This window comes from Urocampus carinirostris, chromosome 2 (assembly GCF_059441175.1).
Source record: "Urocampus carinirostris isolate Australia breed hairy pipefish chromosome 2, RoL_Ucar_1.0, whole genome shotgun sequence".
NCBI classification, from domain to species: domain Eukaryota; kingdom Metazoa; phylum Chordata; class Actinopteri; order Syngnathiformes; family Syngnathidae; genus Urocampus; species Urocampus carinirostris.
The window spans coordinates 10,218,005-10,506,362 of record NC_142350.1 but is presented as its reverse complement, the minus strand read 5'-3'; the positions used below and the strand labels follow the sequence as shown (position 1 = coordinate 10,506,362).

General features: G+C 38.2%; 7 protein-coding genes and 1 long non-coding RNA gene across 13 annotated transcripts; 6 read left to right on the top strand and 2 right to left on the bottom strand.

Annotated features, from left to right (window-relative positions):
* Nucleotides 1-7,110: 7,110 nt before the first annotated feature.
* On the top strand, nt 7,111-22,056 carry prdm1b (PR domain containing 1b, with ZNF domain). Of its 3 annotated transcripts, XM_088328865.1 has the most exons (7): nt 7,111-7,202; nt 7,278-7,557; nt 12,160-12,279; nt 14,729-14,969; nt 17,939-18,855; nt 18,931-19,059; nt 19,736-22,056. In XM_088328865.1, exons 2-7 carry the CDS (start codon nt 7,390-7,392, stop codon nt 20,294-20,296), a joined length of 2,136 nt encoding a protein of 711 aa, XP_088184991.1. In that variant the 5' UTR covers nt 7,111-7,202; nt 7,278-7,389; the 3' UTR covers nt 20,297-22,056. The 3 variants fall into 3 exon arrangements, with proteins under 3 accessions (XP_088184991.1, XP_088184994.1, XP_088184992.1); XM_088328868.1 differs by lacking the exons at nt 7,111-7,202; nt 7,278-7,557; nt 12,160-12,279 and adding an exon at nt 14,529-14,632; XM_088328866.1 differs by lacking the exons at nt 7,111-7,202; nt 7,278-7,557; nt 12,160-12,279 and adding an exon at nt 14,542-14,593.
* Nucleotides 22,057-34,404: 12,348 nt separating this feature from the next.
* On the top strand, nt 34,405-72,796 carry crybg2 (crystallin beta-gamma domain containing 2). Of its 2 annotated transcripts, none has more exons than XM_088328864.1 (25): nt 34,405-34,681; nt 42,477-42,582; nt 44,562-44,720; nt 44,837-47,181; nt 51,278-51,696; nt 51,843-52,234; nt 53,392-54,354; nt 57,884-57,931; nt 59,622-59,740; nt 61,331-61,565; nt 61,724-61,863; nt 61,938-62,064; nt 62,151-62,186; nt 63,131-63,270; nt 63,345-63,471; nt 65,693-65,856; nt 65,935-66,061; nt 66,142-66,174; nt 69,274-69,386; nt 69,447-69,576; nt 69,649-69,788; nt 70,787-70,910; nt 70,996-71,154; nt 72,101-72,260; nt 72,324-72,796. In XM_088328864.1, exons 1-25 carry the CDS (start codon nt 34,494-34,496, stop codon nt 72,413-72,415), a joined length of 6,786 nt encoding a protein of 2,261 aa, XP_088184990.1. In that variant the 5' UTR covers nt 34,405-34,493; the 3' UTR covers nt 72,416-72,796. The 2 variants fall into 2 exon arrangements, with proteins under 2 accessions (XP_088184990.1, XP_088184989.1); XM_088328863.1 differs by having other exon boundaries at nt 34,406-34,681; nt 51,840-52,234.
* Nucleotides 72,797-74,637: 1,841 nt separating this feature from the next.
* anxa14 (annexin A14) lies at nt 74,638-82,800 on the top strand. 2 transcript variants are annotated; one of them, XM_088327797.1, is made up of 12 exons: nt 74,638-74,922; nt 74,996-75,092; nt 75,160-75,248; nt 78,774-78,887; nt 78,974-79,064; nt 79,138-79,217; nt 80,257-80,295; nt 80,374-80,464; nt 80,528-80,623; nt 80,690-80,745; nt 81,779-81,886; nt 82,621-82,800. In XM_088327797.1, exons 1-12 carry the CDS (start codon nt 74,896-74,898, stop codon nt 82,678-82,680), a joined length of 948 nt encoding a protein of 315 aa, XP_088183923.1. In that variant the 5' UTR covers nt 74,638-74,895; the 3' UTR covers nt 82,681-82,800. The 2 variants fall into 2 exon arrangements, with proteins under 2 accessions (XP_088183923.1, XP_088183922.1); XM_088327796.1 differs by having other exon boundaries at nt 79,138-79,226.
* A 5,564-nt stretch (nt 82,801-88,364) lies between these two features.
* Nucleotides 88,365-91,795, bottom strand: LOC148371011 (uncharacterized). The gene is made up of 2 exons (XR_015849746.1): nt 91,649-91,795; nt 88,365-88,943 (listed from the first exon to the last, which is right to left on the bottom strand). It is a non-coding gene; the product is annotated as an uncharacterized LOC148371011 (long non-coding RNA).
* Nucleotides 91,796-99,114: 7,319 nt separating this feature from the next.
* LOC148371010 (mediator of RNA polymerase II transcription subunit 30) lies at nt 99,115-103,489 on the top strand. 2 transcript variants are annotated; one of them, XM_088328862.1, is made up of 5 exons: nt 99,115-99,265; nt 99,460-99,714; nt 100,756-100,914; nt 102,816-102,905; nt 102,987-103,489. In XM_088328862.1, exons 2-5 carry the CDS (start codon nt 99,472-99,474, stop codon nt 103,080-103,082), a joined length of 588 nt encoding a protein of 195 aa, XP_088184988.1. In that variant the 5' UTR covers nt 99,115-99,265; nt 99,460-99,471; the 3' UTR covers nt 103,083-103,489. The 2 variants fall into 2 exon arrangements, with proteins under 2 accessions (XP_088184988.1, XP_088184987.1); XM_088328861.1 differs by having other exon boundaries at nt 99,135-99,714.
* On the bottom strand, nt 103,394-197,293 carry ext1c (exostoses (multiple) 1c). The gene is made up of 11 exons (XM_088328860.1): nt 197,103-197,293; nt 176,466-177,790; nt 119,731-119,824; nt 118,112-118,219; nt 117,061-117,180; nt 113,319-113,451; nt 109,530-109,648; nt 107,970-108,065; nt 107,609-107,856; nt 105,091-105,262; nt 103,394-104,235 (listed from the first exon to the last, which is right to left on the bottom strand). The coding sequence occupies exons 2-11, from the start codon at nt 177,416-177,418 to the stop codon at nt 104,050-104,052; spliced, it is 2,229 nt and encodes a 742-aa protein (XP_088184986.1). The 5' UTR covers nt 177,419-177,790; nt 197,103-197,293; the 3' UTR covers nt 103,394-104,049.
* A 3,855-nt stretch (nt 197,294-201,148) lies between these two features.
* LOC148371008 (putative thiopurine S-methyltransferase) lies at nt 201,149-209,622 on the top strand. Its single transcript, XM_088328858.1, has 9 exons — nt 201,149-201,400; nt 202,222-202,340; nt 202,409-202,501; nt 206,599-206,731; nt 206,846-206,898; nt 206,962-207,036; nt 208,906-208,991; nt 209,067-209,111; nt 209,189-209,622. Exons 2-9 carry the CDS (start codon nt 202,234-202,236, stop codon nt 209,305-209,307), a joined length of 711 nt encoding a protein of 236 aa, XP_088184984.1. The 5' UTR covers nt 201,149-201,400; nt 202,222-202,233; the 3' UTR covers nt 209,308-209,622.
* Nucleotides 209,623-214,437: 4,815 nt separating this feature from the next.
* Nucleotides 214,438-273,341, top strand: sdc2 (syndecan 2). The gene is made up of 5 exons (XM_088328857.1): nt 214,438-214,789; nt 261,885-261,999; nt 264,282-264,454; nt 266,562-266,691; nt 271,237-273,341. Exons 1-5 carry the CDS (start codon nt 214,730-214,732, stop codon nt 271,398-271,400), a joined length of 642 nt encoding a protein of 213 aa, XP_088184983.1. The 5' UTR covers nt 214,438-214,729; the 3' UTR covers nt 271,401-273,341.
* The last annotated feature ends 15,017 nt before the right edge of the window (nt 273,342-288,358 follow it).

The following is a 288,358-nucleotide window of genomic DNA, read 5'->3' as shown; positions in this document are numbered from 1 at the left end:
AAGGATGAATAGTATTTTCTATATACGCCAATGCAGATTTTCATCATTTTAAATAGAAAATAAAAACAGTATATTAAGTATTTAACAATCCCTTTATTGCAAAATAAGCTACAGCTTGATCACACGATGACAATATATCTTGAGGATTTATAGCTTGACCCATTAAGATTAAAAAAAGACAAAACTCACAAACACAGATGCTTCTTGAAAAACAACTAATGTAATAACGCCATCTTACATATTTAAGGTTTGCTGTGAGTGTGGATAATCCCCCGCATTTAAAGCGATCTGATGGAAAAACTAGGCTGACCGGTCGGTAAACAACAAGGCGCTTTGAAAAGTAACAATGCAACAACAGTCTTTAATCCTCTTTTTTCTGTTATGTTGCCGATCAGCTTTTACTATTTACCCGGACAAAGATTCTGATCAAAGACGTGAAAACAATGACTGACAGACGAGATAAAAGACAACAAAAAACAAAAAATAAAACCCAAAAAAACAAGACAGGTAGGCAGGAATTATGATAATGAATTGTTGAATGTCACTTTTTCTCATGAAAATTGTATCCGTTGACCGTTTTTTAGCGTTATTTGAGTAATGTAGCAAATTCAAACCAATAGTGCGATATGGAAGTTTCTGTTATTTGGAAAGTTTGCGGACATGGGGGAAACGACACAGGAATTGAGCATTTCACGAGTAGGTTTGATACAATTTTTTTCGTGAGGGATAACAATTCTCAACACTTGAGTAGTAATCAATATCAATACATGTAGAAATTCCACTGTTTTTTTTTAGTTCACTCTGAAAAAGCCTGGTTTGATTCCTGAAAAAAAAAACGTAATATCCCAAACTGTTTCACATTTTTTAATCATTTCTCCAATTTCTTGGTAACTGATAAGTTTATTCTGTTTTTAATATTGGGCCCTAGCAAATGAGATCACATTGGATGCAGGTTTGTTATTTTGACTATTGTACCTCTCTAGTTTTTTTTTTGTTTTTTTTTACTATTGTGCACTGTTTACATCATTGTGACTAACGTGAATCGTGGTGTTGTTCAGGGCGGATCTACTTTTGTAACCTAGGATATTTAGTAAAAAGGAAAGGATAAGGCAAGGGATTTTACAACAGTTATGTGTTTCTCATCTGAGGGTTAGGACCTCTCCTGTTCTTGGAAGTTTGAAATGCATTGTTGTAGTCCCTCCTTATTTTGAGTGTATATTAAACTACAAATTTAATAGAAATGTTTGTGAGAGGGCAGCTGATACTGGTATCAAAAGCCGCCACATGTACGGATATCTTAAATAAGGCTGATCTCGTTCCTGATACTGATACCTGTATCGTATCCCCCAAAAAGAATCACACTGTGAAGAATAGGGCCAGATTGAAGAATAGAATTTTTTTCTGTTATTATTATTGATGGTCGCATTCACTTGTCATTGTTCCAGGGTCTAAAGGAACTTTAGAGCATGGATGATGACGCAGATGATACAGAAGGAAAACTGTAAAATTTTTGAAAGATAACTTCCTGTTCAATTCTCTTCAAAGTATATGTGGGGTCTTAAAGAGTGGTGTACAAGTCACAGAGACGAGATTATTTTTACTTTCTTTTTAACTGAAATACAATCGTAGCACAACTTAATGAATGAGAGAGACTGCCAAGATGACTCACCGGGACATGGCTTTTATTTTCCCCCCAAAAAACTATTCTTCTCACAAAAATAGATTGTGAATTGTCTGCTGAAAACAATTAAAGTTGCCCTTGATTGTTGGCATAGTATTTATCATACGTTTCTTAGGATATGAGCAGGATTGTAAACGACTCATTCTCATGTTTGTAATTTTAGCCTTTACGTCGTTGGCAGAACATTTTGCATACTTTTCCCCCATTTTGATATTCTTTTAATTGGGTTTTATAATTAAATATGAAGAACAACAATCAAAATCCTCAGCCACAGCAAGCTAGTAGATCATTTTTCTTTTAACACATTTTGTTTTTGTTTTAATGAATAAATGAAATTTTAAAAATATGATTTAAAACTTTTAAAGATAAAAATAAACCACAAAAATAAATTACTGTAAACAAAAAATGTGTTTCGAAAACATTTAGAATCATCCAGGATAATTTGGGCAACGTTTAAGAATTGTGTTCCTTTTTTAAAAAAATATGAAAAAAGGTCAGATTATGGTTAGAAAAAGGAAAAATATTGTTTTTAGATTTACAAAAATTTTATTTCATAAATTCACAATTTCCATTAATTCAAAATATTATAGGTGGATTTGTATTGATACCAGGTGTCGTATTAAGCAGATACGAGGCCACACTTCAATATTAATCAATATATTCACAAAATACTGTATTTCACATATTTTTAGGAAGTTAGTCAGGGACGACCACATCACGTTTACTGCCGGGGGAAAGGCAATTTGTTGCTGTAGAAGCAACCCATTCGTAGCCTGGGACGTTCCAAAACAGCAGAGCTTATAACAAAGATGGGAGAAGCTGTGAGGAAGCAACTGGCGGATGGCCGAGCGAGGATCTATCTGAGCCAGTTTCCAGGCAAATACAAAGTATGGTGCTATCAGCACAAACTCTGCCATCGCGCCATATGTCCACTGAAGAGAACCGAGGTCCCTTCCTCACTGGCAAGCGAACTGGAGTGGCTGGCGAACTCCTTTTATAGGAAATGGCTGGGGCTGCCAAGATGCCTCTCAGATGTGGGTCTTTTCGGTCGGAACATACTTTAATTGCCGCTGGATTCCATCAGCCTGAATTACAAGAAGGAGATAGCCCGGATGGTTTTGGAGTTGAGAGAATCCTCCAACCACCTGGTAAGGGCAGCGGGCCCCCAAGTTCAAACAGGAAGGAGGTGGAAGGCAGAAAAAGAGGTCGACCAGACAATCGACTAGCAAAAATATCGAAGGGTGGTCGTCAGAGTCCAAGTGGGCGAGCAGGTATTGGGCGGGGCGATGCCCCCCCTCTTTTAGTCAAACACCACTGCCCATCACTCATCAAACATAAGAAGGTTCCTCTCATCTGCCCGAGATTGGAAGATGATAGTGGACCTCAAGAGGCCGTTGCAGTTTCCCACGAGGTCAGTGTAACATAAATGTGGCTAGACATAGTGCTGTCGTCGGGTAACCAGCAAGAATGTCCTCCTTGTGGAGCTAACTGCCCCTTGGGAGAAGGGTATAGAAGCCGCATACGAGAGGAAATGGGGCCAAATACAAAGATCTTCCGACCGAGTGCAGTGAGGCAGGCTGGAAGACAACTGTTTTTCAGTTAAGGTAAGGTGCAGGGTTTTTTTGGGCTCGTCAACCTTTCGCCTGCTTAGAGACGTGGGTTGCATAGGAGCTGGCCACCGGAGAGCATCAAAGGAGCTGAAGAGGAGGCAGAAAAGGGCAGCTTCTAGCTGTGCCCGCGGAGGAAGGATAGGAGTTGGGGGCCATTAAACAACTCCCATGGCATCAGTAAGGGTTGGCAACTAAAACAGACAGTTCTGGTTTCTGTTGTTACCAATTGCAGGAAAAGCCTGATCTGACTCGCATAAAGCACCTTCATCATCCGGTTGCTGTTGTTTTTTGGTTCAAAGCGTCATAGTGCTCTTCAGATATTCAACGGACATCGGCCTTGACGGACAGCAGTGTGTGACAATACTGATACTAGATCCTAAACCACTTCGCTTTGCTTGCTTGGCTCACATCATCTGGCCAGCAAGTACATACAAAAAAGTGGCTATAGCATTCCAGTAAGTGTGTGCATTCCATGGTGATTTTTTTCTTACTATACTTTGTTTATATTTGAGACAAATCTCTCTCCATATAGGTGTTGAATAAAATGATGGTAATATGGACCCTCCATTTTTTGTTGCGAGATGTGCTTTGCATTACAATTTACCATTTGGAAATGCTACCTTAATGGCCCATAATTAATGTCCATAAGTGATGCACAATCATTGCCTTAATCCACATTTCATAGTGCCCTTTTTAGTTGTAGCACGCATCCGACCTCATGGGCAGGACCAGTATGGGGTGAAGACTCTTCATAGGACAAATTAATGTGAGCTGCTGTTAATAACAAAGGAAGAAATGTGATGGCAAAGCGAAGCCACCACAAAGCAATGTCGGTGTCATTTTTAAGCAAATTTTTTGTTAAACATGGCAACAATTTCCAGAATTTACAAGCACTTCACCTAAAATGCTAAAACTTTTGAAAAAATATAGCATTAAAATTCAAGCATTTGCAAGGATCAAGCACCCGTGAGAAGCCTGCATTTAGTCTGTAATTGTTTCATAGTTGGAACCTTTTTCCACAAAGCCCTGTAAGCAAACCGTTGCACAACTTCTTCAGGTGGTGGCATCTCCTACTATCCCTTCCTCAGACAGCTTCACATTTAGCTGACATAAGTTCCTTCTTCACTTGATCCTTTCATCTGGTCTGAACCATGACCTGTCCCTGCCCCCACCCAACAAGTTACCCAACAGTTTGGAAAAGTGTGTCTGTGCCACACATAATAAGATCTCACCCAACCGACTTGCCACTTGCCTCGCAGTTTCTGGACTTGAGCTCATGAGCCCTGAGCCTAGACTGTCTGCAATTAGAGAAATTAGCCCAGTCGAGTTCGAGCCATCGAGATTCCCATGCGGTCATGCACGCGTGCACGTAATCGTGCACGGTTTTTCCCCCCCAACACGCCACACGCCGCTCCAAGAATAAGCGGTCTCGCCATATGGCGGCCAATTTGTGGGGGTGATGTTGTTTCTTTAATTTTGAAAGATACAAAAGTTTTTCTTTAACTTTTACCAAATTAAATGTACAATTTGAAACAAAAAAATCAAGTAAAAGATTAATTGTTGACAATAATCATTGCTGTTACTATTGTAGCACGTGTTTTTTTCCTATTATATTATTTGGTTTTAGACAAGTACTGACACTAAAAAAAAACATCCCCCCCAAAAGATAGGACGAACGACCCCAAAACAACCCAAAAATTACCTTAAAAAAAAACACAGAATTTACCAAAAACAACTGAAATATATTTGAAAATAACAAAAAACAAACCTGAAAAACAATTTCAAAATTATTTTTTTCAATAATATCATTAATAGTAGTATGCCAACTTTGTTTCTTCCAATTAGAACTATTACGTACTGTATATGCAAGTGCTGGTACGAGACATTGGTATCAAGCAGATACAAGGACATATTGCACGTCTTTGGTACTTCTACTGATACTGATATCAAGTGAAGACATATAAATTCAAGATAATTTGCTAAATTGGAATATAATAGCGCTGTGATTTTATGAAATCATTAATTAATTATTATTAATTATTAATAATAAGGCATTTGGTATTGGTCCCGGTGAGTTATGAAAAGTTGAGTACTTGCTCCGTTTTTAAAAAGCTTTAAGGCGCAGTAATTATAATTATTAATTTTTATTATGACAATGACTAATTATATATTAATAGTATTAGTTTTTTTAATTCCATTATTTTTTTCTTTATTTGATTTATTGATTTTGTGTTTTTATGGTTTTCATTTTAGATGTATTAATGTTATTGATGTATTTATTTTAGTCATATTCATTTTATTTATTATTATATTATATTTAATTATTCATTAATTTGAATGTTTAACATATTGTCATGATTACTGATGCGGGGCACCTGAGTCTGCTCCGTTAGTGCCAACGGCCTCGGACGCTGATTGGCTGCTGATCTTTTTTAAACCCGAGTCTTCCTGTCAACAATTGTCAGTTTGTCTGTGAACCTCAGCCACCCGCTAGGCAAGCACTTTTCGACCCTGACTCAATCCTGTCCTGATTCCCGTTTGATTCCCGGTGCCGACCTCTTTTCTGAACCGGTTTCTGTTTCTGCTCCTCCGTCCTGGCCATCGACCTGTTTTTTCCCCGCTCTCAACACTGCAATCGCTCGCTACGGAGGTGCCATTTCCGCGTTCCAAGCGATCTGCTAGCCGTGACAGACGATCACCGGATCGTTGGTGCAAGCCCTTTCTTCCTTCTAAATAAAGCTGAGTAAAACAAACGCAAGTAGGTCCCGTCTCCGTTCCTGGTCTCTGACACATATGTGTCTTTACTATTGTTAAAAAGGTGATCAACTGGCCACATTTTAATGTATCATTATTCTATTGATACTGGTATATAATTATACTTGTGTGAGTACAATTTGACTATTTTTTATTTCATACAATTTGACAGAAATATGCAAAGTTGGCGTTTTTAGGTCTGGGTCGAAAGTCATTAAGACAATTTGGTATTGTTGAGTATTTAAAATGTGGTATTAATTATCACTAAATATTGTTATTAATACAAAGTATTATTATTAATAATAATGCAAATATTACCATTAAAGCCAATGTTAGTAGTTAAATAAGCTTATCAACTATTCCTGAAAAGAAAATGACTTGCTAAAAGATCAAAAACAGTACACGTTATGTGCTACTCGTTCCAGATACTTTCAGAGGTATTTATAACAGGCAGGTGAGTATGACCATGCGTGCTCATCTGAAAGTAACCGGGATGCAAACGAGACAGTTCTCTTAAGTGGCCTTCCTGTGCACTAAGGTGACCTGACCTAGATCGGACCCAAGTAAAAATCACAAAAGGAGCCTATAAGCTTTGCTGGATGTTTAGCAGTAAAAACGGAATGGAAAGAAATGTAATTGTTTGTATCGTATTTATAAAATATATGCAACTTAACTGTGGGGAAGTGAGATTCAGAATATTAGTTGTCAGTTTTAGATATAGGTCAAGGAGATACAGTGGCAGCAGAATGCTCATTAAGTGGCAAACCGGGCAAAATTGTCCAAGTGTGTTTCCAGTGGCAACAGGCTGACCATCTGCTTCTCTTTTATTCATTCATTATCATCTGGTCTTTGTGTGTGTGCAAAAGCGTGTGTCTTGTGTGTTGTGTACATGTGGGCATACATCACAACAGCCACTTGCTGGACCAAGTGAGCAACGTCACCAATGTTGTTGTCCTTAAGCAACAGTCGCGTGTCAGATGGTCACATCACGTGAGCACCGATGATCGCTATTGGTCGCGCTGCCCGGCTAAAAACGCTTGGCGCAATACAGGTTCAAGAGTTTCTAGAGAGGCCGCAGGATCTAAAACAGGAGAAGTCATGTCAGGGATGGCCTAACCAAAGAAATGAGACTCCAACAGCTGAATGAATGTGCACAAGTGAGATTCGGATTCTTTATCATCACACTTGAGAAACGTTTACAGTTGTGGTGCTGATCTGGTTTCTTTTTACAGATCCTGGGCTTTAATAACCATACCTAAGACCGAGGGAACCGAGCCACAAACAGACCAAAGCTTAACTGGATAAACCAAAGCGACACGTCACCCATATACCGAGGTGTCCGAAATGAAGGGGGATAGCACGCAAGGAGATATGAGCACGTGGAGGGAAGTGGACTTCGCTCTTAACTGCACCTACATTGTTCCGGATCAGGTGTCCAACCCGAACTTCAACCTGCCAAAAGCGATGACGTCGGTACCGCGTAACCTGTCATTCGGCTACAGCAAAGACGAGGTAAGAACAGTGTCAATAGTAGTAATGGGACGCTACTGTGTCTTCATTAAGAACCGATCTATATCACAGATCAATACTTTGTCATCTCTGAAATTTCCAAAATTCCAATCCCGATCCATTCAAGTCTTTTGAATTTATTGCAAAGCATTAAACAAAACCGAAATCTGTATTGACTTTATAGGAAGTTGTATTGTACATCAGAAGAAGTGAGGGGTGGAGTTTCTCAGTCTTTAGGATACTCTAGGTCAAGGGCACCAGCAAGACCCCCAGGAAGACCTAAGAAGCCTGTGGACTGGTTCTGAAAATAGCTTGTTGTGATTTTCTCAGAAATTGAATTACTGAATGGGATCATGAATCATTTACCTGTGTCTTTAAACACCCAGAGCCAACACCACACTAAACAAGCACACAAGACTGTGAAAAATATATAGATCTTGCCTATGTGCAAGATATAGAGCATCTATATTTTTATTCTCAACTCTATTTTTGGAGATATGTTGCTGCTCCTTTTTTTAATCACACTATTGTTCTGATTCCCTTACAAATTAGGCTAGTGTTCAAACACTACCCTGATAACCGCTTTGGCTATCCATCCCAACATTCTTTTTATCTTACTTTTTTTATTTTAAGTGTTTGTTAGGAGTTTGTCCTGGAGTGCCACTTCTGATTGCATCATAAACAATGTTTACTTTGTTATCAATGACAATAAAGAAAAAATCCAATTCTCATTCTAACCATATAGTTATAACGGATGTGGCTATTTTCTTAATGCATTTTAATTTGATACCCTTCGTGATAATCAGGTTGGTGACACCTCCTGTAGGTAGACCCGGTACTTTTCGAATACAGGCCCTTCAATTGAGGCAGTTGATCGGCGCACGTTTCCTTTTAGAGTTGCTCCTGTCTCATGAGTAACAAAAACAAAACGTGGTTGCTGGTGGAATCAAAAACAAGCTTTACTTTCTATTTAAATGCAACCTAGATAAGCCCACACCCACTCGCCCACACGCGCAGACACAACGACGTCAGAGATTCAATCTGCTGATCTTATCACACCTTGTTTGCTTTTTCTATAGCCACACACACCCTATTCGCCTCCCACAGATTGTTCCGCTCAGGTGATTCACACACTTTCATATTACACTTAAGTCAGCTGATTGCTTAGCATTGAAATTCTCATCCAGTAGAATAGCTATAGAGTTGTTTTTCCTTAATTCATAGGTTTAAGGTTTGATCCTAATTTATGATCAATATCCTTAAGCAAAAATCTGAATCCATGGATTATCCGGCTCCTGGTCACCTGTGTGTGAAATGTTTTCGACGCAAAGGACCATTCACCACATGAAACCAGCGAGGCTATTAGGAATGTGATAACCGAAAAACATTTAGTTAAAAAACTTTAAACGTGAGTCCGTGGTATCATTAAGACAGACCAAGGTAGAAGTTTAGTCTACTTTAAGAGGTAGAACTACTATCTTGACCCTTCAGTTTGCAGCACCAAGCGTTGAACAGACCATATGTAAAGGTTGCACATAATTGAAGACAAGGTTGCCCCAAATGGGTTGCAGGGGTTTCACCAAGTCAGACAGATGTACAGGTTTAGTCCACTGATGGCAAATCAAGGGTTAAAAATATATCTCTGGGTGCAACACCTAGCCTTAAACAGACCATTCTTAAGGATCAGGAGAAAAACTTCCAAACAGTCACCTCGCAGTTGCAGGTGTAACCATTAAGACATGTTGACCACCTTAGACACAAGAATGGAGACAGGTTTAGTCTATTAGAGGTACACCTACAATCTTGAAAAATCACATTTTGATGTACAACTCCAAGCCTTGCACAACCATTCTTAAGGAATCCTGGATATTTTTTAAGACAAGGTCGCCAAGAGTTATAAAGGTAGAAGAGTTAAGTTTATTGATAGATATAGAGCTAGAACTACAAAACTTTAGAATGACTTTTTACTGTAGTGTTTTACAATCAAAATTGTGTTGCAGCCAAACATCCTCTTCATCCAAAACTTTTTTTCCTGAGTATCACTTCATGGGTATTTGCATATAACTGTAACTTATAGGTGACACAGTCTTCTTTGCGATTTTCCCTTACCCGCATACATCAATGTTTTCCTATGAAGTAAGCCAACAAGGAAGAATTCAACACAAACAAGCTCTTAATTCTCGTGCTGGAAGCTATCTGGATCCGGGCCAATGTAGTTTCCTTTCTTAAAATATTCCTAGTGTGAAACTCTTTTCTGGATTCGTACCAGCTGGATTAAAACCTTAGTTGAGTTTTTTTTACCTTATACGGGGGACTTCAAAGCTAGACATAAAACCACATATGAAAAATTTTAAGGTCTAAGCTTTCAAAATTTAATCACTCACCTCACAATTATGCATAATGAAAGTTAAAGGGAATTGAGGGGTTGGACTTGAACTATTTTCAGACCTTCCAGGAAGGGTTTGTGAAACATTTTGGATTGTGCTTTTGGGAATTTTTCTAACAGAACATTTGTGGAGGCAAAGGGTACTGTTGATGAGAAAGGGTTCAGATTCATTTTTTTAAGTCATCATCAGGGTCTGTTTGGTACATCAAGAAGCCCTGATTGGGACCTTGTTCATCACATAAGCTGTGTTGGCAAGGTTTTGGTTCTTAAAGTCCAGGGTTCCCTTCTCGTAAGTTTGGGGTATTTCATTATGATAAACCAAACGTTTAGGTGTGAAGTGTGCCATAAAAGCACGTGGCAGATGGGAGAAGCAAGTGCCAGTTACGGGTAGTGGAGGAGTGGGGGCGGTTGTTGAGGAGCGTGTGTTTGGAGGACTGACTGGGCGTGATGGGAAAGATTTAGGTTAAAACCAGATGATTAACTTTCGTTGGGAACAGGCTGGCCAACCAGGCATCAGGCCGCAACCTGGCTGGCGAACAAGCCATTTCCAATTCTGGTAACGGAAATAATGATAAGCGATTGGGGGTTGGGGTGAGTGCGATTGCGTGGGTGCCCTCAAGCTGGCCCAGCCTCCTTCAGCAGATCTTCTGCACACAACCCCCATCCCTAGCTTACCCTCCGCCTTCCTCCCAACAACCTGAGCAGTTGAGCAGCGGTAACGCGGCAGCAACAACGGTTCGTTAGCTACGCAACGCCGGCTTAGCACAATGCGCCCTGTCACAGCAGCTCATAACCTTACTTGAACATGCCCAGTCGCAAACGCCCTTGTCCTCAATGACCTTCTGCCATTTAAAAAAATTTGTTTTTAAACCCAGAAATTCTCTTTAATTATAAAAAAACACTGTGTTTGGGTTTGAGGTCATGTTGTATTCAATAGTTGACCTTTTCACATAGTGTTAAGGAACAATCCTTTGGAAAAGTAATTCCTCAATGGCAGGAAGAGGGAGAGTATGTCTACTTGTCAGGGGACTCGTTGATTGGGTGGGGGGAGGCTTCTTTAAAAAGATGGAACAAAAAACTCCTGAAGACGCCATGGGCCAAGTGTGACACAGATGCTGCAGACTGTTACTTGCATGTGTAAATGAGGTGATGGAGGATTGCATACTGTAAGGTTGCCCCAAGTCTTGTCATATAGTTATGTTAAGTTTTTTTTGTTTATTTTTCCATTGCAAAAATATAGAAAAAATAAAATAAAAACAGCCTTCTACACATAAGTAAAGATGTTTCCTAAAAACATTAGTCTGTAACATATATATATATATATATATATATATATATATATATAAATTTATTTTTTTATTTCTAATTTACTTTCAAATCTCTCAATCTATTTTAAGATGTACTGTAAATTGAAAAGCGGCATAAAAATAATAAAAATAAAAAAGCTAGAAAATCAATTTATACTATTTTTGAAGGGACTCTGTGTATTATCTAGCGCCATCTTGTAGAAAAAAAACTTTTTCTTTAAAAGTCAATATCTATTTCAAAAATTAGCAAAATTATATTAACCATCATATGAATGTGCATTTTTAAAAACTCATAGATCAAGAAATTTATTTTACAGAACATGAACCTCACCGGACAGCACGCCAGCGCAGTGCTTAGCACGTGTGCAGCACAGTTCTGAGGTCATGAGATCGAACCTTCCAGTGTGGAGTTTTCATGTTCTCTCCGTGCTTGCGTGGGTTTCTTCCAGGCACTCCGGTTCCCTCCCACATTCCAAAAACATGCATGTCAGGTTAATTGGCCGGTCCAAACTGTCCCTACTGTAGGTGTGAATAAGTGAGTTGATGGTTGTTTGTCTCTCTGGCTGACAACCAGTTCGGGGTGTCCCCTGCCCACTGCCCGAAGATAGCTGGGATGGGCTCCAGCACCCCCGCGACCCCACTGAGGATAAGCGGTGCAGATAATGGATGGATGGATGAACTTTACCTTACCATGTGTGTTGGATTCAAGTGAAGACTAGGTCAGGGATCAGTAGGGTAATAGGTGAGAGAAAGTGTTCTCTAATTCCATTCACCTGAAAGCAGAAAGTAGGCCAAACTTGGAGCTTTAATTTCCCTTTTTAGCTGTCTGGGTCAACGTGCAGAAGCCCAAACCAGAACCTTCTTAAACTTCGAGATGATCCTTGTTAACTACACATGTGATCTCTTTTCTAGGTGAACGGTGTTTTCAGCAAAGAGTACATCCCTCAGGGAACCCGATTCGGTCCCCTGCAAGGAGACATCTACACCAAAGACAATGTCCCCAAACAGGCCAACAGAAAATACTTCTGGCGGGTAAGAGCGGCAAGTCTATGGATTCTATTTCTAGAAGTGTCTGTTCCGTGAAAATTGACTCATGAGTTCCCAAGATATATAGATTCAAATTAGGGTTGTCCTGCCCTTTTTGATGCCGAAAAGCTTAAGATTTAGCTGGCCATGAGTCACAAATACTTTTAGAGATAGCATTTCGCCATCACTATCCGAAGGTACATCAAGTTTCATTCCAATCCAACTAAGAACAGGAAAAGCCGTCGGTCAACAATAAATAACGCTACAGTTCTCAAGAGCTTATGTTCCCTTTCACCAATATTCCATTATATCTGTTGTGATCTGCCTGGAAGAAGGAACCAAGGCAGGTTGGTTTAAAAAAAAAAAAAGATTTTTACAAAACCTAATACAACATAACAAACCAAAATAATGCCAAAAGATAAAACTAGAATGGCTGTGCGCCATTAAAGCATCACCTGCATTGAGCTCGAGGTAAATCCCTCGTGTGTTTACGAGACACGAACGGAGAGAAGAACTGAGCATGCGCCTCAGTTTAAACGCTCATCAAGTTTATGTAAATCAGCTAATGCTGTACTGATACACGATCAAAGAGCCAAACTGCACATGAGCCTCTGGTCAAACTTGTAGGAGACATGTTTGGAGAGCAAAACTGCGCGTCAGTAAACCCTCGTTCAGCCTTTCATCTAACACCGTAGAAGAGAGCATTTCTGACCTGTCAATTGAGATTTAACATTTACGATTAACTGCTTGAGAAAGCAAAATGATTCTCTGTGTGTATATTCAGTGGCTCTTGATGAGACCACAGACATCAAGGACACTGCTCAGCTCGCAATATATGTCCGTGGTGTCAATAACAATTTTGAAGTGATGGAGGAGTTGCCTACAGTAATTCCAATGAATGGCCAGACGACCGCTCAAGGAATATTTCACCAGCTGTGTCATGCGATTGAAAAAGACGGTTTTCCATGGAATTGTTTTGTAGGAATGACATCTGATGGAGTCCCATCAATGATAGGGAGAAAGAATGAACTGGTAGCTCCTGGAAAGGGGGGGTGGGTGTCGGAGGCCAAAGCCCTGCACTGCATTCTCCATCAGCAGGCTCTTTGCAACAGATGCCTTAAGTTTGCCTGTCGTTGTGAAATGCATTATCGAAATCAGATTTACGGGCTTAAAGCACACAATCTTCAGTGTTATTTAAGAGGAAATGGAGTCAGAATATGGGGGTGTGCTCTACTTAACGAAGGTACATTGGCTCAGCAGGGGAAACATACCAAAGAGATGTTTTGAGTTGAGAGCAGAAGTTAAAAACTTCATGGAGAAGGAAGGGATGACAGTTCCTGTGCTAAGTGATCCCAAATGGCCCAAGAACTTAGCTTTTCCCACATGAGCTTAATGTACACTTCTCCACTGCTTCTTCCCTCAAGCCAAATTGGGCTCGGCTATATAAGAAGAAGCGCTGCCAGGTCTCTAGCAGCAAGAAGTAGGCAAGAGAAGCCTTGTTCAGAACAGTTCAAGTTATGTGTTATGTTCATTTTCAGATAGTTCAACGTTAAATACCTACTAATACAGACATTAGAAACTAAATGAAATACATTTTTTCTTCTAATCAGCCAGTCAGTAAATTAATACATGGTTTCTTTAGTCGTCTGTATATGCATTTTCATTTATTTATGTAATTTATTATTTTGTGTTAAAAATAAAGGTAGGAGAACGTTGGAATGTTTTGTCATCGTTTTTCTTGTGGAAATCCTGATGCGCCCCAGCCTCACCCTGGCTCTGCCTCCAGGTCAATTGAGTTCGAGATCCCAGCTCCAGGGGGAAATTGAGTGTTAGACTCTGGCAATACCTAGATATTTTATGGAAACTAGAAGAACCTTCACTGAAGCTACATAACTTCAAACCCAAAACCCTCATCAGCGCTTTCCTGGAACTTGCTGCGTCACGCAAATAAATTCACTCCCTAGTGAATTCCCATTCAGTCTTTTCCCCACAAAACAGTATATCCCTTCTGGCCTCAATTTCCTCAAAGTTTACGGGCAGAAGTGGGAAGTCACCGCTCATGAAACAAGTGCAGTCACGTAGATGCTTGTAGAATTTGGCCACCCGCCAACAATAGTTTTTTTCTTCAAAGAGAAGTGGAACTATTTGTGACTGAGAATGATGAGGGTGGAAGGAGAGAGAGAAAGGGAGCGTGACACAGCAATTAGGACCACGCCTCCAAGCTTCAAATACAATGACAGATTGAGCGTTGACACACAAGAGTGACAGACGAAGCAAAACAAGAAAGAGGAGACTTTTACTGTACATGGCCGGGGTGAATGTTCGTACTTTTACTCCCTTTATAACTCTACAAATATGAGTACGATTAATAAAGATTGCAAATATTGTGTTCATTTATATCTTAAAGTGAAAAAACAACCAAAGTAACCCAATGGATTTTTTTTATGTCCTTCAGATTTATAACAACGGGCACCTGCACAACTTCATTGACGGCCATGATGTGCACAGGAGCAACTGGATGCGTTACGTCAACCCGGCACGTTCCATCAGTGAGCAGAACCTAGTAGCTTGCCAGAACGGCCGAGACATCTACTTTTACACCATTCGGCCCGTGGAGCCCAAACAGGAGCTTCTGGTGTGGTACAGTCAAGAGTTTGCCCAGAGGCTGTGCGGTCAGCAGGACAATACCAAGCAAAGTGAGTGCAATCTCATAAGATATATTTATAGAATTCAATAGATTTTATAAATTGAGGTCCAAACTCCATTTTAGCTACCCATGAATTGGTTATTTGCAATGTAAAAAGTTACATACATGAAAATGTGCAAATTATCATCTCCAATGTCATTTATGGGAATATACATCAAATCTAGTTTTAAATAATTAAAGAAAATGTTAACAATTAAGAAATAAGTTAATAGATATAGAAATTTTTAGTTCTGTGGATTGTGAAAATTATGTAAATACAGAAAAAATCTATAAATGCAAACGTAGAAAATATCATGTCTATTTCATCAATAGGAATTTACATCAAATTTAATTCTAAATAATTAGAAGTACATTTGTTAACAATTAACAAATAAATTGCGGTGAAGATATACATTCTTTACGCATATTTTTCCTCTTTTTTCATTAAAGTTCCAATGATCAAAATAGCACACGTTATTCCAAACTAAACATTGTTTAAATCGTCCAAATTATGAGAGCTTTAGTTTTTGTTCTCAAATAATAAACACACTTTCTTAAGATCTATAGAAGAAATATATCAGGGCCTGACACTCCATCGAATTTACACGCAAATGCGACCAAATCTACTTTGTGTGTTTCAGTAAAAAATATATAAAGTCGCAGTACTATAATTGTTCGTTATTTTACAGAACAAGGGATGGAACGAGGTATGACATTTAAACATTGTCATGCTTTAATGCCGAAAATAAGGGTGCTACCAAATAAAAACGTAGTCACATTAGTGATACAAACTTAATAACGGTGTCCTTGATGAAATCAAGTCCCAAGATAAATGACACGACGATCAATCTTTTTATAATGCAGAACAAGGTAGGACCTATGTGAGTGGTCACAGCCCAAAAGGGTTCGAACAACTAAAAAAACATAGTCGCATCAGTGATAATGACTTAATAATGATGTTCTTGATTGAATCAAGTCCCCTAAAAAAATAACACTATGCCCAATCTTTTTGTAATACAGAAAAAGGCATGACCTATTAATACAGTCATGCCTTACTGCCCAAAATAAGGGTGCAACCAACTAAAAATATAGTCGCATCAGTGACACTTTTCTAATAATGCGACCACATTCCTATGCAACCGACGAAAAAACATTGTCGCATCATCAGTGATACAAAGTTAAATGCCCCCCCAAAAAGACACTACGATCTTTTCGTCATAAGGAAAAAGGTATGAGATACTATTGTGTTTATGACTTATTGTTGCAAAAAAATCAGTACAACCATTTTCCTATGTGATGAGCTAAATAACATAGTAGAATCAGCAACTTTTGTCCCTTTGCCCTTGCTTACGAATTTGCTTATGGTTTTTCCGCCTTTCTAAATCTGATAACATGTACAGAAGAATACTTGAAAGCTCTTTGATACAGACGATGTTTCCCTGCCATGGTGTGTTATTTCTGTTTTGAGATCAAATATTTAAAAAAGGATTACAAACACGCACAATTAAATCATGTAATGTACAGAAATGATGGCTGTTTAAAGGCACATGGTGAGTCATTTTCTAAAAAGATTTTAACCAAACAATACTGCAGTGTCCCGTCATCTAGAACGATTCACCTCGACCACAGTCCAATGACTCATTTCCACTGAATATAAAAATGTGCTGGTATTAAACCCAGGGACTAATGCCAAGGTGTAGTTACATTGCTAAAAAAATGTTTCTAATTGCGCAACACTCTATTTCAAATTAATTTTCCGAAAATGTTATGACCCACTTTAGCTTCAAGGTCACAGCAAAAGAAATATCAATACAATCAAGTTAGTCATGGAAATCGGATCGTCGCCAATAACACAAATAGAGACAAAAGACGCAGCAAAAATGCTGACGCATTGCGCAAACGATCCGGTAATAATCTGTTCGGAGGTGCAGACGTGACATGACACATCACTACTCATTTAACCGCTGAACTATTCTCCCACGGCTGCTTTGCGACTTCATTGACAAACAGAAACCTAATGTTAAGGGGTTAATGTGTTATGAGTCAAACCTGATACTACTATCATTTACCATTACTGGGAGTGCTGTATGTGGTTGGACTTAGAATGTATATGTCTCGACATGTCATCATATTGGAATATATTAGGGGGTCTAAATCTGGTCCTTGAGAGCCATTATCATATATTTGTTGTAGGATATTTTTGTTCAACGGCCGTTAACCATTTTTTGAAGCTGGGACTTACATTTTGGATTACATTTTTTGGGTTGTTTTTTATTTTTACCAGCAGGGCCTGATTTCCTTTTTATCTTTTCAAATACGCACACAAAAATCAGCAGATGTTTTGGTTTTTATGTATATATTTTTGAGATTTTATAAATACATGAAAATTGCAATAAATCAGTAATTTTTTGAATGTATTAGCATTTGTGGTGACAAATCAACAAGGCAGAAACTCTACCTGACTGTACTTTGTATTTTGTCATTGTAAAAAAAAAACATTTCCGTGATGTTAAGTTATAAGCAAATATAACATAAAGAAAAAAAATAGTATCTGGAGCATTTTGTTTAGTTTCAAATTCTCACCACTTCTGAAAGACTTTTTACAAAACAGTGCTGTTCATTGCCCCTGTTTTAGATGTCTCCCTCCTTGAGCACACATGATTTTAAGCATCAACTTATTAGAAAGCGCCTATACCTTTTACTCAGGGGGTTGAAGTAAAACATCTAAAGTGGAAGGAGAGTGGCCCTTGAAAGCATAATTTGGACAATCCAATGAAATGTGACGAGCTACACTCTTTTAGAGACCTGATTCAAATAGTCAAAATGATCTTCTTTTTGCATAGTTATCATCATTATCATATGAATTAGGTCTTTATGAAGAGAAACCATCTAAGAAGTGCAGAATAAGGGTCCTGAGGACCACAGTCTTTACATGTATTGTATTGTTTGGATTGAGGATTTTTTTTGTGGCAATTGCAGAAAACATGAATGTTGACGAGGAGTACGAAAAACCCAAACTTCACGTCCCTCAGCGGACTTGGCCCAAAGAAAAGACAAAGGAAGACTTGAAAGAAGAACAAAACGACGAAGAAGTAGATGTGGAGATGTTGGGACGAGACACCCCTCCCGATTCTCCCGATAACCAAATCATGGATTTCAGCAAAAAGATCCAAAAAGAGGAGAGGATAGACAGGGAGCAGGAAGACCGTGGCTTCAAAGCATCCACCCAGCCTGAACAAAGAGGGCAAAGTCATGGGATGAATCCTGCATTTGTACCTGAACACCTCTCAGCACTATCATCTGATGAAAGAAATCTGCCCCTTCACCTTCATGGCCTCTATGGCCATAGGGAAGGGCTGGTGTCATCTTACCCACTTTACCCTCAATCAAGACCTCTCCACCCGACCTACCAGCTCATTCCTCCCTTCCCCTCTACCTATCCTCGCTTCCTTCTCCCTTCCTACTCCCCTCCATTTCCTGGAATGCTGCCTTCCAGAGGACCCCTGAGGTATGGTAGCTACCTGGGCACTGATGGAATCCCCTACCCTCCTCTCAGCAGCCCTAACCTACTTGCAATGTCCCTGCCGTACACTTCATCCCCACAAGGAGGTCTGAAAGAACTAACCCGAAATGTGTCCCCGCCGAGAGGAGCCCCAGCCACACCTGAGCTCTCTCCACTTCCAAAACCAATGACCCAGCTTTCTTCACCTAAACACAGTTCTTTCAGCAGCGAGGAGGCAATGAACTTAACATTGGATATAACCAAAGGCAACTCTGGTCTGCGCAACCGTCCTGGGCATAAATCTTTGCCATACCCTCTAAAAAAGCAGAATGGAAAAATCAAGTACGAATGTAACATCTGCTCTAAGACATTCGGACAGCTTTCGAATCTTAAGGTATTTGCTTTACCTTTATCGATTTCTACTTGTGCTCAAGGGCTCCTTTTTAACATTGTTTTTTTGTGATCATAGGTCCACCTCAGAGTGCACAGTGGCGAGAGACCTTTCCAGTGCAACTTGTGTAAAAAGAGTTTCACTCAACTGGCTCATCTGCAGAAGCATCACCTGGTCCATACAGGAGAGAAGCCACATGAGTGCCAGGTAGGCAATTTTCTCCCTTAACTAAAGAGGTTATAGATTATCTTTGTGTTAACCCCCAAAAGTACACAAAAACTTGTGGATCGGATGACTCTAAAGTATTGATACAAAATCACAAATTTTGCCATGGGGCAGAAAATAAAATTGAAATGTCTCAGAGAAACCAACCAAAACATATTAATCTTTAAGCGAGTAAACTGGAATATCCGTGTCTGTGTACTACAAGTCCCAAGGTGCTTTGGGGCATTAAAATATCCCGCATGAGGGAAACTGCTTGTGCACACAAGCAATCAGCTTGTTCAAATGTGTATAGTTGCACGAACAATCGGATAACGAAAGGACTAACCCAACTATTTCCGCCAGAAAACTCACGGTCGGATGAAGACCTTAATTGGATTGCGTCAGTTTACATGTCTTTTCATAATCAATATACTGCAATATTTTGTTTCCAATCGGATGATTGCCTGCATGAAAACATAAACGCTGTTACTCATTAGCGTTTGACTGCTTTTGTTTAAATACGAGACAAAGTAAGGTTTAGTGCTGTCAAGAAGAAAACCGGATGAACCACAAGATTACGCAGTACCATTCGGTATCCAAAATAACATATGTTCCTACCCTTGACGTCAAAGGAGGTCCTTTGAAAAGCCTTTGACAACAGTTTCCCTTTATTTTCCAGGTGTGTCAGAAGCGCTTCAGCAGCACCAGCAACTTGAAAACTCACCTCCGACTCCACTCTGGGGAAAAACCGTATCAGTGCAAACTGTGCAGCACCAAGTTTACGCAATACATCCACCTGAAGCTTCACCGCCGGCTTCACAGCAGCCGTGACCGACCTTACCGGTGCCAGGAGTGTTCCCAGGCCTTTTTCCACTCTTTCTCCCTCCACATTCACCAACGAAGCTGCCGACACCCTAACTCCGGGTCAGCTGGCATGAAAGATATGCTGGAGCGCTTTGATGCTAGCCAGGAAGCCGAGGCTCTGATGGACATGGCCTCGGTGGTGGAGGTGGAGGAAGCTGTGGAGAGATGGCTTGCTCGTACCTTGGAAGGCGAGGGGAAGGAAGACCAGAGAGAAGCCAACTTTCTGATGAAGGCTCTGACTGTAGCCATAAATGCACCTGCCGGCCAATCAGAAGCTCAGCACGGCTCCCTGCCAGCCTATCAGGAAAGACCGTCCGTGGTCCATCTCCACAAGCCCTTGGTCGTAAAGCTGGAAGAGCAGTTAGAGGCAACATAAAGGAGATTAAAAAATGGACAATAGCATTAATAGAGAAACCAATGTCGCCAAAAGTAGCCTCTTTTTCGACTGAAGATTTTTTTTATATTCATTTACTTCCAAGGCCACTGGAGCACAGGAAAATACATCCAAGATTAATTTTACCCAGGCTGAATGAGTTAATTAGAGAAGTACCAAAATAAGAACATTCCAAAGACTGCATTAGTTACAAGCACTATATGCAGATCTTTCTTCCTTTCATTGAATAATATGAAACTGAAAACGGGAGGAGGTTGTTAAACTGTGAAGTCATTTGATTTTACTAAGATAGTTTGTTTTTGTGTTAACTTATTTTCTTAGAGAGCTTTATTTATTTAGTTTTATTTTTGGGTCTATTTGATGTTAGGAATAAAAATGACTCAGGAAGTATCAACGTCTTAGTTTACTGATGGGGTCACCAATGGGAAGCTTGCAGAGTGGTTCTGAAAACAACTTACTATCATATATGAAATTTCAAAACAAGAACAATGGAATGAATTATTGGTCCAATCTGTTTTCTTAATTTAATTAGAATAAGTTGAATATGTCATTGCTCTTTGAACTTTTCCAAGGAAAACGGTTTTGTGGTTGACTATTACAGACAAACTCCTAATAGATAGATGGATAGATGGGTACTTTATCCATCCCCGTAGGGAAATTCACACTTCCAGCAGTATCCTTTTGTTGTTTATTAACAGATTAACAGGATGGCCTAGGGGTGCTGTGTTATAGTTTAGCAACAGCAGAGTGGATGACATCACACGCTAGGCCAAAAGTTCGACACATTTACCATGAATACAGACGGTACCGAAGGATTAAAACGCCGCTAGCCGCTTAGCCTTCTCCTTAGCTTCGGCTCTGCATCCACGATAGGGCCCCCTCATCACGCCGGGACGAGAATTCTTCAGGGCAAAGAGTTGATTCCTCGAATAAACCCATTTTTCTATAGAGATAGGATAGAAAGTAATCCAAAGTGTAGTTGTTCAAACGGGATAAAAAACACCAAAGATAGAAGCAAACACTTAAAACAATAAATTACAAGAAAAGCTAAATAACACGGAGCTGCTGGAAAGGCTGCCTCTCGCGGCAGCGCCTATGATGTCAAACTACAGTAATAATAACATAGTTACTTCATAGTATTAGCAGTTGTTTTCTTCATATCATACTAAATGCCCTATGCAATAATCAATAAAAAAATGTTCTCAACTTAAACAAAGTTGGTGACCCCTGGTTTACTGTAATATGCTTTACTTTGTGTTTTGTGTGCACGGCATGTCTGGCTCGGATTACTTTAATTTATTAATTTATTTATTCATGAAAAACAATCTTATGTTTGTTTCATGTCGAAATGAGCTTTTGCCAAAACTTAGAATAGTAACATTGTTTTTGTAGATTCATTTCACAACACTTTCATAAAAAACTTAATTGACATTATTGTCCAATTCCAATTTTTCTAAGCTTATTCTGATTTCATTTGAATCAAAATGTGAGTAAAAAGGAAAAAAACACAATTGGCTTCAGGTGCGAACTAAAGCCTAATGTTTGGAAAAGTAAAAACGGTATGTATTATTGGGATTTTCTAGTTTTTGTTTTTTTTTCAATTTTGTTTGTTTTTGTACCAGGTTGACCATATAGGGTTTTGTCGCGAACAAGTTTGAGATTGTCAGAATTTATATGTGAGAAATTATTTTGATGATGCTTTTATATGATGTAGCGTAATAAAGATATTGTTTCTACAAAAATTGGTCTGTGAATTTATTATATAAAGGATACCATTGGGTAAAGCATGAACCGACAACAGTTATGTCTGTCTTTTTGAACCAAAAATCTCTTTTTTTTCATTGTGGTCACAGCAAGGTTTTGTGATTTAACTCCACCATTCACAGAAATAAATCACCTATATTGAGGTAAGATGATAAGGTAAAACTACTCAGAAATAACACTTTGGAAAAATTTGCTAGCTAACTAATAATTGTATATGTATTTAGACAGACAGACGGACAGACAGTTAGGGTTTTTTTCTAGTGGCTATGTAGATGGCAAGGTAAATACATGTACAACTATCTAGCAAGAAATATAGCTAGTAACTAGCTAACAAGCTAGTCATATAATTATTAGCTATTTAACTATTGTAGCTAGATTGATATAAGGAGAAAAATCATAGCTAGTTAGTTAGTTAGATAGATATATAACTATATACAGTAGAGAAAATAAGTATTTGAACACCCTGCTATTTTGCTATTTCTCAAACTTAGAAATTAATGGAGAGGTCTGAAATTTTCATCGTAGGTGCATGTCCACTGTGAGAGAGATAAACTAAAAAGATAAATCCAGAAATCACAATGCATGATTTTTTAACAATTTATTTGTGTGATACAGCTGCAAATAAGTATTTCAACACCTGTGTATCCTCTAGAACAGTGGTGTCAAACTCATTTTAACTCGGGGGCCACACCACAGAACAAACATTCTCTCAGGGGCCGGACTAATGAGGAAGGAAGAATGAAATGGACAGAAAGAAAAAAAGAAAGAAAGAGAGAAGGAAATGGAGAAAGAAAAAAAGAAAGAAAGAAAAAGAAAGAATGAAAGACTAATAGATTGAGGAGAAAGAAAAGAGAGAACGAAATAAGAGAAAAAGAGGGAGAGAAAAAGAGAGAGGGTGGGACAAATAAAAAAGAGAAAGGGAGAAAGAAAGAGAGAGAGGTAAAAAAAGAGAGAGAGATAATATGAGAAACAAAAGAGAAAAAAGAAATTGTGAAAGAGGGGGAAAGAAAGAGAGAGAAAAAGAAATCCAAATAGAAAGAGAGAAGGGGAGAAAGAGGGGGATGCAAGAGAGAGAAAAAAAACAGAAAAGGAAAAGAGAGCCAAAGAAAGTAAAAAGACAGAGAAGAAGAGGAACAAAGAAAGAAATAGAGAGACAGAGCGAGTGAAAGAGAGAGAGATAGGTGAGAGAAGAAGGGAGGATGAGAGAGAGAGTGAAAGAGAGAGAAAGAAAGAAATACAAGTACAGCGTTTGTAAGAGGCACCTGGCTTTGGCAACATCAAGAGGACATATTTCAACCTGCAGCTCGTTTTTCTCTTGCGCTTCCCTCAGCTTTGTCTCGCGGGCCAGATTCAATCCCTTAGCGGGCTTTATCCGGCCCGCGGGCCGGCAGTTTGACACCTGTGCTCTAGAAGTTTGACTCTGAAAGACCTGTAAGTCCGCCCATTAGAAGTCCGCCTGCACTCCGTGTATCATCCTGAATCAGATCACCTGTTTGAGGTTGTAGCTCCCTAAAGACACCTGTTTGCTCCATACAATCAGAAAGACTTTAACTTGTAACATGGCGAAGACCAAAGAGCTGTCCAAAGACACCAGAGACAAAATTGTACACCTCCATAAGGCTGGAAAGGGCAGCGGAAGAATTGCCACGCAGCTTGGTGAAAAAGGTCCAATGGTGGAGCAATCATTAGAAAATGAAAGAAGCTAAACATGACGGTCAATCTCAAACGGAGTGGAGCCCCATGCAAGATATTACCTTGTGGGGTCCTAATGAAAGGTGGGGAATCAATCCGGAACTACACGACAGCTGTTGGTCAATGACCTGAAAAGAGCTGGGACCACCGTTTCCAAGGACAGAAGGTAATCCAATAAAACGTCATGGTTTGAAATCATGCATGGCAGGAAAGGTTCCCTTGCTTAAATCAGCACATGTCAAGGGACATCTTAAGTTTTCATATGACCATTGGGGTAATACAGATTAGTCATGGAATAAAGTTTTGTCGACAGAAGAGACAAAAATAAAACTTTTTGGTCATAATTCCACTAAGTGTGTTTGGAGGAAGAAGAATGAAGAGTACATTCTAAAGAACACCATCCCTACTGTGAAGCATGGGGGTGGTAGCATCATGCTTTAAGTGGTATTTATCTGCAAATAGGACAGGTAGAGTGCACTGCATTAATGAGAGGATGACTGGGGCTATGTATTGTGAGATTTTGGGGAACAACCTCCTTCCCCCAGTCAGATCATTGAAGATGGGTCGTAGCTGGGACTTCCAACATGACAACGTCTTGAAAAACACATCCAGGAAAACCAAATAGTGGCTCCGTAAGTAACATATCAATGTTCCAGCATGGCCCAGCCAGTCTTCAGACCTGAACCCAATCGAAAATCTTTGGCGGGTGCTCAAACTCTGTGTTTCTCAGTGACAACCCAGAAACCTGACTGATCTAGAGCAGATCTGTTTGGAGGAGTAGGCCAAGATCCATCTTGCAGTGTGTAAGCCTTTGTGATTAAGGGCTATACAAATAAACATGACTTGACTTGACTTGAAAGACTACAGGAAACGGTTGACCTCTAAAATAGCAAAATAAAGGCTATTATACCAAATATTAACATTCATTTTCTCAGGTGTTCAAATACTTATTTGCAGCTTTATCACACAAATCATTCTTTAGAGAATCATGCACTGTGATTTCTGGATTTTTCTTTTTAGTTTATCTCCCTCAGAGTGGACATTCACCTAAAATAAAAATTTCAGACCCCTCCATGATACAAGTGTGGAGAAATAGCAAAAAAACAGGGTGTTCAAATACTTATTTTCTTCACTTTAAATATAACGATGTTTGGATAGCTACATGTATTTAACCATCTGGATGAATTCAGATTTTTTTCTCTTATTTTATTTTTGGTCTAAAGACCAACATTTTGAAAGGAGGTAGCCAATTTACTTTGCATTACTACAGTACTTCAATAATTGGTTCATTATCAGCACTCTTGTTAACCAGATAAATCGATTGAAACAGAAAATTACTTTTGAAAGTAATTTTTGTTCTGTTTCGTTTTTCATTCCGTGACTCAAAATTTCGTCCTCTAAACAAAAATGAGAGTTTTTTAATCATTCATTTTGATCTGTTTCGGTTTTGTGTCTGATGACCTAATTCAAAAAGTGGAGGGGGGGAAGTATTTCCTATTACTAACCCTATGCACGAGGGAACTTAAGAAAAAAAAAGAAAAAAAAAAGATTTCTTCAAAAATCATATTTGTGCGTTCATAAAGTGATAATTACAGTAAATAGTGTGTGATAAAAGACCAACAATGGAATGTGTAATTTTGTGGTTTAACAACAGTTTTGAGAGAGAAAGAGAGAAAAAAAACAATTGGCCAATTTGGGACATTTTTTTACAGTCACGTACTTTAAAGGAAATATACAACCTGTGAAAACGCAATCAGGCGGGTGTTTTTGCTTCCGATGATTCAGTGTACTGTACTATAGAATGACTTTGGGGAGGGGAAGCAAATTGAAAGAAGAACAAGAAGGTAACTGAGTGTCATTAGTTTTGCAACTCATTTCCTGCGTCTCGTGCTCAGTCATAGTTTTATTAGATGCGATCATTTTCCTTGGAGTTGCAAAGTGCACCCGGATCTCATGTCGTCATTTGTCTTTGTTATCACCCTGGACAAGGTTTAAAAGTTGTTTCTTTTAAAATCTAAGAAAACTATTCGGAGAAAAAAAAATACCTTTTCCGCTTCTTTCATAATGGCAACGAGTAAAAAAAATCTATATTCATTTAAACACACAGTTTTGGACTTTCTTTTTTTGGCCTTTGTGACACATATTTATATCACCGAACGTGATCGTTTAAAACCCTCGTTACCATGTGGCCAGACACTGCGAAATTAGTGCAAAGTCCGAATAAAAATCTTATCAATGTGAGTCATCGTCACTTTACTTTCAATTGCACTTGCTTTTTAAAGAGCAAATAAAGTATGACAATGGGCGAGGCTGTTAAATAAAAACCTCGGCTTGTCAGGGCAACCTGTTATAAATGTCCAAGGGTAAACGTGGTAAGGAACGATTCCTTTTTTTTGAAAAGGTCAACATGTTTTACATGGAACTTGTCACCCTGGATGAAAAAAATGTCATATAATTCTAATACAAGTTTGTTGCATTACACATATTTTTATTTCTCCTTACATATTTCTTTTATTTTTATTTCATACTAAAACATGTTCTTTTTTAACATGTTTATCCTGAAGTGACACTACACGTATCAATACCAATGGAGAACATCTTCTTTTTAAAATTCAAATTCAGCATTCAACACTAGCGCTACTCAGCGGCAGAACAGATCTATCACATGCCAACGAGTGTCAACGCCATGTTGGACTTCTGGCTCTATCTAGCGGTTCAATTTGGTATTTTTCGGAATATCACTAAAACGTCACCAGAGCGCATTGTTATAGTTATTTTTCTTTTCTTTTATTTCAAAAGCAAACGAGTGAATATTCATTCTTAGATTTTGAAAATTGAATACAAACTTTAAAAACATAAATGAAGAAGCCCACGCACTGAATCATTTATCCTTAAATAGTAAAATAATGGGGAAAAAATAAAGACATCACCACGGTATTTCGCATTTCCATAATCAAATGGGTAAATATTGCTTCTTAGATTTTAAAAATTAAATATATTTTGAAAACACAAGTCAAGTAGCTCACACACGGAATACTTGATCCTTCTTTAATGAACTAGTAGGGAATAAAATATTGTAAAACAAAAGGTTATTGATGAAAGGTTTCACTGCTTACATTTTTCACTTAAAAGTTACAGTATGTATTAAGGGTCAATTTTACGTTTATAGGACATCCTTACAGACTGAGGATATACGGCTGTAACGAAATAATAAGTATACAAATGCAAACACTGAACAAAGAATTGCAGTTGAATGAACGGTCTTCGTTGTTTATTGGGTTTCATTGAATTGTGCCAGGTTTCCTCGTTGATTAAAAGGTCCCATATTTAGTGGCTTCCCACAAGTTGTAGCTCCAGGTCATCCGTTTCATGGGTAGTAGATCTGGCATTGGTGAGATACAGGCTTGACAGGGATTGCTTGTGAGAGTTGTACGTAACCTACACGTAGCAGTAGGCCAGACCTGCAGCACCACTTTTGCCTTTTCTCCAGCTGCGCCTCAGTCGCTTTCAAAACCTGATAATAATCCACAGAGCACCTGTTGCTCTTCTGTCTTTACGCAGAGTTCAATTTGATTGATAAATTTCTTTTCAATGTAGCAAGACGCTAAAAGCTAGCTGTCGCCATTTGTTTTGGGTGGACGCATTGCCTTGTGCGCCTGCCCTTCTCTTTGATTGACAGCATACACCACCCTTTCACTTTCGCGCACACAGGCAGTCATTCCCACTCAACACATACACATTCAACCTGCCCAAGTGATAGCATTTGCTATCTGCCTTCTGCTGCAGAACACAATGCACGATACATTGTTATCAATGACAACAAAGACAATTCCATTCAAAATCCGCAAAGCAGTGAACCAGCAATAAACGTGCGAAGTAGCGAGGGATTACTGTATAACGAAATCTATCGGTCAAATTATAATAAAATAATGCTGTATTACTTAAGCCCTAAACCCTGGTTTATACTTTATATTCATAACTTGTTAATATAATGTGATTTCAAACAAGACATGACTCTCCTTTGTCGTGAGTTGTCTTCAAACACTGCCCTGAACCTAGACAAATGTAATATCACCCATAGTGACTCGGTCAAAAATGTAGGTGTTGTATTGCATACTAATCTGTCGTTTCAGTTACACGTGAAAAATATTAATAGAATAGCCTTCTACCACCTCCGTAATATTGCGAACATTCGTTCAAATCTGTCCCAATCAGATACAGAAGTTTTAATTCATGCGTTTATTACTTCTCGGCTTGATTACTGTAATGTGTTGCTTTCTGGGCTCCGATGTCTAGCATCAAAGGTTTGCAGCTGGTTCAGAATGCAACGTTTGGGCATGTTACTCCTGTATTGGCCAACTTGCACTGGCTCCCAGTCCACTTAAGATGTGACTTTAAGGTTCTCTTACTAACATACAAATGTTTGCATGGACTTGCGCCCCCTTATCTCTCAGATTTGTTTTCCCCCTATGTTCCTGCACAGGGCCTCCGCTCTGAAAATGTCGATCTACTTGTGACTCAGAGAGCCAAGATGAAGTCTGGAGGCTTGAGAGCGTAATCCATCCGAGCCCTGGTGCTGTGGAATGCTCTGCCTCCGGAGATAAGATCTGCAACCTCAGTGGAAGTTTTTGAATCTAGACTTGAGACACACTTCTATTCAATAGCTTATGATTGATTTCCACCTCATATTTTGTATTGACCTGTCTTTTTCCGACTGCCTGGCTGGTGATGATACGAGGGAGAAAGACGATGGGAGATGAGTCAGTGGACCAGCATCTTGACCTGAAGCATGTCAACGCTGGCATCGACCAGCCGGCTGAGACGGGAAGCTGCGTTTTTACTGTTATGGACTTTTTGGACTATTTCACAGGATCGAGTCATCATAGCTGCCATGCACTTTCTGGACAAACGTCTTTTATTGATGTTTACTATGTTTGGGTACTGTTACCCAATGCTAAATCTATTCCACCCTGGTCATCCTGGAAGGGGGATTACCACTTATGAGGCCCCTCCTCAAGGATTCTTTTTTTCCTCACGCTGAGGTTTTGAGTTTTTCTTTGCCCGCATGTTGGTTTAAGAGGGTGTAATTCTCATGCTAAAAACATTACCGGGGACCCCTCTCACCCCCATCATGGACTGTTCACTCTGCTAGCCTCTGGGAAGAGGTACTGCAGTGTGCGGTGCAGGACCACCAGGCTCCGCAATAGTCTAGTCCCCCTGGCCATTAGACTGTTAAATGGTCAATCTAACATATAGTTAACTTAAATCTAAACGGCTGCTAATCTGACTTTTTGCACTACTGGCAGTTTTTTTTTTATAGCTTGCCACTCCTTGCACATTGCTCTCTGCACTATTGTAATTACAGCGTTATTGTTACAGTGTTAATGTTACTGTGTACCTGACTTGTTAACCTGACTGCCCATTTTGCACATCTGGTTAGCTACTCTTCTTGCACTATCGGCACTATGGTAAAATACTATACGTAGCCAAAATACAATACAACATTATTTATATCTGTACATTCAAGGAAACTGTGGGGGTCAGATGCATCGACATTTCGTTCTGTATACACGTGTACTAGAATGACAATAAAGTAGATCTGAATCTGAATCTGAATTGTAATCCTATGCAGTCCTTTGAGAAATGTTTGTGAATAAGGGCTATACAAATCAATGGGACTTGACTTGACTTGACAAAGCAAGGAGGATTAAAGTTAATTTAAAAAAAAAAAAGAAAGAATACTGGTACTCATGTAAAGTGCAGATACTAGAAAAGAAGTCTCATTTTAATTACTATTGGATCAGTACACAGTTTTTAATTGCAAAAGCAAAACTTAAGTACAGTTATAAAAGAGAAAACGATAAAGCTTACAAAGTCTACAAGTGACTAATGCGAATGGCCTTGAGGACTTTTGGTATGATCCGTTCCAGGATTTGGACCAAGACCCACTCTGCGAAACCGGTCTGTCTTGAAATACTTAGAACCAAGGCACAATTAAATTTTTATATTTGTTGTCACTAAGCCAGAGGCAGAACTCAGAGGCTGGTTGGCACCAGGGAGAATGCGGCCCATCAGTCATTGATTGATTAATTGATGTATTGATTCATTCATTCATTCATTCACGATTAAACCTTGCTGTGTTTATTTCTGTAATACAATTGTCGATCAATGTTTTGGAAACATTTTCCTCTACAAGAAAAAAATCAAGGCATTTTTCTAATAGTGTTATTTAAATATTTTTATGTATTAATTTTTTTGTGTTTTTGAAATAATTTAGGTGTATATTTTTCTGTTCTTAAAGAAAAATCAGAATAAAAAAATAACAGGAAACTTTAACAAATGCGCCTTGAATGGAATTCATTTATGTATTTAATTATTTTTTAATAATTGTTTTATTATATTATGTTAATAACCAACCATGTGCCTTACTCCGTAAATGTACTTTTAGTTATACACCTTGAGGGTTCAGTCAAAGTAATGTATGTATCATAGTTGATAAAATACTGAGTTTTATTGATAAATGGTAATAACAATAAATAAATAATAATATATAAGTAAAATAATCATGTTGGTTAGTAGCCCCCAATATTTAAAAAAAATAACGTAAAATAAAAGAGTTTATCCATCTACCAAAAAATTTTTAGTCTGCAATTTGTTAATTTTTAGAAAAAGATGGATGGAAAAACTTAATTTTAAAAAGAGTAACATTTCCAGAAAGTTTAAAAAAACAATAATAATACAACCTTTGGGTAAAAAAACAATGCAAATGAAAGCGCTTTTGTGATGTGTTTCATATATAAGGCAGACTGGCACATTGAATTAAAACTACAGTAGAGTAAGGGTTGCATTGGAAATAATGATATTTAAATTCAAATAATTTATTTCATAGACCAAGAATTACCATTACGACATTAGGTTTCAACACTTTCATTTATTTTTAGCAACAAACAATAACGTGTTCAACACAAAAGGGCACCTGGAGAACACTATATGTTTCTCAATGGCATAACAGTTACCGTATGCAGTATCATTTAACAACTATTTGTACAGTAAGTACAATACATAATTTTGTACAAATCATTACCATGAATAAAAATCTCCATTTAAGTGATCACAGTACGTTTCATGCTAACGGACAATCATTCTCCAAAGGAGAGGTAAATTCGGGTCGGGCCTAAAATGTCAACATTGCTTCGGGTTCGGGCGGGCCTGGCTTCTAGCCAAATTCTTTTGTTTTTAATTATGCGTGTCATTACCTCCTTGTTGTTTTTAGTTTATTTTTCTCTGTACAGGATCAGAGCGTGCGATAGATTCCGTCCCCCCTTTGTTCAACGCAACCCGCGTCCGCGGGCTAAAGGTGCATCCGCCATTGTTCTTAATTTATTTTTCTCTGTGGATGATCCACACGCGCGATGGATTCTGTCCCCCTTATGCTCTACGCAACTCGTTGGATTTATTTATTTACCATTTTAAAAAGTCACAGAGTGAAAACTCCCCTCCCCCTCCTCACCATAAAAAATTCAACGCTGTGTGTACCTTGGCGCCAAAGTGCAGCATTAGGTTTACTCCGGGCCCAATCCCTTAGATCAAGTTTATTTACCAGGCTCTGGCCGGTTCGGGCTTCAATACCCGGGTCGCACTGGATTTTTTTAGGCCAATCATAACTCTAGTCCAAAGCAACAACAAAAGTTCTTTGCCTCTCTTTTTTTCCTTGTAGTAGAAAACAATTAACATATCAATCATAAGAGGGCACTTGAAGACCATTCTACACATTTCTAAAAGGCAGAACAGTTACCATAATCTAATTCCTCTCGTCTCAATAAACTGGCTAGGAAAGCGAGCTCTGTTGTTGGCAAAGAGCTGGACAGCCTAACAACAGTAACTGAGAGACGGGCACTGGAAAAGCTGCGGTCAATCATGGACAATCCATCGCATCCACTACACAGCATTATCTCCAGACAGAAGAGCAGTTTCAGCGACAGACTGCTGTCACTGTCTTGTACTACGGACAGACTGAAGAGATCTTTTCTTCCTCATGCCATGAGGCTCTTTAAAAGCCCACAGTAAACCACACCACCGACATTGCATATTACCGAATCTTATTGCAATATGTATTCTGTGTAGCACTATTTAGTAATTCTATATAACACGCTACAGTGGGCATTTGCACGTCACACTGGGTATTTGGATATTGTATTCTTTTTGCTTTATTATTGTATTGTTCTCAGCTCAGGGATGCTGCTGGAAATGTGAATTTCCCTTCGGGGATGAATAAAGTATTTATCTATCTATCTATCTATCTTCAGGGGTGGCCAACCCGGTTCTGCATGTTTTGGAGGTTTCTCTTTTCCAACTCAGGTGATGCAAATTTTAAGCTTGTTAGCAAGCTATGTGGGAGCTTGATAAAGACCAAGGTGATTGGACTCGCCTGTATTTGAGCAGAGAAACTCTTGAGGCCTGGGTATTAATTATAACTATGCATTTCCAGTTTTATCCACTATATTTTCCGGTTTATATGGTATATATATATATATATATATATATATATATATATATATATAAATTTATATATATATATATACTTCGGGGATGAATAAAGTATCTATCTATCTATCTATGTATATTCAAATTTCTGGCCAATGTGGGGTTTTAAGGTGCACCTCACAGTCCGCAAAGTACGGTAAATTATATAAAATAGAGGTCGACTGATTACCAATCTGGTCGATTATCAGCACCGATATCTGGGAATTTGAGGAATATCGGTATTTGTATTTTTATTTATTCAACGGGCCGATTATTTAAGATAAGACTTTGTCTCCCTTTCTCCCGACATCTGTCTCCGATGCCTCATCCCGCGACTTCTGATTGGATAAGCGACCAGGGGTGGAGCCACTGAAGCAGAAAGAATACCCTTAGAGAAAAGTAAACAGCAACAGCTCAGCTAATCTTGAGTCAGAAAAGCTGATATTAAAATATTTAAAAGTTTGTAGAAGAAACGCGTATGTGCGATTAGGTGATAGCGTAAAAAGTGTAGTTAACTTGTTTTAGGGACGTTCGTTCAGGTGGAGACTGATATATTACCTTTTATCATAATATTAGTTTGTCAATCAAGCGTGTATTTGTGATTGAGAGACAGCATAAAAAGCATGTTAAAGTGGAAGACTGAGTGATTAGCTATTACCATAACATTAGTTTATCAATGTGGCTAAAGCGTGCCCACTTTTGGCAGTTTGCAAGCTCTGTTGAAATTTTGGTGCAGTTTTTGTTTTAAGTTAACTTAAGTCATATTGGTTGTATTGACATTTGTACTTAATGTAGAAAAATCAAAGCGCTATTTCAGTTTTTATGTACCTTTATACAAGTTGCAGTTAATCTTAATTTTATTTCCTGCACTATTACTTGGTTTAAGTGAAAGACTAGTCCAATAAGTTGTGTTGAAATTCCAATATATTTACTGTAAAAATGTTTCAGAGAGCTATTAAAGTTTTGTTTGAATTTAGAAGTCTTTGTTTCTTTTTGCATTATTAAAAAGGCCTTACGCCGATTTTTAAGCATTTACAGCAAATGACTATCGGGTCCAAATATCGGTTATTGGCCTCTTAATCCTAATAATCAGTATCGGCTCCGACCACAAGGGGCGGGGTTTAGTGATGATTGACGTCTAAAAATGTAATAATAATCTTCATAATAGCACTTTAATATGTAATTTAATGCAACTATTTTTGTATATAAATGGGGAAATGTGAAGACTGAGATAAAAGCCCAAACAGGTGCCTAACAGGCAGCCCCCGGGCTGGATCAAGCCCGCTAGGGGATTGGATCCAGCCCGCGAGACAACGCTCAGAGAAGTGCAAGAGAAAGAGAGCTGTAGGTTGAAATAGGTCCACTTGATGTTGCAAAAGCCAGGTGCCTCTCACAAACGCTGCACTTGTATTTCTCTCTCTCTAATCTCTTTTTCTCTTTCTCTCTCTCTCTCTCTCTCTCTTCTTCCATTTTTCTCTCACTCTCTCTATCTCTCTCTTTCTCTCTCTGTCTCTTTTTCTTTTTCTTTGTTCCTTTTTGTCTCTTTCTCTCTATGTCTTTTTACCTTCTTTTGCTCTCTCTTCAATTTTTCCAATACTCTCTTTTTCTCTCTCTCTCTCTCTTGTTTTCCCCTTCTGTCTTTCCCCTTTTTCTCCTTCTCTTTTCTCTCCTCTTTTTCTCTCTTTCTATTTCTCTTTGGATTTCATTTTTTCTCTTTCTTTCCTCCTCTCTCACTGTTTCTGTTTTTATCTCTTGATTCTCACGCTCTCTTTATCTGTCTCTCTTTCTCTTTTTTGTCCCACCCTCTCTACCTTTCTCTCATTTCTTTCTCTCTTTTTTTTTCTTTCTTTCTAATCTACTAAACTAGCCCCCGAGAGAATGTTTGTTCTATCGTGTGGCCCCCGAGTTTAAATGAGTTTGACACCCCTGCTTTAGATCAATGAATAAATGAATAATCCACATTTAAGAATTTCTGAAGCAAGAAGGGGGCAGGGACTAGCTGATAAAAGTGTAAAAATGACCAATAATCATAATAGTAGGCGTGTCTGCTGCCTGTGGGCGTGTAGCCACCCACTCAGCTCCTGCTAAGCGTGAACTTGACAACAAATCGTGTATATCATCCTCGAGGTGCTCCGCCGCGCTCACCATTCATGTCAGTCGGAAACGCTCCTTGTTCTTCATCCGCGGAGCTTCAAGAAAGATGGCGAAGAAAACCTTCGGGAAAATGTCTTTAAAAAGTCTCTTCTCTAAGAGCGAATCCAACCTAGACGAGCCGTCAGAGACGGTGGAGAATACGGAGAAAAAAACGGAGGTGAAAAAGAAGTTTAAGTTGCCCAAGCTGAAGATAAAGTCGAAGGGGAACACTTCTTCTCAAAGGCAGGTGTTCAGGTAAAGTCTACCAAAAATATCCGCTTTTGAACTGTTTTAGCTAATTAAGCAGTGGCTCGCTACACTAGGGACACCTGTATCAACCAAGTAGCTAATGTCTAAATGATTTAAATTGGAGTGGTTCATCAACTCCCCCATTTAACGTTTATTTTTTTCTTTCTTGAATTCACTTAATTAAAGACAGTTTCACACAATAATTTTCTTCAGAATAATATGTTCTCGGGTCAATTAGTCTTAATAACGTCATTGATTATTTGTTGTAGTTTTATCAATTTTCGTTGGTGATATTGACAAATGACCAATGGGGGCGAAGTCTTATAAAACACGTGACTCGGGCAACTGTGGCGTTATTTTCAGAGGACAGCCAGACCGTGAGAAAAAAACAATGGAATTTTGTGCGATATTCCCATTCCGTGAACACAACATTTCATAAATCATTTAAAAGAAACAATTTTACGAGTTAACTTAACAACTCTGATTTCATTTTCATTCGGCAGCTTGTGACAAAATGGCCGCCTTCTTACTTTGAGATGGATTGTGGATTGTTTTTTAACCCCCCTGATGTTAGCGATGTTATATTTATTTCATTTAAGCATTAGAGACCTTTTTAGGTGGGCTCAATTTTAATACTGATTTTGAAATAAAAGATATAAAATTGGGGCAGCACGGCGGAGCGGTGGTTAGCGCGTGTGCAGCACAGTTCTGAGGTCATGGGTTCAAATCCAGCTACCAACCTTCCTGTGCGGAGTTTGCATGTTCTCCCGGTACTTGCGTGGCTTTCCTCCGGGCATTTCGGTTTCCTCCCACGTTACAAAAACATGCATGTCAGGTTAATTGGCCGCTCCAAATTGTCCCTAGGTGTGAATGAGCGAGGTGTGCCGTGCGACTGGCTGGCAACCAGTTCAGGGTGTCCCCTGCCCACTGCCCGAAGATGGCTGGGATGGGCTCCAGCACCCCCGCGACCCTACTGAGGATAAGAGGTGCAGATAATGGATGGATGGGTATAAAATTGTAATATTTGCATGAAGTAAAGATGCATTTGTTCACATGGTCTGGATCTGGAATTCGGGGTTCGTTCAGGTTCTTGAAATCCTTGACAATGATTACATTTTAATGTTGTGTTCTCAAGGTTTAAAAAGTGCTTGAATTGTGGGTGAAGTGCTCGTAAATGCTTAAAATTGTTGCCATGTTTCCTGGCAGTCCGACTCGATAGACCATGCATTAAATGTAAAAAAAAAAATCTAATCTGCTTAAAAATGACGCCGACACTACTTTCTGCTGGCTACGCGTTGCCATTGCAGCTGGCTTGTATGTATAAAGTTGTCATGTGAAGCGTCATCGCTTCCCACGTGTCGCACCCAAGAGGACAGGTGATGCCGGGTTCTGGAGAAATTAGAAAACTGACTTTGGAAGTGCTTAAAAGGTGCTTGGATTTGCCGATGAAAAACGTGTAACAATTGGATTCGGCGTTCATATGCTCAGCATAAAAATGGGAAAAAATATGACTTTGTATATCACTTCACACACTTGCCATTATCTTTTATAAATTAATAATAAGAATCAAGATATTTGGTTGGTGCACTGCGACTGACTGGCAACCGGCTCAGGTTGTGCCCTGCCCACTGCCCAGAAATAGCTGTGATGGGCCCCGGCTCCCCAGCGACCCTACTGAGGACAAGCAATGCAGCTAATGGATGGATGGATATTTGGTTGGTGTTTGGTACGCATCGGAAACGTTCATTAAATATTTAAAATTATTACATTTATAGTCTTAATGATTATTATTATCACTGTCACAGAGGAAGCAAACACACAACTGATGACAACTATGGTAGCGCCAACCCATTCTCCTAAACCAGAGGTAGAAGAGAGACTAGCAGGGCTTAGACTGCGTTTAAAGTGGCCTGGGGTTGTGGATAAGAAGCATTGGAAAACGATCAATTTTGACCTGGCCCTGGCCCTGGCCCTGTCCCTCAGACAACGACAGCTATTCCTCCACTCAACCCTCCCAAACACCATACACTGACTGGCCCCGCAACATGGAAAGAGGTGGAAAATACTGTGCGTCGAGCAATATCTGCATCAGACCCAGGGCCAAATGAGTTGTACAAGAATGCACTGGACGTCCTAGGTTTTCTCTGGAAGCTCATGAAAACATTATGGCAGAAAAAGATGATACCCAAAATGTGGCGTAGGTCAGGAGGAGTCCTAATCCCGAAGAAGAATGCAGAGAACATCAGGCAGTTCCGTCCAATCTCCCTACTAAACGTTGAAGGCAAAATCTTTAGTGTCATTACACAGAGAAAGGGTGAGTATTTGCAAAGAAATTAGTACATCGATACATCTGTACAAAAGGCAGAAATATTAAGATTATCTGGGTGTTCCGAACATTCCAGCATGATATGGCACCAAATCCAAATGGCAAAGGCAAAGAGGAAATCTCTCCCATGTAGTCCTCCTTGATCTTGCCAATGCCTTTTGTTCAGTGCCCCATGAACTCCTGTGGTCTGCTTTCAACTTCTTCCACATGCCTGACACCATCACAACCCTGGTTAAATCCTACTTCCAGGACGTACAGTTCTGCTTCACCACCTCTGACTCTACCACCTCCTGGCAGTGTTTGTAGGTCGGCATCATGTTGAGATGCACCATCTCACCCCCTGCATTCACAATGGCAATGGAGGTCATAATCCATGCTTTAAAGTCAACCACCATCAGCAACTACCCTTGTCCGTGAAGGGGTTAAGGTATCCAAGGGCAGCTTCATACCCACTGGAAGATTCTGGCCGATTTCGGCCGGCACCTAGCATTTGCTCCAGAGTTCGCCATAACCACCCTGAGACCAGACTTTGTGCTGTGGTTGCCTTCATGGGCAAAAGGCCTTCATCATCAAGCTCACATTATCTTGGGAGGACTCGGTGGATGACGCTTTCAAAAAAGAACGCCTATGCTATGCCCAGCTTGCAGCTGTAGCACAACAACATGGCTGGAACATCGTGGTCCGCCCAGTGGAAGTGGGCTGAAGAGGCTTTATCGCAAGATGTACCACCAAGTCTTTGGTTGACCTGGGTATCCGGGGCTGAAGCCTGCCGAAAGCCATTAAAGCGGCATCATAGGAGGTGGAAAAAAGCAGCCAGTGGCTGTTCATTAGGAGTAAAGACGCCCCCAAGTAACAAGTCAGGAGGTATGCAGTCAGCTTTGGCTTGAAATGGCTGTCCCTGCCATGCATAGTCCCATGAGAAGTGTGCTGCCCATTAAAGCAACTCTCATGAAGGAATAGGACTGACGCAAGCTCGAGGATGATCACCCCGTGGCTGGCCACCCCTGAGGGTGTCTAGTATTGTGGCCGAAACACCCAGTGGCTTAGGGTGAAACTATGGATGATGCGTCCAAACTACAATTTAGCCATCCACCATTCCACCAGTAACCACCAATACAACACTCTCAAGTATGTGCGAGCACAAGGAATCTACAGCCATCCTGTGTTCTGTAAATTAATTAATTTATTATTGGTATCTACAATTAGACTAAAAATGAATATTGATAAAAGTAAAAATATAACAGCATTTTTCTTATTTTGCTTGAATTTTTTTAAGTCTCTGTTTTTGGAATTCCACTCATCCATTTTATTCTCCTTGTTTACCAGATATTGTATTTTTTTGTATCTCAATGTTTTGCATTGTGTAGTTCCAAGCATAATTTAAGAAAAATGATATTCTAAAATTAGAAAATAATAATAACAATATTGGGGTAAAATTTGAAAAATATTATCAGATGAATGCAAAATTATCTGCCAACAAAACAAAAAATTAAATATATTTGTTGTATTTTACTACATGTCCCCTCCTTTTTTTAAATTGTATTAATTGAAAATAAAATTTAGGAAAGTTTAACCAATGTGTGAGAAGTCCAAACTGAAATTTGTTATATTTACATTGGAGGGGCCCTAAACCCCATATTTTAAAAGAGCCATAACAAGTATTTCTGGGGCTGCAAAAAATTAAGTGCCTTAATAAATCGATTTTAGAATTAAAATAAAAGGGGATTCATAGTCATTTCATATTAATACTCCTTTTAAAGAAAGCCATCACAAAATATATAAATATATATTTCATCCCCCATTTTTTTCCATTTTAAAAAATGTCTGAAAGGTTCTAGGGAGCAACTAGGGCAGCGCTAAGGACCTGGTTGCTGACCCCTATCAATGACCCAGTTACTGTCATGTTTACTAATAAAGTGCAAGTTAATGGGGACTGAGATGTGAGACAAAGCCAGAGTGGTAAAGTGTGTATTGCAGATACCAGTACAAGATGGTGGAAATGCAACAGCAATGCCATGGTGTTTGACTTCTCTGACTGGCAGTGTCTGTTTGCATTGTCAAAAACAAATAAAAGATGGGTTTGCTCAAGAGCTGCATGCTTTGTTACTGGGGTAAAGGTTAACCAAATATTTGTGCTCTGAAAATGACCATGCTTTGCTCAAAGTCATAGATAATCAAGAGACTGCTGGTTTAAACTCGAAGCGCTTTTGGTTGAGAATATCTGAAATTACCCTGCTGAATTTGCATATATATATATATATATATATATATATATATAATATATATAGATCTCATCTCATCAGCTGCACCCCTTATCATCAGTAGGGTCAGTAGTATGGCAAAGGCAAAGACGAAATCTCTCCCATGCTGGAGCCCATCCCAACAGTGGGCAGGGGACACCCTGAACTGGTTGCCAGCCAATCGCAGGGCACACAGGGACAGACAACTCGCTCGCTCATTCACACCTAGGGACAATTTGGACCGGCCAATCCACCTGAAATGCAAGTCTTTGGAATGTGGGAATTATATATATATTTTTTTTTAATGTTTTTATTTTTTTTGTTGCTGTTATTCTGACTTTATCCTAAGCCCCCAAAGTAGGTGGATTGTGGCAATAAACATTTCAATTTTGTATCTGCACAGTTCCCAGGTGTGGTGAGGTTCTTCTTGTTCATACACAAACACACAAGTTCCCCTTTCATGTGAAACACACCTATAGCACCCTTAGGGGGTTTGCAACTGGTCCCAAAGGAATATATAAACTTTGGTAGCAAATCAATACCACTATGAAGTATTTAATTAATGTCATTTTTTTCTCCCAAAGAAGTCTTTATTCGTCATATAATATACTTAAAAGGCTGTAAACATCCAGTATACATTGGCATCCGTCTTTCACGTCTTACTTGACTGATGGAAAGGGATTTAAAGAAAAGACTGGATGATGATTGATTGTCTGAAGCACAATGGTAGCTTTTGTATGTACAGTATGTGTTATTATGTTGGTGGTTAGGTATGTGTACAGCCAGCGGATACCTCATTTCCTCCAATTACACAATCTAATGCAGGGATGAGCTAATTTAATGATTGCATGACACTCAAATATAAAGGCTATAAAAAGCCTACTGCTATTTTTTTCTATTTCATGTATAAAAATATTAAATTATAATTTAAGTCAAGACAAATGTAATATGTAGCTCATACTGTTATTTATTTATAAATATGTACCTATTGCATCAGGATAAATATTTTCCAATCTGCAGGTAGTGTTGCACTTATTGCATCTTGTTATGTTTATACTAGTTTTTCTCCTGACGGATACCAGTAAGGATACTCAGTTATTGAGTACCCTATTCCAAGTACTGATACCACTTGTACCTTTGACGGGGTTTGTATCCCTTAACCGCTAGGGTCATAAGAACAACATTTCCTGTGGTGTGTCTTGGGTTAGTACAGCCTGCTGGCGCCCATCCCTTTCGAGGCCAACAAGTGTTTCCACCGGTTTTTAAACCGGGGTGATACCAGTTCTTAAAGTTTCCCTCATAAAAGTAATTACAGACAAATAAATACAACTTTTGTCCCATTCAAATATAGTTAACAAATGTTCAATATACTTATTTAACTATATTTGTACCATGTATTTCAAAAAATAATATTTAAATCAACAAAGCTGTTAGATTTGCAACTAAAATATATGAGGGTTATTTTTGTTATTTAAGTAAAATAATTAAATGCCAAAAATTGTCATATATTTTGCAGTACATCTGATAAAAAGCCAACATCACCTTGGTACAGATTCACAGTACTTACCTAAAGTTGGAGCAAGTTGGACGGATCTGCAGTGAAAACTTAGACACCAAACCCAAAGTTATTCTCTCTGTTACTAACATTATTTTTGGTGATATGTGAGTGGCGACAACAAGAGAAAGCAGTGCCATGGATATCGGCCTTAATTTTGATATATACTTACAATTTTGTGGCCTAAGTTTCTGGAATAAAAAAAAAATACCAAACTTATGCGATTTTAGAAGTAATTGCTGTATTGGGATTTAATACTTTTTCTTTAGAATGGACTGTCATTGTGTTTGTGGAATTTTATGCAGTGGTGTTTCCTTTATTTCGTATCAGCATCAGTGAATAAGCAATATTACTAATCATTTTGTTATTGCGTGAAATAAAGTGGTATCAAAAGTCCCCAAATAAATATACTAAATGCCTTTGTTGAAAAAACTTTTTTAACAAAGCTTTATTATTTGAGTCCCCTGAATTGCACAAGTGTTTTATGTATGAAAGAATAAAACAAGCCCCTATTGTTAAGAAAGTGCTCAATCTTTTGTACTCTTTAGGTGGCCAAACCATACGTTATTAAACCAGAGTGCAGGAATAAAAAGTCAACAGGTATGCTAAAAATTTACCGGGTCTATAAATTTAACTTTGGCTTAGAGCTGTCAACTAGCTATGCGGTTTCTTGGACCATCCATTTATACACAGAAGAGCCTGTTTGTGTATCAATTGACTACGGTGCCATTACTTTGATGAGTTGACAGGTTATGATTACTGTATTCGAGCGTTTTAACTTCGAAAGGTAATGCCCTGGTTTGGATGTGCCAGCTTACGTTACAGTTTCTATATTCAAGCAATAAATACAAAATGATTGCAAATTTAAGGTTGCAGTAGGATCAAACGTGAAATCCTAAATCTAATTTGGAATTGCATTATTTACAGACTCCTCCAACACACACACAAGCACACACAATATGCTAATTATTCAACATTAGCCTAACAGGCCATTGATATTTAGCTTACAAAAGACACCCACAAAACATGGAATGCTGTTCCAAGAAACAAGTCAATCTCTGTTTAGCTGGTTCTGATCAGCATTCTTCAAGTGGTGATTCATTGCTGAGTTTTAAATATCATGTAGCAGTACAAAATTTGAAATACGATTGTATTCTTTCAAAGTTATGGTCCAATGCCCCAGCTTTTATCTTTAAATTTTTTTTCAAATTTTTACAACTTAAAGTAAATTTTTGTTAGAATATTTTCAAAGCTATAACTCACATTTATTACTACAGGTCAGCAGTTACTCCAGAGCGATTGATGGATTTTAAAATATGTACAATTTGTGCTACGCTTTGTGGCTAGTGTGATGAAAACAAACATATGGTTGTTGTATAGCGTTGATATCTTCTCTTTTATTAAAGTAGCATTGTGTTCATTTTTACCCCTAGTCTTTCTGTTTTCTTCTGTGCCAGAAACTAGCATGGTCGTCTTTGCCGCCAAAAATTTGAATTTTTATTTTCTATCCTGGGAACTAGTGTTGTCTGCTTCTTCGCAGGAATCTAACATAGTATTATTTTACACCAAAAGTTAGCGTAGTCTGCCTAATGCGCAATACGAGCGCTGTTTTCTAGTTGAAAAGAATTGTCGTCTTTATCAATGAATTAGGCCTAATTTTTGTCATTGATTGATCCTTAGTCCTGCTGAATCCATTACCAGTCCAGAGAATGGATCTGGCTGGGCCAGTAAAGTCCAGCTCGACCAGACAAGCTCCTCGATATATGCTACAGCACCTAGGTCAAAGGTAAGTGGAGAAGTCATTGAGGCCACAATGTGTTATATTTCACAACTAGATGGCCCTGTTTTTCTGGTGCGAGCGATGGCCAGTGCCACAGTGTGGCGGGAGGATGCGGACAGACATGGTAGCTACCTGTGGGGGATTCCACTTTGTAAAATGTTTTTTTAATTACAAATGAAAATGAACATGGGTATGACAGTTCATCTATTTAATTATTTTGTATTTATTTTATTATATATTTTCTTGCATGTTTCAACCAAAAAAATTGAGCCCAAGTAAAAATTGGTATGATTTCAATTTAGCAAACCAAGTGGAAAATTCTGAAGCAAACTTGATACTATTTGAGTTTATAACCCTGTTAAGAATCAGGAACTTCTTGTTATGCAAAACATATTCACTTATCTCATTGGTGTTGATCCTTTTTTCCAAACCCAGTGGCTGATGATCAGAAAGAAAGAATTTCTCGAATATACTGTTTGCAGATAAGTCTGAATTAGAATAAGTATATAAAGTCTCAAGCTTACATAAATATAATACTGCACACTTGCTGATGTATTTTAAGCAAACACTGTACTTGTCTTTGAATCTAAAGTCACACACTAGAAAGCCTGTCCTTCTCTACATGACACAATTTTTCCTGAAGTACCCTTACTACATTCACACAAAACAAAAATTATATTTCTTACAATAGAAAGTTTTGGACATAGTACTTAATCTCCACTTCACTCCAGAAGAGGGTGCAAGTGTTCTAACAAGCTGTCATTGTTAAAAGCAAGGGCAACCCAAATGGAAAATGTGCACCCTCTTCATTGAATCATGTTCAGCAACAGGAAAAAGAAAACATTTCTGTGTGAAACAAACTGCTTTGCCTTTGGTTGCTATTGAAATATTATTTGTTATGACCACAGATTAATTTTATGAAATACACTTGTTGTTGCTCAAGTCGTCTGCAGTACTCTTTACATCACCTCCCAAATGGAAAATGACAATTTAATGTTTGACTGTTAATTAAGATAATTACGTAAAATTATCATGTGTGACAAGACCAAGACAGGAAAGACATGTTTTGAGTCAATAGTAACTAGTAGTTCTTTCCATTATCGATTCGTTGGCACTGTAGTTGTCGTTCTCATGCTCTGAGTAACCATTTTGTAGATTCTATTTGTGTGCAAATGGTAGCACTGTGTTCTTCATTTTGTGTTAGCAGTTTGTGCAAATCTTTGCTAAGGGTGGAGCAATTGAAATTCTTGGAATGATGACAGAGTGTCAGTTTGTTTTCTATATAATGTTGATTAAGAAGAAATTGCTTTTATTTGGGTATGAGGGACATTTTAAATGAGGCTTATTTTAAGTTGTTCCATTATCCCTCAGACAAGTTAAAGAAAGTTTTAAAAAAAACAAGTACATCCATTTGCTATTTACTTACTCAGACTTTATACGAACCGTTTTAAAAAGGAAGTAAAGCGGGCTAAGTTGTAATATTAAGTCCTGACATATTAAAGGACAGGGCAGCACGGCGGCGCAGTGGTTAGCGCGTGTGCGGCACAGTTCTAAGGTCTTGGGAACCCCCTGTGTGGGTTCAAATCCAGCTACCGGACTTCCTGTGCGGAGTTTGTATGTTCTCCCCGTGCTTGCGTGGGTACTCCGGGCACTCCGGTTTTCTTCCCACATTCCAAAGACATGCATTTCAGGTGGATTGGCCGGTCCAAATTGTCCCTAGGTGTGAATGGGTGAGGTGTGCCCTGCGACTGGCTGGCAACCAGTTCAGGGTGTCCCCTGCCCACTGCCCGATGATTGCTGGGTTGGGCTCCAGCACCCCCGCGACCCTACTGAGGATAAGCGGTGCAGCTAATGAGATGAGATGAGAGATAATAAAGGACATTCTAAAATGCGTAATTAGCCAAAAATGTCGTCTCTACTGTGAAAGACGGGGTGGCAAGAAACTCTGTGGACCACGCATTATGATTCTTTGCTTCTCTCCCCAGGCCCAAGAATTGAGCTACTCTGAAACAGATCTCCACAAGCCCAACAAATTTGCCACCTTTTCCCTCAGTGTTCTCAAAAAGCGGAAAAAGAAGAAAGATGAGAGTCTTTCTCAAAGCACTTTTGGTCTCCATAGCTCTGACATGGACGAGTTGAATGAGGTAAGATACTTTGCAGATTTTTCTGCAGAGATGTTCAATTGTATAGTTAATCATTATATTATCGGTGAGATGGTGCTCACGGTGAACCTGCTTGATTATTTTGTGATTTCCTCCAGAGAAAAGCAGACCACAGTCGCATGATTGATGATCAAGGAAAAAGAAAAGCAAAACTCAGCATATCTCAGCCAGCATTAGACACCAGTGATTCCTTTGACATTCCTTCCCCTCCTTCCATGAATTCAAATGTGTTACATTCATACCTTGCACGCTCACAAACTGTCAGTTGCACCTCCAAACCAGAACCTCAGGATCATCTCACAAAAAGCTCAGACCTTCTTTTGAACGTTAGAGGTCAGAACTCTCCAACTGCGACATTTCCTCTTAATTCAGAAGAGACAGAAAACACTCCTGTCGAAGGTAACCAAGATGAAAGCAATTGTACATCCGTGTGGTTGACCTCTGATTCTGGAACAGGGGGGGTAGATTTTCAGCCTCCTTCTCTGAATGCAACCAATCAACATTCAGGTGAAGTTGTAATTAGCAATTTAGCTGAGAAGCACAATGTTCTACAGCAAACAAATGCTGACATCTTGATCAGACAACCTAGCAGTAATGTTCCTCTTTCGCATCAAAGGGTTGAACCCTTTGATGCTGGATCCCAAAAAAGTGACCCATCCTTAACTTGTATTGATGATCCTGAACCTGTTCCTTACACAGAATCAACAACAGTCCAACAAGAGGTTTGCTTTCCTCACAATGATCAATCACTTCCCAAAAATGGAGAAAGTGCCGCAAAAAGATTGTCAGTTATCAATCCTGACTTTATCCCCCCTATCAATCAAGATGAAGTTTACGGAGCTTTATATGAATCTTTGTTCCCCTTGAGTTTCACTTCTGAAATACTGTCTTCACTACCAAAAAATCTTGCCGACATCTCCCCAGAGACCAAAACTTTGACCAAATCAGAGTCTGTTATTGTTGAAACACCCTCACATTTACAGAGAGACACATCACATGTTACTTACTCCAACCTATCGTCTTCATATCTCACAGAAAGAAGGGATGATCTTCTCTCCCACCAGAGGTTCCTCTCCCCTACTACATCTGAGATCTCTGGCAGCTGTTTTCCTTCCTTTTCGTCTTCCCATTCTGATCAACTACAAAAGATTCCTTATTCAATTGTCACAAATATGGACATAAAATCAAAGGAAGCCAGTCTCTATGAAGAACCACTCTTTTTAGTCCCTATGGATTCTAACTATGCCCCTCCTGTTTCTGACTATGTAACATCCCATGGGACAGACACTCATGTTACGGACTCCAAACAGAAGGTGATCCTCATCAGAGAAGTAGTTGCAGACGGGAAGGGTAGCGATTCCGGATTTTCCTCATCGGAAACCAACGAGATGACCATGGAAAGTGGTTATAAACTCAAAACAGATGCAGATAAAAGATTTGTTTCTCCTTCTATGCCATCCAGTCCAGTGTATTTGAGCGTTGGATCAGATGAAGGAAGCACCATAGAAGCTTATTTCAGTGCTGAGGAGGACAACATGGATAGTTTGGATGAACAGAAATATATCATTGGCAGGATTGAAGAAGAACATTTAGTTGGTCTGTCAAAACGTAACTTGAACAAGGTGCCTTTGATAAAAGACACTATTGAGAACACTGAACATTTTGGACTCGATGAGACTGAAGGAAGCAAAATTGCCATCAATGATTCCGAAGAGCGTATAGACCTTGAAAGTCGTATGGAAAGTTTACTAAATCAAATGGAAGACTTTCATCGTCCAGTTAAAGGTAGAACTGAATGTCTTCAAACTGAGGATGAAAGGATTGAGGAGTTTGTCAACCAGGTACAGCCACAGATAAACGAAGAGGATTTACTGGCCACACCGGTTCAGCAGGTGAAAACACTGACGGTATGTGAGTTTGATACACCCTCCAGTAACAGACAGGGGGAGGGGGCTGAAGAAAACAGGCTCAAGGTCACTGAAACTGACAAAAAACCCCACTTATCTCTACTGGACAAAGATTTGCAAAGTCCTCACTATTTGCTTTCAAACAACACAAGCCAGGAAGATAAAGACTTCAGCACATATGAACTTAAAGAGTTACCTATTGTCGAGTCGATCAAAGAACATAGCCCGCTACAAGACCATAACAAAAAAACTGATAAACAGAGCTGTCTTGTAACCGAGGTTGTAGTGAGCATATCTACGCTCGGAGCAGGATCGGAATCAGACGCCACTACAATTGAACACAATAGGCTTACACAGGAGAGTGAGTGGGTGGATACAATTACCGTGAGCGCAGGAAACGCCACGGAGCGAGACCGGGTGGCAGTTGAGCTGTCAGACTTCAATCCAGACACACACCCGCCTAATAGGGAAACTACTGAAGAACTGTTTGGGAGACAAGAGCATCTACCAGAAAAACAAACTGACCACAGCGAGCGGTAAGTGGAAAAACAACAAGTAATTGTAATCCAGTTTAAGGAATATGAATAACCTTATTTAGCATGCAGTTAGTTGTGAATGTCGGCTCACTGTAAAAGTGCATAAATTAAGCATGTTTTTTGGTATACAACATGTAGCCTCAGGGAAAGTCTTCCTACTGCAGTCCATGTAAAGCGATCTACGGCAACAAGCCATGTGTGGCCTACTTTCTCAGCTTACAATGTAGCTACTTGATAAGGCCCGGTATATGTCCCAACATTTCCTGTCACAAAGGGATAACTTTTTATAATCGCTGGAGTTTGAACCCCCTGATTATGGTATGTGTATCTCCCAGAAAAGTCTAGATGATTACACAAAAATATGCACTTTTTGTATGAGAATTATTTTACACTCTTTAAGGACCTGATTTATTGGTCGCAAAACATGTTTAATTAAAAAAGGCCGTATTTCCCCCAATTTATTATTAATATGTTCTGTAATATTGTCAATGAGTTCTCTAGAAGAGAATTATGTCACATTGGTAGAAAGCTAATTGACATTTTTTTATGTGATTGCTAGCTAGCCATAGGCTGAGCTGCACTGTATTTGTTTATAAAGTATCTCCTGCAGTGACTTGAATCTGTGGAAACTTGGATTCTGTAGCATGGATCTGCTTTTAAAGAAAATTCAATAACTGTAGGTGAAAAAGTCACAGACTCATTGTGATCCATATTGTCCATGAAAAACTGGAAAAAAATAAGCTATGGTTTGGACAACGTTGTTTCTAAATATCATGAATTCACTCGAAGAAACTAAGCTAAGGCACTTGAGCAATAATATCAAATGCAACTGATGTAGAAAAAAAACTTTTTTTTTTGGTCTGACTTTTCAGCATGATTTAGATCTTAGTTATGAGAGTTGGTCAAAGGTGTTGACCCTATTAAAATACTGCAATCAACAGATTGAAGATGCCTGCCAAGTTAGGTAAAGATAAACAAAATGACATTATGTCAATTCAAGTCATGTCTATTTGTTTAGCCCTTAATCACAAAGAGTCTTAAAGGGCTGCACAGACCACAGTTTATTGCAAACCACAGACTAATATTGCAACATCCCCTTATGTGGATGATTCTGAATTTAAATGTGGGCCCCTTTTTTGTAACTCAAGTTTACCTGTTTTTAAGTTTGACCAAGAATAAGGAGGAAATAATCATTTAATCTATTTGGGGTACTGATAGCACTCACACATAATTAGTAAAATAATAACGTAGCTGAAATATCAATCAATTCCTTTTTTGCTTGTTGTGTTTTCGCTTTTTTCTTAATGTTGCCGAGAAGAAAATGAATCACACAGCTTCAATCAATAAAAATATCAACATCAGTTTATTTGCCTTAACAGTAATTCTTTTTTTAAAGGTGCAATGCCACCTAGTGTAGTACAAAGATCAACTGGCCGTTTTTAAACATTGAAAATTAAATTTTAAAAAATCTGTTGACAAATGAATTGTAAAGTACATATTTGTGGATACCTCAAGACCTTCCACCACAACAATTTACTAGGCAATTGTTATGTATTTTAGAGCCACATGATGTCAGCAAATTCACGATCAGAGTTAATTAATCCACAATCGGTAGGAATAAGGTCAAGTACTGTAAAGTCATGTTTGAGGTTTCTCACTAGCTCACAACCAAACATCTGAAATTAGAAATTGTGGAGTTTTGAGGTTTGTGCATTGAATACAAAAATGTCACAAGTTCCTAAGGTGTTATATGTTGAAATGTCCTTGGGCAAGACACTGAATGCCTAATGCTCCCAATAAGCAGGTCGGCGCCTTGCATGGCTGCATGGCCGCTATTGGTGTGTGAGTGTGTATGTAAATAGGTAAGTGTGAAGTACATTGTAAAGTGCTTTGGGAGGTCTTCATTAACTTGAAAAGCGCTATATAAATGCAGACCATTTACTTATGCTAATCCTTAATGAAGGACAAAAGTGCCCTGCCCGAACCAACGCACCTTACAGCTCCTGCCTTGCAGCATGGTGGGAATGTTATAAGTCAACTCCACATATAGATTGGTTGTCAAACACCGGCATATTCACGTCAAATCAATTCCAAATGAGATAATCGAGGCATCACTTAAAAGGTGGGATGCTTCAATCGAGGTGTCCTTAAAGCCCCAGTGTGTAATAGTTGAACACTAGATGGCACTGTTTTGTCTAATGCGAATAAAAACCAGTGCCAATAGTACAGTGTTAGCAGCAAGTAGTCAGACAAACATGGCAGCAAATTCTGGTTTTATCTTACCTTTATCAGAGCTGTTTGGGACTCGCAAGACATCAGGAAGAGTGATTTCTTGCTTTTGCTCGTTGATTTAGTTAGTAATGCTTGAAAATAGTGAAAGTAAGATCAGGACCGTTTCAAATACATGTACTATCCAAACGCCAACCCAAACCCCACAAAGCGCATCTAAGAAATGCATGTACTTGCCCACGCCACACAAGCAGCTTGACAGAGGCTGCAATGATGATTTAAGCCAGAAGATGGCATCAGTAAGTAGAATGTTTTCAAGTTTCGAACAGCACCTTTTAATCTATGAGTAGGCGAGCCGCTAAAGCTAACTAGTACCCATCAGCCCAAGTTGAAAACACCATAATAGTGTGTCATTTTACTATGGGTCAAACACCTAACACTACAAGTTTGGAATGTTATCACCTAGTTAAAATCCATGCTCTGTCACCAATGGATATGTCTCTTGTCTTTAGAAATCCACAGTGGTTACATGTGTACTTGATCCCGACAAAGCATTGTGTACCTGCCTTCTTTAGACATGAGTGGAATGACAACCTCTCAGAGAATTCCCGCCCTTGTGTTGAGCCACACCTTTCTATCCTAACGCCATCATGATTGGATATTTAAACAGTTTTTTGTTTGTCTTGCCAATATGTTTTGAATTTGACATGCAGTTTCTGACCTTGTTTATTCATCAAACAATTGGGTCAGCTCTAATGTTTTGCCACAATTGTAATTTTTCATGAAGTTCAATAACTCATATTCCGTGCCCAAAAACATGTGCAATACCTTTTTTTTTCCTGACCGCTATCTTTTAAGCTTGTCGTTTTAAGTTAAAATTGTAATTTGGACCATTTAAAGATTAAATATATCCACCACTGTTTTATAAGGAAAGTTTTGTACCAGAATTACTTGTGGTATCAGTACCTGGTATCACTATCTGAATGGTTTTAATGCTGGTATCAACCTGAAAAAAGGGGGTACTGTACTCAGCATCCCTTGTACAGACTACACATTGTGAAAAAAAAATATTACCCTGTATAGTTTTTCTTGTTTTCTAATAAATAAAATAATAATATTGTTTTAAGGTCAGGGAATCAGTACCTAAAACAAGCACAATGATCTAACGTCTGCCATTAATGGCTATTTCAAGCAATTTGTTTTATCATTTGACTAAAACACAAGCTTTAAAAGGTCAAATATGAAAAAATAAGCAACATTTTCTCCCAAAGGGGTGTATTATTTAAAAAAAAAAAAAAAAAAGCCAAACAATGTTTCATTACAAGAACCATACATGCGAACATTACACCTGTTTGCAAGCTGCATGCCTAACGACACTACTGCTGTATGCGTTGGACTACCTATTTTATCCCCTTGATAGTAAAACACATGTCGTTCAAAACAGTGTTTTTTTTTTGTTTTTGTTTTTTTCAAATTCAAAGTTTGTGTCCGTTACTTTAAAATATTGTACTTGCTGATGCCATCCTCTGGCTGAAATTTTAATTACAGCCTCTGTTGTTGCGTGTGCAATAATGTGAAATTCTCCGAAGCTTTAAAAAAGATCTCTTCCTTTCTCATGTTTTTTGGGGTTTGGGTTGGCATTTTGGACTGTAATTAAAATAGTCCTTTTCTTCCTTTACCATTTTCAACCACGGTTTTGCACCTTTAGTGCCTCCTTGAGGGCAGTCGGTCAATAATCTGGGAACCTGGATGTAACCTTTCCTTGATGATGTGTTGGGCTCTGAGTGGAGTAGATATCCATCAAGAAGGAGTGAGGGCAGGCAATTATACGCTAATAATAAAGATTTTGTTCACTTGTTTCTTACAGATCCCCCACAGCATCTTCTGAAGCTTTTCTTGCAAACTATCCATACCCTAACCCACTGCCTAATGACAAAATGAATTCAGGCTACAGTAGCCTGAGCACCACCCTTTCTATAAAAAAATCCTCTTCAGACAAACTGGACGAACCTCTGTCCCGATTCCGTAAAGTCTCCCTGGTTCAAGAGGGGGCCCCCAACCAGGACATGGTGGACTACAGCAGGACTGGGTCAAACGAGGAAAATCTCGGCGCAAAACACAATTGGGGCATTTCATCCAGATTTATGTCCAATGAAGAGCCGTTATTCTCTGATAGTCAGAGTTACAGACTGTCTGATATTTCCTCCACCTACTCTTCCTCTGCTGTCCCAGAGGCCACATTATACAGCTACAGCAGTCAAAGTGAACTTGGCCAACAGCCAAAAGGTAAGCAGGGTGGAGCTTTTTTTAGGGCTTGGGAGGTGTGTGCTGCACCTGCAGCTGAAATCCAGGGGCGGTGGGAGGGAAAGAAAAACAGTGAACTAAATCATGCGGGGACTCACACCCACCTTCTATTTCAAACTTCGCAGCAGACGTGGCGGACGCATCCTGTTTTACCGGCGTATTTAAAGCCACGCTCGTGGAGCTCGACGACCCAGCGGCTCCCTCGCCCCCAGCCTCCCCAGACGTGGACAACCAGTCCGATATGGACAACCTGGTGGACACCCTCAAGAGCATGGGGCCCTCCATGAGGCCCCGAAGCTTCGGGCTGCGAGGATCGACCCCGGCCCCCGTCTCAGCATTACCACCTATCGTGGAAGACAACCCTGGTCCAGTCTCCGCGGACATCGCCAGTCCGGTAAAGAAGGTTCCTGCTGCTCCGGCTACCGAGGCAATCAATGGGATTTATAGATTACCTGTTGATCTGGGGCTAAAGAGGAGTGTCAACAGAGACACACGCTCACCCATGGAGCTAATGAAGAAGGTATTAACATTTTTTATTTTGGGTGTAAGCGTTATTAAATGTCACCTGCAGCCAAACTTTGACAGGTACATAATAGCTCCACTTTTAACAGGTTTAAAACGGCATTTCATGCTTTAACATGGGAACTTGTGCCCTTGTACTTGTTTTGACTCATAATTAGTATATTTATTTTGTTATGGCCTTAGCGCTTTATCATATCCATAGCCAACTAAAGTACTGACCGTTGAGACTGGGAGGTCGGTGGTTCGCGCCCCGGCCGAGTCATTCCTAAGACTTAAAAAGTGGTCGGCGGCGCCCTCTGTTGGCTGCGGCTGCATCGGCTCGCTACAACGGGTCAGGTGCAATCGACATTTCGTTCTGTGTACATTGTTACACAGAATGACAATACAAGGAAATTATTATTATTATTATTATTATTATAAAGTCAGTTATCTCAAAGCTGGTTTAATACTCCAGGTGTGAAGGGGCCAGGTAGAGCTCACCAAAATTGATACCAGTTGCTGATACTATTTTAACTTTACCTAGAGCAAAGCTTGTGTATGTGCTGTATCTAAATAGCACTTTTTGGGGGGAAAATAATGTTAAATTTGTAGTATTTTACCCATCTGTTTATTATAATACAAACACAATTATTTAAAAAAAAAATCATAGAATTAGATTTACAGTTGCCTTTATTTTAACTGATAATAACATTGTGAACGTTGTTTACGGCGAGATTAAACATAGCACTCCAGGATAAACGCATTATAAAGACTTTAGAGAGAAAAACAAGATAAAAAGAATGCCAGGATAAATAGGCAGATATTTACAAGGTAGTGCTTGGAGACTGGCCTTAGCTGTAAGTGCATCTGAACAGTAATGCAATGAAAAATAGTGTAATAACATTTAGCAGCAACAAAATTCCAAATATGTCGATGAATAAGATTATTCTATACTTAGGTAAGATATATACATTTCATAGTTTTGTGTGCTAGTTTAGGGTCTATGGTATTTGTTGTGAACATTTACGTGAGGCCTTGCAAAATCATGTGACTCGCAAAAACAAGTTAGACACTGCCCTAAAATATTTTGCATGTCTCTCATACGTAAATCAGCTTCTTTATGAGGCGCTTTTACCGTTTTTTATTACTATCTTATTTTTTACAAAATACCAACAGGAACCTTCGGTAACGAGAGACATTCCGGTCAGAGCATCTTCCACCAACAGTATTCTCATGAAGCAACTCTCTGACACTTCTGAAGAGCACAAATCGCTTAATGGCAATTCAAGCCAGCAGTCCTCAAACTCCCGTCTGGATAACAGCGTCATCTTTGGAAGTTACAAAAATCCTGCCGTGGATCAAACGCAGGAAAAGTCCCATCGCTCGGTCTTCCGCACAGGTTCACTACCAGATCTGGGTTCTTCAATGGTTCCAAAGGAGCGCAGCGAAGTCCACACGGCAACTGACTCGTCGTCTCGTTTCGAACGCTTATCTTTTCTCATGAATTCGTCTCCGGCCTCGTCCAGCTTCTCGAACGGATCTGATGATCTCAACGCCCACAAAAGTCTCCCTCCCCTTCAAAGCATCTCATCGGCAGCCTCTAGCAGCAGCATCAGTCGCCTTCTCAGCCCCACAGGTTCCTTGGAGAATCAACGGTTGTTCCCCAACACAGAGTCACCGTCCTTCTCAAAATTCCCTAGCACAGAGGCCCTCTCTTACTCAAAGTTCCAAGCCACAGAGTCCCCCTCCTACTCAAAGTTCCAAGCCACAGAAACTTCCTTCTCAAAGTTCCCCAATACAGACCGCACCTCCTTCTCAAAGTTTGGCCAGACTGTGGGCCAAGGAATCGGCACAAGTGCGCTCGGCCAGACATTGGGCCAAGGAGTTGGCACAAGTGCGCTCGGCCAGACATTGGGCCAAGGAGTTGGCACAAGTGCGCTCGGCCAGACATTGGGCCAAGGAGTTGGCACAAGTGTGCTTAGTAACTCAGTTTTACAGAGGACCTTAAGTCATGAATCCTTGATACTGGGAAATCAACCTACTCCGCTGATCAACAACAACAACCTGCTTAGAGTTACTGCAATCCAAAAACCGGAATCTGAAAGGAATATAAAATACAGAGCCTTCCCTGATGCCTATGTGAGTACCTCGGCACTTTCAGTTATTTTGTGTTTGGTTGACTCTACACATTGACAATTTACACGCAATTGCGACAATAATTTTACAGAGTCTTCAAGTAAAAAATGTTGGGATGCAGGACGCGAGAGTAATACTTAGTCTTTGTGTATTGCGAGGAATAAGGATCAACAAAATCCTTTGCCATGCAACCAAAAAATCAATTCACTAAAAATTTTATGTTCAAGCTAAAATTCCAAACATTCGTGCAGTTTTAAAAAAGAGAAGTATGTAAATGATTTCCAGATAATCCAAAATAATTCAGCATTAGAGGGAGTGGGAAATCATTGCTGAGATAACAACATTACAGATGAAGACTTGTATATACGAGTTCTTGCATGCAAGCATTATAGGCATAGTCTTCAAAAGATTCCTATTGGCTTTCACGTGCTTATCTTGTTGAGGATCTATCATGTGTTGTAAAAAAAAATGCAAATGTTTTATTATAGCCATAGATATTTGCATATGATAATTGCAATGGTGTTTTGAAAAAAAACCCGAAGCACTTTTTATAAGACTGTCAGAAAGTGGCAAAACCAGTTTCTCTCATCGAACTTTTAATCTGCAAATTGCTAAAAAGGAGTGTCAGCTTCTGATCTACTGTCACATGAAAACTGTAAAACTTCCAGTCTTCCATTAGTTTTTATAGCTATGTTTGGGGTGTGTATATACTGTGTGAGTGTGAAAAAAAAATATCGCTATAGACTAACTTCACGGATACAATATGAGAAAATACATCAAAAAACACAAGGGAAACAAATAAGCATGTAAGAAATATTTAAAAAATGACCCTGAGGACATTTTAGAAGAAGACATGAATGACCAAGGAGTGAACGAACACAATGTTGCCTAGACACAAAGTATTTTAATGGGATCTATTAACGTGACAGATGATTACAGGTAACCTCCCACAGAAATCGTTAGTGACATTCTGGTAAAGGTATAATAGCAATTCCTTGTGGCTAGCATACAATACATACACTCTGGCTTCTAATTTTTACCTTTTATTTGCTTAACCATGCTGATTCTAATGCATTGTGTTTTCCATTTAAAGATGAGCGAAAGAAGCTCAGATTGGCCTTGATTTAAGTTGATTGCGACCAATAGCAGTAATCTTCTACTTTTAAATCTAAATTAGCACCTGATATAATCTGCTGAGCGACCTGGATTCAATAGAAGTGTACCTATTTTCAAGCTATTAAAGGTGTTGAGTGGTTAGAATCCCATTTTGCCACAGAACAAATGTCCCTTACGGTTCTGGTATCATATGGTAGCCCACAAGGGTCTGTTATGAGCCTTTAGGCTCATTTGTAAGAAAATTAAAGATTTCCATCTGGTGTTACTTTGTTACGGAAAGTTTTGGTTGGACCCAATTTTTGAGTGCAAAACATGATCTCTCTTCTGTGGAAAAATTAGGTCATGCAGTTAAATCAGTTAACAAATTAACATTTTTAACCAAATTCCTTAATCTATAATGTGCACCTTGGCAATCTGAGTGAACAAGGATATGGTTTATAGCTTCCTCCTCATCTTGTGTACCAAAGGAATGTGCTGCATGCTAAGAACCAAAGTAGACTTCATGTTCCCTGAGCTCGCAAAAGTATTGAAGGGGTTTACATTTTGCCACCGTCTTCATTCATTTAATCCATTAGTGGCATAACTAGCTGGAGGGCACAAGACTTCGCTCTTCTTTAGATCAGCTTGTTCTCCCCATGCTCCACACCCTTCCCAACTATCTTTAAACGACTGCAACACGAAGCCACACCTTTTTGTGTTGTCTTGCACTCATTATTATCTGATGAAGTTGACTTGACACCTGACATAAATCATCACCTTTTTTGCCGGATGATTTATTTCATTTTTCATTCAGTTTGGTCAGTAGGTTGACGTTCATTAATGCTGAATTTGCACATTCTGGCATCACAGCAGATGTTTTATGAGCACATGGAAGAACATTTCTTCTTTGTGTATTACTTTATTCTACATTGTTCAAGTGTGTTACCTTAATGGATCACATAAGTCCAGAAGTAGAAATTCCACTATTACTGTATAACTTATAGCTTTTTTTATATGATGATTTTACTTTGAAAACTATACATTTTTTAATTTTTTAAAGTTTAGCAGACACTCAAAATAAGGAAAGAAGACATCTATGGATTTTGAGCTTTCAAGGAGAACAGAGGAGCTCAAACCTCTGATAAGAAATTCCAACCTGTTCTAAAAGATTTGCCTAAAGGGCGAGGAAATCAAACAACAGCAGCAGGTTTTGCCAAAAGTGACAATGATGTTCCCAGTTCATAATAGTCAAAACAACGAACAACATCCATCCATTATCTACTCCGCTTATCCCCAGTAGGGTCGCTGGGTGCTGTAGCCCATCTAAGCTATCTCTGGACAGTGGGCAGGGGACACCAGTGCACAATAATCATCGGAATAATTAACTGGCATTCTATTCAATCTATTTTGCAGGTTCCAATATCAAGAACAGAGTAAACTTATCAGATTTCCATACCACATTTGTCAGATGTGATACCCAAACCTTCAGTAATCAATACATATATCACATACTGATACCATTAGTATATTAAATTATTTTCCCCAATGTTTTATTTTTTAAGCATTCATTTGGGGGGGGGGCGGGGGGTTTATCTTAGTTCAAATTACGTAGCCTACAAAAATGCACTTGTTCCAAATTGATGACAACACAATTTGGCCTTGGTTCTTATTTGCTTTGCTGATAAAATCTTAAAACAGCCTTAAAAAGTAACAAAAAAAGAAAATTAAGGAGTTCCACAATCTATTTTGTTTCATACGTTGTGGCCTGATTGAGAAGGTTGTAGAAGTCTACTGTATGTCGTTGTACCGTGCAGAAAGTAAATGTTGACTTATTTATTATTGAACATCCTTAATCGATTGCTTTTGGGTTTTAAAACAAAAATCACAAGGGAACGGAATACACTCCAACTTAAATGTAAAAACAAAAAAACAAAGCAACAGAGTATCTCTAAATAACGACACAATGCAGTCCTTGTTTCTTGTTCACGGAAACTAATTTGAGTGGTACCCAATACGAAATAGACTCTCGAGCAAAAACACACTTCAAGTTGTCCATCACGGATGCATTTAAACATTCCACAATTGTATAAGGGACCGTGTGTAAACAGTGGAAACGTACAGCGATTCTATTAATTTGTTGTTGTTTCGGTGCGCCGCACTTATTATCGGCATGCTTGACACTGCCGGGCATCAGGTTAAACAGGTACACATCAACAAACACTCGTCAAAGAGATTATGCACAAAAAAGAGCTAGCAGTAAATACAATTCGATAGCTCTGAATGTATATAATTATACTTTTTATGCATGTTGAATTGCCTATGTGCCTGTAATTACTGCTTACGAAAGATGTGGTTTTATGTTCATGGGGTGGATAAGAAGTTCCGAGAAATGGCTTCTTATTGATCATTATTCGTAATACATTTTTTTTGCCCCTAGCTTACCAAAGAAAAAGAACATGGAAAACTCAACCCTCGTCCTGGGAAGGTGAGTCTGTCTTCAAACCACTCAAATTAAATCATTCTCATCAAACTCTGTGTGCAAATCATCAATGGCATTTCGTGTCAAATTCAAGCAGGTTGAATTCAAGGTGACGCTAAATTACGGCACCGCCCAAAAGTCTTAGAGCGTACTTTTGTTAAGTATACTGAGATTTTTTTGGTTTCCCCGTTTGAATCTTCCTAATCAACTTATAATTTACTTTAATTCTTATAATTGAACAATAAAGGTTTTAATTTAAAATTTGGTTTCATGCAGTGTCTGGAACTGGAAAAAGTTACCGGACACCAAGGCAGACAACTCTGAAAAGTTGCCATCCCAGCCATATGGTTGCCTGCACCATTTTTCACAAATTGAAACACACTAAGACGACTAATCGCAATAAAAGAAACCATTGTTGCAAAGTATTAAGGATTGATAATCAGAATATATATCAGAACAACACTTTAAAATTAAGTTTATTATAAATCTACTAACATTCATTGCATGTATATAACATCGCTGTTTTCCAACTGCCATCAGTATGTACCTGTATTTACTCATCTTCATTCATGCAATGTTTGCGTTGTGTCAAATTTCCAAACAGAAGAAAGATTTCGAAATCAAAATAAAGCAATCGTTTGATTTGGGGGGAAAAAAAAGATTATTTTTTTTTCTTGAAAAAGTTGTCGGCCACCCGGGCGGAGACGTTTTGTAAGTTGTACGCCCGACGTAAAAGATGCACGCCCTGGGCGTCCGGGCAGACATTATTTCAGACATTGCTTTATGGTTTAGAAACTGTTTTTGACTGGTACTTTGATTTTATTTTATTTTTTCCAAGACAAATTTCTGATGTCAATACCACTCCAACTTCAAAATCGAAAATCTCACCAAAGAAAGAAAAATTACAAATAAAAAGGTTCCTTTTTTATTCCAATATAACCCAGAGGGACGGCCGCCACCATGCTGTATTTTCCCAAGACACATCACAGGAAACAAACAAGAATCCATACCCATCCATCCATATCTATACACTACTAAGGTTCAATCCAAACCAACTTTCTGTCTTCATTTTTTATGTACAGGAAATTTCTTTCTATTCCTTTAATTCTTAGCTCTTGATCCTGAAAGGTTCCACAACGTAAACATCAAAACCAGTGTATCAAAATGTACCGATAAACTATACAAATCCATTCAAACCAACAATGTGTCTTTTTTTTCCATTTTTTACAAAATTACTTTATTTCCATGGGTTGTCTTTTTAGAAAATTACCTTTTTTGTTTTCTACAATATGATACCTTTTTTGTGTTGTTCAAACAAAATGACAACAGTTTTGTGGGGAGTTGGTTTGTGCAATACAATAATTTTTTTAGTTATGAATGAGATTTTGGGGGATTTAAAACGAACTTGTCATTTTTTTAACAAGGTGTGCTGGACAAGCCACCTAATTTAGGGCTTTTTTCAACAGCAATTATAGTTGTTGTTTTGTATAAAATGACCTATATTTTTCGTTTATTTGTACAAGATGACTTCATTGTTGCGTTTGTACAGACATAAGCCAAATAACCCTTGAAACTGGGTCAATTTCTCCAAGTAGTCATTAATTGCAGATTTATCCCAAATTGGGCTATTTTTTCTCTTTTGTCTCTCTCAATATGGCAAAAATGTAACTGTAATATTTTTATATATTTTATGCAGATGTATATCTTTGACCGGCCCGGAATGTGTGGCCAGAGGATCGAGTTGCGGAGTGATGTTGTCGATGCTACATCCTGGGAGCTGCAGGAGACCATCTCCATCAGGGTGGTCCGAGGAGGGTATGACACAAAATAGACACTTTCAAATGAACACGTAAAGACCACTAATGTTTAAGTTATCATTGTAGTTGAAAAGTAAGACCCTGCCAGCACACTTAGATAATTGCACTAAGACGTTTATTGCTGTTATCGGCACTAAATGTGTCAAAGTCAAATGTACGGAGGGACAAATAGAAAAAGCTATGGACTGGTCTGATGAAATGTTGACACTTTTCAATATGACTCATATAGTTTAGTGAACCTAGTTATACCTACTGCAAACCTTAAAAATAGTATGACCAGATAAACAAAGCTGTATTTTCCTATGGCTGTGTAGTTTTCGAATTTCAACAGGCAAAAACTGTACATTTATTTTGTATAAGAAAAAAAACATAAAACAGGGTTCGTACGAGGGCTTGAAAAATTTAAAATTTCTAAATTTTAATGTTGCATTTTCAAGGATTGAAAAGTGAATTTCGGGAGAAGCGCTTGTCAATGTTTTTGAATTATTGCCAACTTTGCTTAAAAATGATGCGGACATTGCTCTCTAGTGGCTTTGCTTCGCTATTGCATTTCTTCTCTGGTGATTAACGGCTACTTTTATTAGTTTGAATGATACTGTCCCATGAAGCGTCATCGCTACCTATGAGTCGCACCCAATATGACAGGTACATTCTACACCTAAAAATAGGGTACTATGAAATGTGTATAGCTGCAAAGATTACGTATAAATTATGGGCCATTCAAAAAACTAAAATAGTTTTTCCCAGTGGTAAATTTTAATGCAAAGAACTTCCTGCAACCGTTAATGAAAGCTAAACATTACCATCATTTTACCCAACACCTGTATGGCGAGAGATATGTCTCAAAAATATTCACACACGTATCGTTCAAATCCACAAATATATTCACGATTTTCTCAAGATCTAAACTCATATGTCTTGACAAATGCACACGCAAGATGAAAGATCGCATATCTAAATAGTAGATATATTTGTGGCTCTGCAAATTATATGATACACCGGTTTCCCTCTTTTATTGATAGTAAAGAAATTGAAAAATTGGCTTTGAAAGTCCTTAAAAAGTGATTGAATTTGGTTATAGAAAAGGTGTACAAACCCTGATGACATGAAAATTAAATGAAAGAAGCCGGTATTATTCAGGCACCATAGGTTGCCTCTATTTTCAATCTGAGTAAAAGTGGGCTAAATATGCTTAAAAGAAAAAAAAAACAGTTTTCTCTCATTCTCTCAACTGAATTATTTTTAAAATATAACTTGATTGAATACAATAAAGTGCAAAATTATACTGAGCGAAAACCCAAACTTTCTTCAAAAAGTAGCACACAGTGAAAAACAACGATTGTTGTATATTGTAAGTTCTGACGTCTACAGATGTCACTGGCACTGAACGCGTTAAAATGCAAATCTGTTAAACACCACACTCCCTAAGAATTAATGTCACCCTTTCTAACCTAATCTTTTCCGGCATGCTCAAGCCGTGCCAAAATAACTCCTCTGCATTCCTTCAATAGCTAACACACCCACACAAAAAACAAACACAACATGGAAATATTGCGCAAAGAACTAACAGGTGTTCGCTCCTCTCCAGATGGGTGCTGTATGAAAAGCGCAACTTTAAAGGAGAGAAGATCGCATTGGACGAAGGAGATATCACGCTCACTTGCCCCTTTCAGCAAGCGGAAGAGGATGATGTGCAACAAGCAAATGGACCAAAAGTCGCTGGAGAACAGAAGGCTGAGCAGAACAAGGAGACCAGCGAGGAAGAGACCAAAACTAAATCGGCTAAGAAGTTTATTATTGGATCTGTTCGAAGAGCGGTCAGGGTAAGAGGATAATTTTTGTAATTATTTTGGTAAAAGTTGTACTACTGCCATCTAGAGGTCAAAAGAATTTTGCAAATACGTTTGCATGCTTTGAGTGTATTTGAGAATATACATCACTTCATGTTTTTATTCTGAATTGATTCATTTTTCTTTTGTAGGACTACAGTGTCCCTGAAATCAGTCTATTCCCCGAGGAGAACGCCGAAGGCAAGAAAGTCATCTTCAGGGATACATCAGAGGATGCTCGCATTTTCGGATTCCCCATCAAGGCTAACTCCATCATCATTAACGCTGGACTGTGAGTCATGGAGTTGCAACAGAGGACGTCAATCATCACATGTTGATGTTAATTTGATTTGTGGTTCAACACAGGTGGCTGGTGTTTTCCAAACCCTTTTTTGAGGGCTCGCCGCGTGTATTGGAGGTCGGGGGATACTCTAATCCTGCTGCCTGGGGGGTGGAACAGCCATATGTAGGGTCGTTGCATCCACTCAAAGTAGTAAGTGATTCTCAGGGAAATAAGTTCATTTTTGTTTTTGCTTCCTACAAAAACGTGTTTATGCATGGGTGTGTTTTTTTTTATAGGGGGAACCAAAAGTGGAAAACATAAGTGAACCCAAGGTAAGAAATTGCATCAGTATTTCTATAGATTTGTGTTGCTAATGAACGCAAATAATTTTTAATCAATTCACTGAGTGTAGCAACCTATACAATCAATGAATATATAAAAAAACATTCTACAGATTTAAGAAGTCGTGTACAGCATACTCTTCGCTGTAGGGTACTGTACTATCCATTCATCCAAATTTGATTAAGTGTAGCAACCAAATCACAAAAAAAATAAATTTACAAATGTATTGTGTTTTATTTTTGTTCCACTAGAAAAAGGTCTATTCCTCTTATTTGTATTTTTCTACTAGAAAGATTTTCCCCCCAAAATTGATGAAATTATAAGGTTAATATACATTTTTAGAAAATGTACTAAATAAAATGTAAATATTTTACTTATTTCTTTTATATGTTGATTAATGGACTTTTTGCAGTGTTTTCTCGCAACCTAAAATATAAAAATTAAATACACATATGCTGAAATAATTAACTAAATTCTAAAAGAAATGTATTCACTGTTTCACACAGAGTTAGGTGATTTCTTACATTTATTCACAAAAATCCAGCACTTTTTGCATTGCAGTAATCCCTTATTGTAACGCGGTTCACCTTACTACAGAATAATTTACTCATGAAATACAAAAGTTAACGGATCAAATATAAAGTAATTTTATTTTTTGAACCAATTACTGGACCTATAAAAGAGGTTTGCTCTTAAGTTTCAATCTTTAATAGTGTATTTAATTTTCTGATAATTGTAAAATAAAAATAAACTACTTCATAGATGTTGCCTATTACTGGTTCTTTTTGGAATTTAACTCCTAACAAACAAAGATTCATTGTACATCCAGGCAATTTTCTAAAGTAGATTTTCTGACCCTTTTCTGGCTTTCAAGTGTCCCAAGTTACCAACAAACTTTAATTTTTTGTGAAAAAACGGTGCCATTTGTCTTCAGATTGAAATCTATGAAAGGTCATACTTCACCGGCAAGTCGAGGGTCCTTACTTCCAACACGAGAGATTTTATGACGCGAGTGGACAGGCAGCAGGGAGCCTTCATGTATTCGGTGGGCTCCCTCAAAGTGCACGGAGGAATGTGAGTGCCATTTTCGAACCTTTGTGAACCTCATCAGTGCTATACTATTATTGCTTGTGTTTGTGTCATCATAGATGGGTGGGCTATGAAAAGGAGGGCTACAGAGGCCACCAGTACCTTTTGGAGGAGGGCGAATACCACGACTGGAGGGTTTGGGGAGGAACAAACTCTGAGCTGCGCTCTGTTAGGGTCTTACAAGCTGTACGTTTTTTTTTTTCCTCTACAAGTTCAAATAGATTGTTTGTATCCAGGTGAAAAGTACATTTATGGCATAATCTAATAAAAATATAACTGTAATTTGACCTAAATTCACGAAAGCAAGTGCCCAAAATGGACTCATAGTTCACTTAGGTTATTTTATTTTTTCCGAAAATGAGCTTCAACTTTTTCTTTATTTGAAATCTTAATTAATCTTCTTTTTGTTGAAAAAAAAATTTTGTCCTATGATAAAATGTACGTAATATTCTTCTGCACCAAATGCTAATGTAGCCGCTCTCCACACTGAAAATTTGCATTTTGTTTACCGTTTTCTGTATAAAATATAGTATTGTCTTTCATTCTGTTGTCGAAAACTAGGTTTATATTTTATTTTGGAGACAAGCCTGGTATACCCTGAGGTCAAAACCTAGTATCGTCTTCTCTTATGCTAAAACTAGCATAATATATCTACACTAAACATTGTGGTCTTCTATGCCAAAAATCAGTTTTCTCGCCCGTACCAGAAATTAGTGTTTTGTTCACCGTTTTAATATAAAATCAAGTATCTTCTTTTATACTGAAAATTATTTTTTTTGTCGATTAGCATAGTCTTTTTGTGTAGGAAATTAACATTGTCTTCTCCTGTGCTAAAACTGGCATCATCTTGCCTCAGGGAAAAGCCTGATCCCCGTCCCCGCATCCATCCTATCAAACAACGGGACTCGCTGACCCATTCAATCCGTCTAACCTCACTTTCCCACACTGTTATATATGTTTGTCATTCTGCTGTTTTTGTAATGTAATGCCTGTTGTTTTTCCCCGGTACAGTCAATGGAAGTAAATTTCCCTAAGAGGACCAAAAAATGAAATCTATCTAATCTTCCTCTCCGCCAAATGTTAGTGACCTCTTCCCTGCCGAAAATCTGCATTTTTGCTACACTAAAGACATGTACTTTGTTTGGAATTTTCTATATTTAAAAAAAAGTGATTTATTTTATGTTACATTGAAAACTACCTTAGTAAGCTTCTTTTACATTGAAAATTAGCTCAGTCTTTTATGCCAAGAACTAGCATAGTTTTTTTATCATGACAAATTCCCCCTTTGATTTTCTTTTTCTTTTTTCACTTTAAAAATTAATGTCACTGTCTTTTGTGATAAGTACTACCAAATAATAGCATCGTTTACTTTGAAAACAAATAGCATATTATCCTTTATTGGAAATTAAAATATTTTTCCCTTCCAAAAAAGCATTACGGTTTTATACTAAAAACTAACGTAGTCTTCCATTGTATCAATTGTCTTCCATTTTCGTCTTTGCAGAAAATTTGCGTCCTCTTTTTAACGTCAAAAATTTCTGTCCTTTAAACAAAGAAGTAACAGATTCTTCTTCTGATGCTAATGTTGTTTTCTTCACATGTTCAAATGTTCATATTATCCTTCATTGGAATTTAGCGTCTTCTTCCATTCAAAACATAGCCGTATTATATATAGAAAATTAGCATAGCAAATATTAGCATTGTTTTCTCCTACTCTAAAACTATAATCATTATTTGTGCCATACGTTAGTGTCATCCCTGCTATGATAATGAGCCCCTCATCCACACTGAATATCTGTTTTTTCACCTTTTTCTATAATAAAATCAGTACATGTCTTTGATGCTGAAAATGACATACTTCATTGTCTATTTTACATCGAAAACTTGTGTCACTGTCTTATATGTAAAGAATTAGCATAGTCTTGTACTGTGCCAAATGCTAGCGTTGTCTCCTTGGCAGGAAATTAGCATCTTTCTTTTTGTAGTACATAAAAAAATTGCGTCATTGTCTTATTTCCTAAGAAATAGCGTCGTCTTCTTATGTGCCAAATGCTCATTTGTTTTTGTTCTATTTATTCTTTGCAAAAAAAGCAAAAATCATTGGGCATAAACATCCTCTTCCCTTCCGAAAACAGGACAGTTCTCTACATTGAATTTGAGCATAGCAATAATTAGCATTGTCTCCTCTATGCTGAAACAATCGTTATTTTATACTTCCAAAACTTGTGTTGTTTTTTTTACATTGAAAACAGTCATTGGTTTGCTCTGTTGGCACAGTCTTTTTTTCAATAATATGGCTTCATTGTTAAATCCACTCCTGAAAATCACTGCTAAATGATCCGTAAAATAAGGTACTTGGATAATTGTACCATTAGTTCAATCCACGTTGTATTTTCCGGTCCAACAGGACTTTGGCGCCGACCCCTTAATGGTGATGTTCGAGCAGCCCGACGAAGAGGACGGTGTGGTCTCCCAAGAGGAGAACACCTTCGAGGTGACTGAGGCCATCCCAGATGTTGAGCTCTTTGGCTTCAAGATCAACACGCGCTCCATTCAAGTATTCAGTGGTTTGTAAGTCACAATGAAAATGATTCCGTTACAATGTTCAAAATGGTCATTAAGTCATTTAGTTGACCTGTCTCTTACCAGGTGGGTCGGATACTCCCACGTGGATTTCTCAGGTAGCCAGTATATCCTAGAGAAAGGTTTCTATAATAATTGTGGTGACTGGGGTTCCCGTGACACACGAATCTGCTCAGTGCAACCTGTTCGTCTGGTGAGGCCACTGAGAACTTAAAAAATATTGTTTGCTTGAGTGGGTTGTGTGGTGATTAATATTCAATTTGTGTAATTTAGGCTCCAACTGATGGGAACAGGAACAGAAATGAGGTGGGCATTTAACGCATTTTGTTCAACCCAAGGTTTATAGCTTTTACCAAATGCCTAGTTTAGTACGGCAGTTTATAGTAAATTGGAAAAATATGTATTTTCTATGAAAACTACAAAAATTTGTAAAAGAAACAAAAAACAGTCAAGCAATGACCATTGTATTAAAAATTGAAATTTTCCTTTGTTATTGGTGGTGCATTAGTGTCATCTGCTGGACACTTTCAATTACAACAGATTGGTGTGTTTTTTTTAATGGGATAACATTGTCTAATGACCACTTTTGACTTAAAAATTAGCTATTGAATGCTACTACGAAAATATTTCCAAAATTTGAAAACTATCCTTCCATTCACAAATATTATTTTCAATGTGTGGAAGCTCTGCTTTTCATTTTTGGTGGTATTTTTCACAATTTAGATGTGATCGATAAATAGATACAGACTTTAATTTCGTTTTTAGCCAATCAAAAGATGGGGTGGCTTAAGGAAAGTTTTTTTTTTAATGCACTTCGTTGCAGTACTCACTGAAACAATTGCCAGTGGCGTTAATGAGAAGCTTCGAAAATCATAAACATATCTCGAGTGTCACCTGGTGGTTTTAAGGTCTCAGCACACGATTTCGTAAACTGCCCAATCAATCAGTTGTGTGCAGGATCGGCCCAAGCCTTCATGGGGCCCTAAGCAAAATATGATTTGGAGCCGACGATTACTTGTTAATTTGGATACCTACTAGAACTCATTCCATGTTCTACTCCAGGGGTAGGCAACTATTTGGAGTCAGGGGCCGCATATTGGACATGTTATACTTCTTTTTCAATTGATTAGTTTCATCAAATTGCTTTTAAAACGACCACAATTAGAGCAAAATAGTATATTACGTCCTCGTTTTAAGCAATTTATTTGTTATTTACTTTTGAAGTATTACTGAATTTTTTTATTATTATGATTTTTAGTATTTCTTAAAGTCAGGTTTTTATTGACATTATGAAGTATTTGAGTATTACTGTAGCTTGATTTTTGTACTATTATTTAGTATTTCTTCGAAAGTAGATTTTTGTTGTTGTATACCTGAAGTATTTTTGTATTTTTTTGTTTTATTACAGTAGCTTTATGATTATAGCATTTTTGTAGTGTTACTGCAGTATTCTTTTTTTAAGTATTTTTGTACTTTCTCTGTTGTATTTTGTAGTATTTCCATATAAGAATGTTTGTCGTATATCTGTAGTATTTTCGTAGTACAGTGTTACTGTAGTTTTATTTTTGTAGTATTATTTTTATATTTCCATAGGAGATATTTTCGTAGTATCGCCAAAGGTGTAATTTGTAGTATTTCTGTTGTAAACCTCTTGTAGTAGAATTTTTGTAGTGATATTTCTTTAGTAGTTTATAATACTCTAGTATTATGTATTGTTATTTTTAGTATTTCAGTAGAAGTATAATTGATGTATTTCCAAAACAGTATTTTTTAGGATTTTTGCGATATTACTGTAGTTGTCTTTTTGTAGTATTTTTTGAGTAAATTATTCTGTAGTTATATTTTGTAATATAGTATTACTGTATCTGTATTTTTGTTGTAATTCTATACTATTTTTTTGTTTTCAGAATGAAGGCAAAATAATATATGAGGTCCGTGTTTTTTAGCACTATATTTGATATTTAGTTTTGTAGTTGTGTAGTATTTCTGTAGAAGTATTTTTGAGTGGACACACAAAGTGACAATGGGAACAATTATTGGCCCAAAAAAAGTTAACCATTCTTAGGGGGCCCTAGTGGTTGCGGGGCCCTAAGCAGCAACTTAGCTCGCTTATGCTTTGGGCTGGCTCTAATTGAGTGTCAGTAATCAAAAATGTATTTATAACACATATTTTTTTCAGCCTATGAAAAATGGGATTTATTATGGAGGCCAACAGTCCAAAAACGGGGATATTTTACCTTATCATTCTAAAACATGTTCTTTCCTATTCACTAAAAACGATGACCGCTTGGTCCATTTTGAGTCTTTACATATTATATTATCCTTTATATTATTATTTCTTATCTGGCATCCCGAGTGTTGGTTTTAAGGTGCTTTATTTTTAGCACGTACAAAGACAAATACGGGACACAATACTGTAATCTGTTGCTACTTCGGGCTTCTGTGCATAGCACGTTGAAAAATGTTCATTTGAAATGAACAGCAACCATGCAGCTGCGATCCATTTTCCCTGGTCTCCTATTGCTCCGAGTAGAAGCCTGCAGAGCGCACTTTTGTCGGGCCTTGCGGCGCTTTTTTTTGTTGTTGTGTCCACCAAAAAGTGAACTGCCTTGTACGGCCACGATCCAGTATCCCTGATTGCATATTGCTGAGCGTTGATCAACAGATACCACTTTTGTTGGGCCTGGCGGCTTTTTTTGTCGTCATTTCCACACAAACAAAACTGCAGTTGTGAGCCATTATACCCAATATGCGCACTATTTATGGTGTTCAAGTTAAAGAATTGAGGAGAGCGATTCTGTACTTAGCTCCTTCACGATAAAACCTGGACGTATAAAGGATTCATTTTGCTTCATAAAAGCTAGCAGTTGCGGAGCACTGATCTGCCCATCTGTAGAATTGAATGTATAGATAAAAATACCTACAAACATCTGCCTTATAAAGAAACAAGCACATAAAAAATGAGGCCGAAATAAATGTAATTGATGCATTTTGTGGGCACCTGCGTAAGGCAATTTTGTCCAGGGGGCTCACTGTTTTGGCATTCCACTATTGCTAAGAGCAGGGGCTGACAGAGGTATTTTTTCTTTTATTTATGCAGCTGAAATGTGCCATTGTGGCCCCCCTTAAATGAACCATTATCCTTAGTTGTCTATTGCTGACAGCGAGGGGCCAAGAGAGCATATTTTTGTCATGTGTGCTGGCTCTTTTTCCATTCTTTCCCTATTCAATGAACAGCACCCATGTGGGCTTGATCCATTATTCCGCGTTGAATATTGCGGCGAGCCGAGGCCAGCAGTGCGCATGTTATAATAGGGTTCTCTTTACGATTTCCTGCAATAAAGTACACCCTATGAGTTAATCCAATTAAAAACTAATCCTACCCATATTGCTTGCCTTCCTCAGATATTGTTGTACTCTGAGCCCGAATACAGAGGAACATGCCTCATCTTCAACTTCAAACAGGACGCTGTCACCGAAGAATTCCAGACCAAATCTTGCAGAGTTGTCGGAGGAAGGTGAGTTATATACAACACTAACACATGTGACGAACATTAAAGTCTCCTTTTGTTTTTCAGCTGGGTCCTCTACGAGAACAAAGACTTTTCCGGGACCATGTACGTCTTATCAGAAGGAGGCTACAGCTCGTTGATAAGCATGGGATGCACATCTAGCACCTTCATTCGATCCGTCAAAGCCGTACCGATGGTCAGCTTCATCCTCTTTCAAACATTTGATCTTTTCCAGAGTGACACTGAATCTCTCATCTCTCTTTTGCAGAGTTTCTCTGTTCCGTCCATATCATTGTTTGGACTCGAAGGTCTTGAGGGACGAGAAATCTCAACAGACTCTGAGCTTATCAACATGGTAGCGGAGGGTTTTAATGATCATATTCTTTCTGTCAGGGTCAATAGTGGCTGGTGAGTACGTTGGAATCATAATTCATCTTTTATCATAATAGAGAAAAAGATAAGCAGGAAGCTACAATTTTCCTTTGACTTATACTTATTTTTTTTTAATTGACTCCCATTACAATTCCTAATTTCTTACTCCTTATGGTACTTATAGAGTCATCGAAAACACAGTTCAGTTTTTGTATGCCTATGAACACCATAAACCTTTGTTTACTAATATATATTAAAAAATAATAATCATATTTATAAATCATTCAAATAAGTAAAGTTAAAAAAGAATAGTTATAATGTTGTTATAAGGTATGAATGTATTTCCCTTAACCATTAGGGTCTTGGGGCCACCATTTATTGTGGTGTGTCTTGGGCAAGTACAGCCAGGTGGTGCCCATCCCTCTCCAGGCCCACAAATGTTTTCTTCCCCTTCTCGAACCGGGGACCTTTCGCATGTTAGGCAAATGTGCTAACCTTATGTATATCTGTATGTCTATGTGCATATGTCTGTCTGTGTGTGTGTGTGTGTACATATATATATATATAATTTTTTTTTTTATTTATTTTTTTTGTAACACATTGTTTTTTAATAAGTAATGAAAATAAACAATGTTGTAAAAAATATAATAATGATAGTTTTACTTAACTAATGAAAAAATAATTAACTATGTTAACAAACTAAAAATTCAAAATGAAATTAAAAAAACAAAACAAGTGAAGCATACCCCTCCCTATTCAAGAACCACTCTTCTGAGTGGTCGATAGAAGAAAATATAATGACTGAGTCGTGGGGGAAAAAAAGAAACAAAGATTTTATCTGATTGTACCGAGGCTAAGGAAGAGTGGATGATTTTAGTGAATATTCAGTTTTAAAAAGAAAAATGAAACAGCAAAGAACCAGTGCCTCAGAAATGAGCCCTGGAGCAAAACCTAAAATACAATAAAAGACAATTTATTGCAAAACATGTTAAGATTCTGCATCTTATTTCTTTCTTTCTCTCTGTTCTTCCCAGCTGGGTTGTATGTGAATTTGGCAACTATAGAGGGCGCCAGTTCCTCCTGGAGCCAATGGAAATCACCAACTGGCCCAAGTTCAGCTCTGTGAAGACGATTGGCTCCATGTATCCCATCAGACAGGTCTGGCAACAAGTCACTTGATACTTGGGTTTTATTTTTCTAGCTAAATGTATCCAAGGTAGATTTCTAACCTGATGTTTTGCAGAAGCGACACTTTTTCCGCATCCGGAACACCGACAACCATTACTTCATGTCTATCCAAGGCGGTGTGGAGGAAATGAAGTCCGGACGGGTGGTGGTTTCACCGGAGGCGGAGCCTATGAGTGATATCTGGTTCTACCAGGATGGACTCATCAAGAATAAGGTTTGTTTGGAATATGTGTTGCTCAAACCATTGGCGATCTGCAATTTGCTTTTGGGAGGAAAACATCTCGGCGCCACGAGCGTTAAGTATTAAACGTGTTTGATCATTTTAACACCCGGCCGCCAAATTCCTCACATGTGCGCAGCAGGGGGAAAAAGGCAAGCTGCTCTTTTTCACATCTTATGCTCTATAAATACAAAAGACTCGGTGACATCTGAAAACATTTCAGTTGCCCTTCTGGGAGGATAAATTAGTTGAATAAGATGGCAACATTATTCATACAATTTGTAACTGAAGCAAAACAGCAGGTTTGAAGGTACTTAATTCAATTGTCAGAATAATCAGCATGCCCTCGTTTTTGCAATGGGTTGCGTTCCAAAAAGGACCAGTGGTAGTCAAATTCCGCAAATGTGAAACATTTATTTACTAAATACTATATTATACATTAAAACCAAAGAGCAAACCCTATTTACAAGTGCATTGTTTTTTTAATTATTCAAAGTTTTGTTCTTTATAAGTATTTTTTTTTTACAAATAACTAATTAAAGAATAATATTGCGGCTATATTGCACTTTTATTATTATTATGTTTTTTATTTTTTACTTTAGACATTTCATCACAGTTTTGTGGACGTTATTGGTTGGCTAAAATGTGGCATGAAAATGCTTTTATTTTCCTTTAGCATGTCCGATTTCCAACTTTGATGGCGATCAATATCATCTTCCTCTTTTGAGCGTTTGTTGACATGATTGCCTTTAGAGAAAGTCAAAATTAGAAAAGGTTTGCATGTAGGTTCATACACTACAGTTTCCTTTCAGTATCCTTGGAGTCATTGTCCATTCTCTGGAGTTACCTTTGATTCAACCAAGTATGACAACAACAGCAAAAGGTGACTTCTAATGTCTGTGTTATAATCTGGAATGTTTTTTTGCTTGTTTTTTGGTAGCTTTCCCCAGTGATGAGCCTTCAAGTAATGGGTAATATTGAACCGGGAGCCAAATTGGTGCTATGGAACGAGACCCGGCAGCCATCTCAGACGTGGTTGGCCCAAATGAGAGGAAGAATCAGCAGCATTACCTTCCCTGGGATGGTCATCGACATCAAAGGTATCAACTGAATGTACTCACACACGGACAAATTTGACATTTATTTCATTCTTTGATTTCCAGGTGGCGAAAGCTACGACAAGGACTACGTGGTGATCATGCCAGAAAGTGACGAGAGACTAAGCCAACAGTGGGAGATTGTTTTGATCAATTAAATCGTCATGCCATCAAGATCTGACCCCCCCCAAATTCCTCAAATCAAGAGAGTCCCTCACTCAGCCGCCTTTTTAATGTATTATAGTCCGTATTTGTGTTATGTAGAGTATGGGAAAAAAGTATTTTAGGATTTAAAGTTTGAGCCATCAGACTTTAACGTGTTACCTTTTTAAAACAGCCTGCAGTTTACAAACGCACACTTTTTTTTAACAGTCAACTAAACGCTTTGAAAGTTGATAGATAAAGCCAAAGAATGTATGCTATGCAAAATATCTGAAAGCTATTTTTATATTGTATCTAACGTTTGAGATTGCTTCGAGCGAACGGCGCCTGAATAAACAGCTTGTTGTTCTTTGATAATAAAGATTATAATATATGAAGTTGGTTGTGGTTGTCAGATGCTAATAAAGTATTTTCAAGGAGAAAAATGTGGTCATAAAATGATTTCTGTTCAACAACATGCTGATTCATATATTTGATTGTTTTTGTCCAACACCATATTTTTTTCTTGTCATGCATTGTAAAACGTTGAGTTTAAGAATTGAGAAAGTATACCGTATTTTCCTGCACACCTCAAAACCCAGAACTGGCCATCAAATTAGTGTGCCTTATAGTCTTGAAAATATGGTAAGTTAGAATTTTTGGGAAATGCAAAAGCACTCTACTCTATATCACTTTAGCAAATTTCAAGAAGAGCGCAAAAAAATCCTCCCTGATACTTTATCTTGATTAAACTAAGATATGTGGAAGATATTTTCAGTATTTTTCTGTATTATAAGGCACACCTACGAAAAACGTTTGCCAGCAATTCAAAGATCCGCCCTATAGTCCGGAAAATACAGTAGTTACAACAATTGTTTTTGCACACAATTTTGCTAATAATGTATGCATATTTTTTTTCTCTTTTTTTTCTAGATTTGTACACTCTTTTTTTTTTTTTTACAAGGTTTTTGCATTTTTTAAAATTTTGCATTTTAGAGCTACATGCACATAAAGCTAGGTAAAAAAAATAATGGGATAAGAAAAAAAAAAATTTTAAGTAAAATATTTTGTTCTGTCGGCAAATATCCATCCATCCGTTATCTGCACCGCTTATCCTCAATTGGGTCGCGGGGGTGCTGGAGCCCAATCCAGCTGTCCTCGGGCAGTGGGCAGGGGACACCCGGATGGTTGCCAGCCAGTCGCAGGGCACACAGAGACAGACAATTCACTCGCTCATTCACTTCTAGTGACAATTCGGACTGGCCAATTAACCTGACATGCATGTTTTTGGAATATGGGAGGAAACCGGGATGCCAGAGGAAACCCACGCAAGCATGTGGAGAACATGCAAACTCCACACAGGAAGGTTTGATCCCATGACCTCAGTCGAACTGCCGTGGACCTGCTAACCACTCAGCTGCCGTGCTGCATGTTGGCAAAAAATAAAACATTAGCATTTCTTTATTAGTTACCTGGTTTTCCCCCAAAACTTGGGACCATATTTTCCTTAAAAGTTTAACTAAAGTTTTTCGTTTTTTTTTTTTTCCCATCTCCAGATATGTTGTCTGATTGCAAATTGTATTTTTGTATTATGGCTATATTCTTAAAACTAATTCATAAAAAAAATAAAAAATAAGTTTATAAAATCTGTATTTTCCATCACTCAAAGTAAACATTTTTAGCTAAGTATTTAGGTAAAATATTGGCAGATAATGAATAATATAAAGGAACACCAGAGACTGGGCAAAGACTCCAGAAAAGTTTTCTTCATTAGTTCTTTTACAACAATTTATATAAGAACATTTTAATGCAGTTTATTCTTTTTAAATATATGTAAAAAAAAATCTTTTAAATATCCAAAATTTTTAACTTGAGAAAGCAATTATAAAATTGATAATCAAATAGATCAAATAAAAAGCAATCATTTATTGAAATTTATACATTTTCAACACGTAACTGTCCTCTTTTTTTACACTATTTAAGAAAACTTTTTTATTATTGATTCGACAGTTTTCAAGCTAAGCTCTTTTTGAATTTTCCAACTGGACTTTTTCCGACAGTGTTGCAACTCTCCGCATTTACAACAGAGCAAAAGCGTATTTTAGACATTATTTTTTTTACGTTGACGTGCAATAAACTCAAGGAACTATTCCCGCCTCCTTAAACTTGGTAAATAATCCCGCCCTTGAAGTCTGGAAATATTCCCTCCCCTGTCAGTTTTGTTTATAACAACCACAAAGGTGTCGCGTTTCTTTGCTCCTAGTGCGGTTGCCTCAAAATAAACCTTCTTATAGTTTTAGATGCATTTTATAGTATTTAAAGAGGAAAAAAAAACCTGAACTACATTGTACTTGCTGCTAGAATTGTGTAAATCTGTGAGTGTGACAGGTGGGGCAGCAGAAAAAGTGTAAAAAAAAAGAAAAGAAAAGAAAAATAGGAGAAAAAAGGAGAAACAAGTCAACCCCTTTGTAGGATTCTATCACCAACCCTGAAAAAAATGGAAAGGCAGTACTTCAGAGCACATGTAAGTAATTATTTTATTAAAATCAAATCAGGTTTTCATTTTTTTTTGTGGGTTTTTGTTTTCGGGGTGGCAGACAATGTGTTGGGGCACCCTTGGAACGGTGCGACCTTTCTCGGGTTTCCACCCACAAAGGGACGTAATCCAGATTCAGGAAGCAGCCGAGAAGAAAGGTAATACCGTCGCGCTCCTTCAGAACATTTACGAAAGAATATTATGATTTTTTTTTTTTAACTTCAGATGCTGCCATTCTTGTGAGAATCCTCACGAACCGCAACAATGCCCAAAGACAGAAAATTGCCAAATTATACGAGGAAAAAACACAGCAGGTAGAGTTTGAACTTTTGTTGCAAAATTGGAAGTATTTTTGTCCATTAAATAAGGTTATATATCTGACATATCACAAATTATTACAATTATTATTTATCCTAAAAATACATCAAATAATTGACCGTCGGCTGAAAAATAGTCTGTGTAATATAGTGTAATAATCTGTGAAGCCCTTTGAGACTCTTCGTGATTTAGGGCTATACAAATAAAAATGACTTGACTTGACCTGTTTTTAACATTATATTTTAGTCAAAATTAAAAAATAAAATAAATATGTCCACTATACGTCTCATTTTACCCCCAAAATGCCAAAAATATTTTACTTATTTGATATTTTTTTATTTTAGTAAAATAAAAAGGGTCCAATAAGACTAATAGATTTGTCATTTCATCCATAAAATACATAAAATACTTGACTTATTTGATGGTTTTTATTTTAATAAAATTATAAAAAACTGTAAAAAATGTACACCATATTTTGCATTTCACTCATAACATACATCGAATATTTTATCATATTTTTTAAATTTTATAAAAATAAAATATTTAAACAATCATAATAATGATTATTAATACTATGAAAATAAACACAATAAATTGTAATTGTTTAAAATTAAAATAAATGGTAAAATGTGTCCATTTATATAAAACACTAGTATTGAATCTGGAAACCTTAGGATTGCTATAAAAAAATCCCATTTTGAAGCCAAAATCCCAGTTTAAAACTCTATCAAGAAACTTTAAAACTAGTTTTAAACCCTAGCTGGAAACCCTAAAATACTTAAAACCCTTATATATATATATATATATATATATATATATATATATACAGTATATATTTATCTAGGTATATAATTAGTAAAAAGTGTATATCCACGCCAAGACCAAATATTATTCTTATAATATAAATCACACTAAAAACAAATTGTCTTTACAGGTAATTTGGATTTTTTTAAAAATGTATTTGTAAGATTTTTAAGATTATAATTTGTTTTTACTTTGCATCGTGTGCTTCGAAAGATACAGAAAAATATTTAAACCAAACCTAAAATATATTTCATAAAATAAACAAGTTAAAAATATAAGACATAAAAAATACACCATATTATCACAATTCTATCAGAACAGTACAATAAAAAAGTAAAAAAAATCCTACTCATTTCTTTCTCAATTTATTTGTCTTTCTTACATTTTTAACAAAAACATTTGCAGTTTGACTATTGAGAAAAAATCAATCCTAGGAAAATATTTTTTGAGCATGGAGAAAAAGTGTTTGAAAAGAAAAAATCAAGGAAGTTTATTTTTCCTACTTTATTCTGGGGATTATGTTGAGGTTTTTGAGTTTGTCCTTTCCCTCATGTAGGTTTTAGATCAGGGGATGGTGTAATAATAGTCTGTCTGGGGTTTGTGCAGCCCTTTGAGACTCTTTTTTAATTAATTGCTATCCAAATAACATGACTTGACTTGACTTTCCTAACAACTTTATTTTTCCTATATTTTCTTTCTCGAAATAGAATCCTCCTCTAGTTAATCTGTTAGAAATTGTTTCCAATGATGCAACGTCTGTCAAGACGGAAGACTTTCAAGTGTTTGCCAATCAAACAAGATTGAAATGACTGGTGCACGCCTTTGTTTAGAAAAGGAGTTTGAGTACAAACAGAACGCGCCTGAGACCATTCAAAATTTGAAAAACTTTGTAAAACTTGAGACTTGTCCCAGATGTTGAATTACTTACTTGGGCAGTGGTTAGGGCATGTCCGGCACAGTTCTGAGGTCATGGGATCAAATCTTCCTGTGTGGAATTTACATGTTCTCCCCATGCTTACGTGGGTTTCCTCCAGCCACTCTGGTTTCCTCCCACATTCCAAAAACATGCATGTCAGGTTAATTGGCCGGTCCAAATTGTGTTGTCTGTATCTGTGTGCCCTGCGACTGGCTGGCAACCGGTTCAGGGTGTCCCCTTCCCACTGCCCGAATATAGCTGGGATGGGCTCCAGCACCCCCGCGACCCTACCGAGGATTAGCAGTGCAGATAATGGATGGATGGATTTGGAGATGCTTTTTAAAGTAACCATTCATTGGTTGAGTTGTACCACAGCGTGCGATTTTGGGTACCTGTTTTTTTGTATGCGTGTGGCTCTGGGAATTAAAAAAGAGAAAAAGCAATGAATTGTTGTATCACAATGTACACCAGGATTGCAAATAAAACCTGTTAAAAATATATTTTGAAAAATCCTATTCATCCAACTACGTTTTACCATATTCTGTATTTTTTTTAATCAAGATGTTCAGAAATGTGGTACTGTATATTATGTTTTGAAGCATTTCTAGGGTTTCCAGCCAGGGTTTCAAACTAGTTCTTAGGCTTAATTGGGGTTTTTAAAGCATTTCTATGGCTTCCAGTAGGGTTTCAAATTAGTCTTTAGGCTTTATGATAGGGTTTTAAAGTGTTTCTAGGGTTTCCAACTTGGGTTTAAAAGTAGTTTTTAGTCTTAATGAAGGGTTTTAAAGCAATCCTAGGGTTTCTAGCTGGGGTTTCAAACTAGTATTTAGGCTTAATTAGAGGTTATAAAGTGTTTCTAGGGTTTCCAGATAGGGTTTCAAACGAATTCTTAGGCTTCATGATAGGGGTTTCAAGTGTTTTTAGGGTTTCAAACCAGTTCATAGGCTTAATGAAGGGCTTTAAAGCAATTTTAGTGTTTCCAGATAGGATTTCAAATTAGTCTTTAGGCTTCTTGACAGGGGTTTAAAGTGTTTCTAGGGTTTCCAGCCAGGGTTTCAAACTAGTTCTTGGGCTTAATTAGTGTTTTCAAGCGTTTTGGGGGTTTCCAGATAGGGTTTCAAATTAGTCATTAGGCTTCATGATAGGGTTTTAAAGTGTTTCTAGGGTTTCCACCTAGGGTTTTAAACTAGTTTTTAGGCTTAGTTAAGGGCTTTAAACTCTTTCTAGGGTTTGTAGCTAGGGTTTGAAACTAGTTTTTAGGCTTCATGACAGGGTTTCAAAAGGTTTTCTTGGGTTTTTAGCAAGGTTTTTAAACCAGTTTATAGGCTTAATGAAGGGCTTTAAAGTCATTCTAGGGTTTCCAGATAGGCTTTCAAACTAGTTTTTAGGCCTAGTTAGGGGTTTTAAAGCATTTCTCGGGTTTCAGATAGGGTTTAAAACTGGTCTCTAGGCTTCATTAAGGGTTTTAATGTATTTTTAGGGCTTCCAGCTAGGGTTTAAAACTGGTTTTAAGGCTTCTTGATAGGGTTTTAAACTGGATTCAAAATGGGATTTTCTTTTATAGCAATCCTAAGGTTTCCAGATTCAATACTAGTGTTTGTGCCTCAAAGCCTCTATAAGGTTTAAAACTAGGGTTTGAGCCTTATAATAGGGATTTAAAGGGTTTCTATGGTTTTCAGCTAGGGTTTCCAACTCGGAGTTCAGCCTCTGAAAGGGTTTTAATGTGTTTTTAGTGTTTCCAGCTAGTGTTATAAATTCCTATTCAAGTTCCTTTTTTTTTATCCGTTTTCTCACCTTGAAGGACCTCATGGCAGTTTTGAAAAGAGTAATGTCCGGAGATCTGGAGTCTTTCATGCTGGAACTGATGATGCCACCTTTGCAGCTAGAAGCTTATCGCCTACAACAGGCCATGGCGGTGTGTTTAATTACCATTAATAATATCATATTTGTTGTAATGCTAATTTTCAAAGTATTTATTCAGTTTTAAACCTTACCATGAAGGGTTTGGGCACAGATGAGGAAACCCTCCTGGAAGTTCTTTGCACCAGATCAAGCGAGAAGCTTCAGGACGTCAGCGCTACGTACAAAGCTAGTGAGCAGGAAGTTGCTATGAAATCTCTTTATCTCTATATCAAAACTTTAAGACATTTTTGTTTTTTTTCCAGTCTATAAAAAGGACCTGGAGAAGGAAGCCAAAGGAGAAACCAGTGGAGACTTTGCTAAGCTCATCGTAGCCCTGCTGAACGTAATTTTGGTTATTAACTCATTCGCTGCTACGGCTACTGACATCGTTAAATTTATTTAGTTCTTCACATGGTAAAACCAGCAAACACGTTGCCAAGCTTATCGTAACTGATGAATCCAAATTTGGTTAGGAACTAATCCTCTGTCATATACGGGTATTGTCCTCATTTTAGCGTGACATATTCAGATCTGGGCGACTGGGTGGTTAGCGCGCAGCCCCACGGTGCGGAGGTTCAGGGTTCAAGTCCACTTACTGCAGCCTCCCTGTGTGGAGTTTGCATGTTCTCCCCGTTTCCTCCCACATTCCCAAAAACATGCATGTCAGGTTAATTGTCTGGTTCAAGTTGTTCCCAGGTGTAATTGGGCGGGGGCGTTATTTGTCTCTGTGTACCCTGCGACTGGCTGACAACCAGTTCAGGGTGTCCCCTGCCCACTGCCCGAAGATGACTGGGATGGGCTCCAGCACCCCCGTGACCCTGCTGAGGATGAGCGGTGCAAATAAAGGATGCATGAATAGATGTTCAGTTCCATTGACGGCTGATGATGTCATCCAATTACAGTGGGACCTCGCTACTTCGCGGTTCCACGTTCGTGGGTTCAGAGCTTCGCGGGTCTAAAAAATAATAATGATAAAATAAAATATATATATTTTTTTAATTCTTTTTTTTAAGCATTTTTGAAGGGGCATCACTACTTCATGGTTCCACGTTCACGGGTTCAGAGCTTTGCAGGTCTAAAAAAAAAAAAATAATAAAATAAAATAATTTAAAAAAAAAAATATATATATATATATATATATATAATTTTTGTAAGCATTTTTGAAGGGTTCAGAGCTTGTGTAAGATACAAAAAATAATAATGATTAAAAAATAAATAAATAAATCAAATCATTTTTGAAGGGGCGTCGCTACTTCGCGGATTTTCGCTTTTCGCGGGTGGTTTTGGTCCCCATTAACTGCGATAACCGAGGGATTACTGTACCCCAATTCATTTTTTTTATATTATGAATTTTTGTCTGATTTTTTTTTTTTCTCTTTTAGAAAAAAGATGTTCCAGGAATTGTCCAACGGGACATCGAGGTGTGCTTTTACAATCGTACCTTGATTTCGTTCTTTTTCTGAAAAAAAACGACATTTTTTGATGACCCTATCTTGCAGGCTTTATCCGCTTCGCTAAATGGGAAAAAAGCTGACGCAGACCCTTGGATTGATATTCTCACTTCTAGAGATTCAAACCATCTAAACAAAGGTGAGGCACAAGATGCCTTTTGGTGAGATGGTTTGTGATACGTTTTAATTTAATTTTCAACAGTGTTGCTGGGCCTGGAGCTGGAAAGTGGACAGATGGTGATTCCAACCCTGGAGAAAAGATTTTCAGGGGACCTTCGTCTGGGTTTGATTGTTTTAGGTACTACTTATAGGTTAGGATAACTGAAATATAACACATTGATCATTGTAATTTGTTCCACAACAGTGGAGTGCATTCAAAACCCTGACGTGTACCTTGCCACAAGATTAACCGAAATGAAGGTAACATACTTTAAATAACTAATCAAAATATCTCCATTTCCCTCACAATAAATTAGGAAAGCTTTAAATGTTTCAGCTGCATTAACTCTTAAAACAGAGATCAAGCTTTTACTCAGAGTTAAAACCTCAAACTTGGTTTAACTATTGGGGTAACTTGAAGCTTCAGTTGAAATCTTTAAATTTCGGGTCAATGCTTTAAAGCTGCTTTAACTGTTCAGTTTAGAGTTAAAAACAAGTTTAAAGCTCAAATACAGCTGCTCTCACATTTTTTAAAGATCTTTAACCCTGATATAACCTTTGACTTAAAACATAAAGCTTTAACTGACGATTAAATTATACAACTTGCATTAACTCGGGGTTAAACAGAAGCTTACTTTACAACTTTAAAGCGCTAGTTTTGAGTCAACAGTTTAAAATGGATTTAACTCATGAGATAAACAGAAGCTTACTTTACAACTTTAAAGCGCGAGTTTTGAGTCAACAGTTTAAAGCGGATTTAACTCATGAGTTAAGATTTAAAAGAGGTTTTAAGCTTTAATACTGTTGCTTTTACTTTTAAACCGACGCTTTAACTTTTGAGGTAAAGCAGATTCAAAACGTTAAACACCTCAAAAAATTGATTGAACGTTAGAGCTCCAAAGCTACATTAACTCTTTAGGCATGTTTAAAGCCACGAGTTAAAACAGTTGTGCATCTTTTACTGAGAGTTCAAGCATCAAACTTGCTTAATTCTAGAGTTAAACTTGTTAAGCTTTTTAAGTGAACCCTTTAAATATGCTTTAACACCTGAGCTAAGAGTCAAATCAGGTTTAAAGCTGTTACTCTGCCTTCACTTGTCAAACGCTGCTTTACGTTTTAGTTAAAACCGTTTCAAAGCATTGACTAGCACAACTTTCCTCTTTTGAATCAAACATACACATTTAAAATGTGGTTAGTGTTTATTTTAGTGCATAACTACATTTTGTGTTTATCACCACTATTTTATCATAGCACAAGACTTGTATTTGTTCGCAACCAGTTTTTCTCTTTCCAGGCCTCAGTGGTGCAAGGCATCATGGCATCACACAGCGAGGAAGATCTTCTTTGTATCCGAGTTGCCTTCCTTAAACTGACGGGCGCGTCTCTCTACACAACCCTGCAGGTATATATATATATATATATATATATATATATATATATATATATATATATATATATATATATATATATATATATATATATATATATATATATATATATATATATATATATATATATATATATATATATATATATATATATATATATATATATATATGCTGCCTAGAATATATATATATATATATATATATATATATATATATATATAGGGATTACTGTACCCCAATTCATATATATATATATATATATATATATATATATATATATATATATATATATATATATATATATATATATATATATATATATATATATATATATATATATATATATATATATATTCTAGGCAGCACGGCGGCGCAGTGGTTAGCGCTTGTGCGGCACAGTTCATGTCCTGGGAACCTGTCGTGGGTTCAAATCCAGCTCCAGACTTCCTGTGCGGAGTTTGTATGTTCTCCCCGTGCTTGCGTGGGTTTCCTCCGGGCACTCCGGTTTCCTCCCACGTTCCAAAAACATGCATTTCAGGTGAATTGGCCGTTCCAAATTGTCCCTAGGTGTGAATGAGTTGTCTGTCCCTGTGTGCCCTGCGATTGGCTGGCAACCAGTTCAGGGTGTCCCCTGCCCACTGCTCGGAGATGGCTGGGATGGGCCCCCCCCGCGACCCTAATGAGGATAAGCGGTACGGCTAATGAGATGAGATATATATTCTATTGAATTATTTCTCTTTCCCAACAGGAACACTTCAAAGGATATCACTTAGAAGCTCTCTTGGCCATCTGCCGTTCCGAGGATTGACTTCAAGAAAAACAAGCATTGAGATTTAATGTTTGCATTTTACTGTTATGATTATGACATGTTCAATAATAGTCATTGGATTTGCAATGTAAATATTGTCTACATAATTGACCAAATAAATTAAGCAAAGTAAAATTGCAGGATCAATTCAAATGTTTATTGTCCATTATATATTTACGTTTTAATTTTTATTGAATATTTGCTCGTGCCCTGTAATAATAACAAAAACGTGGCATACACACACAGAAAATAAATTCAATATTTTTTTAAATTGTATAAAAGTTTTTCCCCAGTGGTTAAGGATGTAGTATAAGGATTGTCTCATATGTAAGCAGCAGGAGGATGCTTTACACCCAAAAACAAAAATGACCGATCAAGTCAAGTCATGTTTATTTGCATAGGCTCTATTCACAAGAATTCTCAAAGAGATGTACATACTACAGACTACCTTGAAACTATCCCCTGATCTCAGATGATGATGGTGCTGTATCTGAATCACACCAGGAGGCTTCTCCTGCTACTGGTTACCATGGAAACCATTACTTTCTGTTTCATGTGGGGGAACAAGACCATACCCCCCAAAAAATTGGCCTGGAATGGGATGGGCCTCATCAGGCTGTACTTGCCCAAGACACACCACAGAAATTGGTGCCCCTACGATCCGTCCACTGTCAATGAAATAGATTGTAGTAGATATATTTTTATTCTTTGTTTTATTTTCAACAAGTTCAGTTATCACATAGTTCATTGAATACAATTCAAACTTTTTCAGTAAGTTACAGGTACGTAATTGTGAAAGAAAAGTCATCATATTTCAAAGAGTTGTTGGTGATAGGAATGAGTGGAGATGTGTTGTGAAAGGATAGTGAGATGTTTGGACACGTTCTAAGGGATGGGTAGGGCATCCATATGATACGGCAGGGGTAAACCAGTGATAACTGTCGAGCCCTGCTGTTGAACAGAAGAGTGTGTTGTGTCACCCTGGCCGCTTTCTTGTGTCCCGTTTCATCTGGAGGGACGAAAGCATGACTGACGTGGGTACCGAGGTGCTTAACTTGTTTGGGTGTTTGGGCATTTGGGTTGGCCATGGTCCAAAAATGTTTCTGTGTGTTTTTTGCTACTTTTTCCCTTTTTTATTTTCTTTTTTTTTGTATGTGTCTTTCTGTCGGTCACCGCTCTCGAAGTATATGACCAAGGTAGATAGATGGATAGATAGATTTAACAATCAACAAAAACTTCTTGTCTTACATGTATGAAATCAAATTTAAATAAAAACATACTGAAACATACTTAGGGCAGCACGGCGACGCAGTCGATAGCGCGTGTGTGGCACAGCCCTGAGGTCATGAGAACCTCCTGAGTGGGTTCAAATCCAGCTACCGGCCTTACTGTGCGGAGTTTGTATGCTCTCCCCGTGCTTGCGTGGGTTTCCTCCGGGCACTCCGGTTTCCTCCCACCTTCCAAAGACATGCATTTTAGGTGAGTTGGCCGGTCCAAATTGTCCCTAGGTGTGACTGAGCGAGTGAGTTGTCTGTACACCGTGTGCCCTGCGATTGGCTGGCAACCAGTTCAGGGTGTCCCCTGCCCAATGCCCGGATATGGCTGGGATGGGCTCCAGCCCCCTGCGACCCTAATAAGGATAAGCGGTACAGCTAATGAGATGAGATGAAACATACTTGTAATGATAACAAAATGACAAGTTGACTTCAAGAGAGGTTCCCTCGCCGTCAAGCTTTATTTATCCTTTTTAAAAAACACGGCAGAAAAATGAATCCATAATGCACTCACGAAAGTCAAAACAGACAGTAAAAGTGATGACGGGATCAACAATAGCGACTTTACGACTTTGTTTCCACTGCTGTGAGAGGTAGTTGTCTTTATGTATTTCGTGTGAAACCACAGTTGAAAAAGAAATATTTAAAAAATCAAGTAAAACAACAAAATATTAAATAATATCTATTTATTGAAAAAAATCTATTCAGTAATTTTTTTCTGTCCACCCTACAGCAGATTTTGTTCTCGTAACACAATGAAATGAAATGAAAAAAAAAACGTTTTTCCATATTAATGGCTGATTTAACCACAGTTAAAAACAAGTAAAGAAAAAAACTAAATAACAATTGAAATATCTATATAGTGAAAAAATATATACTTAAAGTGACTTAGTTTTTATTTTACTAGTTATCATAACAATTATTCCCAACTAAGAGTTACAACTGTTACTAATGTATAAAAATGACAAATAGCAATGCGTCTTAACTTTGCAAATAACCCATAAAGTTAAAAGGTCTTCCCATAAAGTAATTAAATGAGTAAAGTATTTGTCCCTTCTCAAGGTTTTTTCATTCTCCTCATGTTGCGGTTTTTGAGCTTTTCCCTTGCCCTCATGTAGGTTTTAGATCATGGGATGGTGTCATAATAGTCTGTGGTTTGCAATAATCTGTGTTCTGTACAGCCCTTTGAGACTCCTTGTGATTAGGAGTGTCACAAATAAACATGACTTGATTTGACTTAAATTATATGGAAACAGCATGAGCTAAAGAATTATTATTATTATTATTATCAATATTATTTCTCATTTTATTTGATTTTTCTTTCATTTCTGAACTTGTTTTTTTGCAGTTTGGAGCTTAAAATATTGAGAAAGAAAATGAGCAGAATGTATGTATTTAGAAAGTGTAGCAAAACAGATTTATCTCCCAACAGAACAAAAAACGGATCAAGAAAATCTTATTTTTCATATTTTTCGATATTTGTTTCCACACAAAGTTATTTTGTGGGCTTTTTACCGCAAGTAAAATCCTTGTTTTGAGTTTTAATCTGCTCAGTTTTTTAAGATTTCAATTTTGAAGATTATTAAAAATCAATTATCTGCTGTTTTTCTCAATTTTTACATTAAGTGACACAATTTTAAATTACACAAGACAGGATCCATCCGTGGTGATTTTTTTATGGTTATCCTGATGACGAAAATCCAGTATTTATTCTTTTTATTTCGATCTTTTCCTCCTCCCCGAATGGAAGGTAACAGTTTTATTTTACAACCTTGAAATTATATTTTAAATTGACAAATGATGCATCGTGACATGAGAGCAGGGACACATTGCACAATATGACTGTAACGTGTGACCTATCTAATCATCTTCTGTTTTCCTTGCAAGCTTATACAAACATTACAAAAAGGTTACAAGGACATTTATTAGTTGAAATCAAGCGGGTGCTCAAACGGAGAGGAGCAAGGACAAAAACAAGCAAAATAATGATAGCATGTCTGACTTGTTAAGATACAATTGGAACTCCCATGAGGCACAGACACATTCAAACCAATAAATGAGATTATTGACACATGTAACTCCTCAGAGGATGACACCGAGAAAAAGCGAGACCATTAGCAAAAACCGTGGCTTTGATGCTCCGTTTCCTTTGCTGTGTTGATATTTTGGTAAGTATTGTGGTTGAGGGCGTTATTGTTCCAGGGGAGTTGTGTCTGGATCAGGTTTGGTTTGTGCAAATGAGGTCTCGTCTGGATAAAGTTTTGTTGTCGCTTTGGAGGTCTTGTCTGAGCCAGGTTTGGTTGTTACAACCGAGGACTTGTTGGGATGTTTGATTTTGGCCATAGCGGTCTTGTTTTCATGATGTTTGGTTGTCAACACCAAGCTCTCATCTGGATCATGTTTGGTTGTTGCTATTGAGTTCTTGTCGGCTGTAGTGGTTGTCATTGAATTCTCGTCAGGATTTTCTTAATGGAGTTCTGGTCTGGATGAGATTTGGCTGTTGTCACTGCATGGTTCCTGCCATGGAGATATTATCTGGATAGGGTTTGGTTGTTTCAACTGAGGTCTCATCTGGACGAGGTTTGGTTTTCACTAGGGAGGTCTTACATGGATCAGGTTTGGTTGTCATCACTGAAATCTCATTGGGATGTTGGGTTGTCGCTATGAAATTTTGGTCTGGATGCGGTTTTATTGTCTTCAATGAAGTCTGGTCTGGACAAAGTTCTGTCGCTGTCATCGAGTTCTTGTATGGAAGAGTTTTTTTCGGTCCCATGAAAATTCTTCAGATTAAGGTTTAGTTGTCGTCAATAATGTCTCGTTGGTATGTTTGGTTGTGGCCATCTAGTTCTGGTCTGGATGAGGTTTGGTTGCCGTATCCGAGTTCTCGTCTGAAAGAGGTTTGGTAGTTGTCACTGAAGTCTTGTTGCCATAGAGTTCCGGGATGGATTGGGTTTGGTCATCTCAACCGTCTGGCCTGAATGAGGTTTGGTGGTCGCCATGGAGGTTTATTCTATATCAAGTTAGGCTGTCGCCACAGAGGTCTCATTGGGATGTTTGGTCACTGCCATGGTGGTCTTGTTAGATGTATACAAAAATGTACGTAAAGGTGAATCTGGACTTGTGCATTTTCTTCAATTCCCCCCATACCCACAAAAATATAAATGGTAGATATATTATACACAAAAACATTTCAAAAAATCCTGTAATATGTGATTTATTTTAGGTTTTTTAATTTGATAAACAGTGTGCTGTCCTGGAATCTGATAGTAAACTAGTAACGTCCCAATCGTGAAAACACCCAAAAGACCCACGGGCCAAAGTGCAGACTGGCTGAGGTGGTGAAGTGAGGATTTCCATTCGTTGCCGTGGAGATGACACTGGTGGTCGCCGTCCACTTCACAGTGGGGTTTGGTACGGTCGGGTCCACGGTGTTTGGAATGTCATCCAAAGTCATGTTGGTGGCAATCATAGAAGGGTCTATGACGTGTTTATAAAGTGTCTGTTATAAATATAATACAGTACATACAGTATAATGCAATAATATGTATTATATAAACAATTGTTTCAATTCATGGAAATGTAACTTACCCGCACAAAAACCAATTCCAGCAGAGCTAGTGAAAAGAAACCCGGGACAAGATACCTCAAATTGCAAGACAAATTCCTTCTGGCAACATTTTTTCGTAACACTTTCACTTGAAGCCTGGCCATTTTATCTCAATTTTATCTCTGGAATCAAAGTTGCCTTCCTCTTCAAAGGTTTTTCCGATTGTGCACCTGACTTCTCTATTCGTAGGTTATCCCTTTCGATAAGGGACCACAAAATGCAAAATATTACCTGACCCAAAGCTTGAACTCTCCAAGGGACAGGAGGAAAAAACCAAATACAAAACAAAGCATATAGGCAAAGTTGCATAAATGTGCACAGCCCCCAATCATTATTACATAAAACAATAATCAAGAATGAGAAAAAAATCTCAATAATTAGTATTTTCCCAAATAAAACCAAATAAATATGTGCTGGTCCAGTAAACATACCAAAGTTTCTGAGGAAGTGCTGTGAAAGGGATACAATAAAAAGGACAAAATAGCAAAAAGATAAGGAAAACATAAATTAAAAAAAGGAAAAAAAAACAATGATTTGTACATGTCTTTTATTTGATTTTTTAATAATTTGATTAATATGTTTTCATTTTAATTTCATTTTTCAAATCAATACAATTCATCTAAATGCAAGCAATTAATCAATCAATTAATTTGTTTTTTTTCTTTTATGAAAGACTAAATCACCTAGCAGAATTTTGTAACCTTGTCAGTTTCAGAATTTATTTCCCGCCCCACAGGAATTCTTTTCAAAACAAAAGATTAGAATACACTAAAATTATTATTCATAAAAAAAAAAATCTGAAGCTAAATACTCGTTCTCGTTAATGTCTGTGTTGTCAATGGCACTAATAGGCAGTAAAATGGCAGTCATTTAATAAATGTCTGTATAGTTGTGTGTGAAGTATACATATAGAGCACTTGACCAAAAAACTATTTAGGTATGTGATGACAACAAAAGGGTAAAAAAAAATATTGATTGACCATTTCAGACACAACTTTTGTGTGTGTATAAATTTGAACATCACACCAACAAGCTGGTTGTTAATAAAAAAATATCAAATTGGGTTGTTTTTTTTCTCTTTTTTTTTCTAAATATGAGTCCAGTTTTTTGTCAATTTACACGTTCCAGATAAAAACGGAAACGGTGCACACCAGAATCATGTTTCGGAATTCATCCAAAGAACAAGTCCCTGATTTCGAAGGTGTGGGTCCGACCGAGGGGTTTTCACTTGGGGCCGCGGGGGTCAAAGTTGAGGTCCCCAAGGATGTAGACCCCGCCCCCAAGGTGGAGATTGAAGGGTGAGACGGGGGGCTGCTGAGCCTAGTTAGCGTCGTGGTCGGTTGGTTCGAACTGACGTTCTCGATCGGGGTCTTTGTTTGTCCCTGAAAAAGAAATATGTGTCAATCGGAAAAAAAAAACAATCAAAGTTTATTATTTCCTCAACTTTTGCCACGAAGAAGGTTCAAGTTGTAAATTATAAAACATGTTAGCAGGGACAATTTTGGTCTGAACTGTAACAGCTACGAAGCTAAACTATAAAGAAATTATCCAAATATCGATACTCCACTCTTAATTAGTCAATAATAGTGATACAACATTCCTAGTACTGTATGTAAAATTCCCTTTCTCTACAAAAAAAAATCCATTGAAATCTAATTTAGTAACACATTAAATGTCCACGAGATGGCAAATCATACACTGTTGCAAGTTTCAATATCTTAAAAAGGATCAATAATATTGTGAATACCTGGTATCGATACTACTCCCTTCCCCAGTTTAAGTATAATTCGGGCTATTTGCGAAAACAGTTTTTATATTTAGTTTAGTTTAGTGACATTTTTCTAACTGAGCAAATAAATATGAATAAGGAAAAAACAATCACAAATTATAAACATTTATCATCATTGTGTAAGGTGGACAAAATAGTAATGGAAAAACTTTTGAAAAAATTTACAATGTAACATTAAGTTTTGTCAAGATTCTGACATTTTCAGCTATGTTTGAATTTACTGGCAAATACTAAGAACTTTTCTTTTCGGGGGGATTTTTTTGAGGAGAAATTATAGTAACAATATATTCATATAACAATTTTGTCTGGATTATAATTTTTCACCATTTCATTTTTTATTTAAGAAGTACTCTTATTAGTATTATTATTGTTGTTATGATTATGAAAAGGCATAACATGCGCTCTAATAGTAAAAAAAAAACAAAAAAAAAAAACATTATTTAAAGCATTCTCGGTCTCACTAGACCTTGTCCTTTTCCTACCCAGTAGATAATATGCGAATGACAACACTAACTTGCGGTTCCGGAGGCAAATCGTGCATGACATGCAAAGCTCAAACACCTGAACTTTTTATTTTTTCAAGGCATGAACTCATCAACCACGCTTTGCATGAAGCAAAATTCTGGGGAATATTATCACAGTCTGAAAAGAAAGCTATAAATTTAGATGGAAATGAACAGCCTGTCCTTGAAAAAGGTGGTAAACTACCTGCTGCCTCAGTCAATAAAAACAAGGTGTGTGCGATAAAAACATTTTCCACTAACATGACATAACATGAAATTTTGAGCTAGCGATACTAGTTACGGATACCAAATAACCAATTCTATTAGTAAATCTAACATGTCACCTGAATAATAAATGATACTTTAAAGGTGCTGTCCGTAACTTAAAATTTGGCAACTCTCTGCCAGGATCTCCTGGATTAAAATTATCCTCACTGCCTCAGTCAGCTCATTCCTCAAGTACTAAAACTCTTCGTTTTTCAATTTTGGGGGTTTGCGTTAGTGATTGGACTTGTATTTTAAACAGGTATTTTCATACTTTTACCAATTTCAGGCTACACTAACAAAAAAAACAGCATGAAATGAGTCTTAACCCCCGTTTCCCTTTCTCCCATTCCTGCTACCTAATGTGTTACAACTCCCAGAATAGCGGTGCTTAAAGTAAGATAAAAGCATACAGGTGTCGTGGGAAAAAAAAATATATATAAAGGCTCTTTGAACTCAATGTGGCATTGTTCACACATACTTAACAAGAAAATATTCTACTTTCAACTTTTTAAAGACTCATGTTAAGTTAATTGGCTGGTCCAAATAGTCCCTAGGTGTAAATAAGGGGGGGCGTTATTTTTCTCTGTGTGGCCTGCGACTGGCTGGCAACCAGTTCAGTGTGTCTCCTGCCCAGTGCCCGCCAACATTGGGATGGGCTCCAGCACCCCCGTGACCCTACTGAGGATAAACGGTGCAGATAATGGATGGCAGGATACCATTACTTGTTTCTGAACTACGACCACTAACTAGTACAGATACTTGTCCCTCCCCTCTATTTTATATATATATATATATATATATATATATATATATATAGTTAGTGGTCGTAGTTCAGAAACAAGTAATTGTATCCAGCCATCCATTTTATATATATATATATATATATATATATATATATATATATATAATATATATATATATATAAGATAAAATGTAAACACAAAACAGAAAACTTTTAAAAAGCATAAAAGATAATGATAACTAAAGATAAAAATAATAAAAAAAGGATTAAAAACAATTACAGTACATCAAAAAACTAATACAAAAAAGAAAAAGAAAATGAAGTATAGAAAAATATGATAATATGAAAAATAAATATCCACTAAAAATAAAAAATAAAAATTAAATTAAACATTAGAAATAATTTTAAAAAGTTTAAAAAAAAATCTGTTTCTGATTAAGACTCCCCACAAGACAAATTTAAATATTGTACGCGGTTCGAGACCGGGTGGAAACATACGTTGCCCTGGAAAAGGATGGGCGTCACCAGGCTGTACTTGCCCAAGACACACCACAGGAAACAGTGCCCTTACGAACCTATTCCAACCAACCCGCATTCAATTGTAAATTCCCATTATTTGTAAACCCCTTTAAAAAAATCAGCTTTATTTGTTTTGTTTTTTAATGAAATTATCGAGGTAATGTATGTTTAATTCCACTAAATCCTATGTTTTTAATATTAAATGAATAAATAAACAATGCACAACTCTTGACCTTGCTCGGCTCAAGGTCATCAAAATACGTTTACCTCATCGGAGCTGGCAGATGCGAAGATCAACCCCCAAAAAAGGAAATACTGGATCAATTTGTCCATGTTGCTTTTCTTTTACTGTGTCTGGCTGCCAGTCTTTGCGCCCGTTTTTTATAACGGCCCCCGCTGATAAGAGATTGTCGCCAGGGGCGACCAAAAAAAAATCTGCGTATGGAGGGAGGAGATATGTCAAAATGTTTGTGGTGAGTTTTAGATATGACTTGACTTGAATAAAAAGGATGTTTTTGTATCATAATTTTCAGTTTTTATATGCCTGTTTTTTTAACATTATGTTCACATCATTTTATTTTCAATCTTTCAAGGTTAGTTTTAAGTTTTTATTGTATTATCTTCTACAGTTTTTACAGTATCTAAGGATTTCAATTCATTTTTAAATGATGCATTTCCTAATTTTCACTGCAGGATACTTTTTACCTATGATTTCTCAAGGTGCGCCGTTTCCTTTGTATTAGTATACATACATACATATATACATACATATATACATACACACATGTCAGAAACCGAACAGACGGGGGACCCAAACGCGTAACATTTTCACACCAAGCTTTATTTTACGGAAACTGGGCAGTCATGCGGGGGAACACAAATGCCAGCGATTCGGCGATCGCTGGGTAGAAGAAATGAGACAGAGAAGTCAGGTGCGGGAAAACATGAAGCCAGGGGCAGACGAGATCGAAACCGGACAGGACAGACGGGATCGATACCGGATACTGAATATACGAGCAGGATACCGGACAGGATGGGACAGACACCGGATACAGGATGCACGAGCAAGATACAGGACAGGACAGACACCGGATACTGGATACATGAGCAGGATACCGGACAGGACGGGACTGACGGGATCGATACCAGATACAGGATGCACCAGCTAGATACCGGACAGGACAGACGCGATCAATACACGAGCAAGATACCGGACAGGACGGGACAGACGGGATCGATACCAGATACTGGCTACACGAGCAGGATACCGGACAGAGTCAAAATGCATGCCTTGCAGTCCGTTGACGGACTGACAGGAGTGAATGAGAGCTCTGAGTTTCAATAGGAAGGGAGCCAATCAGGCAATGAGCAGCAGCTGGCGCCAAACGAGCGGGCACAGGTGAGAGCAATGGGCAATTGTGACACATACATACATACACATTATATATATATATATATATATATATATATATATATAAGATTTTTTTATTGATTTGAAAAAAATATATAGGTATAAATTTGCCTGCCTTTTATGACAATTGTCAACTTTTATATTTTTTGTCATTTTTTCTACATTTCTATCAAAAATTCAAAACAGATGAATATTTTTTAGTACATTTACAAGTTTTTATATAGTATTTTGATATATTTTCATGATTTGCTGCAATAAAACTCACATTTTTGTATACATTAAAATAAATATAATCAAATATGTATTTCAATAGTTTTTTATTTTTACAAAAATAAACTTTGGGTTCTGCTGTGAATGTCTTTAGCGCATCTGCAGCCAAAAGACAGCACTAGCCTTTTATGCTGCTCTGGTGTTTTTTTGGCCTATTCTTCTTCCAGCTTTCTCCACAGTTTGATGATTGTAGTGGGTTTCTTGACACTAATTTTGCCACCAAGGATTTTCCAGAGGTTTCATATTTTGTTGAGATCAGGAATCAGGGTATGCTTTATCCTTAATTTTGTTGTGACCGTCAAGGAAAGTATTTACCCGTTTTGGTGTGCGACATGGAGCATTGTCCAGCATGAAGACTGTACACTGATTGGGTGATGAACGCAAAAAAGGAACCATGTGCTCTTGAAGAGGTTCTGATATACAATTGCATTCACTCGGCCATGTACAGTAGCTGTAGAGGAGGCCCAACTCCTGCTGCAGAAAACGTGCCCAAAACCATGCCACTTCCTCCTCCACCTTTCACTTTTTTACTAATGAAAGGTTTGGTCACTGCAGTGTCCAAATGCTCTTAAACTTTAAGACACTCTATGGCCAGACAGACCCTTACCATGTTCAGCCCTGAACTGGTGAGCAATTCCAGCTGCAGTGTGGAAAGGATTACCCATTGATATCCCCCGCGGTGACCTGTCCTTTCTTGCATTTGTCTTCCATGGACGACCAGCCTTCGTGGGCGACTCAAAAGAATTCTTAAAATCACCAATTTGGAACGATCAACTTGTCTTGCTATGGCTGATTGGCTCAACCTTTTCATCTGCCGGAGTCTTGCAGTCATTTAAAAATGGCCCACCATTTTGCAAGGTAAGTGAAACTGGCAGTTAGGATGCCAGCTAAATAGCGGTTGACAGAAGATCAATGAAATTAGCGCCGTGTGCTAGATTAACACCATTAGGTGGGAGGCACCTGAAAGTGTTCTCTAATTTGGATCAGTTCATTTTTGGCTAAATACGAAACGCCTTATCCATTTTGTGAAAATGTCTTGTAGTAGCGTGGTATAGACACAACACAATGTCCTTAAATTGTTGAGCAGTAAAGATGGAATATTTTCAGAATCATTCAATTGTTTGTAAATTGTTGTTTGATCTCAAGTGCATGTTAATATATAGCCATTGATGTTTTACATTTCTTGACAGTTTTTATGTGATTATTTGGAGTATTTTTTACATTATTGTTTTAACAGGATCCCCCCATTTTAAAATACATTAAAGGGACAGTGTTTATTATTTGACCATTACATGTCGCTGTATTAGGTAGTGCAACCCAAAAAGCATTATTATAATCTATATTTACTTTCAACGATTAATATTCTTAAATTTTTCTTGAAAGCTCACTCACTTAATGTATTTTTGTTTTTTTCACAGCAAAGGTTCTCAATATTGTAAAATAATCACACTCATTTTATGTATATTTTGTATTTTACTCAATAAATAAAGATAAACAATTTTAAATACTTTTCTGGTATATTTTTACCAGAAAATTAAGTCAAAAATTGTCAAAAGAAGAATAAATTTGATTTTTTTTTCTTTATACGGCTTCGCAATAAGCTTTTATGTGATAATAAGCCATGTTTAAATGTTTTACGTTATTAACCGGGTATAATTTGACTATTATTATGAGATTTTTTTCAGTCAGAACACAGCCCATAAACGGACATTTGCTTGGCAATAAAATCCAAATCCCGATCAGTATCGAAAATATTTACTTTTCACTGGACTATTTCAACAGCGAAGAAAAAAAAACGAGTGAAAGAAAAGAAAAAAGCAAATAAAAAGTAGCCGTGTTGACATTGTGATTAGATAAAAAAAGGATACATTGCTAGCATAACTTGTAACAAAAAGGTACTTTTCTGTTTTGTTCTCAAGTCATGTTTATTTGTATAGCCCTTCATTATAAGAAGTCTAAAAGGGCTGAACAGACTACTATATTATATATATATTTTTAATTCTACTTCTATTTTAGATATAATAACCTACTGTTTAATGCAGCACATGCTCTGGAGAATGATGCTCTTGTTTGAATTGAAATATTTTGACTTGATATTTTTCACACCGTGTCGTTTAAAAGGTTGTTTTTTATTCAATATTATATATTAAGTATACGATATGCTCGAGTATTCTTGGAATGTGGGGAAAAAGGTCTCTTGACAGCTTGTTTTACTCAATAGGAGCCTTTTTAATCATTAATAAATATTATTTTAAATATTGGATGTCCTGAAAATTGTGTCTTTATGTGGTAGGTAATCAGTACTTTTATCCAAAAAGGGAAGACTTTTAATACGTTGCCAGTTGAATATTTATTGAATGGCTTATTTGTCAAAGGTTCTGCCAATGGAAATTTGGATTTACTTCCTTGTAACAGCTAACTCATTAAAGTAAAGATCTATTTTTTTTCTTTTAATGTTTTATTTTTAGTTTTATTGAAGAAGCACATTGCAACCACTTTCTTCATTATTTTTTTCTTGATTCTTTTTGTTTTTCAGAAAGTTTTTTTTTTTTACAGATTATACAATATTTACTATTTTCTCATCTCATCTCATTAGCCGTACCGCTTATCCTCAGTAGGGTCGCGGGGGTGCTGGAGCCCATCCCAGCAATCATCGGGCAGTGGGCAGGGGACACCCTGAACTGGTTGCCAGCCAATCGCAGGGCACACAGGGACAGACACAACTCTTTCGCTCATTCACACCTAGGGACAATTTGGACCGGTTAACATACATTTTGACCAAACCAAGACTTGATGCGTGTGAACAGCGGTGGGTAGCGAAGCTAGCTGCATACAATTTTGACCTGAAGTACATTCCTGGCCCAAAGAACATCGTAGCTGACGCTCTAAGCCGTGAGCCATTTGTACGGTCATGTGTGGGTCATCGCCTTGTTAACGAGCCCTATACCTCGCTCTTGGACCAAGTCAACAGGGTGAACAACAGTACTGTGCAAGAGGTGTTCAGAGTATCCAACAACTGTCACGCTGTTGTAGACGAGAGTGCTGGGACATCAGATGAGTCAGTAAAAAGGGCAATTCCATCAGGCTCCAATGGTTCTGTGACATCAGAAGAAGTTGCTGCTGTCCTCAGTGCTCAGTCCACTGGTGGCGTGGGTCAAGTGATGGGAACGGATGCCAACTTCAATCTTCTGCAGAAGGAAGATCAGTCAACGGCACTCCCACAGAGTCAGCTTGTTGGTTTACAAGAACAGGACAACACAATAAGCAGAACCATGTACTTTGTGCATAGACACAAGAGACCTACCAGGCGTGAGAGAGCTGTCGAGTCGCCTAGTGTGATGAAACTACTGAAGCATTGGAGCAGACTCACCATACAGAATGGCTTGCTCTACAAAATAAGGAAAGATCCTCACATGGCCAAGAAAATCTTCCAGTTTGTGGTGCCTGATTCATTGAAACAGAAAGTCCTTCACGGTTTACATGACTCAGCAGGTCACCAAGGCCAGAACCGTACTTTGTCTCTGGTGAGGCAACGATTCTTCTGGAATGGCATGGAACGTGATGTTGTGAATTATGTCAAATCCTGTCAGCGTTGTGTAGTAGGGAAAACACCGGAACCACACAACCGTGCACCACTCAAGAACATAGTCACCTCTGAGCCTATGGAGTTGGTCTGTATAGACTTTTGGACTGCTGAGCAAGAGAACAAGTCTGTAGATGTCCTGGTCGTAACTGATCATTTCTCCAAGATGGCGCACGCCTTCCCTTGCAGGAATCAAACCGCCAAACAAGTTGCTCGCCGTCTGTGGCAGGATTTCTTCCTTGTCTATGGTTTCCCTCGGCGTATCCACTCTGATCAGGGAGCCAATTTTGAGAGCAAACTGATCAAAGAGCTTCTACAGATGGCAGGGGTGCAGAAATCCCATACGACTCCGTACCACCCCATGGGAAATGGTATCGCAGAACGATTTAACCGAACATTGGGAGATATGATCAGAACCCTTCCCCCTCAGCCCAAAGCAAAGTGGCCACAAATGCTGCAGCAGCTCACATTCTGCTATAACTGCACAGAGCATGAGACAACAGGGTTTGCACCGTTTTACCTAGTGTTTGGTAGGATCCCTCGTCTCCCTGTCGATGTCATGTTTCAACATGCTAATACCAATGATGCTGTTGTCAGCTACTCTGACTTTGTAAGGCATCTGAAGAAAGATCTACATGAAGCTGCTCAGATTGTACAGAGGAATACTCTCAGAGAACAGACTCGCCATGCCAAGCTGTACAACCGTAGGGCCAAAGGATCACCCCTCGTCGTGGGAGACCGGGTGTTGATCGCCAACAGAGGTGTCCCGGGGAAACGCAAAGTTGCAGATAAGTGGGAGTCGACCCCGTATGAAGTCATATCAGTCAAGCCTGATCTCAATGTCTATATAGTCAAGGAACGCCTGACGGGCAAAGAGAAGGTAGTTCACAGGAATTTGCTGCTCTCTGTTAGCTTCTTGCCCTGTGAGGATGATCTGGCCAGCGAATCTGAAAACTCAGGGTGTGACGCTGCTATGCATGGAAGTGATGTATGCCCTGATTTACCTGACGCGGTTGAAGACAGTGATGTCCGTACAGTAAACTGGGTGATACAGGCAGGTGAAGAGCAAGTTCATCCAGAGGTGGAGGATAACTCACTAGACAGCAGATCTGATGCCCAGTCTGACTCTCTCACAGTTGATACATCCAGTCGAGGAAGTCAGCACATCCCCGAACAAGATGTTGACCATACTTCAAGTGACAATACGGAAAGCCCATCACAGTGCTCTGAAAACATGATCCCTTTGGGTATGGGCCCACCACACACTGTCCACCCAGACGAGACCCCATTGAACACTGACCATCCGGACACAGACTCCCCTGATACTGACTGTTTAGACTTGACTGTCCCAGACCTTCAAGCTCAGGTTATTTGTGCTCAACCTAACCGTTATGGTCTTAGGGTCCGCCAGTCCATCAGGCCTCCTAGTCGTCTTATTTGTCAGATGAATGACCAGTTGGTAGGTGACAATTCTCTGTCCGCAATATCTGCTAGTTCCTAGTTTAAGTTCAGTAGAGATGCACTTTCAGTTTGAGTAACAAAGCTTGAGTAAGAAACAAGAATTGTGCCTATGTGAGCACTTACAACTACAGGAACAATGTTTATTTCAGAGATGTAACAGGCATCTTTGAGTCTGTGCTTAGTTAGGAGTTTGATCGCCGCCTTTCTTTTCACACTCCTTTTTGGGAGAGTTTTAGAACTGACATGCACTTCAGTTTGTTCCTTGTAATACTGTACCAGTTTTCGTGTCCTCTTTTTCATCAGTATTTGCCTTACTGAATATTTATTTCTGTCTTTTGGACTTTCAATTGGGAGAAAAGGTGGAATTTCTTGACTTTCAAGGGATTATTTTGAAGTACATTTGTATACTATGTGTTTCTTTTTTATTTAGTCATTTTTCCTGTCTTTCAGATTTGTTATAGGGGGAAGAAATGCAAGTTTGTACGCTTTTTTTGGTCATATATATTATCATATATATTCACAATATGTTTTGTTTTGTTATTTTCTGCATGTTTTTCATATTTTTATTTTTTCAAACTGCTTTAGTTTTTTTCAGGCTGGTTCTTAAACATATTTTTTTCTTATTTTGGTTCTATATATTTTTTTATACAGATCTTGCAAGGAATATCTATTTCTGTTTCAGGATATTTTTATATATATATATTTTTTATGTGAATATTATGTGTCATAAAAATATCCATTAAAAACTTAAAAAATAATAAGTCTGAGAAACAGGTTGAAAAATATTTTTCAGAACACAGGACGAATACAAACATGATATTCCTGGGGGGAAAAAAAACTTTGAATTAACTGGTCCCAAAGTTTATTTGAATGAACACATTTTTATTGTATCTATCTTTATTTTTCTTTTTTTATAGTAGAAAAAAAACTGAATTTAAAATAGATTACGAGCTAGCATTTCGCTAACCATTATTCCGCTACTGACCTTTGGGCGGCAGTAGTGAGCTTTAGCCGCACATTGTTCGCTTGCACATGTCACCGATCAAGACCGTGAATGAATGCCTTCAAAAAGGACACATCCCATGGGGCGCAGAACGTAAACTCGCCTGAAACCAAGGAAATTTAGACGCACTGCTACTAAATAACGTCGTTAGTTGCTGTATGCTGATCATTTATCGTCCTGTAAACTGTTTCTTTATCGGCCTCTGGTTTGTTAAAAACGATTGGTTTAGGGAAATGTTAGCATGCTAACACCGTAGTTTGAGTTGCTGGAGCTATGACGTAACTCCCCCTCGCTCTTATTTTCACTTTTGCATCGTAAAACAAACTCGTATTGATTGTTTATTCCATTAGATTTGTGTTGCAATGGCAGCGTCGCTGCCACAAAAGCCGGGTATGGCGGGGATGCCTCCTCAGCAGCAGCAGCAACAGCAGCAGCAGCCTCCTCACATGCCCCCTACTGGCATGCCTGTGGGACAGCAACCGATGCCACCCCAAGGTGCCCTACGCGAGATCTCCCCCGTCTTTTTATGTCGCATTGGGCAGGAAACCGTGCAGGACATCGTCACTCGCACCATGGAGATCTTTCAGATCACGCGAGCCACACAGGTAAACAAGTATGTTTGCTACTCAAAGTAAGATCCTGAGCCCGACCCGAATTTTGAGTCTGAAACGTCAATCATTATTTTGTTCTTACTTTTTTTTACTCCATCGTCTTAAGGACTGCTTGTGTGGTTTATGGTTTAATTTTCAAGCTGTCAAAATGACAATCGGCCTTCAAATGTTCCCGTCAACTCTTTTAAAAAAATTCGTCAGTGATGGAATATTTTTGGTCAATGTCACCTCTGCTGCACACAAAGATATACAGTCTTACTCAAATTGAATTTCGTTACTAGACAGTGTGGCGTGGTGAATGATCCACGCGATGAAATTTGTCCCACTATCACGCAGCGGTGGCACCATTGGTACCCAGAAAGTGAAGCACAGGGTAGGAGGGTGTAGGTTAGTGTCAAGTCAATTAAAATCGCCACCGAGTCCTCGCTGATCAAATATTAAAATTCGGTTTTGCTTTGGGCTCGATTTATTATTTTTTTATGCTTAACCTTACTTCTAGCTGCAATTTACGTCTATTTTAAAAGTCAACTAGTCGCTATTGAAACGATGGTGGAATAATCTGTAATTTTTTTTTAAATTCAGCTCGAAGTTGATTTAATGATGTGGAAAATTATAAAACCAGTTAGCTGTGGTTCTCGGGCAATAGAAACAAATCCATAAATAAACCGCTGTCCATTTTTCGGGGATAGGCGATCAATGATTGATTCATATCAGGTTACCATTTTTATCCCTGTAAACCAAGAACAGGCTAACTTGAATCCTAACGAGGCAAGTCAGATATGATCTTTGATCTACTGCCATGATATGCAAGTAGTCTTTATTGGTTTTATCCAAGCTAAAAGGCTCCCTAACTTAAGAGCAGAGATTATATTCATGTCAAGATGTCTCACTCTTTGGAGAGACCGTGATTGGCGACAATGGAAATCATTGTCGACTATCTCTATTGATTTTTGTTGATTAATTGTTGCCGCTAGTAAAGCGCAAAGAGGTAACTTGCACTTGTTTCGAAGATATTAAATCCAATCCTCATTGCAGCTTCCGAATGGCGTGACGCAAAGTCAAGCGATGTACCAGGATCGCTTTGGCAAACTCCAGGAACATTTGAGGCAGCTCGCTTTGCTCTTCCGGAAACTTCGCCTCCTGTACGAGCGCTGCGTGGAGATGACGGCCGATTTGCAGGAGGGGCCCGCCGAGGTCAGTTCATCCACTTTCAGTATGCAAAAATCTTTGGATGCTCCTTTAGCTACTCCAAAATCTCTGCCTACCTGATACCAATATCGCTTCTGTGAGAATTAGAAGATAATTTGTATGAGTCATTCACGTACTCCAATGTTGATTTTCTCCAAGATTCAAAGAGATTTTGGTTAGGTCAGGGGTTTGCAACCCAAAATGTTGAAATAGCCATATCGTACCATAAGTACGTGTTCGGAGCCGCAAAAATGAAAAGCTTTATCGAATCCTTTTAAGGAAGACAGCACATTCTGTATTTATACACTGAATATAACCATATGCATTTGAAAACATCAAGAATGTTCGTCATATTTGTTGTCCTACAGAAACCATATATTTTTCCATTATCTATCATTTTTGAAAAAGCGCCAGGCAGCCTCTATGGGGCAGCAAAGTGCTGCATGCAGCTCCAGAGCTACCGGTGCCGACCCCTGGTCTAGTTAACATAATAGGATAAACTGTAGATTGATCAGGATTGATTTCTCTCTAAAAAAAATAAGAATCATTTACATAATTCTCTGTAGCATTTTTCGGGGATTAAAGCATGTTGCGTCTAGGCCAGATAATAAAAGAAACGGCAATACAATACAAAAATTGATTCTGTGAGAAAAAGATACATTCAAAGAATCCTTTACAAAGCTCAATGTTTCTAGACCAAATAATAAATTAATTGGTAAATAACTTGATACCAAATTTAATAACTCTAGGTTTTGAAAAAATCATTTACATCTTTCCTTGATAAAAACATTTTATCCAACCCATATGGTAAAATGAATGACCTATTACCGTTCTTAATACAGCTTTTTGTACTACGTTCTAATAGTCGATGACTCAAATTTTATTGCAGTCTTTTATATCTATCAATGCACAGGAGTTTGATATTCACAAATTGTCTGTGGAACTGCAAATATGAGAAAAGGGAAATAATAGTCGCATTTGTTTATAAGAATGAAGATCATTGAAATGATATTTATCTGATGGATGTCAAAATCAACGTCCCATTCACTGGCCTCAACAAAAATGATATCATTATCAGTATTGGTTGGGGAAAAAAGGTTATCGTAGGGAAAACAATCATTGAATGTAGTAAATCGGGAACCATGTTGCATTAAAGGGTTCTTATTATACAGGGTTCTTATGGGTGCTTGAAATTAAATTAAAGTTGTGTTTTCAAGGTCAGGAAATGCTTGAATTTTGTCTAAATGATGTTTCACGGCAGTCTAACTCGACAGACCAGGCATTAAAACAAACAAAAAAATTAAATAGTAAAACCTGCTATTAAAAATGACACCGCTGGCCCAGCTCAGGGACTGCATTGCTTTGGATGGCGTTGTCATGTGACACGTCATCGCCTCCTACAGGTGTGTTGGGAAAGGTGCATCAGAACAGATGAATCACTCCTAAATGCCTGGTGGTTGCAGATTTAATGAAGAATGACTTAAGAAATAAGAAATTTGCATGCTGCAAATTGTCTTCACAAATGGGAGAGTCACGTGACTACTTCAAATTTGATTTTTTTTTTTGGGTGCTAACTGTTAGCTACATCTAAACAGGGCACTATGAAATGGGTATTAATGTGATATTCGGTAAGGGCCATTTAAATAAAACAAAGCGTTACTCAGTGCTAAATTATAATCGGAAGAATTTCCTGCAACTGAAAATGTAAGCTAGTAATTACGTGTTTTACCCAACACCCATATGGATAGATATTTTTCTCGTATTTACACATGGATTGTTCAAATCCATAAATATATTCGCAATTTACTCAAGATCTAAAAGTCATACAGTACAGTGTGCAAGCACTAATAGTAGCATGAATGTGAATCCACGTATAACAATATGATTTTAATCTTCTATCCCTTCAGCTTGTGCCCTACGTCGGAGAAGAGCTGGTCAACGTCCGAGTGGAGCCGTGCAGTCCTTCCGTCCACCAGGAGCGAAAAGAAGTCCTTGAGGTGCTTTTGACGTTCATTCCGGAAGGATACATAATACTAAATCGATACTCAATTTACCGTCACATTTTTTTTTTTTTGCAGAAAGTACGTCAGAAGAACCAGGAGATGAAGGTCCTCATGGACCAGATGAGGAACCTGCTATGGGACGTCAATGCCATGTTGACATTGAGAAAATGAGAAAGCCCTGCCCCCTTCCTTCCTGAAGGTTGCCACAAGAGGGCAGCAAAACACTTTTGAGAAATTTTCATGTACTGAATTGTTTGTATTCCACCAGGTCCAACAAGTTTTTCTGTTTCATTACGGCAGCTATGTACACAACATCTCAGGTGTTTTGTACTGAAATTGTGCGTTTTTTGTGTTCTATTGAGTCTTCCACAACACTCCGTTTGTTCAGGATTCCTTGCCTGTGAATGTCTTTTTTTTTTTTTAATACAAATTAAAATTGTTTTTTAAAAAGTGAGTTTCTTTAAGAAAACAGGACAAAGTCAGCGTTTTCAAATTGTTTTTATTTGACTTCCTGCTGTGAAAAGGGCTGCTGCAAAAGTCTGGAAAATGTTAATACATGAAAATAATTTCCAAGTAAATTTTTGGTTGTTGTTGTTTAAACTCTATTACATCTTTAAAAAATTTTTTTTACCAAATATGCTTTTAAAACTCAAATGAATTATTGTACTTTTTAAACAAAAAATACTCATATTTCAAATATTTTTGGCTGATAATTTATCATTTTTGATAGTATCTCCCTAAGGAAAATTTTATTCTTTTTGTCTATACTTAAATACATTTTAAAAATGATTTCTAATTTTGATACTTTTTAAAATTATAAGTTTACTAAAAATGTTTTTTTAAAGCTACTTTAAAATCAAAAACATTGTACTTGGAATTTTATTTTCATTGCAGTGTTATTTAATACATTTTATTTGTATTTCATGACGTTTTCCTGTTATATAACTGGACATTCTGCAGCAGACCGCTCAGTCATTCCCAAACCATAGTCCAATACCATGACAATGGTAGCTTTTCCCAGGACTTAACCAAACGTTTGCATTAATCCAGAGTCCACTGGGGTTAGTCTGATCCACCCACGTGACAGTTCGAGTCCCTCAGCGACATTACAGTTGTCCAAAATCTCGATTGGTCGTCGTCAAGCCCTTTCCAGGTCTTTGTACTTCTTTCTTAGGACGGATACTTGGTCTTTGAAGAGAACAGGGTCAAGGCGGAACTGAGAGTGGACCAGGGGCATGTAGCCAAACCAGTTGGCGAAGGTGTTGACGCACTCCTGGCGCTGGTTGAAATGCTCTGGGTTGGCCCAGGGGACGTTCTTTGTGGCCTGGTAGCAAGAACAGGACGTTTGTAAACCATTAAGATATAAAATCAGACAAATAGAATGATCTTAAATGTCCTTTTTTTAACGAAATCAGCCTGGACTCCTTTTTTTTGGAGGTGGGGGGTTGGGCTGGCATATATCAAGACCAGACTTACATTAAAAAGACGGTTTGTATTACTTGACCGCTAGATGTCACTATTGTGTAATAGAACCGAAAACAAGCACCAAAAAAACAAGGTCAAAGACAATCTAGATGCCCAGAGATAGAAGAGAGTTTTGTGGGTATTTAAAAAAAAGTACAGTCAATGGCAATAACTCCTTTTTCATAAGTTATGATATGTGCTCAGCTTGCCCCAGCTCACCAAAGTTATTGACTATGAATAATGGATCGCGGAATATTTTTCAACCCATGATGCAGATGTCGCAAAGTGTGAAGTAGTGAGGGATTGCAGTAATTTGAAAAGGAAGATACACAAGTAATGGTAATTAGGACTGAATGCATTCATAATGTATACAATAATTATGAATGATATATTCGATAGCTACTACAGTGAATACACATAAACTCCGAGTTAACCGTCAAAATGTCCTTGCGCAAGACACTGAACCCCTAATGCTCCCGATAGACTGAGGCAGCCGTGCAAGGCCTATCAATGTGTGAGTGTGTGTATGAATGGGTGAGTGTGAAGCACATTGTATAGCAACTTGAAAAGCGCCATATAAATGCAGACCATTTACAAAAAAAATCTGGATTGTGGATGAATAATTTTGAGCCAGTGGGTACGAACAACTTGCAAAACCTTTTTACGTTAGACAAAAAATATATCTAAAGTTGCAATTGAGGACAGCGTTACCTACCTGCGGAGGGGGCATCTCCTTGTATTGCTTCCGTTGCGCCACCTTAATGGGCGGTAGATGCGTGACGGCGGAAACCAAAAAGTTCATGAGGATGTCCTCGCAGTTGGACGTCTGGTCCACGAGCGTCCTCAGAGACGCAGGCAGGTAGTGCGAGAACAGGTAGTGGTAATACCTGTGTAGGAAAAATATACAAATGTGCAGGGTTGTCATGGAAACAATGTAAACCCAACACTCACAAATGCTCAAATTTTGTATTTTCAAGCTGGGGTACTGTTTGTGAACTTTTTTTTTTTTTTAATGTTTTTTGTTTTATTGTACAAAGCAATCCGTTCTTATCGCTGTTCTGTAATTAAAAATAGCAAAAGAAAAGACAAAAGTTGTCCCTACATTTGTATTTCATTTTTGGAGATTTACTTTCCACCAACTATATATAATTTTCTTATTTTTGGACATTTTTGTGCAAATTAAAAACTGTAATTCCTAAAGCACCGCTAGGTGAAGAACTGTCTATGAATCTCCCGTTTTATGACGAGATCAGTGCCACCAATCTGACGTCATGACTCACTTTTTGGTTAGTTTTGTCAAATCAATAAACAAATACTCTATTGGGAGTTTGATTTTGAAAGATCAGCAATTCTTTCAATCACCACTCGGTGGAGTACTGTCTGGTTGGTTGGTTGGATTCCTACAGGGGTGTCAAAGTCAAATGGACGGAGGGCCAAATAAAACATTTGGCTACAAGCCGAGGGCCGGACTGTCCAATCTTTACTGAAACCAAGATTTAACCGACTGAAAACACAACAAATATATTACAATATGATTGTATAAATAAAGCAATATTTTCTTATGACTCTGTCAGTCATTTTTAATTTCAGCAGGCACAAAATACAAATGTCCTTTATATAAAAAACTCATAACATATCTCATAACAACAACTCATAACCATTTTCTATCATTCAATCATCTGAAATTATTAAAAAGAAATATTGCCTCGAAATACAATAAAATAAAGTGCAAAAATCTCTTGTTACTTAAAACCAATCAATAGCAATCAACACACTGGACCTCATCTGTCCTGCTCAAATGTACATTGACTTTCCTTTCTGGGCTTTCTCTGGGTTAGTGTGAAAAAAAGGAATTACTGATTAACAAATAATAACAATCAAAAGTCATTTTCTCTGCTAAATAGGAGACAATTTTATCAAAAGACTGTTGTCCACATCAAGATCTATTTTCCATGAAAAGCCAAAAAACAAGAAACACTCCCAGGACAGAGTCGGCAAACAAAAACAACATAGTCAACATAGACAATAAAGCTTTAAAATTCCCGAGGGGAACAACAAAAAACAAGACCTTCTTTATGTGCATATTTAACTTTTAAACTTGAACGGAGTAAAAACTTCAAATGTGTAATTGCACAGGAAACATTACTGTATTATTACTGTATTTACATACATTTATATACAGTACTGTATTACTACAACTCTACATTACTTGTTTGAGGCTGACGCTGATACTTTTCCAGCTACCTCCGTGAACATGTACTCCAACTCCCACCTTGTTTGAAAGCCCCGGTTTTCAGTGTCCACCTTCCGTTTAGCCATTGTTGATGGGTATATGTGGGCTAATTTTTGCTGTTATGCTAATGACTGCTGCTGATCGACTGCTGAATAAATCAAACCGCCTCCCGCTTTGCTCCTGCTCGGCGCGTCCCCGTTGCATTGTGGGAAATGTAGTATTCATGCGTACTGCGGGCTGCTGGCTTGCAGCGGCCTGCGGGCCGGATCTAATAATATATTGATATCGTCACGCGGGCCAGGTAAAACCCTCTCGCGGGCCTAATGTGGCCCGCGGGCCTTGACTCTGACATATGTGCCTTAAACACTAGGGTCTTGGGGGAACCATTTCCTGTGGTGGGTCTTGGTCAAGTACAGCCGGGTGACGTCCATTTCTATGAACTTCAATACATTTTCTGTTATTTTTTTTTTTATCAATTTATGTATCTATTTTTTAAATACAAAAGTCAAAATGACTAAAGCTAATTTCCTATAATTTTATTTCTACCAGTTTGATAGAATAATTTTTTTCTATTTTGACAATTTTGTGCAACAAGAAAAGCAAAAAATTAGAGTTTCGCTGAAAATAAAGATGTCATTTTTTTTAATCACCGCTAGATGACGTACTGTCCATGGACTTCTCGTTTTTTTTATTGTAAACAAATAAATAAACCATTTTTAATAGTAGCCTTTTGTAACTAAAAAAGCCACAAAGACAGCTGCTCCTAAAAGGTTTTGGGTCATTTTTGACGTATTTTTTTCACCCATTTCAATCACATTTTTGTCTCAAGTTTGTGCACTAAAATAGCAAACATTTGGAGTTTGAAAAATTAAATTATTTTATGTACCACTGGATAGACTACTATATATTAACTCATTTTTTTCTTAGAGCAAAATAATTGTTTTTATTGTTGTTTATTATAACTCAAAAGGAAAAACGTTTTTGTCTGTTTTTTTTGTACCTGTGGTAGAAGGCAGCCCCGGTCAGGACTATGGAATAGTCATTGGTCCATTTGGACGTGTACCCCCAGGCTCGTTTGAGGGGGTCCCAGAAGTGACTCCTCGGGGGGTACCCCACAATCCGATCGGGGAAACTCCGCCACACTAGGAAGGCGAAATTCACCTCGCTGGTCAACAGCACCGTATCCTCGTCCAGGCTCAGAACCGCGTCTGTTTCTATGGCAACGTGAGGCAGGAAGCGACTGCTGGTCTGCAACACCATCCCACAAAACAAAATGAATCGGTGTCGAGGAATCCGATAAGAACAATTCATCGGTGTCGTTCGGAAGAGAAACGATCAAACGGGACAAAAAAGACGCCAACCTTCCTCTTGCCGTCCGCCACCGTGAGGGGGACGGGCATGGGCGGCCATTTGCTGCGACTGGGCGGGGCTTTTTCGCTATTCCAGAGGATGATGATCTGTGAAGAGACCATTTTAAAGCAAAAACGGTGCATTAATTGCGATTAATTAGTTACAGTTAAGTGATTCATTTGCCTACTTTTATGCTATCAAAAGTAAAATAAATTCAAAATCAAAAGCGGGGGGCAAAAGCAAACCGGTGCATTAATTGTGATTAATTAATTACAGTTGGTTCTGAAATTATTCGTTTATCTTTATTCTTTTAATAATGCTGTCAAAAGTAAAATATGGCAAAAATATTATTTAAAAACAGAAACAGGGACAAAAGCAAACTGGTGCATTAATTGTGATTAATTAAATGCAGTTAGTGCTCAAGTGATTTATGTGTTTTAATTCTTTTGATAACGCTGTCAAAAGTAAATTCTAGGAAAAGGAGGTTTAAAAGCAAAAGCGTGGTCAACAAACAAAAAACAGTGCTTTTTATGTTTATTTATCACAGACAAAAGTCATTTTTTGGAGCAAGAGCACTGAGTTCAAGTCTGGAACCTACTTTGAGCCTGCTTTAACTCAGTTAAGTTAGGCGCTTTAAACCGATAACTTTCATCACCAAAGACGTTTTAAACATTATTTTAGGGGAAAAATATTTTGGCCCAGTTGCTTATCTAATTATTTTCTCTTATGTGTTGATCAAAACAGCTAGATATTAAATTAATTAATTTAATTAATTCTTAATTACCTAGGAAAGTTAACTAGTAATTTAATTTTAATATTTACATGTATTTACCTATGTATACATATTTTGATTGCCTCAATTTACACAAGGCAACAAAAATATGTATATATATAGGGTTTCAAAACATTTAATTGAAGTGAGTTACTTTTGGAATTCATGTTTTAGCTAATTTTTCTCCCAACTGCAGTGCTAAATAAAAAAAAGCCACAAAAAAATGCATTACTTTGACTGTAACTAATTGATCAAATGATTAATATGGACCGAGTCAGGGTAAAGGAGGGCTTGGAAAAAACTTGTATACAGTGAGTTAAGAATTAACTAAAATTTAAAGGTTGAACTCACAAGTTAAATGCTTGAATCAAAGCTTGGACACTAAATAACAGGTTTTAAGCCACAATTTGAGAGTTGATACATCATTTAAGCATTTATATTTGAGTTAAAGTTTTAAAATATCTAAACCGGTTTTAACTGGAGTTCAAGCAGATTTAAAGCTATAAACGTCGAGCTGAGCTCGAGTTAAAACTTTAACTTAGGGTTAAATATGTAAGACATGTTTGTGCATGAAGAGTTCAAGCAGCTCCAAAGAGTTCAAGCTGTTTTAAAGCTATAACTGCGCATTTGAGGCTGAGTTAAAGCTTTTTTTTTTGAGTTAAATAATTAAAAAAAAAAACTGTTTGAACTGGAGAATTCAAGGATCTTTCAAGCTATAACTGTAAAATTGAGGGTGTGTTCTCGGGAGATGAAGAGATTCTCTTGCTCAAAACGCAGTTTTTTTTTTAAATCGACTTACCTGTGAGCAGTACTTGGACTTGGAGACCACCTGAAGGAGCTTCATTATTGGCTGAGACTGAGACACCAATGGGGAGATGGCGTGGATGATGGCGGTGAATTCCTGATTCGGGTTGATACCTGTAACAATTGTTATTTTTGTCAATTTTGAAGCATTAAAATACTCGGCATGTTTGATACGACGCATTTCCAGACCGACACCAACATCGCTAGCCATTGCGAATAACCATACGTTGAAATATGGCCCAGTATCGGCTCGATACCAATACCAGATATATGGTACTGATCAAGTCTTTCTACAAATAAAAATCTCCGCTCTTTTGATCTCCAATTTATTTTCCTTGATTCAAAACGGGCAGAGGAAAGCCACTGATAGTAGTATCACTTATCAATAAGTAGTATCGATTCTGATATTCAGACATATGTTAAATATTTTTACATTAGAACTTTCAATTTTTAAGCTTACCAAGCCAATACCAGCCTTATTTCAAGGTATTTTAATTTTTAAAAGCTTTAAATCACATATTTTCTTTTTCAATTAAAGTCATCTTTTTTTTAATTGGTATTGGTGCCGATATAAGCCTTATTTCAAGGAATCAGTACTCACAACAGTGCTTAGTTCTTATCGACTGCGCTCTAGAGGCCATTTGACGTTTAAAAAAAAAAAGAAAATTACAGTATCAGTCTTTCCACTTTTCCCTATTTGATTCAAAAAGACAGGAAAGGAAAATATATTTTTTTGGGGGAGAACCAAATATATTTAAAGACAAATTTCAACAAAACTGCCAAAAAGATAATTTTTCAGGTAATTTTATTTCACTGAGTGAAGTTAGATGGTGTGATGAAAATTATGAAATAATAATTATAAGGCCAGAGCCTGTCTACCATATCAACAAATATACCACTTAAAACGTGTCTCCCATAGTTACTTAAGAGTTTTACGGCTCATTTTAACCATAATTTTGCCCCTAAAAAGGGATTTAAAACCAAAATGATTTTGTAAAAATGTCACAAGCAAGTGCTTGTGTTGTGTGCATAGCTCTGCCCATCTCTACCTTTCACCCGATCAGATTGCTCTGGGTCCTTTGCTGGCATGTATGAGTAAATGAAATGAAATGAAATGAAATTGTTTATTGAAGGTATTGTTGGATACATTAATCAAAACATGACACAAAAAGAAAAACTAATGCTGAGAGTGAGCATGGCCAAATATGGTCACCTTACGCCCCCTCCCCTAAGGAAATTTGACAGATCTGTTTCTGCCAACCTTTGCTTAAAGGTTTGCACCGTATTTGCACTAATAACCCGGTCAGGCAAAAAATTCCAAATTTTTGGTATTCTGAAAGAAATAAAGTTTCCGTGCAAGTTGCTGGTAGGTCTAGGCACCCGTAACTTATATCTGTGACCACGTAAACCATCAACACGACAGAACTCAAAAAATTGATCGAAAGGCACATCGATCATTCCATGCAGTACTTTGAACACAAAAATTAAATCAAATCGAATTCTACGGAGCTCCAAAAAGTCCAAGTTCAGTCTTTGTAGTCTTTCCGGATATGACAAGCTGTGCATCCCAGGTATCCGCTTCGTATACCGTCGTTGAACTCCTTCCAGTAGGTTAATGTCCTTGAGTAAGTAAGGGTTCCACACAACGCTGTTATATTCTAACCCGGGTCTAACATAAACGCAAAACATTCGAACTAAGAATGCTGGGTTCTTGTTGTAAAAGTTTCTGTAAATGTTTGATGCTATGTTATTGGCTTTGTTGGTAATTTTGGCGATATGCGTGATAAACTTTAAGTTTGAAGTAAGAGTGACACCCAGATCCTTATGTTTAGTAACAACATGCAAATCATGATCATTAATGTTATACAGCGGAACAGAACCATGTAAAAACGACTGTGCTAAGCATTTATGAGATGACAATTGCAGTTGCCACTTTTCGGACCAAAGAAAAACTGATTTAATGTCATTTCGGAGAGAATCAATTGTTCCTGCCACCTGGGTTTTTGGTAAGAAAGCCGACAGTTTAGCATCATCGGCAAAAATTGAGATGTCACTACTTTGAATGGCCTCAGGTATTTACAGTTTGTTCTGTAGGTTTTCATCATAAAGTGACTCAACATTGAACATATGGTATAATGTTTGAGGACCTTCCATAGAAAGGATTCCTTAGCAATGTACAGCAAATGGGGTATGTTAGTGTATCGCCGTGATTGTAAACTGTAATAGAGACTGTCCATCCATCCATTATCCGTGCCGCTTATCCTGGTTGCCAGCCAGTCGCATGGACACAGAGACAGACAACTCACTCGCTCATTCACACCCAGGGACAATTTGGACCAGGCAATTATCAGGTAATGTATGCTTTTGGAATGTGGGAGGAAACCGGAGTGCCCGGAGGAAACCCATGCAAGCCGGGGGAGAACAAGCAAACTCCAGACAGGAAGGTTCGATCTCATGACCTCAGAACTGTGCCGCACACGCGCTAACCACTGCTCCGCCTTGGTGCTGGACTGAATGTTTTGCAATTTCAGAGTTGCTTTGGTTTCGCATGGGTTACAATTGTCACCAATGTTCCCTCTAATTTTCCAAAGGTCTGAGCGTTCACACAAAGTCGGTGAGCAACGCTTGAAACAACAGTGAGCAACAGCAACCCCAAGTGTAGCAACTAAATCATTATCAAACATGTCCAAAACTTGACATCACGTTACATTTTGCCGAGTTTCCGGCAATGCAAAATTATTTTGAATGAATTGCCTAATGTACGATTGCAAAGGTTGCAGGGCCTACAAACGTCATTTGTTTTTACAATTATTTCACAAGATTTCCATTTTTTTTATTCCTGGTATCTTTTATCGCATAATACTAACATTTTTGGGGACTTTTTTAGTCGATTGCACGATACAGAACTGTATTTAATTACATTTTTTAGTGGAAGTACAAAGTTGGCAACAAGATTAACTTGATATAATTGGAAATTATTTGAATGCAAAACAAACTTTTTCCTCTATTTTCCCTGTTTTTTCTCCTTTTTTTGAAATTCCTTTTAAATAAATCTCATTGTGTTTATTTTTTTCCTAGCTGTTACTTTTTTCTTGCTTTTTTTTTCTCTATTACCCTTTTCCCTTTATTTGCTTCTTTTTTTTCTTCTGGCTTTTTTTCTGAAATTTTCCAGCTCTTTTTTTTTAATCTTTTTCTCTCGTTTTTTTTTTTTTTTTCTCAGCTTTTCACTACTTTTTCATTTTGGTATATATATTTTTTGTTCTATTTCCCCCCTTCCTTTAAGTCATTTTGTGCACAATTTTACATAATATTTGGTCGTGTAGGGATTAAAGAAGCAAAAACAACCTGAAGAGCCGTTTGGGACCCGGAAGAGCCGGTTCTTTTTAGTGAGCCGAGCCGAAGAAGCCAGTCCTCCAAAAACTCTATTGACTTTACTCAACTTCATTCTACTTCGACATTTACTTCAAAATACCGCATTTAGAACATAGCGTCAGGGGAACCCGTGTATTTTTTACCTTAATTCACTGTAACTTTGACTTAATTCGCTTTTTAATTAGCAATTTCAAGCCCTCATTTTTTGTGAGCTGGCTAAATTTTCTTGTGCGCGGAAAATTGCGCACACACGCAGCTTAGAGGGAACATTGATTGTCACTGCTCAGTTCACATTTGGAACGATTCAGAAGAATAGCAAAGGACTCATTTTATCTCCAAGCCTGATGTACTCATGAAACAAGCCAAAGGTTCCCAACCCTTGGTTTAAACGTTGCATATCATTTTTATTTACCTAAGCCCAGGTAGTAGAAAGGGAAATGCGCAAGGTGGGTGGAATATTCTGGCAGGACGAGCAGACCTCCTGGCAGGGAGTTCCACATGTATTTGTTTCTTGATATGTGGGAAAATACACGATCCTTAATAATCTGCAAAAAAGAAAAAAAGGAAACATTTGATTATTTTCCGTGGTGTACTTCCTATTTCTACCACTAAGAGGTATCCATGAGGCGATTATCGTGTAGCATCCCCACTGGGACGCAAGCGCTTCTCTGACCTCAGGCTGACTGCACAGCTGTTTCCCATGGGGTGAGGTCCAACCTCCCCCTCTCCCTATAACCCCCCCTCCTCAGTTTGCTGTATGTATATAAGCAGCTTATCAGCAACCTCCAGAACCTTGCCTTTATTATCTCAAGCATAAATCCCTGCAGCGGACACACTTTTCTTTTACAAACGGGGACGTGCAAAAGGGGAGCACGTGTGGTCTTTGCCATAAATCGTCTTTTATGAAATGCTTCCCTATATTTATATCTATTTTATATATAACTAGCTCTAAAAGATCAGCCTTCAATTCAAAGAGAAGCAGATTCTGAAATTAATGAAAGTCGTGATGGATATTGACGTCAACCACATCTTGAAAAGTATTTATACATTCTCTGATTTTAGAATGCTCATTAAATACCGTACTTTCAGGCACACCTAAAATCCTTTATTTTTTCAAAAGCTGACCGTGTGCCTTATAATACACTGCGCCTTATATATGGATCAACATTGAGTCGCAAGGTCTCGCAACTAAGGTAAGCAACCGCGAACTCGATATTTCTCTGTAGAAAAGTGCGTTGTGCATGCTGGTATATATATATATACAGTATGTATATACATACATACATACATACATACATACATACATACATACATACATACATACATACATACACACACACACACACACACACACACACACACACACACACAAACACACACACACACATTCATTTACTAACCAATGTGTCGATCATCATTTAAATTGGTCACTATTGGCTGAAATTATTCGGTGGTAAAGGAGGCTGGTCCTTTTTAGCATTTAGAGGCCCGTACAGGCTAAACTGGGGTAAGACAAATATGTGAAATACATTTTATGGAGCTAAACAGACAGCTAGTAACAAGTAACTTACAACAATGCACTTTTTGTATGAGTTAAAATATTTTGAAAATTTCAATTTTCTATATTGGCATAGTCTTTTAAATATATATTTTTTTAAATTAAAATTGTGAAAATACGCTTTTTTCAGATCAAAACTTCTTATTTATCTGGCAAGATCATTTTCTAAATTTAAATAAAACACTTATTTCTTAATTAATGTTTTTAAAATATATATTTTAACTATATTTAGTCACAATTTTAAACCTTTTGCTTCCCCACAAAAAAGAGAAAGGATGGTATAGAAAAATACACTTTTTATATTTACTGTTGTTATTTTGACAGATATATATCAATTTTGCATGTGGAGCTGAAACCACATTAAAAATAAATAAATACATGAATACATCTTAGCCAATTAGTCTGCAATTAGAACAAGGAAAAAATTACCAGCCGGCTCAGGCTCCGTTTGATCCAAAACAAATAATCAAATATGAATTGATGTACACTGCGTCCAAGAAGGAACTGTATGACAGCGTGATTTGGACAAGACGATTAAAGTGTGAGGCGGAACGGGGCATGTTCGGACCGAGATTTGCAGCATAATGAGAAAGTATGTCACATGTATACATTAAAGGCCCCTTTGAGTCTGCAGGCATCTCAGGTGTGCGCTTTGAAACTGTCCCCTCTAACACGCCCCCAAAAAGCACCACCAAAGAAACTCTGGAATCGGGAATCCCTCTCTGTAATCATAACAGAGTCTTTTCCATTCAAATGGAAATCTCTCGGAGGAAAACGTTTCAAAAGGAAATCGGAAAACAGCCGAGTTTTCTTTTTGTGCGAGTGCTCGGTGACTAAAATCTGCATTTACCTCGGAAGTTTGAGGAGGCGACGCTTTTATATTACAGAATCCTTTTCGACTCCTTACAGGGTGAAATCTGTTTAGCATGCAAAGCAAACTCAACAAGTGCAAAGACACAAAATACCTGTTCATAACACATGTAATAATACATCAAAGAATCTATTGTAACCAAGGGCGTAGGTTTGACATGGACTGAGGGGACGTGTCCCCACCAATATTAAGCAATCATAGTTGTTTACCCTCCAAATAGTTTGTGATCACTTAAATGATTGCACTATTTCCTAACCAATGCCAAAACCAAACCTGCACCCTGGATTTAATTAGCTTCACATATCTATTGATGAATACAAAAATCGATTGATAAATAAACAAATTACTGAAAAAAATAAATTGAAAGAGAATCTTAAAATTGTCACAAACCCAGAAACGGAGACAGGACCCAGTAGCGTTCGTTTTCTCAGTTTTATTGAAAAGAGGGAGAGAAGGGCTTGCTTCCACGATCCGAGGATCGAAGAACCAAGGGGAGCAGGAGATGCGGAATTGGCACTTCCGTGTCTAGCGAGGGTGATCGGAGACAGGCGGGAATAGCTAGTCGTTGGCCGGGACTGGAGATCAAGGCAGTGTCGAGTTCGTAAACGAGGTCGGTAGCAGGAGGCAGGCAGGTAACGGGGTGGAACAGGTCAGGTAACAGGCAGGCAGAACGGGGCATTGTCAGGTCCGGAATCAGGCAGAAAAAAGCAGGGCGGGAACGGAGACGGACAAAGAGTCTTACTGAGCTGAAGGCAACAGTTCGCATAACGATCTGACGGCTTCCTCTTGGAAGCCGGGAGTTTAAAAAGACAGTGTTCACCAATCAGCTGCCGGGACGTCGGTTTTGACTTTGTCCGGTTCCCTGCCTGTGTTTCCTGTCCAGTATTGTTCCCGTCTATTTTGTCCTATTTAATATCGATCTCCAGTTTCGTTCAAGTCTAGTTTGTCCTGCTTAATTTCGATATCCAGGTTTGATATTAATCCTGTCTGTCCCGTCCTGTCCGGTACAGCTCCATCTGTCCGATATCTGCTTGAGCAATGGGTATCGATCTCGTCGGCCTCTGGCTTCCTGTCATTCCATCCCAAACTGCAGCCTTACGTCCAACGATCGCTGAATCACTGGCGTTTGGGTTAAAATAAAAGCTTGTGTGAGAAACGTCACGCACTTGGGTTCTCCTCCTGTTCCGGTTCATGACAAATTTAATATAATTAAAATAAATGTCGACCCATAAACAATAATCTTATGTCCCCCATTTTTATTTATGTATTTATTTATTTATAAATGTTGTCAACTACAAATATATTAATATGCATTTTTTTATTAAAATAAAATTAATATTTATTATTTTAACATTGTTTTTGGCATCTGTAGATGCAACATAAATGCAGATGTTCAAAGAGAATGTTACAAAAAGAAAAGAGAAGTAATTTCCTTATTATTACAATTACAACAATTCTATACTGTATTTTGAAATTTGTTTCCATCACTGAAAAAACATTGACAAGGCATATTGTTGATGAATCAAATTATGAGTCAAAATTCATATTTTTGTGTGCTTATACGTTTTTTTCTTTTAAGAAAAACATTTTTTTTTTCACCTTTTGGTCACAAATCATTTGATTTAAAAATACATTTAAAAAAAATTGAAATTGAAACCTAATTTACACATATAGATAACTTAAAAAATAAATACATATTTCACCAGAATTGGCATCCAGATTTACCTCCAGTGTAGTGAGGACAATTTTGTCCACAGAAGAGAAGTAAGCGTCCCACAACATTTGTGTCCTCTGCCTGAGAGCCAAAACTCGTTCATTGCCCACCGCCCTCACCGTGGACGGCACCTAAACAATACAAATATAATCGTCAAGAATCATGTCCAGACAATGGTACGAGCTACTTTTAATCCGCGTCGCCACGACAACCATCTTAACTCATCCAATGCCAGATATTACTTTCAAATGGGAAGAGCCAGCTATTTTTTTTTGCCATTTAGACTAATTTTTGAAGGTCCGCAGAACATTTAGTTGTGTAACTATACAGGCATAGGTGATATCATAAGAAAGTTATAACCTATATCTTACATTAGAAAACAAAGTATGTTTCAAGCTTTTATCATTGTTTAGTAAACAGCAGTTGAACATTGCGAAGTTTCTTGAAACTCATTTCCAATAAAACATCCGAGTAAAACGTCTTTTTGTGAACGGATGCATTCCTTTTTTTCATTCCAACAACACTGAACTTATGCATTAACGATGCATAATCTTTGCAAGCAATTTTCAGCGCCCGATGTTTCACACTATTTCGGTCACCATGGCGATCGCGTTCGGAAGTGCACAAAATGTCATCCATGTCCACCTTAATGATGATGAAGGGAGTTCTTTCTTTGTCTTTCTTAGAAAGAAAAAAGCTCTGGTGAAGTGTTAAACCTCTGTATTTATCTACTGCTTTTCTCACCACACTGCTTCACTAATCCACCTCACCATATGAGACCGCCTACACACTCTCGTTTGACGAAAAAAGGAAGCAACGTTGGGATGTGTGGGCTTCTTTGATGTGTGGACACAGATCTGATCAAAGCTTCTTCTGTCATCTTAAAGTGATTTATCTTATCGAAACGATTCCCAGAGGCTTGATACTCACTGATGAGCTGCGCCAATCCCTTCTATTTTCATGTTTTGGCACTCAGGGACAATTCTTCTGAAAATGTATCCATAAGTTATGGCACTGAACGAGTTAACGGTGTGTCCATTTTTTATTGTTGCAAGTATTTACCTGTAAGAGCAGTCTCTCGTCCCCTTCAATGACGGCCTGGTTCCATTGGATGATGTCGGAAAATGGCAACTCCCATCCGTTGCTAAGCAACACGGGGATGCACGCCGCCTGGACACGGGATGCGAGGAACAAACACACTCAATTTATGATGCACGAGGCAATGAAACTATACCTGGTGTTCAAATAACACACAGTGTCCCTTTATGTTTAGTTCTACAGCAAAGTAAGTCAAAATTGCGTACAAATTTGATAGCATGTTAAATGGGGTTAGCATTAGTCACTTGAGAAGTCAGTCACCTATTTAGCCACAAAGTTAGCATGTTTACACCCTGACAGGGACGGACTATTGAGTCATATTTTGAAATTCCTTATTTGCCACATCACCCTGCAGCTTTTTGCCCAGGGACTTTGCAAAAAAAGCAAACTAGGCAGACCGTGTTAAAAAGCACAAGGAAAAATACAAACTACTGAGACCCAAAGTGACCAAAACACAGCATTTTATTTCTATATAACTATTTTTGCATAGTTTCTTTTTATCTCATGTCCCTTAAATGAACATTGTGTTATCATTCACTCCTAGATGGCACTACATTGTCTAATGCAAACCAAAACAATGCTAAATGAGCACAGACTGGCAGCAAAATGCCAGACAAACATGGCGACGACTACTATGTATGGATGATGCGATGTAAAAGAAACACAAATTTCTCGACCTACAATTGTTTTGTTTTTTGACAAAAATATAACACTGGAATGATAGTTTGTGTATTTTTGCCCATTGTTCAAATCAATATTTCTTTTTACTGAATTACCACTATGAGGCGCTAAATAATATACAGTGTCCCTTAAAACGTGGAGACAGCATAATAAGAAAAATAACTTTAAAATTTAGTAATATGATCAAAAGAAAAAAAAAGCAATACTATACTTACATATTTATTTGTTTGTATTATTTCATTGAATCTCTAACTGGAATTTTCGTAGACACAATTATTTATATTATTTAAAAATATGTATGCACATATTTTTCTTATTATGATTATTTAAGGATGTAAAAAGGGACATAAAGTTAAAAAAAGGGAAAAAAATAAATATGAGGTAAAAAAAGTATAAACAAAAATTTTGCGTCCTACAAAACTAAACTATTGTAATTTTACGTTATCCTTTGCCTAAATATGTTACTTTACTTTTATTATATTTACTAATAAAAAGTTTAAAAACATAAAGAACTGTAGTGACTCAAAAATAATTCTTTTGTAAAGAAAAAGGAAAAAAATAAAATAAATAAAATAGATCTACTAAGTACAAATAAAAAAGCTTAACAATTAGGTTTATTCTTTTAAATGCATTTTATTTTTGCCTAAATATGTATGCACATATTTTATTTCTTTTTAAAAAGCGGGGGAAAGAAAATAATATCTAAAATAATTTCAACATGTTGTTTTTATCTCTTAATTTATTTTAAATGTTACGCTAGTTTTTCCTTTAGTGCTACACTGCAAATAAAAAAAATCCAGTTTAATTAAAAAAGAAAAATAATTATACATAGTACATAAGAAATAACACAAATTATAACCCCCGAAAATTTCAAAATCCTAAAAATCTAATATGAATTTTACCTGCAAGGACTCAAGGAATCGAAAGGAACCCAGGCGCCGTCCTCGAGGCACCAGACAAAAAGTAGAGTTATGGAGCAGCTCCTGATAGTCAAACCTAAGAAACGATAATAATAATTGAGGATAAATTGAAACAACAACAGGAGGAGAAATTACATCGTCCTAGTGCAATAAAAGAACAACAAAGATGATGAAATGCTCTTATTTTGAAACGTTATATTTAATACATTCTCATCATGGTTCCCTTTACAGTGCAAACACAAATAAACCATTTTTTGTAACCACAAATAAGCTAACGCCTTAAACCCAATACATTGTAAAATGATTTTCTCATATGCAACCGATTGGTTTGTTGCTGTAATGGGTAAAGAAAAAACAACCTTTTTCCTCCAGTGCCTCACCAATACATTACCTGAGGGTATTCTATCAACTCAGGCTCATATTTCATAGCCACTATGTAAAACACAACCTTGTCATCCATCATTCCTTCAGCGACAGGAGCTGGCAAACATGCGCCGGGGAAATCGGATTTTAACGTGCGCTGAAAAAATTAAGAGGGATTTTATAGATTGAGTTAGGGGGAGAAAGTGAAGGAGTTTACATTCCAGGTTTGATGATGACAAATGCGATTGGGTTTACTCTGACCCACTTCTGTCTTTCTGTTGCTGTTTTTGTTTTCGCGTATGCTACAATGAAAGACTGGGGGCAGAGAGTGGAACGTGTGTGAGTTTTTTTTTTTTAATGAGACTGTATTGTCTTCAGGCGCCTATTGTGTCTTGTTGAATGAATTGTATATAGTAACACTAGGTTTTGTCCTTTTGTGATGACAAAAATGAGGGACCTGATGAGCAATCAGCTGATTTTAGCTGAAAAATACAGACTCATTAAAAAAGTAGGTTACACTGTAATCCCTCGTTTATCGTGGTTAAGGGGGACCAGGACCCCTGGCGGTGTGCAAAAATTACCGAAATAAGCCCCCCTCCCCCAATTTTTACATGCGCTCTGCCGGCCACTGCTCTCAGCAATAGTCGCGCTCAGCAACAATTGACAGGGTATAATGCCGGAGTCTCAAACTCAATTAACCTTAGGGCCGCTGCAGACAGAGCCTGGGTGAGGCTGGGCCGCATCAGGATTTCAACAAGAAAAACGCTGATAATATATATATTTTTTACTCGCACACACGAAGTAATTGTGGCTGCTATACATATCTGAAAGGGAAATCATGGTTTAAATGTTAATTTTTTGCTCTTATATCGATATACGTTTATATTTATATAGTACACTCAACAGGTGTTTGTGGTTTTACGAATTTGAGTTTTGCTCAGAGGCACACACTTTCAGGGTCAAAAGAACAAGTTCCCGTACACCAACTAGGTGTCTCTCATTAAAAAGCTAAAACTTAAAAGGCCACTAACAGTTTCCCAGGCTACTCTTGCTTATCCGTTTAAAAGAACTTCCAGGTGCTTATCAAACAATGAATTACTGTGGTGTCCAAGACTCCTCATGCTAGCCAATCACATAATTCATTTTGCTAATCTAGCTCCCAGGATCTGCTAAACAAAGAAAGTCTCTGGGTTAAAGGGTACGACCTTCGATTTATACTGTAATGTTAGCTTGCCCCCTAGTGGAAGAGTGTAACCTCTTTTTTCTTTGTTTAATGTTAGGTTAGAGTTTCCGTAGTGGCCAGCAGTGTATAACACACCATGTAACCAAAGAAATCGTCCAATCAGAATGCCTCTCACAAGCATGTGATGTATTTTATCCTTCAATCAAATGTGTTGTTTCATTCTTGTGTGTTCCAATAAATGAGCCTCTAGCCATAGGCAGAGTGTGATTCCTACCTGAGCCGATCTTGGAAGCACGCGGCTCCGATGGAAGGGCTATTAAAAACCTATATATCCGACACAGAGTGTGTTATTTTCTTCATCCCAATACAATCTCAAATTTTAACATTGACAATATCTAACTTGCACGGGTCACTGTAACATAAAGCATTCATATTAAGGCGGGGGCATCAGACTATAACTGGCCCGCGGGCCATAAGTTTGAGACCCTAGGTATAATGGATCGAGGACAGACCAGTACAGGTGGGCTACAAAAGAAAGCTTCAGCAGAAAAAAACGAAATTACTTGCTCGAGGTAATAGTCGACAAGAGATAATGGATCGCGGCCTCAACTAAGCATATCTCCTGATATCTGCTGGTTCCCACAATATCGGATTGAGGATAATGGGTGACGGACGCATGAGTGCAGTTTATTTCAGGTGGAAATACAGTAACGGCGAAAAAAGAAGCCGCCAGGCCCAACAAAAAATGCGCTTTGCCAGCTATAGTTGAACAGGGCTGACGGGTCATGGCCAAAACCGTGCATTACACTTTAGGTGGGCCAGAAAGGGATGCCTCTGGCTCAACGTCCAATTAAGGCAGGCCACAATGGCATGCTTTAGCGGCCTGAAACGAAAAGAAAATGCGCGCTTTTGGCCCCTGCTCTCAGCAATCGTCGACCTGGGATAATAGGTCGCAGCCACAACTATGCATTTCATTTGAGGCTGGCCAGAACGGCACACCTCCTGACAAATTTATCTTCTGGTAGTCCCTGCTCACAGAAATATAGGATTGGGAATAATGGATCAGTGCAGTTCACTTTAGGCGTAAATAGAGTAACGGCAAAAAAACACAACCACCAGCCCCCAGTGGCAGTTTGTGTGATTGGGGATAATCTATTGTGAAATATTTTTTAACCCACAAATAGAGTAGCATGACGTAGCGAGGGATTACAGTTTTCACTATAGTTCTTTTTACTTTCATGTATTTTGTGGATGTTCTTTAAAAGGCACACAGCAGATAACGTCGGTGTTTAATTCTGCTGATTAATAGTACTGGCCCGAATTATAATTAAATGCACATGTTCTAAATATTATGACGTTTATGATTCCATTATTGGTTGCATTGGGTACATTAGTAGACATGTAAATAATTACTTGAATAATTATTTCTCGTTCTTCTCACATTCACAGAACCGACCAAGCAGGATAGCGATAAATCATTTTCATGTTTCTACATTTACATCGCTTGGCCTAAGCCGCACAGATCTGACACATGGGCCAGTTTTGCCGCCATGAGAGACACGGGTCGCAGCGGGATCGTTCTATTTATGTCAAGGCATCAGGAGCAGGGTTATACCACACGGATCAAAGCCGGCGTGTGCGCTAGAGCGTGGTTGTGTGTTTGGCTAGCCAGTAAAGCCCCACGCACACTTAACACTGTTAGCGTGGGCAATTTTGCATTGACACTTTTGGCTGCAGAAGGCCAACGTCGCCGCACGCCTCCGTCAGTTGCCACTGTATTGGACCTAATTGCATTCACTTGTCATCGTTCCTTCAGGATTAAAGGGAACTTCAGTTACTGGACAAAAACTTAGATGATACGAAAGGGAACGGTAGCATGTAACGTTCCCTAGTCTAATGTACAAAATGAGGACTTTGCTTGAGTTGAGGGTGAAAAAGCTGCGATAATACAAATATCAGAGACGTAGAGTCTGGGGAGGCAGGTGAGGCATAGATTCACCTGTCATCACAGAAAAATCATTTTATGGTTATATTTATTCTTAACAATTTTGGATTTTCTTTTTTGATGTAACAGATAAATGTGTGAAACAGATTTAGAGTGATGTATGCAATTCTCTTGCTTCAGGGAAAACTACAAAAGACTATGTATTCTGATTTAGCGCACACCTGACCCCAAAGCAAGAATAAGTGATAGTATTAGCAAGCTAACAGCCAGTCAAGCCATCTTGTCATTTTTTTCTTGTTGTATGGACTTTTTTTTACCTATTTATTGATGCTCTCATTTAAAAGGAGCAGCACGTAAACTTCATTTATGTGTTAAGGCAGATGTGTCAAACTCATTTTCACCGAGGGCTACATCAGCGTAATGCTGTCCTCAAACAACCTGTAACTTAAAGGAAATTTGTATGTAAAACAAATGTAACTACTCCTTCATGCAAAATTAATCTATCTACCCTGCTCATATCCCTCGAGAGGGGTGACCGACAGTTAGACAAACACATACACAAAAACGAACAAAATAAAAAAGAGAAAATATAGCAAAAAACACACGCTATTTTTTTTGGGGACCATGGCCAACCAAAATGCCCAAACACCCAAACAAGTTAAGCACTTCGGCACCCAAGTTGGTCATGCAAGAAAGCGGCCATGTCACTCAGGTCAGGGTGACACAACACACTCTTCTGTTCAACAGAAGGGGCCGACAGCTTTCACTGGTTTACCCCTGCCGCATCATACAGGTGCCCTGACCATCCCTTAGAACGCGTCTAAACATCCCAACTATCCTTTCACAACACCTCTCCATTCATTCCTATCACCAATAAGAGCTCTCGCTTCCACTAGATTTAGACCTCTTTCCTGCAGTGCACTCATAACACCATCCATCCACATAAATCGCGGCCTTCCTCTTGGTCTCCTTCCATTTATTTCTGGTCCGTAGATCCTCTTCAACATTTGCTACTCATCCATCCTCTCCATGTGTCCAAACCAAGTACTCTCCTATGCACACGCTTGCTCAGATCCACGACTACTCCAGTTCTGTCTCTCACAATTTCATTTCTCAATCTATCCAATCTTGTCACTCCTAACATATTAGCAAAATAAATAATAAATCAAATTCAGAGTTAAGTCACAAACAGTAATGTTGCATTTTAAAAATGTCACCATACACTTACAGTGTGTTGAAATAAATACTGTGAGACCGTTATATACAAGCTTATAGAGGTACGAGAAATTCAAGATACAAGATGTTTTCCGAGCGAAAATTTTCTCCAACACACGAGAGAAAAAACAAGTTACGAGAATTTACAGATGTTACCATTAGAGATCAGGGCTTTAAAGTCACTTTATTATCATTTTATTGATCTTATTTGCTGTAATGTTTTATTACGATTTGATTGTGTTTTTTTAGCAATCAGGAAGATGTGTTCAATAGCTTTAATAGTTTATTAGCTAGGTTACCTTGGATGCTTTTGCGAGGTCAAGAACAAATTGGGTTTCAGCTATTTCCTTGGGGCAAAATAAGCTTAAGATATGAGCAATTTTAAATGTGAGTAGGATCCGGGAACAAATTATTCACGTGTGTAGAGGTATCACAAAGAAATACCAAAATCTTCATGGACATTTCTCAATTCCACTCATTGACATCGGAAATACTGTCGTCACTGACCCGTCACTCCGCGAATATTGTAGTCAACAGGCATCTTGGGAAATTTAGTTTTGGGTCAAAGTATTATTTTGACCCGTTAATTTCTAGAGGCTCTCACATATAAGCTCTCGCGGGTCATGAGTTTGACACATGTGAGTTAAGGTTAGACAATAAAATGTCAATGCTACAGTTTCTATATTGCTTTCTTGCTCTGCCAATCGAATGACGTATGTTCATTTATTTGTAAATCTGACTGCGCCTTACTAGAGACCAACCTCATTTAACGCCACAGTTAAGTATTGAATTTTCGGTTTCTTTTCCTCACTCTCCGGACTCAAAGCCCGGTATTGATTCAGTGCATAGCAGTTTGCGACTTCTGACCCTTCCCTCCACTGACAGTTTAATAGATATCGAGTGGATGAAAGTCTGCAGTAATAAGAAGCAAGAAAAGGGCGGGTGCGACACTATTATTTGATGGACGGCCCGCTTCTGCTCGGTTGATCATGGTGTTGTCTTTGAAGGTTATAGGTCAACAGGGAGGAAAGGGGCTGGTGTGTTCACAAACCGTGCGCTTGACAGAATTTATGGATTAACTGCCAAGGTGCGAAAGATCACTGACAACAGTTCCTACTCATTGAGCATCGTCTTCGAATGAAATTATGCACACACACACATGTACAAAAGACAAAATGTATGAAATTGTACGGTTGATGGTCCACTGGTTGTTTAAGTATCAAATCTATTTATGAAATGATTTCAAAAATAATAACAAGAAAAAGGGAGGCAATGATTGTATCAGAAAATAATCACATATGAGATTGAGCAATAACGCTAAGGAATGATTCAGTTTCTTATTTATTTTTTTTTTTGAATTCACATCCTAACCCTTCATTTTGCAATGTGGCATTTTCTCTTATTGTAAATGCACCATCAAAATGATGATCTAGCCCGCCGAACAAAATGGTAGTATAATGAAATTGTATATATATATATATATATATATATATATATATATATATATATATCTCATCTCGTTAGCCGTACCGCTTATCCTCATTAGGGTCGCGGGGGGGCTGGAGCCCATCCCAGCCATCTCGGGGCAGTGGGCAGGGGACACCCTGAACTGGTTGCCAGCCAATCGCAGGGCACACGGGGACAGACAACTCACTCGCTCATTCACACCTAGGGACAATTTGGACCAGCCAATTCACGTGAAATGCATGTTTTTGGAATGTGGGAGAAAACCGGAGTGCCCGGAGGAAACCCACGCAAGCATGGGGAGAACATACAAACTCCGCACAGGAAGTCTGGAGATGGATTTGAACCCACGCAGGAGGTTCCCATGACATGAACTGTGCCGCACAAGCGCTAATCACTGCGCCGCCGTGCTGCCCATATATATATATATATATATATATATATATATATATATATATATATATATATATATATATATATATATATATATATATATATATATATATATATATATATATATATATATATATATAATATAGGTGTGAATGAGCGAATGAGTTGTCTGTCCCTGTGTGCCCTGCGATTGGCTGGCGACCAGTTCAGGGTGTCCCCTGCCCACTGCCCGGAGATGGCTTGAATGGGCACCAGCCCCCCCGCGACCCTAATGAGGATAAGCGGTACGGCTAATGAAGATGAGATGAGAAGTAAAATAAGTCTTAAGTAATTCTTAATATCAAAATAATTAATAAGAAAAAAATGTTTTTGGGTGCCAGCTCATTGTCCATTTGTGTGTCCACGACAAAATGCTAGTACGGAAAGACAACAAAAATACTTCAAAATTACTATAAATTAGAGTTAGAACTAGAAGGACTTGATTTACAGTATCATTTTTGCCTTTTTTCTGAAAATAAATAATACTACAGAAATAATACAAACATTCTATAACAGTAATAAGATTAAAAAAAAGGTTTACTACAACAGAAATACTACACAAATACTATAAAAATAATACCACTGTAATACTTTAATACAGAAATACTACAAAAATGTCACGGTTGCCCGTGGCGCCCAATTGGCCCGGCCCATTTGGCATCAGCTGCGGCTCGTTGATTGATTGGCTTCACTCCTGTTTAAGCTCAGTGCTCTCACTCACTCTTTGTCAGTACGTCAACGAACCTTTGCACCCTCAAGATGTGTGTTTTGACTCTGTCCGGTTTCCTGTTTGTGTTTCCTGTCCGGTAATCGTTCCCGTCTATTTTGTCCTGATTAAAATCGATCTCCAGTATTGTTCCCGGCTATTTTTTTCTGTCGGATATCGATCTCCAGTGTCTGGTAGCGTTCCGTCTAGTTTGTCCTGTTTAATTTTCGATCTCCAATGTCTGGCATCGTTTCCGTATATCTCGTCCTGCTTGTTATTGGACTCCAGTCTCCAGTGCCTGATTTTAATCCTGTCTGTCCCGTCCTGTCCAGTATCAACCCCATCTGTCCGATATCTGCTCGTGCAATTGGTATCGATCTCGTTCGCCTCTGGCTTCCTGTCGTTCCAAGCAAGATTGCTGCCTTACGTCTTCTACCCAATGATCGCCGAATCACTGGCGTTTGGGTTAAGGTGCATGACTGCCCCATTTCCCGTAAAATAAAGCTTGTGTGAGAAATGTCACGCATCTGGGTCCTGCTCCTGTTTCGGTTCAAAAATACTACTTCCAAAATATATGCAATATCGATTAACTGCCAAGGTGGGTAAAGATTGGAGACTATTCTATGAGTAATGATCAGGGATCAGGGATTTTTCTTTTAAATTTTGCATTTCATTTTATTAAATAAAAAATAAAAATTAATTGATCTATTAGCCGGGCAGCACGGCGGCGCAGTGGTTAGCACGTGTGCGGCACAGTTCTAAGGTCTTGGGAACCTCTTGTGTGGGTTCAAATCTAGCTACAGGACTTCCTGTGCGGAGTTTGTATGTTCTCCCCGTGCTTGTTTGGGTTTCCTATGGGCACTCCGGTTCCCTCCCACATTCAAAAGACATACATTTTCAGGTTTTCCCTGGGTGTGAATGAGCGAGCGAGTTGTCTGTCCCTGTGTGCCCTGCGATTGGCTGGCAACCAGGTCAGGGTGTCCCCTGCCCACTGCCCGATGATTGCTGGGATGGGCTCCAGCACCCCCGCGACCCTACTGAGGATAAGCAGCGCAGCTAATGAGATGAGATGAGATCTATGAGCCAATATTTTGATTTCTTTTTCCTTCTGTTTGCATTGTGGAGCTGTATTTAAAACATATAGTAGAATAAAAAAAGATTTAACAAAACGAGGTAAAAGCATGTGAAAAAAAAAAATTGTGTAAAATTAGAAAATACAGAAATACTTACATTGACCCAATGTATTTACCTACAGAAATTTTTACCTGAAAATATTAAAAATAGTATTAAAATAAACATTAAAAACCAGGAAAAAATAATTTAAGAAAACTATTTAAAATATACACCTACAATGAAAAACAAAAAGGCAACCTTGATAGACAATTGTTTATGTTTTTCCCCCATCATTTCACTATATTTGTATTTTCAATATTGTGACTGTTCATTTTGCAGTTTGAGTTAAAAGCACTGAGGAGAAAATACAAAATGAATTCTATTTTTTAATTTCAGTAAATATATGTACATATTTTATGTATTTATATGTTTTATTGTTTGTATTGTAAAAATGGTAAAAACTAAAAATAAATAAAAATTGAAGACATAAAGTTATGAATAATTTGCAGTGCCCTACAAAATGAAACAAAAAACAGTTACACCAGTTCAAATAACTACTTTTTAAATTTTTTTAAAATTCCTAGCTTTCCATCACCTGTCATTCTATGAACTGTTTTCTTTTCATTCCAATATTGTATCTTCTCTTTTCAATCCCTCCATCCTTTTCTAAATTCCCATCATTCCTCTTGTGTTCTTCACTTCGCTTCTCTACTTTTGCATGAAACTAGTCGTTACACCGGAGGAGAAAAATGGAGAGAATTTGCATCCCGGTGCTAAATCTTATCCTGCAGCTGTCGTGCACACGTAGGAGGCGTCCTCCAATGGCAAACTCGCTGCCTCTTCTTGTAACAGATGGACGGATTAGCTACCTCCTTCAATCACTCCTTTGCATCCGTCCTTCATTTCCCACTCGCCTGCGCCTCATCTTTATTACAATCTTGTCACAAAAGTGGAATGTAAATTTGTGTGGCGTGGAAAAGCAAATACAGTACACTTACACACCTGGAGAAAAACAAAAAACACTAGCAGATGCTTGGAGCACTTAATTTCAGACCAATATTAATCTTTAGCATAAAAAAAAAAGAAATTGAACAATCCAGTCCGAAAAAGTCACAATCAATAATTTGGGTTAACTCAAAACTGCTTTGACGTTCACAATGTTAACAAAGAAAGAGCAGTTAAAACAGCTTTACAGCCCCAGTGTATATAAGATTACCATCAGATGGCACTGTATTGTCTAATGCGAACAAAAAAACAGTGCCAAGAGCACAGCATTACAGCAAGATACCAGACAAACATGGTGACAACTTCTCAGTAGGGATTCTGTTATGTAAAAGAGAAACACATTTCTCGACCTCTATGTTTTTAAGAAAAATTAAGATTGGTTTTACGGTTCATGTATTTTCTCTTAGTATTCGAATCAATGTTTTTTTACTGAATACATTTTGTACAGCTATGAGTCACTAAGTATTACACTCTGTCCCTTTAAAGCTTCATCCCGAGGGTAGCAGTAGCTCATGAGGTGGAGCGGTTGTCTTGGGACCAAACAAGTAGCAGGTCTGATTCCCGGCTCCTCCAAGACACTGAACCCCTAATGCCTCCGATATGCAGGTGATCGCCTTGCATGGCTGACTCAGCTATCGGTGTGTGAGTGTGTGTGAATAGGTAAAGTGTGAAATGTATTGTAAAGCGCTTGGAGTTCCTCAGTGCAGTCCCATTACCATTTATCATCTCAATATTTGAACCTTTGAACCGTTAAAACAAAGTATTTAATGTAACAATAACCCCAGTAATAACATCAATATTTTAGTGCTATATAAGTTAAAGCTTTAAAGCTGCCTTAACTCTCAAATTTAATGAACAAAGATACACCTCATTATTTGAACCTTTAAACTTTTATATTTGTAAGCAATAATAAAATAATAATCTAAGACATTATAAAAATCTAAATATTTTAAAGATGTCAGTTTGAAATTTTAAATATAGAGTTAAAGCTTTATTTCTTCCTTAACTCGAGTTAAAGCAGCCTCAGCATTTTAACTCAGCGTCTATAACATTTTGTATGTTGGAGAATGTCCCTTAAAAAAACATTTTTCTGTCAAAATTAAAGCTTTGTTTTAACGATGAAGTATGGCAGCATTAACTCAGGAGTTAGAGTAGCTGCAAAGTTCACAGACAAACCTTTGATAGCATTTATAAATGTATATACTATAGAAATGAAGCCTTAACTTTTTTAAAGCTGCTTTAACTCTTGAGTTAACTTCTGAGTTAAAGCAGGTTTAGCTTTTAAAATGAAAGCTTTAAAAACAACTGAACTTTTGAGTTTAAGCAGCTAAAGAGTTTTAGCTCGGCCAATTTAATTTCGTATGTTGGAAAATGCAACTTAAGGAGGAAAAAAAGGAGAAAAGGTAATCCCCCTGTTAAAATAAAACCTTACTTTAACAGTGGAGTGAAAGCTTTAAAGCATTATGACTCGGGAATTATAGTAGGTTAAAAGCTCATGTTCAGCATTGACATCAGTAACATATCTTCACATTAGTGCTTTAAAATTTAAGCCATACACATATTGAGTTAAAAAATCTTCAGAGCTTTCAATTCAGCGTCAATGAAACGTAGTTCTTAGTAAGGGGAAAATGTTTTCCTGTCATAATTAAGGCTTAGTTTAACTGTAAAATTAGTTTAATTGGAGCCTTAACTAAGGAGTTACAGTAGGTGAAATGCTCAGAGTAAATGTTTTGACAGCAATATTGTCTTTATGAAATGAAATGATCTGCATTTATATAGCGCTTTTCAAGTCAATGACTTCCCAACGCGCTTTACATTGTGCTTCACATTTCCCAATAGCGGCCGTGATCTGTGCAGCCATGTAAGGCGCTAACCTGCTTATTGGGGGTATTGGGGGTTCAGTGTCTTACCCAAGGACACTTCGACATGTAACACGGACAAGCAGGGATTCGAACTGGGATCCCTTAATCCTAAGACGATCGCTCTACCTCCTGAGCTACTGCCGCCCAATAAAAAAAATGATATATTAGTGCTATCAATTTAAAGCTTAAACCCTCTCGTTAAAACTTTATAGTTGTTTTAACTCCTGAGTCAAAGCAGGTTAAGATTAAAAAAATAAAGCTGTAAGGCAGATGTGTCTAAACTTGATTTCAAAATAGATTTCTGCACATACTGTATTAAAATTAACTCATTCAATGCTATTACTGGTATGCTCCGTTTTTACTAGACTGTCATGAACCGGGTGAACAAAAACCAAATTATGAATGAAATTATGATTCCATTTTAATACAACTCTGAATTTTCATTCACTTGAAACCTGGCTGGGACCATATGAGCACACAGACCCGAATAATACTTCACCATTGTGATTTCCACATGCTTTTAATACGCAAAATCCCTCCCGGGCTGATGGTGCGTGCTCTTCCTTTGTCTTTATCGGCCTCTCTTCCATTAATTACTCAGAGAACGAAGAGACTAAGCTCTCTAATCTGAAAAGATACGACCCCGCAACCGGCTCATCCCTTAACACTGTTACTTATACCTCAATCCGGCAGCTCACGCAGCTTTCGGCTAAAGAGGAAACAAAATGCCCGATTTTTTAATGCAGAACTAAATACAAAACATTTCGATAGACTGCCAAAATTGTCGCATTATGCAGATTACAGCGACATTAAATTGCGTGCAACTAAGCATTTCAGCTCGGTTTACGATTGCCCTCTTTGCCAAAACTGTTTACAGTGATTTATTTTCGCTACAATTTTCCAGAATAATCTGATGACATAATGACAGTGTTTGTCAATGTTTTTTGAGCCATATATAACCATGTATACAAATTATAATTATAAACCATCACGTTTGCCTCAGGGCAGCACGGCGGCGCAGTGGTTAGCGCTTGTGCGGCACAGTTCATGTCATGGGAACCTGTCGTGGGTTCAAATCCAGCTCCAGACTTTCTGTGCGGAGTTTGTATGTTCTCCCCGTGCTTGCGTGGGTTTTCTCCGGGCACTCCGGTTTCCTCCCACATTCCAAAGACATGCATTTCAGGTGAATTGGCCGGTCCAAATTGTCCCTAGGTGTGAATGAGCGAATGAGTTGTCTGTCCCTGTGTGCCCTGCGATTGGCTGGCAACCAGTTCAGGGTGTCCCCTGCCCACTGCCCGATGATTGCTGGGATGGGCTCCAGCCCCCCCGCGACCCTACTGAGGATAAGCGGTACGGCTAATGAGATGAGATGAGATGAGACGTTTGCCTCAACTAACAGTATTACATTTTTTCCCTCATTTTCTATGGTCACTTTGGCTCAGGTTTTTCATTTTGATCAATGCGTTTGTATTTGTATCCTTTTTTCAAGTTTTATGATAATTGTTACATTTTTATTTATTTTTTTTGTGGGGAGGAGAAAAAACATTTAAATTTTGCAAAAAATTATTGGCCAGTGTAACATATTTCTTTTTTACTAGACCTTTTTCATTTTTATAGAAATATTTTTAATTTGATAAAATTAAGTACTTAGATTATTTTAGGTTAACATATTTTCTGTAATTTTGGTTACTATATTTAACCTTATTTCAAGTTTTACTTTATTATTCATCTTTTTGTGAGGGGCGAGGGAGAAAAGAAACAATGAAAAAAATACAAAGGAATATCTCCCAGTGGAGCTTTTTGTCTTTGCTCATTTGTAAAATACAAACACATTTTTAATAGAAAACATAGATATAATACATATAAAGAATATATGCATATAAAAAATAAATGTAAAATTGTTTAGTAAAATGAGATAAATTGTCTGCAATTTTTTAAATCACATTTCTTTGTACCAATCATGAGCAGGGAAAAAAAGAAAAAAAGACATGTTTCTTATTATTTGTGCATTCATTTTAGGTTTTACTAAATGTTAAACATAATTTACAAGTTTCACTATTTCTTAAATCTCGTTTTTCTAGAAAGATACTAAAAAGAATACTAAAGATTTGCAATTTGAAGAAATAAAAGCATTATAATTAAAATCATCAAAGTTATGTGCAAGATTCTTCCATCAATCCATTCATTAGCAGCACCGCTTATCATCAGTAGGGTCGCGGAGGTACTTGAGCCCATCTCAGCTATCTTCGGGCAGCGAGCAGGTAACAGCCTGAAGTGGTTGCCAGCCAGTCGCAGACTCGCACACAGAGACATACAGCTCACTCGCTCATTCACACCTAGGGACAACTGTGACCGTCCAATTAACCTGACCTGTATGTTTTTGGGAGGAAAGCCACACAGGCACGGGGAAAACATTCAAACTCCACACGGGCAAGCTGTGTAGATGGACTTAAACCCTGTACCTCTGCACCGTGGGGCTGCCTGCTAACCACCCATCCGCCGTGCCGCCACTGCAAGGTTCTTATCTCATTTTATTTATTTTTTAAATTTTTTTCCAGTACAATCTTAAACAGCTCCGTCAAACAAAGTTATTTAATATATTTCCCTGTGTCACCATGTGAGCTGATAATTTTTATATGAAATGAAAGGAAAATTGCAATCTACTGCCACCTACTGTTATGGATGAAAGTTAGTTTCTTTACTGATCAATGGAAGAAAGCAATGATACTAAAAATTGACATGCTTATGTGAAAAAATAAAATTGGGCAATGTCCTGAGGTGTAATAGACAATGTCTCATGGCACATTAGTTGTTGAAACACACCCATGTGATGTACACAAAATATTCATGTTCCCTAAACACAGACCCTATAACCTGAAAGCTAGACAGCTAGCTGATTATTTTATCACCAAAAAACATGCATATCAATAACTGCCAGAGGGATCACTACCGAGGGGGCGCCACGACCCCCCAGAGCTCGCCGTGGTCGGGTTATATATAGAAACGGGAGCACAGCTGTCTCGCCATTAAGGCTAAAAGCACAGCAGCACAGTAACATGGGCAAGGAGTCATCAAGCCATTTGCTGTTCCTTGACAAGGCAGAGTACATGGAAGATGGTTTTAGTATGTAAAAAGGGGGGTCAAATATTTAAAAAATGACTGTAAGGAGGCACCATTTTTGCAGTTTTTTTTCCCTGTAAAATTATTCAAGGGACAGTGTGTTACCAAGCACTTCCCAGTGGTAAAAAAAAAACCTTCATCAAAAACAAAAAAAACAATATTGATTTTAAGAATAAACAAACATACATGAACTGTCACACCAGTGTGCATTTCGCAAATTTGAGAAAGTTGAGATATTTGCATTTATTTAACATAGCATAAGTCTCACCTAGGGAGCAAACGTCTTTGTCAGCCAAGTTCTGCTACGGGGACCCGAAAAGCCAAAAACCATGCAAATGTATGCAAAAAAAAATAGAAGAAAAATGCTACTGTTTGATCACTTTAAGTCTTCGTAGTTTGTTATCTTCCTTGTGTTTTTCAGGCACTCGTTTTTAGTTGCACTACACAATGCAGTGACATTTAGTGGTCAAATAATGCGCACAGTCCCGGACAGTCGTCTTTAATATCAATCAAAATATTTCTCTTTATCAGTATCTAACAGATATCATGTTTACTTCCTCTTTCTGACTCTAAAAACCAAAGGGATTTGTAGTCCTATTCTTTGTTTCTGACAGTCTATTTTCAGCATAGGCCAGGACAATATTGATGTTTTAGTATTTGGCATTAGCCAAAATGGTCCATAGAACGAGTTAATATTCTATAGTTTTCCCAAGTCAGAGGAAAAGCCCTAGTCCAGGATAACAGCAAGTGTATTGAGGTTTTCACTTTAGCATACGCCAAGTTGGTCCCTAAATAGACTTAATACGCGAAACCTTTTTCACATGCCATACGAATACCCCCATTGTGTAGTTGCACAACAACAACATGATGTGTTTTTTTAACCTAATATTTTTGGTGTCTGGTTCCAGTTTTACATAGTAATTGATAAAAAAAAAGAATTAGAAAACAATTGTTTACAAATATATGTGGCTTTATAATAGCTTTCTTGGTGCAGTTGTATAGGTAACTTGATTATAATGTTGTTTGAAAGATCCCCAGCACCAAGAACGCACTTAAGACTTCTATACTATTCAATTAGTTTTTTCCTTCCTAAGATTTAAAGCAATTCGTTTCAGTTAAGTATGTCAATTGAGAGTCATAATTAGACTTATGAAAGTGAAATTATTCTTAAATTTGAGAACATTATAAAAACAAAAGCAAAATAATTGAGTTATGTGGATTCAGTAAATGGTAAAATCGTTTACATTGTTTTTGTTAGAGTGTTGTTATTATAAGTGTTGTGAAATGCAATAATTAAACAACAAAAGCTCAAAAATTAACTCCAGCTTTTACTTTGATCTCCTGAGTTAATTTTATTAATAATAGTCAATATTCTTTTAAAATGCCAAATTTATTATTCAATTTCTTGAAATAAAAATACAAGTACATTTTCCCAAAATGTGTGGGAACAATACACAGTATACTACATGTATTGATTAAAAAATGTATTAATTGGATTAAAAAAAATGTGATTAGAATTTTTATTTATTTAGATATATACATATGCAGGCAGCACGGCAGAGCAGTGGGAAGCGCATGTGCGGCACAGTTCAAGTCATGGGAACCTCCTGCGTGGGTTCAAATCCAGCTCCAGACTTCCTGTGCGGAGTTTGTATGTTCTCCCCGTGCTTGCGTGGGTTTCCTCCGGGCACTCCGGTTTCCTCCCACATTCCAAAAACATGCATTTCAGGTGAATTGGCCGGTCCAAATTGTCCTTAGGTGTGAATGAGCGAGTGAGTTGTCTGTCCCTGTGTGCCCTGCGATTGGCTGGCAACCAATTCAGGGTGTCCCCTGCCCACTGCCCGATGATTGCTGGGATGGGCTCCAGCACCCCCGCGACCCTACTGAGGATAAGCGGTGCAGCTAATGAGATATACATATGCAGAGTTGCCAAACATTGAAAATGTTATATCAGAATGGATAGAATTTTCAGATTTGGCAAAATCTTCCTTGTATCATTTTAGAGCGCCATTTTTAGGTTGAAAGTAGCGATCATTGTTAATATTGTTGTTTACATTTCTTATAGATACATCTGTTTAATATTTGTAACAACTGTGATTAAAACGTAAAAAGGGATGGACAACCGAAGTTTCATCAAGCACTTGTGATATTGATTGATTCCTGTAATGTTACGCCTTGTTCAAAGGTGAACAGGACATTGTATTGAACTAAATTTTGCATTTAAACCGATAGCACCATCTAAAGGAGTAAAATATGACAATACTTGATTTTAATTTTATTTTTCAATTGTCGTAGTTGCTGTAAAAAATATCTATTTCGTATTTTGTTGGTGTAGCAGACTACGGAAGATTCTTAGTACTTAAGAGCACTCGTCTTAGGATCAAGAGATCGCAGGTTCGATTTCCCGGCTCATCCGTGTTATATGTCGAAGTATCCTTGGGCAAGACACTGAATCCCTAATGCCCCCAATAAGCAGGTCGGCGCCTTGCATGGCTGCATGGCCGCTATTGGTGTTTGAGTGTGTGTGTGAACGGGTAAGTGTGAAGCATATTGTAAAGCGCATTCATTGACTTAAATAGCTCATATATAAATGCAGACCATTTACTCTGCTCAAGCAATTTCTATATAAACCAAGATTTATACAGGTGTACAGTTTGTATACATCAGTGAGAAAAAGGCAACCTTGAGTATAATCTTTCACACCCAAAGCCCCTACAGTACACGTCTGAAGCAAGTCTAGCGAGACTGATCTCAAATCAAGTTATCCTGCCTATAAATACAGAGCAAGGCATTGACTCTTGACTTCCTTTCCGGGCCAAAACACAGCTTTTCATTTCCCCATTCTAGTGCGTGCTTAACCAAGCGTCTACCTCAGAGTGAAGGACGCTAAGGCTCGTGATGGGCCTTTGAAGTGGGGCTTCTCTCTTACCTTTCTCAATAATTTACGATATTAGATTAGATGGAAAGGAGAGGGGTGGCGGCAAAGATGGATATAAGATCAAGGTGGAATGAATAAGCCTTGAAATGGGATTTCAGTGAGATGAGACACTATCTTTAATTTCCATATGAATGCCAACTTCTTACTCACACTGAGTTTTGAGGATAACTCCCAAGATATAATTTATTGGACAAAAAATAACCTGAATTGGGTCAGGAGTGGCTTGAGCCAGTCCTCTAAATGATTTGGTCGTTGGACAAACAAAGACCAAAAGTGGGTCATCTTGTTTTGGGGCTCCAACTCACAAATTATTTACATATATATATATATATGTATATATATATATATATATATATATATATATATATATATATATCTCATCTCATTAGCTACACCGCTTATCCTCAGTAGGGTCGCGGGGGATGCTGGAGCCCATCCCAGCAATCATCGGGCAGTGGGCAGGGGACACCCTGAACTGGTTGCCAGCCAATCGCAGGGCACACAGGGACAGACAACTCGCTCGCTCACACCTAGGGACAATTTGGACTGGCCAATCCACCTGAAATGCATGTCTTTGGAATGTGGAGGAAACCCACGCAAGCACGGGGAGAACATACAAACTCCGCACAGGAAGTCCGGTAGCTGGATTTGAACCCACACAGGAGGTTTCCAAGACCTTAGAACTGTGCCACACATGCGCTAACCACTGCGCCGCTGTGCTGCTTATATATATATATATATATATATATATATATATATATATATATATATATATATATATATATATATATATATATATATATATATATATATATATATATATATATATATATAATAATAATAATAATAATTTCCTTGTATTGTCATTCTGTGTAACAATGTACACAGAACGAAATGTCGATTGCACCTGACCCGTTGTAGCGAGCCGATGCAGCCGCAGCCAACAGAGGGCGCCGCCGACCACTTTTTAAGTCTTAGGAATGACTCGGCCGGGGCGCGAACCACCGACCTCCCAGTCTCAAAGCGGGCGCCTTACCATCTAGGCTACTGAGTATATATATATATATATATATATATATATATATACATATTATATAATCTATATATCAAAGCAACAAGAAAAAAACAATACTATGGTGTTTTTATACAAAACACTAAAAAGGTCAATCAAGAATTTGATTTAAAGCCCCCCAAAATTAACTTGTTTAATTAGGATCCCTAAAAAATTTAAAAATGTGGTGAATTTGTATTAAGCCCACCCATTTTTTTTTTTACTTTGTTTAGCCTACAAAAATCCGTGTTTTTCTAAACACTAAAATTAATAACTAACTAATTGGGTTACATTGCGCAAACATTTTTTTTTTTAAAGACCCACCAATAACTCCCATTATTCTTTAAGCTGAAAAAGAATGTTGAAGATTTGCCTAAAATGTGTTTGTTTCTAACAACCTGCAAATTGTTGGGACTTTTCTTTAAAATAGTGACAAAAAATATTTAAGGTGTTTTTTATGAGTAATTTAGGATGAAATATCAATACAAAGTCAAATTTACTACCGATATTTTTGGTAGGTTTAAATATTCGTTTCAAATGATTAATTCAAAAAAGGTTTATTATTAAAAGCAAATTTAAAAAATGTTTATTGTGCTTCAAAGCGCATAAAACATATGAACATATTTTTTTAACAAACCAGAAAATGTGGTCATTTTTTTTCAAACATACAAAAACTATAGTTTGTTTACAAGAGTTTAAGGAATTGAAAAAAAAGGAATTGAAAAATGTCTCATTTGTTTACAAGCCACAAAAATTGGGATGTATTTTCTAAAAACGTGTTTAAAATAAACCCTCAAAAATGTGACGATTTTTTTATTCTAATAAGTATATTTTATTTCTATAAGATTAGTTAAAAGGTTGGCATTGTAAAAACATCCCTTAAAATATTTTTTTTAATTAAATCAAGACATAAATCAATTTTTCACATACCACATTATGACAAATTTTAGGTTATAATCCACATTTAAGTGTTACGTTTTTGGACGGGCCAATCGGCAGCTCACCAAAAAGCTGTTTAATCATTGAATGCCATAATGTATAAATCCAATTCAGAAGCATTGTCCCCGAGTGCCAAAATCTAAAAAAAAAAAAAAAAAAAAAAAAAAAAAAAAAAAAAAAAATATAAAGGGTTCGGCCCTGCTTATCTGTAAGTATCAAGCCCCTGGGAATGGTTTCAGTATAATAAATCACCATCAGATGTCTACACATCTAAGAAGCCCAACTTCTTGCACCAGGCGATTGAAAGTGTGTGGCCAGCCCCACGTAGCGAGTTGGCGTACTAAAGCAGTGAGGTAAGAGTAGCGAAGATATAGATAAATGGTAATAGGCTCTTTAACAGTGCGTATTTATTTTTTAAAAAGATGGCGTAGTCTAATCATTATCGTCTGGTCAAAGAGGAATGACGTTTTGTGCACATCCGGTCGCCCAAGAGAACCGAAATCGTGTAAAAGCTATTGTAAAGTTTGTGCATTGTTCATTTAAAGTTCATGCATCGGTTCAGTGTGCTCACAATAAAGCTTTTTTGCAAGCAACGTGCCCTTGAGTTTATGGAAAGCATTGTTTAGACATTGAAAGAGTCACAAATGCAAAAAAATAAAGCACCAAAGTGAAAGTTCTCCTTGAAATGCACCCTTTCGCAATAATCAGTTTTTTTCAGTTTTCTTGAATACGAGTACCGGTGCCTTTAAGAAAATAAGCAATGTTCAACTGTTGTAAACGAAAAAATGGTAAAAGCTAAAAACATAATGAAAGATGAGGGTTTGAGCTTTCTTTTTATATGTCCAGTGTTTCCTATTGAATTTTGTGAGACCCCGGTGGGTGGACAGTCTAGGGGGGTCCGGGGGCGTGCCTGGGGGCCCCCTGCATAGCCGAACACGACCCCCCCCCCTCCTGCGTACACAATTTCAAATATTTAAAATGGCAATTACTCTTCAACCACAAAATAAAAGTTTAAAATATGGAGAAAATGTATAAGTCAGATGACAAGTAAGTTATTGTAAAGTGCCATCTATTAGTGATGGGAATCTTTCAGCTCTTTCAGCTCAGCTTCCAAACGGCTCTTCAGATTTTGTTGCTTTAACTGATATACTACCAATAATAAAAATAATGTATAACGCATGAAATTAATGAGTAAAAAATATTATACTACATTATTATGCTATCCTTTATTTTTTCCCTCTCCAGTGAACTTAAAACTAATTTAAACTTTTTTAAACTAAGCAACTTTAAAGTCAAGCAACACAAAACCTCTGAAAAGCAAACTAAACAACAAAATAAATATAAGAAATATTATCTTTTTCATGGCGGCACGGCGGAGCAGTGGTTAGCGCATGTGCAGCACAGTTCTGAGGTCATGAGATCGAACCTCCTGTGTGGAGTTTGCATGTTCTCCCCGTGCTTCCGTGGGTTTCCTCCGGGCACTCCGGCTTCCTCACACATTCCAAAAACACGCATGTCAGGTTCATTGGCCGGTCAAAATTTTTGAAAACGCAAGTGAGTTGTCTGTCCCTGTGTGCCCAGCGACTGGCTGGCAACCGGTTCAGGGTGTCCCCTGCCCACTGCCTGAAGATAGCTGGGATGGGCTCCAGCACCCCCGCGACCCTACTGGGGATAAGCGGTGCAGATAATGGATGGATTATCTTTTCAGTGCTATAAAAACTTGGTGGGGACCAATGAAACCAAGGTTTCTATAGGGTATGGGAAGGACTGGTGTCCTATGCTTATATAGCTACAAAACAAAATTATCTGTAGGCCTTCAAAAATAAGTCAAAATGTCAAAAACATCTATCATTAAATGATTTAGCAGCAAAAAACAAACACAAAAAAGATTTACTGCCACTAACAAGTGTCAAAGCAAACCAGAACAACAACGCTGACATCAGAGGCAGTTAAAAGCTCTGAGCAAATATTGCTCCATATAGACGAGCAGCTGCGCTAATAGCGGCTGCGTTCGGAACATTCAGACATAGGTGGGGCCGACAATAGGTATGCTAGCTTCTTTTGAAGTCGGACGGGTGGGAAAATGTCCATAGGCTGCTGGATCAGAGTGGATGTGTGGCAGTAAGTCAAACGCATTAAACCTTCTTTGCTAGCTCAGACAAAGACCGATAAAAGCTATGAACTGGTATGGAGCTAGCATTGAAAAGATCAACCTTCCAAGGCTAGACTTGTCACAGGAGATGCGCAGTCGGTTTGCAAAAATAGACAGCGCAACTTGTTTTTGTTTCCAGACTTCAAAAGGAGCTGACCTTCTGTTTTACGACCGGTGGACGGCTGTTTGTTTTATGAAGCCGCCCTAAAATAGAAACATTATTTATACGCATGCCCGGTATATCGGAATATTTCACTGGAAAGTAAACTTTGAGAAGTTGTGTTGGAACTGAAATGTCTCGTATTCAGAAATAAAATAACATTTTTAATTGAATTATACTTTGGCCTTTAATAGCATGTGACCTGCAAAAAAATGTGTAAGCAACAACCATGACACCCTTTCTTCGACTTTTTATGGATGCTAAGTGTTGGTACCATGTGAGCAAATAACTTTAAATGCTTAGGACACTTAAATTGGGTTTTCTCTCCAAACACACAAAAAGTTGAACATACACTTTACTAATATATATATATATATATATATATATATATATATATATATATATATATATATATATATACATATATATATATATATATATATTAACAATCTATTGTTCAGAAAACATCACTAACAAAGCAATAAAGCTTCGTGTTAGCATTGTATTAGTAAAGAAGATGCTTATGGTGGAGTTGATTTTAACTTTAAAACTAAACACACAAAAATAAGTTGAACATCTCTTGTTCTGTATATACATATACATCTCAAAAATATTTTGTTCAAATGATTTGGAGATAATGCTAAGAGGATATTAGGATCTACTAAATAAGTACTCTGACACCTCACTCACGACTTTTTACAAATGCTATGGTTAGCATTGTAGAGACTTCCGTTGAGCCTACCTCTAAAACTAAACACAGAAAAAGGAGTAAAACATCGGCTGTACTTTGTATTAAATACAAAAAATAATTTGTTTATAAAATATCTCTAACACAGCGCCAAAGCTAAAATGTCAACAAAAGAGTCAAATGCTAACAGAAAACAATAGCATCCACTTAATGAGTACCCTGACACCCTAGACTCGCCTTTTTATATCTGCTGTGTCCGCATTGTTTAAGCAAATAGATTTAAGAAACTTTGGTTGCGGTTAAATAAAAAAAGAAATAGAACATACATTGTAAATGAATATTCAAAATGCTGGATTTATAAAAGATCGCAACAAGAGAAGTCAAAACGCTAAAAGGGAATAAGCATCTACTTGATGAGCACCCCTGATCCTTCACATTACACTTCTACAGATGCTACAAGTTAGCAAATAACCAAGATGCTTAAGACACTTAATTTGTGTTTAACTCTAAAAATTCAACAGATAAAAGAATTAATGGAGCTGTGGTTTTGTACATTTAAATATAAAACATCCTTTGTTTAGTTTTTAAAAACATTGCTAACTTAGCGCTCAAGCTAAAACGTCAAAAGAGGAGTCAAATGCTACCAAGAAAGTAGTATCTACTTGAGTGTTACTCTTTCTAATAGCACACATTCACAGGCAAATGCTGCGGTACAATAGCATTACTCAAAAAAGAAAATTGTACCAATTTTATGTGAAAAAAGAAGTAGTACATGACAATGTGTGTTTAATTTTGGTTTATACTGTATCTTTGTACTTTTGTAACCAGCACTAAATCAAGGTATGCACAGAGCTCTGTTTGTACAATGCAGTTTTTCTGACAGCATTTCTTCAAAAACATTTCGCAAAGCCACTCCAAGCAATACATTGCCGATTATATATCTTTACATGAAATGTGTGCAACATGAGTCGTTTTACTTGAATGTGCTTGAGGCTACGCTATTGGCGGGAATAACAAAATGCTACAAGCACGATGAATCGTTTGCATATATTAGCAAATCATAAATCAACAGTTAAATCGTTTTGCTCGAGGGATGCGTTCATGCGTTGTGTTTTGCGTGTTTATGTAAAAACACAAATCTCCTTCATATGCAGGAATATCCAAGTACAACAGGTTCGTTTTGTTTTTCTCCTGAATGGCTTATTGATCGTGAAATATTGGACCTTTTGGGAGAGATGGTCATAAAATCAATGATGCAGCAAAGGGGTATCGTAATGCTGCCGGGAACTCTGTATCAGTTTTCTCTCCTCACTGACAAAATATCAATATTGTGATATATCTCTTGCAAAAATTGTATCATGCACAGATGTCAAGGGTTACATAAATGTCTCCTTTATGGACTGCACACCAGATCAAAACAACCATATATTTATTTTTTATGTTTTCTGAAAATAAAAATTAAATAAATGAATCACTATATAGTGAAAAACAGTGTCATAGCACTGAAAATTTCAAAAAGGTGTTAAGAATTATTTTTAAAAGTGTAAATGCAAAGTATAAATATACTGATCGATACAGCCATTGATTTCATATTAAATTAAACATTAGTACCGTATTTTCTGGACAAGACAGCAAGGCAAAAAAGGGGGGAGGGAGACAGAAAGGTCTCGCAAACCCTAGTTATAGGGTCAAAAATGTGAGAGGATGTGGAAAGGTTAGTGGAATGTCCGGACGTGTTCTAAGGGATGGGCAGGGCGCATGTATGATACGGCAAGGGTAAACCAGTGAAAGCTGTCGGGCCCTGCTGTTGAATAGAAGAGTGTGTTGTGTCACCCTGACCCGAGTGACATGGCTGCTTTCTTGAGTCCCGTTTGATCTGGAGGGAAGAAAGCATGACCGACTTGGGTGTGGAGGTGCTTGTTTGGGTTGGGTTGGCCATGATCCAATTTTTTACGTTTTTTGTGCTATTTTTCCCTATTTTCTTCACTTTGTTTTTTACAGTTTTTGCTCTGTGGCATCGTCTTGGAAAATGAGTTTATCATCACCAAATATTTTTTCAATTGAATCAATAAGAAAGCTGTCCTAAATGTCAATGTAAACTTGTGCATTTATTGCAGATTCGAACACAGCCATTTCCCCAGTGCTTTTGCCTGACATGTAGCCCTCTATCATTAAGAACTGTGAGAATTTGGATGTTTTCTTTAGGCAGTCCTCTTTGTAAACCTCACCGGAACAGCACTAAACAAAAGTTCCAGCATCATCACCTTGGCCAATGCAGATTCGTGACTCATCTCTGAAGGTAAACCTTCATCCAGTCATCCACAGTCCATGATTGCCTCTCCTTAGCCCATTGCAGTCTTGTTCTTCTGTGTTTAAGCTTCAACAAGGGTTTCCTTTTAGCTTTCCTATATGAAGATCACATTTCCTTCAGGCGATTCTGCACAGTTCTGTCACATACATTGACTCAAACCTCTCATTTCCTCTTCATTTGTCTTGTTGTGCAATTTCTGTTTTCAAGACATATGGCCTTTAGTTTTTTGTCTTGACACCTACATGTCTTCCTTGGCCTACCAGTACGCTTGACCTTAACAATGTTCCCAAGCTGACTGAACAGCTCACATCTTTGGCAACCATACAAGTAGAGTTACCTTCGTCAAGAAGTTTGACGGTCCTGTCTTTGGTCTCAAGAGACATCTCTCTTGTCGGAGCCATGATTCTTGCCAATCTATTTAGTCCAGGAGCCCTCCAAGGTGTAATAACTGCACTGTTTTTAATTGCTGACTAACGAGCAGACTTAATCTAAGCCAGGTGCTCAATTAAGGAAAGGAAATTGACTGGGTGTGTCGTTTTTTTTTACTCAAAAATGCACTGATTCCATATTTTTTTCCTTAGGCCAATATGTTGCACTTTGGAATTACCTTACCATTTTTTTTCATGTTTGTGGTAAATGGTAAATGGTCTGCATTTATATAGCGCTTTTCAAGTCAATGAAGGCACTTAACTGAGGTTTTTCTGCAGAATAAAACGTTCGGCGTAAGGGCTTGCCCCAGACTGATGATTCCATACTTTTTGCTCGGATACTTTTCGATTGTCTTGTTTTAGAATGATATTGAGATTTATGTGGAGAGTATGTTTTAGAATGGTGACCATATCTTGAATCCCATGAGTTTAAGCTTTCCAGTGATATATGGCACCACAATTTAGTGACAAATGACATTGTAAAGACGCATATTTACTTAACTATCTGACGGCCTGTTTGGGTAAAAGTTTTATAACATTTTGGGATATTTATGGCTGTTTAGTTACACGTTTATCCATATTTTGGATTTTTTTGGAATGTGTAGGAACATATAAAAATAAATCCCATTACTTTGTATAAGAATAAGAGATCTGCTCCTCAAAAATTCAGTGATCGGAAAAAAAAAAAAAAGATCCTGAATGGATTATTCTAGTGTACCAAGGTATACCTACACAGATTCAGATTCAGATTCAGATCTACTTTATTGTCATTCTAGTACACGTGTATACAGAACGAAATGTTGATGCATCTGACCCCCACAGTTTCCTTGAATGTACAGATATAAATAAAGTTGTATTGTATTTTGGCTACGTATAGTATTTTACCATAGTGCCGATTGTGCAAGAAGAGTAGCTAACCAGATGTGCAAAATGGGCAGATCTTCGTTTGACACTGATGTTGTATGTGTATTCCATTGAACCACAAATTATACAAAAACGTTAGATGTAATCACTCGATAAGTACCAAGAAAAGCAGACTTTTTGTGGGTAAATTGACAATAAGGAAGGTTAACGCAACATTCAGAAGGTTATAAAAATCAAGAGGGCTATAACTGAAATGACATTGTTGAAAGATTATTTTGCCTGACAGCATTTGTACACAAGACCAATTTTCGGAGTTAATCACAGAAATCAAGTTTCCTCTTTCATAACGATAATAAGCAAGCTAAAGAAGATAAAACATTCAAAAAAACTGCACAAAGTGGGCAGAGAAGAGATGCATTTTCTTTTTTTTCTACAAGGGTCATAAACAACAAGCCATTCAACTTTGAAGAAGGCCGAAGGGCGAGGTGAATTACAAAGTGCCGGGATGAAGAGAACGGAGATAAATTACAGTGCCGTAACGGGAGTCAATTCAGAACGCTCAGCGGTGGAGGTAAAACGGGAAATAAATTAGCGGCAGGGTAGGAGTGGGTAGGAGTGGTCGGGGAAACTTCACAGTTTGTGAAATCAATCAAAAGGGGTGCGGCCTGGCAGCTCATTGACGCCACGGCCTTTACTTTACGGTGTTGACGTAGCCGACCTGGTGATTATAGAGCAGAGGTCTGGAACCTATAGCTTGTGAGCCAAATGTGGCTTTTTTCATGAGTATGCACGCTATGCACACAGGGGGCACTTCCTTCCTTCTTTCCGTTGCTCAGTGGCGTCTGCACTGAAGGTAAATAGTTTGGTATCCTTCTAGTTGGCTGTATTGTGTAACATTTTTTACAAATGAGCTTAACTCGAACCTGGTTTTGAAAAGAATATTTAGTTGAAAAAGTGACGGTCAAAATGAGCCTCAACACGGTCAAGTAACAGTGGAAGGAGACACGTTGTAAGTGGTATGTTTGTATTCATATCTAACATAGGCTTTGGCATATTATTTTATTAATTCTTATCAATTATCAGACGTCATTAATAAAATAAAATGAATTGAATAATTAGCTTTTGTCTGAGAGAAGTTTGACAGTTTTGTTAAATTTCAGGGTGTCCCCTGTCCACTGCCCGAAGATAGCTGGAATGGGATCCAGCACCCCCGCGACCCTACTGAGGATAAGCGGTGCAGATAATGGATGAATGGATGGATGAAAGGTGTGTATCTCTCAATTGAAAAAAAAAGTTTATGGAAGTTTGGGTCAAAAATGTTCCTAACCCCTGTTATAGAGCATTTGCGTACTTATAAATCAACGCTCACTACGTTTCGTCCTCAGTATTGGACGGTGCACTTGATCACGTAACACAGTTGTCTCCAACTATAGGCTGCGGACCAGTACCATGCCTATATTGTTTGGTACCAGGTCACACAGACAAAAAATAAGGTCCATTATTTTTGGCTTATTACTGTTTGGGTTCGAGAGGGTGCATTCAAAATTAAAGTCATTGTGGTTCACACAAGCAGTTGCGGATGCCTGTAGGGCAGTTCACATTTTGGCATCTGAATTTGAAGATGCATGGTTCCTTACGTCAAGAACACAAAACAGAAACCACACAACACAAACACACTTCTCGCCTGTGATGGTTTATTTAGTAAATTTGGATTTTGTATTACTTAGCACTAAGATCGACGTGAAATGTTGCTTTAAACGTGACATTAGCAAGTGATGCAGTAAGTTGGCGCAGAGTTGCCCATGTGACTGGAGTTTGGTGCAACGTTGGGAGGACACCCAAATGTTGCACATAATTTCACAGTGGCTTTACGTTAATAAAGATTAATGTTATTATTGAACATTTTGTCAGACATAAAACTATTCTGTGGAACCCAAAAAGTTGGGGATCACTGACGTAACACATAAGCAAGGACAAAAACTACACACACAGGCATTGAATCCCATTGATTTTACGCTTTGAATTCCCTAAGTAATGCAAGAACCTTGCTGTGACTCAACCGTAAATTTGTTTTTGTGAGGTGGATTTTTTGTTGGCTCATCAACTCTTCCTTAATTCCCACAGGGGCTTGTTATTGCACAAACACCGCTGAGTTTCACTTAAAAGAAATCTCAAATAATCAAGGGAATGTAAAAAGACTAACGAGGCAATTTCACATATTTTATGATACTTTTTGGTTTAAAAGAAATCATATAAAACAAAGTTCAGTGTGACTTTTTTCACTTTTAATTTGCCCAGAGTATTGTCCGATAGCAGTATTATCCAATATCAATTGAAATTTTACATGTTATTGATGGTAGAGCTTTTTTTAGGTCGGCAATTACTTTTCAATTAGTTGATTCAAGTTAACATGATCAAACTAAGAACGCCAGCTTTCAATTTTTTTAATCAATCTCATACTGTTTTTAGGCTGTTATCGAAATAACACCTAGTATCAATAAAGAATCAAGACACCGTTTAAATAAATGGCTTGGTATGGCTTTTTTCACTTTTGATAGGGTCAGAGTATTTTCTAATACATGTATTATCCAATCTGATATCAGTACGAATCGGAAATGCTACAGTTGGTAGTATTTTCTAGGGGACCGGTTATTTTCACTTAAGGTGATTCTGGTTACCAGTACCAAACTATTAACAACAACTTCCGATTTTTGCAAATAAAATATGATTACATCAGATATTTTTGGCTGATAGTGGAAATATATCTCATCTCACTAATGGATCGGTTTGAAGAAATAGTACAAAACAAATTACGTTTAATCTTCTACACAATATTTTAAAGGTATATTATGTAATATTTGACCACTAGGTATCACTCTATCGAATAGTGCGACCGGAGACAAGTCCGACAAAGCAGAGGGAAGAAGAACTAACTCCGGAGAGTCTGCTCACCAAACAGAAGCCTTTTTTACTTGGCTTAAAGCCTTTTCTTTTTGGCTATTAATACATTTAAGAGGCCTTACTCTGATGCGGATTTTTAAAACGATTTGCCATCATATTGAAGAATTTGGTTTTCAGTGAGCTCCAAATTAAAACACCAAGTTTACAACGTTGTCAAATTTGTAAGCAAATTCACGCTTTGGTTGAAAAGGCAAACACTTAATTCATGATTTATTTTATCGTGTTTGTATATGGCTATTACATATTTAGTTTTTCCTCTCATTATAGGCATAGGTTTGTTTGCTAAATTGTCATACAATTACCATCTGGCAGATTCACCATGAAAATGACATTGATTAAAAACAAGACCAGATGATCAGGGAACCTGCGGGTTTTTCTAAGCTGCTGTGTTGGAGAAATAAACACGTATCCAGTTTCCACTTTACGTGGGATCTAATTCCAAAGCAACGGGTAAAAACACTATCTATTGTATATATATATTTCTATATATTCAGAATAAACACCTTTTTGGGGTCAACATGCAAGTGTGTCATTCAATGCCCTAACAGTAATTATATTAACTTGATCGGAAATATAACATTACAACATTTGTCAATCTCCACAGACCATCACAATAAACAATATAAAATAATCAACGAATCTCCTTTGTCATTATACAAGTACAGCGAAATTGGAGGACTTCTCTTTTTAGTGCAATTACAACCAAATAAAATGGTTGAATAAAAAAGCGTTAAATGATTAAAAAAACATTAAAGACAATATATTAATGAGAGATAATGTGTTTATTCATAGTGGCGATTGTATAGTACAATAAAATTAGAATTGTCTTTATTGTCATTGATACCGACACTGTGAAATATTGCAATAAGATTAGACATGGCACTCCAGGGTAAAACATGTAATACATAGACACTGAAGAGATAAGAGATAAAAGACTACAAAATAAAACGTAATAATTACAACATAGTGTTAATATAATAATAATAATAATAGTGCAATGAAGATTAGTGCATTGTAACAATGTTGCAATGAAAACAAATGAATACATCATGCCAATAAACGCTGTTGAGACCCACAACTCCACATTTCACCCAGCCTCCATATTTTTAAGACAAAACAAAGAAGGTTGGAAAGAGGTGCTGTAACAAGACAAATGTAGTCACTATGGTTTCACTCAGTTTTTTTTAGAAAAAGTTTTCACTTTTATAAACGCACCACTCTTTGGAATAGCGTAGTTATGTGACTCCCCCACCAATATATTGTGCACCAAAGGCTTGGGAAGGATGGTGAGGACACCATGATTTCAGACGCCCGTTCAGCTGATCCTGTGAACGAAAAGTAGAATTTGTTCATGTAAACATTCTGTGTTAACTGGGTTTTCCATTTAATTTTGATCAATTTCAAAATTAAACAATTACGTTTTCAAAGGTAATGTGTTTTTGTTACAAAAAAAACAATATCCAAATCAAACGCCTAGGGTAAAGCTAACAGTTAGATCAAATCGAATCAGAAAAGTTGTATATTTTTTTTCTTCCAAAACGCAAAATAAAACTAGTTCTACTAGTCGGGTGAAATGACAAGAGTGTCTTTGGATCACACTTATCGGGAAGCACAAAGCTCATAACATGGCTAGCAGTAGCATTTGGAAAACAATGCTTAAAACAAAGTGGCATAATCTTTCCTTTAATCACACAAACACACAATACTCTTACCGATGCAATGCTTTGAGCGAGGACCCAAAATATTTCTTCGTGGGGGTGTCTCCATGTTGTAGTCAAAAAGGGAGCTTCGCCAAACACATAGCAGTTTTGGTCCTTTTGAAGTCCCGTAGAAGCGGGCCAAGACAAACATGGCGGCAACTTCTAGGCAGGGATTCCACGAACTAAAAGGAATACAAATTTCTCGATCTACTTTTTTTGGTGAAATTTAACATTGGTATGATTTTTGACTGATATTCAAATTCAAGTTGTTTTTTGATTTTTTGTTAATGAATGAAAGTTTTTTTGTACCAATAAGAGTCATTAATATTACAGACAGTCCAATTTTAAAGCAGGGATCACTGACAAGGTGCTCACAGGCACCAGGTAGTCCCCTAAGAGCACTTGAGGAGCCCTTGGACTCTGAAAATAGCTCACCAGTGATGGATCATTGTGATTTTCCATGAAATTTGATTTCTAACACTGGTTGATTAAGCATATTTCAACCCTACTTCTAATAATTTTACAACATGGTAATAGGAAAATAATATCATATTAACAACATGATAACATGTTAATTTAGAAATGAATATCATACTGGTAGCCTTTTGTGCTAAGCATTAAAAAGGCCAGTGACCCCATTTTAAAGGCTCACTTCCCTGATTGCATGACCAAACTTTTAGAAAAACCTTTCTCCCGTTTGACCTCTTTCAAGAAGCTTCCACCACTCGGCCAAAATCTGTTTCACCGGCCAAGAGTCTTCACTCGAGTGAACATGTAGCGCATACATAATTTACGTACTTCCGAGCATCGGGGCGAAGACACACTGTATACAATATAGGCCTATGCGTGAGCTTTCAAAGCCAGACAGCAGGCTGAGTGGCGATTACGTGAAGTCTTCGGGGGGACGAGGGGGAGACACGGCCTATATGAGGTCGGAGATTGCTCATCTACGTACTTTTGCCTTGCTTTGCACGTGGAGATTGTTGGGTTTTTATCAACTGGAACACATGAGCCAGGTCATCCCCAATTAAGGACGTTCTAAAGTATAGCAGACCACTGAGTTATGACATTACTCCTTTCTTGGGTTGGAATCGTGAGGTGAAATTGTCTTATGGCGGGGTATAAACATCAATCACCAATTAGCTAATGCGTTCTGAACTCTTATTACCCATGATAAAATGATCATGTTTTTGCTTCTCCCTTTTGCATCACTGCAGGCCCATACTGAATAAATACAGCACAAAAATACAGTATTGTGTGGCATTAACTCGTAAAGACATGTTTTTGTCCTTTTTTTAGTGATAAATTGTTACTTTTGTTAAGGCTAAAATGTCATGAGCATCAGACTGCCAATGAAAAAATGAAATAAAAGCCCTGCAGTGTCGCTTTCAACTAACATGTTAAGCTGCTTGTGATGATATTATGTCCAGTCAGAAGTTTTAAACTATTGCAATCCTGCAAATAAAATTTTCTCGACTTTACAATGACAATTTCGGGCAAGTTTAATCCCCAATTTTATATATAATCATGATTACCAACACAATCAGTCTTTGACGAGTTAAACACTCAAAAATAGAGAATGTAGTGTATGATTGACCGTTGAATCACTTGGCAGCGCCAGAAAAAAACATTGATTTTTCAAATGGTTTTCCAATTGTTTTTTTTTACTGTAATAAATCAATAATTTCAGTTATCTAAAGGACAGTTCTGATCCTCCTGAACATTTTTAGATGATTAATGGAAAAACATTTACTAAATTGAACTTCATGCGCCACCAGGCACTCCCACGAGCCAAAAGGACATTAATGGAAATCATAATTTTAAACATACACCTATTTTTAAGTATAACTTTTTAAAACGTGGAGTGTCAGCCACATTTCGAAACAGTAGTTTGATATTAGCTGTATAGAACACGCGAAGCATCTTCATTGATTTAAATCTAAGGGATGCTGTATAAGCAGAAGTGTGTGTTAGTCAGTACATCTTTTCACAGCATGCAACTTGAATTCACTTGCACATTGTCTGACTAATGACATTGCTCGTTTTGCAAATGACTAGCGAGGTGGACAATTACGTTGCAAATAGAGCACACGCTTTGTCTGAATTCCTTTCAAAACTTGCTCTACTTTTTTAGCACTGCCTGCACAATATAACAACATAATAAGAGAAAATGATGATAATCATGATTATTTTTGTGGACTTCTATGGATGGCGGTAATCCGGAAGAAGAAAAAAATATTAAAACAATGGTTAGCATTAGGAAGTTAAAATAGGAAAGTAAACGTAAAAGAAAATGATTTAAAAAAATGGTGCTTCTCAACAGCAATGTTCATTATTTTCCAGATTTTCTGTTTAACAGCATATACTTACATAGAATGTAATTAAAGTAAAGGGGATTTCACTGTCTTACTGTATTCATTAATTTATTTCATTTTATTTAGAATTTATTTTGTTTGTATTTCTTCTCAAAGTGTCCCGATACGTTTATTACATTTTGTATTCCTGCCAATATATTTTATTTCTACATTCATTTTTTAAATATATTTATGAATTTATACTAAAAAAAAAAGTTTATTTTCTTACTTTATTTTTTTTCTAATCCATATTATACGTTTTCAATTAATTTCTTGCATTGTTTAAACTTCACACATCTGGTTAATTTGTATAAACTTGATTATGTCTGTATGGAGACAAAAATGCAATACATTGGTTTTATTTTCTGTATACATGATTACATTTCTGTCCAAATAATTTAATATATATATATACCAGTATATATATATATATATATATATATATATATATATATATATATATATATATATATATATATATCATCTCATCTCATCAGCCGTACCGCTTATCCTCATTAGGGTCGCGGGGGGGCTGGAGCCCATCCCAGATGTCTTCGGGCAGTGGGCAGGGGACACCCTGAACTGGTTGCTCATTCGCTCATTCACACCTAGGGACAATTTGGACCGGCCGATTCACCAGAAATGCATGTTTTTGGAACGTGGGAGGAAACCGGAGTGCCTGGAGGAAACCCACGCAAGCACGGGGAGAACATACAAACTCCGCACAGGAAGTCTGGAGCTGGATTTGAACCCACGACAGGTTCCCATGACATGAACTGTGCCGCACAAGCGCTAACCACTGCGCCGCCGTGCTGCCCATATATATATATATATATATATATATATATATTTTAATCTTTAATTTAATAAACATAATTAAAAGATAAAAATAATTTGTTTATTTGATTTGATGTATATTTAATGTATATTTTGTATCCTTAAACAGATCTGACTTTTCTTCATCTGGGCCAAAGAATGCAATTCTCTCTCTCTCTCTCTCTCTCTCTCTCTCTCTCTCTCTCTCTCTCTCTCTCTCTCTCTCTCTCTCTCTCTCTCTCTCTCTCTCTCTCCCCCAAACCAATATCAAAGGTGATTTAAGCCAATTTTTAAGGCGCTTTTCGGATACTTGTTCTCAAAGTAGCACCTTTTTTAAAGTGATCTTAAGAAAGTCCTAGGAGCCGCAAACTTGATTTTTATCAAAAAATCCTCAGCTCCTCATTTTTTTCTTACAATTTAAGGCACCAAGCATTACCATTTGGACACACACTGCATTAGGAATGTTCACATTGATGGCGTGCACAGCTTGAGTAGCACTCAAGACGTGGAGACAGTGGCTGCACTGTGGAGGACTTGGACTGGCTCCAGAACCTCTCCACAACATTCCATTGAGAGACTGCTGGCCGGATGGTGTTCTTGTAAGCTTGTAAACAAACGCCTGACAAATAACGACAGTAACCCGACAAAATTACGTCGTTGCATGCTAATCGTGTTTTAAAATGAGTTTGTTAGGACATTTATATTATTAACATCATTGTTCTCTTTAGGAAAAAATAATGTTTTATATACCATTTTTGTTCTTGTATAATGTGCAGTTGTGTATAACGGACACCCCACATTTTTGATGAAAAATCTGTATGAAATTTAGTTTTACCTTGTCTCAGCTCAAACCAAGAATTGTGAATGACAAACGTTGTTGAATATGTGTGGACATGATAAAAAATGTTTTATTGACAACAAAAACCATGAACACGATATCCACAAAAAAAAATACAAAGTATTTATTTAATGTCCTTTAAAGTCCAATACATCATTCGATTTACCAAAGACTTGTTTGTCTCGTAGTGCTTTTTTGAGTTTGTTTCTAACTTTTAGGACGACCTTCTGTTTTCTCAATTGTTCAAATTTGCCACTGGTACCGTGATATGTTGATAATGAAATAAGAGTGAACGCCTTTTTATATGTTATCTATATTACTGGTAGTTCTACTAAGATCCCCTGATCTCACCTCCGCAACCTGTTGCATCCGATGTTCACTGATTGTGGTCAGTGATATTTTTATTTAGTTTGTAACATTGTGAATAGAACAAAAACAGAGGAAAGGGGCATTGTGGTAGGTTAAGCCAATAGCATATTGGCATCTATATGATGCTAAGAAATAGCAGACCAGCATCACCTCCTTATTTTTAATAATAATCAGGTAGCTATTTGTGTGTGCATCCTTCCTATTTTTATATTATCCCGAGCTTTTTTTACATGGGAATCAGGTTTTTGCTTCTCTTCTTTTTTTTCTAACCTAACTAAATGTCTTGGGACCCATAGCCCAGAGACACAGAACACACTAATACAAAAGTCTAATCAGACTAATTCCCATAGAACCTGAACAAAGGGAGGGAAAGTCATTGTGGGAGGGAGTTTAGCTACAAGTGTCTTCATGATGCGAAGACGCAAACCAATATCAGACCAGCATCTTATGACATCAACCTATTGCAGAAACGCATTTCAGAGATATATAAAGCACAAACTCTCAGTCACATGCACTGAAACACCCAATGTCTTCGGCCACGCAAAATAATATGTTTACTTTTTACTGTTACAAAAAAGGTCGTCACGTATTTCACATCATAATGTGAAAACATCATAAGATAGGGATGCCATAACCCAGAGGTCTATTGAACCTTACTAGGGTTGTAACTTTTTTGTGAAACAACAAATCTACCCAAATTTAATTGGATATAGTGCAAGAAGTAAAAGTAGCGATATATCTAAACCCAGCGTATACACATCCACACACTCATGTAACACAAACAGGCAGATAATGGAGCGTAAAGTTAATTAGACGTTGAGCAGAGAGCGAGCGTCTTCCCGCAGTGGCTCAATCACGGACGGTATGGAGCATCTCTCGGGGGTTGAGGGTAGGCTCTTGTTTTTTATGTGTTAGCGAGCACTCAATTAGGCCCATGTACACACCAACTTGCCCCGATCGCACATGCTGGGGACTCCAATCAAGTTACACAGTCAGAAGGTATAAACAGACTCGAAATTAAATCCTGGGAACAAAAACTTTAATGACGCTCTGAATAAAACAAATTGTGTCACAAAAAGACTTATCTACCGCATGGATCGATTTACTGAAATGGGAAATCCCCCCAAAATAAATATAGTAAAAAAAACATTCAAATGAAAAATATTATTAAAATGGCAAAAAAGCATTTCCTGAACTGAAAGATAATTGGGTCAATAGTGGACCGATCCACTGTTTCGATAAAATTCACACTACAAAAAAACAAAAATAAAAAAATGAAATAAAATAAAAATGAGTTAATTAAGAAAGATCTGATTTAAATTTGAAGAAGAAGAATATTTCATCAAAATATTTTCTTAAGTAAACACTTACAAGGAATTAATAATTGGTACAAAAATGGACTAATCTACTACTTGGAACAATTTTATAAAACTCAAAAAATAAATATAAATACACAAAGATATACATACCGCTTCACGATGATAAGGCGCACCGGGTTTTAAGGCGCACCACCCAAAAATATTTTGGGTCATATATTTTCCATACACAAGGTGCACCGGACTATAAGGCACTACAAAACAGTCAGATAATTCAGTCAAACTAATGAACCCCTTAACATTGGAGAGCTCGCAAAGAAGCAAATACTTGTCTCAGACAGGTACGGACACAGTGTCTGTAACGATGTCACCAATCACTCAGATGCTTCATTCCACATAACATTAGGAAGATTAAACTCCTGGGATTCAAGAAATGCCAACCATTTCTTGGTTTCTTGTTCTGCCACACTTTAGCCTATGCGAGCCTGTAAATGCTCAAAAGGACCCCCTCCTTTACCTTGAACTAGCCATTAGTGATTAATAGTGACCGCAAGAACGCCGAATGATAAAAGAAAAAATCCGCCAAGAAGCATCTGCATCGATAGACGTTGCTTGTTGCTAGCGGTCTGTTTAGCCCCATAATTCCTGTTTACAAACAGTATAACACAGACTAGTAAAAAATGTTTTCTCCATGCCATTGAGCAACCTAACGAGTGATTCATATTAAATTTTTTGGGGCCAATTGCGGCCTTTGTTTTGCTCTGATTTAGCCTATGCAAGCCTGTAAATGCTAAAAACGACCCGCCTCCTTATCTCCGAATAACTTTGGCCAATAGTGACCGGTTATAATGATGATTGACACATTAGTTAGGAGATGAAACACCGGTATACAGTATATATATCCTAGCATACACCGCGGATTACTTCACCTACGGGGGAAAATCTAGTCGGCGGCTGCTTGCCTTAGTTGCATGACCTTGCGACTCAATTTAGATCCATACAAGGCGCACTGTATTGAAAGGCGCATGATCAGCTTTTGGGGAAAAAAAAGGCTTTTAGGTGCGCCTTATAGTTGTGAAAATACAGTGTATGTATATATTTATTTATATAGATGTCTTGGGCAATACAGCCTGGTGGCACCCTTCATACCCATTTTAGTTTTTTGTTATTTTTTTTGTAGCGTATAATTGGGGTCCTTTCTTGGCCTGACATTTATTTTCAAAATTTTAAGAGTGCTGTTCATTTTAACTCACATCTTAAAAATCTCATATTTGAGAACCACTGCTCTACAATAGCACCTTCTTCCTTCCAAAGACAGCATTCAGTAGTGGGTCATCAAAGGTGGCCCTGTAAGATAAATTGTTTTTCCAGGGGCGAATATGGTTGTTTGGCTTAGCCGCCATGAGTAGGGGGACATTATCGAGTAAGTATGCCCCGGAGGTTACACTAATAACAAATCCCTTTCCGAAGGAAGGAAGCAAGGGAACAAAATATAAACCAGGGGGTACTCAAAATAACACGTATCAACATTGAGGACCACAAAAAGGTGACACACTTGTTTTATGTATAGCATGTTTTTAGGGTCACTTATAACCAATTGAGCCTGTAAAATGCTTCCATGATCTTCTTGAATAAACAAGAGCAATAAACAGATACAGTAAAAAGGGTAAATATATGTGAAATATTTCATGGTATCACTGTATCAAAACTGTTCAATGTAAAAACAAAAGAAGCACTATTGCATCTTCAGGACCATAAGAAGTACCGTACATGCAATCATAGTTATTTCCGGCACCGCTGTATTTAACACACACACACACAAAAGGTTGACCCCTTTAACGTTCTCATGGTGTCCTCTACAACAGTGGTTTTCAACTGGTCTTACTTGAAGACCCACCATTCAACCCTGAAAAATTCAAGTACAGTAAATAATACATACGCCTATTATGCATATAAACTCCCCCTAAAACTGCTATAAAAATAGCCACATACTAAAACAAATATATGGGTCGTGAACCACCAGGTGAGAAATACTGCCCTATAATATCCAGCTTACATCACACATACTCGAGCGTACAAGTTTGCATGTTAACAAATAGTGTGGGGGCAACACTTATTATTTTAATGGTAATCATCATGAATTAAACTGATCAATGTCCTCTGTTTTCCAAATTCACTTTCAGAGTCACGTGTCACTTCTCGGAAATGGTGTCGGCATTTGCCAAAGCTTGAACAACATTGCCAGCAGACTCATTGGCCTAAGCATCTACAATCACCCTGAAATGATAGCCAGCGCAGTGCTCATTTGCTTACTTGTGTTTTTACATCGCCTGTGAAGCCAAGACACAATTTTCAGAAATACTGCATTGATCATGTGTTTGGGATAACAAGACCATTTAAGATAGGTAGCATATTTTCACGCTCTCACAGCGTCATTGAAAGATTTCTGCCAATATGTACGTGAGAAGTAATGCATGCTAAAAGAAGACAGCAGACCCATGCAGAAGGAACAGAGGAAAAATACTGTTGTGATTACACCCGAAAAAGTAATTTGGCACTAGCAGCCAAAATCAAAATACAGTTGGACCTCGCTACTTCGCGGTTCCACGTTCGCAGGTTCAGAGCTTCGCAGGTCTAAAAATAATAATAATAATAAAATAAAATAATAATAATTTTTTTTTTTTTTTGAAGCATTTTTGAAGAGGAGTCGCTTCTTCGCGGATTTTCACTTTTTGCGGGTGGTTTTGGTTCCCATTAACCGCAATAACCGGGGGATTACTGTACATATTGTAAGTGAAGACGCTCTCAGATAGAGGCAAAAATTTGAGGGTGTTGCAGTGAATAAACAGCAACAACAATTGCAGATACTTGTTCTTTCATATAAATCAACACCCACTGATACATTTTTTTTCTGTTTTTAACCTTGGATACCTGCAAAGGAGATTGTGTAGGATGCCAGTTTGTTATTTTGACTATTATTGCGCACTGCTGTTCGTTGTTTTGACTATTTTGAACAGTGTATTCCATCGCCACTGCTGGCCAATTATTTTGGTGTTCTTTGATTCCCACATTCTTTATTTAGGGTTGATAGGCATTTGTAACATAGTAGATTTGATTTTGAAATTATTTTTTAAAATAAAGTAGTACCCATATTGTCGTTGTCATGGTGTCTTCTACAACAACACCAGACTATAGGGGGGGCACCGAACAAATTGTACTTGCACCTTAGAGTCATAAAAAGACGGTAATTCAAAATGTATTTTTTTCCTCTGCAGTGGGATTTCTTGTGTGTGCGTGAGGTCCAAAAAAAGACCATTACAGCCCAAGCAGTTTATGCAACGCTGCATACAAAAGTGGTTTTCCTCCTTCCCTTTCATTTCGCAAGTGCCACATTCTTTCCCCTCAGCTCACTCACAATTATTTTTTTGTGCACATCCATAAAAACAACAATTCATATGACTTTTGATAACGAGCTGGGTGTCAATCACCATTTTGTTTTCACTACATCTCCCTTATCTCGCTTGCACAGATGTGCATGAGGGATGAGAAACTTAAGCTAGGAAGTATTTTGTTCTACTTTTGGTCAGCTTTCGTTTCTCTTTTCAAGTGGCGATTCTCTCCGGCTTTTTTTTTTCACGCAAAGCAAACCGATCGGGCAGTTCCCTGCTCGGCGCTAAAACCGGTCGTAGCTAATTAACCGCTAATCTCTCAACTGTCACTTTTCTGAGGCGGAATTTGGACCGACTTCAATCTTGCGCTGTTGTTTTTACTTTGGAGCAAAGAGCTTCGGGGTTCCTTTCGGATGATGGGCGAGCGAGCCCACACGGCTCAAAGCAGGACCCCGCCGAGCAGGCGCTGACATCAAACACCTTGCCTTATCCGTTTTTGACAGCCAGCACACGTCAGTCGCCCACAGGAAATTGAAAGTCAGCCTTAATTGAGTGACAAAGCGCTGTAATTTCATTGGAAACACTCGGGGATGAAAATTGGAGACACATCAGCTCTCTATTGGAGGCAAATGGAAGGCATGTAATGGATTCCCTGGAACAGATCACGAGGGAAAGAATCAAGAAGTGGTTACTTATATATAATTTATTCGAGTATAACTATTCTACATCTATTTTCGGGAAAAAATAACCCCAAAGTTTTAGTGCACGCTATACACAAAGTATATCACTGTACATTATATGTGCAATGATTGATCATTTGAAAAAAACACTAGAATACTAATGGTATAGATGACATATGAAAAGGCATGAGATTTTATATCATTATTACACTATTTTTACTCACAGTACCAGAGATGAATGTTAGAGAAAGGAAAAAAAAAACAGAAAGTCGTCCAAAAAGATAAAAATGTATGCAAAAAAAGCACAACTAGGGAAACAACTCTTTGGTGAATCTGATGATGAATCGGACATTGAAGGCCATGAAATAAATATTGTAACTTTCATTATGGTATTGTGTTCATAGTTTATGTTGTCAATAAATGATTTTAATCCTGGCCGCACAAATTTAATGTTTGTCATTTCAATGTTTAGTTTGATCTGAGAACAAGCGAATCCAAATTTGCTTCTGATTTTGAATAAAAACATTTGGGCTGCACATTATACACGAAAATGCGCTATACATGAATATACTGCATGTGTTTATTAGTTAAGTTTAATATGTTTACATTTATATTGTTTGTTTTTAAAAGTATGTTTGCCATTTTTATCTTCATTAAATTGTCCTTGTAAAATTGTTAACTGTTTATTCATATTAATTTATTTAACGAGTTCAAGGTAAATAAATTAAACTGATTGAACCAAATAAAAAATAGGTAAATAAACAAAATACATTTACAAATCTGGTGTCAATGTTTTTTTATCATTTATATTTGATTAATTTTGCTTTTTATTTGTTATGTTTACAGAAATAACAATACAAAATATTATATAATGATCACAAAATTACCATTTTACGACAAGAGTAAATATTTTATTGTATTGTTAATTAATAATGATAAAGATTATTATTCATATAATTTACACTTTTTAATGTATTATTTATAACTCATTTTAAGTATTATGTAAATAAAAATATACAGTAATTGGATGGTTACATGTATAGATAAATAGGTATCTAATACATCATATAACTTTGATAGAATTAACAATTTAAACTTAAAACTTATTTTGTTGCATTTTATTTTCAGATGAGTAATAACAATTAGGGCAGCACGGCGGCACAGTGGTTAGCGTGTGTGCAGCTCAGTTCTGAGGTCATGAGATCGAACCTCCTGTGTGGAGTTAGCATGTTCTCTCCGTACTTGGGTGGGTTTCCTCCGGGCACTCCGGTTTCCTCCCACATTCCAAAAACATGCATGTCAGGTTAATTGGCCGGTCCAAATTGTCCCTGGGTGTGAATGAGCGAGCGAGTTGTCTGTTTCTGTGTGCCCTGCGATTGGCTGGCAACCAGTTCAGGGTGTCCCCTGCCCACTGCCCGAAGATAGCTGGGATGGGCTCCAGCACCCCCCCCCCAACCCTACTGAGGATAAACGGTGCAGATAATGGATGGATGGATGGATAATAACAACTACACTTGAAATTAGTTAAAATTTTACTGGAGACATTACAGAAGTAAATTGAGAAAACTAATCACTTTTATAAGCAATATATTTCTTAAAAGAATATATTTTTTTATTTTTCTTGGAAATGTAAAAAACAGTAAAACACAGATAAAATTATGTTACATTAATTTTTGTTGAATGCATTTAAAATTATATTAGCAAGACTATCTTGTGATTGACCTTTTTTTGGTTTGTTCTTTTGGTTTTAGTGATTTTATACTGATGTTCCTTTTTAAAATATAGTTAAAAACTTTAAGCACCCATTGAAGTGCGTTCATGTCCTCCCTGGGGTACTTGTGCCCCCATTTGAAAACCACTTTCTGGAGCTAGCGTCGTTAGCAATACTGGACAGGAATAGTCCTACAGGAATGCCGGTTTGGGCTTCAGGGAAAGGAGATGAAGAAGAAGGTCTTCTGTGAATTAGCTGGATCTTTTCCCAGCACAGATCAATGATGCATTGCCGCCAGCCAAAGAAGGGAAAAAGAGAAGCTCATAATTTGTATCTGCATGCAGCAAGCTCTCTTTTTGGCACTCATGAGCTCTTCAGCCGAGCACACAAAAAGCACATCAGTATGCTTAGGTCGCAGCCTCACAGGATGATTTGTGTCTGAACTAGCACACCAACAGGAAGATCTGTTGCATTTGTCCCCCTTTTTAAGATAAACGGAAAGCTGAGATAGCTAAATACGTCGTCAGTCTACAATCAGATAAAGTTCCGAACTTCAATCTTTCGTCTGTGATCCAAGGTCCTTTTCACCAGAATTATTCTCTGCTGTGACCTTCACCATAGTCAATTTATTAACCTTGAAAGTGGTGAGGCATGGAAAGCACTTATAGAAGCGTGCAATTTATGAGATTATAACATTGATGCCTTTAGCCCATCTGCTGCAGTTGTTATGGAAACATGCCACAATGTAAAATTAAAATACAGTCACATTTGCTTGTAGTGTCTCTTTTACCTTAAACCTAACCAACACAAATTACATGAACACCTTGGGCATATTATGTACCATTTTGGGGCATTCAATGTTTTGGAAACGGTATATGAAAGAGAAAGCACTGTTATTAAAAAAGGATAAGAAGCCAACATGTCACTACCCAGGGCATACTATGTCCCATTATAGGCTTTTTGATGTTTTTGAAATAGTAAATGAAAGAAAAAAACACAAACTGATGAAGGCTAGCATTTTACTACCCAATGTCAATTGTGACCCTTTGTGGGAGTTTCGATGTGTTTGAAATATTTCACAACGAGAAAACACTTTAAACAAACTACCGGTCATAGAAAGTGTATCTTTTACAACTAGGGCATATTGTGTCCCATTATGGGCTTTTCAATTATTTGAAATGTTAAAGAGAAAACATTTTTAACAAACTACTAGGAAGCAAACTTGATTACACCTAGGATATATTGTGTCCTATTATTGATTTTTTTTTTTAAATGTTAAATTAACCCCTTAACGCTCCTGTAAAAATGCCTAAAATCCCAATCCAACATGTATTCAAAGTAATTTGCTGTTCTTGAACCATTGGGGTGAATATGGACAATTTTGTTCTCTTTTAAAAGGTAACATTCTAAAGTGACTCAAAGTGCTACTAACATTGAGTAATCCGAGTTGGAACACACAGAAATTGTTTTTTACTCTCACCTTAATTTATTTTGCAATTAAATGCCTGCAGATGAATGTAGCATGGGCATCTTAGCTGGAAGACAGGTGAAGCTTGAAGCCTTACCTGGTACCTTGTTAATCTTGATCACAATCTCAAAAATTAAACATTGGATTTTACACATTTTTCTAAGGGTAGGTCTAAGCGTCTCCAAAAGTGAACATTTGAACAGGACCAGTTTACAGCTATAAAACCTCTGCAACTGTCCAATTAACTTTGGCCAAATTTGTAGACACTTTAATAGAGTTATAAATGTTGGACTTCTCTTACCAGAAGTCAATCAAAGATTGTGCACACTTGTGCTAAATTCTGGTTCGTAAAAATGAGATCACAAGTGGTGTTATGGACATTTATTTTGGGGTCTAAATCTAATAATTAGTTGACCACTGCACATTAATGGTAAGATATGCTGCCTTTATTGGTTTTGTTTCAGACTGACAGCGATGTTTCTGTGATGAGTATATGTTGAAAGCATATCTTGAATCCCAAGAGTTTAAGCTTTTCAATAGGTGACATGAACACAGTTCCTTAAAATAAGCAAAATTAGCATCCAACAGATGGTAAATTATCTTGCTTATTTCAAAGTATTTTCTACCACTATGAAAAACAAACTTACACACCATAAGTAACATGTTATACTAGCTGCTTACTAAGATAATTTTGCTATTTTTAAGTATACATTTTCTTATTTTACTTGAAACTAAAAAATAAATATACAATGTTTTTGCCAATGGGGTAAGAATTATTGTTATTTTTTTTGCAGTGTAGGAATTTGTTGAAATTTGTTATGAATACATAAGACACCAAAAATTATTATTTCTTTTCAAATCTGACATTTATGAACATATTGACGGATAACAAGTACAATCAATTTCACGATTCTGGAGTGTAGAACAAAATTCAGGGTCTGTACACCTTTTTCACTGCCAAATTCAAGTACTGTATATCCGCACTATAAAGCGCACCGGGTTATAGGGCGCACCCCCCAAAAATAGTTTTTGGTCCTATATTTTCCATACATAAGGCGCACCGGATTATAAGGCGATACAATGGGAACGTCGACAAAACAGTCAGATAGTTCAGTCAAACTTATTACCCCCTTAACATTCCGAAAGCTTGCAAAGAAGCAAATACGTGTCGTAGACACGTGCGGATGCGGTGTCCGTACGATGTCACCAAACAAACATTTCTTAGTTTTCATTTTATTTTTTGCTGGCAACTGTGTGGACAGCAAAGTAAAATTTTTATTGTGCAGGGAAACGGGGTTCTTTACTGTGCATATGACAATAAACACTTTGAATTGAATTTAGTTTGAGAATAGACTCATCAAAGAAACATCAAGATCGTTCTAAAACAAGAGACCAGGAAAATATAAATCCGCATAGCTCACTTAAGTTCTCTTGCAGCCATCACGTTCAATAATGATACGTAACCATGGTCTTCTTACAACCGTGAGTGTAAACAGAATAGTAAAAAATGTTTTCTCTATGCCGTAGTGCACCCAACGTGTGATTCACATTCATCTTTTTCGGCCAATTGCAGGCTTTGTTTTGCCCCTTTAGCCTACGTGAGCCTGTAAATGATAAAAAGGATCAGCCCCCTTTACCTCCGAATAACTTCAGCCAATAGTGACTGATTCAGATGATGAATGACACATTGGTTAGGAAATGAAACGCCGGTATATAAATCCCAGCATACACCGCCGATTACTTCGCCTTCGAGGGAAAATCTAGTCGGCGGCTGCTTGCCTTAGTTGCAAGACTTTGCGACTTAATATTGATCCATATATAAGGCGCACTGTATTATAAGGCGCATGGTCAGCTTTTGAAAAAAAAAAATGGCTTTTAGGTGCGCCTTATAGTGCGGAAATACAGTACTTTTTAAGGACTTTCAAAGCCAATTTTAAAATTTCTCCAGTACCATTAAAATAAAAAATTCCAGTGTGAATCATGTATTTTGCAGAGTCACAAAGGTATCTGCAATTTACATATGCGTTTCTTCATCTTGTGTGTGCATCTATCAAGACATGTTTTTCAGATCTTGAGTAAATCGTGGATATATATATTTTTGGAGACAAATCTCTCCCCTTATGGGTGATGGGTACAAATATGTAGCTTTGAGTTGCAGGAAGTTCTTCCTATTACAATTTACCACTGGGGAACACTTATTCATTTTTTTGAATGGCCCATAGTAAATGTCCATAATTAATACATGATTCTTGCATACACTTTTATTAGTGCTCAATTTTTGTATAGTATGCACATGTCTTCTTGGGCCATACAAACTAATACAGGCTGTCTTTAATCACGAGGGAAGAAGAATTACAATGGCAAACCGAAGCCACCAGTAAGCAGTGTCAGTGTCCATAAGCAGACTTGTTGAGAGACGAGGCAAGAATTCTAAGCATTTACCAACACTTAACCCAAAATTCAACCACTTCTTTGTCAGTGAAAAACATTGAAATTCAAGCATTTTCAAGGATTCCAAGCACCCGTACGAACTCTGAAAGTTATAGAACCAGATCTATAAAAATAATGATCCATGGGTTTATATGTCACAATAAACCTTGGAAGGCTAGACATACATCAAAATCTTGTTTTACCAAATGACCGTAAGCAGCAGAGTAATCCGAGTCGGACCTTGTTGGGGTATGGATTGCTTTCTTTGGAGGCTTTCAAATAGATCACAAGACATTTATTGGTTCCAGGGATTCCCTGGAGTTCATCTGGCTCCTGTCTGTAAGGTAGAATTGCTGGGACGGAATATAGATCGACCCACAGCTGTCTACGGAGCGCCTTTGATTAGCCCCCACCGTATTGAAAAGCAAGACTGAGTGTGACAGCGTGTAGATGCCTGCACAGAGCATTGTTACGGTGAACGTGGTAAACGGTATTCTCAAGTAGCCTGATGCAATGAATTCGCAACGTGATACAATAAATGCCTTTTTTTTTTTTTTTTATGAATATCAACTGTCTGGTAGGTAGCCTTTACTCAATTACAATTACCACAGTTTTGAGTAAAAATAAATATATATAAAAAGGGCGTAAATGTATGATCTTTCGTAATGGGTAAAAGGTCGGCAGTTGCCGCATACATGGCACACCATGCAGAGACATATGGGGTCATTGTAATAGACTGCATCTCATACTAGACGTGGTTATAAATACGACATTAAGCACTGAGCAGACTATTAATGTGTGTACGTGGTGAAAGAATACTTGTAAGCTGAACTAGTGGTTAGAATGTACAAAATCTAGTCAGTATTTATTTTCAATCACAAATATTGAGAGTAATTGTGTTTTAAATCAAAATGCCAGAGTAAAAAATGAAAAAATAAATTGAGAGAAAAAAGGAACAAATATAAAATAATATTTCTAAAATGCATAACAATTAATAATGTAAATGGGGATGAAAACGATATCTACAAAAAATCTGCAAAAATGTAAAACATTCAAAAATAAATACAAACATATTTAAAATAACACATGAAGAACTTAATACAAGAAAACTTGGAAGTATAAAATTACAATTCAAAAGAGCAAAATAATGCATTTTCATGGTAATAAATAAATAAATTAATAATAAATACAAAAACAAAATTCCGAAAATACAAATAAATGGATACAAATAAAAATAAGAAATATACAATTATAATCCAGAAAACCAAAAAATAATTATAAATGGGAATTAGAAATATATGAATGCATACAAAAATAAAAATGAAACTGAAAAAAATACCAATTAATAAAACAAAATACAAAAAAAATAAATAGAAAAAGATGAAAATATGGATCTCATCTCATCTCATTAGCCGTACCGCTTATCCTCATTAGGGTCGCGGGGGGGCTGGAGCCCATCCCAGCCATCTCCGGGCAGTGGGCAGGGGACACAAATATGGATGAATAAGTAAAAATAAGAAATGTAAATTATAATTCGGTTATTAAAAACAAAAATTAGATATGAATGCAAATAAAAAACAAAACACAAATATTTATAGAAATGAAAAAAAAATATATATATATATATATATATTTTTTGGGGAAAATCCCCAAATAAATGCATGAATTATAAATAAAAGTAAAAATAAGAATTTTTTAAAAAGTCAACTCTGAAATCAATTCCGCAAAAATATCTATAAATGGGAACAAAAACAATAGACACATATTTTATTGAATAAAAAAAATCCTTAAAATGAATAAAAAAAATAAATACATGAAAAAAATTAGATCTAAATACTAAATGTATCCCTAGTCCACTATGAGGAGGGATAAAATATTCTGCAGTTTGTTTCCCATTGATACTGTTACAGATTAGTGTAATCGAATATCATGTTGCTGTTTTTAAAGCTAATATCAATAAAAGAATAATAAATGGATAATAAAAATTGAGCACTTGGGTGAAGCGGTGATTAAAAACAACTTTTTCTGTACCAATACAATACAGATATTTAGCCTTGTAGTATTGTCCAATCCTGAGATCAGCTGTGGTTTGTTATGGGTTTTTTTCACAATTGAATCAGGTACTTAGTTATGATTTCACACAATTTTGATGCCTCAATTCGATTCAGGTTAGTATAACTCACTTAAATTTAAGTCCACACCTAATGGAAAAGGCTTATTTCTTTCAACAAATTGTTGTTTAGGAAGCGCAGGAGCAGAACATGGGATGGACTTTTTACATATAAGCCCTGATAAACTGTGTTTTGGGGGGACTTATATCACAAAAGCGCTACAACCTACGGCCGAAAAGTGCCCGGAGAGCAACTCGGGCGAAGTTCCCTTCTACTCTCTTCCCATTCATCAAAGGTGATGAAGAAGCCGACAGGAGAGGAGCGTGGAGCCTTCCCAACGCAGCGATCATTAAATGGAAGTTCAACAGCAGACCTCATGACTAATTCATGATGTTCGCAGTATTCTCGGGACGCGCACAGAATAAAAGAGTGCCTAACTGCGGCGTTGTCTCCTGTGTTTGCCGATGTCGGGCTCATCACAACAAACAACCATGGAATTAGAAAACATCGTGCCGGAAAAGAAAAAAAAACCTTAAATATCCTCTTGAGACTTCCTGGAAAAGATATACAGCTCAAATTGATTTTGTTCTTAAAAGGAACGGAGTTCTTTTTGTTTTAGCAAGCTCTTACGACAATGATACGAGAGGTTACGTATATGAAATGGATGGTTTTGTGTTAATTTTGCTATAATATTCATAATATGGTTATGGTTATAACTGTGGTGTCGTTCTGCAAAACAACAGTGGCGAGCACACCGTCATATGTCATCACTGTGTGGTATGCTGGGAGCACGGCGGCAGACATGAGAACTTTACAGGGAGTCATCAACACAGCCCAGAAAATCATCTGCTGTGATCTCAAACCGACCACCACCTTCTTTATTATTATTTTTTTTAATCTTAATTTTTCTACTTTGTTAAGAGTGACAATAAAGACAATTCTATCCTTTTCTATTCTTTCCTAAATATGCTCTCTGGCACGGCCACTTTGGTTCCGTAGCGTATAGGTAGTAAGCAACACCATAAAACTCTCCACAAATGTGATTCAATATTTATATTCCCAAACAAAAAAGGCAGTATAGTAGGGTTTAAACCATGTTCCAACAACATATTTCTGTCATTGACTGATGTTAAATGTGTAATATTGTAATCGCTTGTTTTTCGCAGTTATTGTGGACTAGAACCCCCTGAAATATGCGAAAATTAGCAGCAAAAATCAGTAGTCCACCGCATTATTGCTGGCTACCACTCGCAGCAATAGTCAACCTAGGAAAATGGATCACATGGGTGCATTTTCAATTTAAGAGGAAATAACAGTAATAATAATAAAAAAAAAGCTGCCACGCATGATATAAATTTGCTCTCTCGGCCCTCTGTCTCAGCAATAGATGACTGGGAAAAATGGATCACAGCCTAAACAATGCAGCACATGTTAGGCTGTCCACAAACGCACGTTTCAGGGGCCCAAACCCCTTACCTCTCAAAACAAAAAGATAATGACGTTTTTGGCCCCTTGCTCTCAGCAATAGTCAACCAGAGATAATAAATCGCGGCCACAACCGTGCATTTATTATTAGGCGGGCTAGAACAGCACACCTCCAAAGTAGAGGCTTCAGTCAGACGCTGCAATGTTGGATTTGAGATAATGGATCACAGTTACAAGAGTGCAGTTAACATTTTGGTGGACAGAACAGCAAAAAGTACAACGAGGCCCAACAGCAATATGTGATAGAGGATAATGGATATTAGAACTATTTTCCAAGATTATTTGGTTCAATATTCTGTGTTAGAAAGATGGACATTTCATCAATGACAGACATTCATCATGACAACAACTGATGAAAACGGACTAGCGGAATGAATGCCTATTTCTTTTTGCTCTGAATCAGCGGCAGCGGTCATTTTTTCTTCAGTTTTGAAGAAAAAAAAAGTAATACTCAATGACCTACGAAGGCCAATGGCACGTTATTCTAATGGTCATAAACCCGTAACGCAGCATTTTTATGAAAGGCTGTGGCGTAATCAAGCATTGTTAATCACCAAAGGGATATAGAACTGAGTCACGGTAGTTAAAAAGTGAAGGGATTTATAGGATTGCCTATTCGCTGAAATACCAGTTTAACCCCAATACCTCACAGGGTTATTAAAACCCTTTATCTCTACTATGAAAAAGATTCATGGATTTTACATTAGCGATTCCTTTGGACATTACAGATTCGAATGTTGATGACACAATACCTGTATACTTGAAAATAAATATTTAATAAAAAGTTTAGTGGGCAACAACCCAAATTGGTAGTTTAATAAGTATTAACTCATTTTACAAAGACGAGATTTTTCTTGACACATTGTCACAAATAAAATCTATATACAACAAAAACTATCTATTCCTTTCGCCATGATTCAGTGATTTGCAAACTAAGGCGCTGGGGCCATTTGCAGCCACAATCAGTTTTTCAGAGGTCCAAAGATGAGTTAATTTGTATTTGGCACAAATAATAGTTACCAGAAAACCATGAAACAGTATAAATCATCAATAAGCAACTACATACTCATTTTATTGTGTACATGTTTTTAGTGAAACATAATTCAATTTTGGAACCTAACCTGACTTATTTTCCTTCCTGTGTCAAGGTCTGAACTGTGAATATTAAAAAAACAAAACAAAAAAAAAACGGTAACCTACATTAACAGGGTTCCTACAGATTAAGGCAGGTCAAATTCAAGACTTTTTAAGACTGTTTTTGCCTTTTGAGATGAAATTTAAGACCAAGTCGGCTAAAAAACACTACTACAACAAAACAGAAAAACACAAGTATTTCGAAGACATTTTAATGCCAAGTAAAGCCTCATTTTCAGAATAATGAATACAATGCCTTTTGGGACGTTTCGAGGATCCGCAGGAACCCTGGTAAAAGACTTTGTGCCGCCATCTCCTGGTTCATTGCTGCCTAAAATATTCTTCCTACCTTATGCGTTCCACCCCAAACAGCGCTGCTAAAAGTAAAAAAAAAGCAGATAGGTGCAGTGGGAAAAAACGACGCACACCACCTTTATAAATACTTGGAAAAAAAATCTGCTTTATGCAGGAAAAGACAAAAGCAAAGATGTGTAAATAAAAGTGTATTTTTGTTAATTGATAAATAAAACTAACCCCTTGATTAGTTCATTTTAAGGTAAAAATCAAAGAATATAAATGGCAAATAACTTTGCCAGAATAGTTTCTTATTACATTTGCTGCCATTCAAATAGATTTTGTAAATAAAAAATGTTTTCCCTGTCTTGGAAAGTGAGTTACTGGTACACTCAAAAACCGGATACTTAGTAAAAAAAATAAATTACATGAGAATACGTGGTTGGTACTGAAAAGGACAAAAATGCTGAAAATCTTACATGAATCTTAAAAAAATACACCGGTGAGGTCAATAGTTTCAAACAGATGTAATCCACCGAAACAAATTAAATGAAAAAGGGACACTAGGTTCCTGTTCTTTGAGAAATTAGAAGCATCTTGCGTCCCCCTCCTCCCGTATTGTCACCAGCCAATCCTTCTCTGCTCCACTTGGTCTGGACAACGGCGAGTGAGGTTGCCAGAGGCTGTTCCTGCTATGATCCCGCTAGCTCCCGCCAAGGTTGATAAAGGGTCGCGATTAAGACCTTGAATGGATGTCCATTAGGTAGTTGTCCTCACAATTGGGAAACCCCCAGAGCCATTTCCCCCTTTCTTATACAAAACTCAAGTGCTTAAAAATGATTTTTTTTGCACTAGATCTAAACATGTACCTTTTGTAACATTAAATAAATAATCACTAAATTTAGCAAGCTTGATATTATTGATCATTATCATTATTAGGAAAAGCAGTTCTGAGGTCATGGGTTCAAATTCAGCTACGAACCTTCCTGTGCGGAGTTTGCATGTTCTCCCCCGTGCTTACGTGGGTTTCCTCCGGGCACTCCGGTTCCCTCCCACATTCCAAAAAACATGCATGTCAGGTTAATTGGCCGGTCCAAATTGTCCCTAAGTGTGAATGAGCGAGGGAATTGTCTGTCCCTGTGTGCCCTGCGACTGGCTGGCAACCAGTTCAGAGTGTCCCCTGCCCAATGCCCGGAGATGGCCAGCACCCCCTCGACCCTACTGAGGATAAGTGGTGCAGATAATGGATGGATGGATGGATTATCATTATTAGTTATCTCAATAATATGAATATTATTATTTCAAGTATTATTTTACTAATGTCAGAAAAAAGAGATTTTACAAGACAATAAAGAAATGTTTTGCAACCAACACAAAATATAAATATTATCATCACGTGTGTTTTTAATGTTTGTATTTACAACATTGTGCAAAATAAAAAAATATATATTATTCATAATGACATTGTAGTTTGTGGATTGTTTTTATTTTAAACATTTTTAATAATATCAGAGCAAAAACAAACTAAAACATAGGCTCTGATTTTTTGAGTGAACAAGCAAACAATCAATAAAAACAAATACATGAATGAATAAATACATAGATAAACAAATGGGCTATTTTCTTCAAAACAACACCCCAAATATGGTCTGAAAATAAGTTAAAAGAAAATTGGCTCAAATTCTTTAAGTTTAAAAACTTTGAACTTAATTTAACTCTTGAGGTAAAGCGTTAAGGCTAATTTAAGTAAAGTTACATCTTTGAAGCCCATTAAACTCTGGGGTTAAAACTTAAAAGCTGATTTAATTAGTGAATAAAAGCTTTAAAGCTGATTTGACTCTTGAATTAAAGCTTTGAAACAGCTTTAACTCTTGGGTTAAACCTTTGATACCAATTTGCCTCGAATTAAAGCATTAAAGCTGATTTAATTCTTTGGTTTGAGTTTTCAAATAGATATATCGCCTGAGTGAAAGCTTTAAAGCCGATTTAAAACTTTTAATAGCACTACATCTAACCAAATTTTGAGCTGGGTAGTACCGATACCCTGTATTATAAACCTGGTCATATTTTGTCGATATTTTTATATATTTGTACTTGCATACAGCTATTGATACGGCGTCACCCACCACACTTGTAGCAATGTGGTCAGGACCAAAACAGGAATATCTGAAAGTAGTCCATATCTTTTTAAGTAATTATTTTTTTAAATCAATGTTTTCAGATATGCTAGTCTTTCTTGATGGGGGACTTTTGTCCACACATGTTATATAGATTGGTAATCTTTTTGGTATCATTCCTATAAAACTAGTATTGAACATTCCTAATCCGACTGTTTCATCAGTGATATAATAATTGTTATTTCTTGGTCCGGATTCATGAAAGGTGATTAGACTTTAGCCTGTACAAGCCATTAATCCGGCCTGGCCTTTATCAGTTGTACTCTCGTCCAACATAAACACGAGGAGAACGTCATCGTTAATACCCCAAAGCGTAACGTCGACTTCAAGCTATTTACGTGAAGGATTCAGACTACGGAGGCTGAAAATGCAAAATACAGCGCAATATTTTTAAACCAGCACAGCCAGACAAGAAAGGAAAAGTGATGGTTTCTAACCCACATTTCATGTTTTTCCAAGATTGAGGGATCAAATGTTATTTTTGGACTTTGCTACGTCGCGGTCTGAGTAAAAGGAACTAAGTCAATACTGAGCCCTTTTTGCATGTTGATTTATTATATTCCCGCAGTGTATTTTGTTTTTGCAACCAAGCGAGCTTGTCTTTAGCATGTCAGATTAATCGACTATCCCCTTCAGCGGCGATCAGAACGAGATCACAATTTAAATGTGAACATTTCGTCCGTTTTGGTTGGTTTGGTTTCAGAAGTGCTTAGCAGCTGTGGGGAAAAAGAACACCAAATGATGACTTGCCTAAGGTTGTCCTTGATGACTCAATGCATACGTACGTTTGACAGCAATTTACGGTAGGGAAGACCGATGTGTGGGATCCAAAAGTATGAGCTAGCGGGGCAGTGTGTTTAAGGGCCACGGTATCGCGATGACTACCCCACCTGCTCATTTGCATTCACCGTACAACATATGTGTCTTTTTACTTTATTAGAGAATCCTCCAAAGTGATGAAAACTAGGTCGCTAGGCTGCAGAGCACCTTTTCCCTCTCACCCTATTCTTATATTTCAACCACAGTTCTCGATCTTTGTCACACTCACATCAATTTGGTTCAAGGGAACCAAAAGTAAGTTTTGAAAACTTTATGAGCTGCTGACATGACTTGTTCCCTTTATGTCTATTCCTAATTTTTCACTTTCCTGCTCCAAATTATTTTCTCGCATTCAAAATCCAGATGCACACATTGTACATTCCTGTCGTCTCAAACGTCGGTCAAAATTAATGAACGTCTAGGTCATTTCTTAATTTCACTCACTTGATTTATCCCCCGTACTTCTGCAACCCCTCCCACTTCTCCTTTGACGGACTTGTCCCGGTCCCTCCAGGCTAATCTGCCCGCGGGGCAGATGCATCCGCTCATTAACCTGGTACCACCTTATAAGAGCCTCATTAACCCTGACACATGCACAAAAAGCTTGTGGCAAGAATAGTGGTGATTATAGGCACGTCTTTGTCGTTTTTGATGGATAGGCACTTGCTAGGAGAAAGGAGAACAAGACCGGGTAAACTTAGACTTGAGGACCCAGACAAACTGTTCCTTCAGATAGCTCAACGTTTTCCTAATAATACTTTGCCTTGAGATATCCAGACAAGACGGCAGCACAACTCCCTCCAGTGTATTCTGCAACGTCTCAAAAACAGGCAACATGGAATAAGTGAGCTCATTCATAGCCTTCTAAGCAATTTCATCAGTTGGTTGCCCACCCCCAAAGTAAACAAGCCAAAAGAAGAAGTTCAGTTGGAGACACCGGCTAACTGCCAGTTCACTCTAAATTGGATTTGTACACGCCGTCAACTTCAAACGGCCCATATTGAGCGTGACGGAACACCAATGAACACCACCCAGTGTTTCATATACCGGATTTTTCGGACTATAAGGTGCACCAGGCTATAAGGCAAAAGTTCGAAAGCAGTCTTCCGTAAAACATCTGTCATTTATAAAGTGCACCTGACTATAAACCTCATTAAAATAAAACAACTGTAATAGAGCACAAACAAGTCTGACTTCATCTCCAAAATGAATTGACTTCATAAAGCGTTACAGTATGTAGTAGCATTTCATTGTAATTATGCATTTAGTATTGTATTCACCAAATGTCCTGGATGATAATTTTAATCAAACTAAAAGCCTTACTTAAAAAACTGTTCTGTGTGAAAGATCAGTCTGTTTAAGACAGACTATAAAACACATTAATCTAAACTAAAATATCCTAGGGTTGCATGAGGAAAAAAAATCATCAGAAAACGAAAAAGAAGAAAAGACGAATTTCATGGAATATTGACATTAAGAAATTTTGTTTCACCATTAAAATGATTCAATTTATTTATAATTCCAGGGAAATGTTTTGTTTTTTAGCTGCACCTTATAATCTGGAAAATACAGTAGAGCTTACGAATCTTTATCACAAGAATTGTACCTCCAGACCAGGGGCGTCAATATATGATAATGGTATTTGCTCATCCCAACTTCATTTAAAAAGTTCTTTTGTTTTTGTTTTGCTTATTTATCACCCAAAACTGCTTAAAGTACAATCCTCTCTAACCCCTAATCGAGTCATTTCCAACTCGTCATCACTCTTCTAAATGGCAATGTGCAGACTTTATAATGACCAGTGCTGTCAGCGCTTGAGTTTTACTGCTTAGTTTAGGTTAAGAGCAGAGTCGGGACCAGATGGCATGTGCAAAAGGCAAAGATTTTATGATCTGCTTATCAACTATATCATTAACACTGTTGAATCGTAACAATGTGCAAAAACTGTGATCGAAAGAGATATTTTGAAAATATTAGATCATGACTATTCTACTAGAAGTGCAACAGGTAATCGATTAATTGGAAAATGATTCATTGAATTAATTGCCACTTATTTTAACGAATGATTAATCGTTTGGATAGTTACCAAACTAGAACTCATCAAGAGTAAATATTCAATGATTACTTTTCTTGTAGGTATTTTTTGATCATTTATCTTATCTAACCTTTTGTATAAAGTAGAACAAACATCCTATATTATAAAAGATACATGACCATTTATAGGCAAGTGAGACATCAATGTGCACTGCGACCCTAACACGAACACCAACAGCTTAGTTTAACAGATCACTCTCCATTCAGGACATGCTATCAAATTATACTTCTCGACTAATGTTATGTTGCACAGACAATAGTCCTAGGTCTAACCTAGATTTAAAATGAAATGATCTGCATTTATATAGTGCTTTTCAAGACAATGACTTCCCAAAGCGCTTTACAGTGTGCTTCACATTTCCCAATAGCGGCCTTGCAGCCATGTAAGGCGCTAACCTGCTTATTGGGGGTATTAGGGGTTCAGTGTCTTACCCAAGGACACTTCGACATGTAACACGGATGAGCCGGGATTCGAACTGGGATCCCTTGATCCCAGGACGAGCGCTCTACCTCCTGAGCTACTGCCGCCCCGGCATTTCATTTCATTTAAAAGCACATATTTGCATTGAATCGGAAGTGAGAGCAACAAATAAAACAAACCAATTACGACCAATCTATTTTTCCAATCTCACCTCTCATATTCCAGGTTGTCATGGTCACAACGGGCGTCTTTATGCTTTTCCCAGTCCTTCCCGTGTCGGCACGTAGTCAAAGAGACAATGTCCTTCCCGTTGTGGATGTGATGGAGAGCATTCCGGGTATCGGATCCGATGCCTGTCAAATATCGCTTTCCTTTGAACATCAGCAGGTACTTTCTCCTCGGCGGGGTGGTGTTCCTTACCAACCATCCCCGTTCGCCACCCTTCTGCGGATGGTCCTTGGAAAAGAGCGGGATGGAGATGTCAAAACCCGGCCTAAAGTGTTCGGTATTGAGGCTGGCTCTAGCTAAAATGGCCTGTCCGATATTGAAACCCAGGTCCTCTGTGTAGTTGGGCCAAGTACCCGAGTAAAGGTTGAAGATGAGGTGATTTCGTCCATCGTTCCAAAGAGGGTAACCCTGTATACGTTCATCTACGTTCGGGACAAATTGTCCTGACAGCTGGTCCCGGTCTAGGGTGTCAATCCCGAGCACAAACAAACACGCTTCACGCGGATCTGATGTGTAATACCTTGACTCTGCTACAGACGTCAAGATTTTTTTGTAGCTTTCAGATACCCGGTCGTTTTTTTCCGAGGGGTAAACATACACCCGGAATCCTTCCCTTCCCTTGTGCCGACACCGGGAGAAGTCAAAGCAAGTCTCCATACGGCAGCGGCTGCCCTTGTAAACAACAGACCACGCTTGGCGGCACTGCCGGGGCGATTCGGACATCCCCGGGTCTGTCTGGAGCTCGTCCAGGTGAGCATAGCAGGGTAGGAAGGCTCGGTCTGTCCAGTTGGGCCACGGTCGCAGGATCTCGCCCTGCTGCCCTGTAAGTATCCGGAGCAAACGTTCAGGTAGCTGGATCCCTCTCCCCAAGTAAAAGAGAAGCAGCCAGCAGAACGTACACAAGCCAAGCAGAACATATTTCTTACGGGCCTGCATGGGGCAGCTTTGACGCCTCACACGGGGCACCGGTCAGCCTGGCCACTTTTAACAAGGAGCTCCCAAAGGAGGGCAACGTGTTAACAAGGACATCAGCGCCTCCTCCAAGTGTGGCCCGGTACACTTCGCCATTGAGGATGACTTAAGTCCAAGTTACCGTCAGTTCGTCTTTGATCGTCTTTCCCATTTAGTATCAAGGCTCAGACAGCAGTATTCAGCTGTCCCGATGGTGGAATTGGTCGGTCCTTCCGATGCTGTGTGCATTTCCTCGGATGAGCAGCCTGCTCGACAGGAGTGACCTGCGATTCCTTGACTTTCCCTGAGCTTGCTGCCTCATGGTTCCTGGCACAACTGCCGCCAGGCAGGCCCCTCCTAAGGAGAAGCAAACAAACAAGAATACAGATCAGTGCACGGCAAGACCTAACAGAAAGCTTTTCAGTTGGTTGACAGAAACCCACATTGTGTTTAGAAAAAACATTAAACATGCAAGCAATAGGGGATATGTCAAATGTGAACAATTGTTTGGATATTTTGTTTTTATTTCTAGTATTTTCCTTTTACCTCCCAATTTTTTCCAGACTTAGACTTGTTTCATGTTAAAATAATTGTTGAAAAGTAAAGGAATTTAAGTCAAGAAGAGAAAAAAAAAACGTCAAAAATGAAGTTGATTTAATGTAAACAAACCAAATAATTTACGTCATTTTCTACAAAATCCCATACAGATCAATTAACAAAACTAAGTTGTTTTATAAAGGGTAAATCACGAATGATTGAGTCATTTTGTAAATAAAAACAAAACAAAAAAAAACTAAACCGTCCAAATATACTGATAACCGTTGTTTACAAAGACAGCTCAAAAAAGAAACACACCCAAATTTGGATCAGTTCGTTTAAATTAACCTGAGAAAGTTACTAATTTTAAAATATTGTTTTCAGCAGTAGTAGTAGTAGTAGTAGTAGTAGTAATAGTAGTAAAAGTAATAGTAGTAAAATCGTGATAGTAAGAATAGTTTAAAAGAAAAAAATATAGCAGTCCTTTTAGTGGTAGTATTGATAGTAGTAGTAGTACTAGCAGAACTTTTAGAGTTACTAATGATTGTAGTAGTAGCAGTAGTAATAATCGCATTATTTTTAGTGCTACTAATAATAGCCACATTTTAACAGTAGCGGCCGTAGTGTTTTAGCAGTAGTAGTAGGAGTATTATAATGTTGATACTAGTAGTACCAGCAGTATTTTGGGTAGTAGTAATAGTATTAGTAGCAGTAGTACACTGCTAGAAGTAAAAGTAGTATCAATATCTGTAAATTCAGTTGTCCTGGTAATAGAGGTAGTTGTATTACCTGTAGCAGTAATGTTTCTAGTAGTAGTGATAACAGTCTTAGTAGTAGTAGCAGCAGCAGCAGCAGTATTTTCGTAGTACTTAGTCGTAGTATTTTTCTGTAATAATAGTTGAGTGGTTGTAGTAGTAATAGTAGTATTTTTGTAGTAGTAGTAGTATTAGTAGGAGTTGAAGAAATAGTAGTAGTAGTATTTTCGTAATAGTAGAAACAGTAGTAGTGGTAATAGTCATAGTAGTAGAAAGAGTATTAGTAGCAGTGTGTTTAGTAGTAGCGTTTTATTAGCGTGATTACACTGCAAAAAAGTATTCTGTTGGCAGAAGCTTTAGCTCCTTTCAATACACTTTTTAAAAAAAATAAGTTATAATTGTTGTTGCAGTAATGTTGGTAGTAGTTGTCGTAGTGGTAGTATTAGAGATCAAATTTGTGCAAATCATTCCCAATGAAGTTGATTCATTTTGGACAATAATCACCCAAACCAGATTGGTTTACTTTCTTTTAGATACAAAATAAGGTTAGTTTTTTTTTGAAAAATCACTGTCAAGAACAGCAATAGAAAACACTCTTGCTAAAGATCCTAAGACTATTGGGTTTTACTCAAAGAAAAGAAGGATAGTTTTCTTTGAAATGGATAATAAAATGTCGCAATGTTTCAATGCAACAAACCAAATAAAAATCATTGGATCACTGCATGTTTGACCCAATTTGGCCTGTGTCGATTTAGAGTATAAAAAAGAAAAAAAAAGAAAAAAAACATCTAAAAATTGTGTAAAAGTATTCACGTCACCATTCGTGTTAAATTCTTAACCGTAGACATATTTGTTCCATACAGTAAGGATGTGTTTGGTGGGGCTCACAGTAGAGGATAGTGTTCCTACAGCCAGCCCTAAAACAAAGGCAGCTTTCAGGACTCACCTGCCCACATCTTCCACCACTCATGCACATTCCTCATTTCTTTGGCCACATAACGCAAGTCGCTTGGATAAATAATACCTTGTCCGATATGAATGAAAGTGTTTTTACCGGTAACGGTCGTGAACATGCCGGATAACGGTAGGATCTGTTTTACGCAACTGGATTGGGAAAATTGATACCAGATTAGATAATCCACATATTAGTTTTTAATAAGGGAGTTTTCACTACTAGTGCTACATTCCTGCCAATTTATACATTTACCCTGTACTAGATTAGTTTTCTTATTTCAAATTATGTCGCCGTAGAATTAAATCAAATTAAAAAAAAAAATAATAAAAATATATTTCTTTGTTGGACCTATCCCTTGTCTATTTCGGCTCTAATCTGGATCTTCTCTGTCACTAATAGCAGAAGACAGCTTTATTGTGGATTACTAATATCGTCGTGGAATTCTACATAGTCTGTGAGTAAACCGGTGCTGCATTGTGTTTGTGCAGATTATTTTGAACTAGTAAATGGAACAATTGGCAGAGATTTGCAGCTATACTTTGATGCGTGGAACATTTCAGGTTTTTTTTTAATGAAGACTGATGATCACTGTTTTAATTAGTAAACTGAGAAAAATCAAACTTAAAAGATATATTTTCCAAGCAAAATATTTCCTTTTTTTCTTTCGCTTGTAAGTAATGTTGCGCATTTTAAGTGTTCTTTTTCTCATTTTAAGTTGTTTTCCTTTTTTACCATATTTTTCCTTTATGGTCTCAGCTCCACAACACCAAATAGTCCAATACAAAATTGAGAAAGAATATGGCAGACAATTTAAAAAAAAAAGATCATTTATCCTCATAGCAAATAACTATGTGTACTTTAATATATTTTTTCTTCTTTTATGACTAGATATTTAAAGTATCCCCAATGTTTATAAACCTGTATTTATGTTCAAGCTGCCAGGTAAAAATGAAAAACAAAGGTTAAATAGGATCAATAAGAAGCTTGTTATTTTTTGTTGGAAAATAATTTTGCACAATTCAAATATTGTATTTCTTATTTAATTCCCTTTAAAAGATTTTCTTATTTTAAATTTATTTTACTTTAGATGCAGCTCCAATTTCCAAAAGGTCGAGTTAGAAATGCAATTTGTTTTTAAAAAGCAAAATAAATAAATAAATACAATCCTTTATGGTAGAAATGCCTTTTTGTATTCAAACTGCCAGCTAAAATTGATAAAGATGTTGTATTTTTATAGATTGATATCTTCGTTTTTGTTTAGATTTTTCATTTTTCTAGTTGGACCACAATTATTGCATTATATATATTATATGGGTGAGTGGGTATATGGCTGTATCCCTTAACCACTAGGGTAGTAGGGGCACCAATTCCTGTGGTGTGTCTTGGGCAAGTACAGCCTGGTGGCACCCATCTCCTCGAGGCTGACAATACACATACAAAAAAAAAAAAAAAAAAAAAAAAAAACAGTCATGTTACTAAATTAACCATAAAGGGTGTCCTTCTTTAAAACAAATAGAGTAATAAAAGTATTTTAGTAGTAGTAGTAGTAGTAGTAGTAGTAGTAGTAGTAGTATCAGTAAGAGTAGTATAGTAAGAGCATTATTTTTAGTACTAGTAGCAACAGCAGCATTTTAGTGCTAGTACCAATAGCTGCATTTTAGTAATAGCAGCACTAGTATTTGTAGTAGTAGTAGTAGAAGAATAGTGGGAATCATTATAGTAGTTTTATCAGAAGTAATAGAAGTATTTTAGTACTAGTAGTAAAAGCAATATTTTCGTGGTAGTAGCACAGGTCATTTTGGTAGTAAATTTAGTCGTAGTAGAAAAGTAGCAGTAGAAATAGAAGTATTTTAGTGCTGTTAGTAATAGCATCATTTTAGTTGTAGTAGCAGTAGTATTTTTAGTGGCAGGAGAACTAGTACAGACGGTCCCCTACTTACGACCATTCGACTTCCAAAAAAAACAGTAGATACGAAAACATTTTCCGGATGTCGAAAAATTTTCAGACATTAACTTAAGTTAGATTTTGTATTGGGTGCCAATTTTTCTGAGTCCAGGACAGTACTGTCGTGCTTCTTTCCGCCGCTACCGGCGTGTGCGCTGTGAGAGGTCACCCACCATCCCCCCCGAAGATGAAATTCGGTTTCCTCTTCCTAGTTTGTGTGTAAACATTCTATACTGTATCTCCTGCGCGCTACGAACTTTTTTATTATAGTTAGACATATTTATTGTTTAATATCTCATGCGTCCATTCAATATTGTTGGTGTAAAGTGTAAAGAAGAGGAGAACAGTTTCTTTTGAAATGAAAGTGGAATAAAAAAGGTTGATGTGGTTGAGAAATTGGGTGGATCGCTTTTTTCCAGCCACTTTCTATCACGGAGGAGGAAGTCGCCTAACTGTTGAAGCTCATTTTCCAAAAGTAAGTTAACCTCAACTTTATTTATTTTTATAGAGCATATCTCATCTCATCTCATCAGCTGCACTGCTTATCCTCAGTAGGGTCGCAGGGGTGCTGGAGCCCATCCCAGCAATCATCGAGCAGTGGGCAGGGGACACCCTGAACTGGTTGCCAGCCAATCGCAGGGCACACGGGGACAGACAACACACTCGCTCAGTCACACCTAGGGACAATTTGGACCGACCAATTCACCTGAAATGCATGTTTTTGGAATGTGGGAGGAAACGGGAGTGCCCGGAGGAAACCCACGCAAGCACGGGGAGAACATACAAACTCCGCACAGTAAGGCCGGGAGCTGGACTTGAACCCACTCAGGAGGTTCCCACGACCTCAGAACTGTGCCGCACACGCGCTAACCACTGCGCCGCCGTGCTGCCCTATAGAGCATATTATTTTATGAAATGTTTATTTTTAGCACAAAATATATAAGCCTTAAACATACTTGTATAAACCTTAAACATACAAAAAAACATAGAACTGAAGCAATTTACGAACAAATTCAACTTATTTCGTTCGTAAGTAGGGCAGCGTCTCTATAGTGGTAGTAATAATAGTAGAAGTATAGTGGTATTTTCAATAGCAGTATTAGTAATAGTTTTCTTTCCACTGCAAAAAAAAAAAAGAATTTGTACCCTTGATACTTATTTGAAATAGACTTTTTCAATTTGTTCTCTTTTTTTAACTTGAAGTTTCATTATACCACTATTTAGATTTTTTTCCTTAGTCTATTACAGATTATTTTTCTCCTTTTAGTGAACAGTTTTTTTCCATCTGTTATTTGTGGAACGATTGCATCGTATATACAATATACAGGTACACATGCAAAAAAAAGGTAGGTAGTCATATTACAGAATTAAACATAGTGAGTGTCCTTCTTACAGAAAAGAAGGGCAATAAGAAGTGAAAAGCGCGCAAGTGTGAGTTGGCGAAAGCAACTAATTAGCAAGGACGGATGCACTTACGGATGCCCGCAAGTATCCCGGCCTAAGTGGCGGCAAAGGTCTGCGGGGTAGCACATCAATCACGGACCATTACGGTGGCGATGCGCGCCGGAGGACAAGCCAGAAGGTTCCATGAATTGCATGCAGGCGTCAAGGAGAGTAAAGGGAGTTGAAGGTGAGGTGAGTAGCACGTATTTTATGATACACTCAATGCAATGAAGATTATTCACGTGTGTTCTTGAATGCAATTGGTCCTTGTGTTCATGTGACCGTGACAATATTTCACGTGTAGAGGGCTACATCATCTTTTAGCACCACATGTCTTGTTAAAGCTACATAGGCCAAGAGCAAAAACAATTGTAATTAAATTATAAAAGAATATCTACATTCATATTCACGCAAATATTCTGAACTTTTTTGTTAACAGACAAAAAGCATGGAATCACCATTCTTGAGCAACCCCTCACTTCGACAATTTATCTTGTAGAAAAAAACTCAGTACGGAACATGAAACAATCATAAGGTCATTCCAAAGTACAACATATTTGCGTTCAGAAATACTAAAATAAATTAAGAAAACACATTGTCACTGTCTGTAAATGTTACTTTTATAGAGCAAGAGCAGGAAAATAAATATGGAATCACTCAATTCTGAGGGGAAAAAAAATTGAATCAGTGCATTTTGAGTAGAAAATAAGAACACACCCAGGCAATTTTCTTTTGCCTGGATTAAGTCTGCTCGTTATTCAGCAGTTAAAAAGGTACGGTTATCACCCCTTGGAGGGCTCCTGGACTAAGTGAATTGTCAAGAATCATGGCTCCAACAATAGAGATGTCTCTTGAGACCAAAGACAGGATTGTCTTAATGAAGGCAACTCTACTCGTATGGTTGACAAAGATGTGGGTTGTTCACAGTCAGATGTATACAAGATTTGGACCAGTAACGAGTCACGAATCTGTATTGGACAAGGTGATGAATTTTGGTTGGTGCCGTTCCGGTGAGATATACAAAGAGGTAAACATCCAAATTCCCAAAGTCCTTAATTATATGGGGCTGCATGACAGGCAAAGGCACTGGGGAGATGCCTTTGGTCAAATCTGCAATAAATGCACAAGTTAACATTGACATTTTGGACAGCTTTCTTATTCCTTTAATTGAATAAATGTTTGAACTCATTTTCCAAGATAATGATGCATCATGCCACAAAGCAAAAACTGTGAAAGCATTCCTTGATGAAAGACGCATCCACTCAATGTCATGACCTGCAAATAGCCTTGATCTCAACCCAATTGAAAGCTTGTGGTGGAAATTAAAGAAAAATATCCACAGCAAGGCTCCAACCTCCAAAGATGATCTGGCAACTGCAATCAAAGAGAGTTGGCACCAGATTGGTGAAGAGTACTGTTTGTCACTCATCAAGTCCATGCCTCAGAGACTGCAAACTGTCATAAAAGCCAAAGGTGGTCCAACTAAATACTAGTGATGTTTTGAATATTTTTCATGATACCATATTTTTTTCTCAGAAGTGAGTGATTCCATATTTCCCTGCACTTGCTAAAAAACATTTACTGACCATTTCAATGTTTTTATTGAATTTATTTTAGTGTTTCTGAATGCCAATATGTTGCACTTTAGAATGGGGAGGGATTTTTAAGGGTTATTGTTCTTTCTTCGTTATTCATTATCCATTATTCGTTATCGGTCAGTTCATAATACGCTACAAAGCCTAGGAGCACTTTAGAATGACCTTACGATTGTTTGTGATCTGAGATTTTTCTACAGAATAAAATATTTGGATGAGGGCTTGGCCAAGACTGGTGATTCCAGACTTTTTGGTAGGGGTTGTATATCGTGATTTTATTTTTGGCGATTTTCAAAATCAATGTTTCTTCCCAGAATTGTGATGTCATATTTGGTACGTAAATATTTCCATAGTAGTATTTTTATTGTATTTCCATGGTAGTATATTTTTTGGAATATTACTGTAGCTTTATTTAGTAATATTTCTGGTGTATTATTTCTGTAGTAGGTTTCTTTTTATAGTGTTATGGTAGTGATATTTTTGGCTGTATTCCTATAGAAGTATTTTTAAAGTATTTCCATAGTAGTTTTATATTAGTATTTTAATAGTTTTTCCATAGTTTTTTTGTTGTTGTATTTCTGTGAAGTATTTTCCCATAATATTGAAGTATTTGTTTAAGTATTTCGGTAGTACTGTTGTATTTATTTATTATTTTTTGTATGATTACTGTAGTTGTAGTTTTGTGGTATAGTGTGGTAATACTTTGTATTTTTTTATTTTAAGATTAAAAGCAAAATGAATTAGGTGCCTGTTGTATTTGCTTTTTTTTTAGGACAGAAAATGAAATCACAATCATCAATTGTATCTGTTTGCAATAGTTGTAAGATCAATTATCAAGAATCATGATATAAATTGAATCGGCACCTTAGTATCTTGATACAATTGAATCGTGACCGAAGCATATCTCCCCACCCCTACTAAATAGCTACACAGAAAAATAGCTAGTTAGATAGTAACGAGGCTAAGAAGGGACACAACTTGTGAAAAAGAACCATTGCAAAATGGATTGCTAACAATAACATTTCAGATAGCTTTCTATATTCCCTGAAAACTACATAGCCTTCTGGACAACTAGCTAGCCACACAGCTAGACAGAAGAACAGCTAGATAGACAGACAGTTATCTAGCTAGCTATATAGCTGTGTAGTGAGGTAGCCATGTAGCTAGGAAGGGACAACGCTTGCTCATTACAGTTATTGCAAAATGATCTCTAACAATTTTTATTCTAGTAAATATTTCTTGAATTCCAGAAAGCTATGTAAATTTCATGACAGCTAGCTAGCTGAACAGCTTGATAAACAGACAGTTATCCTGCAAGCTATGTACCTGTATAGATAGGTAACAATGTAGCTAAGATGGTACAAAGCTTATGCAATTGAAAAAAAAAATGGCACATGAATTTCTAATAAGCTAGATATTCATATAGGTTCTTATATTGCCGGAAAGTACTTTCCAGGCAGCTAGCTACCCAGACAGCAAGAGAGACAGACAGTAATCCAGTTAGCTATGTAGCTGTGTAGCTAGGCGGCACGGTAGCTAGGAAGGGACAAAGCTTACAAAATAAAAATACAGCATAATGACTTGTTAACCATGTACATTTTCAGATAGCTTACTATATCGCCAGAAAGCGATGCAGCTTTCCGGACAGACAGGTAACCAAAGTTCCATCTAGCTATGTAGCTGTGTAGCGAGGTAGCTAGAAAGAGACAACGCTTGGGAAATAGAAACATTGCAAAATGCTAACAATCTAAATAATCAGATTTAATTGTATATTGTAATAAAGCTAGGTAGCTAGCCAGGCAGTTATCCAGCTAGCCTTATGGCTGTGTAGCTAAGTAGTGAGGTACCTAGGAAAGGACAAAGCTTTCTATCTATCTATCTACCTTGGTCATATCCCTCATGAGTGTGACCGACAGCAAGACAAACACATATAATAACAAAGAAAATAAAAGGGAAAAAAATAGCAAAAAAACACACACAACATTTTTTGGACTACGGCCAACCCAATTGCCCAAACACCAAAACAAGTTAGGCACCTCGCCACCTAAGTTGGTCATGCTTTCGTCCCTCCAGATGAAATGGGACACCAGAAAGCGGCCATGTCACTCGGGTCAGGGTGACACAACACACTCTTTTGTTCAACAGCAGGGCCCGACAGCTTTCACTGGTTTACCCCTGCCGCATCATGCGGGTGCCCATCCCATCCTTAAGAAGGAAGGGACAAAGCTTACAAAATAAAAATAAAATAACATTCTAAATGTTCAGATGTAATTCAAATATTTCTATAAAGCTAGATAGCTTGCCAGTCAGCTGTTTACCTAGACAGCCTGGCAGCTAGAGAAAAAGACAGCTAGATAGACAGACTGTTTTCTAGCTAGCTATATAGATGTATAACTAGGTTTTGAGATAGCAAAGATGGTACCAAGCTTTTGCAATAGAAAAACATGCCAAATGGATTGCTAGCAATGTAAAAAAAGTCGAGTAGCTTTCTAGACAACTAGCTAGCCGGACAGCTAAATGCAACACAAGTTGGATAGACCGTTATCCAGCTTCCTATGTACAGTGCATCCGGAAAGTATTTACAGCGCTTCACTTTTTCCACATTTTGTTATGTTACAGCCTCATTCCAAATTGTATTAATTTAATCTCTTATCTCAAAATTCTACAAAAAATACTACATTATGACAATGTGAAAAAGCTTTTTTTTTTTTTTTTTTTTAATTTATTAAAAATTTTCACTGATCATCCTTGAGATCTTGCTACAGCTTAATTGGAGTCCACCTGCAGTAAATTCAGTTGATAGGACATGATTTGGAAAGGCACACACCTGTCTATATAAGGTCCCACAGTTGAGTGTGCATGTCAGAGCACAAACACTAAGCATGAAGTCAAAAGAACTGTCTATAGACCTGTGAGACAGGATTGTCTTGAGGCACAAATCTGGGGAAGGATACAGAAAATTTTCTGCTGCTTTGAAGGTCCCAATGAGCACAGTGGCCTCCATTATTCGTAAATGGAAGACATTTGGAACCACCAGGACTCTTCCTAGAGCTGGCCGGCCTTCTAAACTGAGCGATCGGGGAAGAAGGGCCTTAGTCAGGGAGGTGACCAAGAACCTGATGGTCACTCTGTCAGAGCTCCAGCGTTCCTCTGTGGAGAGAGGAGAGCCTTCCAGAAGGACAACCATCTCTGCAGCAATCCACCAATCAGGCCTGTATGGTAGAGTGGCCAGACGAAAGCCACTCCTTAGTAAAAGGAACATGGAAGCCCGTCTGGAATTTTCCAAAAAGCACCTGCATGACTCTCAGACCATGAGAAACAAAATTCTCTGGTCTGATGAGACAAAGATTGAACTCTTTGGTGTGAATGCCAGGCGCCATGTTTGGAGGAAACCAGGCACCGCTCATCACCAGGCCAATTTCATCCCTACAGTGAAGCATGGTGGTGGCAGCATCATGCTGTGGGGATGTTTTTCAGCAGCAGGAACTGGCAGACTAGTCAGGATAGAAGAAAAAATGAATGCTGCAATATAGAGAGATATCCTGGATGAAAACCTGCTCCAGAGTGCTCTTGACCTCAGGCTGGGGCGAAGGTTCATTTTTCAGCAGGACAACGACCTAAAGCACACAGCCAAGATCTCAAAAGATTGGCTTCAGAACCACTCCGTAAATGTCCTGGAGTGGCCCAGCCAGAGTCCAGACTTGAATCCGATCGAACATCTCTGGAGAGATCTGAAAATGGCTGTGCACAAATGTCTCCCATCCAACCTGATTGAGCTTGAGACTTATTGCAAAAAAGAATGGGCAAAACTGCCTAAAGATAGGTGTGCTAAACTTGTGGGATCATATTCAAAAAGACTTGAGGCTGTATTTGCTGCCAAAGGTGGATCAACAAAGTATTAAGCAAAGGCTGTGAATACTTTTGTAAATGTGATTTCTTAGTTTTCTATTTTTAATAAATTGAAAAATGGTAAGAAAAAAAAGTTTTCACATTGTCATAATGGAGTATTTTGTGTAGAATTTTGAGATAAGAGATTAAATTATTACAATTTGGAATGAGGCTGTAACATAACAAAATGTAGAAAAAGTGAAGCGCTGTAAATACTTTCCGGATGCACTATAGATGTGTAGCTAGTTAGCAAGAGAGAGATGAGGACAAAGCTTGTTAAATACAAACATTAACAAATTGATTACTAACAATCAATATTTTCCAATAGATTTCTGTATTCCTAGAAAGCTAGGTAGCTTGTCAGACAGCTAGCTAGCTAGACAGAAAGACAGCTATATAGACAGACAGTTATCCAGCTAGCTTTATACCTGTACAACTCGGTAATAGGGTAGCTCCTGTAGGTAAGGGAAAAGCTTGTGAAACAGAAATATTCCAAAATGGATTGCTAACAATTCAATCTTTCAGATTGGTATCTATGTTGCTGGAAAGCTAGGTAAATAGCCAGACAGCTCTCTAGTTAGACAGTTATCTACTATATAGCAAGGTCAGTAGCTAGGTAGAAAATTTCTCATCTCATCTCATCTCATTAGCTGCACCGCTTATCCTCAGTAGGGTCGCGGGCGTGCTGAAGCCCATCCCAGCAATTATCGGGCAGTGGGCAGGGGACACCCTGAACTGGTTGCCAGCCAATCGCAGGGCACACAGGGACAGACAACTCAGATTCAGATTCAGATTCAGATCTACTTTATTGTCATTCTAGTACACGTGTATACAGAACGAAATGTCGATGCATCTGACCCCCACAGTTTCCTTGAATGTACAGATATAAATAAAGTCGTATTGTAATTGGCTACGTATAGTATTTTACCATAGTGCCGATAGTGCAAGAAGAGTAGCTAACCAGATGTGCAAAATGGGCAGTCAGGTTAACAAGTCTCATTCACACCTAGGGACAATTTGGACCGGCCAATCCACCTGAAATGCATGTCTTTGGAATGTGGGAGGAAACCGGAGTGCCCAGAGGAAACCCACGCAAGCACCGGGAGAACATACAAACTCTGGATTTGAACCCACACAGGAGGTTCCCAAGACCTTAGAACTGTGCCGCACACGCGCTATCCACTGCGACGCCGTGCTGCCCCGGTAGAAAACTTGTGAAACAAATAATATAAAAAAAATTTAGGCATTCTATATTGCCGGATAGTTAGCCAGGCGTCTATCTAGTAGGTAGGCAAGTTCCTTCGGTTCCTTACTAAGTTCACATTTCATAATCATAAATATATTACATGATTATTTGTCCGTTACGTATCATGGTCCATTTATTTCAAAAACCACACACGTTTACGATCTTCATTTATTAATTCTACCATAAACCAGACACTAACCTAAAACTTAAGTAGGAGATTTTTAGAGTACTGTTATACCCTGTGCGATTTTAGATTCATGTTTGTTTTTTTTTATCCCATAAAGCCCTAAAGGCAACCATGAAAGCAACACGGCATAAGCTGAAAATAAATTGGACACCCCAGCTTAGATAGTCTATTTGAGTGATGGAAGCCTACAATAGCAGTCCATAAATCTTGGGTGGCCACATCTAAAAACAGCATGACTCACGGCATTGTTAAACAGCAGCCAGCGTTTAGGTGATTCGGTGTTGGTGTCCGCGCACACATCTGGCGCTGTGTTTTCGCTGGCTAAGAAACGCCGACGTATTACTTCAGCGAAATGAGGTGTACTGAAGAAAAACACAAATTTTGCGGCCGGGCCTCGGCTAAAATTAAACTTTATGATTAAAGGCTTCAGATGTGACGGTCGTAGAGGGAACCAGAGGGCAACCGGACCGAGTTGAGTAATTGCAGACGCTAGAATTTGTAGCCTATGTACAGTAAACGCTGTGTTGAATGTGTCACAAGTTGGATGAAAAGTACCGTTATTTTTCACTCTATAAAGTTCACTGGATTATAAGGCACCCCAACCCCGAAAATACTAGATTGCCATATATAAGACACATGGAATTCAAATTACAATAAGGGCTACAGTGTATAACTGTAGTGCATTTTTACACTTACAGAATATATTAGTGTAATGATTGATCAGTTAAAAAATGTCGCTGCCCAAAGTTGTAAAATATTGTATGCAACAAAATCTAACCCGGGTCGTAGCGGTGAGATCGCTGTAATTTAAGATATAAATAAAATGGGGAAAAAATAGATGAGGAAAAAAAAATCTTTAGTGTATCTGATGACAAATCTGACTTTGCGTATATTTTTCAGGACGACTTTCTATTTTCTACATTTTGTAACATTGGTTTATGGCACCTCGAGAATGAATCGTGAGATAATGGATTTAAAAATCCTCTGTATTAGGGATGGACGACACTGAGAATTTTGGTATCGGTCCGATCCAAGTAAATACATGGTACTGTACCATCAATCGATAGATACTTTTGGCTTGAAAAAGTCGTTATCATTGAAAAATTGACACCCCACACTTCTTGAGTTTACAAAAAGGGTAAACACAGCACAGGGATATTAGGCACAAATAATGTCTCATTTTTTATTAAAAAATGACATTGTTAAGTTTAACAGTATAAAAAAATAATTAGATAAATTAAATTACAACAGTTTTAGAAGCAAAGGCAAGAGATTTAAACCAAAAAAGCAACAGTGTAACGAAAATACATTTACAGTATGACAACTAGAGAACTAAAATACCTTCCATTGCACAATATTTTGAAAATACAACCAGTAATACAAACAAAGTGTTAATTGTCTCTCATTGACACTGTTGCCATAGTGACAACAGATTTAAGTTATCGTTCAGGGACAGGAACATGTTTAAGTTACTGGTTGCAGCTTGTTGCCCTACGTAGGGTGAGGGAGAAAGGTTCCGCTGTCGCAATAGAGAACCGTCGCTTTTAGAAGCGAAGTATCGATCTGATCCAAGTACAGTACTTGCTTATCTCAATATTTGGATCGATCCACCCACCCATAATCTGTATAAATAGTGTTCTATTGCTAAAACACAGGTGCTCTTACCACGGCTACCTGGGTTTTGTTCCGTTGCATATAATCTTTCACGATTTTGTTCAGCGATGTTTTTTGATGAATCAATCATCAAGCACATATGGTTGTATACTGTAATTATGTGTATAGTCACGCACATGTATTTCCAATATTATCAACCATATTTGATGGTACTTTTATATGTCTGACCAATACGGGGTTCTTAGAAGCACATTATAGTCTGGAAAATACGCTCTTCACATGCATTTCCAATAAAAAGAATGTTTCTTTATATGTTCGCTTATTAACTCGTTCGCCAGCAACACATTTGTACTCAACCTAATTACAAGCCGAGGTTGATGAAACCCTGGAAAATATGGCCCACTTGAACGCCATGGGGGCTAATTAAAAACGACCCCTCAGCCACCTCGAAACTGGCGACGCCGCTGCTGAAAAAAACGCGATTCGTCAGCGGCTCGTCTCGCAAAGAGAACATAAACTTGTCTCAAAAATCCGCAGACACTGGACCTCAAATTGCTTCCGGTGAGTGCCAAGTCCGTTTACCTTAAGCATTTACAATTTTATATTTTTTCAAGTTTTGTCCACGTTCTGCTTTGTAGTTGTAGTCACAATAGTAGCAGTAGTAATAATATTTGTCAAAGTTATGGTATCAGAAGCCTAGAAGCAGTTAATGTTAGAGTAGTAGTAGCAGCAGCAGTAGTAACAGTAGTCATTGTATTGGTTGTAGAAGTAATAGCGGTGGTAATAGAAGCTGTAGTAATGTCTACATTTTTGGTGGTAGAGGTAGTAGGAGAAGTAGTCATAATAGTGATACTAGTAAAAGTAGTAGTTGTTGTTTTAAAAGCAGTATGTTAGTAGATGTAGTGGTTTTAGTTGTACTTAAAACATATTGGCATTTTTAGTAGTAGTAGTAGTGGTGATAGCAGTATTTCTAGAAATAGTAGTAATAGCTGTACTTTAGTAGAAGTAGTACTAGGAGTAGTAGAAGTGACAATAGTACTAATAGTAGTAATAGCAATATTTTTTAGAAATTGTATTACCTATATTTTAGAGGTAGAATTATTGGGAGAAGTATAGGCAGTAATACAAGTAGTTACTACTACTTAGTAGTAGTAGCAGTAGAAATATGAGTAATAGTATTAGTAGTAGTAAGAATAATAGTAGTAAAGTGGAGGCAGTAGCAGCTGTAGTCGTAAAAATGGTAATTTTAATAAAAATAATGTGGTAGTAGTAGTAGAAAAAAGTGATTGTACTAATAAGAAAATTGCTAATAGTAACAGAAGAGTTGTAGTAGTAATAGCTATAGTAGCAGTCATAGTAGTAGTAAATTTCTACTTAAATACTATTATTAAGTATTAGTAGTATTTAAAGTATAGTAACAGCAGTATTTTGGTATTAAAAGTGGTAGTAGTAAGAGCAGTAGTAGCAGTATTTTACTGGTAATAGTAATAGCAGCATTTTAGTAGTACAATAGTTGCAGGAGTATTTCTAGTAGTAGTAGTAGTAATAATAGATGTATTTTAGTAGCAGAAGCAGTAGGGGCACTGCTAGTAGTAATAGTAGTCTTAATAGCTGTCATTTTACAAGTCGTGCAATAACACTAATTTTTGTAGTAGGAGCAGTTGTGTTTCTAGTAGCAACGGTAATAGTAATACTAGTTGCAGTACTTTTAGTGGTTGAAGTAATAGCAGTATTTTAGTAGCAGTAGCAGTCTATTTTTTAGTCGTAGTATTATCAGTAGTATAAGTAGTAGTAGTAACAGTGATAGTACCAAAAGTAGAATGTTTATAGCAGTATTACACTGCAAAAAATGTATCCTTTTGGCAGTAAATTTTGCTCCTTAACATATACTTTTTGTAATTAAAATAACTTGTGGTGGTAGTAGTAGTGCTACTGGGAGTAGTGTTTGTAATAACGGTAGTAGCGGTAGAGGTCAAATGAGAAAGATTGAAGCAATCCTTGCAATTCGGACTCCCCTTCACACGAGAGAGGAGGCTTGACAAAACACCACACACATAAAATCCCAGTTAAGATGAAAAGCCGTCGTTTCCCGAGAGATAACTCATCAATCAAAGAGAATCTGCGAGAGGCGGCTGTCAGGATTTGCCTTCCCGCGAGAGCCCCATTCTTCCATCTCAGATAATGACAAGAAGTTAAGGCTTCTCTCATCAAAAACCCACAATAAGTGAGTTATAATTCATTGCCAAATATAATCGAGACATAACTACCGTTGATATGGAAAATAATCATTTTATGCACCGTTTTTTTTCTCCCAAATACGACCTACACTTTAAGAAGGGGAATTCAAAATAACGAGCAGTGTAAAAGTCGAGAGTTCTCAAAAAACTAATATAGACTATCCAGACAAAATATTAGGTACACTTATGTAGTTTATTGGGATCTGTGATCATTAGGGAAACATCACTTTTTTTGCTTTTGCAGTTGTTCGAGTAGCACAAAAAAATTAAGGTCAATTAATAAATTGATCACTCATTTTCGAATTTTTTAAATAATTGCAAACTCTTCATTTTACTATTTCAAACACAAATGTACTTATCATCAGAATTCAACAAAATTATTTTTTGTCTAGCGTTCTAAAATAAATTATTCATATAAGTAGTTGAAAAACAATCTTTATTTTGGGGGGTTTTCAGACATGTTATGAGTGCAGGGTTCGTACACCTTTTTTGTGGCCAAATTCAAGCACTTTCAGAGCCAATTTTCTGATTTCTGCAGTATCTGGCATCATGGTCTCTTCACCTGTCCTCCACGGAGCGACACATAGGAAGCAAAGACGTTTCACGTGACAACGCAATACAAACAAATGCCAGCTTACATTAATCATGAGAAAAGAAAAAAGACATCTGAGCAGGGCTGTCGGCATAATTTTTAAGCAAACTTGATTTATTTTTCTTCATTTAATGCGTGGTCTATTGAATCAGACTGCCGGGAAACGTGGCAAAAATTTCAAGGGGTTTACAAAAACTTCACCCATAATTCAAACACTTTTCAATCATTAAAAACAAAACATTAAAATTCAAGCAATTTCAAGCATTTCAAGCACATGTACAATACGTGTGAATGAAACAGATTTTTTTAAACAATGGTATATTCAACAATTGTTGCGTTTTAGAATACACTAATTGAAATGAAAAGATCAGATTAATAAATACATTTTCAGCCAGATACCATACCTTTGAGTCTCATCTCATTAGCCGTACCGCTTATCCTCATTAGGGTCGCGGGGGGGCTGGAGCCCATCCCAGCCATCTCCGGGCAGTGGGCAGGGGACACCCTGAACTGGTTGCCGGCCAATCGCAGGGCACACAGGGACAGACAACTCATTCGCTCATTCACACCTAGGGACAATTTTGGACCGGCCAATTCACCTGAAATGCATGTTTTTGGAACGTGGGAGGAAACCGGAGTGCCCGGAGGAAACCCACGCAAGCACGGGGAGAACATACAAACTCCGCACAGGAAGTCTGGAGCTGGATTTGAACCCACGACAGGTTCCCATGACATGAACTGTGCCGCACAAGCGCTAACCACTGCGCCGCCGTGCTGCCCCATACCTTTGAGTATTATACAGATATCAAATACAGTCATTAACAATACATTGAATTTCATGCCCTCTGCAAAAAAATGACTGAATATCAATAGGTGAGGTCCCATGCCTGATATGTGGTATTGGTACTCCCCAAACCCTAATAAATAGTATTGAAAACTAATGCATAGTATTCATCATTCAGAGACATTTTGTTCATACTTGCAGATAATTACCTTTATTTTTGTAGTCACTGACAAAATGAAGTAAAGTTTTCTTCATGTTCATGTCATAGATAAACAAATACTAAATGCTGAAAACATTAATACATAAAATTCCATTCCTTCTTGAAGATTAAATATTACTGGGTTGGTAACAATACTAGGTACATTGTCTCAGTACTCCCCCCGTCCCTCATAAGTGGTTTAGAAAATGGATGCATAGTTATTATTCATAATCAGATAAGAGTTTTGTTACTAATTGCAGATAATTTCATTTATTTTTGTAGTCATAATTTTATTCGTTATGTTTAAAAAAAACATAGCATCTGCTTTTATTTTGGAAGAGAATAACACAAATTTTGGGACAGGTTTTGACATGCTACCAACCAAACTAATAACAAAATTATTTTTTTCCAGAACAGATTCCTTCCTAATCGACAGATTAAAACATTTTAAAGAGGGAGTCGATCATTCTTGGTATTTTAAACATGATTTTATAATTATTGTATTTATGGGATAGTAAGAAATAAATACACATATTTTAACCTATGGCAGCACGGCGGCGCAGTGGTTAGCGCGTGTGCGGCACAGTTCTGAGGTCGTGGGAACCTCCTGCGTGGCCTTACTGTGCGGAGTTTGTATGTTCTCCCCGTGCTTGCGTGGGTTTCCTCCCACATTCCAAAGACATGCATTTCAGGTGAATTGGCCGGTCCAAATTGTCCCTAGGTGTGACTGAGCGAGTGAGTTGTCTGTCCCCGTGTGCCCTGCGATTGGCTGGCAACCACTTCAGGGTGTCCCCTGCCCACTGCTTGCTGGGATGGGCTCCAGCACCCCCGCGACCCTACTGAGGATAAACGGTGCAGCTGATGAGATGAGAAATAATGAGATTTTTAAGTATCACACACAAAGCATTTTTAAACTGTATGAACTAAATTATCCATCCAGATTTTAACCTATGAAAAGGGCCATTTGTAATTTCTGTCGAGTAATGATGGCATTATATTTGTTCAAGCAGTAACCAATCAGAGATTGGTATCAGAAAACAAGCTAGCTGTGATTGGTTGTTATAATTATAGATTATAATACCTGTCAAAATGGCCGCCCCGTGGATCGAAACAGGTGGAGTTCATTGTTGAATTAATTACACACAAATACTGTATCGTTCATTTATTTTATCTTTAATAAACGTAGGATTCATGTGGGTAGGATATTTTGAACGGCACATGTTGGGAATATGTATTTTAAATCAGGTGGCAGGAGCAGGACAATAATAATGCTGACCTGCACGGAACCGGTACATCTGTACAGTGGCAACATGATACTCAATAATTAAATTCCAGACAGAATTGGTTTTGTGCAAAGTACACACCCACCTCCCTTTTGGGGGGGACAAACTCCATTTATATCCATGAAACTAATACAATAGCGAAAACAGTATCTTATTTTAACGTAAACACGCAAAAAACGGGGGGAAAACAATGGAAATTGAATTAGCTGGTCCACATTTTCGCTGGTCCGCATTTTGTTATTATATAAAACTGAGGACAGTTCAACTCACGTTGAAAAAAACTGTTTTCAGAATTACAATTAAGAAAAATGCAGTCATTTCGAGTGACAACATCCAAAACATCAACACTCGAGAAGCAAAAATCAACCTTCAAGATCCCGCTTCCCTTTCGAAACCCCACGGTTCTTACCGTCCAAAACCTCTCGGGCTCTAGTGGTTCGTTTTCCTTTTCACACCACGTCCGGACATTGGGTCATAAAATTCATGCGACGAACACGGTTCCCTTGGTCGGGATACGAACTGAGAAAGATGAGCTTTAAATGATCCATTTTTTGCTCATCCACTACGGTAGCCATTCGAGACACGCCCCCCGGCGCCTCTGATTGGCCCAGACGCTCCCCCCGACGTCTTGACTGTGAAGGGAAAGAAAAACAGAACACACCTCTGGACGAGACGCGGTTCTGAGGGTTCTGTGACCCAATTACGCACGAAAAGCCGTTTTATTTGTTTACTTTTTCAAATGAATACCTAGTGTATTAGTGCACAGAAATTTCAAGCAAGTTGCTTATAGGAACCACTGGGCTAGCTCCTGTCAAAAGCTGTTGAAATAAACACATGAATAATTCAAAATGTACATTTTCTGAGAGATTTTATACATTTGAAATACTCATGCAGAGTAAAAAAAGAAAAAGGGAAAAAAAGATGTATTATATATATATATATATATATATATATATATATATATATATATATATATATATATATATATATATATATATCCATCCATCAATCCATCCATGAGATTGAACCTTCCTGTGTGGAGTTTGCATGTTCTCCCCGTGCTTGGGTGGGATTCCTCCGGGCACTCCCACATTCCAAAAACATGCATGTCAGGTTAATTGGCCGTGAATGAGCGAGTGAGTTGTCCGTCTCTGTGTGCCCTGCGACTGGCTGGCAACCAGTTCAGGGGTTTCCCTGCCCAGTGCCTGAAGATAGCTGGGGTCGACTTCAGAACTCTCTCGACCCTACTGAGGATAAGGAAAGGATAACACATTTTTTAGCCAGATACCCTAACTTTAAGTATTTAGTAAGTAGCTGTCTCCGGGCAGCGGGCAGGGGACACCCTGAGCTGGTTGCCAGCCAGTCAAAGGGCACATAGAGACAGACAACTCACTCGTTCATTCACACCTAGGGACAATTTGGACCAGCCCATTAACCTGACATGCATGTTTTTGGAATGTGGGAGGAAACCAGAGAGTCGGGATGAAAACCCACACAAGCACGGGGAGAACGTCCAAATTCCACACAGGAAGGCTGGTAGCTGGATTTGACCCCATGACCTTAGAACTGTGCTGCGTACGCGCATCAATCAAAACTGTGAAAATATATCTTGTGACTCATTTGGAAATTTTAGTTGATGAAGATTATATCACAGTTTTTTGCACTATTGTTACGATGCACTATTTTTCATTGAACTATTATTATAACTTGGGCCAGTCCATGGGCGTAACTATTCCGTTTTGGTGGTCCTTAAGCACCCCACAAAATTATGGCATTTGCAAAGTTTTCTTTTCCTAAAAAAAGGGTAGGGTATGATTAAATATGATGGAAAGGCGCTGGATAAAAAAATGAAATCAAAACAAAAGGTAATTGCGTCATTGTAATCCTGTGCAGTCCTTTGAGACATTTTTGTGATTAAAGGCTATATAAATAAATGTGACTTGACTTGACTTCTCATTGCACAAACTAACGGCATCGTTTGCTGTGACGCTCCTTATTATTGAGCGCCCCCCTGCGTTTTAGAGTTGTAACCCATTTTTTTTTTCATTAAATGTTCTCTTTCTTTCTATTTAATTGGATGCAGTCTTGAATAATTAAAGTTAAGATTAACAGACATTTTAAATTCAATTTGGGAGTTTCACGAGGAAGTCATTGATCTGGTTGGATTCCATGATACCTCAGCGCTGCCGCCATATTAGATGTGGCAGTTGTGACATTAGTTATTGTTTAGTCGAGGGAGTTCATTTTGTTATACAGCACTTTACTCATTCCAATGAATTGTACAAAAACATTAACATTACTTTGAAAGCTAAATGCCCTGTTTTTTACACTCTGTCCTCAAGTTTGTCTCGTTGTCTCAAAGTTATAGAAAAAAAGTATGAAATACGTAAAATAGCTCCAATTTAGGTTACAGAGAAAATGAAAAAAAATATTGTTTGGAAAAAAAAACTTCTGCACAATAGCTTTTTATCTCACAAAGACAACGCATGAAGCGGGGGTCTCTTAAGTGGTGCCCCTGAGGACAGCTGAGGTGCCCGCTAACCTGCTCTAAAAATAGCTCACCATTGATGGGTTGTTGTAATTTTCTAATAAAATATTTTTCTAGCGGTTGACTGAGTCTATTCAACCCAACTTCCAATAATTAATTTGGTTATAACCGAGTAATAACATAGTAACAACATCGTAGTAACATGATAAATTGTTGTTTTACAAATGCATATCAAACTGGGTGCCTTTTGCGTTAATTACTGGTAGTAACAAAAATTAGCTCTCTGCTTGAAAAACATTAGACCTCTGGCCTAAAGTTTGGTGGCAGATACTTAACCATTTTTGAAAAGTTACGGAAAAAATACATTGTTTTTCTTAAATAAAATTAGAATAAATACAATAAAAAATAAAATCAAATTTAAAAAAGAATGCCGGCTCATAGTGCTACCCATGGATGCACTCAACACCGTTACCATAGAGTCCCAGAAAGCTGGAATAACCTTTTATAGGTAAAAATAGGTTTGCGTCTTTTTTTATTATTTAATCTTGTTGAGAACTTCAGTAACTCCAGTCCCTCTGTATTGGTGGCTTACATTGTTTCAAAGTTTTTCGAAAAAAGGCTGCACCACATCGCCAGACTCACTTGCCTTGATTTATAAAGTGGACGTACAAGAACATATAAATTAAAATGCTTTTCATGTTTTCCAGACCGTTTTAGCCATTCTTGTGGCATGTGACCATACTTTATATGGTGACTTCAGTAGACATGAAAAAAAGATGAGGAGCTTCCTTTAGCTTTGTTGTTAAAAAGTTTTTTAAAGGTTTTTTAAAAAATTCTTAAAAATATCCTATTAATACAGATTTTGAATTGTATTTTTTTTTTTAATGAGTTTCATATAAAGTGTAAAAATGCCAATCCAGTTGTTTTTAACTTGCATAATTGATCCTCATCTCATCAGCCGTACCGCTTATCCTCATTAGGGTCGCGGGGGGGCTGGAGCCCATCCCAGCCATCTCCGGGCAGTGGGAAGGGGACACCCTGAATTGGTTGCCAGCCAATCGCAGGGCACACAACTCATTCGCTCATTCACACCTAGGGACAATCTGGACCGGCCAATTCACCTGAAATGCATGTTTTTGGAACGTGGGAGGAAACCGGAGTGCCCGGAGGAAACCCACGCAAGCACGGGGAGAACATACAAACTCCGCACAGAAAGTCTGGAGCTGGATTTGAACCCACGACAGGTTCCCATGACATGAACTGTGCCGCACAAGCGCTAACCACTGCGCCGCCGTGCTGCCCATAATTGATCCTAACATATTTTAATAACGGCAGCATGGCGAAGCAGTGGTTAGCGTGTGTGCAGCACAGTTCTGAGGTCATGAGATCGAACCTCCTGTGTGGAGTTTGCATGTTCTGCCCGCTTGCGTGGGTTTCCTCTGGGCACTCTGGTTTCCTCCCACATTCCAAAAACATGCATGTTAGGTTGATTAGCCAAATGTTCCCTCGGTGTGAATGAGCGAGTGAGTTGTCTGTCTCTGTGTGCCCTGCAACTGGCTGACAACCAGTTCAGTGTATCCCCTGCCCACTGCCCGAGGATGGCTGGGATGGGCTCCAGCACCCCCTCGACCCTACTAAGGATAAGTAGTGCAGATAAAGGACGGATGGATATTTTAATAATGTGTTTTCTGTTTTTTTAAAAAGCCTTTTTCTTGTTTTCATTTTTTTTATTCCCGTAATGAAAGCACGTGTTGTCCATGACAAAAAGTTACCTGGATGAGAATCAGCTGTAAAATAAGCACGTTACGGTATATTTTCAATGTACATACATTCCATTAACAGGGAGGTTACCCCGCCAATGTGGCCGCCTCGTGCGCTCACTGGTTATCTGGCTCCCCCAGCTCCCTGACGTATCTAGTGTTCTGGTCCCGTCTGTGATGACGACACTTCCGTATTTTTACCGCGAACGCTGCACCAGACTCCTCCCATATAATAAAGTACAACAAAAAATCTAATTCCTCGTTGAGGCTTGACAGGCATACACCCCTCCATTTTGCATGTTAACACTCACGATATTACCCTGCAAGACAAAAATCAGCGTACACAAAATTGGAATTTGAGTCCACAGCACGCCAACCTTGCAGGAAATATATTAACGAAAGTTCAACCAATTTCTACTTGGAAAAACTACGGTTTTCTTGAATGATCAAGGGTGTAAGGTAAGCGTTATTGAGTTTAGAGAACTCTATTTCCGTAATGCTTTTGCCAGTAACATTAATATGAACTCCGTACAAAATGTGTGACATAAACTAATGATGTCATATTACCGCTAGATTATTCATTGTGCGGTGATGGTAGATTTTCATTATTTGTTTGGGAGTTTTTTGTGTGTTTTGGTAATCTCACAAAATGTCCCTACGGTAGAATAAATTACACATTGTAAAACCCCGGGTTAGTTATGACCTTTAGCATTACAACGTACTTGTGTTTTAAACATTTGTACTTGTCAAGGGCAATGTTTTGTCCCCATTATGTGATCAACTAGGAAAGAAATGTGCCATGTTGTCAACAATTCCAGGACCAAATCTACGCCCTTTGTGCAAGTCAAGTCACTTTTATTTGTATAGCCCTTTTTTACAGAATGTCTCAAAGGACTGCACATGCCACAATTACACAGTCTCCGATCTGAAACCGACATTCGGGCAAGGAAACACTCAAAAAGCTCAGCGTGAGGAAAATAAACCTTGAGAAGGGGCCACATGAGTGGTAATCCCCCTTCCAAGAAGACCATGCTGCAAAATATGTTATATTGGGTAACGATGCACAAAACATAATCAACTTCAACAAAACAAAGATAAAAGAATAAAAAAGTTATGACTAAAAAGTAAATGACAGCAACAACGCAGCTTCCCATCTCAGCCGACTGGTCGATGCAGATGAACGTAAATGTTTTTAAATGACACTCACTTCTGGTGCAGGTGGCACTGTGTAATGCAGTATGTATAAATGAGAATATACATATTTATATGCTTCTTTACAGTTGCAATCAAACATGAGCAACTTGCTAAAAACTCAAGAAGATCGGGTCGTTGCCCTCCAAGAATGGGAGCAACGCTGGGAGGAAAACAGAATCGGCTTCCATAAGTCGCACGTACACAAGTCTGTGGAATTAATTTGCACGAAAAAAGAGAGACAAGCTTTCAAAATAATGATATGTTTCTTTGCAGTTTGCTGGAAAGTTATCTGGAGAAAGTCCTGGCTGGACGAACAGACGTTCGCTTTTTCTTTCCCCTGTGTGGCAAAGCTGTGGATATGAAGTGGTAAGTAAACTTGCAGTGTAGTTAACCCGTTTATTCATGTGGGTAATGTTCCAAAATTAGCACGTGAAAGGCCAAATCCGTGAAATTGAAGCTTTTATGTTTTTCACAATTATCACTCGATTAAATACTCTATTATACACAGAAAAATAAGGGAAATTATTTTATTTTTTACAGGCTCAAGCATATTTTAGCACGTATAAATACCGTATACGTTATTAAAGTTTTTTATTTTTTATTTTATTAAGTATTATTGTCTAATCAATAACTGAAAGTGGAGACTATTCATCCAATCAGTATGCAGAACACAATGTACGATGCAAATCAGTAAATAAATAAAGTTAATAAGAGTGAAACTCGTTCTAGTGAGGGTTCACTGTATTGTGGACCCTTTTGTAACCAGTGTAGAACTACTGTATGTATGTATGTATGTATGTATGTATGTATGTATGTATGTATGTATGTATGTATGTATGCAGGGATCAGAATTTTCCGCGGATCCGCGGATTTCCGCTGTTTTTGAACCCCAAAGGCATTCCGACTTTTTCACTTTTTCTCTTGCGTAGCAAACAAATTCAAAATCCGACTGTCTCACTCTTTCCTTTATTGCTCTGGCGCACCCTGGCGGCCGTTAGAAAAATTGGCCGCATTGTTGCTCAAGCTGCAGGGACTGAACTGCATTTGAAATTATCTTGCAGTATTTACAAAAAAATCAGTTATGTGGGCAAATTATTTTAATCTTCTAAAAATGTTACTTAAATGATAAATATAAGCATGGTTTTGGACAAGTAAATAGCCTAAAACCCATGAGCTTGGGGGGTGGGGGGGGGGGGGTGGGGGGGTGGTTGGGTGGCGCTCCGCCCTGCTTTATTCCTGGACCCTGGCTATTTCAGCTGAAAATGAAAATCTCCATTCTGATCCCTGTGTATGTATGTATGTATGTATGTATGTATGTATGTACAGTGGCTTGTGAAACTATTTGGCCCCCTTGAACTTTGTGACCTTTTGCCACATTTCAGACTTCAAAGATAAAGATATAAAACTGTAATTTCTTGTGAAGAATCAACAGTAAGTGCGACACAATCATGAAGTGGAACACAATTTAGTGGATGTTTTAAACTTTTTTAACAAATAAAAAACGAAAAAGTGGATGTGCAAAATTATTCAGCCCCATTTAAGTTAATACTTTGTAGCGCCACCTTTTGCTGCGATTACAGCTGCAAATCGTTTGCGTTATGTCTCTATCAGTTTTGCACATCGAGAAACTGATAATTTTGCCCATTCCTCCTTGAAAAACAGCATAGGCTCAGTGAGGTTGGATGGAAAGTGTTTGTGAACAGCAGTTTTCAGTTCTTTCCACAGATTCTCAATTGGATTGAGGTCCGGACCTTGACTTGGCCATTCTAACACATTGATATGTTTTTGGTGAACCATTCCATTGTAGCTTTTGCTTTATGTTTTGGATCATTGTCTTGTTGTAAGACAAATCTCCGTCCCAGTCTCAGGTTTTTTTGCGGACTCCCATCAGGTTTTCTTCCAGAATGGTCCTGTATTTGGCTCCATCCATCTTCCCATCAATTTTAACCAACCTTCCCTGTCCCTGCTGAAGAAAAGCAGGCCAAAACCATGATGCTGCCAAGACCATGTTTGACTGTGGGGATGGTGTGTTGAGGGTGATAAGCTGTGCTGCTTTTAAGCCAAACATAAAGTCTTGCATTGTTGGCAAAAAGTTTGATTTTGGTCTCATCTGACCAGAACACCTTCTTCCACATGTTTAGTGTGTCTCCCAGGTGACTTGTGGCAAACTTTAAACGACACTTTTTATGGATATCTTTAAGAAATGGTTTCCTTCTTGCCACTGATCCATAAAGGCAAGATTTGTGCAGTATACGACAGATTGTTGTCCTATGGACAGATTCTTACACCTCAGCTGTAGACCTCTGCAGTTCATCCAGAGTGATCATGGGCCTTTTGGCTACATCTCTGCAGTGTTCTCGTTTGCCCGCGTTCCTGCGTCCTAGACACATCATTTTTGCTGGGGACGCATAGTGTCAAATCAAGGTGTGTCCCTGGGACGCAACTTTTTTGACACAAAATTGTCATTACCCGATTACTTTAAAAAAAAAAAGATTTACCACACTCCAAACTTTTCGTCAGGCAGATCCACCATTATTGTTTTGGTCTCGCGGATCGAGTTTTCGTATGCACGCCTACATCGGCAAACGAGATCTCGTTGCTTCGAGATTACGTCATTGTTGTGGTGGTTGTCGTCGAGTCAAGGTGAAAATCAACACAAAATTGGTAATTTCTTCATAATGCAGAAAGTGATAACAACGGCAATAATTCCGGCACGAAAAAACGGCGGAAAAATTCTTCGGAAGATCCCGCAGGCTAGGAAAACACGTGCTTTGAAGCGAACGATTCGACGAAAGAAAATGAACGAAAGAATACTTCTAGCAAGAAAAGGACTTTTCTGCCAAAATGGACTAAATTATATTCCTGGTTACGCTATGAGGAGGATGATAATGGATTGGACCTTGAGAAGGCATTACAACTGTGGCGGGACAGCAAACCACGAAGAACATATAAACTGAAAAATCTGAAGTGATAACTCCTTTGTATTACCAATTAACTGTGATGATTAAAATTGAATAAAAATATAGATTGATATAATTATTTCAGCAATATTATTTTGTATAATGTACAATATTGTTGTGAACTAAAAAATCTTGAAGTGATAACTGATTTGCATTACCAATAAACTGTGATGATTAAAACTGAATGAATTTATAGATTTATATTATATATTTGTCGCAGATATACAATTTCAACCTCGATAACACTAAATTTGGGGGACCCATAGATCTCTGTTGGGACCAGTGTTCACTCTAAGCTGCGCGCGTGCGCAATTGCGAGTCCCCGGGACCCATCACTTTTCAGAGGTAAAATGAACACTGATCTCTGAGCTGAACGTTTAGGAGGACGTCCCGATCTTGGTAGATTTGCAGTGGTCTGATACTCCTTCCATTTCATTCTTATTGCTTGCAAAGTGCTCCTTGGGATGTTTAAAGCTTGGGAAATCTTTTTGTATCCAATCCAGCTTTAAACTTCTCCACAACAGTATCTCAGACCTGCCTGGTGTAATCGCAGTTCTTCATGATGCTCTCTGTGCTATAATTGAGCTGAATAATTTTGCAAGCCCATCTTTTCATTTTTTATTTGTTAGAAAAGTTTAAAATATCCGATAAAGTGTGTTCCACATCATAATGGTTTCCCAATAATTGTTGATTCTTCACAAGAAATTAAAGTTTATGTTTGAAGTCTGAAATGTTGCAAAAGGTCACAAAGGTCAAGGGGGCCAAATAGTTTCGCAAGCCATTGTATGTGAGCTGTAATAACGTGTTTCGCACCTGCTGGAAATATCAGTTCAACAAAAGTGGCAGGAATTTTATTTAAATAAAGTTTTGTATATGAGAGAAAAGGGATGGGATTTAATAAGTTTTCTTTGTCCCTCTCCCTTTTAGGCATTCTTTTATGATTTAGGTTATATTTTTATGTGTACACAAAAAATATAATTGCCTGAAATGAATGAATTAACGGAATGAAAATCGAAATGAACGAACAATATCATTAGTTATTAACATGATCCATTTGTTTGTGGTACTGTAATAAATTCTTATAGACAGTAATGACATAGTCATAATGTATAGAAAAAAAAATGTCCTCATTGTCACTGATTACCTTGTAGTTTGCATTGTTCTCAAAATGATTTGACATTGTACTCTAAGATGAACATGTAAAAAAAACTACAAAGAAAAAAATTGAAATAGAATTTCAGGCTAGATAGGCAAGGTAGTCCTTGTATAGTTGCTTAAATTGTAAGTGGATCAGAAAATGGTGCAATGAAAATAGTGGAATGACATTAGCAAACGTAAGTTTAGCTAATTTGTTTTTCAAAAAATACGTATAGCCCAGTAATCAGCAGCTATGCTGTTTATGAGCTGTTTAGTGTGATTGACCCCCCGCCCCCTTAATTTTACTTTCCATGGTTATGATCTCTATTATTTTGATGCGCAACACCCCTACCCCCCTTTCCTCAGGCTAGCAGACTTGGGACACTCAGTTGTCGGAGTAGAGATCGCTGAAAAAGCCATTCGACAGTTTTTCTCAGAGAATAACTTGACGTACAGCGAAGAGCCAGTAGCTGCCATACCTGGAGCAAAGGTCTTCAAGGTAACTTATGTTTGGAGTTGTAACCAAGTGCATCTAAAGTAATATAGTGTCAGAAATTGATTTTGTTTATTTAGGTTTTGTATGTGTTCTAATCACTTTCACATCATTCCTCAGAATTTCGAGAAAAACATCTCCTTGTATAACTGTGATCTGTACAGCTTATCTAGGTAAATATTTACAGCGTGTACATTTTATTCGTTGTAATTCTTATGCTAATCTTTTCTTCGTAGTTCTGTTGTAGGTCAGTTTGGAGCTATTTGGGACAGAGGATCTCTCGTAGCCATAAATCCAAAAGACCGACAAAAGTAAGACTTCAAATACTACATTAAAGAGATAGTGTGTAATATTTGACCACTTACAAACTACGGAGGGTCGAAGTCACCAAACCACGCCATTATTCTTGTCATTTCTTTTGTCATGCCTTTTGCAAGTTTGTTTTGTTTTTCTCGGATTACCCGTAGCAGCAAGATGCCCGATAATTATGTCAGTTCTCTGGTGGGAAAATACGGCGCGCAGGCCACACTCTACCTGTCAGAAGTTTTAACACGGCCCGCCATGTAAAATGATAAAAATCAAATTTTGAAAAACATTTAAATACCCGCAGACATTTTTATGCACTCACGATTATTAAATCAGTTAATTTTTTTTAAAGGTATGTATTAGATATACAAAAATACTTCTAGATTAGCCCTATTGGATTTTGAAATGTCCAATCGTATTATCTACTTTACACCTGCTATGGTGGATTTTCATTAAAGTGTTGTAATATTAAGCCACACCCTACTGGTTTTACCCAAGAGAACAGTTCAATTTAGAATAGCTTCTCACACATTTAACAGATTTAAAGTCAAACACAAAATCCCTAAAAATGAAAAACAATGAAAATAATTAAAAATATGAACTCTTCAGTGCTATAAATAAATAATAAAATGCAAAAAGTAAAAACGCAATAAGTAAAAGAAAAAGATCATCAGTCTCTAAGATTGAAAGATTGGATGCACTCTGCTTTGGCACAATATATACAACTAAAATGAGTCATCTTTGGCCCATTTTTATGCTTTTTATACATACAGTACCTTCTTTTTTTGTCTTTTGTATTGAAGTGCATTATTACCTAACATCCATAGAGACCTTTCTGCGTTGTAAACAAGCTGCGCGTTCATCGTTGAAGCAAAATGGCAGAATTCATGTCAGTTTATACCAGCTTATTGACACAAAATGATTGTAGATTATAGATAGGAACATCTCAAAATTGCTCAAAGGATTTGCTAGTAGCAATTTAGCAACTTTATTTTAGTCATCAAAGTCAACCCCCCAAAATTTTTTTGATTGGCGCTGGACTTCTTCCTTTAAAGGTATTGGAAAAGTTGAAAAATTGCCCTTGAAAGTGTTTAAAAACTGCTTAAATTGGCCATGACAAATGTTGTAGGTATGCTCAAATAAACTCTTCCTTTTTCATCTTTTTAGGGGTTTGTATTGGCATTCAGACTGTGTTTGAAACTGTTCTTTTCTTACTTTCACCCTTTTCATCCTGGAATAAAAGAAAACCCCGACCACGCACGTCAATTCACTCTCCTACTACACACAACCAACCTCCTCTTTCTCCAGCGCAGTGCGTTCCGCGGCAGGTACGGAGGGTAAAAGTTAGAATAAAGCAGATAAGTGTGGTGGGGAAAAAATAATTTAGAGTGTTGCAAAACCAATTGGATGAAATGGTACATTTATAAACATATATAAAATGATGTATTAATATCATGTATTGCAGAGGCATTGGATTTGTGACTCTATCGGCATGCATAAAAAAAATAAAGCAGTAGTTTTTTTTACCTCGGGCCCCGCTGCAAAACTCTTAAACTTAATGCAGCCTGCAGATCAAAAAATTTATCCACTTTGCTCTAGGTGAGTATCATGTTATGTAAGATAAATGCAAATTTCGAGTATTTCAAAAATGCACGTTTGTATACTAGTTTTTGTATTTTTGCAGATATCCTACTGAGGATAAGCGGTGCAGCTAATGAGATGAGATGAGACGAGATTCAATTTTTTTTCTTTACTAGTAGAAGGCAATAAATAATACACACTGTCCGTTTGAAAAGTAGTTTTTCCCTTAATACTGACACCACTGGCGGAAAGCGTTACTGCATGTAACAATTATGTAATTTTTAATTCCATAGATACGCGTCGCTCATCGTTTCTCTGATGGCCAACGACTGCAGATACCTTTTGTCCACGTTGACATACAATTCGGAAACTTATGAAGGTAATTTATTTTCATCAATAGCAAAACACTTAAGTGAGTTTTGTCAATTTTTGTTTTTATGTGACAAACTTTCAGGCCCCCCTTTTGTCGTGCCCAGTGAGCAAGTGCACGGCCTTTTTGGTGAGTATTAATACACAATTTTACATCAGTTACAAGTATATATATGTATCCTTACAGTACTTTTGTTTTCCTTGCAGGAGAACGATGCAATTTAGAGAAGCTCCTTTTGGAGGACGTCACAGAGGACAGACACCGGGCCTGGGGTGTAAACTCCATGATTGAGGAACTCTACCTCATCTCACCGAAAATAAGCTAAACGCTAAGGACAACAGATCAGTTCTCGTAATACGAAATAACAAATAATAATAACTAATAATTGTATTGTCCATATTCCTAAAACTGCACAATGACATAATAATAACACAATATTTACACAGTAAAAACACATAAATTAAAGTGTTTTTATATTGTTATTTTCATAATTTGTATGATAAAAATTTGAAGTTGCTCGCAACCTTAAAAATGTTGGCAAACGCCACTTGATCAAAGTATATTATCACAATAAAGGGCATTATAATAATGTGTGTAATGAGCTTTGACGGATCTAAAACAATAAAATTCCTCATCCATTTGGTGTGTAATGTCAACTGACATTTGCATTTCGGACGTCAGGGGGCGTCAGAGGAAAATAAATTCATAGTTGCATGAGCTGGTCCTGCTACACTTAAAGAACATAATTAACTTTACAAAAAATATACTTTTAATCTATTTTATTTGTTGCTTTTTATTAAGGCACATTGGACACACATACACACACAAATAGCATTGATCATTAATTAACAAAAGGAATACAGCTGTACAACACGATAATAGAGTACATTGTGTCCAAAGGGAGTATGGTGAAGCCAAAGATAGGAAACGCGATTGCAATTGAATAGTACCAATGGAACAATGTACAAAATAAATATATCTCAGTATCATTTTTGCATTAAATATGTGCACAGGTAGGCAGCACGGCGGAGCAGTGGTTAGCGCTTGTGCGGCACAGTTCATGTCATGGGAACCTGTCGTGGGTTCAAATCCAGCTCCAGACTTCCTGTGCGGAGTTTGTATGTTCTCCCCGTGCTTGCGTGGGTTTCCTCCGGGCACTCCGGTTTCCTCCCACGTTCCAAAAACATGCATTTCAGGTGAATTGGCCGGTCCAAATTGTCCCTAGGTGTGAATGAGCGAGTGAGTTGTCTGTCCCCGTGTGCCCTGCGATTGGCTGGCAACCTGTTCAGGGTGTCCCCTGCCCACTGCCCGGAGATGGCTGGGATGGGCTCCAGCCCCCCCGCGACCCTAATGAGGATAAGCGGTACGGCTGATGAGATGAGATGAGATGTGCACAGGTCACAACAATCACATCCTTCATGAGGATCAGTGTGCGTTATGTTTCTAATTGTATGAAAATTGTAAATAGCATACCGCCTAACCCTGAATTAAGATCAGGTATCACCGAATACTCATACTTAGTATCGTTGCGTGCCATCAAATATAATCTAAACATGATTAAAAAAAAATTCCTCAGACAATATCAATATTCCAGTCTTTAGTTCTTACTGGTATCAATTAAGCTGATAGCTGTAAGTGTATTTGTTGCAAGTACACTTACTTCGGAATTTGACATGTTACTAATTGTGCAACATAAGTGGCATTGTGAATGGCAAACGTTGAATTAAATTAAGTCGTGTTTATTTGCAAATCCCTTAATCACAGGAAGTCTCAAAGGGCTGCATAGAGCACAGACCATTACAGACTACAGACTATTATTACACTATCCCCTGATCTAAAACCTTTATGAGGGCAAGATAAAAACTCTAAACCTCAGCAGGGACCGCACATGAGGTAATCCCCCTTCCAGGATGACCAGGCTGCAACGGATGTTGCAATGACAAATAATACACAGATATTGTCAACATAAAATATAGGTCATTAATAAGGTATAGAATATAAGTGTGTTTTAAGCCTAGACTACGTGGCGTGGCGTAGTGCACTACATGGACAAAAGTCAGGGGAGTTTAACTAAGACCCAAAACACCTAATGGCCTCAGAAGAGTCACTGACAATGTGTCAAGGTTGCACTATAAGGTGAATTATGTAATATTCTACCTTTTAACTGGGCACTTTGCTTACTGGTTCTCAGCAGTGTTTTTTGCCTCACGTTTCTGGAAAAACTGATCCAATGACATTTGCCTTTGTCGGCTCTTGACGATCCTTTGGAAATGCGCGAAGCAGACGTCATCATAATGAGCGATAGCCCGACTTGTCAGAAGTTTTTCTGGGTAATATCTTTTCACGAATTCCGAAACTTTGTCCAATTTTGCCAACATGTCTTTGATACGGGCTGTTGAAATGATGGCTGCGTCCTTGTGGGCACAAACGCTTTCCTTTTTCATACCCCTCTATTATTTCTTGTTTCCTTTTGATGGCCAGACAAAGTCTCTTTCTCTTCTTCTCTCATTGCCACTTTTCTGCGTGTCTTTTGTGGGGTCCATTGCGAATGCTAGCTTTTTGTCATCCTGAAAGTATGAATTAAAACGGCAGGATGTTTCATATCACAGTTTTAAGATTAATACCACATAATGATCAAACACCTTTAAACTGACGGTGTGTACAATTTAGTGCCTCCTAGAGGTACAAAAAATAAAATACATGAACTATCACATCAATACACAAAATGGTGTTTACAAAGCCTGAAGGGTACAGAAAGAGAATGCAGGGATTCACACTTACGCATCGGATTTCCAGGTAGAACTCTGGGAGCGGCATATGGCAGCGCGTAGTGTGCTGTATGTTTTACTTTTTATCCTGAAACCTATTCGTAACTAGAGAAAAATATTTTCCATTTCAAGTACTTCGTGACCTGACACTTTCGTATGAAGAGACCTTTGTAAGTAGAGGTACCACTGTATGGCATGTTAACAGCGAAAAAACGATACCTGGCATTTGCCTAAAAGGGGAAAAAAACGATTATCGATACAGGATTGGTTTTTTTTGTTTTGTTTTGTTTTTTTTCAGATAATAGGATATTAAAATTCAAGATTCAGTTCTCACTGACATCAATACCAAGTGCCAATAGCAGTAAAAATGTCTTTTGCAAGTACCCCTACTTTAAAATGTAGTATGTTCAATTGTACAATACAAAGCAGCATTGCAAATAACCTAACTATAACTTCGAATTAAGGTCAGGTATTGGCAGCTACTGATTCTGGGTTCTGGTACCCACCGTCAAATATAATCTAAGCATGATTTTTTTTCGAAGACAGAAATTGCTGTTGCTAGCAAAGGATTTGCCTGATACGAATAAAATGATTTCGATACAATTTTTTTCAGACAATACCAATATAAACATTTAAGTCTTCAGTTCCCACAAAAAATGATTCCAATAGCAGTAAGTATGTCAGTTTCAAGTACTCTAACTCCAAAATATGACATGTGAACAGCTCGATACCAATGCCCGGTATCAGTATTTACTGTGTGAATTTAACATAGCAACATAATAATTATGATTACCCAGGAAATGCTCACGAGGACCATACTCCATAGCAGAAGGAGCTTTGCCTTGTTCCTAATTGGCTGCATAATCCATGAAACGTTAAGCCCTCTGAAAACCACAAGGACACAAAGCTGGGGCGTCCTGGGGTTTGAATACCTTCTTTTTAATTACTTTTTATAATTAAACTCACTCTTATTTAAAAATAACTTTCCAAGTAATGCTCTTTTCTGCTGTCTGTTACCCCAGTTTTGCTGATGTTACTTTTTGGGTGTCATTTTCTTTGCAGAAGTAAGAGGAAGAATAAGTTGATAAGGGCAAAACTTGGCACCTAATTAGAATTTTCTTATTTTATATTTATTTTAAATCATTTCTTATTTTGTGATCCCTGTATCATTTTCATGTAGTTATACTTCCCTTTACTCTTCCTATTTCATTTATTGAGTTATTATTGAAAGGATCCTTGTTTGGGATAGGATGGATGGATAATTTAGTTCATACAGTTTAAAAATGCTTTGTGTGTGATACTTAAAAATCTCATTATTTCTCATCTCATTAGCTGCACCACTTATCCTCAGTAGGGCCGCGGGGGTGCTGGAGCCCATCCCAGCAATCATCGGGCAATGGGCAGGGGACACCCTGAACTGGTTGCCAGCTAATCACAGGGACAGACAACTCGCTCGCTCATTCACACCTAGGGACAAATTGGACCAGCCAATCCAACTGAAATGCATGTCTTTGGAATGTGGGAGGAAACTGGAGTGCCCGGAAGAAACCCACGCAAGCCCTGGGAGAACATACAAACTCCGCACAGGTAGGCTGGTAGCTGGATTTGAACCCACACAGGAGGTTCCCAAGACCTTAGAACTGTGCCGCACACGCGCTAACCACTGCCCCGCCGTGCTGTACTCTATTTTTTTTTCTTTCTGGTAAATGTCTAAAATCACCGCTAGGGAGAAGCATTGTACTTAAAAGATTGCTCTTGATGGTTTAAAATGTGCAGATTTATTTATTACGTTCTTTCAACTCAAACTACTGATTACAATTTTAAAAGAAAAAAATATTTGTTCATGCAATCATTTAATAGTTTTTATTCCAAATGCATAAACCACTGATACGACTTGGCTGGTTTTAAACCCTTTTAAAAAATTGTTTTCTCACCTAATATAACCTCTTCTATAATATTGCTTCGGGTAAGTCATATAGTAACAATACAGTATACTAATATTTGGGGGGAAACGAGTACTTGATATTTTTGTAATACATGTATAGCGTTATTTGAATGATAGACCTGCTTTAAATTTACAAACATAAATAAATAAACAAAAAAAAAAAATCCTCGTTTGAAAATGTATTATAGTAAGCAACATAATCCCATATTTCGATTTCAACGTTGGCCAGTTATTCAGATACATGCCAATTTTGTCCTCCAATTATTTTAAATTATTTACTTAAGTAGAAAATAAACAAATATGCCATTTAAGTGTATTTTTCTCGTTTTTCGTGCTATTCTTATATTTCATTTTTGTTTTATTCGTAACAAAATACAAAAAGCGCTTAAATTTGTCAAGTAATCGGACAATAAATATTAAACAGCTAGGAGTTAAATTAATATAATTCAAGTCCCTAATAATGAGTTCTTATCTAAAACTAAGAATATTAGAATCTACAGTATTTACAATTTTTGATGCAAAACATAAACATCTCTGTGAAATTAATTTTACATGCCTCAGTGTTTAGGCTCTATTTAAATGTAATTTTAATACATATTACGTACTCCCACTTGAAAAACTACGTTCATTAATACGCAAATGAACATGAATGTAAACAATTCCAAGGTGCCGTAAGTCGGCTTCATGTGTCGTAAAAGAGAGAGGGCGAGCAAGAGAGGGAGAAAGAGAGAGAGCGAGAGAGACGAAAGATTTGTCTGATGTGGATTTTACCAACCAAGGCTGCGCGTGGAGGACTTATCTATTAACCCTCTCCTTTTTTTCTCCCGCTATTCGTCAAATTCACCAGCAAATATTGAAAAAATATATTGTTTTTTGAAGGAATAAATTGGGGCTGTTGAAGAAAAAGATTTTTTTAAAAAAACAATACTTATTCGGTGGTCCCACGAGAGAACCGCTTTGGACCGGAGGCAGACGTGGAAAAGAAAGGAAATTGTGTTTAATTTACGTGGTTTCCCACTCAAATACACGGAATAATGAGGAAGGTTTGCTTCGTTTTGATCCTCGGCTTGGCGCTTTACCTCACCGGGGAAAGGGTAAGTTCAACTTAGAAAAACTATCACGCAAACTGTTGTTCTCTGAAGAATTCAACTCAGGGCGACTCAATAAAATTAATTGGGATTGAATTCATGGTTTTCAAATTTCTCCTATTTTGATGCTTTTAAAATACGCAAACAGTCCAGAATTGTTGCGTGAAGTTGCAAAACTAATGCGTTCGAGTGCTATTGGAAATGTTCCAATTAAGGATGTGCGACTGTCGATACCGGTCATAGTTAAGGTATCGGTACCAGCAACGGCAGCCGAAATAAGCATGGCTGCCTTTTGGTCACCATTTAAATGTCAGGAACCTGAAATCAAACTGATCGTATTTTGCCATCAAATTATGTTTAGATTTAAAGGTACATTGGGTAAAATTTGACCATTAGATGGCACTGTATTGTCTAACGGGAACGGACTGCTGTCAAATGAGCACAGAGTAGCAGCAACATGGCGGCAATTACTAGTAAAAGTAATACACGTTTCTTGACCATCCATCCATCCATTATCTGCACCGCTTATCCTCAGTAGGGTCGCGGGGGTGCTGGAGCCCATTTTCGGGCAGTGGGCAGGGGACACCCTGAACTGGTTGCCAGCCAGTCGCAGGGCACATAGGGACAGACAATTCACTCGCTCATTCACACCTAGAGACATTTTGAACCGGCCGATTAACCTGACATGTTTTTTGGAATGTGGGAGGAAACCCACGCAAGCACGGGGAGAACATGCAAACTCCACACAGGAAGGTTCGATCTCATGAACTCAGAACTGTGCCGCATACGCGCTAACCACTGCGCCGCCGTGCGGCACCGTTTCTTGACCTATGAATATTTTTTTTAAATAATATTGATGTGATAGTTCATGTATTTTATTTTTTGTACCTCTAGGAGGCAATAAATTGTACACACCGTCAGTTTAAAGGTGTTTGATCATTATGTGGTATTAATCTTAAAACTGTGATATGAAACATCCTGCCGTTTGAATTCATACCTTTAGGATAAAAATCTTGAAAAAGAAAACAGAAAAAAGTAAGTGGTTGTTATTTGTGTGCTTTTTTTAATTGTTGTGAGATTTCCTTAACCTGCAAACATTAAGTTGTAAAAGTAATGCAATTGGAATTTTGATGAAGAATGTTCTAAATAAAAATGAACGAGTAACAATACCACACTTTTTTATGGTATCGGCAGTCACAATGGTGGCTGATGCCATTATCGGATGCCTTCCACTTAGTTTATAACACAGTTGTAGAGCAATGTAGTTTCATATAAATATTGCAGTGTGAATATCGATACCATGTATCGCAATCAAGCTCTTTACAAACCATAATTCGAGGTAGGGTCACTTGCAACGGATATAGTCACTGCTATCAGCGTTTTGGATCAATATTATTGAGAAATGAAGACTTAAACGTTACGTAAATTGCTATGAAATATGTTAGGATTCTAGCACATTTTAGTCACTTACATCCATCAACGTCTTCTTAATGATTTGGGCCCCGAAAAATGTGATATTGACCTTCCCATAATTTGGTAAAGGGTAGATTGTCATTAAATTTTGTCAGGATTTAAAGGTATTTCATTAATTAACACGGTATCAGTGTCAATAACTACCCACTATTTGGGATTTTGGTATCTAAAAAAATTGTGATATTGAAGATCCCGTCGTTTGAATTCATAATTTTGGCAATATGACCCAAAAAGAAACATTTTTTCCCTTGTATTTTCTTGTGAATGGACCAGTCCCCTTTTAATTATGTAAAAAAATGTTATAGATTGCTTGGAATGTGACGTAATGAACGAAATAAGTTAATCGAAATCTTGTGCCACGATTTTTTTCATCTGGACTTTTTCTTTGGAATCACATGAAGCCAATATTCTAATTAAAGATGCTTGATATCACATGTTTTCAGACCAGTATTTGCATCTCATTTCCGAGTAGTCATCAATACCGATACCACATAAAACTTACCTCTTCAAAAAATGACTGTTGGTTTGAAGAGTTAAACTTGCCCCGTCATTAATTTTCAAATTGTATTATTCAAGAACCCCTAGGCCAGGCATGTCAAACTCAGTTTGGCTCAGGGGCCAGATCCAGACTTTATGTTTTCAGGTTTTTAGGTTTTCAGTAAAATATGTCAACTCCACATATTTAGCTTTGTTTTTGGTACTATGTTTTACCATTCAGCCTACATTTGTAGCCTACCCTACAAATTATTATCACACATGATAAGGGATCTTGTATATGCACAACAGATTTATTTACAAACAATGAGAAATTTTTTTTCATGTTTGGCATTGAATGTGTTTTGTGTTTTTTTATTTTAACTGTTAAGTAAATGCATCTTTACACCTGAACCAACTCACTACGATCATAAACAAACTCAAGTGGGAACTATGATGAAAAATATACATGCCTCAATTGTCGTACTGCTTGGAAATAAATAAACATGAACTAAAAAATAAGAGTTTTGTAAATGAACGGGCAATAACATCAGACAAAACGACTAGGCTGGGCCCTCTTAACACCTTTACTGCCCAATTGCGGAAAGGATGGAGAATTTGGTTTGCATTTCTTTAAAAAAAAAAAAAAAATCATAATTTTTGATAAAAAAATGAGCTAGAGACTTGCTTTCTTTACTTACTTGAAAATTCAAGCCGGGCCAGATTAAGTCATCCAAACAGCCTGATCCGGTCCGCTGGCCCTATGTTTGACATTGTACCCCAGAAGAAAGCCCATATTTGTATCGAATTCGATGGCCAGTACCGATACCCCTTTTTGATCTTCCCTGGGAGTGTAAATTAGCCTGATGGTCGCAGTGACAACTTTTGGCACCATCTTGCCCTTGTCATCATTATGTTTTCCCGTGGGTTGTGACTTGCCGCCTGGCCCGTTGCCCAGTCCCGCGTCAGAACTTGTGGTCCAATTAGTCACGGCAGACACTCCATGACCTCTTTGATGCACGTCTTTGATGTACACGGTGACATTTAATTGTGCATACTGTAGGCTGTTTGTCTGACCTGGCGTTGCTCTCTTGCAATTGTCACGGTCACTGTCGGACACCATTGACTTATCCGGACAAAATCAGTTTTTACACTTTCACGTCCAAAATAATCTTTTGTTTTTCTTTCGAGTGTTGTGTTGAGGAATTTTATCATGAATGCACTGGAATGAATATTTGTGGCCGAAATCGAAAACCGAAAATGTGTCAAACTCGGCAGAAACATCAAAATGACTTGCTTAAATGTACTAATATGAAATGACAACTACAGTGGAACCTCGGTTCTCGACCATAATCCGTTCCAGAACCCTGTTCGAGAACCGATTTGTTCAATCACCGAAATCATTTTTCCCATTAAAAATAATGTAAATCGTTTTAATCCGTTCCAACACCCTGAATGTTTACCATGAATGTGTAACATAAACATGAAGCTAGCCCAGGCTAATCGTACGTTCGCGTTATCGTAATCTTCCGTACGAAAGATTACGCTAACATGAACGTGTAAAAAAAAAATCAGGTCGTGTACAAGTCATTTAGCACCACAAGTGGCTAGCGCTTCATTGGAAAGGGGGCTCTGTTCCAACACCCTGAATTTTGGGCTCAGTTCAAACACCCTGAATGTTTTCCTGAATGTTCAACGTAATCATAGAGCTAACCCAGGCTAATCGTACTTTCGCGTTGTACAAAGTACATGTTTACGAATTATAAATGCTAAACCGTAGCTAGTTAGCTCTGTACTTTTCGCATGTACACATTAGCCAAAGTTGGGCAAGAGCCTAAGAAAAATTTGGAGCCGAGATACATAAACTTTCGGGAAAATGGTTTGTTAGTAAACGAACGTGTAAAAAAAAAAAGATAAAGAATTATGAATAGGATGTCTTACCTTTGTGGTGGTCAGCAGAAGGTGCATGCTGTATTCCCTAGCAGGATCGGAAACTCGCACACCTCTTTCATATTTAGTTATTACGTCTTTCTTAAAGGCAATAGTTGTACGAACAACTTTTCTTTTTTCACCTGTCCTGCTTGCACCGACCTACTTCGGAGGCATAGTTTGGGGCTAAAACACTCCGTTCACCGATATTAAAAGCGAAAGCAAAAAGAGGCAATTGCGCACGTGATAACAGTTTGTGACGAGGGGTGGGGGCGATCTACACCCGTACGCCGCTCAGCATCGCACCCTAGCGTACGCACTCACACATTACCTGCGTTCGAACTCCGAATTTTTGACCGAACAGCGAAGCAAGAATTTCTCGAAATTTTTGGTCGAACACCGATTTGTTCGAACTGAGAGGCGTTCGAAAACCGAGGTTCCACTGTACATGAAAGTTATAATACTAGATGCTATTTTTAAGTCTTTCCTTTATTTAATTCTAATAAAACAACATAAAGGGGCATTTAGCTACTTCCCAAAAATTCCACCAGACACCACAGAGATAAAGTAAAACTGCAGAAAATATAAAATGCAAATGATAAAATCAAATTCTTCTACTTTGGTACTTTGAATAAAGTGGCTGTTTTCTAAGGAAAATAAATAGCTTGTCAGTTGCCACACATATACTTACTTTTTTTACTTATTGCTCCAGCGAAGGTCGGGGGGTCCCGTCCCTGTGCGTTGAGCCGACCAGATGAACCAGGTTTTTCCAATGCTGGCGGTCTTGTGCCAGCTGTTCTGCATCCTCTACGGCAACTCCGTGTTGTTGGAGGTCGCCCGCAACGACGTCGAGCCATCGAGTGCGGGGTTTCCCTCGTGGTCGTCTCCAGCCTGCGGCCTTTGGGTCAAACTGGAGAATGGCTCGTGTCGGATGGTCTGGTGGTAGACGAAGGACATGGCCAAACCAGCGGGTGCGGCGTTGTGCGACCAAGGAAGATGCTTGGGGCTGGCACGTGCGGGCTCTGAGCTCTTTATTGGAGACTCGCTGGGGCCACCTGATGTTCTCGATGGTTCTGAGAGCCCTGCTATCAAAACCATCGATTCTTGTGGCCAGGGTGTCGTTCAGGGGCCATGTTTCTGAGCCATAAAGCAGGATAGGGAGTACGGCGAGGTTGTAAATGCGGAGCTTCGTCTTGCGTGCGATGGTCTGGTGCCGCCAGAGTGGTTTCCAGAGAGACTGCAGAGCAGATGCTGCCAGGGCTCTTCTGCGGAGAATCTCTGGTTTTAGGTCCCCATTGTCTGTCACCATGGACCCCAGATATACAAAGCTCTTGACAGGCTCTACGATGTCGCTACCAATTTGGATGGGAGGTGGATCTGGTCCATCACCGACATACATGAACTTGGTTTTCGTCCAACTCACTTGCAGGCCAAGCCGCGCTGCCTCTTCGCTGTAAATGCCCAGAGCGTCTCTCAGCTGGCTGTAGGAAGTGCTGAGAATGATGGTGTCGTCAGCATACTCCAGGTCAGTCAGGTGGTAGTTGCCGAAAGACACTCCGGGGATGCGCTCACTAACCCTGAACATCAGATGGTCGATGATGCAATTAAAAAGGTCGGGAGCAGCCACACAGCCTTGGCGAACGCCGCTGGAGATAGCAAACCAGTCGGAGTCAATGCCGTTGATACGGACACAGCTCTCTGTGTTGCTGTAGAGCAGCTTGAACAGGGCTATGATCTTGGGTGGTGCTCTGAGAGCTTGGAGGATGTTCCACAGTGAAGAGTGGCAGACGGTGTCAAAGGCGGCCTTCAGATCAATGAATCCGATATATAGATGGCGATCTTTACGGAATTCACGGGTCTTTTCTATCAGCAAACGGACGGCAGAGATGTGGTCCGTTGTGGAGCGGTTGGGCATAAAGCCAGCCTGCTGGGGACGGCGGCAGCTTCTGATTGCTGGAAGGGCACGGCTGAGCAAGATCCTGGTAAAGACCTTGCCCGGGATGGAGAGTAAGGTTATGCCTCTGTGGTTTCCACAGACAAGCCTGTCGCCCTTGCATTTCCAGAAGGGCAAGATGACTCCTCTGGTCCAGTCGGTGGGCAGCTGCTCCGATTCCCACACCTGGTTGAATAGGCGGGTTAGCCACTCCACCATGCCATCACCGCCGGCCTTGAGCATCTCGCCGGTAATGGCACAGATGCCGGGGGCTTTCTTGGTGTTCAGCTTCTTCAGAGCAGCTCTCACTTCCTCGGGTGTTACGGGGTCTGTGCAGCAGGTGTCGTTAGGAGGTGCTGTGCTCGCAGCCCGTAGGAGGGTGGGATCAGCCGGGATGGTGCTGTGCTGCAAGAGGAGGCTAAAGTGCTCCTTCCAGCGCTCGAGGCAGTTGGCTTCTGTCATGATGAGGTTGCCGTCTGAGTCCTTTACCAGGGCTGTCTTTATGTGTGGGCCGCTACGGGCTTGGCGTAGTAGACTGAATACGCGGCTCATGTTGTTGTTGTTGGCCGCGGACTCAAGCTGTTGGGCTTCTGCCTGCCAAAACCTCTCCCTATCTTCAGCAATGGCCACATTGCGCAGGCGATTCAGTCTCCGATACTCTGTGAGGTCGCCTCGGAGTCGGGCCTCACGCCGCTGGTCTATGATGTTTAGTGTCCTCTCTGATATCCAGGGCTTTCCCGGGGAGGATCGCGGGCGTCCGAGGACATTGTGAGCAGACTGGAGGACACTTTCCTTGAAGGCCGCCCAGTCTGTCAGCTTGTCAGGAGCCAGGGTATCAAGAGAGCGGCGGATGGAGCAACTGAAGTCTCTGGCGATGTTGGGGTCGCTGAGTCGGGAGGAGTCGGGGCGAGGCAGAGTCTTGTGCTGGTTGGCTCGGAGCTTTAGCTTGAGCTGGGCCACCAGCAGACGATGGTCTGTGTTGCCAAGCTGTGCTCCTCTGAACACCCGGCAGTTGGTTACAAACGACTTCCAGCGTCGTGATATCAGGATGTGGTCCAATCCCTTCCTGGTTCTGCCATCTGGGCTGTACCACGTCCAGTGATGGATGCATTTCCGGGGAAACCAGGTGTCAGCAACACAAAGGTTGTTTTGGTGGCAGAGGAGGAGGAGGCGGTTGCCATTGTCGTTTGTTGTGCTGTCAACGAAGGTGGTGCCGACAGGTGAGCCGGGGGACCGATCAATGCTGGATAGAGTGGCGTTGGCATCAGTGAGGATGATGGTGACGTCGTGTGGTGGGGCTTGGTTGACAGCCTGGTGGAGTTGGTCAAAGAACGCGTCCTTCGCATCCTCATCAGCGACATCGGTGGGGGCGTAGGCGACGATCACTGTCATCTTGCCGTGATGGTGGAGGAATCGAGCAGACAGTAGTCTGTCACTTATTGGTGTCCAGCTGATGAGGGACCTCCGGAGGGCTTTTGGAATGGCAAGAGCCACACCGTAAAGGCCGGTCCGACTCTCGGGGCCACTCCAGATGTAGCAATGGTTGCCAGCTGTTGTTTCACCATTGCCTTGCCATCGTACTTCACAGAGCCCTGCCATGGTGATGTTATAGCGACAGAGCTCTCGGGACAGCAGGGTGGCAGCTCCGGGGCGAAGGAGTGTCTGGACATTCCAGGTGGCGACACGGGTCTTATGACGAAGATCGATCCGTACTCGTTGGTCGGGGGCAGGCTGGGGTCCGTTACCGTGTTGGTCAGTCCGGCTTCTTTCTCTGGTCAGTTTCGTAACAAAGTGTGTTTCTCCTGGGTGAGTTGTTAGCCCTCCGCAGGATAGTCGGTTGGTGGGGCTGCCACCTCACAGCGTACCGACACGCTGGGGTCTTTGTTTGTCTGGAACCTACCCCGGAGACCGGCCCGCCATGGGTGACCCTACCAGGAGCAAGCTCCCGACGGTATCGCTCTCCAGGGTCACTGGAACACGCAAGCCCCCTCGCCGCATCAAGGCCAGACCCATCCGAGGGGGCCACACATATACGCACACGCATAATCTCTCTTTCCACTTCATTTAAGTACTATTTTGCTTTTAATAGAAGATAGAGTGAATAGTGACAAGAAAGCGGGAGTAAATGGACTATTGCCTTAACAGAATAACTCTCACTTACAAAGTACATGTTTACGAATTAAAAATGCTAAACCGTAGCTAGTTAGCTCTGTACTGTTCGCATGTACACATTAGCCAAAGTTGGGCAAGCGGCTAAGAAAAATTTGGAGCCGAGATACATAAACTTTCGGGAAAATGGTTTGTTAGTAAAAGCTAAGCAGAGAAAAAAAAAAGGAGCTGCGTCGTGCGTAAACTCCCTTCCGAGCGAAAGCCAGGTTCAGATGGCTCCCCTCACATTTTTGGTCGTTTTGCAAACTTTTTTTGTTTTTTTTTGTTTGTTTTTTTTTTTCAGCTGAAAGCTAAAATGCACTTTTGTCATTTTTTTCAGAATATATATCGATTGCTCAATGGCTCTTACTGTTTTGTCATTGTTTTTAGCACTTTATTGAGGAATTCTATACCTACTGGTAAAATGATTGATGCCACCCCAATTAATAGTCACTGTGGTCTATTGACATTTTCTGTGTTGTACACAAGAACATAAATCAAAAGCTTGTTCTTAAAAACCAAGACCCGGAGTGTTTTGCTGCATTCCACTCGTTACATTTTACGATGTGTGTAATTTCAGTCATGTTTTGAAAGTAAACGCTGGAAGGCTTTGGAACGTCTCCTTTGGGCTTTGTGTTTTTGTAGACCATTGGGGAGACAGCTGAACCAATCTCCACTTGTTTGATCACTTACTCATTAAAACCCACTTCTGGTTCATGCTGGGACCCCCAGAAATCTCAGTATTATCACTTGGTCCAGAGGATTTTGCATTTAAATCAATTTAAAAAAATAAACCAATAATTTAAGACAGTTTTATTGTTAAAATCCTTCATAAAGTTTCTAGACAACATTAACAAATTTGGAACGAGATTTGATGCAAATATAATACTTGTAGCTTGCGCAAAAAACTGTGTGTCATACACTCTGTCTAATTGCCTAAAATACCAAAATTCTCAAATTTCCCCAGCTTTACTACTGATCTGTTAATGACGATTGACATCATATTATAAGGCAAACACATTGTAAATTATTAAATTGTATTCATACACAAATATATGAAGGAAAAAATAAATAAATAAAATATATATAGGTCGGTGGTTCGCGCCCCGGCCGAGTCATTCCTAAGACTTAAAAAGTGGTCGGCGGCGCCCTCTGTTGGCTGCGGCTGCATCGGCTCGCTACAACGGGTCAGGTGCAATCGACATTTCGTTCTGTGTACATTGTTACACAGAATGACAATACACGGAAATTATTATTATTATTATTATTATATATATATATATATATATATATATATATATATATATATATATATACACACACAGTGGAAACCTCGGTTCTCAAACATAATCCGTTCCAGAACCCTGTTCGAAAACCGATTTGTTCGATCACCGAAATCATTTTTCCCATTAAAAATAATGTAAATCGTTTTAATCCGTTCCAACACCCTGAATGTTTACCTTGAATGTTTAACGGAAACATAAAGCTAACCCAGGCTAATCGTACGTCCGCGTTATTGTAATCTTCCGTACGAAAGATTATGCTAACATGAACGTGTAAAAATAAAAAAATCATGTCGTTTACAAGTCATTTAGCACCCGGGTCTCCACAACAAGTGGTGAGCAGTTCATTGGAAAGGGGGCTCCGTTCCAACACCCTGAATGTTTACCTGTAAACATAAAGCTAACCCAGGCTAATCGTACGTTCGCGTTATCATAATCTTCCGTACGAAATATTACGCTAACATGAACGTGTAAAAATAAAAAAAAGGGGTAAAGAAAATAACTATGGATAGGATTTCTTACCTTTGTGGTGGTCAGCAGAAGGCGCAGGTGAACGGCCGTTGCTTGCTTATAGCACTCACTCCCTTAGCGACATCACTAGATTTCCCAGCCTCCTTATTCTTTAGTATCGTACTGATCGTAGATTTAGCCATGCTGTATTCCCTAGGAAGATCAGACACTCGCACACCTCCTTCATATTTTGCTATTTTTTCTTTCTTAAATACAATAGTTGTACGCACTACTTTTTTTTTTACCTGTAGCAACTTTGCTGCTTGCACTGACTTTCTTCGGAGGCATGATTAGGGGCTAAAACACCTGTACGCCGCTCAGCATCGCTCCCTAGCGTACGCACTCACGCATTACCAGCGTTCGAACTCCAATTTTTTTGACCGAACAGCGAAGCAAGAATTTCTCAAAATTTTTGGTCAGACTCCGATTTGTTCGAACTGAGAGGCGTTCAAAAACCGAGGTTCCACTGTATATATATATATATATATATATATATATCCATTATCTGCACCGCTTATCCTCAGTAAGGTCGCAGGGGTTCTGGAGCCCATCCGAGCTATCTTCGGGCAGTGGGCAGACACCCTGAACTGGTTGCCAGACAGTTGCAGGGCACACAGGAACAGACAATTCGCTTGCTCATTCACACCTAGGGACAAGTTGGACCGGCCAATGAACCCACACATGCACGGGGAGAACATGCAAACTCCACCCAGGGGGTTCGATCTCATGACCTCAGCAATGTTACGCACACGCGCTAACCACTGCGCCGCCATGCTGCCCATATATATCCCACAACTTTAGCTGTCAGTCAAATTGCTACAAGGCATGTCTATTATGATAAAGTGTTGTGACTCTTAACTCCTTATATTAAGTTGGGGATTTTAGAAAGTTCGACATTTCTTGAATGCAGCATTCGAGTCCTGGTTTTATTCACCCGGGGGTCAGAAACAGGTGCTCCCTAGTGGCCTCCTGGCGCTTTTAAAAAAATGTTTGATAATGGAAAATACTATGGTTTCTCTAGAAGGGCAAACATGACTCAAACATTCTTAACGTTTTCCAACAAATAAAGGTATCTACTATATACTGAACATGTAAAGCTTTTGTTTTTTTGTGGCTCCATACATATATTATTGTATTTTATTTTTTGTCAAGTATGGTTCTTTTTACATTGTGGCTTACCAACCCCAGTATTAAACTAATGAAAGCAATTTTTTTCTGGCAATTTTATCGGGGACTGGAACAAAGTAAACAAAAATAATTAGGATTTTAAAGCATGATTTCACTGTTTTGTATACAATGTTGGATTGTGATCGGTAAAATATCCATGTTTTTCTTTTTTTAAAACCTGTCACCCTTGTGTCGCTTCAAGTAGATAATTTAAGACCCAGGCACGGGCCGTCACGAGGTAAACAGAGTCAAGGTGAACATTCTCTCAGCTCTTTTCTCAGAAGGGCAAACAAGGTCAGTGATTGACCAGTAAATCAAAAGCAGAAGAGGAAGCTTATTGCTAACGATATTAACACGCGCTATATTTTGAAGAAGTGAAAAGTTCTAGGCTTTGTACTGTGATGGATGTGTGGTATTATCTCCTCCCCCGAGGAGTAGTCGAGTTTCATTTTCCGCCATCAATGAAAGTTTTGTATTTGCTGATTTGGTGGTAATGTAATGAGCCCTACGTTCTGACCTTCCACTCGACTCACGCAAAAAAACATTTCCACAGCTCATTTCCTTTTATTGTGCGGCTACACCAAATTAAGTGCCTGTTAGGGTGAGCTTTTTCGATTTGTTTTTATTCCACGGCGATGATAAAACGACGATATGCAAGGACAGAAGACGAACGTTGGTTACATAAAAATTGCCACGCCGTTATGTTGAAACGGAGGCCAGATGCTGCCGTGCTGTGACTGCAGCCTCTTCTCTTGTATATTTCATGATGTTCTTTTATTTTGTGCTAACTTCGGGCTCTTCAAAAGCAAGATCCCAATGCCCCTGTCGCGAAAATCGCAATTGTCATTACCCAGCGGGGCGCCGCTTTCGGCATCCGACCCTTCGGGTGGCGCTTTAGCTCGGTCCTAGCGTTGCGTTACGCAATCTGAAATGGTGATGAGAAATTGTGTTCTTCAGTTGCAGAAATATGTGGACTCGAGAGTGCTCTTTTGATTTTTGTTTTGATAAATCATTTAGATGTTTTTGTTTCAATGCCTGAATGGATTTTAAGGGACACTTAGTGATATTAGCCCTGTAGATTCTGCTGCACTGTGCGGTGCAACCGAAAACAAGTGCCACAATGCACAAGAAAGAATACAATCTATGGAGACTTTAAGTTACCAAACTGCAACCCTTTTCTCCTATTTTATTTTGCACAGCCTTTCACGAGGTTTTGGGTTTTTGTAGGTACCCTTAAAAACAAGATGGCCGACAATCATGTCAGCTCCCTTTAGGTGAGTACCATGTTGTGTAAAATAAATAGTTATTTCTCAACCCACAGTTGTTGTGCTTTTTAAAGGCAGGTTTATTTTATGTAATTAGTTCGTGTATTTCTGCTTTTTATTCAAATTGAATAAATTAAGTTTTATTTGTATCTACTGATACTCTGTCTCAAACAAGATACCTTGGCTATACATTGTGTTGGTGTATTCAATTTTCTCATACGCATTCATGAATAATTAAACATGCAGAAAACTTCATGTAGATTTTATATTTAATTTTACATTTGTTTGTAAATAGAAAAAGTCTTTGAATTGATTTTGAAACATTCAGAATTGGCGTAGGCCTTTTTTAAGCAATACATTTGATTATTTGCATTCAAAAACAATAGGACTAACAATTTTACTGAATTTTACTAAATAACTTGATAAATAAAAGAAAGACATGGTTAAAAAATAAATATTTTAAAACATATATTTTTACAAGGGCAGGCACACTGGGGCTGAGTGGCAACATAACAACACATATTTATTTTAGTACCCTTTTTTACTGTGGTACTTATATATATATATATATATATATATATATATATATATATATATATAAAGGCAGCACGGCGGCGGAGTTCGAAGGTCATGAGATCGAACATTCCTGTGTGGAGTTTGCATGTTCTCCCCGTGCATGAGTAGGTTTCCTCCAGGCACTCCGGTTTCCTCCCACATTCCAAAAACATGCATGTCAGGTTAATTGGCCGGTCCAAATTGTCCCTAGGTGTGAATGAGCGAGTGAGTTGTGAGCTGGCAACCAGTTCAGGGTGTCCCCCGCCCACTGCCTGAAAATAGCTGGGATGGGCTCCAGCACCCCAAATGATGTTATATATATATATATATATATATATATATATATTATAATGTTATAACATTGAAAAAGCCCGACGGCACTTATGTTGCCTGCGGATTGTAGTTTGTCCAAACTTGGTTTAGGCACCTGTTTGGACCATCATTTATATTTACCAACCAGCTCAGTAGCCTAGATGGTAGGGCGCCCGCTTTGAGACTGGGATGTCGCTGGTTCGCGCCTCGGCCGAGTCATACCTAAGACTTATAGCATTGGTAAAATGGCGGCGCCCTCTGTTGGCTGCGGCTGCATCGGCTCGCTACAACGGGTCAGGTGTATCGACATTTCGTTCTGTGTACATTGTTACAAAGAATGACAATACAAAGGAAATTATTATTATTATTATTAAAGCAGAGTTTCCAGTGTCCTGCAAAAACCTTCTACTTCTTAATTCTTATTTTTATTGACACTCGCCAAATATGACCGTTGATTTTGAAATTTGACTCTTTAGCTTTATCGATTATTTAAAAAGAAGCAACTTCCATTTTTGAAGATTGACAAATAATAGAGGTTTCCTTTTAACTTTACCATAAAGTTTATTTTCTAATATAAGTAAAATAATAGCTAAAATTTGTACAAAAAAGGTATTATCATTTATAAAATGTATATATTATTTCTCTAATTTTGTCTCATTTTTAACAGACTAAGAAAATGATCTGCAATGTTGCAGATTTTTATTTTTGCTTGTAAAATACTGTAAACATTTTATCATGAAATAGGAACAAAAATAATCCTCTTAAACTATACCTGAATGAATTTCAATATTATTAGAAAAGTATGTTTCTTATAGAAAAATAATACTTGAGATAAGCAAAGATATCTTCAAGTGGTATAAATAATTGATTTGAATAAATATGCTCGTTAGAATTCACCGCAACGATATAAGACATTGATTCTCTAAACTGTCTTGCAAAAAAAAATCAATGATTTCTTGAAAAAGTCGATTAAATTTGACTTATGGTTAATAATACGTTGCAAAGGAGTAGTAATTAGTTCCTTTGTTTTAGCCCCATTTTTGTTTTTAATTGGTCATTGTACATTTTTACATTGATTTATATCTGTTCTTGTTGTTGTGCAGTAATGTCGGACGGTAATATCACAATACCTGATATCCGGCTAATGTCCCCGCTCCCCACACACTCACTTTGTTCATTTCATTCCTTTCTTTCTATTCGAGAACATCTGTTGGACGTATGCACTTTTGGGTGGGGAGGGGCTGTCCTTTAAGACAGCTCCCCCATCCAGCTTCCTAACCTTCTTACTGACACATTGGTAAGGCGCTCATGCCTTGGCAAGGACTTGTGCATACAGGACTCTCAAACCGTCAAGACACTGTTGACAATGTATGTTTTTTGTCTTGGTCCCCTTCTTCCATTTATTTACCTTTGCAAACGGAAACTTCTGCGGCATGCTAACGGAGGTCGTCGTGACAAAAAAAAGAAATGTGGGGAGTCTCTGATGGAGGAGGGAGAAGTCATTAAGTGGGAGGAGGTTGGGGGGTGATAAGTGTGAAGAATGTCTCCCTTTCGGCGCTCATGACTTCCCAAGGCAAGACTCTGACTGCCTGTTTGTTGTGAGAGGTGTGAAACGTGTCCAAATCGGCAGCGTGGAAAAAAGAACCATGTGGTACTACTTAGGTCCAATATCAGTCGCTATTACACTAGTGTTTGTTGACAAATAACCCCCCAAAAAAACGGTACATTGCAGGCCAATTTTATGAGCCTACAGAGTTTTGAAATTTCAACATAAAAGAGTCTCACAACATATTCATATCCAGATGTTTATTTGCTCAATGCTAGCTCCAAGCCCCAATTTGGAAGTTTAGCTAAATTATCCAATCTGTTCCCTTCACAGGACATTAAATGCAATGAGGGAGAGTTTTTTTCTTTGTGTAGAAAAACATTTAAGATTGCCTCATCTCATCTCATTCGCCGAACCGCTTATCCTGGAGCCCATCCCAGCCATCTCCGGGCAGTGGGCAGGGGACACCCTGAACTGGTTGCCAGCCAATTGCAGGGCACAGGGACAGACAACTCATTCGCTCATTCACACCTAGGGACAATTTGGACCAGCCAATTCACCTGAAATGCATGTCTTTGGAATGTGGGAGGAAACCCACGCAAGCACGGGGAGAACATACAAACTCCACACAGGAAGTCTGGAGCTGGATTTGAACCCACGACAGGTTCCCATGACATGAACTGTGCCGCACAAGCGCTAACCACTGCGCCACCGTGCTGCCCTTAGATTGCCTAGCTATTTTTAGTTTTTATGAGTTAAGGTCAGTATCATATATGCTTTCCTTGTTTCTTTTTGCCTGGAGTTTTTTAGTATTGACTTAAATTCAACTCAGGGCAAGTTACATTTATTTGTATAGCCCTTAAAGAGTGAACTTGATTATATAAAATCAGAGCTTCAAAGTAGTATTTATTTGAAATTTGAAACTGGGCTTGGTTATAATTGTTGTCTGTTGACGTATTTGCTACTAGACCTAGCACAGAAGCATTGCAAACCATTTTCTATTCAGGGTTTTGGGGGGCGGCAGTAGCTCAGGAGGTAGAGCGCTCGTTCTGGGATCAAGGGATCCCAGTTCGAATCCCAACTCGTCCGTGTTACATGTCGAAGTGTAAGACACTGAACCCCTAATACCCCCAATAAGCAGGTTGGTGCCTTACATGGCTGCAAGGCAGCTATTGGGAAATGTGGAGCACATTGTAAAGCGCTTTGGGAAGTCATTGACTTGAAAAGCTCTATATAAATGCAGACCATTTCATTTCATATCCTTGCAGACCAACAACCTTTTAACTGAAGCTACTATACAATAAGTACTGTTCACAGTCCCCCACTCGTTTCTATGTGTAGCCTCTGACTACACAAGATATTTCTTCTTTTTTTTTTTTTTTGCTACTAGTCCTAGCGTAGTAGCATAGCTAACTGAACTTTTGATAGGGTTTTTTTTCCAATCCCTACGGATAAAAAGTCCAACAACTAAAAGGGAGCCCCCGAAGCAAGTCCCCCACACAGTTACAATTTGTAGTCATTGACTAAACCAGATATTTTCTGTATTTTCTTTGCTACTGATCATAGCATAGTTGTGGAGCAAACTCATCCCTTGTTAGGGCTTTTCCTTTAACTGCAGATAGATAGCCCATCCACTAAAAGCCGGGAGGCCCCAGAAACGGCCGCCCACACGGTTACAATTGTAGGGTATAACTATTTTCTTTACTACTAGTCCTAGCATAGTTGCATAGCAAACCAATCTTGAGTTAGGGTTTTCCCTATGCCTGCAAACGAATACCCTTTCAACTAAAAGCCAGGGAGCCCCAGACACAGTCCCCCACAATCCAAACCTGGGAGGTTATGGGGGCGTGTTCTTGGGGAGGTTCTTAGGGTCAGGAGTAATGCCCCTCCCACCCCTTGTCTGGTTTCTGGAAGCTTGTTCATAGGAGGCCACTTAACCACTAATAAAATCCAACAAAGTCAGAATCTGAAATTGAGTCTAGTCCCATGCACCGCCGATGGTTAACCAAGCAAACTTGATATATCTTCTCTGGATCATGGTTGGTTGGTAACATAATAAGTTCATGATGCAGTGATTCCTACCAGGCAAGTTAATCTAATGCACTGTGTTAACGGCCATCTGTGTTCTGGAGCTAAGGCTGTAAACCCTTTCAGATGAATAACCCGGCAAACCAGCGCTCCATTATTCTGAGAGATTGGGTGTATTATTCAGAACAGCAGCTTAGGAGGCAGCTAAACCATGTCACATGGAACACGTTTAGATATGAATGCAGAATACATGCAATCTTTTAAAGGAGCTCCTTTGGTTTGGTCTGATTTCATTTACGGTATTTTTTGAGTAATGCTTGTTAAACAAAAAAATGCCCTGATTTGACCAGGAGTAATATTTTATTCATGTAGTGCTGCAACAAACAGTTGATTTATCTTTTAAATATTTTGTCAGTAGATTAAGATAAACAAAAATGTCTGTTTTAATACATGTTTTTTTGACACGCAACATGAAATCAATGTACCGTATTTTCCGCACTATAAGGCGCACCTAAAAGCCTTTATTTTTTTCAAAAGCTGACCATGCGCCTTATATATGGATCAATATTATGTCGCAAAGTTTTGCGACTAAAGAAAGCGGCCGCCGACTAGATTTTCCCCCAAAGGCGAAGTCGTCCGCGGTGTATGCGGGAATTTATATACCGGCGTTTCATTTCCTAACCAATGTGTCAATCATCATTTGAATCAGTCACTATTGGCTAAAGTTATTTGGAGGTAAAGGGGGCGGATCCTTTTTATCATTTACAGGCTCGCATAGGCTAAAGGGGCGAAACAAAGCATGCAATTGGCCAAAAAAGAGGAATGTGAATCACACGTTGGTTGGGTTGCACTACGGCATAGAGAAAACATGTTTTACTATTCTGTATTTGTAAATACTTTACTCTCCTGGATTTACTACACTCACGGTTGTTAGAAGACCATGGTTACGTATCATTAATGAACGTGAAGGCTGCAAGAGAACTTAGGTGAGCTATGCGGATTTATATTTTCCCGGTATCTTGTTTTAGAACGATCTTGATGTTTCTGTGATGAGTCTATTTTTAAACTAAATTCAATTCAAAGTGTTTATTGTCATATGCACAGTAAAAAACCCCGTTTCCCTGCACAATAAAATTCTTACTTGGCTGTCCACACAGTTGCCAGCAAAAAATAAAATGGAAACTAAGAAATGTTTGTTTGGTGACATCGTACGGACACCGCATCCGCACGTGTCTACGACACGTATTTGCTTCTTTGCAAGCTTTTGGAATGTTAAGGGGGTAATAAGTTTGACTGAACTATCTGACTGTTTTGTCGACGTTCCCATTGTAGCGCCTTATAATCCGGTGTGCCTTATGTATGGAAAATATAGGACCAAAAACTATTTTTTGGGGGTGCGCCCTATAACCCGGTGCGCCTTGTAGTGCGGAAAATACGGTACCTTTGTTGTACAAAACATAAATTCACGATGATTTAGTTTCTAGTTTGGCTCAAACTGTTTCAGAATATTGGTAAAAATCCTTTTTTTTTAATTCATTGAAAAAATGGAATGCCATTACCTTTGAAGTAATCTATTTTAAAAACAGTGCAAAAATGGTCAAATATTAGTGTATGTATGTATATATATATATATATATATATATATATATATATATATATATATATATACCGTATTTTCCGCACTATAGGGCGCACCGGGTTATAGGGCGCACCCCCAAAAAATAGTTTTTGGTCCTATATCTTCCATAGATAAGGCGCACCGGATTATAAGGCGCTACAATGGGAACGTGGACAAAACAGTCCGATGATTCAGTCCAACTGATGACCCCCTTAACATTCCCAAAGCTTGCAAAGAAGCAAATACGTGTCGTAGACACGTGCGAATGCGGTGTCCGTACGATGTCACTTAAATGCGTCATTTCAAATATCATTCGGAAGGTTCAAGTCTTGGGATTCAAGAAATGCCAAACATTTCTATGTTTCTATTTTCTTTTTCACTCGCAACTTTACTGTGCATATGACAATAAACACTTGGAATTGAGTTGAATTCACTCAACTCATCACAGCAACATCAAGATAGTTCTAAAACAAGATACCGGGAAAACATAAAGCCGCATAACTCACCTAAGTTCTCACGTTCAATAATGATACGCAATCATGGTCTTCTTACAACCGTTAGTGAAGTAAATCCAGGAGAGTAAATTATTTGCAAATACAGACTGATAAAACATGTTTCTCTATGGTGTACTTTAGCAAGCTTGCTAAGCTTGCTACGCCATTGCTAAACTCGGCCAATTGCAAGATTTGTTTTGGTCATCTAGCCTATTGGAGGCTCTGAATAATTTCAGCCAATAGCGATCGATTTAACTGATGATTGACACATCTTTTTCGGCCAATTGCAGGGTTTGGTTTGGCCATCTATCCAATCCGAGGCTCCGAATAACTTCAACCAGTAGTGATCGATTCAAATGATGATTGACACATTGGTTAGCCAATGAAACGCCGGTATATAAATCCCAGCATACACCGCGGACTTGCTACGCCATTGTTAAACTCGGCCGATTGGAGGGTTTGTTTTGGGAATCTAGCCAATCCGAGGCTCCGAATAACTTCAGCCAATAGTGATCGATTCAAATGATGATTGACACATTGGTTAGCCAATGAAACGCCGGTATATAAATCCCAGCATACACTGCGGACTTGCTACGCCATTGTTAAACTCGGCCGATTGGAGGGTTTGTTTTGGCTCCGAATAACTTCAGCCAATAGTGATCGATTCAAATGATGATTGACACATTGGTTAGCCAATGAAACGCCGGTATATAAATCCCAGCATACACTGCGGACTTGCTACGCCATTGTTAAACTCGGCCGATTGGAGGGTTTGTTTTGGCTCCGAATAACTTCAGCCAATAGTGATCGATTCAAATGATGATTGACACATTGGTTAGCCAATGAAACGCCGGTATATAAATCCCAGCATACACCGCGGACTTGCTACACCATTGTTAAACTCGGCCGATTGGAGGGTTTGTTTTGGGCATCTAGCCAATCCGAGGCTCCGAATAACTTCAGCCAATAGTGATCGATTCAAATGATAATTGACACATTGGTTAGCCAATGAAACGCCGGTATATAAATCCCAGCATACACCGCGGACGACTTCGCGCTCGGGGGAGAATCTAGTCGGCGGCTGTTGAGTAAGTTGCGAGACCTTGCGAATTTAATATTGAGCCATATATAAGGCGCACTGTGTTATAAGGCGCATGGTCAGCTTTTGAAAAAAATTAAGACTTTTAGGTGCGCCTTATAGTGCGGAAAATACGGTATATATATATGTTTACAAGCGACACCCAGTACATTTTTCAAGGAAAAAACATTTTGTACATACATAAGCCGCACCTCTACCCCTCAATGTTCTGACTGACCGCGAGTGGGCCGCTGGAGTTTTGACAACTACGTCTGTACGATGTCACCAGTCACTCATATACGTCATGTCAGATATCATTGGAAAGCTTAAATTCTCGGGATTCGAGATATGATGACCATTTCAAAATATACCATAAAATCTGAAAAACAAGCCACGACTTTTTTCTCAAGCGTTCAACCCTGCGACTTATGCAATAAGGCGGCTAGTTTATGCATTTTTTTCTAATGGTCGCCAGGAGCGCCCAAGCAGTAAAGGTAAGAGTGAGACAGGTGCAAGATATGTGTTGAGGAATAGGCAAGTTTAATGTAACTTTGTGCTATGTGCATGAATAAACCTAGCATGAACAGACCCTCATCATTGAAAAGTTGTCAACCGATAATATGGTGAGTTACCCCAGCTTTGGGTTTTCGGCTATCTAGGGTAGACTGATTGTGATGTTACTTTGATGAGTATATCTTAATATGGTCCTGAGAGTTTAAGCTTTCCAACGAAGTATGGCATGTCGTATTTCAGTGACTGATGACATCGTACAGTCACGTATTTGTTTATAAACAGTCCGGCGTTTAACTGGCGGGCCGTTCGTAACGTTAAGGTGTTAAGGTACTGTATGTTATTTAAAAACTGTATCTGTGTACCTTCTTTCTTTGTCAATATATCATGTTTCAATGTGGGTACATGCGGCTTATAGTCAGGTGCGGCTTATGTATGTTCAAAGAGGATTTTCCATAAAAAATGTACTGGGTGCAGTTTATAATCTGGTGCGCTCTATAGTCTGAATTTCACAGTACTCATCATTGAAACATCGCGATCAATCTGAAACAAGATACCCGAAAACTGTGAAGCCGAGGTAACTCACTATTACGTCCCCCTCCGTCTTCAAAATCTTTGAATGTCTCTGAAAATGGCTTTGTTACATCAAAGAAAATATTTACTCCTAGCGTGAGAGGTGTTTTTAAAAAAAATATTTTAGTGGTTGACTATGTTTATTTTAAACCTACTTCTAATGATTACAACCTTTTGTAATAACAATACTGTAATAACATCATAGCAACATAATAATACTAATATAAGTTGCTATTTTAGAAATGCATTTCAAGGGGTACCCCCTCACGCTTATCAGTAACTCCCAAGTTAAAAAGGCTGATGACTCCTTGGCTATTAAATTGCCGTTAATGTGATGATTTATTTTGTACTGTTAATCCAGATTTTAAAGTCAGCCCTGACTTTGTTGATGTTCCTGTAAGTAGTGCCCTTGACACAACAATTGCAAATGGATTTCAGCCTTAGAGTGACAGAGACAGCTCGTTTTTTGACCACGTGTGGCCCTGATTCCACGCCATAACCATCCCGTGAAGTCATAAAGAAACGCTTTAATTCCCGTGATTTCGCCAACATCTGTTCATGACAAACTCACCTGATTGCTTCTGCTTCCACTTAGCGCTTTCGCACTTAGCGACGTGTGAGTCGGGACCGCACCAGGCTTTTAGTCCGACTTTTGTTGAACGTTAAGTGCAAATGCCGATGTAAACATCTGTTGCCTGGCGGGTTTTCGATAGTGGCTCCATTCCCACATTTCCCATCCCAGTTGTGTAAATGATGTCACTTTATTCCCAGCAGATTTTTATTTTCCACTTACTTGATACCACATCATCTAGTAAGCCGTCTGTAAAAGAAAAAGTGGTAAAGTAAAACCCTGGGTGGAGTTGTCTATGAGAACATTGTGTTGTTTCAGAAGCTTTTTTTCAGACTGTCGTCGTTTGAAACCGCACATTCTTGCAGAATTACATTGCGGGGAATGGACTGGAAACGATCATGTCGCTAACTAGAAAATAGCGCACAGGCAGACGCTTTTGAAAACATGTCCGACTGCTGGAATTTTGGGTTGTTTTTTTTGTTTTTCGTTAAGAATCCATGCGAGAAGGCACACAGTTTAAGTCAATTAAAATATTTCAAGTTTTAATCATCCAAAAGCAAAAATAACACCACTTGGAGCCTAAAAAATTAAAAGCATAACGAGTTAAAATGTATAAAAAAATGTTTTCAAACTGGATTATCTTATCCAGCCGTTATCACTTTATTTATTAAGAACCTCTACTTCTTGTTTGTCATTTCTGTATATACGTGACATTAAGTTTCAGTTTGTAACCTTCTCAGACCAGTCCATCTTTGATCGTTTATTTAGTTTAATAAAAAAAAAAGTGCTAAAATATAACTACAACAGTCGTAGGTGATTTTCAGTCTTCATTCAGTCTTCAAATAATAGTTTTAATCAAAGAAAAAATTGAAGAAATGTCCTTGCAGTTACCTCAAAATATCCTTATCTATTTGATTTGATTTGATTGATCTCTGTTAAAGAGAATGCTAGTGATGTCAAACTACTTAAAAATTTAAAAAATAGCAAAAACAAGAACAAAACAAATTTGAAAAAAAGGCTGTTTTTGTAAACAACATAAAAAAGAATAACTGACTAATTAAATAATTATTATATAATTGAATAATTGACAATTCAATCTATTGTTTTGTGTATTTTCTTAATTAATACTTTACTCTGCCAGTTTAATAAAAACAAAAATAAGTTAAGTTTCCAGTAATCTTCAGAACCTTACATTTTTTGGGGTATTGTTAGGACTGCTTGGGCATCGAGTTCAATAAAAGAACCCTCTCCCAGAAAAAAATAAATACAATAAAAATCTGTAAAAAAAAACAATTGGAAATCCTGTAAACATTTCCAACCACTGACCTGGTAAGTAGATGACACAGTTGCATTTTTGAAAGTTGTACCATAAAAGTAGTCAATTCTTAAAAGAATGATAACTGATGAGATGCTCCCCGTGGTAAACAAAAATACACAAATACGCAATGTTTGGTTAAATGGTAGCTTCTTCCTTTTTCTATCAGTACTGAAACTTCTAGGAAGTTTTCTGTCTTGGGTGATGCATTCATGGCACGTGGGAAAAACAGCACAAGTTGTAAAGTAGAAATTTAAGGCTTGACTCTTTGGATTCTTTTCTTGAAGCCTCAAAGACACATGCTTTGCAGTAATTATACAAAGACGTTTATTCGTTTATGATCTTTGTCTCTGGTTGTTGTAATGCCTGAAACAAAAACCTTTTTTTTCTCCATTCGCCCTAGGAAAATGCCAGTTTGTGTCGTTCAGAAAGGCTAGCAATATTTTAAACGTGGAAATATATTTTTAATTTCAAGAAAATTTGACACATTGTCTTGGAATAGATTAAAGGAAGATTACCGTGTTTCATAACATCCCCAGAGCCTAAATACATTTAAATACATTTTTTCATCATTGGGCATTTGCAGCTCAGACTGGGTAAGAGTGACACGTTGACGCCTCCTCCCAGCATTGAGTATGATCTGTTTTTTGATGTGTTTACTTCAGTTGAGTGGTTAGTTTGTGCTCCAAAAAGTTCTTCATTACTGTGTTTTTCTAGACTATGAATCACTGCGGATATAAGTCACTCAATCCATAACTGGATTTAAAAAAAAACATAAATAACAGTACTTTTTGCGGATTATGCATGGTTGCGGCGACATTTTTGACTCCACAACATTTCATCATAGATGAAGACAACGCAGAAGAATGTGGTTGAAGACAGCCAAAGCTATCCACTTAGAAGACGATGATACTAGTTGTTAGGGTCAAAATACAGAACGCTAGTTTTTCTGCATTGAATAAGACTTATTTTAGACTACGCTAGTTTTTTTCAAAGAATCTGCCAGATTTCAGTGTAAAAAGAGGAAAATTGTTCTCAGGGTAGAGGAGCAAAGTTTTGGCAAAAAAGAAGACACGAGTTTCTGATGTCGGAGATGTTTGATTTCTGTGTGGAAGAAAACTGCGCCAGGCCTGCACAGAAGATAAGAATGCTGTTTTTGGGCAACAAAGAAGTTTGCGTGTAAAAGAAAAAGCACTGAAGGTGTTAGCTTTAATTTAGATGAAAACAGCTGTAGCTTTTGCATGGAAAATGACCATACGTGTTTTTGGTATTTGAAAAAAAAGGATGCAATTTTAGAAGAAGTAATTATTTGGCAAAGTTGTAAGTGTTTTTCAGCATAGAAGCAGCTAGTTTCCGGCAAAAGAAAAAGCGCTGAAGGTGATGCTTTGCTTATATTTAGAACAACACTAGCTTTTCACTCAGGAAACATCCAAGCTAGCTTGGAATAGAAGAAAATGATGCTAGTTTGTAGTGTAGAAAAAGTTAATCCTGGGAATGTATGGAAAAGTGTTTTCTCAATGTAGAAGAGAAGTAGTTTTATGAAAAGAAGACACAAATTTCTAGCTTTGTAGATGAAGTTTGTTTTCAGTGTAGAAGAAAGAGACTATGCCGGCTAGGTTAATTAAGACAGTAATGCTAATTATTTGGCATAAAAGAATACTATGCACGTTTCTTATGATGACAGTAAGTTTGAAATGTCATTTTTTTGTTTTCTAATTTTCCTTTTGTGGTGTAAGATTCAGTTTCTCGTTTTTAATTTGAAAATGTTGAATTTTAAAAATGTACTAAATGTAGTCACTTAAAAACTTAAGCTTCAGCCTACTTCCTTTGGACACATGTTTATGTATTATATTATTGTATTGTAAAGTGTTGTTTTTGTGCAAATATTTTGTTGTTTCCTTTGATTGATTAGAATATAATAGAATAAAACATAATGGAATAGTCTCTGTTGTCTTTATTGTCGTTGATATCAACCTTGTAAAACACTGTATGCAACGAGATTAGACATGGCACTTCAGAGTAAAACATGTAAGAAAAACTTTGAAGATGGAAAAAAAAAGACTATCAGGATTAATACGCACACAAAAAAACTATTACAACATAGTGCTTAGAAAAGGGGGTGTGCAATCTTTTTAGAAACGGACCAGATGTGGTAAGCTGAAAACGTGTGAGGGACTCAGCTTAGCATTCTTTAAATAGTCTTTAGTAAATTCACCCTTAATGAAAGGTATGGAGTGCTTGGCAATCAGCGTTGCGACCTCGTAGCTTGCCTTTCTAGCATTTTCTTTGACTTGCAGGGTCTTTGAAAAAGCGCTGCTGTGCCGTTAAACCAGCTTCCAGTTTATTCCCCTTTTCACTGCTTTAGTTTCCTTTTTGTAGTCCGCATTCCTCGCCTGGAAGTGCCTCTTGATATCATATTATTTGGAAACAGCCACAATGTTATTGCAAATTAGGCAAACAGAGTTGTTTCAGATTTCAGTGAAAAAATATTCCAATTTCCACTTGTTCTGGAAGCGACCGCCCTCATTATCAACTTTCCTTTTTTTATTTACAGTTGCTATGTCAGGAATGAAGTGGGCTAAAAATCTCACAGAAAGCCAAGAGCAAGGTGGCCAAAGGGCTACTGTTATCATCTGCTAAAAGGGTGAATTGTTTTTTATACAAATATATTATATACTGCGGTCAACATTACTGGCGGGCCACATATTATTAATTTTACAGGGCGTAACTAGCCCCCCGGCCGGAGTTTGGACATGTCTGGCTTATAAAAAGTGGCCAAGGCCCTTGGTGGATGGCGTTTTCTTGTGCTGTGCCTAAATAAGAAGCCACAAAAAAAACAAAAGAAGAAACTAGTTTTCAGTGTAAAAGGAAAAGTTCTGAAGATAATGTTTCTTTCATTGGGAAAAATAACGCTAGCTTTCAAAGAAACTGCAATGCAAGTTTTCGGCATAAGAGAAAATAATGCTTGTGGTCTAGAAGAATGTAGAGTTTGGCATAGATGGAAAAGTGCGTTCTTAACAAGAAGAAGAGACTAGTGTTTGGAAAAGATGACGAGTTTCTGGTAAAGAACCATTTTTGTTGGGAAGACAGAGACGCTAGTTTCTAGCGGTTTTAATAATGTTTGCTTTGAGTGTTGAAGAATATAACATAAGCTTTCCTTACACAAGATGTAAATGCTAATTTTTGCATCTTAGGCTGCTGGTTTTCAGTTTTGATTAAAAAAAAATATATGTTTGAAGAGGTGATTGATTATGGGGATTATGTTTGCTAGTGTCATGTATAAGTGCTTGCAAAATTAGCATAATAGACATGAACAATCCGTCAAAATATGCTTGAAATATATTCTTTTTTTATTTTTCAACTCATTTTAAACCAATAGTGACTCTAAAAAGTTATTTGCCCCCCCTCGTCAGATTCATAATTCCCACTGACCGACCTAACCCTTCATTCGACGTGTAATTGCACACAATCCAGAACGTTTGCAACACACTTCGAAACATGTTCACCGCTGTCCAGGATTAGTTCCCTGGATAATAGGATCAGAGAGCAGCACCTGTCGCACCTCTCGACATGTCACACTTCCAATGCTTTTTGAATTACTCCAGTTTCCTTCCCATGATTCTTATTTTTCAACACAATAACTTCCACTTCTTATCTAGATTCAGACAATGCGGTGCAATTGCACCTCCTGGAAAAAAGCATTGAACGTTTTATCTGCCAATTCTCAGTTTTACACCCCTCTTGTTTTTTGGTATATCTGGTGTCTTTTTCATTGATTCCATCAAGAGTTTTGTCCCCCCTTCCATCTATCCTTACTGGCCTTCCAACTCCCCTTCGGTCAAAATCCTCTTAAGTCAAAGCTTGGATGGAAACTCAATTGCTGCAGCAGGGATTGTATCAGATCAGTCAACAAAGCGGTCTCCTCCCCCCACCTTGAATGCTCCATCTGCTTGCGTTTGCTTTTAGATTTTGGTCATAATGGGGCAGTCGTCAAAATCGGAAGGATTTCCGTACAATGCATGTGACTTAAAGTAGGCTATCATCTAACTTTGAAAAAAATTACACAGACATACATATAAAAATACATATATATTAATTAGCATTTTTTCTTATTCATTAAAATGTACGAAAATAAAACAAGAACATAGACAATTATATTTAAATACATACTGTATATGTATTTGACAGACTCAGAAACATTCAATGTTGCTTTTTGTTTGTACCATGTCTGATGGAATCCAACCCCATTTTGTTAAATAAAGTAGAAAAATAGTTTGTGGTTTATACATTTTTGTACCGTATTTATTTGTGGACAATGAGCATTTTTTGTATTTACCTAAAAAATAACTCAAAATTTGGGTGCGCATTATACACCATTGCTGTATTTGTTCAATTAGTGATCAGTGGAAAAAAATCACTGACCACAGTCTTAAAACATTTCATGTGACGGGAATAGAACCTGGTTTGGGTCGTGAGAGTGTCGAATTTTAACCACTTGACCACCAGTGATCTAGATGACATGGCATATAATGTAACCTCCCAGATCACACTATTTATATTCACGGTACCAGAGATCAATGTGGAATTTTTCTGATTAGATAAATGAATTATTAAAATAATGATTGCTCTTTGGTTTCTTTCTTAAATCTTTTTTTTTTTAAATAAAAATGATGAATCTTTTAAAGCAAATGTCCGTAATGTTTTAATAAAATATCATTTGGGCAAGATCCAGACTTTCTTCTTTACCTGTCATCGTTTAACTCCCAAACATGATTGCTCTCAGATGGAAAATGTGCATCCTTAATCAATAAACAAATAAAATTTGTGTTTCTTACCATTTAATACAGCAATCAATTACTTCTGGCGTGAATGCCACAGATGAAAAATAACAAAGCTGAAGAGCAAGCCCCAAAAGTTGAAAAAAGCTTTTATAAAGTGAACATTGATGACAATCATGCACTTAGCCATGATCGTGTTTAAAATTAGGAATAATTGCTGTGAATTGCAATGAGTTATTCTCATTTCTTTTTGATTGGCACTGATCCAAATGAGTTTTTAATTAGATTGCCCTTTCACCTTGTCATGAAACGATATATTCCGTCTGTAAACGATTTGCATGGAATTGTATTAAAATTAACAAGAACATGTGGAAAAAAATGCAACAAATATGAAGGTATTTGTAGACCAAGTGCTTTTATTCCTAGAATTTGAATATTAACACATTCCATCTGTGTTTTTTTGTATTTGTCCATAAAAAATTGTTGCAACAGTCGATCTTACGCTTGTCTCTTTGGAATCTGCCAGTCTGCAAATGGACAGTGTGTAATAGGTCAGTGCACAGGTTAAACCAACATTGTGTGTTAGCATATGTGCTCACAATCATTTGGGAGCTTGTGTGTGTGTGTGTGTATTGATGTGTCCATGGCACAAAGGTGAGTGTTTGCACAGCAGAGGTTTATATAACGAAACGTTGAACCTCAGCTGCAAGCCATCGTCTCTATTTAAAGTCTTAGCACTTGGTGATTATTAGCAGCTTTATTTATAATGAAGTGCAATTAAGCCTGGCTGGTCAATTCTGAACCAACATTTTTCCTCACGTTTGTGCAACTCTAGAGGATAATAGTTATCCTAGAAATTTGGAAAGTCTGTACAAACATGAAATTTGCTGCAAAAAAGAGTCATATTATAGATTACAATTAGAAAAATGCTGCCAGGCATATTTCTGAAATGCTGGATCTGACAAATGTGTTACCTTGGCAAGAATCATAACCTGATGTCTGATTATTAAAATTGGAAATGGAATTGGGTTGCTGCACTTGCCACAAAATAATTGGCCGTTTTCCTGAAATGGATGAAGAAAAACTGTAATGATCCAGAAGGCTGTAAAAGGGGATCTTTTTGAAAATTATTTATTTATCGGATATTGTACTAGAACAGAACAACTAAATTCAAGGAACTGTAAGCTACTTTGACACAAAACATGAAAGGAAGAAGGCGCATGATTTGTTGGAATACAAATTAGATGACATAAACAAAACATGACAGTAAGACAATGACTATGTTAACACTGACAGATTCTTACTGAACCAAATACAAAAGCAAGAGGATGCAGGGAACATTCTCATACAACTACATACATGTTCCAATACCTAGCCAAAAACATGAAAGACGGACCACACAAGAAACATTCCTGGTCAAAACAACAATGACAGTTTAATGACAACAAGACCAAGAAAATTAGGCACATTTACTAGCCCTGACTGAACAAAAACATGAAAGAAGGAAGATGCATGATATGTTGAAACACAAACTAGTTCTTATAGAAAAAAAACACCACAGTAAGACAAAGTGGAATCTTTTAGAATGGCAACTTGATCTAACTGAACAAAATACAAAAGAACGCAGGGCACCCACTCAGGTATGGATAAAACAAATACGCATTTACCCAACACCAGATCTAACAGAACAAAACATAAAAATACATTCCTAGCATGGGAGAAAAACTACAAGAGTGCTATAATGATAAGAAATTTAAATGTATAATGCAGGCACATTAACTTTTACTAACTGAACCATAACGTGAACGAAAGAAAACATATATGTTGAAACATAAACTAGCTCACACTAAACAAAACATGAAAATAAGACAAAGCGGTATCTGTTGGAATGCAAACTGGTTCTACTGACCAAACATGAAAGTAAGGGAGCATACTAATGCTAGGATAAAGAAAGTACATATTATTCCAACACCAAACATTTTGAAAGAACAGAACATGAAAAGAGGACTACACAACAAACATTCCCTCTGAAGACAAAACATCAATGAGAGTGCCATTATGACAAGCCCACCAAATAAAGTGAAGACACATTAACTCTAACTGAACAAAAACAAAAAGAAAGACACATGATATGTTGAAACACAAACCAGCTTGCACTAAACAAAACATGAAAATAAGACAATTCAGGATCTGTTTGCATTGCCAACAGGTTCCAATTGGATGAAATATGAACGCAAGGAGACTTACGGTACATACTCACAAGTGGAAAGAATAGCTTGAACAGTTCAAAAAATGGAAGAAAAAGGATGCGTGATATGTATTGACACAAACTAGTTTGTACTGAACAAAACATGAAAGGCATTGCAGGATCCATTGGAATGTCAACTGGTTCTAACCCAACAAAACACAAAATAAAAAACACACAGGGAACCTACACAGGCGTCTATAGAACAACTACATTAAGTTCCAACACGAAACAGCTCTAACAGCACAAAATATGAAAGGAAGATGAAACAAGAAACATTCTATGACAACAAGACCATGGAACATAATGCAGGTACCTAACCTATAACTAAACAGAAACTTGGAAGGAAAAAGACACATGATATGTTGAAACACAAACTTGTTCGCACTGAACAAAACATTAAAGAGAGAGAGTGTGGAATCTGTCGGAATGCTAACTGGTTGTCCCTGAAAAATATGAAGGTACGGGAAAATACTCATGTCAAGTCAAGTCAAGTCAAATTTATTTATATAGCCCTTAATCACAAAAATGTCTCAAAGGACTGCACAGGATTACAGTTACAAAATTACACAATTACCTGATCTTAAACTAGCAAAGCAGCATGCGGGCAAGGAAAAACTCAAAAACCTCAGTGTGAGGAGAAAAGAGAAACCTTGAGAAAGGACCTCACATGTGGTAATCCCCCTTCCAGGATTGAACAGGGTGAATTACAATTAGCATTACTGTACACAGAATAGTAAACACTAGGTAAGATGTTGAAAATGTCCAGAAAGAGCATGACATCAACGACGACGCCAGCTGGTCATGCGTGCATTGTGCAACTACAAGAAACATCCTTACATATGGAAGAACAAGAGTGTCATGATGACAAGATCGCAAAACACGATCCAGGCACGTACTCTAACTGAACAAAACATGAAAGGAAGAAGACGCATATGTTGGAACATAAACTACCTTGCACTGAAAAAAACATGAAAAGAGATAACACAGGATCCGCTGGAAACCCAACTAACATAACGACATAAGAAACATTCCCACACCAGGACAGAACAAAAGTGAGAATGAATGATGAAAAGACATGAAATAAAATGCAGGCACACTAATCACCTGTAACTGAACAAAACGTGAAAGGAAGACAACACATCCTGTGATTATTTTCAATAACTAGTAGCATATCTAAAGTCCTAGCTCGCAAGCCAAATATATAGCAAAAGCAGTACACAAGTGTGCTGAGGGGCATTGATATAGTTATATGCACCTATGCACGGATTCATTCCGGCCCACTGAAGCAAAGTGTCACATAGCTCGCCTGAAACATGAGAAACCTGCACTGGTAATCTCTGTTTTGCATAATCATTTGTCATTATTCAAAGCTTAGCACGCTTTGCATGTAAAATTGCATCATGCAAGGCAAGTATCTTCTCATCGGTGGCAGAAGACATCTTTTTTGTGTGTCTGTGGATTTGTGTTTTTTTAAACCTTGTCAAACGATGGATCTTTAATGCGTGTGGGAGGAAGTGATCGAATACACACATAAACTACAGAAATCGCAGGACTTTTTAGAAATTTAAGCCCAGGATTTTTGGGATTCACTAGATTTATTCCTCTATTTATGATTGGATTTGTTTGTATTTTTATGTTAAAGTTTCAACAATAATAACATTCTTATCGTCAAGTCAAGTCATTTTTTTTTTGTATAGCCCTAAATCACAAAGAGTCTCAAAGGGCTTCACAGATTATTACACTATATTACACAGACTATTTTTCAGCCGACGAGAAGATTAGGTTATTCATATGCTATGGAGTAGAAGTGAGTTTTAAGTTTAGATTTAAACATTTCCGCTGAGGTTGCAGATCGGATCTCAGGGGGAAGAGCATTCCACAGCACCGGTGCCCGGATGGAGAACGCTCTCGAACCAGCAGAACAGTTCTTTGCTCTTGGGATCACCAGAAGACCGGCACTCTCAGATCGTAGGCTTCGGACCGGGACATAGGGGCAAATCAGATCTGAAAGATAAGAGGGAGCAAGTCCATGTATGATTTTGTATAATACTAAGAGAACCTTGAAATCACATCTAAGGCTAACTGGGAGCCAATGCAGGTTAGCCAAAATCGGTGTTATGTGATCGTACTTTTTTGTCCTAGTTAAAAGCCTCGCTGCAGCATTTTGTACCAGCTGAAGAGACTTGATTCTAGACTTCGGGAGACCAGAGAGTAGTGCATTACAGTAATCGAGACGGGAGGTAACAAATGAATGAATTATAATTTCCGCATCCGACTGAGACAGTATTGAACGGATTTTAGCAATGTTACGAAGATGGAAGAAAGCGGTTCTAGTAATTTTCTTTACATGCATTTCAAAGGATAGATCAGGGTCAAATATGACACCTAAATTTTTAACTGAGTCACTCTGTGTGATGTGACATTTGTCAATGTTCACAGCAGTTTTTGAGAATAAGTCACGGCATTTAGATGGACCAATGACTAACATTTCGGTCTTTTCAGAGTTAAGACACAAGAAATTGAGTGACATCCACTCTTTTATCTCAATTAGGCAGGCCTCCAAATTTCCACAGTTTAGTGTGGGAGATTCCTCCAACGGAAGATATAGTTGAGTGTCGTCTGCGTAGCAGTGGAAGCTGATATTGTACTTGCGAATAATATCACCTAATGGTAGCATGTAAATGCTGAAAAGAAGGGGGCCAAGCACTGAACCCTGCGGAACACCGCAGGTAACATTAAAGGGCTCAGATGTCATTTCACCATATTTAACACAGTGCGTCCTATCTGAGAGGTAGGATCTGAACCACGAGAGGACAGTTCCTGAGAGACCAATCCATTTTTCCAACCGTTCTAGTAGGAAATTGTGGTGCACTGTGTCAAAAGCAGCACTAAGTTCCAGCAGCAGCAAAAGTGATGAAGCGCCAGAATCCATTGCCAATAGGAGATCATTTGTTACCTTGATCAGAGCTGTCTCAGTAGAGTGGTTAGCCCTGAATACTGATTGCATGGATTCAAAAAGGTCATTCTCGGATATGAAATCATTCAGCTGCTGTGCCACTACTTTTTCAAGTACTTTAGAGAGGAAAGGTAGGTTTGACACAGGTCTATAATTACTTAAGATTTCTGGATCAAGGTTGGGTCGTCTCAGTGTGGGTTTAATAACGGCGGACTTAAAAGCTGCTGGAACTACACCTGAGGAGAGTGAGATGTTTATAATATTTAGAACTGAAGGTCCAAGGACGCCAAAAAGACTTTTAATAATAGAGAGATAGTTATTACATAAATTGACAATAGAGAGGACCGCATCACAAGAGCCTCAAACGCCTTGTAATTATTAGAGGTACGAGGATTAAATTTGAGCGTTTTTTTTCAGAAATGAGCGCGACACCGCCACCCTTTTTCAACGTGCGTGCTACATGGCTACTCGCGTAGTGAGGGGGTGAAGCATAATTTAGCGCTAAATACTCATCCGGGGGTAACCAAGTTTCACAAAGACCGATACAGTTAAGTTTATAATCACGAATAATGTTATCAACAAGTAAAGCTTTAGGAGCAAGCGATCTAATATTTAAAAGACCAAATTTTAGCTTTGCTGAATCATTTGACTTAGCTGAAGTCTCTGTAGTCTTTGTAGAGATCGTCAAAAGATGCCGCCGTTGGGGCCGTTCGTGAGCGCTGAGTGTAAAGCGTCGGTTGTTCGGCGAGGAATGAATAGTGGAATTAGTTACATCCTCGCGTCCTTCTTGCTCCTTAGACTTCGCACGCTTCACACATCTACCTGCACGGCAACCACGCTTCTGTTTTCTGTCCTTACGGCGCCGTTGTCGTCGTTTATTAGGAAGAATAGCTGTCCACAAGGATGCCGGATCTCTTTGAAGTTCGCTCGGTATATCATAGGCGGTATAAAAAGTGCCCGAAAAGTCGAAATTTAGACGCCCACCCAACCGAATAAGTTCGTCCCTACTGTAAGTATTTTTGGCCACACATGTGTCCAAAAGTGAAAGCAAAAAAGACAAGAGAACGGCAATAAATAGAAGATTAGCTGGAGAGCAACTAGCCGCAGCATCCATGCGCGCCGCCATGTTGAATCCTGAAGTCTTTTCTTGGATGTCACAGTCACAGTGACCTTTATGAAAACAGTCCACCTATCTCACCTATCTCTCTTTTTTTTAAAGTGCTAATGATGCACGTAAAATGTTAGTGCGCTTTTCTGTCGCGTCATCTGCAATTTCCTCTCACAGTTTTTTTTATTTTTATTGTATGTCTTTTATCTGCTTCTCATTTATGCTCGCCACATGAAAGACATTGAAGGTCAGAAGCACGGTCTATTACCAGATAATGTCAGGATTATCTAGGTCTTGATATTATTTTTCAATCCGGCACCAAAGCACACATTTTTGTATGATAATATCTTGAGGCACATTGTTTTGGGGAACGTTTAAATTGTAATGTTGGCTCCAAATTCATTTTTTGGAACATTTGAATGTCAAGTTTGGTCACGGTTAAGTGTCACGGTTGCCATGGCGCCCAATTGGTCCCCGCTGTGTGGTGCCAGGTTCTGTCACCGTTGCCATGACGCCCAATTGGTCCCCGCCATGTGGCGCCAGGTCTTGTCGTGGTTGCCACGGCACCCAATTGGCCCCGCCCATGGTCACCTGCTGAAACAGGTTGACAGATTGCGGCCGGACTACTTAAACGCTGTCTTGTGAGTTGCCTGGTGTCAGAGCGTCTGCAAAAGTCCTGTTAAACTCTGTTGTGATATGCCAAGCCTGTGAATCCCCGTTATTGCCTGTGTTTTTTTGCTCTTGTTTTGTCAAGCCCTGTGAATCTCCGTTTTTGCCTGTGTTTTGCCCCTGTTTTGTTCTCGCCCTGAGCTGTTTGATTTTGACCACTTCCTCGTGGCGATCAATCTACTTCTGCGACCAACGATCCACGGATCGTGTGTGCGCTCATTCCTCTTCTCCCCATTAAACTGTGAGTAACGTTACGCGAGTGGGTTCTGCTTCCTGTTTCCTGTCCTGGTTTGTGACACTAAGTAGCTTAAGATTACATTATTAAATAAATGGAACATATAAACGTAACTTTTAACCTTGTTTTTCTTGTAAAATGTGAAAACCAAAAATGAGTAATTACTTAGGATATGGTAATCTGTTGTTTTATTGCATTCCCAAAAAGGACCCGCGATAGTCACCATTTGCGAATTACAAACCTCTAATTTTTTAAATTAAATACTCAATTACTCATTGAAACCAAACTACCAAAGTTATAATAAAGATACTGTGCTTTATAATGTTCTTCGACAAATAACTTCTATACTGTCAGATTATAATTTTTTAAAATCTTTGCTGCAGTGCACTACTTTGAATCCCCCTTGTTTCAGGCAGAAAAGAGGCAGGCGACTCTTGAGCTAATCAGAATGCTGAACATAATGCTGAACATAATGCACAATGAAAAGTATCGCAACAGCGAGAAGTAAACCGTGATACAGCGAGGGATTGCTTCTTTTTTTCTATAAAACATTTTAGAAAGTTAAAGTACTACATGTGGCCAAGTAATGAATTGCACTTACAAAATATTTGCAAATAGTTGCACGGTTTTACTTTAAGCCTTACATTGCTTGTGTTTGTAGAAATAAGATTTTTCCCTTTTGGTTATCATTACTATCTATATAAATATCTCTCACGATAACAGATAACAGTGACATGTCAGTCCCATTAAAATTAGAATCCTCTTTTTATGCTAAACCTAAATTTTAGTATTATCTTCTTTAATCTTTACTAAAATTGGACTCGGTTGTCAAAACCAGAACGGATACAGGACCCAATCGCGTGACGTTCTCACACAATTATTTATTTTACGGGAAATGGGGAGTCATGCACGTTAGGTAGCCGGTCTGGCGTGGGAAGACCGGAAGCCAGAGACCGATTCCAATTGCCGAGTTGATATCGGACAGATGGGGTCGATACCGGACAGGAAGTGACAGACAGGAAAGATAACGGATCAGAATATGGAAAATAAACATGGAAAACCAGACGGGAACAAAACTGAAGTAACTAACAAACAGGACAAAAAATGACGGAAACAAAACTAGAACCCGAAATTAAACAGTACAAAAAGAAACAGGAACAATACCGGACTGGAGATATCCCAGGAAACCAGAACCGAGTCAGAACCTACGTCTTGTGGGGCAGATGTTCGTTTGACAGGCTGACCGTGAAGCAAGAGGGGGCTGAGCTTCATATAAACAGAAAGTCAATCTCTCAACGAGCCGCAGCTGGGACCACATGGGCGGGGCCAATTGGGCACCATGCCAACCGTGAGATACACAGACGCGGCCAACTAATTTTCTTTGTTATGTACTTGGGACTGTAGAACCAATTTTTTTTCACCTCTGATGTTTATTCCGTTTTGACTACTGGATACCAGGAAAGAGATTGCATAAGATGCTTGTTCGTTGTTCTGACTACTATGAATGGGTTACATCGTTGTCAATATCGGCCAATCATGTTGTTGTTTGATATCCACACCCTCTGCTATTGTTACTTAGGAGATTTAATTAAAAGAAAGGGCTCAAGGGAGGGCCTTTGAAACAGGTTGGAACCTCTTGTCTGAGGTTTGGCTTCTCTCCCTGTCTTCTTGCAAGTTCAAAGTCCATTGATGTCCTCTCTCCCTATTTGGAGTGCCTGCGGTGTGTAGGTGTTTGGATCCCTTAACCACTAGGATCGTAGGGGCACCATTTCATGTGGTGTGCCTTTGGCAAGTATTGCATGGTGGCGCCCATCCCTCTCCAGACCAACACATGTTTCCAACGTCTACTAAGCATTGAGCCTTTCAACTACACATAAAAAGGTGAAAGTTATATCGGATTGCAAAGTGTTCTAGATGTATTTGTTGTATTTGCTTTCCTAAATGCGGGTCCAGATTTTGTTCGCGGTCCAGTTTGAAATCTTTCCCGTTTCTTTTCTCAAGTACAAATCACAGGCTGGTCTTCTGCCACCTATTGACACCGGAGAGTATTACGGTTACTCTGCTGATCACTAGATTCGAAGGAGATTCTCAATAATACAACCTGCATTTTTGCATCAGTTTTCCTCTGAAAGCTTCATACTTCCCTTTCAACCAGGAGGTGGGTTTGGGGAATAGCGGTGCGGGGTTAGATAGCTCCCCGCAGCAAATCTTTCCCACCTTGGCATTAAGAATGGCTGGAAGGTGAAGCCATTTCCCAGTGTCTCGTGTTTCCCTAAAGAATGAAGCCCTTTATTGTTTTTTTTTTTCATGTGTATCAGGAGTCGGTTAACCGGGCTGAGGAATTTCCCCAATCCAAGCGTTGGTGGGTGGAAGGAGGGTGTGCATTTTTTTTTTTTTTTTGCAAAAGGGAGCAGCGAAGCTTGCCAGGTCTGGGAATTTGCGCCTTCTCGTGCAGAATGCAGAAAGCCAGTCATGCTCCATGAAGCCGGATACCACAGCACTGAGGTATTCTCTAAATAAGGCCACAAGAGCCCCCACATTGTTTTCTTATTCATGAGATCCGGCAGCGCCGAGCGAGAGACGTTATCAGGTGGCTGTCATTTTTTTTTTTACTCTACACGAATCTCATCGGTGCCTCGAGAGAGGCTGTCGACAGCCTTTAATCAGTTTGCTGAAATGCTCTGTGATTAAAGCCAAATTAAATCATCCGTAATGCGTCAACGGCTGAATTAAAGTGGAATTAGTCTGTGTTATTCCCTCCGTGGAACATCCAGAGATGGAGATCAAAGCCATTGTTCTGTCTGTTTTTTGAGGAAACCGTAAAATCTACTTTTTTCTTGTGAGGAAGCAATAGAGCAAGAAAAGGGAATCAATGAGTGGTATTTTTTACTAGAGATGTACAAGAACTGATACCAGACAAGCAAAATTTATTGGATTCGGCTTTTAGAAGTGGTTGGTGGTCGAGAACTGCACTACCCTTTTTGGCGGCCAGAGGGTGTTTAAGATCCCACGAAAAGCAGAACCAGCAAAAGCAGATATCTATCCATTTTTTGAGGGTATTTGACACGAAACCTAACTAAAGACATTAATGGAGGTCCAAAGTACAACTTTGTAAATTTTCACGACAATTGGTTCAGTCCTTTCAGAGCTTATAATTCACATAATAAAACACACACCCAACTCTTGATTTGTATAGAATAGAATTTACTTCTATTGTCATTCTTTGTAACAATGCACACAGAACGAAATGTCGATACACCTGACCCATACAGTTAGCCAATGCAGCCGCAGCCAAACAGGGCGCAGCCATTTTAGTCATTAGGTGACCAAATCCCCCAATTCCAACCCTTAATGCCGAGCGCCAAGCAGGGAGGCAATGAGTACCAATGTTGTAAGTCTTAGGCATGACTCGGCCGAGGCTTGAACCAGTGACCTCCCAGTCTCAGAGCGGGCGCCCTACCATCTAGGCTACCAGCTCAGTATAGTATAGTAGTTTAGATGGTTTAGATTAGATGAATCAAGTTTTGATCTAGATACAGGTATCGGGCTGATACCAGAAATATTTTGTGGTAAAGCTACTCACGACGACTATCCTTTCTGCTAGCCACCATGCAGGAACGGTTGATAAGTATTGTACGCTTTTCAATTGCGTGCTCAATCCAAAATGTCTGAAAAAGATATTAGAAAAACATGTGAATTTCACATAATATCCTGGATTTTTGTTTGTTTTCAATTGTGGGGGTATTTGTTTTGAGGAAAATACTGTGTATCAAAAGTACTTTTGGTATCTGTAACGCATAGCACTGAAGAGTTTCATATTAGTAACTCTAAAATGTTGAAATAAAAAACAAAGTAAATAAAGTAAGGGGGTAAATATGTAAAAGTGTAATATGTAGATAATGTATACATAAAAATCTTATGAAATAACTATTTGTCAACCTCAGCCAATTGCTCCTCTTATCAATTGATTGCAATTTACTTTATTATGCATTATTAACCCTTACAAAACAATGTGGCAAAGCTGTTTTGAAAAATAAATTGTTTTTTTTTTTAATGTCACATTTTATCCTCAAGTTTCATATGATTGTTTTCTCATTTTCTATTTAATATAATAATAATAATAATAATAAATAATATAGTATACTGTTAAAAACGTCTTTTTTAGTTTTTTTATTTAATTTATTTTCGATTCTATGATCAATTTTAATTATTTGCTTTTTTTTTCTAAAAAATATGTATTTCCATTTATGAATATATTTCTGTTTCTAATGTATTTATTTGTCACATTTATATCCTTCACAATCAGAGACCAAAGTATGGAAAAGAGTAGTTTGCAGTAAAAACCAGCAGTATAATTTCTGGTGTGTGAACACCAATATTTTTTCCACGTTGCCGGGGGAGCTCCAGACCTTAGGGGCTCAAAGAGAGTCGACTTCCTCCAGGAACAGCTCCTCTCCGGGGGCTGGCACTCAAAAGACCATCAATTAGTCCCCTATTATGATCCACAGGAGGGCTATAAAAGTTGTGGGTTCAAAGAGCACAAAGGCAGACGCACTTAACCCGTATATGTGCAAAAACTGTCCCAGGATACTTCTACAAATTCTACAGGCGGATGTGTCTTCCAGGAAAGGTTTTTTTTTTTTTTAATTCGGAGTACGGGGTGGAAATTTATTTTTCCTATGTGCAGAAATTATCGCTTATTGTCAGTCCTTAGTGGCGATAGTTCGTCAAAGCAATTGTTTTCCAAAATGATGACTTCCTGTAATAACCATTTTGCGTTGCTTTAGAATGTCCTCCAGGTGGAAGGAGTCTCTTGCTTCTAATTTCACTCAATTTTGTAGTGTTTTGTCTGCTGTTCCGAGATAAAGTCTGGAATTTTTAGAGTTACTGGACACTTTGTTGAGTTTTGTTGATGGAATCGCAACACATGTTGGACAACATTTCCCGCCTGCCGGACTCCATGGCCATTATTTTCCATCTCCACCATAAGTAGAGTTAAAATGTGGAAGCAGCAAAACAATCCTCCAATTGAGATTTTTGCATTTATTCACCAGCTGACAATGGATGGAGCACTTGGAACCATTGCTAGAGATTGTGAAAAAGACTTGAGTAGCTAATGGAAACGTAACTGAAGGGAAAATAAATAGGAAGAGGGACGTTACAGGAGAATCAACTAATCGATTAATCGACAAATAGCAAAATATTAATAATTCATTAATTGTTTTGATTCCTCTTATGATTTAAATGATCTAAATGCGTGGAATTTACACTTCTCAATAGGTAGGCTCAATCCCATTACATCCCCTTCTCCTACTTTAGCTCCACCCCCATTTCACCACTCTTGTGAGGGGCAGCAAACGATTTGTCTGGAAATTGGGACAGGCCACAGGGACGATTTAAAGATTACTTTTTTAGATCACTATCCTGTTGAAGTCCTTCATGACAAATACTGCGCTTCGTTCTTGTTTATTCTTCCCTCATCTTCTCCACACACACATGTCACTCCTGCCTCTGTGATTTGCCTTTTTATCTGTGGAAAGGTATATTCCACAACACAACATAAAATACACACATATAATTAATTTGTTCCCTCCCACAGTTGCTTTTCTGCCGAATTGTAATTACGTAATTCACCTATTTTTCTTACTCTTCCCCCTCCCCCTATTTTAACTCCGCCCTTTCACTCCTTTGGTGAGGGCAAGCAAATTGTTCATCTATGAATTGGGAAAAGCTTCAGAAACAATGTAATGATATTTAGAAAAAACTAGACCACAATCCTGCTAAAATCCTTCATGAGTGGTTATTGTCATTCCACCCATTACTACCCCCTGACAAGCATTGTGCTTTGCTTTTGTTTATTCTTCTCTCATCCTCTCTACAACAACCTCTCACTCCAGCCTCTGTGCTTGGCCTATTAAGGTGTAGAAACAATACAACTCAACATACACATATATAATTGGTTTATTCCCTCCCACAATGGAGTCCACCTGAATTTTAATAACTAGGGTGCACTCGTCACCTATCTTTCTGAAAAGGCCTCTTCCCCGTACTCTTCCCCCTTCCCGTACTTTAGCTACTTAGCCCTTTTACTTTTTTGGTGAGGGAAAGTGAATGATTCCTCTAAGAATTAGGGCAGGTTCTAGGGGCAATTTAAAGGGTTGTTTTTTTTTTAAGAACACTATCCTGTTTAAGTCCTTCATGATTGGTTATATCCATATCACTCACCACTAACCCTGACAAATACTCCACTTCGCTCTTGTTATTCTTCCCTCATCTTCTTCGGCACCACCTCTCACTACTGCCTCTGTGCTTTGCCTTTTTATCCGTAGAAACAATACAACACAACACACAAATACACATATATAGTTGGATTGTCCCCACCCACATTTGCTTCCAGTTGGATTGTGATATTGAGGGTTGCACTCGTCATCTATCTTCCTGAAAGTAGCCTTTGCCCCCTTACTACTTCGCCCTTTCACTTCTTTGGTCAGATCAAACAAATTTTCCTCTAGAATCTAAAAAGGAGTACTGCACTTTGGTTTTGTTTATTCTTCCCTCATCATTTCCACAACCACTTCTCACCCGTTTCTGTGCTTTTCTTTTTCGTGTAGGAATTTAAATGCCACAACACAATACAACACAACATACACATATATAATTGGTTTGTTCCCTTTAATGTTGATTGGGGACTCTTCACCAATCTTGCTAAAAAGACATTTGTGTCCCTTACGCTACTCCCTCCCCTTATGCCCTGCAGAGGAATGGGACAGCGAAGGGGAAGTAATGCGATTGTTTTTTTGTTTTTTTTTGTGTGTGAGATTATTACAAATAATCATATCTTATACTCAGAAAAATAACTACCGGGCTTGTGAAATGCAGCAAGACTTAGCAGGACATGTTGGATTGTGAATTGGCAGGCTAAATGTAGGATGTGATTGTATTCTCATCTCAGGGTTTACACAAGGTAACATTCCCTAAATAGGATTTGTGCTCAAAACTGAGAGCTATCTAGTTCAATTTCTTGTGGTCCCGTCTGAGATTCCAGAAGTTATGAGGTAGGCTCAAAGCATGATTGGGGGAAAAAAATCCGAGCATCACAGACGGCTGGAGGAGGTTCTGAACGGCGTTCCGTCTAGAAGCCCCCCCCTGCACTTGTTTTCTAATTTTTTGAAGTCGGTGTTTTGATGTGCACCGGTATTCATCTCTGAGATGCGAGAGCTGAATGTGGGTGTGTTTGAACGGCGTTTATGTGCCGTGGGTGGTTTCGCAATGTTGCAGATGTTGAGGATTCTTTTGAGGATCGTCGTTTTTTTCGACCCAGCTCGAGGTAGTATTTTGAGTACTTTGTCAAATTCCAAGTCAGGACGCTTTTTAGTATTTCCACTCCTATAGATCGGAGGGAGATATGTAAATATTACCCTGACACGCTCTGATTGTGAGCTCATATTTGGCATGAACTATGTGGTTTTTGTCAGGCTTTTCACATAGCTAACTTTGGGCTATTCCACTGTCAGCAAAAATGTGTTCTTCCAACATCCTTTGCTGCTTTTTCATCTCTCGTTGACCCCCCACCCCTCTCTCTCTCTCGCCTCCGTTGATCCCTCCAAGTATGCCTCTTATCTGTGGTCTTTTGTCCAGATTCTGCCGGCTGTTCTACTTTGGTTTACAGGTCAAACAAGCATTGGCATGCTGCAGTTACTTTATATAATAGGTAAAGTAGGGCAGGAACAACTAATTTGTTTTAAATTCAATATTTCGTCCGACATTTTTTCAGACCCTGAAATGCAACTCAAAGTGCTGTATAATGAAATGAAATGATCTGCATTTATATAGGGCTTTTCAAGTAAATGAAGACTTCCCAAAGCACTTTACAATGTGCTTCACACTTACCCATTCACACAACAATAGCGGCCGTGCAGCCATGCAAGACGCCAACCTGCTTATTGGGGGTATTAGGGATTCCAAGGACACTTCGACATACAACCCGGAGGAGCCGGGAATCGAACCTGCGATCTCTTGATCCCAAGACGTGTGCTCTACCTCCTGAACTAATGCCACCCCGTATAAGACATTAAATGTACAGATATCACTGGTACATAAAGTCCCCCTCTGCAAATAGTTGATCATTTTACACCGGCATATTTTTTCTTAAGATAGAAATAAATTATTCGAAATTCAATATTCCTTTAAATCCGGATTTCTTGCAAATACTGACGGGGTTTTTTTTTTCAGTTTATTGCAGTTTTGATTTTGATTTTTTATTTTTATTTTTTTTTCATTTTAACCATTGCAAAAATTTAAAAAAGTTACCAAAATAAATTGTAGAATGTTCCTCCCTAAAACGAAAGCAACAATATCCAAGTCTTACAAGATAGATAATGATACCATCAGTACATAACATTTTCTTACCCAAACCCTTGTGGAAAGATTTATTTGAAGCCTTTTTTCCAATAAATGAATCAGATAAACGATATGATCTGGCGTTTATATTGTTGGTCAACTATAATGTATTATAATATTATTATTCACTATCCCTTTATCCAACAACAGAACATGTTTTCAATTCAAATGAACATTGTGGAAAAGTCATCAAAATGCAGGTTCTGGTTGGGCCCATAACATGTTAGAAAATACAGAAAAATAAAATCCTCGATTTCATCTGTCTGGCAGATTATGGTTTTTGATCAATTTTAAACATTAAACCACACCAATCGCACAGAAAGTTTTATTCATTCATTAACACGTCCTATACAAAGTGTTCAGACAACAATAACTGACTTTGGAATTTGTTTTATTACAAATTGAACACCAATAAGCAGGTAGGCGCCTTGCATGGCTGACTCCCTATTGGTGTGTGAGTGTGTGTGTGTGTGAATGGGTAAGTGTGAAGCACATTGTAAAATGCATTGGGAGGTCTTCATTGACTTGAAAAGTGCTATATAAATGCAGACCATTTACCATTTACTTGTAGCTCGTGCAAAGAAAAAAAATACTACTCATGCTCCTGGCTTACTTTCTTAATTGCAGTGCTACCAAATACTATGGCTGTTCCATAGTTTACTCTGCCAGTTTATGGCAAATTACGTAATATGCATATTCTATGCAAACTACAAAAAATCTAAAACTATAAACTTAAGTAATCCCCATTTGTGTATTCACAATGTTAATGGTACATTAGTACCACCAACAGTTTTGATTCACGATTTAAAGGTGAGGTGCAACGTTTGAGGTGTCCTTAAAAGGTTGAAAGTAGAATTTTTTTTTTCTATCAAATATGTGTTAATAATACCCAACTGAGTTCAAAGAGCCTTTGTAATTGTTTTCTCGCTGCACCTATTTGCTTTCATATTTTATCAGAGCTGTTAAGTACGCTCAACACTTTATGTAGCAGGAATATAGGTAGGAGGTGGGGGAAGTGAGGGGGCGTCGGAGAGTCATTTCATGCTCATGATCACAGTTTTCTTTAGGGTAGCATGAAAATGGCGAATGTAAGAGAAAGCCTTTTTTTCAAATACAGTCCAAACACCAACACAAACCCCAAAAAGAAGGAAAAAGAAAGTTTTTTGAGCGCATCTAAGAAATTCACATGTGCTACACACTGACCATGACTTAAGCCAGAAGATGGCCTCAGCGGTTAGAACATTTTTAAATCCTGGACAACACCTTTAACATTATCTAAGAACCACATTTGACAAAATAATGACACTCTTTAATGCTACTATGTAAAAAATCTCTTTATCCATTCTAAAAAAGGATTTTCAAGGTTTTTGTAAATTCTACGATTAAATAGTTAGTAACTACTGTTTAACTATAAGCATTACAATTCTAACCATTTTACCCATTTAAACGTTCAAATTGTGCATTTCTAAATCTGCAAATTAATCTTTTTTTTTTGTATTTATTGCCCAGGTCTAGAACCGTCGAAGAAAAATACTTGATCAAAACACTGCATGAATTTGTCGCACTGCAACGGACTTGAATGCCGGTTTGTTGTCATGCTAACACGCTCAATCGCCCCCTCCCTCAATGTATATCCAACGAATTAACGAAATACTTGCATACATTTTCACCTCGGCGTTGCGCGTGTGTGGGCCCGTCTCATTAGGATCCTTTGTGGCCGTGCGTGACAGCGTTATTACCGATGCATTTTGACCTGCAGAGCGCCATGAACGCTGAATAGCTTTGAGTAATGAGGGTGGGGGTTGTATTCCAAAGAGAAGAAGCCAAGCAAGGTTAAGAGAAAGTTGCTTTTGAACAAATTCTTCCTTTGATCAGGCGAGCTGAGAGTTGAAAGCTCGCTGGAATCGTATTGTTCTGTTGTCGTATCGTCCTTTCAACGACTACAAATAGGCGCAATTTCTTCAAAACAAATGTGCATTTTTTTATCTCCAACCAAGCAAAGCTGGTTTTACTTAGCATTAGCGTGGCATGATTTCTCATTGCCCTTTACTTAGGCTTTTCTCGTCTATTCTTTGCCGCCGACAAAAGACTGCCCCTCATTGGTCTTTCTGTCAAGGCAATTGATTGTTTCCTCGAATCCGATGTCTTTTTACTCCAGGTTTATCAGCACAACTTCTTCAGAGCTGACCTGGATCTGGAGCAAACAGATCCCACTCGGGGATGATATATTATGTTTGGTGTTTCTTTATTTTTTTTGTAGGACCGTGTGTATTGAAAGTCCGATACAGCTGACTACAGATTACTCAATCGGGGCTGAATGGATGTTGTCATGGATGCGGTCGTAACCATTCCGGTCACATACGCCCGACACACCACATACGATACAAGAGTGGAGTTTTTTTTTAATTGTTGGATCTTAGAATGAGGGAAAGGAGCTTTTTTAAGCAAATAAGTTGCCGCCTTGAGCCCTAATACAAACATTCCAACCATTTAGAACAGTTGTCAAGACGGCAGGGGGTCGGGTAATGGGGGAGATGACCAACAAGACCCTTTTTTTCACCTTAAAAACAAAACTGTGATACTATGTTTTTGTACTCGTAGTATTTATCCTGTTTTTTTCCAAGTCTAAATCAAAGCATCTCTGACCCAGTTTAGCAAGTGCAAGACCAAAAATTACTCAGTTTCAAATTCCAAAAAAAGGTTTGTGTTGTACTTTATTTTATTTGAAAAAGTTACCCAAATTTAGGTTATTTACTCAGAACTACAACTACACAACTAATCAGACTATTTGAAGAGCTGTAGAAAGGGGTTATTTTTCATTCTATTTTTTTACATTAAAAAGTATAAATATTTAACACTGTAGAGCAGGGGTGTCAAAGTAATTTTAGCTCTGGGACCACATGGTAGAAAAAGCGGTGGACTAGTAGATTAATATTGTAAAAAGCATGCCTTAGTTGGAGGACTAGGAGTCTTTTTGGAGGCTCACAATTAAATTATGATTAAGGCATGCAAGATTTAATTAAAAAACAGTCATGTTTTTTCCCTTAATATGTTTTCCTTTTTAAATCTCTCTTAGTGTTTATCAACTGTGCATTTGTTAAAAAAAAAGCAAAAAACAATTAAATTATTTTCCACAACAATTTATTTAACTCAGGAAAATGCTTGCAGACTGGAAAGGGACAAAGTAGCATACAAATAAGATTTTAAATGATCGATTTAATTATTCAAGTTTTTCTGCTTTTTATTTTTTTCATAAAAATGTTTACTTGAATATGGGATCTTTGCTGTCAGATTAAATATATATTATTGAAAGGAGCTAAATAAACTTCTGCAAAGATCCCAGGTGTTTTTTTTTCCTTTTCTTTATTTTCTTTTTTTCCCGTATTGCCTTGATAAAGCGTGTCTGTTACAATAGTAACAAGGTGGGGTTTTTTCAGTTTTCTCTGGTTGATTAAACATAGACAGCAAATACAGCTACAGTCGGTGTTTTGTGAGCTGCGCCTGGCTCTGGCGACATTCACTGGACACATTTAAAACTGTAGGTCATTTTTTGACGCTCATTTTTCTCTTGTGCTTCTCCCAGCATTGTCTCGCGAGTCACATAAAATATTGTGGCAGGCCACATTTGGTCCGCAAGCCCTGAGATTGTCAAATGTTCACTAGAATGTTGAAAGAACATTAGTTCCGCGTACAAATGGTGTTAAATTAGCGTATCAATTATACAGTACTTTGTTGTCCTACTGTTTAATCACTATAAAGGCTATACATTTTTCATTCATTTAAAACTATATAAAATATTGTAACACGTTTGACCCATATTGGGTTGCAAGAATTAGCTCATCCACATTATAACAGATAATTGACTTGGCACTGAACAAGTCAATTTATGTATATATATATATATTTTTTTTTTGTGGTTTTACAGATAGCAGAGGCAGCTCAGTTGTCCTCTCAGGTCGATGACTTATACTTGGACGACGCAGGCTCAGGAGGTTACTACCCCGAAGATGATGATGACTTTAACTCAGGCTCAGGCTCAGGTGAGAAATATATGTCAGAAATCACTTTTTAAAAAGTTATTTTACAGTGGAAACTCGGTTCTCGACCATAATCCGTTCCAGAACCCTGTTCGAAAACCGATTTGGTCGATCACCGAAAATCGTTTTTCCCATTAGAAGTAATGTAAAATTGTTTTAATCCGTTCCAACACCCTGAATGTTTACCAAGAACGTAAACTGAAATGGAGCTAACCCAGGCTAATCGTACGTTCGCGTTATCGTAATATTCCGTACGAAAGATTACGCTAACATGAACGTGTAAAAATTTTTAAAAAAGGATTATGAATAGGATTTCTTACTTTTGTGGTGGACGGTGGGGAGAGAAAAATCATCAAAAGTTTTTCAACCTCTTCCGAAACTTGCGGCACTTGCTTGCTTATAGCGCTAACTTCCTTAGCCGCATCACTCGATTTCACACCCTCCTTATTCTTTACTATCGTACTGATAGTAGATTTAGCCATGCTGTATTCACTAGCAAGATCGGAAATTCGTACACCTCTATTATGTCGGCTCTATATTAGCTATTATGTCTTTCTTAAAGGCAATAGTTGGACGAACAACTTTTTTTTTTTTCCACCTGTCCTGCTTGCACCGACCTTCGGAGGCATAATTAGGGGCTAAAACACCCGTACGCCGCTCAGCATCGCACCCTAGCGTACCGGCGTTCGAACTCCGATTTTTTGACCAAACAGCGAAGCAAGAATTTCTCGAAATCCTTGGTCGAACACCGATTTGTCCGAACTGAGAGCCGTTCGAAAACCGAGATTCCACTGTACTTGGCAATCAAGAGTACTTGGATGGAATATAAATACTTCTCAGGCCTGTGATTTATTTGACAGTAACATTGTGCAAGCTATTTATCTTGGAAGATCGTAATAGGTCAAAAGTCCCAACCATTTTCCATCTCAAGTACAAATACATATTTTCATCACAGTGCAAGAGTTGTATATTTGTAGAGAATACAGTCATGCAAGGTAAAAAGGGAGAAAAAAAGGATTTGCGCTCAGTATTCAGTCAGAAATTTTTAAGACAACAGTGCGTAAAAACAAATATACTATATTCATTTGTGTAAAATGCGCACAACGAATTTTTTTTATTAAAAAATGGTACAAAATTTTGTTTCACTTTTCTCTCTGAGTTGCGGCTGTGAGAGTGCTAAATACTAACCACTAGACCACCCGTGAAAAGGCATTAGATTTTATCCCACACTATTTTTACCCACGGTACCAGAAACAAATGTTAATTTTGTTGTTACATGTTACAATAGCAATAAATTGAATTCTTCTATTCTCAGCATTGTTAGTGACAAGAGTTGTGCGGCCATTATTTAAATTATTCATTGACAAAATAAACTATGAACAGGATACCGACATAAAATGTACAATGTATTTATCTATTGTCCTTCAAAATCCGATTTATCATCAAATACAACAAAGAATTGTTTCCCTCGTCTTGCCTTTTTGCGTTTATTTATATCTTTCATGACAACTTCCTATTTCTCCATTTGTCTCTAGTAGAAATAGTGTCATATTGATATTAAACTTAATGCCATCCTGTGCACACTCAAACGTGCTCCATACACAAATAAATATGGTACATATTTTTTTATTAATGTTCTGATTGTATATTAGGATAATCTGATATGACAGATGGTACATAATTTTGCACATTTAAAATATTTGAACTTTCATATTTTCCGGCCTAATTGTCGCACGTAAAATCAGAAATTCAAGAGTGCGCCTTATAATCCAGTGCGCCTTATAGGAAAGTAAGGTAATTCAATTTTACATAGAATTTTTTTAAATGTTATTTCATTGAAAACAAATTAAACAGTGTTGATTTAATTGAATAGTTTTTTGAGGGAAACAAGAAAAGAATGGGTAAATATGCAATATATATAATAATAATCATAAGAAGAATGTAAAATAATGTATTCTGTGGAACAGAAACTGTTAGATTTTGCTAATCATTTAATAATGATTGCAACTTTGACATTTATAGATGTTAATAGCATAGAATGAGTTAAAAAAAAGATCAGCTGAGCAAGTACCACTAATGCTTTGTTCAGCTGCGTCAGTGACTCCAGCTGCACTTAGCAACCATTTATTGTTCATTTATAGTCGCTAATACTAGTTGCCGAATCAGCAACACTCGTTGCATAGCATAATTAGCTTCTTCTGACCATGTAGTAAAAAATGATATTCGTAACGCATATAACTGACACCACTGGTTTTATATTACTTTTGTTGTCTTTCCTCTCCCAGGTGCAGGTGAAGAAGTGGCCGAAGAAGCAGTGACCGTCGGTATGGTTTACATTGCGCCCAAAGCAGAAGAACCCACTAAGGACTCCACCAAAGATTTCACCCCCAAGGTGGAGACGGCTACCATCAGAGTAAAGGCCATCGACATCACACCTAAGAAGCCAATCAGAACGGAGGTCAGCCGATTCGACGTTGTTCCCTTTTATCTAACAAATATAGCGATTGATAAATGATCACATGTATGATCATTCACTTCAAATGAAAATGGAGGTTGGACGTTCATAGTCGTTGATAGCACTGAATGTGTAAATCACATGTCAGAGGTCTGTTACAATGCTTTCCCAAAACATCGTTTTGTGGAAGCAAGCAGCTCTGTTCTCATGGCAACATCACAGCGTTCACCCACCCACGCATGCTGTACCGTAGCTGCCTATGAGAATTAATTAATCACTGCTGTCAATTAGTGCATTTCTTCCATGTTTGTGCTTGAAATCTGGTGAAAGAAAAAAATGCAGAATGATAATCTGTTAATTTATCACCAAGTTCATTACACAACTACCTGTTATTTCTAAGCTGCCTGGTTGAGTGCTACTTATTTAGTTTGATTCCAGGTTGCCATGATCCAGCATGGCTGGCTGAAGCAGATCCTGTATGTGAAAACACAAAACAAGATTTAAGAAAAACTACATATTACAGAAAATGAACCGGTATCAAAAACAGAACAATACGGTCTACTAAAATCCGAATCTGAATTCAAGATTAAATCTACTCTAAACCCCTTGCTCAACTCCACATTCCTGATGCATAATGCTGAAACATCAACTAGATCTAAATGAACAAAATGTGAAAAAGGGTAAGAATATGAACAAACACAAACTAAATCTAAATGAACAAAACAAGAAAGAAAGAGAGCGTGGAATATGTCGAAATACTGATTTCTATTAACTGAACAAAACAATTAATGAAAAGGAGGCAGGAAACATACACACGCGGGGATACAACTGCTACAAAATGTTCCAATATCAACCAGTTCTAACAGAACACAACATAAAAGTGACACGACACAAAAATAACATTCAAACATGCAGACAGAACAAAAACAAGGAGGCAATGATGACGAGACCATGAAAAGTAACGCAGGCACACTATATTGATCTACATGAACAAAAGCACATGAAAGGAATGATACGCAGGATACACTTACTAGCTCTAACTGAACATATTATAAAGTTAATAGAACAATAGTGGGAGTAGCATGACAGCCAGACCATTAAATACTGAATTCACCAGACAAAAGCCACGATTGCGGTGGGCAAACAGAACCGAGAGAAAACAAGGTAATGAGAAAAACAATAAACCAACAAAGCTAAGGAGGCTGTTAGTGAGCCCTTATATACTTCCAAAAACTCTTTTTGACTTCATGACTTAAGAATAATTTTACTGGAATTACCAAAACACAGATTATGACGGTACAGAAAGTATAGAACACGACACAGGTCAGTAAATTCAGGATATGTCCCGTATATCAAATCAGTGATGTACTCTCAATATACGACATCTGTTTGAGATTACCAAGGCCTACCTGCTGTCTCGCTGACACAAAATCCCATAAGGTTCCTAACTCAGACCTGGAGTCTTTCCAGATGCAATTGCCGCCTTGGCCTACTTTGGTAGATTAGCCCTAACTACACAGGCAATTGGCATCCATTCCACGTAAATTATCAAGTGGTTCTAAGTTCCATAAATTCACTAGCGGCCGGCTAGTCTGGAACCAGAATTCTAAGTAATAGGTAGCATAGGGGTGAAGAAGTCAGTCCTACAACCTTTCCAGAGATGCACTCTACTGTAGAAGCAGGTTTTGTCTGGGCATGAGAATAGAATCTCCTCCAGACTGGGCAGAGAGCAGCTGATGCTGTTCTGGGCTATGTTGATGACTCTCTGTAAGGTTCTCCTGTCTGCTGCCACCTGAGCTGCAGATTATTGCAGTTTATAGTAAGCAACTGGTGAAGCATTTTTCAAAACATTAACCACAACCTTGCTGAAAGAACTAGAAATAAATAAAGAACTGGGAACATGTAAAGTTTTAAAAATAAGTGGTCTAAGGAATGGAACCACGAGGTACTCCTCCACAAGTCAGCGTTACCTGTTAAGCTATGTAATCAACAAAAACACTAAAACTGCTTTGGATTTTTGTACCATACCTCAAATTCTCCCGGACTTTTCCAATTCAGTTCTGAGAACTTCTATTTAATGTTTTTCATACCCTTATTTTTTAAATTTCAGGTCCCAGTTCCAGTTACCGAGGAAATGCAGAGAAACCAGATGACCAGTACAACCAGCGCCCCGGGTTCAGCTCTGGAGCCCATTGAGGTCCGCACCGAGAACCTCTTTCAAAGGACAGAGGTGTTGGCAGGTATGTGGCGTCCTCGTTTACGGTACAAACGTTCCGAGTACTGAGTTCTAAAAATAAACAGTCTTGGAAACGATGACTCATTGATATAGGCTTCTGAACAAATGGGACAAAGGACTTTCAGTTTGTTTCTCAGTCTTGATTTTCGGCAAACCAGCAAATTACCGGTAGCCTGCGAAATCCTGCAAATCTCAGTAGTCTCTTCTTTCAAGTCCCCCACCTGATCCACTTCTCAAAATAAACGCTTTTAATAAACTCTGTCTGAGTTCCTCCTTGGGACCTTGAAGAGTTCACACCGGTGTGGGTGTTTAAAGCGCCTTCTGCCTGGTTGGAGAACACGGATAGCGTTCTCCGTCTGATCCCATCTGTCTCCTCCCTGCATGTCTGAGTAAAACCTTTGATTGGCACCTCAATTTGTAGGACCTGCCGACAGCTTGCTTCCTTTTGCGCTCGTTTGATACCCACGTGTGATGCTATTCGTGGTCATCTGTGCTATCTATTTGAATTTTCGGGATTATTGCTTTTGATTATAAGTAGAGATGCACGATCAATACTTGCTTTGTTGGTCAGCAATAATCATACCAACAAGATCCTTTTATGAGCATAGATATTGCAGAAAGTGTACATGATTATGGTATAACACGTCACTTCTAAGCATGGTACAAATTCTCCAATACTTAATGTCACACATGCCTTAACTAAGAAAAATATATCACTATTTTTTATCAAGTGGCAATACCTTAGCTGCACACATTGGTTGCAATAACAAATCAAATTAAATGTGCAAATGCTATATCAGGCAAGTATTAAGTTTTTCTAATGACAGGCTTGGAGGTCATAGCGGCACACTGGATGCCATTAATGGCAGCAAAGATTTGCCAAAGGAGCGCACAATCTTAAAATATTACACTACTCTTTTTGTATTACCACAGAAAAGTAAAACATGGTCAGGTAGCTATCAAACTTCATCAAGAGCTGTCATTCCGGATTAAATTAGCGTTCACACACAACCACATGCAGGCACATGCAGGGGCGCGACAGAAAATAAAAACAAAACTCAATGTACTCAAAAAAGTTCAGAAGCCCGTAAAAAACACAAATTGCCTGTACCCATCCTGAGCCATGTGACGAATTTTGGTCAAGCTTTTCAGTGTTTCACACACATTATGAAGAGTTAGACGGGCTACTTGACCAGGGTGGTGCTACTACTTCTATAGTAATCCAAATATTTTCTAATGAGGAGCATACCTGCTTAGAATCTTTTTAACAAGTAGTGTCAGCTACTTGAAGAGGATATACAGAGCAGAAGTAAATGGAAGGGAGACCAAGAGGAAGGCCGCGATTGACGTGGATGGATTGTGTTATGAGTGCATTGCAGGAAAGAGGTTTAAATATAGTGGAAGCTAGAGCTCTTGTTGGTGATAGGAATGAGTGGAGAGGTGTTGTAAAAGGATAGTGGGATGTTTAAACATGTTCTAAGGGATGGGCAGGGCACCTGTATGATGCGGCAGGGGTAAACCAGTAAAAGCTGTTGGGCCCTGATGTTGAACAGAACAGTGTGTTGTGTCATGGCCGCTTTCTTGTGTCCCGTTTCATCTGGAGGGACGAAAGCATGACCAACTTGGGTGCCGAGGTGCTTAACTTGTTTGTGTGTTTGGGCATTTGGGTTGGCCATGGTCCAAAAAAATTGTGTGTGTGTTTTTTGCTACTTTTTCCATTTTTTAATTTTCTTTGTTTTCGTATGTGTTTGTCTTGCTGTCGGTCACCCCTCTCGAGGGATATGACCAGGGTAGATAGATAGATAGTGTCAGCTAGATTAATAATAAAGCATGACATAAAGTGACATAATACTGGGTGTTTTTTCTTCTACCAGACCAATAATTGTGATGTCATTTATGGCTGTTATCAGTCTCTTAAGTATTGTGCATTCCTATTTATAATTATCGTTCCTTTATCACTTCTATTAAGATAGGCCATCATCTTAATTCAATTCAATCTACAATATGTTACTGCCTCTTCAGTTTTTACAACCGACCTTTAAACAGCGGCTGGTCAGTATGTAGAAACCATAATGGACCAAAGGGTATATCGAGGCCCCGTGAGAGAGCTTCAATTGATTACAATGATGCAAAAGCTCTTACGCTTGCACAATTGGGATTCAGAGTGAAGTAAGCTAATTGTGGTCGCTTTGGATCATTAGAGGGCATAGTGGAATAGGAGAATTATTGGGGGTGTCTTTGTAGAATTGTTGGGTCGTCATTGGGATGTCTTGGTAATCGTTTGGATGGATTGTTAAACGTGCAGACGTTTTGGTAAAGTCATTCAGATGGATTGGTTGTGCCGCCGCAGGCAATGAGGACCCAGGCACAAGGAGAAGAAAGTAGACCAAAAAAGGTTATTTCTTTATCCGGGTTAACTAAACCGAAGTAACAGAACTTGAATGAACCAAAAATTGACAAGACACAGTCATGGGGGGGAAGCCAACAGACACACGGTCAACAACCTAACAAAGATGAAAAGCAAAGTGAGGAACTGAATAGACTAACAAGACAAGCAAACACCAGACAAGAGGCTGAGTGAACTCATTGGCAGACACAAGGGAGAGGAACAACTAGAAACAGGTGAACACAATATAAGGGCACTAGGAAAAACAAGAACATGAAAATGTATGCAATTTTGACAGTTGTTGGAGATGTTTTGTAGAGGACGTCTTTTTCAAGCCTTTGGGGACGTCCTAAGCAATTTACTTGAAGGACATTCAGGTAAAGCTGAGAACATCTTGATCAAGTCGTCAGGGACGTAGAGAGCAATCAGTCAAGGACATATTGATACAATTATTTTGGACATCTTGAGAAATATTTTTCGGACGCTTCAAGTTTTAGGGATACTTTGTCTTTCGATACGCCTTGAGCAAGTCATTAGTGACATTTGGATCAAGTTTTTGGAGATGTTTTGATAAAGTCGCTCAGGACACTCTGGTCCAGTTATTGGGAAAGTTGGTAAAATTATTTTAGGCATTTTAATAGATTTGTTTGGGATGCAGGTTTAAGGGATGTCTTGGTTGAGTCACTTTTTACATCTTTAGCAGTCAAAAGGGACGTTTTAACAATTCATCAAGGACGTCTTGATAAAATTGTTGGGGACGTCTTTACACCAAGTTTTAGGGATGTCTTGCTTAAGTCCTTGGGGATGTACAACACAAACCATTGAAAGCATTTTTGGGGACGTTTCGGTAAAGTTGTTTGGAACACTTTGGTCCAAACGTCTCAAGCAAGTAGCAGGGGGCATCTTGATTAAAACTTTTGCAGATGGTTTCATCATTTGGGAGGTTTAGTTCCTGGACACATATTGAGCATGTCATTAATGGCTATACAAACGAACATGACTTGACATGACTTAAGTCATCTAGGACGTATTGAGCAACTCGAGGATATTTTGATCATCTTATTGGGGACATCTCAGTAAAGTCGTTTGGGACACTTGTGCCCAGCCATTGGGAAAGTTGGCAAAATTAGTTTACATGTTTTGATAAGTTTGTTTGGTATGCTTCAAGTTTTGGGCACCTTTTGGTTGGCTTTTTCTGGAGATCTCAAGCAAGTTGTTGAGGACATCTTGATACAAATGTTGGAGATGTTTTGGTGAAGGCATTAGAGACGTGTTGGTCAAATATTTAAGACATTTAGATAAGGTCGTTGGAGACGTATTAAGGATTTTTTTAAAGGACATTTGGATAATATTGTTGGGGCCAGCTTGGTAAATTTCTTGGGATGCTTCAAGTTCGAGGGACATCATAGTTAGCTATTTTGGAACGTCTCAAGGAAGTTGTCAATGACATTTTGATAGAAAATAATGGAGATGTTTTGATAAAGTATTTAGGGATGTGTTGGTTGAATTGTTAGAGATATCTCAAGCAAGTCGTTGGGGACATCTTAATACTTTTATTGAGGACATTCTGATGAATTCATCAGTGACATGCTGGTTAAATCATTGGAGACATCTTGGGTAAGTTATTAGGGTTATTTTGATAAATTAATTAAGGACGTTTTGGTAAATTCATTAAGGACGTGTTGGTCAAATCATTGGTGATATCTTGAGTAGGTTATTAAGGACATTTTGTAAAAACTTCTGAGGACATTTTGGTCATTAGAGACATGTCGGTTAAATCGTTGGAGACATTTTGAGAAAGTCATTGGCAACATTTGGATGAAATTATTTAGGACTTTTGGGGAAATTGTTTCAAAACCTTTCAAGGTTTTCAGAGACTCTTGTCTTTCGAGGCTCCTTTCTCCTTCTTTGTCGACATCTTGATAAAACTATTGAGGACATTTCAAAAGTCCTTAGGGACATGTTGGTTAAATCGTTGACGACAAGTTATTAGGTACATTTTGATAAAAGTGCGGTCAACTATATGGTAAATTATTTCAAGACTCTCAAAAGTTTTAAGGGAGTGACGTTTTTTGAGACTCCTTTGTCCTGCCTTGTCCTGATTTGCTGTTTCTTTGACCCACAATATTGAGACCTTTTTTCTGTGTTTTCTGTGGTCCATAGCTGTTATCGCCGGCGGCGTAATCGGATTCCTGTTTGCCATCTTCCTTATCCTCCTCCTGGTCTACCGCATGAGAAAGAAGGACGAGGGCAGTTACGACCTGGGCGAGAGGAAACCTACCAATGCCGCCTACCAGAAAGCCCCCACCAAGGAGTTTTATGCATAAAAGCCCCACCCAATCGTCACGGTATCAACAACTCACGTGAGGCTGACCCCACCCGAGCCTCAGAAGGCCGAACACGAGAAACAAGTTACAATGTTGATAGCAGAATGGAAAGCTTTCGCATAGCATATTGTTATCAAGATTTTTCCCTATTTTTAAAGAAAAAAAACAAGCTTTCCTAGTTTCATGGCAACTGTCAGTATATTGTATGAGAAGGTAATTTAAAAGAAAAAAAAAAGTTCAACCGCATATGTCTAAGGAGCTTGTGTTGAGTCGTTGACTACCGTAAATTCCGGAATACAAGCCACTATTTTTTTAAGACCCTTGTTTGCGGAACCATCAATCTTAATCAACTAGCGCAGCAGTCAATATAATTAAATTTACATAAACCCATATGATGGATTGTGAGAAAAACTTTCTCAAAACCAAACTCAACGTACTGTACTGAGTAGAATTCAGAAGCCTGTACACATGCTGCTGATCTTAAGCTCTCCCATCCCTTGCTTACATAATAAAGTGATAAAAAGAGGACCAAGTATTGCAACGACAACATAAGCAATTATAATACATGGTGACACTACTTACTAACTATGGAAGGGTGCGAGGGATTGGAGAGTTTAAGATCAGTCGCGTGGTTCAGCATGTGTAAAGGCTGTTCTGATTGTACTGGCTTCTGAGTTTTAGTTAGTACAATACATTGAGTTTTGTTTTGAGAATATTTTTTCCTGCATATTTGTTCATACCAATTTAATTATTATTGCCTACTGCACAAGTTGACTCAAATTGACAGCTGTGGAAACAGTCCTCAAACGTGTGTCACAATTGCGGCACAACGTGTTAATTTTCTGTACTGGACATTTCCCCGTTGATTTTTTTAAAATGTGAGAAATAGACATGAATGACTTCATTTTAGCGTTTTAAATCCGGTGGGACTTCCAGTTTCTTCCTTTAAGCTGCGCCTGCGTTTTTTAACCCAGGTGCGCGCTGTAGTTCGGGATTTACGGTACTTTTAACCGTAGCAGTGTGTTATTTGTTAAAAAACAACAAAAAAACATACAATATAATTACACTGTCACAATCCTACTCTGTTTTTTTCTTTTTGTTTTGGCATGTCTGATGTTGATCTGAAAAGTCGTATTACATTAATTTATCTTTTCTCCGATGTTCGAAATAATGCCTTTTTAGATTTCGATTAACGATGTTGATGGTACATGTACATTTTCTCCCTTAAGGTTCTTTATTTTTTGCTATCACACCCCTTATTTTTCTTTTAGAATGACGCCCTATTACTAAGGACAGGAATTAGTCAAAGATGAAAAAAATTGCACATTTGGGGTTCCGATTTTGCCCCCTCCCCCTCAGCGGGCCTCATCTCTCTTTATAATCCTGCCTTTTTTCCCTCTTTCTTTCTTTTTTACTCGGCCTGTAGAGCAGCCATTATGGCCTGCCCCACTTCCATTAGCTCGGTGAAAGGACACAAAACAAACAAAATAAAATCCTCGGACAGCTTTTCCCGTCAGTGGCAGCGAACGATTGACGTCTTTCTAAAGTGGTTGCCAGTGAACGGGTTCAATTCCTTCGATGTTGTACAGGCACCAAATCCAAAGACTGGCAGTGTTCTTACCCACCTCTCTGGGCCGTTACTGCTTTCTTTTTGGGTTTGGGCGAGTTAATATACGGAAAGATATATAAATACGCTATATATAATGTATATTCACAAATGTTCGAAACCTTTAAAGTGCCTACCATTTGGATCTGATCACGGTGAGCGCGAGGCGGGAGTCAATAAAGCTCGACTGGCATTCAGTGTGCATGGATGACTGTAATGGTAACATGTTTTCTTTTCTGTTTTTTGTTTTTTTAGTCTTACAAAAAGCTGACAGTATTGTACCTATAAGTTGAAACAACACTACTGAATAAACATTGTGGCCTAATAACCAACAACTCTTGTGGACTACTTTTTTTTTTTCAAGAATATTGGATTCATTATTCATTCATTTACAGATTATTTTGGTGCATTGTCACTCAAGTGGTCATACAAAATACTCCAAAAATCATTTGAATTGTGGGTTTCTTTATGCGTTCCCGTATTTTTTAATTATTTCATTAGAACATGAAAGTTGTATCAAAAATAAAAGCCATTACAAAAACAATCATTTAAAACATTGGTCAGGGTTCCTGCTGACCCTTGAAAACCCTTTCAAGGGATTAGTTCATTATTCTAAAAATAAGGCCTTAATTGGCTTTACACATATTTTAAATGCGGCAGCACGGCGGAAGAGTGGTTAGCGCGTCCGCGGCACAGTTCTGAGGTCTTGAGATCGGACCTCCTGTGTGGAGTTTGCATGTTCTCCCCGTGCTTGAGTGTGTTTCCTCCGTGCACTCCGGTTTCCTCACACATTCCAAAAACATGCAGTTCAGGTTAATTGGCTGGTCCAAATTGTCCTTAGATGTGAATGAGCGAGTGAGTTATCTGTCGCTGTGCGCCCTGCGACTGGCTGGCAACCAGTTCAGGGTGTCCCCTGCCCACTGCGCGATCATAGCTGGGATGGGCTCCAGCAGTCCCGCGACCCTACTGAAGATAGGCGGTGCAGATAATGGATGGATGGATTAAATGCAATTTTCAAAAGTCTTAAAAATGTGAACACATCAACAAGATGGATATTTGTTTGAAAAATAAATATTTAGTAATATTTATCAATTTTTTTAATAATTCACCTATTTACTTTGGTGGCAAGATGGCGGGCTATGTAATGTGTACGAGGCACAATGTATTGTGTTTCTTAGAAATATGTGGGGTTTTTTTGTTTATCTAAAAGTCTTATATAACTTGCCTTAAACTGTAAGAACCCGAATGGAACAAACACTTTTAATTTGGTGTAACATTTTTTCAATAATAGAAAATAATTAAATATGGAAATTCAAATATAGAAAATTAGCATAGAAAATTAATTATTTCAGAGAAGAATTTATTGTGCAAATGTGAAAATAATTGCATAAAAATGTGAAATCATGATACACTTAATGTAAAATGTTACAAATATAATGTACGAAAAACATTTGAATGTAAAATTTTTTTAAACTATTTTTAAAATGTGTTTTTTTGTTAAATTATTTCTTTTTTTCTTCATATTTGTCTCTTGTTATTATTTTTAATTTTTTTGCCTTTCTAGCGCGTAATTTCATTACTTTTTTACTAGATGTGGTGGGATTGTAAACATAGGCAAAATTCATTGAAATCTGACAAAATAAAAGAGAAAAATGGCATAAAAATAAAAATTGCCCAAGTTTTACCAGAAAATAATTTATTTTTCTTGTGTCACGTTATCTTTCTATTTTTTCCCCCCAGTCAATACATTCAAGATCACACATACAATAGCTCAAATGTTGGAAGATAAATGTAATTTTAATAACAAATATTCTTCAAGTGACCTTTTGTTTCCTTTTGTATACTTTGTCCTCTTCCCTTTTAAGTTCTAGTTGATTTAATAAAGCAGCCAGCCATCAACGACTAGTCGGGATCAAACCATGCAGAAATGTCAGAGAAATGGCGTCCAAAATACACAAACTGTCAAGCCTCATAAAATCCCATAGCCGGAGCCTTTAAGCCCCATTTCAACTGGGCTGGACTCGCGGTACCGAGCTGACCCGAGCCGTCGGGATAGGCTATAAAACTGTAGACTCAACTTTCAAGTTTTGCTAGCCAAACCTACGTCATGGAGCTAAAAGACGAGACATCCTGACAAAAAATGATGCACTATTACAGGAACTGACAATTTAGTGATCATAAGGGGCATGGTAACGGCATAGCAACTTCCAAACAAGAGAGACTACATAAAATAGAGTGGCAAGAATTAAATTATTGTGAAATACATAGCTACTGAATATCAACTCTAAATGTCATCATAACCGTCATGACCCAGTTTTAATGAATCCCGTTGAGTCATTTAAAAAAAAATTAGACATTTTTACTAAACAACAACTATGAATACTATCACAAGGGACTAGTGCCTGCATTGCAACTGACATCCTTAACGTAGCAGATGACACAATGTATAAGTCGAATTTGATGACTGCTTGATTAAACAAAATTTTAAAAAATCTGAAAGATAAATACTGAATGGTAACTATAACTTTCATTGCCAGGGACATAATACCTGCATAGAAACTGACATACTTGACATATAACAGGCCGCAAATATAATGAGCCCGTTTCAGTGAAAACTACTGAATTCAATTTTAAAACCATCACAAGGGACATAATAACTACACAGCAAATGACATCCTTAAAATAACACAGGCATCAAGGTCATTTTAAAGGGACAGAATTTAGTACTTAGTGCCATCTTGTGGTAAAAAAAAACTTTCATTCAGTAAATCAATAAACATTGATTTGAATACTACGCAAACATGCACGAACTATTATAGCAATGTCAATATAAAAAAAATCATAGGTCGAGATTTGATCTGATTTTTACACAGTAGAATCCACACTTAGGCCGCCGCCATGTTTGCCTGGCATCTAGCAACCACGCTGTGCTTTGTGGCACTGGCCCTTGCTCACACCAAACACAGTGCCATCTAATGGTCAACTATTACACACTGGGGCTTTGATTATTTACCTTGAACTATTGATTAACTGCATTGCAACTGACATCCTCAACATAACGCAGGCAGCAATGTCATTTTAATTTTGTCATTTCGGACATTGCTACTGTAAAGTAACTGAATAAATCTCATCACAAGGGAGATAATACGGTCACCGCATTGCAACTGAAATCCTTAACATAACAAAGGCTGAAAGGCCATTTGAATGAATCCTGTTGAGTAATTACTAAAAAGGCACAGGCATTGCTACTGTGTAGCAACTATAAAAATCATCACATGGTAACTACAACGCAACTGACCTCCATATCATAAGGCCACAATGTAATGAGTCAGTTTGAATAATTCAGGCTGATTCATTAAAAAAGAAATAAACATCACAGTAATGTATAGACAGTACAGATGATTTTTTTTGCTGCAATCCACAATTCGGGTCACCTATGAAGACAAACGATTTGTAACATGAGAAAAATGTCCCAAAAGATGACCACACCCTATGACAACATTCATAATCAGGGCCGGAGTGGGCCCCTTTTTCAGCCAGGGAGTTTTCTACCCAAATCCGGCCCACTCAGCTATGTAAGAGGAATATGAATGAATGGAGTAGCAGCAAACTCTTATGATGCTTTTTATTGGGAAGAAATTCCGGTTTATGTTGATAAGTTAACAGCAAACACTTTACCATTTTAATTGAAAGGAACGTTTTATAAAGATTCTGATATGAATGAAAACATTTTTACTTGTGTACAGTGTCAATCATTTGATATCAAAATTGCATTTGCCTTCCCGTCAGATTGCTAGGCTTGACACTAAACTCTTATGAAGAAGCTTCATTACACACATTTGAAGTGGGCTACTTAAAACATCAAAATCCTCTTAAGCAAAGCACTAGTCTCTGCAACTTTGATGTCAATGTCATTGTCTATAGACATGAACATTTCCTTTTCAGTGTACATCAGCATGAAGACAGTGAGCTTCTTAACCCAGTTTTCACACATTTTAAAGCAGAGAGGCTCTGCTCACATGCAACCTGAGAACAGGAAATGCTCTACAGGAATTTAAATGCCAGCCCCATGACATAGTAGGCTTCCGTGAAGATATTTTATATTGTGAGAGGACCTGCTTTTTCTTTTTGTTTCTTTTTTTCATTTATTTTTCCCCAAGCTTTTCTTCTTGCGTATTTCCTCTTTTCTTATTTGTTCCTGCTTTTCCTTCCTCTTTTCATTTCCCATGTATTCTTTTGATTATTCTAGCCTACTTCTTTTGTTCTTCCTTTATTATTGTTTCTTGTTTTTTTCTCTTTTTGCCTTCATTTTATTTTTTTCTCCTGTTGTTTCTTTTTTCATTGATGTTTTTTTAAAGCTATATTTGTCCCTTAAAATTAATTGTGTGCATAATGTTATTAATCTTTTTTAATATATGGATAAAAAGCAACAAAAACAAATTGAAGAGGATTTTAGGAGCCAAAAGAAGCGGCTCTTTTTAGTGAGTCGAGTCGAAAAACCCGCTTCTCGAAAAAGAGATGGAACTCCCATCACTGCGAGCTCATTTAATTGAGGAGTTACCCGATAAAGGCAGTTAACTGCTGAATTCTGCAAACACGTAACACAGCACTCAACTGAGTAAAAGCAGGGCAGGTGACAGGCAAAAAGTGCAAGATGAATTAAATGAATAATAACAGTCCTTCTTTTAACGTGTTTCTTTTTGTTATCCTGGATTTTTTAGCTCCACCTAGCACCTTTCTACCCACCTTCGTACCTGACTCATATCATTCGCGCTGTTCTGTGTTAATTTTACCGCTACAGAGAATAGGAGTGTTGGTGGACCAAACCAACATGAAGTTTTGGAGGGGGGAATTCCCCCAGACGGTAAAAGGCACCTCATCTGTTGCGCTGAAGTTGGCCAAATAGCTGACTAGAGAATGAATGCACGAGTAAGTTTGTTCACAGTGGTTTTCATTCATATTTGTAAAAGTAACCACCGGATGAGTTGACCCAGTTCTCGTCATCTAGTCAGGAAAGTATTTGATCCGCGTTGCTTACAGCTGGACAACTTTTTTATAAGAATAAACCTTGGACAGTAAGATAACGTTTGTAAAAACCAAACACATTGAGATATAAGGGAAAAGGATTGGACGATAGCATTTCGGCATTTCCATGATGGCATGACGCAAACCAAGAGCACGTTAGCATTTTAGATGACATCGACCAATAGCAGACAGGCACACGCATGAACACCACAAAGTTTGAATTTTATATGTTTTTGGGCAAGTTAAAATATTTTAGTTGTTCATGTTGTATCGTGGGGAAAAAACATTTTAGTTCACTACTTAAAGCGAAAATCTCATAAGGTCCGGGGGGGGGTCCAGTGTATGACTTTTTCAGCTTTTAGCTGAGATAGGTTCAGGACTGTTTACAGCAGGCAAGTGTAAAGTCAGGCCCGGGGGCTAGTTGCGGCTCGTGATCAAGTCTTTACTGGCCGGTGGCCTCTGTCATAAAATTAATATGTGGCACATTATATTGATGCAATGTAAAATATATTTTTACCCCCCCAAAAAAATAAAAATAAAACATCATTTCACCAGATGACGGCAGTAGCCCTTTGGCCATCTTGCCCTTGGCTTTCTGTGAGAATTTTAGGTCACTCAATTTCCAACATGGCGACAGTAAGTTAAAAAGTTTGGGGCGGCAGTAGCTCAGGAGGTAGAGCGCTCATCTTGGGATCAAGGGATCCCAGTTCGAATCCCGGCTTGTCCGTGTTACATGTCGAAGTGTCCTTGGGTAAGACACTGAACCCCTAATACCCCCAATAAGCAGGTTAGCGTCTTACATGGCTGAAATACAAGGCCTCTATTGGGAAATGTGAAGCACACTGTAAAGCGCTTTGGGAAGTCATTGACTTGAAAAGCGCTATATAAATGCAGATCATTTCATTCCATTTCAAAAAAAGAAAATTTGCTGTGAGGGCCACCACTTCCAGGGGAAGTGAAAATTGGACTATTTTTTGCCTAAGTTGCCAAGAGATTGTGGCTGTTTTTAAAGAATATACAGTGCATCCGGAAAGTATTCACAGCGCTTCACTTTTTCCACATTTTGTTATGTTACAGCCTCATTCCAAATTGTATTAATTTAATCTCTTATCTCAAAATTCTACACAAAATACTCCATTATGACAATATGAAAACGTTTTTTTTTACTTTTCTTGAATTTATTAAAAATAGAAAACTAAAAATCACATTTACATAAGTATTCACAGCCTTTGCCATGAAGTTCAAAATTGAGCTCAGGTGCATATTTTTTCCACTGATCATCCTTGAGAACTTTCTACAGCTTAATTGGAGTCCACCTGCAGTAAAATCAGTTGATTGGACATGATTTGGAAAGGCACACACCTGTCTATATAAGGTCCCACAGTTGAGTGTGCATGTCAGAGCACAAACACCAAGTATGAAGTCAAAAGAACTGTCTGTAGACCTGCGAGACAGGATTATCTTGAGTCACAAATCAGGGGAAGGATACAGAAAAAATTCTGCTGCTTTGAAGGTCCCAATGAGCACAGTGGCCTCCATTTTTCGTAAATGGAAGACATTTGGAACCACCAGGACTCTTCCTAGAGCTGGCTGGCCTTCTAAACTGAGCGATCAGGGAAGAAGGGCCTTAGTCAGGGAGGTGACCAAGAACCCGATGGTCACTCTGTCAGAGCTCCAGCGTTCCTCTGTGGAGAGAGGAGAGCCTTCCAGAAGGACAACCATTTCTGCAGCAATCCATCAATCAGGCCTGTATGGTAGAGTGGCCAGACGAAAGCCACTCCTTAGTAAAAGGAACATGGAAGCCCGTCTGGAATTTGCCAAAAAGCACCTGAATGACTCTCAGACCATGAGAAACAAAATTCTCTGGTCTGATGAGACAAAGATTGAACTCTTTGGTGTGAATGCCAGGCGCCATGTTTGGAGGAAACCAGGCACCGCTCATCACCAGGCCAATACCATCCCTACAGTGAAGCATGGTGGTGGCAGCATCATGCTGTGGGGATGTTTTTCAGCAGCAGGAACTGGCAGACTAGTCAGGATAGAAGGAAAAATGAATGCAGCAATATATAGAGATATCCTGGATGAAAACCTGCTCCAGAGCGCTCTTGACCTCAGGCTGGGGCGAAGGTTCATTTTTCAGCAGGACAACGACCCAAAGCACACAGCCAAGATCTCAAAAGATTGGCTTCAGAACCACTCCGTGAATGTCCTGGAGTGGCCCAGCCAGAGTCCAGACTTGAATCCGATCGAACATCTCTGGAGATAACTGAAAATGGCTCTGCACAAACGTCTTCCATCCAACCTGATTGAGCTTGAGACTTATTGCAAAGAAGAATGGGCAAAACGGCCTAAAGATAGGTGTGCTAAACTTGTGGAATCATATTCAAAAAGACTTGAGGCTGTATTTGCTGCTAAAGGTGGATCAACAAAGTATTAAGCATAGGCTGTGAATACTTATGTAAATGTGATTTCTTAGTTTTCAATTTTTAATAAATTCAAGAAAAGTAAAAAAAAAAACGTTTTCATATTGTCATAATGGAGTATTTTGTGTAGAATTTTGAGATAAGAGATTAAATTAATACAATTTGGAATGAGGCTGTAACATAACAAAATGTGGAAAAAGTGAAGCGCTGTGAATACTTTCCAGATGCACTGTAATATCATTCCGACTACAAAAGGCTTACTAGAAACAAACGCTTTGAAAAGGTGACGCAACTAGAAGCTGTTTTAACGGCACTGCTGCGCTTTTTTACGAGACCCTGCGAGTTAAATGAAAATGCTACTAAGGCGATCTGCGAGTTCGCGACCGCAAACCTTTCACGCAGGTTGACTTTATAAAAGACAGTTCAAAGTAAGCCAGGCTGAATCGGCCCTCACACATTTTCAGCTTATCAAATCTGGCCCACTTTCTCAAAAGGTTGGACTCCCTTGGTCTGCAGAAAAGAACATTTTCCAAAAATAATCCGGAACAAATGCTCGGTATCCATTATTGTATCAATCAACCATCTAGTGGACAAGGCACCCCAGGAGACACTGAGAAATTAGCTCACTACTTGAATTTAGTGTTTCCATTTATCACTGTGAAACATGCCTTTGTTTTAACTGGTTTTGATTAAAAAAAAAAAAAAAACAAGTAAAAGAAAAACAAGACAATTATTAGCTGGATGTCCAACCCCAAAAGCAATATTTTGCATCGCACCAAGTACCTCAGCTCCCTCTCGTCATTCAAATGACTCTGCTTAAGGTGTTTCTCACTGTTACCGGCTGATTTAAATGCACCCGAAGGGAACAATAGCTGTTTTTGATTAAGGTAGGGATAATGTCCAATCCTGGGACTGAAATTGCCAAAAACGATTGGGGTCTAATAGCAGTCGATAAATGTTAACAATGCTCCCTTATGATTGTTGTTTGTTGTTGATGCCTTCAGTTTACGTTTGGAATAAATGTCACATCGGGGACTCGTGGTAGAAATGAAGTCAATAAGCAGACTTGAGAGCACAGTAAGAAAACTATTCAAAAAGAACAAAATAATGAAAACAGCTCACAGAATCGAATAGCCAGCTGTGGAACTAAATATTGGCACACTTTTGAAGTAGTGGTAAAATCTGATCAGAGGATGCAAATAATGTACTCCAGACTGGGCAGAGAGCAGCTGATGATTTTCTGTGCCCTGTTGTTGACCCATAGGTTTTAGGTCTGTAGCTGAGCTTGTGAGATGGTTAAAACCAGCACCAGAGCTGAGATTTTGGTTTTGTTCATGTTGTATTGATACAGAAAATTCTGGGCAAAAATGAGCTACAGGACAAAACGGCTTGTAGGATGCACAAGTACTTGTCTACTTGAAGGGCAGGACACGGCAGAAGCAACATTTTTAGAGGTAGAGGAAAAGTCAAAGACAAGCCATTATATCAAAACTTAAATAATTACACTCAAATATATGACTAATTGTTCCTGGGAAGGAGCCATATATGCATTCTGATAAAGTCATAGTTTAGAGAGTTACTCCAAAAGAATCTCGCAGACAACGGAACTGAACGCCTAGCTCAAATCCAAGAAGAGAATCCTGACATGGCTCTCCTAATTCTCCAAGCAGCTTAGTGTGAATTGTGGCGTTCTCAAAACTCACTCGTGTCACTAAGTCTCTGACCCGTCAATTCTAGATTCTTCCAATGAATGATGAACAACAACAAAAGCCATGGAATCCTTTTAGAACGTAGGACTGAAGTCCAGGAAGAGCATTCTGACATAGCTGTCCCGATACTTCTCAGAATGTCACTTAGTCCCTGACCCAACAATTTTGGACCTTACCTTTGCATACCAAATAAGCTTGAGCTTCAAAGAAGGCGTGAAAGTTTATTACTTTCGAATTCCAAGCTGAAGTCCAGCAAGAGCATCCTGGCATAGCTCTACCGATGCTCCGGGGGGCTCAGCGTATTGTGAAATTCTGTATTTTTTTTCTCTCAAAAATGACTCGTGTCACTTAGTCCCTGACCTAGCAATTTTGGACCTTATCGTTACATACCTATTATGCTTGACCAACAACAAAAGGATGCTGAGTTGAAGTCCAGGAGGAGTATCATGTTATAGGTCCTCCGATGCTCCAGGTGGCTCAGCGCAATTTTAAGTGCAGCGGTATACTCATAAAACCGCACTCCGTGTTACTTAGTGACTGTCTGTGATTTTTAAACCTGTCCTTTCCATAACATTGAAGCTTGTGCAAAAACAAAAGGCATGAAATCCTATTCGCGGGTTATCTCTCATAAGAACAGTTTTATCCATCTCCCTTTTGTGGGCTTCCTCACGCTGTCTTTCTCTCGCTAATTTTGTCTTTCTTCGGTCGAGTGGAGAGCGTTGATGGGCAGAACAAGCTAGACAGCTCGACAGACGGCCGAGAAAAGGGGGGGAATAACAGCGTAGTAGGACGGGGGTACTCTTCAGGCAGAGCTTTAATGAAGAGTCTTTGAAGTGTGATTGAACAGAACCAGTGTCCTCTTCCAAGGAGGACCACCATCTCCGGCGTACCGTCCTTGGACTTGCTTTTTGACAGCCGGCGACATATGACATATCATTTATTGTCCTTTCTCCACCTCTGATCAGGACATGGATCACGTGTCAGGCTAACGAACCACAGTGGTCGATCCCATTAGTGCTTTGAAGCTGAGGCCTGATTTTTGGAGGATGGTTGGCGTTAGCATTCCTAAAGAGATGCGGATTCCCTCCCATTAGGGCCCCCGGCACTGATAGAGCTCTGTTATCTCAACAAAGTGTCACCGTGGGCGATTTCATCGACGCCTACCCGTCAAGACGACCCGCCTCCCCATTATGCCACAGGTCATTCTCATCTCATGTGCTGTCTTTTTCAGGAGTTTTCCATTCTCCTCCCCTCTTGTAACCATCAAAATAAGTTTGATTTCCATTTATTACTACGTATAAAATAGCAGGTGCAATATTGTCATCAAATAATGCGTCCGTTACAAGGATTAGGGTTTGCAATATGGATTTTTACATTTCAATCAGATTTTTGCAATGCATATAAACTGTGTGGGAGAAGTAAGTGTAATCTTCATGTCTAATAATTATCAGATATTGATATTAATAATATTTAATAATGATAACTAAGAACAGTATTTTCTTCTTTATTTTTACATTGTCTGTATTTTTGCACTTTCACCGCACTTTAGATCAATACAAGTGTTGATAGTGTTGATATGAATGTAATAATATTGGTAGTGCATCGATACTAACTACCAAGTATCGATCCTTTACATTTATTAATGTATCTTGATTAATTGAGTACTTTTTGCCAAAGGATTTTGTTCATGTTGGACCTATTAATCGATCCAAGAATTGATAGCATTGAAGTGTGAGTAGAAAGATGGTTATCGCAGCATATCAAAGTAAGAATATTGGTATAGTATCAATACCAAATACCCAGTACCGATCTTTTACATTTAAAATAAAATCTTGATTAAATGATTACATTTAGCCAAAGGTTTTTTTAAATTTTCGGACATAAGTATTGATCAATCGAAGTATTAAGAGTTCTGATGTATAAACTGAATGTATTGGTATAGTACAGTATATATCCCAAATATAGAGTATCAATTCTTAACATTGGTTTATTAATAGAAATTAAAGGTATTATGCTGATGATTTTGTTAGTGTTGGACAGGAAAAAAACAGTATACAGTAAAATAATAAAAAACTCTTAAAATGTTATTTTATTTTATTTTCAATATTTTGGCGGATTTTTATGTATTTTATATGTTATTATTATCTAATTACGTGTTTAATTATTATTATTCATTTAAGTCAAGTCAAGTTATTTGTATAGCCCTTAACCACAAAGAGTCTCAAAGGGCTGCACAGGTTATTGCAAACCTGGTCTAAAACCTACATGAGGGCAAGGAAAAACTCAAAAACCTCAACATGAGGAAACCTTGAGAAGGGACAGCACATGAGATAATCCCCCCTTCCAGGATGAATAGGCTGCAATGGATGTTGCAATAACAAATAATACACAGATATTGTCAACAAAAAATATAGGTTATCCATATGCTATAGAGTAGGAGTGCGTTTTAAGCTTGGATTTAAAATAATTTAATTTAATTAATTTAATTTAATAATTTGAAATAATACTAATGTAAATATTATTTTGATAAATGTTTTAATGAGTCAAACTTGACTACATCTACATGGACTAAATTAGATTATTAACACAATTCAATCTAAAAATAGAGTCCAGGGATTTTTAAAATTTATAATATAAATTTAAGGCATTTCAAAAACAAATAATAAAAGTACCTGGCATTACTATTAGTATCGGTGATACTGGCATAAGGGTTTCTTTGGAATTGCAAAAATCTCATCAAGGTGAAGTCATAGCATACTGTATATTCAAATTTCGTATATGTAGGTCTAGGCTAGCTAGTTCCAGGGCTGTTATAGTATAGTATAGTATATTATATTATAGTATAGTATAGAAAAGCATAGCATAGCATAGCACTGCATAGCAAAGTACAGTTCAATGTATTGTTGGGTTCTATACAAATTAACAAAATCTTCAATTTGTCTCTTGGTTGAGGCTGCATATTTCTTTTTAACAAGTACTTTGTGTACTCTGCCTGTCACTCAAAATCTCCTGGGGTACAATCCAACTCACCTTTAACCTTTGCGAGAAAAATAAACGCTCGACTGCCTGTCAAGTTTTGCTGTTTTCGGACTTTTGTTTTCATACTTTGCCGCCTGCATGCCGTCAGGGATGTTATGGAGCGGACGGGAGGGAGAACGGCTACGGTCAGTCAGCTACTGGCCGGCACAGTCTGTGTGATTGCACGCTGTCTATTTCTTTTTCTTTCTGCAGCTGCAAAGATTAATGTGGAGAATAAAAACATCAACAGCCACACGGTCATCGCCAAAACTCTCCTTCTGGCTGTTGAAACTGCGAGAATGTACGGCAATTCATCTTATTTATTATCTGGCATTACATATATATATATATATATATATATATATATATATATATATATATATATATATATATATATATATACATATATATATATTCATCAAAAAACTATGAAGCATCAGATCCCCCAAAAAATCCAGCCTGGCCTGCAGCTTTTAAAGCTCAAACCCGGCCAAGGCCAAACTTAAATTTTCATATATCATTTGTGGACTGAGGAATAGGTGGAGTGATTTTGTCTGACTTCTACAATTTGAATAAAAGAATAACTAAATAAGTGAATAAACAACCACATGAAATAGATATATAAATACATACAAGACTAAGCAAATACATGCACACACATATTTATAAAAGCAGCGGTATCACCAAATAAATCGTTAAAAAAAAATCATACATCGTGATTTCGTCACGAACCAGAACAGGAAACAGAAAGGAGAACCCAATCGCGTAACGTTACTTACAGTTTTATTGGGGAGAAGAAGAATGAGCGCACACTTGATCCGTGGATCGTTGGTCGCGGAAGTAAATTGATCGCCACGAGGAAGTGGTCAAAATCAAACGGCTCAGGGCGAGAACAAAATAGGGGCAGAACACAAGCAAAAACGGAGATTCACAGGGCTTGACAAACAAGAGCGAAAATACACAGGCAAAATGGGGATTCACAGGCTTGGCATATCACAACAGAGTTTAACAAGAGTTTTGCAGACGGTCTTACACCGGGCGACTCACAATCAGCAATCTGTCAACGTGATTTGGTTCTCCTTTCTGTTTCCTGTTCTGGTTCATGACAGAAATCACAATGTATGATTTTTTTTAATGATTTATTTGTGTGATACTGCTGCTTTTATAAATATGTGTGTGTATGTTACTCACAGTTTGTCGGTGGGCGGGGCCAATTGGGCGCCGTGGCAACTGTGACAGAACCTGGCGCCACACGGCGGGGACCAATTGGGTACCATGGCAACAGTGACAAAACCCCGCCCTCAAGGGACAGCTCCAGAAGTCCCAACAAAAACAAAATACGTTGCACTCCAGAATGGGCTGATGCCCCCCAGGAGGGTAGCCCCACTTCAGCCTCCGAAGGCGTGGCAAAAGCAGGAACAGAGAGAGGCTGGGCCGGCAGACGGAGGAGTCGAACTGGCAGACGGGAGAGTTGGAAGAGTCGGAGGAGTCGGAAGAGTCGGAAGAGTCGGAAGAGTCGGACTGGCGGGCGAAAGAGTCGGACTGGCGAGCAAAAGAGTCGGACTGGCGAGGAGAAGAGTCGGACTGGTGAGCAGAAAGGTCAGACTGGCAAGCAGAAGGGTCGGACTGGCGAGCAGGAAAGTCGGACTGGAAAACAGGAGAGTCGGACTGGCAAACAGGAGAGTCGGACTGGCGGACAGGGGAGTTGGACTGGCGGACAGGAGAATCGGACTGGTGAACAGGAAAGTCGGACTGGCGAACAGGAGAGTCGGACTGGCGAACAGGAGAGTCAGGCAGGCAGACGGGTGTGGAAGGCCGGCCGACGGGCGTGGCATTGAAGCTGACGGGTGCGGCGTTGAGGCCAACGGGCACGCCGTTGAGGCCGACGGGCGCGGCCATGAGGCCGACGGGCGCGCCGTTGAGGCCGACGGGGACCTCGGACAGATCAGCGCCAAATTTTCTCGGAAACCCAATTTGAGGCACAGCAATTCCCATGGCGGGCGAGTCCGTGGGCCAAATGGGAGAGAAAGGCGACAGCACGGCAGGAGGAGAGACCCCGGGAGGCGGGGCAGTTTCTGACAGCAGACAGGAGCTCAGTCAGCTGAGATAATTGCTCCTGCTGGCGCTGCATGCTTCTTACATTTCGCTGGAGCAGCAGTTGAAGGGCAGTGACGTCACTGGACAATCGCCAGACCGCGCCCTCTGTCCGGTCCAACTGCTGCACAGCGTAGGGAGTATCCAGCTCCCCACAATCTGCGCTTGTGTGAGCGTTCGCTGGGTTCATTTTGTGGTCAGAGCGTTCTGTCACGAACCAGAACAGGAAACTGGAAGGAGAACCCAATCGCGTAACATTACTCACAGTTTTATTGGGGGGAAGAGAAATGAGCGCACACTCAATCCGTGGATTGTTGTTCGCGAAAGTAAATTGATTGCCACGAGGAAGTGGTCAAAATCAAAAAGCTCAGGGCGAGAACAAAACAAGGGCAGAACACAGGCAAAAACGGAGATTCACAAGGCTTGACAAAACAAGAGCAAAAATACACAGGCAAAACGGGGATTCACAGGCTTGGCATATCACAACAGAGTTTAACAGGAGTTTTGCAGACGCTCTGACACCAGGCGACTCACAAGACAGCGTTTAAGTAGTCCAGCAGCAATCTGTCAACACGTTTCAGCTGGTGTCCATGGGCGGGGCCAATTGGGCGCTGTGGCAACTGTGACAGAACCTGGCACCACACAGCGGGGACCAATTGGGCGCCATGGCAACCGTGACAGACTTTTGTTTTTTTTCTTTTTAGTTTATCTCACTGTGGACATGCACCTAAGATGAAAATTTCAGACCCCTCCATGATTTCTAAATGGGAGACAAACAAAAATATCAGGGTGTTCAAATACTTATTTTCTTCACTGTATGTATGTATGTATATATATATATATATATATATATATATATATATATATTTATTAATGATGAAAAAAATGAAAAAACAATATAATTTACTTCGTTGTCATTTCCACATTTCATTTTATACTTCTATCTTTGTAAATTAATATATTTATATTTTTATATTTTTTCTCTACCTTTGATTTCAATTATATGTATTATTTTTTCAATCTGAGTATTTTGGTCCTTAATATACTTCCTTTGTAGATTTTCTTGAGCTTTTCATGGATAAC

Coding starts and splice junctions, on each gene's coding strand:
- LOC148371008 (XM_088328858.1), top strand. CDS start 202,234: ATGAGCAACTTGCTAAAAACTCAAGAAGATCGGGTCGTTGCCCTCCAA. Junction 206,899..206,961: donor GATCTGTACAGCTTATCTAG/GTAAATATTTAC, acceptor TTTTCTTCGTAG/TTCTGTTGTAGGTCAGTTTG. Junction 208,992..209,066: donor CAATTCGGAAACTTATGAAG/GTAATTTATTTT, acceptor ACAAACTTTCAG/GCCCCCCTTTTGTCGTGCCC.
- LOC148371010 (XM_088328862.1), top strand. CDS start 99,472: ATGGCAGCGTCGCTGCCACAAAAGCCGGGTATGGCGGGGATGCCTCCT. Junction 99,715..100,755: donor AGATCACGCGAGCCACACAG/GTAAACAAGTAT, acceptor TCCTCATTGCAG/CTTCCGAATGGCGTGACGCA. Junction 100,915..102,815: donor TGCAGGAGGGGCCCGCCGAG/GTCAGTTCATCC, acceptor CTATCCCTTCAG/CTTGTGCCCTACGTCGGAGA.
- prdm1b (XM_088328865.1), top strand. CDS start 7,390: ATGAAGGGGGATAGCACGCAAGGAGATATGAGCACGTGGAGGGAAGTG. Junction 12,280..14,728: donor ACAGAAAATACTTCTGGCGG/GTAAGAGCGGCA, acceptor TATGTCCTTCAG/ATTTATAACAACGGGCACCT. Junction 18,856..18,930: donor GACAGCTTTCGAATCTTAAG/GTATTTGCTTTA, acceptor TTGTGATCATAG/GTCCACCTCAGAGTGCACAG.
- crybg2 (XM_088328863.1), top strand. CDS start 34,494: ATGGCGAAGAAAACCTTCGGGAAAATGTCTTTAAAAAGTCTCTTCTCT. Junction 57,932..59,621: donor TCAACCCTCGTCCTGGGAAG/GTGAGTCTGTCT, acceptor TATTTTATGCAG/ATGTATATCTTTGACCGGCC. Junction 65,857..65,934: donor ATTCAAGTATTCAGTGGTTT/GTAAGTCACAAT, acceptor GTCTCTTACCAG/GTGGGTCGGATACTCCCACG.
- sdc2 (XM_088328857.1), top strand. CDS start 214,730: ATGAGGAAGGTTTGCTTCGTTTTGATCCTCGGCTTGGCGCTTTACCTC. Junction 214,790..261,884: donor TTTACCTCACCGGGGAAAGG/GTAAGTTCAACT, acceptor GTGGTTTTACAG/ATAGCAGAGGCAGCTCAGTT. Junction 264,455..266,561: donor AGAAGCCAATCAGAACGGAG/GTCAGCCGATTC, acceptor TTTAAATTTCAG/GTCCCAGTTCCAGTTACCGA.
- anxa14 (XM_088327796.1), top strand. CDS start 74,896: ATGGAAAGGCAGTACTTCAGAGCACAT. Junction 75,093..75,159: donor GGAAGCAGCCGAGAAGAAAG/GTAATACCGTCG, acceptor TTTTAACTTCAG/ATGCTGCCATTCTTGTGAGA. Junction 75,249..78,773: donor ACGAGGAAAAAACACAGCAG/GTAGAGTTTGAA, acceptor CTCACCTTGAAG/GACCTCATGGCAGTTTTGAA.
- ext1c (XM_088328860.1), bottom strand. CDS start 177,418: ATGCAGGCCCGTAAGAAATATGTTCTGCTTGGCTTGTGTACGTTCTGC. Junction 109,649..113,318: donor TTTCTACTACCTGGGCTTAG/GTAAATAAAAAT, acceptor CAATTGTTACAG/GTATCAACCCGAATCAGGAA. Junction 104,236..105,090: donor AGGAGATGCCCCCTCCGCAG/GTAGGTAACGCT, acceptor TCTTGCTACCAG/GCCACAAAGAACGTCCCCTG.